Genomic DNA, 288,358 nt, shown 5'->3' with positions numbered 1-288,358 from the left:
CCTGCTGTCCCCGTGGGGTTGTCTGTCAGGCACCGTGGCAACATCATCACTCAAGGACTTTAATCTTCAAGTTCCATCAGGTTTCAAGAGCAAATGTCAAGATAGGAAGGCAGCTTAAGAGTTCACGCTCTTAGATGCCAAGTAAATTCAGGTAATGCTTGATCAGACCACAGATGATTTAAATGTTGTGGTCTAGGAGCCAAAAGAATATAGAAGTGTTAGTGTGGAAAAAAAGTAATGGCCAGTTTGATGCTTACTGTACAAGATAGAACCTAGGTGTGATACCCAGAACCTATGTTTTGTTTTGTTTTTTCTTAAAACTGAATGTAAAAACATACGTATGCTTTAAATACCAGTGCCATGGAGGCAAAAACAAAAGGAGCTTCGTGGCTCACTGGCCAGCCAGGTGACTAAGCAGCTAATTTGAGGTCAAGTGAGAGACTCTCAAAATAAATAATCAACAAAAACAAAACAAAGGTGTAAGGAAGTAACAAAGCCTGAAATCTGAAATTTACCACTAACCTCTACGTGTGGGTTTACATGTGTAACCCCAACATGCATATATAAATATGCTCATGTACACATATGCATCAACCTGCACATACAAACCTGCAATGTCCTGCACACATATGCATGTATATACAAAAAAAAAAGAAACAAAGACATTATCTTTTATCAAATTCTACCACACCTACATGCAACTAGCTCATTGAAGGCCTGGGTTTATTCCAGGCCTAGGCCTTTGAGTTTTATTTAGCCATTCCATAGTTTATATGCTGTTTTGGTCACTGTTCTACTTCTGTGAGGAAGTACTATGAGCACAGCAACTCTTAAAATTAAAGCATTTAATTGGGACTTGCTTACCATTCAGGGGTTTAGTGATTGTCACCATGGCATGTCTTAGTCAGGGTTTCTATTCCTGCACAAACATCATGACCAAGAAGCAAGTTGGGGAGGAAAGGGTTTATCCAGCTTTATCACCAAGGAAGTCAGGACTGGAATTCAAACAGGTCAGGAAGCAGGAGCTGATGCAGAGGCCACGGAGGGATGTTCTTTACTGGCTTGCTTCCCCTGGCTTGCTGAGACTGCTCTCTTACAGAACCAAGATTACCAGCCCAGAGATGGTCCCACCCACAAGGGACATTTCCCCCTTGATCACTAATTGAGAAAATGCCTTACAGTTGGATCTCATGGAGGCATTTCCTCAACTGAAGCTCCTGTCTCTGTGATAACTCCAGCTGTGTCAAGTTGACACAAAACTAGCCAGTACATGGCAGAAAGCATGGTAGCATACAAGCAGACATGCTGCTGGAGAAGTAGCTAAGACCTCTACATCCAGATCCACAAGCAGTAGGAAGAGAATGTGCCACTGGGCCTGACTTGGGCTCTTGAAACTTCTAAGCCCACCCTCAGTGACATACTCTTTAACAAGGCCACACCACCTGATCCTTCTCAAGTAGTGCCACTTGCTGATAACTAAGCATTCAAATACAGGAGCCTATGAGAGCCATTCTTATTCAAACCACTACATCTATCTAGTAGCAAATCTTTGCTTTAGGAAGATATGCAAATTAACAGAAACAACTGGTTGTTCTAGAATATATTCAAATCAACTCTACCACTACCACTACCACCTCCCTGAAGTCCTAGGCTAGGTACTCAACCCTCTGAAATGCTTTGTGTCTCTGTCATTGGGTTTGTAAATAGCAATTTTTGAAATCTACACAATTGTAGATTGTAGTTGTAGCATTGCAACATTATCAATATACCACAATATTATTTTTTACTATGATGGTGCATTGGATGAGTTAGAAAGCACACTGCCCAGGGCCCACCCAGTTCTATTTCTACTTCCTATGGAACTTCAGATGTAGTATATCTCTGCAGGTATTTTCTCATCTCCACAACTAGGATAACAATGCCTACCACAACTGTATCTAAAAGGTATAATGGAAATCAAATGAAATAAATATATATATATATATATATATATGATTTACAAATCATCAAATAAAGCATAAAGATTGTATTGAACTATAATAGAAGAGGCATCAATCAAATAATCAAAATGAAAGAGGGAACAGGTACAAGGATCTCTCCTTTCCAGAATTTTCTATCAATCACATAGAAAGTATTAGATTGCTTCACATTCTTTCTAAAGCATTCCCTTAGAGCATGAAGCCAGGGACTCTGCTATTGTTCTTTGTTCCTCCTATAAGGAATAGCTGTGAAACCAATTGATAACTTGGCATTAAAGCAGACAGCATATTTATATACTGTATCTAGACAGACGTCTCTCTGTAAAGCTTCAGGGAATTGCTCTGGCTTGTTCTGGCCTGTACTCTGGATCAGGAATACAGCACAGTAAAGTTTCACCCATTCTGTTTCTGTGTCTTTCTTAGGGACCAAAAGCTATATTTTAAACATGAGAAGGGAAACAGAACAAGCTGGGGTATTTGAAATAGAATGGAACAAACATATCTAATATATTGAAATAAAGTCAGAAAACTAGATGGAGACCATAATTTTCGAACTGCTAAATAAGAAAGGGAAGAAACACAAAGCAAACAATTACACTGCTTCATTGCAGAGTCTCCATAGTGCAGTGGTTTGCAACTGGCTACAGATTCAGATCCACGTGAGCTCCCTTTTGCTTCTGGCTAGAATGATTCAACTTCAACAATATTCAGTTTTCTAATCTGTACATGAATCGGCACAAAATAATGCTAGAAAGTTGAAGGGACCTGTAAACATTAAATCTGACATGACATTTTACGTGCATGCCCCCATGCACTTAACACATGCACTAATATGTTGGGTACCAAATACATTGCTTCCGTTGTAACTAAGTAAAGAGTATTGTTAGTCAGGAGATCTTTCAGCCTTTGCCTTCATTCATAATATCTACCATAGCAAATTGCATAAACCTTGTGGCATATGACCACAGAAATTTATTGTCTCACAATTCTGAACAACAGAAGCCACTGTGTTGGTAAAGCCATGCTCTTTCTAAAGCAGTTTCATGTCTTCCTCTTAGCCTCTGGCTTGGCATTATTTCTTGGGGTTCCATATAGATTTACTACTCCGGTCTGTATTTGGTAAGAACATAAGGATAGGACTCATTTGACGTTAGTGTTTTTTAAGTAAATGGAAATATGAGCTAGCTTGCTCTACTTCACAATATGACACTTTATGCCATGGTATAGTATGGCACAAAGACTAAGGAGATGACTATGTCATTCATTAGACTTCCGAACCTTCAAATGTTTAGGCAAATTTTTTTAAATTTATGTACACTATCTAGTATCAGAAGACACTGATAATTATCACTAATGAGGATACATTTATGGAATAAATTTTGATATAAATATATATTTTAAAATATTTATCATAATCAAGCTAGTTGATAAAGAATCTTCTCCTTGGAAAAATTCACGTTCTCATTGTACCTAAACACAATAGGTTAACTTTAATTATTATTGTTTGTGTTTCAAAATAATTTAAAAATATTTTTCTTACTCTTAGAAAACTACTTCTCTCTCTTCAAAAACCAAATCAATGCCAATAATTCTTTGTAACACCTTTTATGCACATGATAAACTCAACCAAATATTATAGCAAGACCAGCTGTCAACTGCCCAGAATATCTCCAATGGCTATACTTACAATAAAACATTGAACATATACTAATATGTGGGGCCTGTGAGGTACACTATGACAGTTATTAGTATCAAAATGCAGTTATATGGGTCAATCTTAAACAAAGTAGAGCTTAAATGTTAAAAAGAAAAAGAAAAATTCGGGACAAATATATGATATTTGTCATTAAGAGACAACACCCAGAGTTGCCTTACTTTCCTGAGTGAGGTAACCCAATCACAAAAGAAGACACATGATATGTACTCACTGATAAGCAGATATTAGCCCAGAAACTTAGAATACCCAAGATACAAGATACAATCTGCAAAATACATGAAACTCAAGAAGAATGAAGACCAAAGTGTGGACACTTTGCCCCTTCTTAGAACTGGGTACAAAACACCCATGGAAAGAGTTACAGAGACAAAGTTCGGAGCTAAGATGAAAGAATGGACCATCTAGAGACTGCCATACCCGGGGATCCATCCCATAATCAGCCTCCAAACACTGACACCATTGCATACACTAGCAAGATTTTGCTGAAAGGACCCAGATATAGCTGTCTCATGTGAGGCTATGCCGGGGCCTAGCAAACACAGAAGTAGAAGCTCACAGTCAGCTATTGGATGGATCACAGGGCCCCCAATGGAGGAGCTAGAGAAAGTACCCAAGGAGCTAAAGGGGTCTGCAATCCTATAGGTGGAACAACAATATGAACTAACCAGTACCCCCCAGAGCTCGTGTTTCTAGCTTCATATGTAGATAAACCCTTAGCCAGACTCACTAAAGGGCACAGGGACAGCATCCTAATTAACAAAATCAAAAATGAAAAATGAGACGTAACAACAGATCCTGAAGAAATCCTAAACACCATCAGATCCTTCTACAAAAGGCTATACTCAACAGAACTGGAAAACCTGGATGAAATGGACAAATTTCTAGACAGATACCAGGTAACAAAGTTAAATCAGGATCAGATTAATGATCTAAACAGTCCTATATCCCCTAAAGAAATAGAGCAGTCATTAATAGTCTCCTAACCAAAAAAAGCCAAGGACCAGATGGGCTTAGTGCAGAGTTCTATCAGACTTTCAAAGAAGATCTAATTCCAGTTCTTCACAAACTATTCCACAAAATATAAGCAGAAGGTACGCTACCTAATTCATTATATGAAGCCACAATTACTCTGATAACTAAACCACAGAAAGACCCAACAAAGATAGAGAACTTCAGACCAATTTCCTTATGAATATCAATGCAAAAATACTCAATAAAATCCTCGCTAACCGAATCCAAGAACACATCAAGACAATCATCCATCCTGACCAAGTAGGTTTTATTCCAGGGATGCAGGGATGGTTTAATATACAGAAATCCATCAACGTAATCCATTATATAAACAAACTTGAAGACAAAAACCACATGATCATCTTGTTAGATGCAGAAAAAGCATTTGACAAAATCCAACACCCATTCATGATAAAAGTCTTGGAAAGATCAGGATTCAAGGCCCATACCTAAACATGATAAAAGCAATCTACAGCAAACCAGTAGCCAACATCAAAGTAAATGGAGAGAAGCTGGAAGCAATCCCACTAAAATCAGGGACTAGACAAGGCTGCCCACTTTCTCCCTACCTATTCAACATTGTACTTGAAGTCCTAGCCAGAGCAATTTGACAACAAAAGGAGATCAAGGGGATACAAATTGGAAAGGAAGAAGTCAAAATATCACTTTTTGCAGATGATATGATAGTATATATAAGTGACCCTAAAAATTCCACCAGAGAACTCCTAAACCTGATAAACAGCTTCGGTGAAGTAGCTGGATATAAAATTAACTCAAACAAGTCAATGGCCTTTCTCTACACAAAGGATAAACAGGCTGAGAAAGAATTTAGGGAAACAACACCCTTCTCAATAGTCACCATGACCAAATATTATAAGTACACCATTTAATTTGGGCTGGCTTACAGGTTCAGAGTTTCAATCCATTATCATCAAGGTAGGAACATGGCAGCATCCAGGTAGGCATGGTGGAGGAAGAGCTGAGAGGTCTACCTCTTCATCTGAAGGCTGCTACCAAAATACTCTCCCGGGCAGGTAGGACAAAGATATTACAGCCCACACCCACAGTAAGACACCTACTCCAACAAGGCCACACCTCCCAACAGTGCCACTCCCTGGGCCAAGCATATACAAACCATCACACCAGATTTTATTTTTATGTTATTGTTATTTAAAAAAAAAGATTCATTTACATATTTATATATATGGGTGCTTTATCTGCACGTACATGTGCGTACTAGAAGCCAGCATTAGACACCCGTGAGATGCCATGTTAGTGCTGAGAATTGAACTCAGGTCTCTCCGAAAAACTGAGTGCTCTTAATTGCTTAGCCACCTTGTCACCCCCCCCACACACACACACACACAAACTATTTTTCTTTTAAAAAAAAAAATATTTTGGGTGCTCTCCTAAAACATTTAGGAATGAAGCAAGAAAAAGGAAAAGAAAAAAAAATTCAGAAAGCAGTGGATTAACTTAAGAAGGCTTTAGGTAGGTGACTATGTATTAACTCTGGAGAATCAAAGAGTTGACGGAAGTAAGGACCTTGAGTCCCAGTAGGTGGCTTTTCAAGGAAAGGAGATAGTTAATAAAAAATAATAGATACGTTGAGGGTGGCCAAAGAATTCAGAGTGTGTTAAAAGAGTGAGTAAGAGAATAGAAAGAAAGAAAGAAAGAAAGAAAGAAAGAAAGAAAGAAAGAAAGAAAGAAAGAAAGAAAGAAAGAAGTCTAGCAAGAAAGAAGCACAATTAAAAACCTGAGAAAAAGCAAGTTGTGTAGAACTGCACAAGGGGTGCAAACTATTCACAGCACTGCTTGATGGTGACAAATGTTCACACAATTGTGATAGTCCCTATTAATATTTCTAAGATAATTATGTACAACTTGGTAGGTAAAAAAGGAAGATATGAAATAGGAATAAGAAAATCAACTCTGTCAGTTTTAACAATACTTAATTGATGCAATCTAAAATTAGTAAGTCACAACTAGCAATATAGGAACATAGAGAGAAATTACAGCAGACATGTGGATTAAGGAAGAAGAATACATGAGATATTCTATCATGAGATAATACTATTTTTCATTATAAATTCAGTATTGGGTAGTCATTTATTCACTATGTCCATGAATAAGCCTGGCAAAATGAAGAAACTATTTAGATGTTGGTGGGATTTTATGTGAGGTAGTTTCTTGCATATATGACAGGGATGCTGCAACCATGATGTCTCAACAATATTATTTTGGAGAGAGACCCACATAATGACAACACCAGTCAACATATTCACCTGGATGGGAAATCTCATAAGTTCCCATCCTCGAAGAGCTATGATTGTCAATGGTCATTGAGAGAGTTTCCTCTAGGAAAAAGCTCCCATATGGGCTATCTAATTCTGTACTTATGCACAAATGAAAAAAGGTAAAAGGCCTATAGGATATACATACATATGTACATACATGCATATAAACATGCTTGCATGCATGCATACATACACATATACTTGTAACAATAATATTTGATGGATATATGAATTTGGGAGGAAGAACATAGGATGAGTTAAAGGGGAACAAGAGGGTGGGGATTTTGTAGATGCAATGCTAATATATGAAGTTCTCAAGAAACATTAAATTAGGGCTGGAGACATGGCTTAGCTGTTAAGAGCACTGACTGTTCTTCCAGAGGTCCTGAGTTCAATTCCCAACAACCACATGGTGGCTCACAACCATCTGTAAAGGGATCTAATGCCCTCTTCTGGTGTGTCTGAAGACAGTGACAGTGTGCTCACATACATAAAGAAAAAAATCTTTTAAAAAATATAAAAAACAAATTATTAAACAGACTATATTTTAATAAAAATGTGTTTATATATATATATATGTTCATAAATATGTCATCTCTGTCAATTCTCCCTCCATTCCTTCTGTCCCCTTCCTTCCCTATCTTACCTGTCCATCCCCAGGACTATCGCTCCCACTTGGCTGTGTTGTCTCCCACACACCCTCTCTTTTTATTTTTTTTTCAAAATTTTAACTAGGTATTTTCCTCACTTACATTTCCAGTGCTATCCCAAAAGTCCCCCATACCCCCCCCCACTTCCCTACCCACCCACTCCCACTTCTTGGCCCTGGCGTTCCCCTGTACTAAAGCATCTAAAGTTTGCAAGAACAATGGGCCTCTCTTTCCAATGATGGCCAACTAGGCCATCTTCTAACACATTTGCAGCTAGAGACACGAGCTCTGGGGGGTACTGGTTAGTTCATAATGTTGTTCCACCCTTTAGCAGATCCCTTTAGCTCATGGGTACTTTCTCTAGCTCCTCCATTGGGGGACCTGTGATCCATCCAATAGCTGACTGTGAGCATCCACTTCTGTGTTTGCTAGGCCCCAGCATAGCCTCAAAAGAGACAGCTATATCTGGGTCCTTTCAGCAAAATCGTGCTAATGTATGCAATGGTGTCAGCATTTGGAGGCTGATTATGAGATGGACCCCCAGGTATGGCAGTCTCTAGATGGTCCATCCTTTCGTCTCAGCTCCAAAAGGTGACTCTGTAACTCCTTCCATGGGTGTTTTGTTCCCAATTGTAAAAAGGGGCAAAGTGTCCACACTTTGGTCTTCCTTCTTCTTGAGTTTCATGTATTTTGCAAATTGTATCTTATATCTTGGATATTCTAAGTTTCTGGGCTAATATCCACTTATCACTGAGTACATATCGTGTGAGTTCTCTCGTAATTGGGTTACCTCACTCAGGATGATGCCCTCCAGGTCCATCCATTTGGCTAGGAATTTTATAAATTCATTCTTTTTAATAGCTGAGTAGTACTCCATTGTGTAAATATACCACATTTTCTGTATCCATTCCTCTGTTGAGGAACACCTGGATTCTTTCCAGCTTCTGGCTATTATAAATAAGGCTGCTATGAACATAGTGGAGCATGTGTCCTTTTTACCAGTTGGAACATCTTCTGAATATATGCCCAGGAGAGGTATTGCTGGATCTTCCGGTAGTACTATGACCAATTTTCTGAGGAGCCGCCAGACTGATTTCCAGAGTGGTTGTGCAAGCTTGTAATCCCACCAACAATGGAGGAGTGTTCCTCTTTCTCCACATCCACGCCAGCATCTGCTGTCACCTGAATTTTTGATCTTAGCCATTCTGACTGGTGTGAGGTGGAATCTCAGGGTTGTTTTGATTTGCATTTCCCTGATGATTAAGGATGCTGAATATTTTTTCAGGTGCTTCTCAGCCATTCAGTATTCCTCAGGTGAGAATTCTTTGTTTAGCTCTGAGCCCCATTTTTAATGGGGTTATTTGATTTTCTGGAGTCCACCTTCTTGAGTTCTTTGTATATATTGGATATTAGTCCCCTATCCGATTTGGGATAGGTAAAGATCCTTTCCCAATCTGTTGGTGGCCTTTTTGTCTTATTGACGGTGTCTTTTGCTTTGCAGAAGCTTTGCAATTTTATGAGGTCCCATTTATCGATTCTCGATCTTACAGCACAAGCCATTGCTGTTCTATTCAGGAATTTTTCCCCTGTACCTATATCTTCGAGGCTTTTCCCTACTTTTTCCTCTATAAGTTTCAGTGTCTCTGGTTTTATGTGGAGTTCCTTAATCCACTTAGATTTGACCTTAGTAAAAGGAGATAGAAATGGATCAATTCGCATTCTTCTACATGATAACCACCAGTTATACCAGCACCATTTGATGAAAATGCTGTCTTTTTTTCCACTGGATGGTTTTAGCTCCCTTGTCAAAGATCAAGTGACCATAGGTGTGTGGGTTCATCTCTGGGTCTTCAATTCTGTTCCATTAGTTTCTTTTTATAGCACACACACACACACACACAAATATATATACACATACTGCAGAAACATAAACATACATCTATATACACATATATTTGTGTATATATATATATATATATATATATATATGCACGTGCACACACACATACACACACAGCAGAGCAGACCCTAATGAAAGCAGTTTAAGGAAGAGTCAGCAACCAAAGAAGCTGATGAGTAAATCAGCTCAAATGAATCAAGACCTGAAAGGCCTTCTAAGGATGAGCAGGGATCAGTTTCAAATCCCTAGCTACATAATACTCAGGAGAATTAGCATTCATTCATGAGCTCTTTTCTATAGGTCTCCCACAAACAGAGAAACAAAACCCAGGCTCTTGAAGAGGACCTGAGATAACTACCATCCCTCCTTAAGGAACCCCAGGCTGCACTGGCTTCACTCACAGAAGAAGCATAAGCTTTTACTTAGATCTAGGGAGGACAGTGAACACTGTCATCTTCAGTTTCCAGGCAAAATCCACTGTTTCTAAGATAGGGGGAGAAGTCTGAGATGTGTATGTGGTTGTCTGAAGGAGGGAATGTGAAGGTTCTATGGGGAGAAATGGTAAGTTTTCAAGCGTTAGTGGGTTAATAAGAACCACAGTGCTCTTCAAATTGTCAAGCATCCTCTGTCAGTGTTTTTAAAACTCCATCCCAAATGCCTTTGGCTTTTCTTGGCCCTCAATTCCCTGGGATTATTTGTCAAAGAACAGTATGTAGAAATACAAGCGAAAAGCAAGCACTTCTTGACATTTAGACAGAAGCATGCCAAATAGATTGCAATCATATCTATGTATGGTTTCTATTCCAGTTAGAGACGACCTGAGCTGTAAACCTTAAAAAGTAGTCACACAGCCAGGGCATTCACCGGCAGCAAGATGCCTTACTATGTGATGCACCTAAGATGGGAACCTTGACTCTGGAGAGAGAAGAAGGGTGAGTTGTTTGCTTTATTGACTCTAAGGCCAGCGTGTCTCATTGAGAAGAGGGGTGGCAGCTATCACTTGCTTTTTCTGTGAAAATTCTAGGAACTTGGAGTTTCTCTATATAGGCATGTCTTAAAATATGGTTGTAGGCAAGAAAAGTGCCCCGCATCTATAATTCTGGCACTCAGGAGGCGAAGAAAGGAAGATCTTGAATTTTATGCCAGCTTTATCCACATAGCAAGATTAGGTTTTAAAACAAACAAACAAACAAAAATGATTGCAAGCATCAGGCTGGTAAATTAGTATTTTATATAACTTTGAGTATAGGCAATAACTAACAATAAATAACTTACACTTACAAGGAATGACAAAAACTAACAACAACAACAAAAACAATAATAATAATAATAATAATAGTTTTGATTGAACTATAATTATATCATTCTCCCTTTTAAAATCACGACCTCCTTATTTTTAGTTTTGATTGTTACATATACAGAAATACGTACCTACAACTTGCTCGGTCTGTTGAGCGTTCCTTATATTTATATGATTTCAGGGCCGACCACTTTGTATTAGGTAACTAATGGGGGTGGGGGGCCTCATCCCTAGGAAAGACTGTTTCTCGTCCTCTCTGAGACCATTAGCTGTCTGTAGTCCCTTGTCTTTGAGTGGGGACCAGTGAGATTTCCACGTTCCAGGCTAGTGTAGCTACTGGTGTTGTGCATGTCCCGGTCTTGGCTAGGCAGCCATGTTGTTGAGGTACATTGGTAGCTCTTCCCTGTAGTTTCTTCCCTGCCCTGTCACAGATTCCCTGTTCCTCCAGACCTTAGAATTGTTCCCACCTCATCTTCCGAGAAGGTCCCTGAGCCTTTGGTGTGGAAATTATGTGTATGTGCACCAACTGGGGCCAGACATCTCATACATCTCTGCATTTTGACCACTTGTGGTTTTCTGTTATGATCTCTGTTGAAAGGGAGTAAGCAGAAACTAAGAAATTCAGAGGAATACAAAATGAGTCATATTTGTCTTAGACTTCAGAATTACGCAGTGCTCTCAATATAACTCAATACTTAATTCATTGAATGATCTGCACCTACCAGCTGATTAAGGACCCTTAATTACCAGGAAGCACTTAGAAAATGTGAAGAGCTGTATAAATGTTAAGGGCATTATCGCCAGAAGTCTCTCCAGTGCTTTCTTCCAGGCAAGGCAAACAGCTCTTTGTTCCCATCTGTTTTGTGTTTGTTTTCTCCCACCATGAACAATTCGTTCCCACTTGTAATCTTATTTTATTTACTTTGCAACTCAGAACTAATCCTCTCCAGGGCTAGAGGAGGGTATGCTGTCTCTGAACTCTACCCTATAAGGAAGTCTGCTGACAGCCTGCCAAGCATTGAATTGTGCTTTAAAAAAAAAAAAAAAAAAATGCATAAAACACAGGATTCAGTAGAGAGGAGGAGATAACCCAAAAATGGCATTTTCTGCCAAGATATAGTCAGGACCAACTCTCTGTCATGGAGGAAATGACATGAGAGGCGAGAGAGAGACAGAGACAGAGAGAGAGAGAGAGAGAGAGAGAGAGAGAGAGAGAGAGAGAGAGAGAGAAAGAGAGAGAGAGAGAGGAAGAAAGAGGAGGGGGGAGGAGGAGGAGGAGGAGGAGGAGGAGGAGGAGGAGGAAGGAGAAGAGAAACGAAAAGATAAAATGCTAAGCCTGGTAGAAGCCAGGCAGAACTAAGTTACAAAGTTTGAATACAAAATTCAGTGTTCTAAATTACCCTACCCTCTAAGGTAGCTTTCTGTCGTGTCTGTCAATCTAATGCCGATATTTGCTGTCCCTCTATATTCTTCTTCGCTACCTCTGTTTTATGCAGATGCAAACAACTATCTTTTCTAATGCAAAACACCAGGACCCAGATGCAAAAGCTATCTTTTCTAGTTTCTCAGAAGAATCCACCTTGTTGCCCTCAGACAGAATGAGATGTGCAGCTTTTGCTGGTGATTGGTCCGCTGAAGAGACTGAGGGCAGAAGCTGATGGCAGAGCACAGACAACAAGCAATTCAGAAATACACGGAGCTCATCTTGTTCCCCAAATCCTCTCCAACTACACTGCTGCCTGCCATCTCCACACAGCCTGAAAATCACAAAATATTCCTTCTTGCCATATAGCTGCTGTTGAGACTTTTTTTCTACCTGGAAATACCCACTGGGTCTCATGCTCTGCCCCAAGCAACTTACTCCCTTTCCCCCAAGAGATATTATAGAAATAAATCATTGTTTGGCTTAATAGCTTCGTCTTAAATGTAGACTATATTGGGCATAGTCTACTGTGTTGTATCTACACTAAAGAGAAACTGACATACTGTGCTGTAGTTTCTACAAGACTTCCTATTTCTGCTTTGAATCTTCCCATTATTCTCTTCTCTCCTTCCACAGTCACTGACATTTTCTAGTAAAATGAAGAAAGTAGCCACTCTAATAAAACTCAGAAGGCTCAGCCAAAGAGCAAGCAAAGCTGAGAGCTACTCCAAACTACTGCCCTTGACTTTTCAAGACTCTCACTTTAAGGACATGCTTGCCAACTGTCATCTTACAAGAACATTACTATAATGTTGGTTTGGGGAAATTAATTTGGAAGAACTAGTCTCCAAAACAAGGGCTGGTGTTATTATTACATTGTCATTCAAGCATTCTGCTGGGTAGCATGAATCATTTTATTTGTTAGTTACCAAAGTAGATGATAAATTATCTATAAGTCCTTTGTTTCCACTTAAACATCATTCCATATAGCCTCTACAATGCATTCCCAATGGGCCCAAGTGTATAACACACACATACACACACATACACACACACATTTGAGGAGAGAGAGAAAGAAAGAAAAGAAAGAGAGAGAGAGAGAAAGGAAGGCAGGCAGGAAGGAAGGAAGGGAGGGAGGGAGGGAGGGAGGAAGGATAAAAGAAGCTATTATATGATATATATCCATTAAAAGCCCAAGGCAAGCCCCATTAAATGTTTTCCTTTTTAAGAGTTGCTAATCAGGCGGCCACTTACTTATCCCCCACAATTCCCTCTTCTTTCTTTCTCCAGCAGCCGAGCAAGATGCCCAAAGGGAAGAAGGCCAAGGGGAAGAAGGTGGCCCCGGCCCCCGCCGTCGTCAAGAAGCAGGAGGCCAAGAAGGTGGTCAACCCTCTGTTCGAGAAGAGGCCCAAGAACTTCGGCATTGGACAGGACATCCAGCCCAAAAGAGATTTAACGCGCTTCGTCAAATGGCCCCGCTACATCAGGCTGCAGCGGCAAAGAGCTATCCTCTACAAGCGGCTCAAAGTCCCTCCTGCCATTAACCAGTTCACCCAGGCCCTGGACAGGCAGACAGCTACTCAGCTGCTTAAGCTTGCCCACAAGTACAGGCCAGAGACAAAGCAAGAGAAGAAGCAAAGGCTGCTGGCAAAGGCGACGTCCCAACTAAGAGGCCACCTGTCCTCCGAGCAGGAGTCAATACAATCACCACCTTGGTGGAGAACAAGAAGGCTCAGCTGGTGGTGATTGCCCATGACGTAGACCCCATTGAGCTGGTGGTTTTCCTACCTGCCCTGTGTCGAAAGATGGGGGTGCCCTACTGCACCATCAAGGGAAAGGCCAGGCTGGGGCACCTGGTCCACAGGAAGACATGCACCACTGTTGCCTTCACACAGGTTAACTCGGAAGACAAGGGTGCTCTGGCTAAGCTGGTGGAAGCTATTAGGACCAATTATAATGACAGATATGACGAGATCCGTCGCCACTGGGGAGGCAACGTCCTGGGTCCTAAGTCTGTGGCTCGCATTGCCAAGCTGGAAAAAGCAAAGGCTAAAGAACTCGCCAATAAACTGGGTTAAATGTACACTGAGTTTTCTGTACCTAAATATAATTATAAAATTTAAAAAAAAAAAAAGAGTTGCTAATCAAAAAAGATAAGGAAGGACACCATACAGGTCAAAGGAAAAATCTACTAAGATGACCTCTCAAACCTGAACATCTATGCTCGAAATGCAAGGGCACCTGCATTCATAAATGAAATTTGTTAAAGCTCAAAGCACACATCTCACCCTACATAATAATAGTGGGAGACTTCAACAACCCACTCTCAGTCAAGGACAGATCATGAAAACAGAAACTAAACACAGAGACATAGTGAAATTACCCGAAGTTATGAACCAAATGGATCTAACAGATATTTATAGACCATTTCATCCTAAAGCAAAAGAATATATCTTCTTCTCAGCACCTCATGGTACCTTCTCCAAAACTGACCATATAATTGGTCACAAAACAGACCTCAACAGATTTGAGATTGAAATAATCCCATGCACCCTATCAGATCACTATGAACTAAGGCTGGTCTTCAATACCAAGAAAAACAAGGGAAACCACACATACACACGGAAGCTGAACGATGTTCTACTCAACGGTAACTTGGTCAAGGAAGAAATAAAGAAAGAAAGTAAAGACTTTTTAGAATTTAAATGAAAATGAAGACACATCATACCAAAACTTATGGGATACAATGAAAGCAGTGGTAAGAGGAAAACTCATAGCTCTAAGTGCCTCCAAAAAGAAACTGGAGAGATCATAGCAGCTTGACAGCACACCTGAAAGCTCTAGAACAAAAAGAAGCAAATACACCCAAAAGGAGTAAACCTGCAGGCAATAATCAAAATTAGGGCTGAAATCAACCAAATAGAAACAAAAAGAACTACACAAAGAATCAACAAAACCAGGAGCTGGTTCTTTGAGAAAAATCAACAAAATAGATAAACCCTTAGCCAGACTAAACCAGGGGGCACAGAGACAATATCCAAATTAATAAAATCAGAAGTGAAAAGGGAGACATAACAACAGAAACCATGGAAATTCAAAAATCATCAGATCCTACTACAAAAGCTTACACTCAACAAAATTGGAAAATCTGGATGAAATGAACAATTTTCTAGACAGATACCAGATACCAAAGTTAAAACAGGATCAGATAAATAATCTAAACAGTCCCATAGCCCCTAAAGAAATAGAAGCAGTCATTAAAAGTCTCCCAACCAAAAAATTCCCAGGACCAGATGGGTTTAGTGCCGAGTTCTGTCAGACCTTCAAAGAAGACCTAATACCAATACTCTTCAAACTACTCCACAAAATAGAAACAGAAGAAACACTACCCAATTCATTCTATGAAGCCATAGTTACACTGTGTATTCTCGGAGATGGAACAATTTCTGTCTAATCAGGAATATTTCACAATTTCCTTTCATAGAGGACTTCATAAGAGATTTTTTTTCTACTTCTATCATCTTTAATGTTCCAAATAGATTTTAAAAGCAGGTTGAGTGAACATTACTTTTATCTTCAGAGGATATCATGTATATTTAAGAGGCATTTTACTATTATAAATTATTTTGATGACTTAAAAATGTTAATACTGCATTGTATATTTTAAAATAAATTTTATTAGTTTAATAAAAAAAAAAAAGAGTTGCCAGGATCATGGTGTCTCTTCACACCAACTATAATTGTTATTGTTGTCGTCTATATAAAATGATTCATCCCAAACCAAATTATAACCTGAAAGAAGCAATGGAAAAATCTGTTCCACAAACCCTTCCCAAATCCACAGTACCAGAAAAAAAATCAGAGCCACACAGCCAACCCTAACTCCTTCTACTGTGCTGCCAGTGTTACAGACTGCAGGCAAAGACCCTGTGAGCAACACAGCACTGTGTTAACATCTGCCATCTAGTCTGAAGGTGACTGGTAATGCAAAAGCCACAATGGTACTTTTTCCAGATAAATTTCTATAAGGTGCCCAGCTTGACTAATTTAGACTACTCACTCCCAGGTGGGAGTCTATGAGACTCAGGTATCCATGTGACACACACACACAAACAGAAAAGATAGTTTTCATTAATTCATGCATCCTAAAAGTTGTCTCGACAGTTGCTGAGTCTGTATCTCCAATATGCACACTTTTTATTCATACTTACAAAACACAAACTTTATAAGGCATGGAGACACTTTTTATTTTAGATAATTATTTCTCCCCTTACTATGAAATTGAAGATAATTCTCAAAAGACAATTGTTTAGCCTGGTGCCGGCTGAATTCTCCCAAGCATTTATTGCTAAGTCAAGATTGTTGTATAAGATAAGATTCAACATATGAATTTACTTTTGATTTTTACATGTGGATGTAACTAATTGTACTAACAACCTGAGTAAAGATATTGGCTCAGCTCTGTTTACTAGCACATACCAATACATGTGGGAAGCAGAAGGGGAAGTAAGTGTGCTATTGACACGGTCATAGCCATCTAAGAGACTGTATGCTTAATCCCATGGAAGAATGGCAAAGATTTTCTTCACCCTTAACCCTACTCCAAGGGTGCCACAGACCCTCTGGGTCCCTTTGTCTACGTGGAACAGGTCTCTGGGACAGGTGGACAAGGCGTCGGCGGGTGACAGACAGACCAACACGTGAGATTGTGTAGAATCTGAATGTATTTTGTCAGGTCGAGCATCAAACTTTTTATACCAAAGAAATAACAAGAAACCAGGCAAAATACAATCCACCAAGTTACAGTGACACAATACAAAAGGAATGTATACATCAAAAGAAGGTGGGGACCAGGCTGCTGCTGCAAAAGAAGGGAGCCAGGTGTAAACTAGTCTATTGTTAAACCCGCCACCAGGGTTCTGCACTAGCAGACCTTATCATGAATACTGCAATACCCCAAACCCCTATTTCCTGGGTCTACAGAAGAATTTACCAACTTGCTTCTAATGTGAAGCTTGCTATACCTAGCTGTAGAGAAGATCTCGGTCTCAGTGGGATTCCCTAGCTCTATTATGGTATTCCCTTGTTTGGGTGAGATTTGCTACTGTTCTTAGTAAATACTTTGCAGGCCAGTCTGAGCTACTGGCTCTGTCTTTTGTAATGCTCAATTAGTTACTGAATAGGTTAACTTCCTTACTGCAGTCTTACAGGATTCTAAACTCTGGGAACTCGGAACACTGGGGAGACTTAACTATAACAGAATTTAATCTTAAAAGGCATTTATAATAAAATATTAAAAGAGAGCTCGTAGTTCCATACACCAGACTAACGCAGGAATAGGGTATAAGTATATGGGTAAATGAGAACACCAAAGCTCCAGGAGGTGAGTTCCCGTGAAACTATTTTCCTCGTTGAGACTTTTCAGCCTGTCAAGCAGACTTGACCGGAGTGCGTGGCACAAGGGGACCTCAGAGACATGGCAAAGCCTTCCTCTGACCCATGTCTGAATGTTGGTAGTGTATACAAGAAAAATGTCCACCACAGTTTTCTCCTCCTGAATATTTACAGCCTGAAGAGATGATCTCCTGCAGAGACATCTACTGAGACTAGCTAAGCCTGTCTCCTTGATCCAGCTATATATTATAAACCCTACTTCCTTGTTTATACCAGACAATAACCTTGCCTTCCTATCAAACTCTATCCAATAAACATACTGAGTTTCTGGGCTGAGGTTTTGCCTTCTAAGAGTCCAGACCATCTGATCCTAGCTTTTCATCCATTTGTCTGTGGGTCTGTTTTTTTTTTTTGTTTGTTTGTTTGTTTTTTCTTTCCCTCGATGCCTGAGTCAGGTTGTCTCTGGAGAGATGCAAGGGCATGATCTTTTTTTTTTTTTAATAATTTGTTTTATTTTATGTACATTAGTATTTTACCTCCATATGTGTCTGTTTGTTCCCCTGAGATTGAACTTACAGGCAGTTGTGAGCTGGGAATTGAACTCCAGTCCTCTGGAAAAGTGGCCAGTGCTTTTAACTGCTGAGCTATCTCTCCAGCCCTTACTTGGGATTTTTGCATCCACTAGAATAAATTTCATGTTCTAAGAAGTCTAGACATTGCTCTATTCTTAAATGGAAAACCAGAAAAGCAAAAGGCTATGTTTATTGCCTCTACCTGATGCAAAAGTAGGTCTGGTCCCCTGAAGATTCACAAATGCACAGGGACTCTTGTGCGCGCCGGACTGGCCAGCAGTAACGACGCTGCAACAGGATCCTTCTGCACACGTTTATTGGGAGAGCTTGATTGTAGAGGCGAAAAGACCCTGAGCCCAGAACTGGTGCTGCTTATATAGGCCTAGGAGAGGCGTGTCTCACACCCAGATTGGTTATGCACTATGCCTCATTTGCATGTTCCTCATCTGATTGGCTACTCTCTCTCTCTGTACCTCACAGAGCCTCATTATCATACCTCATTTGCATGTCTCACATCTGATTGGTTATACTCTCAAAGCCTCATTATCATGCCCGGGCCAGGCAGTGTCTTTGCAAAAAACTTTACTGCATATGTACACATTGGTTGTTTGTCCAAACTTATGCGTGGTGGCCAGCAGTAGTCAGTGCCACTCTGCAACGGCACATGTGGCTTCCCACAAGGGACAAGAGAAATCTTTAAGTGTAGATAATTCTCTAATTATAGAGAGCCATCCAGTAATAGATTGCTCAACAAATATCCATCCATGCCTCTTGGAAAAGACATGGAACTCCTTTGACGTCTGTGTTGAATGGGAAGCATTCAACCTATCCTCCTTGGGACAAACACAGTTCACCCATGGAGCTGACCTCTGGCCTAGTCACCAATAAATAACTGAATGAACATCCTAGGGAAAAGTCAGTATTGATCTCCTTAATTCCCTCTGAATATTCTGGCACTTTTCTGAGGTGGTGGTTGCTGTTGTTTACCAAATTTAATTCATTTCTTCTTTTATTACTCATTTATAAAAACGTGATTGTCAAAATTCAGGACACATCTGGAATAGCCCGATCTTACAGCATAGTCGATGTCATTTGCAAAAGAAATATTGTCAAACACAAAGAAGCACTGAGGCTTCTAACCCCTACCAGCACCTATTAACTGCTCTTATAAAGACTTTCAGCTCAACTATTGTTTAGGGCTTATTCTGTCTCATAGTTCAGAAACAACAGTGAAAGGTCATCAACATCTTGGGGACAGGAGGTGGGCTGAAGTCCAGATGAGGCAGGTTTCTCTGGGATCCCTACTCAGAACATAACTTCATGCCTATGTGGCTTTAAATGCAAATCCTCACTTTATTCATATTGCCAACAAGCCCGGCTACATAGAGCAATGGTATGAAGGGTAACTATAGTGAAAATAGCAGTTCAGCCTGGGACTTTGAGAACTCAGAACCAGGGAATTGTTCCTGTCACCTCCACAAGCACATTCATTGTCCCGGGTAAAGTGAGCAGGGGGCAAGTGAGGACAGTCAGCTCTGGAGTCACAGAGCAACAGAGAGGCTGTACTGCAGTCATCAAGCATAGTGAATGCATCCAGTTCGGCTCCGCGTTACAGCATGGCTGGGGATAGCTATATCTGGCCAATGGTATAACAACTGTGGCTACCAGCAGGGATACCATGGTGCTTCAGCGACATGAATAAATGGATTGGGGACAAAAATCTAGAGTCGTAACTGTAAAGAGCCTGGTAGTTTGACAGAAGATATTGGCAGCAGATGAGGTGAACTGAACAGCTCATCTCTTAGAGTACGGGAAAAGGGTTTTATTTCCTGAGGAGCTTTGAAGACTTGGAACAACCGAAAGGCCAAGGGCTTTGCTCTCTGCCCAGAGCCGGGTAGGAGGTATGCCAGCAGGCACCTGGTCCCCAGCTGAGGCCAGGGAAGGAATTAAAGACCTCCATCGCTAAATCCAAAAATAAGCTTTTGCATGTAATGTGCAGGGCATTGAACAACTGCCTTTTTTTTTTCCTGAGCATTTGCTTTCTAGTTCATGTCAGAGCCTGTGATCTCGGAAGGATGTTTGAAAGGAGTAAAAGGAGCTGCAAGGAGGGGTTATTGATGCACAGAATCCAAGTCAGTAGATTGCAGGGGGTTGAGACCTACAGTACCCCACCTCTGTGTGTGTGTGTGTGTGTGTGTGTGTGTGTGTGTGTGTGTGTGTAATTTTTATGGGCTTCTTCCTTTTATTAAGGTAAGAAACTGATAAAAGTTTTGCTAGGTGATCACAGATGAAACTAATTTTGGATTTCCAGATTCGAAGTCCTAGAACCTGTCAATCTGTACGCTGTTCCCCAGATTGGTTCAAAGCCATCTTTTGCATTTTCAGGGCCTTCTCTAGAAACTCCTTTTTCAAAAAACTTCTGCTGTTTGGGACGATGATGATGATGGAGACATCTGCTCCAAACTCTTGACTCGTTACTACTTTTCTAAAACCTGAACTTCTTTCTAAAATGTTCATGACCCATGCATCTCTTCACCTCCTTCCCGTAATGACTCGAAATTCAATGGTTTACTTCTCTACTCCGAGGTTTTGAAAGGCAAGACTAGTTCTTCTCAGAGATAGCTTATTCTCCCATGAGTACAGCTTAAAGTGAAGAACATAGCTATGTGACATCAGATCCCCAGAATCAATCAGGCTAAATATTACAGACAGCAAGTTCAACATCCTTAGTCATCGGGGAAATGAAGATCAAACTACTTTGAGATTTCATCTTACACCTGTCAGAATGGCTAAGGTCAATAACACAAATGACAGCTCATGATAACAAGACCTGGAAGACAGGGAACATCCGTTGTTGGTGGAAAGGCACACTTGTACAGCCACTATGGCATCAGTGTGGCATAAATTTGGAAACTAGAAATAGATCTCTCTAAAATCTGCTATACCTCTCTTGGGCATATACCCAAAGGACTCTATGTCCTTCGACAGAGATATTTGTTCAACCATGTTAATTGCTGATTTGTTCCTAAGAGCCAGAAACTGGGAAAAGCCTATGTCTTAGTTAGGGTTTTACTGCTGTGAACAGACACCATGACCAAGGCAAGTCTTATAAAAAACAACATTTAATTGGGGCTGGCTTACAGGTTCAGAGGTTCAGTCCATTATCATCAAGGTGGGAGCATGGCAGTATCCAGGCAGGCATGTTGCAGGAGGAGCTGAGAGTTCTATGTCTTCATCCAAAGGCTGCTAGTGGAAGACTGACTTCCAGGCAACTAGGGTGAGGATCTTATAACCACACCCAACAGTGACACACCCATTCCAACCAGGTCACACCTATTCCAACAAGACCACACCTTCAGATGGTGCCACTCACTGGTCCAAGGATATACAAACCATCACAGCCTACATGTCCAGCAAAGGATGAATGGATAGTGAAAACCTAGTTCATTTGCACAATGGAATGTTACTTAGCTGTTAAAAAATTAAATCATGACATTCTCAGGTCAATGGGTGGACCTAGAAAAAAGTCATCCTGAGTGGGTAACTGAGACCAAAAGAGGCACAGTAAGGGAACACTGCCTTCCAGATACAACAGGACTGGTGAACCTATGACTCACAGAGACTGTGGCAACATGAACAGAGACTATGCAGATTCAAGCTGTATGGGTCCCAGCAATGAGATGGGGACTAGACATAAGCTTCCATCACTATCCCAACTGCTCTCAAAGAAAAAAGTAGTTTTATCCAATGTAGTCTCAATTGGTATATAAACCACACTTGAAGGAGGTCCCATGCCTAGTAGTAGATGGCCAACACAGAGTGAACTCAATGGTGGTGTTTTGGAGAAGGTTTGACTCATGGTTTTGTTTCAGAATGTTCTGTATGGGCATTATTTTACCTTACAGATCTTTTGCTTATACATTATGGTTTCCAGTTTTCTGGTTTTATGGGTCTTGTGTGTGTGTATATGTGTGTGTGTATATATGTGTGTGTGTGTGTGTGTGTGTGTGTGTGTGTGTGTGTGTGTGTGTTTCTCTTGCTTTTCTTGCTTCTCCCCTGCCCCATGTGTTTTCTTTAATTCTGGCTTTGTCTTATTATTAGTTATTATTTTGTTGTTGTTGTTATTGTTATTATTATTATTGGACTATTTGTTTCTAAAGAGAGAGAGAAAGCATGGAGTTAGATTGGTACAGAGATGGAGAACATCCTTCAGGAGATGAGGGAGGGGCAACCATGATAAAAACATAGCATATGAAAAAACTATCTTTAACAAATAAATAAACATTCATAACCAAATGTTGAAAAAAAAGACAGACAGGAAGGAAGGGAGGGGGGGAGGGAGGGAGGGAGGGAAGGAAAAAGAAAGGAAAAGTTTATGATCCTAATCTCCCATTCCTTATACTCCATGACTTACAATACCTTATTATTTTCTGTTTCTCCATTTATTTATTTACAAGATAGAAAAAAAACATACATGAATGTTGATGAGGTGGATTCTTGACATTCTTGTGAAAAGTCAATGAGTTACTATGACAGACTATAAGAGCCTACAACCAGGTACATAGAAGTGCTCGATATTGCTGCTTTTACTGTTGGCATGCTGACTTTGGAACACGAGAATCGTTCCGATCTTTGATGAGGAAGCTAACCCTGACAATGAAGGCGTGTGAAAGGGAAATGACAAAGCTACCTTTTATCCTCTGGAACATCATCCTCAAGGGCTGCATTCTTGCCATGACACGTGCTGACCCCCAGTCTAGTGGCACACACAAGTAAACATTTGCTTTAACCCTTGATCAACTCTTGGGCATAATTCAAGTCAAGCCCACTGCAGGTTCTTAAGGTCTTCCAAAAAAGAAATGGGTATTTGGGACATAGCTTCTATGTGCAAGACACAGAAGGAAAGGGGAGAGTTTGAAGAAAAGAGCATATTGACACATTATGCAAGAGTAAACTGCCAGTTTCCCCACAGAGGAAATTCCATGTGTGTTCGCTTTTGTTTGTTTGACATCTCTACAATTTGTTTTCTTTGTTTTGTGTCTGAGATTTTCTGAGAATTTAGAGGGCTTTTCTGGTACTGACATGCATATCTGTAACTCTACATAATACTCTAATACATTCTCCAAGAAACAGCTTTGTTTTTTTTTTTTTAATTAACCCAGATTATAAATCATTCCTTTATGGTTTGTGCTGCAGAGCTTTATTGAGTAATAAATCTTTGCCATTCAAAGTTACACTGGAATATCTGTTCCTTATTCTTTTATTTTAAGCTCTCTCTTGTATTTTGTTTTCTGATACAAGGTCTCTCTAGGAGGTTTAAGCTAGTACTGGAACTCCCAATGTAGCCCAGGTTTGCCTCAACTTCTTGACCCTCATGCCTCCATCTTCCCAATACAGGGATTACAGGGTGGGGGCGGGGGGGGGTGTGCTACCATGCCCAGCTTGGAAGAACTTTGGGTTTGGTTTGTTTGTTTGGGGTGTTTTGTTGTTTTGTTTTGTTTTGTTTTACAGTATTATTGAATTTTGTGCAATGACCAAAGGGAAATCCACACATTACCAATTTTTTCTTTGCCCCTCTTCACTTTACTAACCCATCTAACTCATTAGTTTAGCTTTAATGTTTGCCCTTGTCTCCCATACTGTACCTTTTCCCAGAGTATCACCATGGGTGAAGCTATGAGAAATGACCCTGCCGGAAACCAACAATAGGAAGGGCATTGCCACTTCACAAAAGTAAAGACCACTATGGGTCAGTCTAGCCGTCTGCACCATGTACTTGGGGACCAACAGCGATACTTGTCCTCAGAAGGGACGGTCACACCCACTGTCTCCTATCATAGCATTCATGTTTATCCTGTTCCCAAACATGCCACTACACAAAATGATAAGTATTATGGCACCAATAAGTCACTTCTCTCTCTCTCTCCTCTCTCTTCCTCCCTTTGCCGATGTGCTTCTCCAAGCTTGGAACTCCTTGTTGTGGTCTGCAGAAAACTTCACTGTGTTTGCTTTTGGGTAAGTAGTCAACGCAGAGTTTATCACAAATATTTTCTCTACATTTTAACTCCAGTTTCCTGATTTGCTTGACGAGTCTTTCCTAAATTTTTTCTTTTAAAAAATACTTATTGTGTATATTTAATGAGTTCACTAGATTTTTAGACTTGTGCAACCTAGGTATCTGATATTTTTTTTATATTTTGACATTTCTTTAGTACTATTAAACTATGTTGAATCAAAACTCCCTACATTCTGACATATGCAAAAAAGGTTTGCTTTTAAATAAGTGTATTAGTCAGGGTTCTCTAGAGTCACAGAACTTATGGATAGTCTCTAGATAGTAAAGGAATTTATTGATGACTTACAGTCAGCAGCCCAATTCCCAACAATTGTTTAGTCGCAGCTGTGAATGGAAGTCCAAGGATCTAGCAGTTACTCAGTCTCACGCAGCAAGCAGGCGAAGGAGCAAGAACTCGACTCCCTTCTTCCAATGTCCTTATATTGTCTCCAGGAGAAGGTGTAGCCCAGATTAAAGGTGTGTTCCACCACACCTTTAATCCCAGATGAAAGGTGTAGCCCAGATTAAAGGTGTGTTCCTTAAACTCAGAGATTCAATCTTCTGGAATCCATAGCCACTATGGCTCAAGATCTTCAAACCAAGATCCAAATAAGGATCTCCAAGCCTCCAGATAAGGGTCACTGGTGAGCCTTCCAATTCCGGATTGTAGTTCATTCCATATATAGTCAAGTTGACAACCAGGAATAGCCACTACAAATAAGCAAACAATATTTTGTGTATATATGAAAATTGTAAGTGCTGGCCTTTTATTTTTGTAGAAAAGTCTGGGCCTACTCTTTAGTTTTTACTAGAATCTTCTTTGAACTTTGTTTTTATTATTCTCAGGCAAGCTTAGCTGGGAAAAAGCCCTTTAAACCTATACACTCCATTATCGTCCTATACATAAAACATTCTCAATATTCCTCTGAGTCACTATCTCTGTCTGTAGGATGGACATCACACACATCACTTTACCGGTCTGTCCTTTTTGTCCCCTAACTGTTTAATGGTTTACTTTCTGTCCCTGTTGCCACATTTGCTTGCTTCCTGGCTTCCTACTGGTGTCTGCTGTCTGCTGCATAGACAAGAGTTTATCCTTCAGTTCTGCAATACTTTTATTTATATTTATTTCCCTTTCCTGAACTCTGTCAAGTCACAATTCCCTTCTTTGTTTATTCAACTCTGCATACTTATGTATGCATTCACTCAGTGATCTTAGCATACAAACATGGTTGGCTCATTTCTAAATGAAAATGAAAAACCTCTTCACCATTTCACCTACAGCATTTACCTGGTGCTTATTGCTTTCTGTATGTTCTTGACTTTCATCATTTCTAGTAGTGACTTTGTATATGTGTGTGTGTGTGTGTGTGTGTGTGTGTGTGTGTGTGTGTGTGTGTGTATGTGTGTGTGTGTGTATGTGTGTGTGTGTGTATGTGTGTGTGTGTGTGTGTATGTGAATGTGTGTGTGTGTGTATATGTGTGTGTGTGTATGTGTATGTGTGTGTGTTTGTTGCTTTTGTCCTTGTTTTTAATTTCATCTGAAATTTGCACCCGTAAGTGAGGTGTGTTTCTAGTCAATGAGTGTTAAGTAAGTCATAACAAAGAACTCAGTCCAGAAACTTGAACACTGCCGATTCTCCAAGTGTTCATAACTGTCCCTCTGAGTTTCCTGATAATTTCCTTTTCTCCAGGTATATTAGCCAATTTTAGGGATGTATGTAATATACAGACTCCTGAAGCTCTGCCACCATCTCAACAAGGACAGGGTTTTCTCCAAATGGCCTTGTCAATTAAATCTTCACTTAGATTTCTTCTCAATTCTCAGAACAAAGTCTTGTGAGAAAATGTCCATGGCAAGCCCTGTACCTTATGCTCAGTTTCCAAGCAAGAACTTGGGTTTGGTTCCTCTAAGAGGTTTCCCTTCATTTAATTCTTGAGGCTTTCTAATATGCATACAGTATTTATGTCATTACTGTGTCTTTCTCCTACTCTGCTTCAAATTACTGCCAGCTGAGTCTATTTAGTGGTTCTTTTAGGTATATGTGTTTAAGGGTGACAGCTTGGGACTGAATAACCCATCAAAGCGTTCACCCAATGCAACCCTGACACTTGTTTTTTTAATTGGTTATTTTATTTATTTACATTTCAAATGTTTCCCCCCTTCCTGGTTTCCCCTCTGCAAGCCCTCATCCCATCCCCCCACCCTTACCTCTATGAAGGTGCTCCCTGACTCACCCAATTCTCCACCAGAATAGTATCCCCTACACTGGGGCAACAAGCCTCCACAAGACCAAGGGCCTCCTCTCCCACTGATGCCAGATAAGGCAATCCTCTGCTACATATGCAGTTGGAGCAATGGGTGCCTCCATGTGTACACTTTGGTTGGTAGTTTAGTCCCTGGAAACTCTGGGCGGTCTAGTTAGTTGATATTGTTGTTCTGCCTACGGGGTTGCCCTAACTCTTCCATTGGAGTCCCTGTGCTCAGTCCAATGGTTGGATTCAAGCATTCACATCTTTATTGGTCAGGCACTGGCAGACTCTCAGGGGACTGCTATACCAGGCTCCTGTCAGCAAGCTCTTCTTGGCATCAACAATAGTTTTTGGCAGCCCTGACACTTAAGGCTTAGCAAACATCATAGAAGAGGATGGAAAGATTGTAAAAGGAAGAAACCAGGATGTGTGCTGTGAGATAGTATAACTCTATCTGGGATAAAGGAGATACAATCATGAACTATGGTTGATTTAATAAGAGCTACATAATGACAACATCAGTAACCATGCAAGTGTAGGTGGGGCGATCTCACAAGGCTTCACTCTTAAAGCGTCTTACCTACTGTGTAGCTCATACTTCACAATATTCCAACCCCGTGAAGACAGAAATCACACTTGTCACTCCTTATTTTTGTTGTGGTTGCTAAGGGGTGGGTCAGAAGGAGCAGTGGGAGACATGTCAGATCTATTTACCCTCTTCCAGATGGAATCCAGGATCCTCTAAAGAAAACTAGTTTTGTGATGGAGATGGCATTCGGTGAGGAATTAAAAAGGAGGGGGCAAGAAAGAAAGAAATTCAATTTCCCAGGACAAAATCTGTTCTTTGCAAAGAAACTCATAGTCCTCAACACTGTCGTGGGACCTGCTTTGATTTTCACACTCACTACTATTTCTATCAGAAAATTCAGGCCTACCCATCATGGTTGACACAAGTTGATGAGGATCAGGTCATCTTACTTTAGTCCCATAAAATTATTTTTTCAACAAATGCTACAAGAGGCATAATTTCGAGTGGTTTTGTAATAACAAAGAGGCAATGACTTGCCCTGGCCTATGATTAAATACATTTTTATTTTTAAATGATGTTAAAAACATGAAAATGTAGAAAGAACCAACTTGCATGCAAGTTAGCATTTTTATTTGTTTGTAGACAGCAGAGAGTCTAGTGAGAAACGAAGGGTCTTCACTCTTGAAAGCATCACAGAATCTGATGTCACATTTGACATTAAAGTTAATTGTGGACAAACTGAAGCTTCTGACAGATTCTCTGCAGCCAATAATTTAGTAAAAGTGCTCTGCTTCAAAAACCCAAGAATGTCAGCTAAAGGTCTTCTACTGGGGCCTTAAAATGCCCCCCCTTTGTGTAGCAGGATGTAAAACTCCTGCCTCCGTCAGAAACAGAAAAATCAAATGCTAGGCACTAAGTGCCCTCACTCTGCCAAATGAAGGAGAAGACAGACGTCTTCCACGAAACTTGCAAAGAAGATAATAAGAAGTAGCTTTCCAAGGGTCTGCTCATCAGCCATTCTGAGGCTGTAAAAAGATTAAAGCTAAAGGTCTGGAAGAGTGGAATAGTAGTGGGGTTACAGAGCACGTTAATATTCCTCTCCCCATAGTGATTTGAATGAGAATGGCCACCATCACCTCAAATATTTGAATGTTTTGTCCCTGGTTGCTGGGGGACATTTCACCTGGGTGCTGGGTAAATTGTCTGTGTCGTGGTGTTTCAGCACAGCAATAGACGAGTAACTAAGATGCTCCCCAACAGACAAGGGGAGAGGTAAACAGAGAAGCTTTGAGTAAACTGCTAAGGATTACCTTAACCACAGGATATATATAAGAATAACATCAGAACTATATCTAGGACAATGTTAAGCCAGAAGCTGAAGCCTATGGCAAAAACAAAGGGAAAAATACAATAACAAGAACAACAACAAAACTTGAAATATATCTTTATTAGGAGCACACTAGCCTTCTTTACAGGGTAGGGATCCATCACTGTCTCCTCTCATGATAGGTATTGTTTATGGGAAGAAAGTCAGCCTGGGATCTTCGATGATGTGGACTTTGCAAAGGAGATCCCACTGAGTGTTTCGTGGAATCTCAAAGGTGTGGGTTACGGGTTCGAGGAGATAGTTCAACCAATAAAATGGTTACTATGCAAACCTGGAGACCTACATTTGGATCCTCCGCATCCCAGTGAAAACTAGGCATGGAAGCAAGCTTGTGATGCCAGCACGGGAGAAGCAGCACGGGCTAAGCGCTCCAGGTGAACTGGTGAGCTCCAGATTCACTGAGAGACTGCGTCTCAAAATGGAAAGTAGAGCAATTGAGAAAGACACCCAACTATGGCTTTCAGAAGTATGTGCACCCATACATATGCACACACACGCACACACACACACACACACACACACACATACACACATACACACACATACACACACACACACATACACACAGAAGGAGAGAGAGAGAGAAAGACAGAGACAGAGACAGAGACAGAGACAGAGAGCATAGGGGGTAAGCAACATGGACTGTTTTGTTGTAATTCCAGAAGTTGAGATTCACTACAAGAAACCCATAACTGTAAGACTCCAGAAGACTCTCTGTGAGAATCATCTAGGAAGGCTTGCACTGCAGTGTTTTACCTTGCTCTACAGTTGCTTCTGCTGGCAGAATTAGTGAAGCGATCCCTGTGATGACAGTGGGGCCAGTGGACATTTCATTACCTCTGAGTACTCGAGACATGCCATGTCAGAAGGTGACTGAGGCTTCAGCTACAGAACTCAAGGACCCACAGTTGTTTCCTGATTCTGCAGAAGATTCAGTCTACCCAAGATGCCAGTTATATTAGTATTTTAGAGAGATTATCAGAGAGGTAGCTGAAGAAAGAATGTTTGTGGGCCCTGTTAGGAATAGTGGAATGATACCTGGTAAAACATGGAGGACTATGAAGGAATAAAGTTAGAGTGGGTTGGTATGGGGAGCCTTAGTGTATTAGCTAATTTTCTACTGCTGTCATAAAATACCATGAGCAGAAGCAACTTTAGAAAGAAGTACTTATCGAGGTTAACAATCCCAGAGGGATAACAGCCCATTATGGCAGGCATAGTTGAAGGAAGAGAAAGCAAGCGATCATGTCTTCTGCTACAAGCATGAAGTAGAGAGAGCAAACTGGAAACAGTGAAATGTTAAGAAATCTCAAATCTATCCCAGCGATACATTTCCTTCAGCAAGGCCACACCTCTTAAACCTTTCCAAACAGTGTCACCAACTGGGAACCAAATGTTAAATACTCAGCCCTGTGGGGGGCCATATCTTACTCAAACTATCATTCTGGGTTTGGATTCAGTCCAACTCTGTTCCTCATTACCACAATTGCACACATCATTTAACCTTTCAAAACCCTTGTCTACTACAAATACAGTCAGATTTTAACCTGTGTGCAAATCTTTTTCTCACACAGACAGCAAACATGAAAGTATTCATACATTTTATAAGTATTAGTTTTATTCACAAGGAATTGGCTCAGGGACCACATGATACAGAACAAAGGCTGAGTTGCAACATATCAATACAGATTCCATACCCAACTCTTCAAGTCCCTGTGATAATAGTGGCGACCCCTAGTCATGCATCATCTGCTATATGATCAGAAACATGTGGGAGCTTTTCTCTTACCCAACAAGTTGGAACTCCAGGCACTAACTTCCTGACCAGGATACTATTCTTTTATCTGTAAAATAGGCCATGTTTGCATTGCGAGCACCATGTCTAACGCTTCAGAATTCTCCTTTACAAAATCAGGATTTGAAGTCGCATAGTAATTATTAGTAGTCTTTCTTAATAAACATACACAATTGCAACATGTTTTTCTAGTCCTCGTACATTTTATGCATAAAGCAGCCTAATGCAACTCCCAGTCCATATAACTCGGGAATGTGATGTGCTACTAGTGCAGTTGTCTGGTGTTTTTATTCTTATCAATAAAAACTTCAACCTCAACAGTGGTTTTATTCTCCTCCAATTGGTCACATGAGCTTTGCTGCTCATTTTCTCTTCCACACTCATCAGCTGCTCAGTGTGTCACCCACTTTATCATCTGGTGTGGCTTGTTGCAGGCTGAGGAGACAGAGCCTATACTGTATGAGTCATCCAACTGCTCCTGAAGGACCCCTATCCTCTCAGACCATCTAAAGAACCTTATTGCAACTCCGGCTTTGCACAGAGCAGTTCACATGGTGGACATTTAAATACGACTTTTTGTTGTATTACAAGTGAGTTTGCCATTGTAGCTGTGGAAATGTGTACAGGAACTGATTGCAATAAAGGGGGGAGGCTATGTCTTTTATCTTCATGTCTTCAGTGATGAAACTGGAGGTGGAGAGATGTCAAACTGAAGAACACAGTTGCCCCACAAAACACACACACACACACACACACACACACAGCATGCAGTAGCAAAGAGGCCAGCCTTTGAAATAATAACAGGTCACTCCACAGGCATTGATGGACTGAGGACACGATGGAATAAACATATCAAAGGAATTATCAAAAGAGCATTTTCCCTCCTCCCTGACTCACTGAACATCACTAAACTCAGTGACAGATGGACCAGGGCCAACTGCACTGCATCTGGGCAGAGATGAGAAGAAATACAGAGTGCTACAGCCAGTGAGGTGAGTACAGGACAGGCTTGGGGAGAGCAAGGTGATGCTCTCACATGTTTATGCTGTTTGTAGAGACATGAAGTACTGACTAGCTCCTTAAGGCAGATATTCATCCCAAGCAGCCTAGGGAATCAATGGAAACCTAAACTGCCAGGGTTTCCTGACCCAAAGAGTTCTTGGCTGCCTTGGTTGTAAGCACACCATTATTTCTCACTTTGCATATCAGCCACTACCTGGTCCTAACACACCTCAGAAGCTGATATGTCACTAGGGTTCCATTTCTCACAACCCTGGGAGACCTTAAGTGAGAGAATGTCAAGGGCGTTTTGAACCAGAAAATTATCTGGCTGAAATGCAAATTTTTTAAGGCTGTCTGCCTCCCACAGAACTCCCCTCGATCTGTATTTCCACACTGACCCCATTTCAATCTTTTGAATTTAAAACTAATGCAGCATCACTCTTCGCCGCATGATGGAAGATTGCAAACTCTGAAATGTAATCATATGCAAAATGTTAGCAGGGCAAAAGATCAAGGGCGTGTGTAAGACAATTTGACACATGCTGAGGCCAAGTCAGAAAGGCCAAGGCAGAAAATAAATTGCAACCAGCAAGGGCATGGAGGAGCAGCAGGGCCAGGCTTTATAAATGTGTTAGCTGAGAAAGAACAGTGCCGACTATGTAATTGTTGTGGTAGGGAAGAAAAGAGAATATGAAGCAACAGAAGAATAGATACTAAATGTCTCTACCATTATGACATATATATCAAGTACTTGAAGAACATGAGTTCATTTCTAAGCAAATAAACAGTAAAACAATGAATTGACAACCCAAAGCTGGATTCTGACTCTACTTGAAAGCAGAATGGAAGTCAGCCTCATTAGAAAGAACTTTACCAGCAGCCTACTGGGCATTGCTTGTGTGTGGGGTGGGGTGGGGGAGGGGAGGAAGGAGGAGGGGTACTCAAGGTCATGGCAAACTGAATCCATGCACAGTTCATCATGCTTTCATCAAAAATAGTCCTTTGTCACTGCCCATGACAGTGACACTCATTGTCTCAGATCGCCCAGCCTAGAAGCTGTGGTGTCCTCCTCACATAGTCTCACCTTATTGGTTATTGTCACCAGCATGAGTTCTCTCCCAAACATTCATTAAAATCCAATCCCTCGAGTCTCCTTGGCTCCAGGACTCCCCGGAGGGCAGGCTGCACGGGTGAAGGTGTGGAATACAGAGGCCACCCATTTCTGGGACAGGCAAGAGCCACAGAGCTTCTGAGGCGGCGCCATCTTCGGCTCCAGACAACCGGCCACCTTCCTGGTGAGAGCACAGGGGTCTGCCCCGCCCGAGAGGTTTGTGCCTCAGGGCCCGGCGGGAGCCTCCTTGGCTCCAGGACTCCGCGGAGGGCAGGCTGCACAGGTGAAGGTGTGGAAAACAGAGGCCAGCCATTTCTGGGACTGGCCAGAGCCAGAGAGCTTCTGAGGCGGCTCCATCTTCGGCTCCAGACAACCAGCCACCTTCCTGGCCAAAGCAACACAGCTTCTGGGAAAGATCCTGTTTTGGGCCTTCATCTTCAGCCAGGAGGAGGTCCAAACACCAGATAACTGTGCAACTTCCCTGATAGAGGAGAGCTTGCCTGCAGAGACTGCTCTGACCACTGAAACTCAGAGGAGAGAGCTAGTCTCCCACGTCTGCTGATAGAGGGTAACAAAATCAACAGAGGAACAATCTCTAAACAAAGACAACTATAACAACTAACTCCAGAGATTGCCAGATGGCAAAAGGTAAACGTAAGAATCCTACTAACAGGAACCAAGACCACTCACCATCATCAGAACCCAGCACTCCCACTTCGCCCAGTCCAGGACATCCTAACACACCTGAAAAGGTAGACCTGGATTTAAAAGCATTTCTCATGATGATGGTAGAGGACATAAAGAAGGAATTTAATAACTCACTTAAAGAAATACAGGAGAACACAGCTAAAGAGTTACAAGTCCTTAAAGAAAAACAGGAAAACACAACCAAACAGGTAGAAGTCCTTATAGAAAAATAGGAAAACACATCCAAACAGGTGATAGAAATGAACAAAACCATACTAGACCTAAAAAAGGAAGTAGACACAATAAAGAAATCCCAAAGTGAGGCAACCCTGGAGATAGAAACCCTAGGAAAGAAATCTGGAATCATAGATGCCAGCATCAGCAACAGAATACAAGAGATGGAAGAGAGAATCTCAGGTGCAGAAGATTCCATAGAGAACATTGGCACAACAATCAAAGAAAATGGAAAATGCAAAAAGATCCTAACTCAAAACATCCAGGAAATCCAGGACACAATGAGAAGACCAAACCTACGCATAATAGGAGTAGATGAGAATGAAGATTTTCAACTCAAAGGACCAGCAAAGAGCTTCAACAAAATTATTGAAGAAAACTTTCCAAATCTAAAGAAAGAGATGCCCATGAACATACAAGAAGCCTACAGAACTCAAGTAAAATATAAAGGCAAGCCTATCAGAATTACACCAGATTTTTCACCAGAGACTATGAAAGCCAGAAGAGCCTGGACAGATGTTATACAGACACTAAGAGAACACAAATTCCAGCCCAGACTACTATACCCAGCCAAACTCTCAATTACCATAGCTGGAGAAACCAAAGTATTCCACGACAAAACTAAATTCACCCATTATCTCTCCACGAATCCAGCCCTTCAAAGGATAATAACAGAAAAAAACCAATACAAGGACGCAACCACGCCCTAGAAAAAACAAGAAGATAATCCCTCGACAAAACTAAAAGAAGACAGCCACAAGAACAGAATGCCAACTTTAACAACAAAAATAACAGGAAGCAACAATTACTTTTCCTTAATATCTCTTAATATCAATGGTCTCAACTCCCCAATAAAAAGACATAGACTAACAGACTGGCTACACAAACAGGACCCAACATTCTGCTGCTTACAGGAAACCCATCTCAGGGAAAAAGACAGACACTACCTCAGAGTGAAAGGCTGGAAAACAATTTTCCAAGCAAATGGTCCGAAGAAACAAGCTGGAGTAGCCATTTTAATATCGGATAAAATCGACTTCCAACCCAAAGTTATCAAAAAAGACAAGGAGGGACACTTCATACTCATCAAAGGTAAAATCCTCCAAGAGGAACTCACAATTCTGAATATCTTCGCTCCAAATGCAAGGGCAGCCACATTCATTAAAGACACCTTAGTAAAGCTCAAAGCACACGTTGCACCTCACACAATAATAGTGGGAGACTTCAACACACCACTTTCATCAATGGACAGATCGTGGAAACAGAAACTAAATAGGGACACAGTGAAACTAACAGAAGTTATTAAACAAATGGACCTGACAGATATCTACAGAACATTTTATCCTAAAACAAAAGGATATACCTTCTTCTCAGCACCTCACGGGACCTTCTCCAAAGTTGACCATATAATTGGTCACAAAACAGGCCTCAACAGATACAAAAATATTGAAATTGTCCCATGTATCCAATCAGACCACCATGGCCTAAGACTGATCTTCAATAACAACATAAATAATGGAAAGCCAACATTCACGTGGAAACTGAACAACACTCTTCTCAATGATAACTTGGTCAAGGAAGGAATAAAGAAAGAAATTAAAGACTTTTTAGAGTTTAATGAAAATGAAGAAAAATAAATAAATAAATAAAAACAAAAACAAAAACAAAAAAAAAAAGAAAATGAAGCCACAACATACCCAAACCTATGGGACACAATGAAAGCATTTCTAAGAGGGAAACTCATAGCTCTGAGTGCCTCCAAGAAGAAACGGGAGAGAGCACATACTAGCAGCTTGACAACACATCTAAAAGCTCTAGAAAAAAAGGAAGCAAATTCACCCAAGAGGAGTAGACGGCAGGAAATAATCAAACTCAGTGGTGAAATCAACCAAGTGGAAACAAGAAGAACTATTCAAAGAATTAACCAAAGGAGGAGTTGGTTCTTTGAGAAAATCAACAAGATAGATAAACCCTTAGCTAGACTCACTAAAGGGCACAGGGACAAAATCCTAATTAACAAAATCAGAACTGAAAAGGGAGGCATAACAACAGATCCTGAAGAAATCCAAAACACCATCAGATCCTTCTACAAAAGGCTATACTCAACAAAACTGGAAAACCTGGACGAAATGGACAAATTTCTGGACAGATACCAGGTACCAAAGTTGAATCAGGATCAAGTTGACCATCTAAACAGTCCCATATCACCTAAAGAAATAGAAGCAGTTATTAATAGTCTCCCAGCCAAAAAAAGCCCAGGACCAGACGGGTTTAGTGCAGAGTTCTATCAGACCTTCCTAGAAGATCTAATTCCAGTTCTGCACAAACTATTTCACAAAATAGAAGTAGAAGGTACTCTACCCAACTGATTTTATGAAGCCACTATTACTCTGATACCTAAACCACAGAAAGACCCAACAAAGATAGAGAACTTCAGACCAATTTCTCTTATGAATATCGATGCAAAAATCCTCAATAAAATTCTCCCTAACCGAATCCAAGAACATATTAAAGCAATCATCCATCCTGACCAAGTAGGTTTTATTCCAGGGATGCAGAGATGGTTTAATATATGAAAATCCATCAATGTAATCCATTATATAAACAAACTCAAAGACAAAAACCACATGATCATCTCATTAGATGCAGAAAAAGCATTTGACAAGTTCCAACACCCATTCATGATAAAAGTTTTGGAAAGATCAGGAATTCAAGGCCCATACCTAAACATGATAAAAGCAATCTACAGCAAACCAGTAGCCAACATCAAAGTAAATGGAGAGAAGCTGGAAGCAATCCCACTAAAATCAGAGACTAGACAAGGCTGCCCACTTTCTCCCTACCTTTTCAACATAGTACTTGAAGTATTAGCCAGAGCAATTCGACAACAAAAGGAGATCAAGGGGATACAAATTGGAAAAGAGGAAGTCAAAATATCACTTTTTGCAGATGATATGATAGTATATATAAGTGACCCTAAAAATTCCACCAGAGAACTCCTAAACCTGATAAACAGCTTCGGTGAAGTAGCTGGATATAAAATAAACTCAAACAAGTCAATGGCCTTTCTCTATACAAAGAATAAACAGGCTGAGAAAGAAATTAGGGAAACAACACCCTTCTCAATAGTCACAGATAATATAAAATATCTTGGCGTGACTCTAACTAAGGAGGTGAAAGATCTGTATGATAAAAACTTCAAATCTCTGAAGAAAGAAATTAAAGAAGATCTCAGAAGATGGAAAGATCTCCCATGCTCATGGATTGGCAGGATCAACATTGTAAAAATGGCTATTTTGCCAAAAGCAATCTACAGATTCAATGCAATCCCCATCAAAATTCCAACTCAATTCTTCAACGAATTAGAAGGAGCAATTTGCAAATTCATCTGGAATAACAAAAAACCTAGGATAGCAAAAAGTCTTCTCAAGGATAAAAGAACCTCTGGTGGAATCACCATGCCTGACCTAAAGCTGTACTACAGAGCAATTGTGATAAAAACTGCATGGTACTGGTATAGAGACAGACAAGTAGACCAATGGAATAGAATTGAAGACCCAGAAATGAACCCACACACCTATGGTCACTTGATCTTCGACAAGGGAGCTAAAACCATCCAGTGGAAGAAAGACAGCATTTTCAACAATTGGTGCTGGCACAACTGGTTGTTATCGTGTAGAAGAATGCGAATCGATCCATACTTATCTCCTTGTACTAATGTCAAATCTAAGTGGATCAAGGAACTTCACATAAAACCAGAGACACTGAAACTTATAGAGGAGAAAGTGGGGAAAAGCCTTGAAGATATGGGCACAGGGGAAAAATTCCTGAACAGAACAGCAATGGCTTGTACTGTAAGATAGAGAATTGACAAATGGGACCTAATGAAACTCCAAAGTTTCTGCAAGGCAAAAGACACCGTCAGTAAGACAAAAAGACCACCAACAGATTGGGAAAGGATCTTTTCCTATCCTAAATCAGATAGGGGACTAATATCCAACATATATAAAGAACTCAAGAAGGTGGACTTCAGAAAATCAAATAACCCCATTAAAAAATGGGGCTCAGAACTGAACAAAGAATTCTCACCTGAGGAATACTGAATGGCAGAGAAACACCTGAAAAAATGTTCAACATCCTTAATCATCAGGGAAATGCAAATCAAAACAACCCTGAGATTCCACCTCACACCAGTCAGAATGGCTAAGATCAAAAATTCAGGTGACAGCAGATGCTGGCATGGATGTGGAGAAAGAGGAACACTCCTCCATTGTTGGTGGGATTGCAGGCTTGTACAACCACTTTGGAAATCAGTCTGGCGGTTCCTCAGAAAATTGGACATAGTACTACCGGAGGATCCAGCAATACCTCTCCTGGGCATATATCCAGAAGATGCCCCAACTGGTAAGAAGGACACATGCTCCACTATGTTCATAGCAGCCTTATTTATAATAGCCAGAAGCTGGAAAGAACCCAGATGCCCCTCAACAGAGGAATGGATACAGAAAATGTGGTACATCTACACAATGGAGTACTACTCAGCTATTAAAAAGAATGAATTTATGAAATTCCTAGCCAAATGGATGGATCTGGAGGGCATCATCCTGAGTGAGGTAACACATTCACAAAGGAACTCACACAATATGTACTCACTGATAAGTGGATATTAGCCCCAAACCTAGGATACCCAAGATATAAGATACAATTTGCTAAACACATGAAACTCAAGAAGATTGAAGACTGAAGTGTGGACACTATGCCCCTCCTTAGAATTGGGAACAAAACACCCATGGAAGGAGTTACAGAGACAAAGTTTGGAGCTGAGATGAAAGGATGGACCATGTAGAGACTGCCATATCCAGGGATCCACCCCATAATCAGCATCCAAACGCTGACACCATTGCATACACTAGCAAGATTTTATTGAAAGGACCCAGATATAGCTGTCTCTTGTGAGACTATGCCGGGGCCTAGCAAACACAGAAGTGGATGCTCACAGTCAGCTAATGGATGGATCACAGGGCTCCCAATGGAGGAGCTAGAGAAAGTACCCAAGGAGCTAAAGGGATCTGCAACCCTATAGGTGGAACAACATTATGAACTAACCAGTACCCCGGAGCTCTTGACTCTAGCTGCATATGTATCAAAAGATGGCCTAGTCGGCCATCACTGGAAAGAGAGGCCCATTGGACACGCAAACTTTATATGCCCCAGTACAGGGGAACGCCAGGGCCAAAAAGGGGGAGTGGGTGGGTAGGGGAGTGGGAGTGGGTGGGTATGGGGGACTTTTGGTATAGCATTGGAAATGTAAATGAGCTAAATACCTAATAAAAAATGGAAAAAAAAAATCCAATCCCTCTCTCTGTGTCTAACACATCCTTCAGATCTCTGGTCTCACAATTTACCCCAAATGTCCTCAAAATTTACTTCCCAAGATCAGTTCATTTACCAGCCATATTTTTATTGTTGCAGTTCTTTTCCAAAAACCACAGAGGTCCACAGTTTTCTATCAACTTTGTCCAACATGACACTGCAGCTATACCTCTATGATGTCTACGCTCAGGAGCACATCTTTCTGGCAATCTGGTTCTAGAAATTAGGTTCCCAAATTTTCCCATTCCCTCCTCTGTAAAAAGCATAACCCTGTGATCCAATACACAAACACTGACTGTAAGATGCTTGGATGCAGGCCCAGTACTTCTGACTCCGCTGTCAGTACAGGTGTCTGAATTCTGATTTGCATCTGCCTTTGAACACCTTAAGTTCTGGAACCAGAATTTAAAATAGAGATCAGAGAGAAGCTGAGAAGTGCTGAAAGAACAGAACAGAGCTTGGAGCGTTATGCATGTTTCTCTTACAGGTTTATTATCTTTGAGTTATAGAAGACAAACCTAGATTCTCAGAGACTTAACAAAGACTTCATTTTTCTCTCATGTCATAGCTGAACATGAATTCTTGCATGGAGGAAAGGCTGGAGACAGGAGAGCATGGATGCCATAGAGCCTAGGCCACCAGACCTCTTGAATCTTGGAGAGGTACCTTTTTGTTTTGTTTATTTTTGAACTTGTAATTTGGTTACAATATTCCTCCCTTCTCTTTCCCCCCTGCAACCTCCCTGCCTCCATATTCTTCTTCCCATGCTCCTTCAAATCCATGGACCCTTTTTTCCCCCACTAATTGTTATTGCATGTGTATATGTATTTATATAGAGAAATATGTTTCTAAATATAACATGTTGAAAACATATGATGTTACTTGTAGATGTGTTTTCAGAGCTTACCCATTTGGTACTAGAAAACCAAATAATGTTCTCTTCCCTGGGGAGGAGCATCGTTGCCATTTCCAGCTCTATTCAGTTACCTGTAGTTCTCTGTGTAGGAGGAAATGAAATACCACAAGGGTCATTTATTTCTCTCATACATATGTATATATATATATATATATATATATATACATATACACATATATCATACACACACACACACACAAACACACACGCACACACACATATATTTATGTCCTACAAAGCAAGTACTCTATGGGTGACAGGTTTTCTGACATCTTGGAATAGAACCTGGTCTTCCTACACCACAGTTGTTTGTTGCCTCTGCATGATGTAGTGACTAAATATGCTAAGTTACCTTCCTAGGCAGGTGTTTTGGATCAGGGATCCACTTGTGCAAGATTCTCACTTCAGAGCTTTGCTTTCACAAAAGCTTACATTTTTGAGGGTGTGTGTGAGCCACAGTCTTCAAGGACCCTTTCCCGTTGTCCTGGTCCATAGACTGAGGTTTCTCGGAAAGTTTCAGATACTTTATTGTCTTTATCTGCAATTTTAAACTTTCTCATACAACTTTTCTCTTTATATTCTTCTTGTCGTTTTGCTCTCTCAGTGTAGATCTGTATAAGAGCTGTAAGAATTAGCAGTGCTATAGTGGGAATGCTGTGCTGCCTTGTAATTTTCTCTATCAAAGGATTCAGTCCATTACTCTCGAATTCAGCACCATCCCAGTCCTCAAAATGTGGACAGACGTTCCTGATGGAGTCCTTGTTTTCCTCTGAACTTGATAAGCTGGACTTCTGCTGTCCAGCTACTGTTGACATTCTGGCCTTCTAAACCCTCCGCCAGAATGACTGGCTAAGCTTTGCTTGCAGCACATTGGGGGTTTTCCTGATCAACAGTTCCAAATTCTTCTCACATACTTCCATATCCTACAAACCACGTGGTCAAGGTTTCCCACGGCAATGATCCCAGTCTTGGTGACAGTTTTATGTTTAGTTAACTGTCTCCTTGTTCTTACACAATAACTTGAAAAGAGAAACTTAAGTTGGGAGGAGTTTATGTGGACTCACAAGAACGTATAAACCAGTGTGGTTAGGGGAGTCATAGAAGGAGAAGCTTGAGGCTGCTGGTCACATTCCATCTGCAGTGGGGAGATGGAGAGTAGTGCTCAGCCTGCCTTCCTCCTTCTTAGTCAATCTAGAATTGACTCTTTTCACATCTATTAATCTCATATAGATAGTCCCCCATGGGTATGCCCAGAGGCTGATCTAGTCTAAATAATCCCTTATAGATATACTCACAAGCTTGTCTCTCAGGTGATTCTGGATCCTGTCAAGTTGACAATCAGAATTAAACATCACAAGTACCAAGTACTACTCTGTTGTCCCTAGAAACATTCCATACATTGATGAAATGTAAGTACAGTTCCCATAGACACTGTGATGGCTTTGCTCTGTGTCAGTTAGGTTGGGCTCACCTACATTTTTCAGAATTGCCTTTGTTAGATGTTTCTGATTACATCAAAGACGGTCTTTGGGAAGAAGTAAATGGCAGAGAGACAGGGTCATGTTCTCATAGCTCAGCAGTGTTGTTGCTGATCTGAATTGCCTTGGCATGAAGCAGGAGGTTTCTCTCTCATCCTCATTGATGTTTAGGTAGAATGAAGTCCCAGGCAATGTATGTTCTTCAGTTCTTTGATAAAGCATTTTAGAGTCTACACCATATTCCTGTCTATAAGAGCACAGGCAAAACAGAAAAGGAAATGAAGTTGGGCAGATTGGGTAAGAAGAGAAGGGGAATAAAAGTGAACAGGAAAAAAAATTCAGTCCACATTACTGGATTACCCATTTGTGCTTGTGGGTTCCAGCCAGAGTTGATCTTCCTACCACGTACTCATCTTCTGTTACTGTATAGTATAAGCATTTGGCAGGGAGGGAAGGATGCTGGAAGACAGATGGTAGATAGATAGATAGATAGATAGATAGATAGATAGATGCAAGAGATGACAGAAGAGAGATGATAGATAGATAGATAGATAGATAGATAGATAGATAGATAGATAGATAGATAGATAGAAAGAAGATGGGAGAGATGAAGATAGAGGATAGATGATGGTGGATGAGATCATGACAGAGATAAAAGATAGATACATAGATAATAAATAGATAGGTAGGTAGATCATGATGTAATTTCCGGTTAAACTTAAGCAATACAGGAGTCATGGAAAGTGTCCATAGGTATCAAGATTGAGTCTTAGAGTAGTCCAATGAGCTTCTCAATGAGACAATGTTTCAACAGATTGCTGGGTGAAGCAAAAGAGCAAGAATGATAGAAAGAGGGAAATTACTCTGACAAAGTAAATCCAAGGGCCAGGGTATGGAACAAGAGTGAGCACTGGAGACAGAACAGCAGATAGGAACAGGTTTGAAAAGGAACCGTTCTGAGCAATGGGAAGCAAACTGACCAGCAAGGAGAGACACAGAAAGAGGAAGTCTTGGCAGGGACGCTGGGCATGCAGTAGAGTAAATGTGGCCCATATGAAACACATGTTTTCAAGTGAAACTGTCAGGGGTTTTAGAAGGAATAGATGTGGATCAAAAGGAAAGGCACAAAAGAATCAGATCATGGGGATATTGATCCTCAAAGGAACGATCCACTGGCTTACAGTTTCCAGGTATAACTAAGAGAATGGGCCCTAACACGCAGAAGTGTGTAACTCTGCTTTAGAGCGCCGGCCTGCCCACATGTGCATGTGCTCTTCCACACTGGCTTAGCTCATTTGAGCAGGCAGTGTACATCTCTGCTCATTGCGAGCGCCATGAGTGCTAGTTCTCATTCTGCTTTCTTTTCTCCAGCCCACTTGCGAGAATGATTTCTGGAGAGGATTTTATCCCTGCTGCTTTTTCTAAGAAGGGAGGGGGGGGAAGAGAAGAGAAGGGAAGGGAAGGGGAGGGGAGGGGGAAGGGGGAAGGGCAAGGAGGGAGGGGGAAGGGCAAGGAGGGAGGGGAGGAAGGAAGGGGAGGCGGGAGGGGGAGGGAAGAGGGAGAGAAAGACAGAGAGGCAGAGACACAGATATGGAGGGAGGGAAGGGAAGGGAAGGGAAGGGAAGGGAAGGGAAGGGAAGGGGAAGGGGAAAGGGGAAAGGGGAAAGGGGAAAGGGGAAAGGGGAAAGGGGAAAGGGGAAAGGGGAAAGGGGAAAGGGGAAAGGGGAAAGGGGAAAGGGGAAAGGGAAGGGAAAGGGAAAGGGAAAGGGAAGGGAAATGTACGTATACAAATTGTCCTAGGCTTCACTAACTCCTTTCCATCTCACATGAAGTAGCATGGAAATCTTCCTATTTAGAAAGTTAATGTGTGGATCTGCTTACAAGTGCAGGGATTTTGTTTATACTTCTGAAAAGTTCAAGCATTTAATACTATCCCAGGGATCAAAGACAACAAAAGGAAAATCTTTTTATTCCTATTGTAAAAGAATTAGAATTTCTTTCATATAAAGTACATTCATGTATTAAACAGATTTTAAACAACTAAATTTTAACAGAGCCAACCAAAGCCAATTCTATATCTTACATGTGTTGGATATTAATTAATAAAGTTAATTAAAGCAATTTAAAATCTCCCTTTCCTGATTTCATTAGCACTGGCTTTCCAACTAATAAAGAACCCTTCTTTGGAATTATAAATTGATATGGAAATCACAAATTGCAGAGGCATTTATGGAGGAGAATAATTTATTCATTAATTACTAAAATTCACTGACCATAAATTTGTCACAGAAATAAAACTCTGGCACTTATGCCCAGATGCACTCATAAATAACTAAATAATTAAACTCACAGCCGAGGAACAAAAGCTGCTCAATGGGCACAATGAAATCTAAATAAGAGTACCACAGGACAAAAATAGAACGTGGAATAGAAATTATGCTAATCCGCATGTGACCCTGTCAAAGCTTTGATGCCGGCAGTTTCCAGAAACTCCACTTTGTTCCTCAAAACTTAGTTCCTGATCAGTGTCCTTCAATAGTGACAATGTGTTAGAAGCTTCCCTGAGCAGAGATTGTCCCTGGTAGCACTATTGGTGGGGGGCTGTGATCGAGAGCTCTCAAAGCTGGCAGGCCACAGGATGGAGAGTCAACTGAACACCCATCCGCCACTGTTGGCCCCACTCAAAGCCTGCCTTGAATATATTCACTGAGTTAACTTGGTAAAGTTTTCTTTAGCTTTAAGCAATATAGTTGATGTTTCACGTTTTGATTCCATTGCTCAAAATGAAAACTTACCCGAGACTAAAAGGTGTTCATTTCTCTATTATTCTTGACTCCAAAACTCATGCTTTTGCTGGGTCTAGGGTCAGTTTGGCCTAGGGAGAGAAGCTCAAGTATATGACTGGCTCTTAGCTTCAAGCATCCTCCCAGAAATGAATTCAAACAGATCTGGTGGCTTCCCCGCTGATAAACCAGCCTGCTCTCGGGACAGTGGCTTCCTCTTCGACATCACCTCTAGCTCAGCAACTTCTTTCTGTCTTTAGAAAGCCAATGTGTCAAAGTCAACCCAGAGACCTCTGCTGCCTCACATGCTTGTTGACAATGAACAATGACATTGACTGTGCTCTTTAATTTTGAATGTAACTATGAAGAAACTGGGTGGAGAAAATCCCCATGGAGATGAATCAGGTAGACGTGAGGAAACCAGGAACTACTGCAACCAGTAACCATTTCTGCTGCTTCCCACCTCGCCAAAATTTTTTTAAATAAAAATAATTAGAACTGAGGTCCCAGAACTTGAACTTCATGTATTTACCCTTCTACGTGTTAATTCAATGACCTTCTTGACACTTTCGCTTCACCAGCTGAGCAGATTTTTAATATGGGAATTTACCTTAAGAAGATAATGCATGCGCCAGTCAGCAACAGTCTGACAATTCCCTCTTTCCTTACAAGCAGTCCCACAAGTAACACTGTGTGACTGAACCCCAAGGCAGTAAGCTTTACCGATGATGTTTGAACATCATATATCTATAGATATTATAGACTGTGTGCATCTATTTAATGACAAGAATCCTGTCTTAGCATCCTTAGATCATGGTAGTATACAACAGCATGCCAGGCAGATAGTGAGCTCTCGGAGGAGCTTCTAGACACAAGATCAAACTAACGCTATGGCTCTGTCCATAGAGAAGCTCTCAATTGGGAGTCAAGAGAAAACACCGATTCCCACGGTCTGAGACACTGAATGGTCTCCTCTTGGATTCCCAGAGAACACTCAGATCCGCCTAAGAAAGACTCTTCTTGCTTGACCTGAATTGAGAACCTGCATTTGTATTCCACAGCCATGGCTCAGGTCACAGACGTTTTACAAGGAAACCAAATAAGTGAATCGATAGTACAGAGCTGTTGGCCCCAGGGCCCATCGGCTACCCTGTGCTTCATTATGGTACTTAATATGGTCATGATTCCAGTTCCTCTCCCGTGATTTCCAGGAATAAACAGTATTCTGAATGTACGGAAAAGTCATTACATATTCATCTAAGCCACTTGGAAAGAATTCTTTACACACCACTGAACACTGGGTATTGCATGGCCCTGGGGGTGCTCTGCCAGAATCCAAATCATAAATTACAGGTCAGGCTAGCCATGGGAGAGGAAAAACAAGAGTTATTTCCTTCTCACTATTCTGCCCATTCCCTCACAGCTGAGGTGCTCTTAGTTTTATCCACTAACAAAATAATAAAGCATATGTAAGAAAACTGGAGCTTATTATTAATTTATATAAATTAAAAAAAAAACACGAGTTAGCATCATGTCTACTTCCTTATCGCAACTGTACAGCTTTCTTCAGAGGTTGAAATACCTTTTGGCCACTGTATTCAGATTTCCCTTTCATATTAACTGCATTCCCTCTGTCCCTATGAGCTATGCATAATAAAAAAAGAAAAAACCAGGTTGTAGTCGTTATGTCACGAACAAATGGAAACAAAAAAAAATATTCTCAAATCCTCATCCCTGGTTCTAGAAACTGGCTGTTCTCTCACGCTCTTCCAGTGGTTGACATCATTCTGTTGGGACACACAATACTCTGGAGTCAATAAGATGGGCTCTGTCATATGTAGCTGGTATTTGGCACAAAGAAAAGACAAATTTCAGCAAGAGAATATTGAGGTACATGGGTGGGAGACGTTAATAAATCACCCATTCAACATTCGTGTCTGTATCCTCTAAAGTGGAGAACCCCAATACGGAGGTCATGAACCCACTGGCTATTAGGATAGCATGTTATAAAGAGAGGTAGAAGAATCCATGTGTTCAAAAAATACCACCTCAAACACTCTCAGCACCATAATGTCTCACACACATAGCTATTACTGCTTTTAATCTTATACAGCTTATATAACTGCTCATTTATGAGATACCAATGCAAAGTGCTATTAAATCCATTGTGATTTTGCAATTATACACTATGCCATAATTGTGTGATAGGAGATTAAATATCATTATGTATGAGTTACTAGAAAATAACTGAAGTTTTGTGAGTTTAAAAAGCCAAGAAATTAGAGCCTGTGAGATGGGTCTGTGGGTCTGTGGGTGAAGGTGCTTGCCTCCAACCAGTTTCCTGAGGTTGGCTCCTGATCTCTGCACTTGTGCCGTGGCACATATGCTTGTGAACACACACACACACATTAAGTAGATAACTAACTAAAGCTAATAAGAAGACCAGAACACCTATCACATAGGATGCAATCAAGTCTGTTACAAAATGCAGTTGGCTTCATGGAACCCAGCCTCTTTCAGAATGAAAAATACCTGCTCAGGAAAATGCAATCCTTTGATTCATTTAATGTTTTGTTATTTCCATTCAAACTTCTCTGTGTCTGTTTTTGAAAGCTCTTTCCAAAGCAACACAAATGAAGTACTTTCTTATTGGGCCTTTAAAAAAATAATAATACACTTCTTATTGTATTTTTTTTAAAACTTTTTAGTGATTCTTTGTGAATTTCTCACCATGCACCCCAGGCCCACTTATCTCCCTGTCCCTTCATATCTGCCCTCTGCCCTTGCAGCCTCCTCCCTAAAAGAGAAAATAAAAATTAAAAAGAAAAAGAAAGAAAGAAAGAAAGAAAGAAAGAAAGAAAGAAAGAAAGAAAGAAAGAAAGAAAGAAAGAACGGAGGGAGGGAGGGAGGGAGGGAGGGAGGGAGGGAGGACCCTGTGGTGTGTTATGGTGCCCAAACAACTGGGGAGGGCTCAGTGGGTGAAGGTACTGGCTATGCAAATTTAAGGAGCCTATTTTGGATCACCAGGACTTATATAAGATTGACAGCAGGACATGCTCCTGTAAGTTCAATTTCAACACTTCCCTCCACCCTCTTTATAATATACCAACAAAACTAGGTACAATTCCACCAAAGTTCACTAGGGGGAGCAGTGAGCTCATTGGCTTCACTGACACAGGAGAAGGGTTACTAGAGGGAACACGGGTGACTCCAAAGCAGCCATACTGAAAAGTCTTTACCCAGGACAGTGGAAGGCTTCCCATAGCTGTCTGTATGTATGGAGACCTTTCCAAGCCTTCAGTTAACATTCCCTGGCCTATATTCTCTAGGCCTCCCCAGAGACGCAGGATTCCTGGAGATCATGTGCAATTAGAGCAGAGTTGCTTATAAATGCTTGGCATATGCAGTGATGAACAACAGTGCTTGTTTCAAACAAGGTAGAAAGCAAGGACTGACACCCAAGGCTGCCCTCTGACTTGTGCAAGAGAACCGGGGCATGTAGACACACACACACACACACACACACACACACACATACACACACATGCACACACACACAGAGAATGAGTTTAAATAACTGACCTTTGTAACCAAGAAAATAACCAGGAAATGGAAGAGGCACGTCTCACAAGAAAAGTAGAGAGTTATTAGGAGATGTTCCCACAAGTGATGGTAGCCTCCAAATAATTATCCAGATCACTGGGACAGTTATTGAATGCAACCTCTCTTCCCTTGTGACAAAAGATTCATTGGTCTTAAGCAGCCACGGAAGCATTTATTATAACTTAAAGGAGAATTTGCAATGATCATCCAGGTTTGTCTGTCACTGGCCTGACCTGTTCTGGGATAGTCCTGATATTTTCTAATACTTCTAATTTCTGATTTTACTATTATTCTAGGCTCCCATGATCACAGTTGGTCAAAGTGCAGAGAATAAGAGATGGCGGAGTACTAGGATCAAAACGAGATAGCTGTATCATACCCCTCCTCCCAAGGCTCAGAGATCACCATGGAAGGGGGCATTGAACAATTTTAAGAACCAGGGGTGGGTCTGGAGAGATGGCTCAGCAGTTAAGAGCACTGAGTGCTCTTTCAGAGGTCCAGAGTTCAATTCCCTGAAAACCTCATGGTGGCTCACAACCATCTGTGATGGGCTCTGAGACCCTCTCCTGGTGCAGTCTGAAGACTGCAACACTGTACTCACATATATAAAATAAATAAATCTTTTTTTAAAAGAACCAGGGGTAAATGATAGCTATAATGAAACAGTGTTTTTCAGACACAAGGCAGATGGACATATGAGATCACAGCAACTGTGACTGTACCAGAAACACATAGGAGGGATCAAGCCAATGAAAATCCCAGCATGAGTGGGGAAAGGGATCCATGGAGCTCTTCCATTCAATAGCTCTGAGGAGCTGTTGGCAATTGGTAGCTGCTAGGGGAAGGGGAGTCAGTTTCCTTCATGGATGTAGCCCCTGAAAAGCTGCCCATGCCCCAGGATACAGTCCTACACTCATGCACACACAGCTAACCAACACTAAGTGAACTCAATGAGTGTATAAGCCACGAGCACATGAAGTAGGGAGGCAAAGGACAATGCTGGGAACAGGGGAGGAACTGAAAGGGAGAGAAATGTGGATTTCTATGCATGCATGAATTTCTCAAAAATAATAAAAAAATAGATGTAACTGTTAAGTGGTAAGAGACAAAGACCCTTCAAATAAAAAGATGATTTTTAGGAAACACACTGTTACAAGAGATCTAATGGAGGCTCATGGAAAACCCCCAGCTGAGGTTGGGAAAGGGAATATGACAGAAGAGGGAAGGCAGGCCATGGTGAGTGTCATAGCATTTGCAACGACAGGGGGACAGGCAAGGCCAGGAGGTAGTTAACAAGAGTGGTACACTATCTGGGGACAGACAACACAGGCATCTATCTGTGCTGGTCTAGCAGACTACCGTCAGAGCAAGTGAATCCAATATCCATCTCCCAAATAATTTCATGGTTTAATTTTGATATTTAATATAATCAAGGCTTCTGAGCTTTTATGGAATTGGAATCACTCATGCACAGTGCGAAATATTTCCATGACATCACCTCCCTTCTGTGACAACAGTGATGGGGAGACGCTGTCTGCAGTCCCAGTGGTGGGAGGGTTCCATGGTGGCTATGGGAACTGGCAGGGAACGGTACAGAACCCCGCTTAAGTGTAGTCACTTAATGCATGTTGCAGTCCTAGCTCTGCCAGTTGCCAGCTGGGTGACTTTCGCTTATCCTCAGTTTCACGATCTCTCTAGATAATTTTGGACGCCACCCAGGGTGCAGAGTTTGATGTAGTTATTATTAAAAGGAACGGGTTGCGCCGTGCCTTTGCACACGGTAAGCACTAGATAAATGCTAAGCGTTGTCGTATGCGTGTAATAAAGGCAATGCTCAAACATGAGAGCTTACAGTGCGTCCGAAGATTCTATCAGAATTACAACTTTATTTCAAATTTTACATTTTGTAATATAGATTTTCATTATTTCTGGTGTCTAAAAGGCACACACTTCAGGGATTGTATTTGCCTGCCCCCTAGTGTTAAGAGGAGCTCACTTCAGCAGACGGTTGGGCTACGCTCCTAAAGGGCTCTTTTGCGGATTAGAAAGGGGAAACCTGGGGGCGATGAAGTGAAGGCCGTCATGTCTGAAGGGTGGGGCTGGAACCTCAATCTCAGAACTCTTCCCTTCCTCATGTTCTTCCTCAAACCAGTACAAGGATATATGAATGTGTGTGATGGTTAAAAAATAGCTTGAAAAACTAAAGCAACTTGGACAAATTCAATAACCACACGCCATGTTCTGTTCATTCAAAACGTCAGTCACTGCTCCAGACCGCTACATGAGCTGTATTATAATGACCATTTTTTTCGGAGGGGAGAAACTGGGGTACAAGGAGATGAGATTTGTTAGGCTGCTCTTCATGATGCAAACAACTACAGAAATAAAGAAAACCAGGCAGCTCTAATGTTGATGGGGGATGTCAATGGTAGAAAAACGGATCAAAAGCTCCAATAGGATGGAACCTTCAACTGATGTTGTCTAAACTTCTGAGAGCTCTCTCTGCAGAAAAGGCAGTGAGTGGCGACGTCTCTAAAGTAGCTTAGGCTAGGAAAAGGTTCTTGTGTGTTCTGCATACTTTACAAATGGGGTTTATATGGTTTTTAAAAGACTTGGCTGACCAGGGCAGGGCAGGCTGGGAAGTAACTCAGTTGGTAAAATCTTTTCTTTGTTGTGTATGACCCTCAGCAACCACAGAAACAAAGCTGAGGTCGGTGTCACCCCAATAACCCAAGTGCTAGGGCAGCAAAGGTGGCCATGATGTGTACCCTTATACTCTTGAAGCTAGAGAGACAGAGATAGGGTAATCAGGGCTTGCTGACCAGCCAGTCTAGCCAACACGTAAGCTCTGGGTTCAATAGCAGATCCTGTCTCACAAAGTAAAAGTGAGAGTGACTGAGGAAGACACCTGACATGACCTGTGGCTTGCTCACACGAAAACCACGGGGATCAAAGGGCAGGGTCAAGTGTGTCCTCAAGGAATGTTAATTCCTGAGCTTCATGGCACTTCACTCTACATTTTCAGTAAAACACCATCCCTGAGCAGTTGTGTTCACAGCATGGACCCATGGTCCACACTGGTGAGGCCTGACATGGAGATGGGAAATCTGTCTACACTGCCTTCTGTGGATATTACATTAGTATATTAGTATAATAGATTATATTAGTATATTGGTATACTCGATTATATTAGTGTCAAGAAAAAAATCCATGCAGTTGGGCTTCTCTTTCTACAATGGCTTCAGAGTTGGGTAGGAATAGCTGCTCATCACAGCATAGGTGAATTACTGTGGATTTCATGAGGTTTTAGATGCATAGCCCTTTTTCAAATGGCAATAATGACTGGTCATAAGATTTTGTAACTTCCATCAGATTAGAGAATAGCTCAGGAATTAAGAGCGCTGCTACTCTTCCAGGACCAAGGTTTGATTCCCAGCTCCCATGTGGAGGCTGACAACCATCAGTGACGCCAATCTCAGGAACTCTGATACCCTCTTCTCACCTTTCTGGGTATTCCGTGCACATGGTGAACAAACACATCATTCAGGCAAAACACCCATGTATGTAAACTTTTCCCCCCAAGATTTCATAAGCTGCTGACAGGTTACCTCAGTTGGTTAGGGTGTGGTCGTGGGTTTGATTCCCTTATCATGGACTACATCCCTAATGTATGGCAGAGACTTGATGTACCAAGGTGGGGGAATATCCAGGGGGGCCCACACTCTTAGAGGAGGAGGAGGGGAACGTGGAGGGGGCAGCAATCAAGATATAAAAAACAACAATAAAGAAAATAATAATAATAAATTAATAAAATTAATAAAAAGTAAAAAAAAAGTAATTTCCAAAAGAAAACTATTGTAATCATAGCCAACTAGACCTTTCACAACAGGGTGACTATGGGCATTTGGGGGACCTGGCTAAGCTTAGATTTAAAGATTTTTCTCTGTGAAATGCCAGGCAGCTTTGTAATGAGTTTTACATAGCATCCGACCACTTTCTTTGTAGAGAACCGGCTTCCAGGAAACGCTTCTCCTCCTTCAAGTCGCTCTATCCACAATATCATCTTTGCAGAAAGAAGAGGGCAGAGCCAAATGAAAAGAAAATGTGGTACCCAGCTTTAGAAAAGTTTGGCCATAGGAGGAAAATCAAACTCAACATGAAAAACACCAGAAGCAAGGCAGTGGGGACAGTCTTACAGACTCTTAGTGAAAAAAAGGAAGTTTAGGGATGCCTCTCTGGTATTGCAGTTTTCAGACATTGACAGGGCATAATCCAAATGTGTGAAGCTGAAAGAAACAGAGCACCCATCAGTATTTTGTTCAGCCATGCTAACAAAAAACTAAACTATTTTATTTTAAAACATACTATTTCCTTATCGAACTGTACACTGTCTCTAGAAGAGGCCAATGAATTTCCACAGGCATCAGCGTCTGTGGTCTCCCTCTGCTTGTCTGTGTTTTCTTACCCATGGTCTTCAAAGCAGTTGATTCTTCCCTCCCTCAGTAAAATGTACAGTGCCCACTCCTCTGTCTCATGAAGATGTCTGTTTAGCCATCACTGGACTCAGGAATCCAAGACAATCCCCATAGAGACTAGAAGCTCACCCATTCCCCTCCACCTCGCCCGCTGCACTCGGCAGCGCTCACCTGACATTAGTACGGCTCTCCCTATGCTCCATCGAGGACATTTCTGTTTTTCTGCATCACAGAGAGCAAGGCCTCCACGTAGTGGGTCTTCATTACTCAGAGGTTAAAAGATAAGGTTAACTCCTTCAGAACTGGGGCTTGGCTTTACCTGGCTTCACTACCAATGACCAGCAAACAATTCCCACACTTCAAACTGTTCCAAGAGGCCATGGTAAGAGTCTCCGACCACCCTGCTCCATCTATCCAGTCTATGATTCATTCCTTTGATCTACAGGACACGGGTTTCGCATCCACACTCCATGAGCCATCTTGGTAATCAAGCCAGCTGTCAGAGCTGCATAATGACCATAGGGGGCTGATATTTCAGACTTCTACTTAGATATCCAGAGAAAGACCGCTGTGCACCATTCACATCTGTAAACACACATCCATATGTAGATATATGGAGATGTTTACATATTTAGATTGTTTTTTTATGCCCAAACAAATGATAGGGTTACCAATCTGCCTAAGGGGGGGTACTCAGCCCTGGGAATCCAAAACAAAGGGAGAACCCAGCAATTACACTCCTGTGTTTAATGCCTTTGCCTACTGGGTTGACTGTTTTGTTTGGGGGTAGGGGTTACGGTTTTTTGTTTTTCATTTTGATCACAGGTAATTCTAGTATTTACACATCTCAAAGATGCACTAGGTTTTTTGTTTGTTTTGTTTTTGGAGAGGGGGTGGATGATTTTTAAAAGATTTAAAAAAAAACCAAACTGGAAGTGTTTTAAAACCACTGTTCTAGAGAATTGACTTTCCCACAAAGAAAATCAGAAATGGCTGCAACCACACCCCACTGCAAAGACTGTGGTCTCAATAGCTGGGAGGGCATTGCGACTCCTGAAACACCATCTCCACGAAACAGGGCAGCTCTGGACTACAGTGGTCCAGCCCTGCTTGCTAAGCCAGAGAGAGCCTTGTTCTCCCAGCACACCCTTGAAGCTCAGAGCTCCAAGCCAGAGGAGGATGTTGCTGCCCTCCAGATACTTGTCCTTTAAGAACCATGTTAATCTTTTAGCCCGTGTCCTGTAGGACTCAGTGCTCAGTGCCTGGACTTCTAATATGGACGAACTTAGCTGTGCAACATCTGTCTTGTAAATTACCAGCCCTTAAAAGAAAACGGAGGGAGAGCATTTGGCCTCCTTCCTGTGTCCACACTGCCACCTAGTGTTCAGAATGCAGAAAAGAACTGCAAACTGCAAACTGAAAACTCCCAAAGAAAGGGCTTAGAATGCTACTGCAGACGTGCTTTTTCTTACGGACTTTTGAAAATTCTACCCATTCTCTCTTGTCTCAGCAGCTCAACATTTTACAAAATAGAGGGGATTTTTTTTTCTTTCAAAATTATGAAAAATGGGCTGAAAAGATGTAAGGTGATGACTTCCCCAGTTCATCTTACTTTCTGTCTTTTGTTTGGCCAGAAACACTTGGACCTCTCCATTTTTAGTAATGCATTTCAGTTGTTTTTGTTTTGTTTTGTTTTGAATGCATATAGCCTCCAATGTGCACATTTAACATATTTGTTCCCACAAAAATCATATTACATATTATTAAAATATGCTAAAGATGAAAGAAAAAAGCAATCTTTCTAAATCTCGTGTGTGTGTGTGTGTGTGTGTGTGTGTGTGTGTGTGTGTGTGTGAATGTGTGTGCACATGTTTGAGTGATAGCAGATATGAGTGTGACACTGCACACTTGTGGAATTTGAACACTTGCAAGTCCACGCCTTCCATCTTGTGTGAGACAGGGTCTCCTGCTGTTGGCCTATACCTGGTTACACAGCTCCCAAGTTTCCTGGGCTTCTCCAGTCTCTGCCTCTTTTCTAGCCTTAGGAGGGCGAAGATTGTAGACCTAGAGGTGCGACCACAGACAGCTCTTTCCCGGTTTCCAAACTCGGACCCTAATTACCCTTACAACAAGCAAAAAATGGTATTTGGGGCTCTACTAGATGTGTGGCCTTTAAAACTTTTCTCAAAAATATTAGTTGCAAATGAGACTGGTTACTTGTCAAACATTTACTTTCCTCCAAAAGACCTCTTAACAATGAAGACTTTATAAACAACGAATTTAAAAATGGCCTACAATTTTTTTTTCAAATAGGAGTTATTTTTCACACATTTTAAAATTGGTCTCTTTACCTTACAAAGAAATGATAAAGCTTACTTAACTTTTAAGTTTATGCTAGAAAACAAAGACCAGGCCACTCGTCAGTGAGCTGGATAGACAGATTTGAAATGCTTTTTGTAGAGGAAAACACAGAAACCTCAGCTATTGCCAAAGGAAATCATGAAAACAGCCATCAAACACTTGCTAAGAAAAACCATGGCCAATTCCTATCTGTGTAGACAGTGCTATTACACCCTGGTAGGATCTGGCTTTCAGAAAACTAACCACCTTTGGGGATTTCTGGCTTAAATTCCATTGATGATAAAAACCTGCAATAAGTGGAACAAAGCTAGTACAGGGGTAACATTATTCTGGGAACATCTTATTCTGAAATAACGATTCAGCCAATGGACAGGACTGCATGATTTTACTGCCAAATGTCTTTAATAGGGAAGTAATCCACTGTTGTGTATCCAGCCTTCTAGAGTGCTTTCCTTTTCATTGGCTCACAGGGAAGTCATTTTTGGATTCCTCACTGGGTCATAAGTTAGCAAACTCCGGAAGGGATGGAGACATCTGCACTGTAAAGCCACCCTCCACACTGAATTATTAGTTTCCACGTCTGTTTCTTCGGCAACATTTTCTGTGCTTCTTCCAGTAATATTCACTGACAAAGGACTCGCCATGTTCTTTTCAATACATAGTTGCTGCGTTTACATCTTCTCAGGAGGACCACATCATTGACTTTGACCAGCACTGTAAAAATGAATTCTTCATCTTCCTCATGTGCTTCACTGCTTTGCTGGCAGGGAGATGCAAAGAGCAGATTGCAAGTCATGGCGATGTGCTCAAAGCTAAAGACCAAGGGCAGCACTGCTGCTAAGCCCTGCACACTGTGCTTCATTCCCAGTCAGGTCCTGAGATGCCTGTGTAGTGCATGGGTGACAAATGGGACTGTCAAAACCAGCATTATGTCAGCCTCTATGAGATATTGGGAAAGCTTAAATTTTCATTTCAAACATTAAAATACATGTAAATCAATGTTTTAATATTTAAACAAGTTCTGCCATCCTCTGCCTAGAATCGGACGACCTCACAGCTCATTCTGTATTCTACTCACGGAGCAGGTGACTTTCCTTCCAGCGAAACAGGCACCACTGGGGTCACAGAAAACACGTCTGTCAACCGACAAGCCCACGGAGACCACAGGTGCCTTTTTATTATCTTTTGGGTAAGAGTATGTATTTATAAATATGACTTCATAAACACTAGTATTTATAGTTGGAACTACACTAATCTCCCCTCAAAGAAGCAGAACCGTGAATGAAATAACATTAATTCATGATTTTTAGCTGGCAAATATCAAAGTAGTTATAAGTATACTGAATAATTTCCCCCAAAACTGTCTCATCCAAAGCTGTAAAATGTGTAAATAAGCACCCCAGACTGTCAACTTTGTAGATGTGGGGAGTAGTAATGTTTACACAAGAGCTTTGAGCTAGGACCAAGGGTGGGAGCGGAAACTGACAATGGCTAGACCGTGTAGCACACACCCTCCATCCGTGCTTCAGTGAATGGTGATGCTTCTAGCATCCCTGCAGAAACCAGTGGAACACACACAGGGCCTACAATGACTCATTGCACAGTCGTGCATACATTGCCAGTGCTCAGTGGCTACCTGTTAAGAGGAGAAATCCTTACCTGGCTGATTTTAATCTGAAAAACTTGCAGAGCATAGACTGAATTATGCTTGAAAGCCTCTCCCTCAGAGAAAATGGGGTTTGACCGTATGGGGAGAAGAAGTCAACTGTTCACAGCTGTACTTAATAATGTGAAACCGCCATGCACTGTCCTACTTTGGACAGTTCTGACATGTAGAGAGTGCTCAACACGCCCTGATATGAATTCTGTAAGGCCACTTTCATCTGTCTTCCTGAGACAAGGACTCAAGCATTGTGGGCATTCTAACCTAAGTCTCAGACAGCCTCAGACAGGGCGTCTCACGGCTCAGACATCCTAAATTGGATTGGAAGTAAGAAGAGCTTTCCATTACTCAAGGACTTGAACTCAAAATCCCTCAGACCAACTCCAAAGGACTTTCCCTGAGTGCTGTGTAGTAGGTTGAAGAGGCAAATGTGCTCCTAACAAATGGACGGTTTAAATGGAAACATGGATAGTCAGTGTCTCACAGGCAAACCTGTAACACAGTAATCTTTTGGAGCTAATTTTAAGAAATAAATAGCATGCAAAAATATATCAATTTATGATCTTTGTAGGCTCTACTGTGGCATTTGCAGTAAATTCTATTTTTACTCTAATCTACTTGGGATAATCCTCTGCAGAAATAAGTTGTGAAAAAATAAATTTAACTGTCCATAAAGTACTTTAAGGGTCTTTATAATGTAAGTAGCAAAGAGCTTCATCGAGTTACAAAGCAAAATAAGAACTTCCCAAGTCACCTAAATGTAGCATCTAACACCAAACCTTACGAGTTTAGAGTTTAACTGTAGGAAAAGAATACTCAATTCATGTGTTGCAGTCCTGAAGTTTATATAAGAAATTTGAAGATGAAATTGTCTTTCACAGATTTTACAGCAGGCATTTGCAAAGTAACCAGGTTTCTCCTCACCATTGCCCTGAGCCAGTCTTTTCTAGTTGGTAGAATATATGCCATTTGTGACTAAGGAACATGTCCACACATGACTTTTGCCCTGTCTCCTTTCTCTATGTATTGATTCTTAAGAAACCCTCTGAGATCAAGATAAGGTATTCTGAAAGTTCCTAAATGCTAACTATAATAAAAACTGTGGTTGATACCCCAACATGTATTCCATCATAACCTCCTAGATTAACACGAACATGGCTGGAGGCTGTTCTGACAAGCTAAAAGTAGGAATCCTGATGGACATGAATAGAAGATCACTCTTGGCTCAAAATAAGCAAATAACTCAAGCTCTATCCATAACTGTGGTGTTTTGGTGAAGTCTTCGGGGAAGACTTCCTACACAGTGGAGAAAAAATAGAAAATCAGTCTTTTCAATAGACAAGGGAGTGAAAAATCTTGTCACCATTATAGTATCAATCAATTTATTGCTCTCAGGGTGAGCCAATGCTGCGAACGGTCACATAGGCTGAGATGAACGAGAAGCTCAACATTATTGAACTGTGAGATAAATCGAACTTCTTGATTACCTGTTGAGTAGGAAGTCAATTTCTTTCTATCCATGTTGACTTGACCATAGAAATCCCACACACAGAGTGAATAGCGTTTTCTCCTGCTTCAGCTCAATCCCTGATATGCAGCTTGTCTCCTCTCTGGCTTCTAATCTACCTTGTCTCCAGCTGTCTGGGTCTCAGCATGCCGGTAGGCTGAGTCCCCTCAGCCACCTACCTACCCAGTCCCACCACGACATTTCTGTTATTCATTGCTTATTGTCACCTACTATGGCATATTTCTTTGTTTGTGATGAGGTTTCTCTGTAACTCACTCTGTAGACCAGGCTGGCTTTGAACTCAGGAGATCTGCTTGCCTCTGCCTCTTGAGTGCTGGGCTTAAAGGCATACACCATCACTGCTCAGCTGTGTCACTATTCTGAATACTGGTGATACAACTAAAACCAGACAATCCTATGCCCAGATAAAACCTGTATTGCTCTGAGGTCCAAAATGAATTAACAAATGAGAAAAAAACAAAACAAAACAAAACAAAACACAAAGTACTTGCAGGCTGAAATGTACCCTAAAGTCATAAAGCTACCTCAGAGAATGACTCCAACTGGTCACCATAATCCTCCTAGATGACATTTGACAAAAAGCCTAAAATGAAGATAATCCGGTTGTCCCTCTCCGGAAAGTACTTCTGGAACTCATTCGGTCCCGTGGCATTTTCCATCTGGTATTTGTAGACCTTAAGTGTATTTAAGTGAGCACATGATCACTGTAAAGATTTATGGGATTCGGGTGATAACTCAGTACATACCTACTGTGCGCAATGAACAAGTCTCTGTGATATTTTTATCTCCTTGAAACATCTTCTTTGTGTTGGGACCCTTCAGACTCCTCTTTTTCTGTTCTCTATGATATGTGCACTAAACGATTTTAAACCACAGCATCTCACTGTCCAGGAGAATACTGGAAATTGTTCCTTTTCTCTATCTTTTGGTACCATGGCAAATAGTCTCCTTCACTTCCTGAAAGGCTGTCACCCCGAGCAGAGCTGCTGACCTGCCCAGGCCTCTGCAGAACAGGCCAGACTGCGTAAGGTTTTGGTGAGAATACAAAAGAGAGAAACCCATGGGATGTGGACTTGACTCAGAAATGTATTTATTCCCCCCCCCCCGAATGCTTGACTCGTTAGAATCATACCTGCTCTGAACAAAATCAAGTAACAACTGCCACTGAGACATCTCTACTCCTTCAGTGACCCCAGCTCTCAGTATTTCACGTACTGTGTTCCTTTTCCAGGCCAGGTCTCCTTGACCATGGACTGAAGTGAGTGTGTCCATGACCTTCAGGCTCACGTGTTTCTAAAAGAATCACCTGAAAGTTGCTTTCTTGACTCTACGCATATATCTGTGCACAAATGAGTTTTTAAATCCATATCCATTGGCATGAATTTGGACTTGTGAGAGCATGCCTTCTTAATCCCTTTTCCAGATTGCCCGGAAGGATGTAAAAGTGCTATTTAAAAAAATAAAGTCCCAGCAACAATGCATCCTATTAGACACCAAAGGTAGCTATTATGCTGTTAATCACTGAAATTCAGACAGTTCCATTTGTGGTGTTAGAGATTAGAAATCACTCTGATACTGAGGAATATTTCAAGCAAAGTACTAAGATTAAATCCTTAAACAGAACAAATTTAGCTTCCACAATACTTTCCTTCCTTAATTTAGTATCAAAGATGACTCACACTTTAACATACCTATGGAGTGAAAACTTCTTTTATGATTCACTATGTTCACGAATACTTGTGACTGGAAACACCTTCTAAGCAATATTGAACCAAGAAGCCATCCCTTCTAACTTCTCTCCCACACTTCTACCACTGCAGGGAGGCATAGTTTGTACTAGTTTCTGTAGAACAGAGTGAATGTTAGCAAATGCCACTCACACACGCCCTGAATGATTCTCGATGATTCTGCAACCCCATCTTGGCTGTTGCTTGGCTACAGATTATCAATCTTGTCTGCTTTGCCCACTTAGCCCACAAGTCAGTCATTCAGCTTAGAAATTGTCCAGCTGTAATTTACACACACACACACACAGAGAGAGAGAGAGAGAGAGAGAGAGAGAGAGAGAGAGAGAGAGGGAGGTTATGTGGGTAAAAGGGTACCACCATGCACTTATGGACTGTTGGTAGGGATGTAAATTAGTCACCATGGAAATCAGCATGGAGATTCCTCACATAACTGAAAACAGAATGGCCATAGGACTCAACCATACTATTCCTGAGTTTATGCCCAAAAGAACCAAAGGAGATATTTCTATTGTAACTCTGTTCATAAAACTCAAATTATCAAATCAGCCTAGGTGTTCACAAACACGTGAGTAAAGAAAATGTGGTATATATACACACAGTGGTGTTTTGTTTGCCATAAGGAAAAATAAACTATTATTTTAAGAAAAGAACACAGGGGTCGGTTGGTACCTCAGAGAGTTAAAGATGCTTGCTGCCAACCTAAATGGTAGAAGAAGAAAACTAGCTCTGTGGGCTGGCTCGCTTGCTTGCTTGCTCTTGCGCGCTCTCTCTCTCCTCTCCCTCTCTCTCTCTCTCTCTCTCTCTCTCTCTCTCTCTCACACACTCACACACACATTCACACAGTGGCACTACATGCTCACATTCTCACGTACACACACACACACACACAATGTACAATAACTGCAAATGGAAACCATCCCATTAAATATCAAATGTTTTTTCTTATTTATAGATGCTACATTTCATATACAATGATATTTTACATATGACATGAAAGTAGAGGTTCTATTGTCTGGGGAGAGGAGGGGACATTGAAGGGTGAACACAATCAAAGCATATGATACTCCTAGATAAAAGCATCCTCATGAGACCCATGACAGTGTGTAATAAAAAAAATACCAATAAAAATTAAATAAAAAGAAACAGAGACTTAGGGGTATAACCTGGGGTAGAATGCTTGAGTAACATGCATGATGAAAAGGACTTCCAGGGAGTTTAGAGGTCAGGTGGGGTGGGGGAGGGGGTGTGGGATGTGGAGCAGTCAGAGGGTGGACAGGGAGGGGCGGGAAACAGAATAGCGAGTGTAAAAACTGAATTACAAATAAAATTAAATAAATTTAAAAAAGACTATGGAAAACTCAGCCAGTGTTAGCTAAGTCGCAGGATAAACACGCGCATGCCGAATGAGTTCAAACACTGGTGCTTTCGTTGGCGTTTGGAGCTGTAGGCTACGTTCCAAATGCTATGGGGAATTTGGCAAAATGTCCTTAATAGGTACATATTACTTTAATAACTGGAAATAAAAAGAATTACTCAGCAACCAAACACTCTGGAACTGATTCTTATTTTCCTCCCGTATTAACGCTTTAGTATGTATTTTAAGCCTCCTCTAACATAGCTCTCGCAGTATTTGCATTTTTACCAAGGAGCCAAGGGTCCTTATATTTTTATTCAAAGCTCACTAACATTTTATATTAGCTATTTTTGATCCATATTTCTTGTCTTAAAGCACTGCTTTTGCTCTAGATATTTTTCCAAACTCCCTAGGAGAAAAAAAAGAATAGATCTTTAAAAGCTGATCCAACAGCCACTTCCATTGCCATAAAAGCACATTCAAAATCATAACATTATCGGAAATAAAATTATTGATTAAGATTAAACTTCTACAGAACCATCGTGGTTGTGGGAATAGTGTAGCAGGAAGTCACACACCAAAACTTGCCAAGTTATACACACTGAATATAAACATATGCAGTTTGTCTTATGTGTCAATTGCTCCTTAGTAAAGATATGTAAGATGTAATAAAGAAGGTGTGCACACTTAAATAGAATTAAAAGGCATGAGAGGGGGCCTTGGGGCAGGGTCGCCAGGAGGATAGCTTGGTGCTCTTCAGGGCCTGAGCTCAGTTTCCAGTGCCATAATGGATGTCTCTCATCCACCAGCTCCAGGTAACCCAACACCCTCCCCTGGCCTCCACAAACACTCACGTGCCTGTGGTACACACACACACATATGACACACACACAGACTCCATACACATACACACCCACATACAGATGCCACACACACACCTGCCACATAATTACCTTCTTACACACACATACACATGCCACACACACAGACACCACACATACATACACACCACATACTTTAGAAACACAAACGCATTAAATAATTAGAAACAATAAAGAGTTTTAAAAAGCATTCCTTAAATGCATCACCAAGTTTATTTACAAAGGCAGCGGAACAGAAGAGCTCACGTGTTTCTGGAGGAAATCACTGGTATACAAGCCATGGATATTTTTCATTACTGAAAGTAAACAGCCCTCTCCTGGCATTTGCTTAGCATCAACAGTCCTTGTAAAGAAAATTGAGTGCCCTCCTCAAACCAATAAAACATTACAGAGAGGCAAAATTATTTTTCAATTGGATTATTTCCGTGTAAAGAAAACCACAAAAGAAGCAAATTTATGAGTGGATTTAAGTGAAATTTTTCATATGGATCCACATTAACTTAGAATACATTATAATAAACAAACACAGTTACACATTTATATTAACTATTTCAAATAATGTTTAAGAACTTAAAAAATTAAAATAAAATACCTTCTTCGAAAAACCACTAGAGAGTCAAACGAGATCATTAATCATATGAGTATGAGAAGGATTTTAAGTTCTTGAGCTTTGTTTAGTTTTCTTTTCCACTTGTGCTTTTAGGATGCTGAATTTAAAAGGTCAATACTGCACTCCTCCCCCCCCCACACACACACACATAATTACCTTCTTATAAATAAACAACAAAAATACAGGTCCTACCAACACCACAGTGTTCCTATGTCATTTAACGAGGCAATGATTATTCCTTTAAAAAAAAAAAAGAGGGGAAAAAACCATCCAGCATTTTTTTTTTTATAGCTCTGCATCAGTGACAAGCGCCTCCTCTTCTATCTGCAACAGCGCTTTCGAATGGGGGTTTACATCACATGGCGGTTGGCCGTCCAGCTGATTAGGCAAAGGAGAGAAGAGAGAAAAGCACTCAGATTCAGAAACGGGAATGTCAGCTCAAGGGAGTTCATAAGCAGTCGTCACTCAGAGTGGCCCAGTGAGGTAGGAAGAGTTACCTGCCGCTTAGTCTTAGGACAAAGGCAGGCAATTGCAGCCTCTGGGGTCTAGAATTCTTTATTTGTAAAACACAGAGTATGAATGAACACAAAAACAAAACCTTCAACTCTCTGTTACTCGTACTGAAGGAGAGAAAAGGCGTGAGCAGTGGTTCCAAAAATCAATTATGTTTGGCTTTGGGTTTAAGAGAGAAAAGTGCACACACAGACACACTGCCAAGACCCCATGCCCAGCCTAGACATTCTCCCACCTTCAGGGTCAGCGTTCCAGGAAGGCCTGGACAACCAGGAAAGAAGTTGCTGACAGATAAAAGAGAGTTGACCGGTTCAAATCATTTTCAAACACTCTGCACATAAAGGACCGCATAAATACCTCTGAGTTCAAAAGCAATAGGTTTGTAGATACCACTTGTGCCACCCTTTCACAACAAGGAAGAAAAACGTTACCAGCATCAAGGTTCAAAACTATATATATACAGCAACAGCTGCTGTCTTCCTTACTGAGGCTATAAACAACACACAACAGAGTTATGCTACCCTACACTATGAGATACTCATAAACACATGCTTAAAAAGAAAGTAACACTTATTTTTTTAATTCAGTAACACTGAAACACCATATAGACAGAATTAAAATTCTCTTTTTCAAAATTTTATATATGAATAATACATGGTTATATAGTAATGCAAGCATTTTCAAAGTTGATTACATTATAAATCACATTAAGGTCTTATCATTAGATATGGAAATAAGTTGATGATGAAGATGAAGCCTTAATCAGGAGGCAGACCAAAGTCTGTTCAGAGGACTTGCCTTAACCCTGTATCCTGTTTTCCATGAGGTATTAGAAGTTTCTCCAGGATCTATGCAAACCAGAGTCAATGTCCCGATTTCTGGATACAAGCCCCTCCAGGTCCCCAACCCCACAACCCTCTCCTGAGTGGCTGGAACTCATTGCACAGCCTCTTTGAAGAGGATCTGAGCCCAGGACCCTATGACAGGGACTCTCAGGAAGAGGAGGTAGCTCAAGGCTCAGGGAAAGACATAGGAACCCGTGGTCTCCTCAAAAGACAAGAAATTTTCTCTCTGATTTGCTCTCTTACATTTGAATCGGAGATAGCAGTCATTGCAGTAGAGTTGGTGGTTTCGGATTCTGACTTCAGCTCCTGAGGAAGAGCCTCCGAGGTCACACCCACAGGAGACACACTGATAGACAAAAAAAAACAAATATATATATATATATATATACAATTAGTTAACTACAAAGAGCCTGGAGCTCTCTCAGAAGATGAGAGACACAGGGGATGATGGGATATACGGAAGTGAGCAAGAGGATTATAGGATGCAGCCTTGAAACTCTTGGGTATACTACATTAAAGCAAAGGGATGGGAGAGGCCAAAAGGCAATTAGTGGATTTAAATCAAGCCTGCTAGATTAGACACTAAGAACTCAGAAAGCAAATTTTGAGAGCCAAGATGATCATTCTAAATCTACTGAGGGTAAAGAAATTTGAAAACAAATTGATGATTGGCTTAAGGAAATTCAGACTTCATTGCTCCAAGGAAATCAATACTAACGAACATGGAAGAACCAGAGAGAAAAACAACCTGGGTTTCTGGCATTCCAGTCTGGAGTGGACCGTTCCCAGTGTCTTGACATCACTGGTTGAGTATTCCATAAGGGGTGCTTTATGTCAAGGTTAGGGGCTTTGGTGTTCTCTGTCTCTCTGTCTCTGTCTCTCTTTTTCTCTCTCCCTCTGTGTGTGTGTGTGTGTGTCTGTGTTGGGTGTGTTCAAACACTGTTCTGACTCAGTCTATTCTACATGGATACAGCACAAATTTATATGCTTAAGCAAGCTGCTAACTTTGGAATTCCAGGATCAAAAATAGGGAGACTTTCTTCTGGCCTAATGAAAGCTCAAAAATGAAACCTGATGTGTGTTTATAGGCCTAGACACTATAAAACAAAGAATTACAGCCTGAACCTTTTACTATATAGGAAAACAAAAAACAAAAATATCAGGAATAGGCAGGCAGGCTATGCAATTGTAAAAATATTTACAGTGGTTTTCCTTCTAGACACTATTAAAAGCTATCGTTTGAGACACTGATAACTGCATGTCTCCATGTTGCTAAAAACACTGGTAAATTAAATTTTAAGTCTACCCATGGCAGCACGCTAGAGAACACACTGTGCACTGTAAATTTTATTTATAGAATTCTAGCATATTGAGCTACAAAAAGCATAGGCCTTCCAGACTAACATATAAAAGAAGATTCCAGGTTGGAAAATTAAGCGGTAGCAAGCAATCTGCAACACCAGCACGGCACAGACGGACAGATAACAGCACCAAGCTTGTTAGTGGCACATCCACAACCCGGGGCGGGGCTCATAGAAGCCATGCGCTCTCCAAGCAAAGTGCGGCAGGCCAGCGGCAGCGGTGGTGGTAGCATCGGCATTGGCAGCGGCGGCAAGCTCTCTGACTCAGGCTCACCTTAAAACAATGTAAATGATAAGAAAGACCCAGGGTCTCGATGATCATGGCGGCTCCTTTGCCCAGAATGTTATTACAGTAGGAGCACACACGCTTCCCACTCACTGACCTAGATGCGGAACAAGAACGGAACGGAGGCTTTCACGTGTGCTGTGCAAGGTTGGCATTTAAAGTCACACTCGGCATCGGCGGCAGCAACAATGGTAACTTAAGAAAGTATCTTGATAGCCGTAGGAGAGAAACCTTCTGCAGCCAACTAAAGCATGCCTTCACTATACCTTGAACTGTCTTGATAGAGGCTCGAGGGGATGCAATTGGTCCATTTGGGATTTTGATGGCATTCCCCCTTTGGTTACATATGGACTCACCAGTATTTCTGCTCTGTTACATCCTCTTGCTAATTAATTCAGTTGGCTGATACACAAAATTCCACTCAGGGCATTCCACCCTCAGGGCCATCTGATTCTCTGTGGTTTGCCTTCTCTGAGTTACTTTTTAGCCCTTCTTATTTCACTTTTCTGGTTAGAAACCTAAACACATTCTTGGCTCCACCTCTGTTGAGAAGGATGTCATTATTGCCTAAGAGCTGCGGATGAGCCAGGGATGGCGGTTCCCGTTTTATTTACACATCTGGGGCTGGTTGCCTAGTGCTTTTAAAGGGATAACCCCTTCATCTTCACCCATCCTTTCCCACCCACTCAGAAGGAAAACAGAACCACAGTCCCACTAAGGAGTGCAGGGGATGCATAGCTATTGAGAGTTGGAGAAGAGAGCAATCTGCTGGACAGAGACCTTCCCTGGGCAGAAAATCCCAAGGCTTGCCCCAAGCCCTCTCCTGTTCTATTCTCACATATGGACCCTCCGTGGGAGAGTCCGTGAATGGTAGTTCCTGTCCTCTGCAAACTCCATCTACACTAAAGCACTGGCCTCCTCACCATTTCTCTTGTAATTCAACACCCTAATATAGTTTGTGGACCTTGGTAACCATACCATTGTCTTGGACTGATAGACGGCATTTTCTTATCTAAGTCTACTACTTAACAGCTTAAAAGTATCCAAATACAAATGGCTTTCTACCCCTAATCATTGTATTTGTGATGGGAACTAGAACTCCTTTGGGATGACTAAAGACGACTGTGAACCTCTGAAAACACAACCCACGCGGACATCAGGGCTTCACCCCATAGCCCAGAGGCAAATGGCCATGCGAGATGCTACCTAACTTTGCCACCTCCCTATATAACACACGAACTACAGGAGCCAAGTGATGAGGCCGGAGCAGAACGCTAGCAGATCGGGTAACAGTCAAAGCAATCCAAGACTCCAAACACAAGATCAAACCTTCAGGATGGTTTTCTTTAAATCCAGTTTGCTGAAACTACCCAGGCTATGCAGCCTTCTTATCATGCTCTTCTTTCACATTCCATTCCAATGAGCTTCTATTCAAGTGCCATTAAAAGTCCAACACACTTCATAATACTGTTCTCGGTCATAAATATGAAAAGCATTCACGAGCTACTGTTTTGTTTGGTGATGCCACATGGTGATCTATCCAGAGAAAGCGGCCATCTGAGACACTGACCAAAAGCACGGGCAACAGAGAGCCTGGCAACGTGCAGACATGTCAAAGATCTCCAGTGCCTTTACCAGACATTTGTAAACACTAGGCAGGCGGCAGACAGAGGCAGGAGAAAGCCTTCTCAACAGCTTTGATACAGGAACACCCAATTCCATGCACTCAAAAGGACTTGCTTTTCTTCTTTACTGGATGATTTTAAAGAAGGAACACCCTTAAAATTAAGACAAAGGGACCACACAAGGGGCCTTACCTATTCCGTAGCTGAGAGCCTGACTGTGACATGGAAGGGGAATGGCTGCGTGGAGAGGGAGACCCTGGGGAGGTCTTCACAGAGCCGGCTGGAGGTGGCACCGCAGAGGATGGGTTCCGCATGTAGGCACGGTTTGATGTAGACAACAGCTGAGGTGGGGGGCGACTGAAGTCCTGGACAGAGGAAGACGCATAGACCCCGGCAGGCTGGCTGTGCCAAGGGGACTGCCTCCAAGAACCCGGCCGCTGGGAATCCAGATTGTCCAGAGACTCCCCTCTGAAACACAGGGCAGGGGTCACAGGAGTGACATGAGTCACGTTACACTGCTGGAACTTGCCTAACAGATGCACCATTGGGGTGAATGTAAGACCTCCTTTATGCATTTTCTAGGCTCAACTAAGCTGGTTCCAGTTATGTATACCCTTAACAATAAATTGTTCTGCACCAGAGGTACTGTAACATCTCATATTTCGGTAACCTTCATTGTAGAGGTCCTTAGACAAAAAGACCAAGTATCAAAGTGGGGAGAAAACTACTTCTTAAAGAAAAGCTAATACTAGCAGTCACTCATCCCTTAAACAGTTACAACATATAAGCCTCAGTCTTTTAAAATCCAATCAGAAAATTTTAAGCACATAAGTATTGAACTATACATTTTCACAGACATATTTAACTTAATCTTCACAACATTATACAAGGATGTTTTTAATCTCATAGGAGTTACATTGTCCAAGCCTGGAGTGTATGGATGAGGCTCTGGCTTCAAACCAAAGTCCCCTGACCCCAGTGCAACCCAGGCCTGCTTCGGACACTCCCATTCGCCACCCCAAGTCCAATGGGTCAGCAACTGTTCAGTGTCTACGTTACAGGAAACAGAAGCCACCCTGCATTCAGGATTTAGATTTTCTACAAAAGCTGAATGATGAATGCTTCTCTAGCTGTTGAGTTTATTAGTGCATTTAAATCTTTCTTCCAGCCAGAAGCTTAAATAATAATTGTTTTGGTCTTTCCTCTTCTCTTCTCTTTCCTTCTTTTCTTTTCTACTTAACATTGTAAGTAATGCAACATTACAATATAAATTCCATAGGGAATAGGTCAAGAAGCAAGCAAGGGTCTTCTGGGGGTGGACAAGGGTTCCTTCTTCCCTTACTTTCTACATTCGCCCTAATCCTCCAAAGCAGCAACCCTTAATTGTGACTCCTTACAGGTTTTTCTCAGATATGCAAGGAAATAATTACACATACATACAAATTTGCATATGTAAGTTACTACAGGCGTCTATAGAAGTCCTCAAAATGGGAACAATATGGTTTTTATTCTTTTACAACCGTAAAAGCCTCATCACGTGATAGCCTGTAAGCCAATGCTTCCCATAGAACCATTCATTTTTTTGTGTGTCTGCTCTCCTGTTCAGTGCCCGCCCACTGACCCTGGGGTTGACCATGTGGCTATTTTACAGCATAGGGCACCGGCAAATGTGATATGCATGGAGAGCGATAAGCATTTTCACGTCTGGAACTGTCTTCTGAAAGCTTCCTCTTTGAATGTTAGTGCTGCACCATGAGGTAGCTCCAGCAGCTGTGTGGGAAGGGAATTACAATTCAAGAGCCCTGGCTGAGCCCAGGAGGGATCTCTTCAGAAAGGCCATTGCTAAGACATGCGGAACTCATGGGCATTTTACATGCTCAGAGTCATTAAAGAAACAATGAATACATGGCGGAGGGGCTGCCAGACCGTTACTATCTCTTTTATTTAAAAGAAAAAAAGGAATCGCCAACTCCAGATCCATGGCTGCTCAAGTGCCGAAGCCAACACCAGGCAAAGAACAGACCAGACAACCCTCACACACGGGAGAGGAGTTATTTTAAATTTGGTGTGCTTGCCTAAATGAGGAAAAAACATACAGCATGCACTCCATCCCGAAAGCACAAGAGTACTGGACCCTTTCTTCCTTATCTCCTGAGGTGCTGACTGCACACAGTGCACCGTGCACCTTTTAATACTTGTACAGCATTCTAACTGCTGTGCCGCTATTAACTAGGTGCACCTTTAAGAATAATATTGTGTTTTGTGGATGAGGTGGTTTAAATTTTCTGCTTTGGTTTTTTTTTTTTTTTTCACCATTGCCAATAGTGTGTGTCCTTGCCTCTATCTTTGTATGCTTGCTTAATTTAACAGAATCCAGAAGATAGCACCCTGGTAAAGAAGTGTATACTTGGTTTAATTCACCACAAAAAATTGATTGAAGCTGTTGGAAAAGAGAATTCCTATTTTCTTATGCGTTGCCAGCACCAGTTTAAATCAATGTCTTAATGCTGTACACACTTTCGACGCAGGAAGACAGGCTGCCGTCTGACAGTGGTGATGATTTTTACGTATGTACTGGTTTTGTTTCTGGTTCCCATGAACTATCTATCACACAGCTTGTGCAGTTTAGCTACAGACAAAGAGACAGACAGATGTAGATACAAACGTAGAGGAAGTTACTAGGATTGCCTTGTGGGTTTTAAATGAGTTATTTGTATAGCGAGACAATTAGTTCTGTAGCTGACACAGGTTACAAGTAAGTCTCCATGCTTAGCTGATAGAACACCCAACAGAGTAACTGCAGGATTGTTTGCCAGGACAGACCTCTCCAAATGCCCATCCTTACCTAATTCATATCTACACAGTTACCATCTAAAAAGTCACAAAATTATGTTTTCATACAATTTTGTGAACCCAATTATCATGATTCCAACCTAACCATTAATCTCATTATGAATATAAGTAGGTTTCATTCTCTTCAAGTTTAATATGCAGGAGTCAAAAGTGTATTCAATTATCTGTATCCCATTGCAAAACCCAACATTTGGATTTAGAACCTCCTCCTAATGAGATCTTGCCCAGCTGGTTTCTCTGCCTCAACCAGTTTCTTCACAGAGAAAAACAAGAGTAACTGTGTCTACTTGAAAACATTGCTTGCCGTCAGCTTAAATGAGACAGTTTAGACACAACAACTCATTATGACACACAAAATAGCACTCAATGACCTCCCCCCACTCCCAGACTCTCTCAGCCTCTCTCTCTCTCTAAGGGAGGGGGCCCTACAAATGAGACCTTTGCGTCACAGGGAAGAGGAAGCGATGGGGAACTGTCTCACCTCCTCATGATCCCAGGCAGGCAGATGGGCTCCTTGTTCACACTGGCGCTGCGCTGTCGGATCCAGCTGTTGTCATTGTGGAGAGATGTTCTCTTCCTCATTTCCTGAAGGATTTGCTGTCTCTCCAACTCTGCTTCTGAGGGGGCTTGATCCTTCTTAGAACTCCTATGTGAAAAGCTAGTGGCCCCAATTCTCTCTGAATATTTGCTGCTTCCTAAATGAATAACATACCAAAAGCTTCGGTGTAAGTATACAAGAAATGGCAGCAGATCAGCCTCCCAAGACAGTGCAACTTCAGACCCATCACTAGTCACATGAGCTGACACCATCCATCTCCAGGGAGATGTCTGCAGGAGAACAGACAGCAACCAGTGGAAATTCCAGTACACCCATTGGGATGCATACAAGAAAACCATCAAGGCTGCCTGCAAAAACAAAACAAAACAAAAACAAACAAAAAAAACCCTACAGACCCCAAAAACGCTCAGCTACAAACTGTTCATCTTCTTTCAATCAAGTGCACTCGCGGCTAGGAAGAGTCTGTAGGGAAACAGAATTTTCCGATGCATTTTCTCTGCCCTAGCCCCAAGCGTGGCGAGAAACAAGACAAATGCACACATCTCTAGTTGGCACGGGGCTAAGCGTTCACAGTGTGAATCACAGAATAAGTCAGGACTGCGCCATTGGATCTTTCAGTCACTGACATAGCCCTGGTGAGGGGAAAAGAGTCATCCATAATGTTATCAAGTTTATTTGTGCTCTAAGAAATTTCCACAACTGTAATATAACTACTAAGTGTATTAGTGATAATTATGTCAGCTTTCAGCCCCAGGGTCTGTTGACTAAATTTCCTATTTATGTAAAACACATACAGCCTGCGGGTGTCATCCTTGCTTCAGCCTGGATAAGGCAATTTTAACTAACTTTCTTCTCTAAGTCACCGTTGTTACCTCAACTTTCATAATATTTAGCTTATCTAGGTACCTCCAAGTAAGCAAAGAATAGAGCCACAAAAAACTTTTTATACACACCCATACTTAGTATATTAATAACATCAATGTGTTCATGCTCAAATTAAATATTTTTCATTTAAATAAAACAGTTTCATTTGATTAATGGCATAACCAAGTCATCTTGCCAAATATGTAACAATTTCTAATGTTTGCTAATTCAAGAACCTGGGGCTACTGAAGGAAAGTAAACACATACCAACTACTATCCAGGGGAGACACAAAACCAGAAGAATGAGCAGCTGTTTCAGGCAGGCACGGTGCTGCACTGTCAACCAGGTCTCACTCTGGGCAGAGTATAAACACCACAGGCTAAAAGTACGTCACACAGGACAAGTGTACTTAATCTGTAATTTTGGCAATAGCTGGAGCCAAGTTCAAGGGGAAAGAGCTAGGAAATCCAAATAGGAGAAGACTCACAGACCAGGAGACCACGTTAGAAGTATCTGCTGAGTAAGAACCTAAGAGAGGGCCTGATAATTTAGAGCTCTGTTTCCTAAAGGGAAAGTGGTGCCAAAATGCTGGCAAGTTAAATAGAGCCAAGACCATTGAAGAGTCTACTAACCAGGGGAGAATAATGCCACCTACCCCAGTGGCAGCTAACTCTAAGAGCTTTGACCAGAGACACAAACCAGCTGCCACCAGACTACCCAGGCCTTTCTTATAAAAATTCCTCCTCAGCAATTTAAAGATAACACATGAAATCCAGACTATCACTTCTTCATTTTAAAAAATAGAAATAGCTAGCATTAGAGACTAGCATTGCTTTATAGGTGGGTCAGTGATGGGCTGAAGTTGAAGCTTGTCTGTCTGCCTCAAGCCCCACCTGAGCCTTTCCTCAGGTACAAAAACTAATAATTTGCTTATGCATTCTGCTATGCAAACTCTGTGCAAATGATGCTTATTGCTTAGGGCTTTTTCCTTACTTGTATAATTCCAGTCATATTTTAAGCAGACCCATATTTTATATCCTGCTCCAAGCCTCAAATGATTTTTGTGAAACGAGGAATAAAAAATCTCTATCACTTCAGATTGTCCAACCTTTCACCATTTACATGCATGATTTCAAATTTATATATAATCTTAAAGTTTTCTACACTATTTTCTATCCTCATTCCTTAGATGTAAGATAAAGTCGACTATGCAAAGCTATGACCTTTTTCTTTGAAAAGTCCCCCAAACATTTCCTTACTTATTCAAATGCCCAATACGGAACTCTTTCCATTATAAAGAAAGCTATAATAGGACTGGAGGGATGGCTCAGTGGTTAAGAGCACTGGCTGCCCTTCCAGAGGAGCTGGGTTCAATACCCAGTACCCACATGGTAGTTTGCAACTGTCTGTAAGTCCAGATCCAGTGGCTCCCACATCCATGCACAGACAAGCATGCAGGCAAACACCAATGCACATAGAATAAAATTTAAAAATATATATATATCAAAAACAGAAATCCAAAATAAACAGAAGATCATTATTTTATCACAGATACTCAGAAAAGCATGATAGCTATCTAATCTTAATGTATCTAAAGTGCCCTGCACTTAAAAATACCAACCATAAGTTCTTTTATTTTGGGGAATAGTATTTGTTACCCTGGGTTTTTTGTCATTCCAAATGTTTGTTCTTTCTAACTCTATGAAGAATTGAGTTGGAATTTTGATGGGGATTGCATTGAATCTGTAGATTGCTTTTGGTAAGATAGTCATTTTTACTATATTAATCCTGACAATCCATGAGCGTGGGAGATCTTTCCATCTTCTGAGATCTTTGATTTTTTCTTCAGAGACTTGAAGTTCTTATCATACAGATCTTTCACTTCCTTAGTTAGAGTCACGCCAAGGTATTTTATTAATTTGTGACTATTGTGAAGGGTATTGTTTCCCTAATTTCTTTCTCAGTCCATTTATCCTTTGTGTAGAGAAAGGCCATTGATTTATTTGAGTTAATTTTATATCCAGCTACTTCATTGAAGCTGTTTATCAGGTTTAGGAGTTCTCTGGTGGAATTTTTGGGGTCACTAATATATACTATCATATCATCTGCAAATAGTGATATTCTGACTTCTTCCTTTCCAAGTTGTATCCCTTTGGCCTCCTTTTGTTGTCTAATTGCTCTATCTAGAACTTCAAGTACTATATTGAATAGGTAGGGAGAGAGTGGGCAGCCTTGTCTAGTCCCTGATTTAAGTGGGATTGCGTCAAGTTTCTCTCCATTTGGTTTGATGTTGACTACTGGTTTGCTGTATATTGCTTTTACTATGTTTAGGTATGGGCCTTGAATTCCTGATCTTTCCAAGACTTTTAACGTGAAGGGATGCTGAATTTTGTCAAATGCTTTTTCAGGATCTAATGAAATGATCATGTGGCTTTTTTCTTTGAGTTTATGTAGTTCATGACGTTTATGGATTTCCATATATTGAACCATCCCTGCATCCCTGGGATGAAGCCTACCTGATCATAATGAATGATGGTTTTGATGTGTTCCTGGATTTGGTTGGCAAGACTTTTATTGAGTATTTTTGCATCAATGTTCATAAGGGAAATTGGATTCATCCTATACAGTGTCACCAAACCCTGACAATATTGTGGATGCCAAGAAATGCTTGCTGAAAGGAGCCTGATATAGCTGTCTCCTGAGAGGCCCAGCTAGAACCTTACAAATACAGAGACGAATGCTTGCAGCCAGCCATTGGACTGAGCACAGGGCCCCCAATGGAGGAGTTAAAGAAGGGACTGAATGAGTTGAAGGGGTTTCAACCCCATAGGAAGACCAATAATATCAACCAACCAGACTCCCTAGAGCTCCCAAAGACTAAGTCACCAACCAAGGAGTACACATGGCTCCAGCTGCATATGTAGCAGAGGATGGCCTTGTCAGGCATCAATGGGAGGAGAGGCCCTTGGTCCTATGAAGGCTCAATAGATGCCCCAGTGTAGGGGAATTGAGGGTGTGGAGGTGGGAGTGGGTGGGTGGGTGGAGGAACACCACCCTCATAGAAGTGGGGAAACTGGGAAAGCGAATAACATTTGAAATGTAAATAAAGAAAATATCCAATAAAAATATTTTTAAAATACCAACCATAGTATATGACAACACAAAAAAGAATAATTGTGTTTAAAAAGAAAAGTTTGAATACAAAAATCACACTTACCATTTTTCTCTATGAGGGGGTCATTTAGTTCCGTAGTAGATCTTGATTTACTCCTAAAACAGAATATATTAAATATGTCTTATTAAGAACATTGTTTTTCATTCAAAAAAGATGGTTTTGGTTCTGTTTGCTATTTCCTAGCTTGTTTGTTTGTTTGTTTGAGACAAGGTTTCACTGTGTAGACCTGTAACCTAGGCTGGCCTCAAACTCCGAGGCCTTCCTGCCTCTGCCTCTCTAGGGCTAGAATTAAAGGCATGAGCCCCTTTTCCACTTTCTCCACATCCTCACATGCCTCTCTTTCCTAAGACGATGGAGAGTGCCCTGCAGCTCTGCCCATGCAGGCTCCAGACAGATCTCAGACCTAGGTTTGCCTATACTGCCCAGAATCAAGATGTGAGTGGCTAAGGCATTAGAAGGCCACAGATCTCTCACCATCCATTTGTCAGATGTTCTCCTGGCATTCCAAACAGATAGTAAGGCATAATGCCTAACTATGCAGGCTACTCTGAAAAATGGTATTTTCTTTCAGGTCTATAAAAGTACACAGGCTCATTTTCTCATTCTCCTAAACTAAGTGAACTTCAGAAATAGTAATGATACCATATACAGATATATATACATATATACATACACAGATGTACATATCATGTATAGCGACATTCTGTGCAGTGACCTATAAAGCATGATATGATGCAGTAACTGCCAGACAGCTAGATCTGTCAATAGTTACACCTGTATTTACAAGGTATTACAAGAAAACATTTGCCACCAGATGTTAGGCTACACTCCCCAATGCCTCTAAAGTATATACTACAATATATATATATGTATATATATATATATATACATATATATATAAATAATTTTCATATTCTATATAGTAATATTTATCATATAGTATATAGTATATATGACCGCATTATAAACCCAGTTAAGGTTGAAAAGAGAGATGTAGATTAAGCCAGCCTTGAATGTACAGAGATGCCCCTTCCTCTGACTCCAGAGGACTAGAATCATAATTCTGTCCTTTCCTTGGTTTGTCTTGGTTTGATTGCTTTCTTAGTTAACGTTTCACTACCTCCACTCTAGACAGGCGTGAAAGTCTGAATTCTGAAAATCGATACAGGGGACTGACTCCTAGACTTCTCATCTTGAGACTCAGCGACTGCTAACCTATGTAAGTTCTCTGGCGTCTTGGAGACTATCCTCATTCCTAGTCCTTCTCTGTCCATCCACGTATTAGGATATCGCTGGCTTACAGGATGCTGAAGACTGCTGCTCTCATGTCCCCAGATACTTCCACCACCTCCCCAAAGCAGAGCTAGCTCCCTGGGAACTCACAGCAGACGTGCGGGCAGAAGTTAATGAATGAGCTCAGCTCAGAATGCTGACCCACAAAATCTGAAGCTAAAATTTAAAGGCAATTGTTACACAGCAAAAACAAACGAATACAAAGAACAATCTTCAAGGTTTCCTAATATTCCAGGAGTCCACAGAGGGCCATAGTTGCTCTACAAATCATCTAAGTGAACTGAGGAACGAACATTCCTCTGAAGCCAACTAGGACCACCCAGGTAAAAGGAAATAGTCCACACCTGTCAGTTGGAAGCATCCCTGAAGTGTCGTCTTCTCTCTTTGGTAGGTCGTAGGAATCAATGGGCCTAAAGAGCAAGAGGTTTTATTATTATTATTATTATTATTATTATTAAAATATCAAAATTTAAGACATTCCCTGACTTTAGGAATATCAAAATAGCATTCTGGTCTCTTTAGGTAAATCGTTTATGGCTTAAGATCTAGAAACACATTTCAATCAGCTGCTGTAGAAAACAGAGCTATAGGCATTTGCTAATCTCACGTCCACTCACCCATTCACTGTGCGTGTATACACTGGGGTGGGTAGGAGCAACATGTTCTGGTAATAATCTAGAGCTACAGAAATATATTTCAAGAGTTGCTGCTTTGTAATACATCTTCCTGGGGTAGGCAGGCCAAGAGGAAAATAACCCAGGCTAGTAAGGTGGAGAAAGAAATGGTGAGGAGGCAGAAGTAGGTATTCTGGAAGGCTAAGCTGGTGATGTCAGGCAGTGTACCTCAAATACGTGGGGGGCCACACATATGTGAGGGAAATCATTTTCCGAGGTAACAGAACATACTGAAACCCAAGGCAGAGGGCTGTAATTTCCACACAAGACAAGTAAACAAGGGAGACAGTAAACCCGGGAAGAGCCCCAAGGGTAAGGCCTTCAAAGGACCAGGACAGCTTGCGTGAGCTTTCCGGTTTTGGCAAGGAGTTTTGATGTTGGGAAGCCAGCAAGAGCTGAGGGAATGGAAGAGACACAATGGTATTTGTGGTTCAAAGGCTCTGTTGAATTATTTGGTTCACTTGGTCAAAGCAAAGATGGCAGAGGAGACAAGACGTACAGGGTAGACAAAACAAAGCCACAGTTGCTGAAACTCCTTGATTGAGGACAACTCTTTGAGCTATGGGCACAGACCTTCGGTACTGGTATATTTTGACGGACGTTTCACGTTCCCTCTCTGCCTGGAGCTTCTGAGCTTCAGCTCGTTTTTGAGCCTCAGCCTCTGCCCGGGCCTGGGCCTCCGCCCGAGCCTTAGCTTCTGCCTCTGCCCGAGCCTGGGCCTCCGCCCAAGCCTTAGCTTCTGCCTCTGCCCAGGCCTGGGCCTCCCGCTGCTTGCGGCGCTCCTCTTCCTGAGCCTCTTGCTCCTTCCGTTTCTTCTCCTGCTCAAGTTCCTGCAGCTTCTGACTTTGGTCCTCATACACAGCATCGTCTTCCAGCTGTCCCCTGTCCTCCTCTCCCGCTCGGGTGCCTTCGCTGTCCAGAGACTTGGACCCTTCACTCCACGTGGCTTCCCAGGTGGCGGCCACAGGCTCCCGGGAGGTCAGAGAAATGCTGTTGGAATTTAGGACCATCAGCTCCTAGGCAGCCCATAAAAGAAAGCAAACACGTCACTGTCACCATCTGTCTCTCTATCATTTCGTACAGAGAGGAGATTAATGGTAAGCAGCCAAAAAGATAGTCACAGTGCCTTAAAAAAAAAAAAAAAAAAATCCCAGCACTTGGGAGGCAGAGGCAGGCGGATTTCTGAGTTCAAGGCCAGCCTGGTCTACAGAGTGAGTTCCAGGACAGCCAGGGCTACACAGAGAAACCCTGCCTCGAAAAAAAACAAAAAACAAAAAATAAGAAAACAAACAAAAAACAAAGACTGAGGTCTAAGTTGGAGCAGAAAGACTACTCCAAAATTCCAAGGAATAACTGCTTGGTGCTATACAAGAGAAAAGTTAAAATAGCAAGGCAAATTTCTAACATACTAGAATTCAATACAGAGGTGAGAGTGTCTAGGAAAATGGGGTGTGGTGTCCTCCGCTAGGTTCTCCAACAAGGTATAGAGAAGAATAAGAACAAGGCGTGCGTCATGGTACCTCATCCAGGTACTTGGAATTCTCTCTCTCCGCCTCCTGTTGGGCTCTCTGCCACTCCTCCCTCAGCTTCTCCTGCTCACGCTGGTATTTTTCCTGTGAGGAAATAGGGCATAATGATTAATCAAGGTTGCCTTCTCATGGGAAGCAGAATATTTTCCATTAACAATTTTGCTGTCTCTAAACCTTCATGTCACTCTTTCATGTGACCAATCAGAGTTTTAGTCCTGGAAGAAAGAGGAAAAAAAAAAAAAAAAGGTCTTGCATTAAGCTAAAATACAGGTGTCAAGAAAGAGTAGGCACCTATGCCCAACCTTTACTGCTGATGTAAATTCATCAAGGCCTCCAGCTAGGATAAGGGAGGCTGATTGATGGCAAACCAGATCTCTTCTACTGCTAACAAGGACAAGTGCTCACAGTCTGGGCGTGTCACTCTTCACTGGGTCCATAAGGGTTAATGTCTGATAGTTTTGAAAACCACCAAACTGGAAAAGTAAGGGTCGGTGCAAAATATGCACGCAATACGCAACAGTCTTAGCTAGTGGTGAGGACGATATCTTGGTTCTGCTTTTTTTCAAGCTTGCTTCTCAAGACTGGGTGGCACAGGTGAGAAGAGCCCAATGAAAGCCGAGCGCCGGATTCCCGCAGGCTGTGTGGAGCTACCTGCAATAGGCGATCTTGCTCTTTCTGCCACCGCTCCTGCCTCCGTCTCTCCTCCTCTTGATCCCAAGCCCAGCGACTCGGGGCACTGAGGGTTGGAACTGGAAGCTAACCAGTTTGTGGCACAGGAGAATGGAAACACAGAACACCACGTCACTAAGTCATCTACTGAAACACGTCCACACTCAGCAATCATTGATTTCAACGCTGGCTTATACCACAATGATGCAGACATGGTCTCACAGATCAGCGTCAGTCTTTCCAGCTTACAACATGACAATCTGATCAACATTGATGCATCTTAACACTAAACAAGAAATAGTACTGTGTAGTAGCCCTGTCCTACCCAACTTCCCTCACATAGGACCAACTGCAAAAGTCTAATACTCACATCGGGGGCCACAGAATCCGAGCTTCCTGCGAGCAAGGAAGAAAGGCACAACGTGAGTTTCCATTTCTCCAAAGTAATTCTTTTCACAGCACTAGCTGTCCCTGCCAGCATAGGAGTGACATCAGCCTTCTGTTTAACCTTTCCCTTCAGTTCTCTTGGGAACTCGTCATCCAAATTCAAATTTAATAACAGAGGAAACCGCTGGTACCTCAGACTCTTAGAAACAGAGCCGAGCCCACTTTACCGCTTCTGTTATTTGAAACACAAGTATTCAAGTTTGATGTGTAACCCAGCAGGCACAGTGTTGTTGTTGTTGTTGTTATTGTTATTATTATTATTATTATTATTATTATTATTATACTCTATTGTTGCTTTCTGAGAATGAAACCCAGGCTGACCTCAAGCTCAACTAATGTAGCAAACAAACACTGACTGTGAACTTTGAGTCCGTCTGCCTCCAACTTCCATGTGCTGGGACTTCAGGTGTGGATGCCCCTGCCCCTTTAATCCAGGATGGTCTTGAACTTTTAATTTTCCTGCCTAGCCTTGGCATTCGAGCTGGGTATGACTACACTCGGTTAGCTTATTCCTTCTTTCATCAGGGAGCTTGTATAAATATGTGTCAACACATTGTACAATTCTAGAAAAGTGAAATTTCAGAAAGTATAGTATTATACAGTATTTAGAAATTTTTCTGAAATCTCCACCGTCACATAAATTATTCACTTATATAACTATTTTTTTTAAGTTGTCATAAGAATTAGGAAAATTCTTGTCCCTAAAATAGCTCACTGAAGAAAAATTAGAGAAAACTAGAATAAAGACAAGGCATTATTTTGTTTTAGCCAGCTTGAATTAGGTGTGTGATATCACTTCAACTGAATAACCACAGAAAACAATAAGTTTAGTAAAAAAAAAAAAAAAATATATATATATATATATATGAATCAAAAGCACCAAGGACAGCTGATAAACTCTATTTATGGTCTGAGAGGAAACTTAATCTACTTTAAGAAGAATATTAGGTAATAAACACAACAGACACAAACCCAGTAGGTATCATAAAGCAATTTTTGAAATGTTTCATGAATCTTTAAAGAAATAGTAACATTTCAGATAGCAACAGTAAATCTCCTGTCATGTTGCAACTAAAATGTTAGATATTACTTTTAAGTTCCTCATAGCAAAACAGAGTTGAAACCACATTCAGGAGACAGAGGGTTAGACAGATGTGAGGATGAAGAGAAGCCGCATGCATCACACCTCACGAGGCAGTTCGTGCAGCTACACCAACATAGATGACTTCTCAGTGCTCCTGTGTTAGGTGCCACCAAATCTCCTTTACTTTACATTGCCTTTGACATCAACAGAGTCATCATTCTATGCCTTCCAACTCCATCATTCCAATAACGACAAGTAACTCTGCTCTTCAGGAATGGTATCTCCCATGACCAGAGCCAGGTTTGTTTGTTTGTTTTTGCTGTTTTGGGAAGTCTACCAAACATATGTTGGTGTAATCTAATGGCAAGCTGTGCAAGTGACGGAAGCAGGAAGCTGAAAATGAAATTCCTCAAGTCTTCCTGTTACCCGGTGGGGAAACACGTGTGTGTAGCAGCATCTCAGTGCGTGGGTGGTTTTGCTTTGTTTCCTTCACAAGGTTAAGAGAGGGGGGGGGGGAGAAACAGCTGGAAAGCTAGACAAAGGACACGCAAAGCCCGTTACCACAGAGGTAGACCCAGGAGCTGTAAGAAAAGCCTGGCCATCCTGGGGAAAGAAGGGAAACGGGTTACGTTGCTTGGTCACAAGAATAGCAAGATGGAAAGAGACTGGTGCCTGGAAGCACAGACTACAGAAGGCTGGAGTGAGAGATGAGATCATGAGAGCCCGGGAATAGTTTAGCTTGTCGGTTTACCTTGTTCAAAAAATTGTGATCGCCTTTTTAAATTTTTCAAAGAAATGGATTCTGATGCTAGTTGGAAAATAAGAAAATAAATACCACGTCATTCTTCCAATCCTTAGCAATATTATTTTCCAAATAACAAAATTGGTAGCCACTGAAGAGAAGAGATTATTTCAAGGCAGACACACACGTTTGAGTAGTCTACACGACATTCTAATTAGTAAAAGGAACCAATGCTTGTATTAATTATTTTTAGTCGGTAGCATCGTACCGTCACAGCAAGGAGAGGCATACAGTCTTCTTAAAGCATAATGTCCCCCAAGAAATGAAAACTAGCAGTTTTTGTTTAGGTTAATCAACCTAAAGTTAATTCTCCCCAAGCGCTTTTACAATATGATAAAGGGGAATTGAAAAGCATCTAGAGGAGACGTCAACAAAAGCAGTTCACCATAAAGAACAATCCAGTGAAAACAACTGCTGCTGACTTTTTAACTAAACAACCCTCGAGTAGCACAGAGTCCCAAGGTCACAATGTAGACGTCATATCAATTGGCTCTACTATTCGGGCCACTGGCAGAACAGAACAGGGATCCCTTCGATTTTAGTATCATGAAGGAATATAAGCAATTCTCATTTTAAAACTATGTGGATAAAGGAAAAAATAAAACCAACCCCAGCTTCTAATTATTAGAAATGAAGGGCAGAGATACTAATCACGGGAGATTCACAGACTTTGATCAGCTTTGTTCAATGTATCTGCCCAGGTATGTCTAAAGTCACCAAAACAAACAGTCCTACGACAAGAGGCCCTGGCTCATGGTGTAAGACCTGTAGCTTTTTCTAGCTTCTTTTCTGCTTATATGGACCTGAAAACTCTTTCTGGTATGTCTACAGAATAGCACACAATATTCAGTAGCTAGATTATTGCTGAACGGTCAAAGCAGAGAGTGAGAACTCTAACATCAGCCTGGACACTCTGCCATCTTTTTTCAGACAAGTGTGCCTTCCCTCAACTGTTGCTGCCATTGGTGTTTCTCTGCCAGGATCTGCCCCCTGCACATTGGTCCTTTTTAAAACAGTGAGGGAGGAAGGGCAGCCTCACCATTTTGTGTTTAAATGAAGATCCTTCTGCCAACACTCCATAGCCAGGAAGCTGCTGGCCCTGGGAAAATCTGTTCTCCCTTGGCTTAGGTACCCAGAGCCCTGAGCAGGCTGCTGAGCTTGTTTAGAGATCTTGACACATTCCAGGCTGGCACTGACTCCCTCTCACCTGGCCACAATTGCATCTACATGCTATTTGGTTTAAACTTGCTGTGCCTCCAGTTTTCCTTCACTTACAGATATTAACTTTTATGGCAGATCTTGAGCTTATGATTTACCATGTGCAACCAACAGAAGCAATTTAAGAGTGAGTTTTACCTTTTGAATCAAAGGGGTTACTTTCCTCGTGAATTCCATTGACTTCTTTGGATTCAGTATACTGGAAAGCGGGAGAAAAGCTAATTAACATTCTGTCTGATTGGACTTCGGAATTAAATAATGTATCTCTCATTAGGGAAAAGTATCTTTAAACAAGATGGGTTTTTCAGGGTGTTGATTAATTCCTCGTAGCTTATGTGTAGTAAAATCTTAATGTTTTTCATGACTCTCCAATACTTGTAAAAGGATTAATGACTAGCTGCAGGCAAAGATGACCATAAGTTTAATCAGTCATTGATGTTCTTAGAGGCATGATAGATAAAATAATCAGTCCTTCATTTGGTTTATATTTATGAGTAGTAAAACAGCCATTTAAGATTCTTTAACATTTCAATCCTTCAAAACTGTATTAATACTTTCTTATATTAGATAAGTTTATTCAGGTCAAAGTTTAAATTATCAACTGAAAATGAATAATTATGATTAGAAATAGATGCATTTTTTAAAAAAAACTGCATGAAAAAAATACTGCTTTTAACGTTTTGAAATTTCATACATTATAGTTTTTGAATCAATTCACAAAACTGATGATGTCTTGGTCACATAAGCAATCCAATCTATCAGATTCACCATGTAAGAATTAAGATGCTTTGTGAGGCTCCATGGTGCACACTTTACCAGTTGACTGGAGAGCACACAGATCACTTATAGCATGCAATCTTCCACATTAGCTCTTTCTCATTCACACAGATCTGAGAGAGGCCTGTGATGTTGACACTGGTGAGCACCACGGGCAGAACATCATTATGGGATGTCAATATCATTACATAACTCAATAATGATAGGCTGCTAATAAAAACGTATTTTCAAAGCTACACTTAGTCTAGGTACTCAGTATACCCTAACTTTATCTTATATTGTATCAAAATGATTTCACAAACCATTGCTTCCCCCATATCTATGGCCTCTAGGGGTACTCTGTTCTACTTACAGGACTCTGAAGGCTTTCAGAGAAATCAGTTGTGACTGATAAACTTGAAGACTTGTCTGAGTTGTAAATTCCTGATGTTGTATCGATCCACTTTGTTTCAGATGAACCTATAATTTTGGTAGCCACACTGGTAAGATTGAGGGTTTTATGCCGTATAAATGGCAGGGAAGGTTGGTCTTTGCCCCAGTCTGATTGGCACATGAAGATCAAGTAAGGAATACACATAGACGGTAAAGTGGAAAGAATACAGTTACTGAATGCACAGATATAAAATGTACACAGATAGATGTACAGACAGTCAGACAGGTGAATCAAGTCACATGTAAATGACAGAGACTTTAGGGCTTTAGCCAGCAGACCACCTTCCCAAGACACAAAAGTTAAAAAATCACGGTAGTTAGTAACAAGAAAACTAGCAAATGTGCTGATTCTTTTCTTAAATTGGGACTACATGTTATATGCCAATAGCAAAGACTGAAGAGACTCAATGCTCCCTTCCACCTGACCATCACCTATGACACAGAAACACTATGGTATAAAAAGCAGATTAAACTGCTATGAGAATAGGTAGGAACATGTCCCACTGGGACCTTGAGGGCAGCAGTATAGTTGAATAGTGCAGAGAACAGGAAACTGGACAGCCATTCTTTTTGGCTGTTCTTGTTTTTGTTTTTTTTTTTTTTTTTTCTGAGACAGGCTGTCCTGGAACTTACTCTGTAGACCAGCTGCCCTCAGGCTCAGATATCCACCTGCCTCTGCCTTTCCAGTCCTAGGATTAAAGGTGTGAGCCACCACTGCCCACCTCACACTGCCGTTTTTAATGCTTAGCTTTGTGATCATGAAGATCAAGTAACGAATACACACAGTTGCTAAAGTAGAAAGAATAGTTGCGACTCCCAGGTACAGATACATTTGCTTTTAATTGACATGTACATTCAGCTCTATCAGTTACAGAAAAAAGCAAAATGGTGTCGAATTCAGTAGATTTGCTAGTGAAGCATTTTCAGAAAGAATACTCAGAGGCAGTGTTTGTGATTTGTCCCAACAACGATGACAAAACAACTGTAAGCACAAAGCTATGTAAAATGGGGGTGGGGAGAGGATTAATGAAGCCAACTGTTAGAACCATCTGCCCAAGTTGGGTTTCCTTATTTAAAAAGCCAGACACAGTGGGAAGTGAACTCACCAGACTTTCCGTAACGCCGGACGTCCATCACTAAGTTTCCAGTTTCTTGGGCGTTTGCCATAACTTCCTCCCACTTTTTTGTATCCTTATATGAAAACTTGGTGTTATTGATGGCAAGAATTTCATCATCTACCTGCAGCTGAGAAAATTCTGCTGGGCTACCTAAACAACATAAAGGGAACAGTTGGATGAAGAGAAACCTGTACAGTATGCTCTCTGCTGTTTCTTTAAATTAAAGAGAATGACTTTTTCATCTCAGCAAGTTCAATTCATTTCCAGTAGGGGAGTAACACCGATATTTTCATATGTATCATATCTCAGATATATCTAATATCTGAATCCTTACACCACATGAAGTACCAAGGGCATTATTTATTTCATAGTCTCTATCTTTGTTTACATGGAAAGGAGAAATTTTAAATTCAGACAATAAAAAAATAACTTAATCATCTGAGGGACAAAGAGAAGCAATGTAATTATTTTTAAACTAAAAATGTGAAATATATACATTAATTGAGCATCAACTAGAACTCTGGGGGTGGGAAAAGAAGGGGAAAAAAAGAGTACCACATAAAACTACCACGAAAGCACAATGATTACAACAATTTTAAAAGAGCCAACTCAACACACAGTTCTGGATAATAGGAATCATTAAAGAGGGACCTCCTCTCATAGACAGATATCACTGTAGTTTTCAACCTTGAGGGCGTATTGAGCAGTTTCTGTGTTTGCCTTGACATAACCCTGGCTGTGGAAGAAGTAATCAGTCAGCAGAATTCCAAAGCACCGTCAACATACAAAACGTGACAGATAAAACATTATCAATGCTTAGAAAATATTCTTCATGGGAGGTGACCACGGACAGAGGGCCTAGCATGTGTGACACATTTGGGTCGAGCCACTGTAAACAACAATGTAAACAACCCCCATGTTGGTTGCCTTATGCACCTACCACAAAACACAATTGTTTACAGAAAACTTAGACTTTCAGGTAAGTACTACATGTTAACACTTCTAGAAATTGAGTCTTTAAAAAAAAAAAAAACCCTCTAAGGTTACAAAATAGAGCTTCTTCAAAACAAATGAATTAGGAAGGGAAAATAAACAATATGTAATTCCAACTATTTGTCTCAGGGAAGAAACTGTCCTTTGCCTCCACTGAAATGCATCTTTCCCACATGTACCCACTACATTCCAAATCAAGTCACTTCTCATTTCCCACATACACAGAAGAGAAGGGAGCACAATAGAGTTAGGTCTATTGTTAGGATTATAGTTACCTTGTTCGACTGATGCTACGAAGATCCCAGAAATATCCCATTTTATCGTAAACCCAAAGACAGGTTTGTTCCCGGGCGTCTGGTTTATGCTGACTCTCATATCGCTGAACTGATCCTGAAAGTAAAACATGAAACGCTGCTATCAGGTGTCCCTGGCACCCACACAGAGGAAAACCTATCCATTAAGATGGGAGGCTGCACCAAGGTACACCCTCACTCCTCCACCATAAAACAGTAGCTTCCCACTTCCTTCCTTGGCTTTGATAAGATGTTCAGTTATATGTATATCATTAAGTAGGTTTTTTTCCTGCTAAAATAAGGTAAGGGCAAATTTATCATCAACCAACATTTTCTTTCCTTTTAATACAATCCTACAAATAGGCTGGCCATTAATAAAGTCTAGGTTGGCTGTTCATCATACAAGCAAGTCTAATTTACAAACCATTTATTCATCACCTAAAATGAAATAGAGTTAAGTTACATTATCTGTTTTTAAAATGCCAGACAACATATTGAAAAATAATCTACCTCCAGTATTAAGCATTGGTAGCTGAAGCAGGCAAATGCCCCATAGATATATAATTAGTCCTCAGCAGGAGTAATCCATCTGGAATTGACCAGGCCAGTCGCACTGGGCATACTTGTTGGCTCAACTGGTTCATGGGGATACAGAGGCAAAGACATTGCTGGTGCCCGTGGTATAAAACACAGAACTCTGTTCTCTCATCTGAGAGGAACAACACAGTAAGACACCCAGAGTAACAGACAGATCCTGGCTCCTTTAAAGCGTCCCAAGAACAATAGCATCTTAGGAAAGGAGAATATTACTTCCACCCTCTTACTATAATCCTAAACTGCCCAGGATATATTCATATTCTCATTCTCTCTCTGTCTCTGTCTCTGTCTCTCTCTGTCTCTCTCTCTCTCTCTTTCTGTGTGTGTGTGTGTGTGTGTCTCCTCTCCCTCCTCACTCTCTTAAGATATTTTTTATTTTAGGTGTGTTTTGTCTTTATGTACATGTGTGTACGTCATGTGAGCAGTGTCCATATAGGCTATTAGATCCTCTGGAACAGCAGTTACAGACAGTTGTGAGCCACTATACAAGTTCTAGGAACTGAGCCTGGATCCTCTGGAAGAGGAGGCAGTGCTCTTAACTGCAGTGCCATCTCTCCAGCCTCCAGGATTTTCATAAATCCTTTTCTAAACCAAGTTTCAGTTTACAGTAAGCTACCATTGCTAAATCATCTTTCACTGACCAGCAGACGGCTCAGCAAGTAAAAGCACAACTAAGCCCAACAACCAGAGTTCAGTCGCCAGGCCTCAGAAGGTAGAGGGAGAGACCAACCCCTTCAGGCTGTCCTCTGAGAGAGTGAGTCATACACACACACACACACACACCACACACCACACACCACACACCACACACCACACACCACACACACAACACACATAAACAAGCAAATGTCATTAAAAATTTGAAACATCTTACTTAACATACACTTTATTTGGGTAAAAACGAATATAAATAATAATGAGTTTATCAGATTAGTCTTTCGGTTCTTTATTATCTAATCATAAGGAACTTAGATGCACCTATTTGAAAAAAAAAATCTTCCCAAACCTACTTTCCAGATCACAGATTGCCAATTCTTCATTTTAATTTGGCAGTTACCCTCAAGCTAGGGCCTAGGGCTAACCAAAGCAGTAATAAGCTTTCTGCCTGTTTTTTCAACCATAAAGTAAATTTAAGATTCAAGTGACAGTACTCTGAGAAAAACTGTATGATGTGTAGGAATTACAAAAATGGAAGGAAGGCAAAGATATAAGCAGGCGCCGAGCTTTATAAATGCATGGAAGCACAGTAATACAGCCCAGTTATTCACTGTGCAACATACACTTACTGTGTGTAGACTCTGGGAGACATGGCACTTAGCACTTGGGAAAAGAAAGATGAGTGAGGCTTGATCCTTGTTCTTAAGAATAATTGTAACTGTAGCTCTTCAAAAGTGGATATGAGAGCTTCCTAAAGCAAGATGAAAGTGTAGCTAGTAGAAGTTTCCACCTGGAGGCCTTTGGAAAGAGTTTAAATAGAGGCATCCAGATGTTCCCATGACAGGTGTTCCTAATGAGCCTGCTGAATGCCAATCTGAAGGCAACAAAGCTTGTCTGAGAATAGATCAGAGAAAAGCACTGGTTGGTTCCACTGCTTAGCAAGAACCACGGCACACCTAAATTAGAGGAGACCCAGTGGAAATAAGTGATCATCCTCACCACACACACAAAGATCTGACCTAAAGCCAAGGGCAGCACAGAGTCTATTGTTATACAAAGACAGAGAGACAAATGATGGGCCACACAGTCAAACCATTTACCGGAGTTTTATTAGTTGAATAAAAGATGAGATGGTGTTTTAATAGTCTCAACATGGAGATGTTAAAAAAAAATGCTCTGTGGGAGACTGCGATTGAACATTGTCCTTTTCTTCCAAATAAAGCACAAAGGAGAATGAGCTTCAACCATAGAGGTGGAAGAGAGAGAGCTATACAGCTAAGAATTCTCTCCACAAGGCTGTTTTGAACTTGAAAATAAAGAAATCTCTGAACATGTTAAATAAAAGAACAGATACCCACCTCTATGAACCTAACAGAGAGGATGGTTTTGCGATGGCTACAAGCGGCCAGACTGCCATGTCCATAACTCAGGACAAAACACAAAGACAGAACAAGGTAGGGACAATTACTGGGAAATCTGTTAATATCCAAGTTACCCCATGTATGACATTGAATGTAATGTCAGAGCCTGCTCGAACTGACAATGGTTTTTCATGGTTGAAGCTCTCCTTTCAAATGACAATCTTATGTGCACAGCATCCTTCACAAACACATACATATGTATGTGTGTACACACACAGATACACACACACACACACACACACACACACACACATACACGCTCAAACACAATATGTAAGTAGGTGAGAGCTATTTGAGGATTAGGGTTGTAGGTCACAGGCTCCCAGTTGTATCATTTCTTCATTATAGAATTCTTTAGGACATTCCTGTGAAGTGCTGGGTTCCTATACTACTAGATTATGCCTAAGACTTTTTATATGTAAACATAGCTACAATTTGGTCATGCTTCAACTAGTAACAATGACTTCAGGCAGGACCTCTAACTTCTTAACTTTCTCTACAAAAATTTAAGCCATGTGCACGTAGGACAAAGGCTCTGAACTACAGAAGACAATCGAGGAGTTACCTCTTTGCACTAGATGGGACAAACGTACAAATTGTCAAGGGAAACCTACATTATTTTGATGACTAAGAAATGAATTTCCCAAGGAGTTTCAGTTGTCCATGCCAGAAAAGAGAAAGTCATAGCTATCCATCAATGGCTCAGCGTTTACGCTGAAAGCAGTCTCCCTCGGATCGGCTACAATTTGAACAGAAATCTCCACTAAAAGTGAGATTGCACCACTTACCGTCAGGCTGATGAGCCAGGAGGAGACTTTTAATTGTCTAAGGATAGACCTGATGTCACCAGAGTATGAATTATTTCTCCTGGAGTTGATGAATTATAATTTCCATGGCACTACCACTGGGAGTGAGAAACAGAGTCTATCTTATGCACCAAGAAAACTATTCCTTTCCAGTGTTTCTAACTAGACAAACGTGTTGGCTTAGGAAACCCTACATATTTAATAATAAAAAAAAAAACCACTAAAAGTAGATTTGGGTGACACAGTCCAGAATAGCAAAGGAAAAAAATCTTTAAATTTCTGTCCACAAAGTTCCTTAGTGCATGCCAAATTCTCCTTGGAATGAGAAAAGGAGGGAAGCGGCCTTCAAGTCGCAGCCCCGCTCTAACACTGGAGCCATCTCCCTTACCCAAAGATAGACCTCAACCTTTGGGCATCCTCTGTATACTTACTACTTTAGAGCCGAAGGTGGCCTGCCCACTCCGACCAGCTGATTCAAGCCTTCCAAGCTTCTATCTACAAAACCCAACTAAAGTGCATACAGCCTACCAGGTCCTTACCAGTGGGGAACACTCTTCTAAGTCACCTGATGTCCCTATCCACCTTGCCCAACCCTCACAGTCTCTCTACCTTCATCTTAGTCTTATCAGTGTGCTGTTCTCCTCCTCTCTCATCTTGGACTTCCTCAGTCATAACCTTTCTGACCATGGCTTGCCTAAATAACTTGCATTCACTAACACGTCTTAAATGACTAGGTCCAATGTTCTCAAAATTAAAGCATCTTCCGCCAAGACATGTTCTAGTTCCTGTGGATTTTCATAACTTGGTTACATGTGTCACTATCCAACCACTGTGAGAGTCAGAAATGCCCCTCTCTGTTTTCTTCCCCTTCTGCTGCCTTGCTCACCCTTGTAATAATGTGCTCCCAAGTTTATAGACCAACCTTGAATGAACCCAGCTTCTTCACCCTTCTGTATGTCCCCACCAGAGTTCAGAGGCATATTTCCCCTCTCTCCTCTTATCACCTCCTGTTTTTCTCTTGTATCTCCAGCCCCATCCCCTCTTCCCCACAGCTGTCAGAAATCTACTTATAGAACATACTGATTATTCTACATCCAAATTTCACAATGCCAATAGCTCCCTAGTGCCAGCTTGGTTGAATTCAAATTCTGCATTTCTGAAATAAGTTCAGTTCAGGTGAGTTTCAGTATGTATATGCCACCTCTCCACACAATCATTTGAAGAGTCATTTCATTGTCAGGCATGAGAGTGATGATTAGAACCACAATACGGTGAAGGCTGGGGAATGAGAATTGAGAGGTTGAGGCTAGAATGAGATACTTTTAGTACTACAGGCCAGAAGACACTTCAATCACTATTGGTTATAAAATTCAAAAATGTTAAAAATAAGTCAGAAGTGGCTGAGATGATTAAGTGGGATAAACAAGAACGAGACACCCCTGATATTTAAAAGGATTCCTTGTCAGCACTGGAGAATTGAACTTAGAACCTCATAATGGGCAAATGCTCTACCATTGCGCCGTATCCAGCTCATAAATGGAGTCAAAGTCATGTAGAACGTTTCCTACTTTCAAATGTATTGTTATTATTCTCCTTCTATGAGTTGTTCTCAAAGGCTGAGGTGGAGATTCTGGGAGGTAGATTGGTGTGGAGTTTGAAAGCAAGAGGCTCTGAAAGGATAGAAAACAAACTTCCAAGAAAAACCCGCTGAGAGAGGGCATCTCGAAAGCCAAGTCTGCAAGGCAAGGCAGTTGAAGAGTGAGGAAGGACTCTGAGTCAAATCTCTTCCTCTTCTCTCTGGTCCCTAGCAACGTAAATTGACCTAGGAAGCCTGTAGCTCAGCCATGGGGAGGAACAGGAAGCTCCTGTGGGCAGAGGTGAAAGCACCCATGTTCAGGTCTTTTCATGGCTATACCTTCCCTGCTTTACGACCCAAACCACATTATCAGCACAGTTCTGAGATGGGTTCCCACCCTCTGCCTCCTCACCTGCATTCTTAAAATACTTCTGTGTAACATATCAGAACTTGCATTCCAAAAGCATCCCTCAACCCATGAGTCCCCTCGCTCAAGAACCAAAAAGCATCTGAAATTGCCTCCCAGATCAGGATCACGCTTGAGGCTGGTAACCAAGGCCTGGAATATAGCTTGAGCCAGCACCGATGTAGGTCAAGTCAGCATTAACTGAAATCTGTATGTTGACTGAAAGGTACAAAGACTATCTATGAAGGAGGGAAACAAGGATATTTGCAACAAGGAAAAAGTTAACTTTCAAGGGTGGTTGGTTCAATTCCAATCAGGAAGATAAAACACAGGGATCATGAAAGAGGTGGTTTTACCCAGCTTTGAAGAACTTGAAAGGCATTCAACAGAGATAAGCAGAGTAAACATCTTCAAATAGAGAAGAGTAATGACTAACGTATCTGATGTGCCCAAACAAAACTAGCTTTCTTAGGCACCTCTCTTTCCCTGATGTAGTAAGAGGTAGGCAATCTAGGATAAAACTCTGAGTTCAGATCCCAACCCCAGTACTTAGTGCCATGGATGACCTTGAAAAGATAGTGTGACCATCTATGCTTTCAGTTCTCTGTAGGTGAGACTAAAAGTGATGGTGCTGACATCACTGGGCTGAGGAAAGAGTTTACTCATATAACCCTGTGAAGCCTGCCTAGCCCATTCAATACAGCACGTGCTCATTCAACATGTTCATACGGAGGTATGATGAAGGGACTCTGAACTCATTTATGAAGAACACCATTACTCTACTGAGTTCTCTGAACTTCATTCAAAGGATAGAATGCTTCAGCAGAGTCTAGAACAGCAAAATTACTGAGTCAGAACAAACACACATGAGGCTACTTCTAACCATCTACATGGACAGGAAAAGGTCCTGCATTGGAACAGTGGCAACTGAGATTGAACAGGGTCATTACATGGGAGATCCTAGAGACAAAAGTATAAGGCCTTTAGTAGCAGAAGCACAGGGGAATGAAGAGAGAAACCAAAAGAACATGTTTTCCCAAAGCTACCAAAGCATCAAGGTGTTCAGCCACTCAGAGTTTCTTCCCTGTGAACATCTAGAGTTATAGAGAGAGATTTGGGCACAAATTTGCACAGACTGATGTACAAGGACCCTGACACTCATCAGCTGTGTTGGGCACACACAGCCTCTCTGGAGTCAGCCAGCTCCACAAGATGCTCTCCTGGTAGCATAGAAATAGATAGTCCAAATAGAGACAAGCAAGTCACCATAGGAAATACACGACTGCTCAAGAACTCCACTAGCTCCAATGGTTAAATGCAGCCAAATCCTCCACGGCAGAATTAGGCTTCAAACCTAATGATGACAGCATAAATCCACTGTGATGAAACCTGGAACAAGCCAGGTTCATCTGGGCTTCTTGCAGTTGCCAGAGCAGAAGACACACCCAGACACACACCACACATGGCCTTTTTTCCCTAATCCATGGGTGCAGTTTGCCAGCTGTCACCTTGAAGGAGGGCCCAGCACGTAGCAGGCAGCACATTAGTCAAGCTGTTTTGTTACATTTGATTTTTGACAGCGGGAAGACAATGTACAAATCCATAGGACAAGAGACACCTTGCCTCTGGTTTTATATTCACCTATTGATATCTTTCAGTCCCCGTGTAGTACCAGAGGCACAGTTCTCATCCATTGAGACATGTAATGATGACCATAAATTCCTATTTCCTTTAAAATATATTTGCAATTTATAACTGATGGTTTTTACAGGCTGAAAAATTTTGTCTTAGAGATATATTTGAAAATATATACAGGAAAAATAGCTAAACAACAGGAACCAGAAAACACCTATCACCAAACAAAAACAAAACAAAAAGTTATGTAAGTGCTAACACCGATTATTTCTGAACAACATATTCATCATGGATTTTTTTTTCTTGTATCCTTCATATTTCCCAGATACAAAGTAAGTATCATAACCTGGAGACAGGGAGGGAGGCTGACTTTTTTTTTTTTATTTTCTTATACAATTAAAAATCTAATAAACCTAAATAAATATGCTATGTAAAACTATTTCACATAAATCTCCTTTATTCACATATTCAAGTGACATTTTATCTTTTGACTTGGAAAATAACTATGCTCCAGTAAGACTAACAAGGATTTAGGGACCAGGCCAACAATCAAAAAAATGCCTCTATGTAAAGGGACTTATACAGCTAGCAAGTTGCTTAACGTAAGTGTTGTTAAGTTTTGTTCTTTTGTGTGTGTATATGTTTTGGGTTTTTTGTTGTTGTTGTTGTTGTTTGTTTTTTTTTTTTTTTTTTTTTTTGTAGAAGCTTTGTTTGCTTGACAAAGACTTTTAGTGGTTTTTACGTGTAGACCGGAAAACATCTATCATCTAATAATTCTGTTGAAAGCCATCTGTTAGGGTTTTAAACAGGAAACATTACAAGTATTCCATTTGTTTGTAATCCGCTATGTTTTATTTGGAGTTCAAATGTTCAGAATCGCAGGTGTCAAGCTCTAACCAAGCCTCACTGATCTCACTGAGAGACAGGAGTAAAAGCAAATGCTGCCATTCTGAAGTACAAATTTGTAGGAGAAGCCACCAAAAATTTACACTATAACAAAATGCTGTGTCCACAGAGACAAGCATCCACTAAATGGGACAATCTCTTTGCAGCTGGCTGATTTCCACAGAGAAGGGCTTTGCTTACTCACACATACATTAATGGTCTGCAGCAGAAAACTGGAGAAACGTGAATAATAAAAACTTAAGGCAAACCCTCCAAGAGACTGGTCTACCATGTTTCTAGAGACACAGCTCATGAAGGTTGTCTGGGATTTACAAACTAAAAGCTGGAAGGGACCGACTGCCCCCACACTCTGTTAAAAATAGACCATACTATATTTTTGTGTAATATAAATAGCAACCTGTACTGTAAAGCCAAAGGCTGAAACAACTGTTTCCAGATTAAAATCTTGAAGTATCTGAGCCACATGGCTCAGAACCCTCCAAAACTTACCAGGGACCTGGAAACTTCCCTCAATGGTGAGCCTCTTCCTTCTCCAGAGTCAGACACTGAATCCAAACCAGACATTGATGAGAACGTGGCTTTGGAAGAGACTGCCCGGTCGTGGGAGAGAGATGAGGAAGGGAGTGTGGGAGAGGACAAGCTTGCCACATCTTCTGTGGCTATGACCTCCTTCTCACTGGCTGAGCCCGAAATAAAGTGGCTGGAGTCAGGCTTCGGGCCAGTGGCTCTGCCCAAATCGAGTTGCTCTCTCTTGACAACTTCAACATCTCCGTTGTATTTCCAGCCATCATCCATCTAAATTAGGACACATCATTTTAAACTCAATATTCTGCTAGCCTTAGGATCAGTTTTTTTTTAACAGACTTATTAATATTTTAAAGCCACTAAAGTGACACATGTGTGCCACAGCAAGGTAACTCCTGTCAAAGGCCTGGAGTGTGTTCCTTCACACTACGAAATATCCACGTGCACAGAAACACATGCTCTGATAAAAGCGTCATTATGTATAGATTTCTAAAATTCCCTATGTTTGTTCACATCACTGCAAGTCAAAAGATACAACTCCAAACTAGCTCTTTGAATTGTCAGACATCCCAGAGTGTGGATATCAATCATTTCTCTATTTGATAGCTACTTAAATTCTTTCGAGCTATCCATCACTCCCCCAAAGCACTGCGACCAACTGGAGCATGCCTTTTTAAACGGAGCTTTTATTTTATAGCCCAGACACTCCAAAAACTCACTGGGTCAAAGGTTTTATATCTGCAGTACCTGCCTGTCATCTTTATGAAGAAAACAGACGCCTGCCTTTCAGCCTTGGTAACACCACGTAGTTTGAACATTTAAAATATTTCTAAGTCCAATGAGGGAAAAATTTGTTTACCTTTGTCCTCATGCTAAACACGAGGTTAAACCTGTTTTCTTTGTGCTTTAGTGAATTCCTTTGCGTTGAGATGACCGACTTGTTTTTCTACACCCATTGCTAGTGTTTATCTTTATCTCTTATCAAATGATGGAAATGCCTTGCATCTTAGGAGTTGTCATATATTTTTTTTTTTTTTTTTTTTTTTTTTAGTAGGCTGTTCGGGGATTTCCTGGATGATTTAGGCAGGCTTTTCTCACCTCAAACACTAATTTATTTAAGCCATAATTCATCTCATGTGTATGTCAGGATTTTAAGATCTGAAGTATAGATGGGTAGAACCAACAGAACCATGACCTTTAAATATTCAGACCATGCTACTTCATTTACATAATTCTAACATGTCCCACACGTGCCAACCCCTATTAGAGATACAAGTGGACATTTTTTTTTAAAAGTATACTCAGTCATCAAGTTCTAAGGTAGGAAGGAAGGATAGGGTAAAAAACCTTACAAATATAACTCTGAGAACATTTAACAAGAGCCATGTAAAACTTCAGTACTATAGGTCAAAGATGACTGCTGGTAGTTTCATAAAGTCCAACCTAATACTTCAGAATCAAAAAATATGACAAGAAAAAAAAACCCAAATGTTCTGCCTTAAAATGTATCTTATCTGTTCTTTAAAATCTAATCACTCGTTTTTACTAGATCTAAATTGTCGTGAAAGTTGTTTATGGACATCATCTACATTTTATACATCTAGTATCTGTGCCCAACTCAGCCTCTGTGCAAGCTCCCCCAACTCATTGTGCTCAGGGGCAGATTAAAGAAACCTAGGGCATTTTTACCGTGTAGGATCTGGGCAGTGAGGAGATTCCCCTTGAAGATGTGCCAAAAGGTCTCGCTGTGACCACAGATGTTAACCTGGCTGTATCGGTTCTCTGGTAACTTCTAGGGAGAGAAGCTGAAATCCGAGTGGACTCTGCTCTTGTACTCCATGACTGCTGAGAAGAGAGTGAGGATGGACGCTGTAGTGTAGAAGATAGAGAGGCCTGGTGTGGTTCCTCGGAAGGCAAAGGGGTCCGGCGTGGTTCTGTGGACAGCAACGGGGCCTGGTGCGGTTCTGCAGAAGATCCAGAGGCCTGGCGCGGTTCCTCAGAAGGAGAAGGGGCCAGACGTTGCTCTTCAGGACTGTGAGAAGCAAGCTGAGTCTCAGCTACTACACTGTCCTCTCTATTTGCAAATGTTGTGGAATCTTCTTTGGGCATCTCAGCAGGATGCGCTCTTGCCTCATCTTCTAGTCTCTCGCTCTGGTAACTAGTTTCTGACAGAGTCACTGTAGGAGGGAGCACTCCATCATCGAGGATGTCATCAGAGGAATAGGTCCTCCTCCAAGACGTAACTGTAGAACCTCGAGATTCCCTGGGCAAAGAGAAATGTGCCATTACGACAGAGTTATGCATTTGACCCCAGATGGGGTAAGATAATGACTAAAATGTAAAGTGAACACAAAAATCAGCAACAACACTAATGGGATTATGCAGAATTTTTAAGCATCAGCTAAGAAACTGATCTGACCTTTTATCAAGGAGAGTCTCAAATGGGTACTTTTTTTTTTTTTTTTTTTTTTTTGGTTTTTTTCGAGACACGATTTCTCTGTATAGCCCTGGCTGTCCTGGAACTCACTTTGTAGACCAGGCTGGCCTCGAACTCAGAAATCTGCCCGCCTCTGCCTCCCGAGTGCTGGGATTAAAGGCGTGCGCCACCACGCCCAGCTTCAAATGGGTTTTTTTAATCATAAAAGGTTGTAATAATAAAATAAAGAAGGTTTAACACTTGATTAGTCACAGGTTTTTAGCTACAAATTTATGTCTTTCAAAATGCTTTAGGTGGCTGACGACCAATCTGATTCTGCCAAGTTTTGCTTTATAAAGTTCATAATGTATTGATAAAAATAATAGCACCAAAGACATGAGCTTTTATAGAGATCCGGCCAGTTCACGGAGCTTGACAGAATCCCCATGGGCAATTATAATAGATTCAAGCTTATTATCCATACTTACAGAGAATTGATGAAACAGCTTCATCTGGCAGTTGGGAGGGAGTCTCTGCCCCACCCCCGGGCTAACCTCTGTACAGAGGTGAATGGAGCTCTTCATCATTGGCATTTTGGACACAAAGGAGCTTTGTTTAATTTCACCTGCTGGCATATTGCCTTTGTGACATTATTTTGAAAGCATATTTGCTTTCTCTCTGATCTACCAATCTCCCCCAGAGCCACACAGTTAACTTCTCACTCATGGAAGTGGAAATTTCACTTTTATCCTGCTTTTACAACTCAGAGAATAAACAAACCCACACATCCACACTTGCATGGACTTCCTTAAAAATCTAACTTAGCCTCTACCACTACAATTCAACGAGGAATTGTTAGAGTTCACAAAATCCATTTGAAGGTAAAGGTTTATTTTACTTGACTACCCCATCTTTAAACTCACTTTAAATTGAGAAATTCAGTGGGTTTTTTTTTGTTGTTGTTGTTTTCAAATACTGAGAATATCTCCTCGTTCTATAGAAGAGCGTACAAATACCCCTCAGCAATGTTAAGTAGTATTTTCTTTTGTTAACTCGGATCACTAATTCTGCCACATTATTTTAACACTTCAAAGCCCTGACTGCTACGGCACATATATGATTACAGTTTAAAACTGGAGACTACACATCCCCACCACATACAAAGCCTGTGTTCCCAGCACTGGGCTCTCCAAACACAAGGGGTGTCCAGCTCTTTACCTGTCCTGCAGCATTTCCCTAAATGTCTTGGAGCTGCGGTCAGACTTCTCCAGTGCCTGCTTCTCAATCTCTTCCCTCTCTTCCTTTTTCTTCTGCAGATCTGAAGTGTAACTCTTCCGGCGGTTTTTCCATTTTGCAAGGTCCTGAGCAAGAAATCACATCAGCCTGGTCATACCTGAATTTCTACACGCCCTTTCCTTGCAGCAAGAGCATGCTGGAGTATCCCATTACAATGCTGAAACCGTTCACTCCCACTTGTGCCAAGGTGGCCTAATTTTGCTTTTTATAGCCAGTGTTTCTGTACCAAGCCTTTATCTCATGTGTCTGCCGGAAAAACCTGACCTAATAAGAGGGATCTCACTTTTGTTATCCTAGAAAGTATCACATCAATGTCTATTTCTCAAAGAATGCTAAATGCTTGCAATTAGGTACTAGATCTGATTGGCCGGGAAATATTTCAAATTCAATTTCATAGCACCCCAAACCCCTGATTCACATGTGTACCCTGATAAGAGGGACAGAAAAGTCTCTGGAACAGTCTAGCTCAAGTGAGTGTTCCATCTAGTTCAAGCCCCAGAAACAAAGATGCATAAGATGTGGTTCCTCTCGATAAGGTAGACTATACATAAAGATCAGTGCCTTGTGTGGTAGGTCTGCCAAGGAGAATGGCCTAAAGGAAAAAACAAAACAAAACAAAACAAACAAACAAACAAAAACACAGTTCTTCCCTACAGAAGGTGGAATTGCAGATTATAGGGGATACCCATTAGGTTCAGAGAATCAAGTTCACCTGGGAGGGAACAACAGGGAACATAATGTAGTCATAAGCCCACACTTGCTTCCCACATCTCCAGAAACATGTTCAAAAGCAGCCAGGACAATGTACCTAATGCAGGTTTCCAATTATCCCTAGGCACGCAAGCCACTTGTGACACTCGGGGATTGACACATTTTGAATGCAACAAATATTTCTCCATTTCCAAACCAGAGAAACACCGTAGTGAGGATTCCAAGAGAAATTCCAGTCCAAAGGGAAGGATAGCCAAGTTCTCAGACCAAACCAGATCTCACTCCACACACCCAGGGCTTGGAAAGTAAGTCTGCCTACTAAACTTGGGGGCCACCCAGGGCCTCTCCCACTGTCCTGAAACCTGAAACCAATACGAACTCTTTTCCCAAAAAGAAAAAAAGTGACCCAAATATTCCTCTGCGTCTCCCCTGATATGTAGCCCACCTTGATATTTACTTTATCCAAACTCATTGCGTGAGTTGGTCAAGTGATGCTGAGCTCTTTGCTGGGTTTTGCAGGGGTGCAGCACACCAATGAGGCAAGCACCCTAACATGGAATCACCCCTGAGGCCTGTGTTCATTCAGTCAACTTTCAAATAAGAGGACACTCACTACATTGTAGCAGAGTAGTGCCTTTGTACATCAGCACTGACTTTCTCTGATGGTTTTGCTCATGTTGTTACTCAACGCTCTTACTATGCAGCCTTCCAAGTTCTTTGGGTTTGGGGAGACGATTACCAATTACAGCCCTTTACACTCCTACAGCTTGCAATAACTGCTTCATCCAACTGATGAAGTCATTCTTTAAGATCGAGATAAAGGTTAAGTCTATGTCCATATGAACAATCGTATAGGCCAGCTCTACAGAAATGGTTAATGTTGAATCACACTAGATCCTGACTTCAACCAAAATATTACTCTGAGTTATATTTCATCCTGGTCTCCAAGGTAACGTTGAGAACTCTCCCCACTAATGCCAAGATCAGAGCTTCACATCCTGTTCCTCTCCCATCTCAATCTTGAGCAATGCTCTTTTGTCTAGCAGAGGTACAATTAGCCATCATACCTCAACCCAGCCACTCCCTCCAGTAAGCAGCTCACTCTCCTGCTAGGAAGAAACCTCACGCTCTTTGAGAACTCACAGTCTCTTAGAAGATAAGCACACTTCTATATTTGACAGTGGTCTTTAAGACATAGGACAGAACTTTGGTCTCATTCTCTACAGTACTGAATCTAGAATAGCAAGGAAAACTGTCTCTTTAGTACCCAGACTTCCTCTGAAGAGAAGCAAGACATGCAGCCCGCCCTCGTGGTAGAATACTCACATCCTGCCATTTCTGATCTTGTTCTTTCAGCTGGGATTTTATTTTCTGCATCTCCTCGTAGCGCACCTGACGCAGGTTCTGAACATCCTCTGCGCTGACATCGCTCATGGACTTGCTCCTGTCACAGAAACACCCACAGTCACAAAGGTTCTCGCAGCTGGCCTGAGGGTTCACATGAAGACTGGGCTTATAGTTAGAAATTCCACCGAAATATCTTCTGCCCTACCCAGATGCTTCACTGATAGTGTCCCTGAAATAGCGCCACACCGATAAATGGTGTTTTTTCCAAAGCTCGGAAACAAGAGCCTGGTGTCCAACTCACATGTGAGACGCTTCTTTTTTTCTTTTCCACAAAGTAGTCAAAATAACCTTGAACAGTTCTAAAAGTGGTAATCCGGTGCTTGTATTTAGAGGGGTCAACTCTAAAATTATCTTGGGGGGAAACGTCATTAACACCTGTCTGAGTTTGTCTGTTTTGTCCATATCCCCTCAAAGATAACCTAGTACAAGTTTGGCTGTTTTTTTTTTTTTTTCTTTTTCTTTTTATCAGGCCCTTACTAAATAATTTAGTGACTACCTGATATTTTCTCCTCAAGTTCAACACCATGAAACAATGTGCTCAACCATTCTCTAAGATCTACTCTGCTGCTGTGCAGCTGGACCCATTCACAGAAGACCATGAGGCGTTCCCACAGCCCATCAGAACCACCTCTGTTACCCTCTCCTTGATCAGGCAGAGTTCACGACTTGTGGCCCCTGTATACGGATATGTGCAATCAGGCAATAAAGCCAAGAGTGGAGGGTTTCAAAACCTTTTCCCCCCATTACTGCTACATATTTTAAAGACCATTGTAAAGAAACGATCTTCTAACAGACTTCGAACTCTCGGAGAGTATAAAGCTTGCTCCCTTGTAGTAAAGAGACTGCTTACAAGAGAGTTAGTGGCCGAGTTGGGAAGTGACTACTACCCCTGTGTAGACCACACTGATGAGAAAGACCTCTCAGGAAGGCTGGGGCCAGCTCATCCCTGAGAGCAATGAGAGAGTCTGAGAGAGAATTTAAAAGGTGGGCTAGCTGAAATCCTCTTTATTGTATTCTGAGCTTAATTACATTGTAACTAAACATATATTACTTATATTACTATATCCTTGGGCACCTACGTTTTGTATTCTCCCCAGATCTACTATCACTTTTTTTTTTTTTTTCTAAATCTACTCTGAGCTGGTTCAGGAATACAGTTGTAACTACTAAGCAAATGCCTCTGGAGGCTCCAGCCAGGAATCTGCCCCTCTTTGACTCATTTCCAATGACTTGTGAATACGCACTTATGCTTGAATAGGGACCTGCTGAAATGTTATCTGAAAAAGACTTTTTTTTTTAAACTGGGCCTCAGCAGACATGTTGTTACTGCTGATACAGCCAATCTCAAGCTGCTTTTCCTTGGTGATGGTTAATGGTGGTCCCTGCGCCCCAGCCATCCACATTTGAAAGCTAAGAACCACTTTCCACTTTTGTTTCTCCTCACTTTCAATTACTTATCTTCTCATTTAATGCGGCTTTCTTTCCATTCAGACTGCCAGCAGTCTAGGTCGAGCACAACCCTCCCCTGCATTTCCAAACCAGCTGCTTACATTATCACTGGAGAAGGCTTCCCTCAAATGCTCCCTCCAACTCAAAAGCCCTTGGCTGGTGCCTCTCTGTCTTTCAAAATACCACTCACAATCATGGCTAAGCTCTCTCTCTACGGTCGCCTGCTCACCACCTGTTTTCCTCATCTCAGTTAAGGTCAACTCCATCCTTCCACTGTTAGGTTCAAAATTCCTGAAGTCACCCAGGTTGCTCTCTTACTGTCAAGACACTTATTTCATTCATAATTCATCTGGTCTCTTTTTCTAGGATCCAACAACTTCTAACCTCCTCCCCATCATCAGACTGATCAACACTGTCACCACATCATCCACTTGGAGAATCCCAAAGATCTGTCGGCTTCCACCATCCAGCTCAACATGCTCCAAAGAGCAGGTTTCTAGGTCACGGTCGGGTCATGGGACACTCAGCTCCAAACGTGGGCTCCAATGCTTTGAATTAATCCAGCCCCCAAAATCAGGAATCTGCCTGTACAGCGCTGACCGTCCTTGTCCCCGATTGGTTTTTGATGGGTCAATAAAGAGCCAACAACCAATGGCTGGACAGAGAGACTGAAGCAGGACCTTTAAATTTGCACAGGCTAGGAACTGGGAGAAAGGAAGCCAGAGAATCGCCATGATTCGGGGGAGAAGGATGGGACCTAAGAGCTGCAGGAGGGAAAGCCAACCAGCCATGTAAGAATTCCAGTAAGTGGCCAGGGGAAGGTTTAGGAGTACCTAGCCTTTGTGTGTGTGTGTGTGTGTGTGTGTGTGTGTGTGTGTGTGTGTGTGTGTGTGTGTGTGACTTTCATTCAGGAATCCAGATAGCTCCTGCGCAGGTACGGTTTACTCAACGACCGCTACACTTGAGTTTCTTTTTCCCATCAAAGTTCTAAGTAGAATCTTCAAGACCTTTGAGGTCTGAAACAACCTGGCCCCTTGCTGCCTTTCCACACTCATTTCTAACACTCTGCCTCACTCTCCTGCCAAGTGGTTGTCTTCCTTATGCTCACCCATCTTGCTTCTCTCCTTGTTCTTCCATCTGCTCAGAATACGTTTCATCTAGCTACATGACTTCTCTTCACTTCCAGGTATCCACTTAAATGGGATTCAGTGTTTCCTTCCTTCCATCCTGCAAATGCCTGTCTCTTTGGGCTGACCCCAACCCCAGACCTCTTTTCCTTGGACATTCACTGGCATCTAAGACATTCTTATTTCCCTATTACGTGCTGGGTCCTGTAAGATTTTCAGACATTACATCTTACAGTTTGCTTATAGATTACTAGGCTTAAAACAAAGCCCAGTCCATAGTGCATACTCCATAAACACATTCAGTCAATGATCTAATCTAATCTAGATCGTGTTCTACCACTTGCATGCAGTCTTCGTGGTTCTTCCATGTGAAAAGTGGACTGCCTTTCTCTCACCCGCTCTAGTACTTTAGCTATAGTATTTCTCATGTTTACTAATTCCTGGTGTCATCTTATATAGTATGCACAGGCATGCCTAGATCATCTCTCTCACAAGCCATATGCTTCTTGGAAAGGAAACGAGAGTGCAGTACCATGCATGCAGATACACTCAGTATCTGTGCTAAGAATGAGATAACGCTGAGCATAGTCAAGCAGAAAATCCAAATCGACTCTGTGGGAAAGCATGACTGCTCTCCAAGTTTTATAGTACTGTACAGACTTAGTAGGGAATCAATTACATATAGACTATAGCTATACAAAAACATGTCAATCTATATATGTATAATTTACTAGGTATAACTCCATACCCAAGTTCAATCATGTGAATTTGAGAATATAAACTCACTGAAGCCATGCCTACATGGTAAGAGGCTTTTTGAGTCAAAACAAAAATATTCAATAGAAAGAAGAAGGGAATTCGCAGATCCAAGGCATAAGAAGGGGTTGGATATGTAACACCTGAGGCTGCATAAACTAGAAAACAAAAATAAAATACGATTTGATACGCCACTAAACTTTCTGTGGGAAGAAGAAACTTGAACTAGTCCAGAACCTTCCATGGCTCCTTTCCTTATTTTCCTCCTCTTGGGCTGGGAAGCATTACTGTGTACGTTCCCACACAGTGTGCCAGTCAAAGGTAAGACCACCGGCCTCTCTCCCCTGAGGGCCTGAGCACTGAGCTGGGTCCAGCAGCCCAGACGCATACAGCATGAACAAAGTGAGCCAAACATGAGCTACAGTAGACAAGTTTTTTGTATAGGCAGGAATGTGAGCACAGTTTGTTCCTGGGGGTATATAAAGTTACCCCCATTAAAGCAAGAACACAGGCCGAAACGGTCTCTGTAAGCTCCAGCAAGCGACAAGGAGGGAGGGCTCCAGACCAGCTGGGTTTCCACCCACTGAACACGAGTCAGTTTCCTTCTCCAGCTCCTGGTCTACTAATGTAGGATACCTAGGTAAGGCTATGCTGGTGCGTAACTTTTAAAGCAGGGTGCTATATACCAAATCTTATTAAGGCAGGTTCTGACTGAATGGAATCTGGTAGATACTAACTCTGTAAACTGCTTCAAGTTAAAAGGGTTTGCCCCAGACCACAGAGATAACATCTACAGCTTCTGGAGTACAAAAGATGATGGAAGTCTTTCGTTACCAGCATTAACCACATGACATCAGAGTCTCACGAGATCCTTGAGTGGCCCCAGCGCTGCCAAGCAGTCTCTGTGAGTTTTCTCCTGAGGCACGGTCCCAGCCCAGTTCTACTCCCTGAGAGCCTCCATGCTTGGGAAAGCCGCAATCTCGGTCTCTTTCTCCACATCTATGGAATGCAGATAACACCTCCCTGTCTGCCTCCCAGAAGTGAGATAAGCCCTGAAGACAGCATCAGGGAGATCTTGGAGGACAGGCCTAGCAGGGACCACGCACAGGTGAGTCACACGGCTCTCTCAGAGTTACCTGCTACAATGGCTTATACTTCCTTACTCGGAAGGCTCCGGGTTACATCTCCATTTATATTTGCTCCCTGCAAATCCAGGTGTAACAAGTGTCTTGCCTTTCCAATTAATTGAATAGTATTAGGGAAGGACAGGAAGAAGTTTAAGAAGAAATCTTTATGAATCACAAAGGTATAATTTCCTTGTGCTCCCCTGATTGCATATGATGCTTCTGGCACTTTCTGCTGGAAATAAGGGTTATCCTAAAATCCAACTTCAGTAAACTGGCAGATGGATGTCCATAGAACAGAAGTGCCCAAAGAGCCAATATCAGACCATTTTCCCTAAATGTGAATTTACTCATAGCCTTCATTGAAATTCAAAAAGAATTAAGTTAAGGGTCTCTAGCTTTGGAAGCAATATAGATATGCTAATTTATCTATGTGAACATATATTTTCATTAGACACTATAGAATTTTGTGATGAATAGCCAGTATTCAAACCTATGTGTGACACTTTGAAATTACTATCAAGTAGAAAAAAAAAAGAGCATAAGAAAGAATTTTCATTTATAGATTGATGGACTTATTTGGGAAACAGTATTGACATTTCAGCCAGAAAATCATGTCCTGTAGAGGGTTAGCCTGGGTATTGCAGGGCATTTACAAAGTACTAAGTGTAGCATACACACTTGGCTGTAATATGAAAAGTATTTCTAGATATACCTAGATGTCCTCTAGCATGCCAAAAAAAAAAAAAAATCCTCAGAAAATAACCCAGGTCACTTGTCTACCTCCCTTTTGCCTGCCTTGATCGGATGTCCTGATTGTTATGACCTGATAATCCTACAAAGTCATTTGACAAAGCTCTATAAGGAAAATACAGCTGCCTTAGCAATCTTTGACCATCAATTCACATGTAATTGGCATTTATTTTCTTGTGATACTAATAGCCGATTTAGTGGTTATTACATTGAAAGATTGTTTATACATATTTTTATAAACTGTTGTCAGTACCTCACTTATATCATCATATATGACCAGATCCCAAACTTCATAAAACCAAACAAATGAAAATTCATGCAACACAAAGACACACACATGAGAACTGACAGTCACACACAAAGCATCTTAGTAAACATAACGGATTGCATGCCAACCAAAACTTAGTAAAACACACAGCATGCGCAGGCGCCCAAAACTGCACAAAATGCAAGCTGGAATTTAATAGGCAAAGGACTCAAACAAACAAACAAACAAACAAAAACCCCAAAACAAAAAAAGCCCTACACATTCCTCTTCAAATTGCTCTGCAGCACAAATAAAGCATTCATATAATGAATGGGCAGTTAGTTTCTAATTACAAAGTAACAAACTTTTCCACTATATTATGTTTAGAGAAAGTTCACTCAACATAAATGTAAAATGGAGTCACTATAGGTAACTCATTTTTAATTTATATTTTACTCTCATTGCAAGAAATCAATGTAAGGAAATCACTGGTAACTTGGACAAAAAAAAAAAAATAGGAGAAAAAGGGGGAAATTAAATAACCTTACAACTGCTTCTAAACAGAGCTGCATTTTCTAAGACACATGAGGCCCCATTATCAGACAAGTCATGTAATATTCATTGGTCTCAATTAACTGATTATCTTGCTGTATTTGTATAGTTACCTTAGCCCAACACTACAGGAGGATTTTTTTTTTTTAAATAGCCTTTTCAATCAAATGCTGATAACCAATACAACCAAGTCCAATACTTGCAAGTGCTGACTGGAAGCATGTGCTGCCGACTGGTACAGTTAAGAAAAAGATCCTTCAGCATTTTGAGGTTGGATGTTTACATTTTCTTTATGGGTGTCTGTGGTAAGGGTGGGTGCATAGTACTGGGAACCGAACCTATAGCCTCGGGCAAGCTAGGCATGAATTCTACCATGAAACCCACTCTTGCCCTGGGAAATTCAAGTCACATCACAACTGATACTCTAAGAAAAAACAGGTAGGGCCAAGTCAGAGGTAGTTACATGCTTACTACACACCTCCAAGTATTTACTCTCTGGGTATTTTTAGACCCCCTTTTGGTAACCTATTTTAGAGATATGTTTATGCTACAAAGCCAAATGAACATTCCTCATGAAAGTTAGTCAGGATGCTTGAAGCTTCAAGGGGATTTTAAATCAAGTTAAAACAGCTTTCCTGCAATGAACTGATGAACAGATATCGAAGGGTTATGCCAAAAACTAATTTCTTCCCCCTCAAACGCCACACTGGGAAGGGTAACGGCAATAGCTGCCTATCCCTCAGTCGTGTCTTCAACATCTAGAGTTCTTACGGTGAATTCTGTTGACAATCTTGGTAGCTTCTAAAGTTTCCAAACTATTAACACTATTAAATACCGTTAAACTTAGAGGTTCAGAGAGATTAGACAAACTATGGTAAGGGGACAACTCCTGAGTCTGATTAAAATATTGAGTGTCCTTCACCTCTCCTCCTCAAAAACTATTACCAATTGATTTCAGTTACAGAAAGCCAGGTAAAACTGCATTGAGAATGAATAACAACTTAAAATAGTCTAGAACTGGGAAAACACGTGAGACAATCAGATTTATATTACATTGACATGTTTATCCACTGAATTTTAAATACCGGTAGACCAAACCTGCGAAATAATTTAAATATATTTCTTGTAACAATATTGGAAATGACCAAGATTACTTTTTATAGTTTTGAAAGTCTAGTTTGTTCTTTATAGGCAGCTACATTACAGTAAAATTTCTACCGTAATCAAGAATCTTGGAAATATCTCCTAAAACTATTAACTGTGCCCACTAATAAAATTCCTCAGGAGCTAAGTGTGTGAATTCTGCCAGCTACCTGAGTTCTAACATTAAGCAAGCAGTCATATCTTTTCCTATCACAGGCTCTCAAAGACGTAATTTATGGGGGAGACCTTCAACAAAAAGAAACCAGAAGCTTAGTGTATTGTAGGAATCATATAGCAAAACGAGCGTAGTCTTAGCATGATGCTTTGTGACTTTCAGTCATTACATTAAAAAAGAAAATGAAAAAGAAAAAGTGGTGGAGTTAAATTTTAATACAGCCAAAAATAAATAAATAAATAAATAAATAAATAAATAAATAAATGATACTGCTTTATACAACTGTTCATGCATTGGGCATTTAGATACAAAAATATTGCTATAGGGTTGCAATGTTAATAAAAAGTAAGTAGACGTCCCATGCACTGCACACAGCACTCATTTAGTGACATGCCAGGACAGAGGTGCGGTGAGTTACAGAGGAGACAAACAGATAGGAGGGATTATTTTTAATGGGAACCATACACTTACCCATTCTCACCATAGATCTTTTGAAAGAGTCTAAGAAACCAAAAAACCAAACATTAAAAAGGGTCATTCTCTCCAGCGGTGTTCGCTTCTAAGTACTCGACGTCTTTAACTTGAGTTTAACTGCAAATGGGCAAATCTGAACCAGCTGCCCTTAGCTGCTTCTTAAATATCAACTTTTAAGTATATCAACTTTTAGTCCGTCTCCTATGTCAACGAACTAAGGTCAAATAATATCAACATTTTCTACACTTGATCTTAGCCAAAAGGCCGAGAAGCGATATATCAACATTTTCTAAATTTACTCTGAGCCAACAAGTTCATAAGAAAAGGCCTCCACTTGCCAGGAGCTAAGTTAGATTTAGGGCCATTCGCTGTATTGAGCCTGGTCAAATTTGCCCGTTCCCCACCTGTAGCGAGCCGAAGAGCTATCAGGAAGCCACGTGGCTCGTTTTACAGAAATGGCCACAACTACAAACAAATAATTTGACAGACTCATGCATTTCAATGGAATTTGCACTGAACTTTATAAATAAAAATGCTACAAACTGACAGTTCACAAAACCTAGAATGACCACAAAAATCGACTTAAATGAAATCTGCAATCACATAGTTTTCAGAAAATATTTAGCTCAATTAAAAAAAAAGAGACTGCAAAATATGATAAACACATAAAATCAAACCACAGCAAGACTGCCACAAAAGTGGTAAACATGATGATAAAAACCCGCAGACACAATTAGAATATATTTTTGTCCAATGTCACATCAGAATGTTCTAATGGACTCTTTCAAGCCAGGGGCAAGCTTTGCATATACCTTCTCCAGTCATCCTAAGCTGAGTAAATGTGGAATTGTATGGAATCACACGTCTTCCATGAACTGACTAAAAGTTTCTCAAAGCCAAATAATTTTTTTTTAAAACAGGATGCTTCAAAACGGCACACAGCATGCAGAGCTGAAAAATGGATGCGGCTTTTTTTTTTTCCCCAATAAGGAAAGTTACACAAGAGCATCCATCACAAGCCAACTCCTTGCAGAAACACACTCTGACCTCTCAACCATCAGCCGCTTCCTGTGCCTAAGCCTGCTGGCCTCCCAGATGGCCTCCCACTTCTGCAGGTCGGCCTCGCTGCAGGGGCCAGGCTTGAAACTGATGGGAGGTACAGCAGTCCCCAGCTTCCAAGACTGGATCTTGCGAGCCAACATGTCGTCTTTCTTCTGTCGATAGGAAGGGACTAACACTCTACAGCCGCTGCTTTGTTCTTTGGGTGGGCGTGTCCTTTCGAGCACAGAGAGAAACTTCGCTTGGATTTCTGGAGGTAGGGTCCAGGGTTCAGGGAAAGGGACTGGCTGGTACCTATCCGGGGCCCCAGAAAGGGGCACTTCTTTCTTCTGAGCTGGAATCCTGCGGACAATCATATCATCCTTTTCTAAATCTGGAAGTACGAGTTCACCTTCCCGACACTGCAAAATTATATCTCGTTCCACGGCATCGTCTGGCTCCGAGAAACTTCTAAAGTCTTCAAAGGCTCGAAGGACACACGGATTTGCATGGAAAGCCCCTGTTTTTCTGACAAAGAAATCATCATTTTCTAAGTCGGGATCTAGGGCTGGCAGCTCAAGGTCATGGGCTCGATAGCCTGGTGCGGGAGAGCGATTCTTCCTGCGAGTTATGAGCCTGGGGCCAGAGGTAGGATCGAGTTTGACACTTGTTTCCGAGGACAAGATGTCATCAGAGTAGGTTTGGAGGGCCTGAAGCAATAAAAACTGACTGATGCACAGAAAAGAGAAAAGGGAGGGAGAATCGTAGTAAGTATGAGGAGAAAGACAGCAGACCAACCAGTAGTCATCGGGGTTTATGGAGGGCGGGGCTTATTTTAGGAGCGATGGAAGGGAGTATTACAAACAAGACAAATATTCAAAACTAGTCTCTGACTTTCCTGGAGTATCATCTAAAGAAACACGAGGCTATACTCCCAGGAAGAGTGAATACTATCAAGGTCAAGTCATTGACCTACAACTAAGATCAAGTGTACCTCCCAGCCTAGGCCTGGGCACCGCTCCTTGTACCAACTTTCTAATTCCATTATCCACAGTGGCTCGTCCCCTCCCTAGAGAATGTGTGATCAAGAGTTGGCCGTCATATACTGTATGCCAAGAGTACACACTGTTGTATTAATAGCACGTTGATTTCTACCGACTTTGCGGCAACACCCTCATGCGGAAGGCAGGATGCTTGTTACACACTGTGCCTTTACCCTGGGTCATTACGTTCCCATGACTCGGTACTCCGGGTCTAGGTTAAAGTAGCAGCAGAAGCAGTCAGAGAAGGTGTCTGGTCAGCCACAAGCAGGTAGCTCATGCAGACAGGTGCACCTGGATTCCTGCAAAGCACTGCTGGTCCTCCTGGCTGCATGGGTGTCACGTGACCTCATAGCGTGTTTGGTAGCTAGCTCCAGCAAGAGTGAAGGTCTTTGGTAGCTGCTGTCTAACCTATGGTCTGCCTTTTCTAGTCTACTGAAAATGGTGGAGCTTTGGAAAGAGCCCGAATCCTCATTCTCAGAGTCAGAATTCCTTCTGCCGAGAAGTGACAAGGAGAAAGGGGTGGGGGGTGGAGGAAGCAAAGAAAGAAATGAAGAGGAATGTAAGCTTGGAAATCAAATGCTGAGATAGAAATAAGAGGGGGGCCTTTTAAAGTCTAGAATCTGGAATATTTTATTGTGCTGCTGTTGTTGTTGTTGTGTTTTAATAATAGAAATATAGGCCACAGGCAGTTTATTAAAAGAAAAAAAAAAGTACCCTCAGGGGGTGGAAGGGAGCTTACAAGTAGGTCAGAAAGTTTCTTTTTCTTTTGTTTTCTTTTGTTTTGTTTTTAGAGACAGAGCCTCATTTTGAAGCTTAAGACTTTTTTTCAAACTTTTAATCCTCCTGCCTCAGCCTCCAGAGTGCTAAGATTCTAGGCATAGGCCCCCCTGTATAGTCTAAGGATAACACTTAAACATTTTTCTTTAATTATCAGAGTTCTACAGATGTTAGAGGGCAAATCAAGCTTTCTGGCTCCCTAACTGAAAAAAAACCAAGACACAGACTCCACCAGACTGGGACAGAGAACACCAGGAGCATGCAGAGACAAACCTGAATCCCTGAAATTCCTTATACCATGGCTTATAAGTCTCTCTTTTAATTTTTTTCCAGTTCATATCTTCTGGAGTCCAACATTTGGGAAGGAACTGATCAAAAGAGCTCCCTGGACTTGGCATGACGGGGCTAAGCTTCCGCACATACAGATCATCCTTCACAATGTTGGGCATGCGCGTGAGCTTTTCCTCTTCCTCTTCTACACACCAAGAAGAGGTGGAAGTTTCTTGGACTGTGTGCCAGGTCTCCATCTTGGGACCCCAGGTTCTCCTCTGGGTACTGTTCAAAATATCCAACCAGGTTAAAATACTGTGTGAGCAGTTTGTGGCGAAGAACCCGAAAGGCATGCACTCTACCCTCTCAATGCTTACACCCCTGTGAAGGAAATACGTTAACTCCGCATCTCAACACCACAGCTCCTAGGGCCAAAGTCAGACATTACAGCATCACCTCACTTTAGCTAGAGAAAAGCTGGATACCCAGGGCTATGTTAAGAGAAAGACGAATTCTAAGCACATTACCTGTTGCTTTTGTTTAATGCAATCAGCAGCAAGATAGATACCCAAGACCCAGGATAAATAGATGTCTGACCTTGTTAGTGTATGTAGCCCAGAGGCTAGCGTATCAAGTGAAAATACTCAAAGACAAGAGTTGACAGATGGGTTATGAGAGGAAACCCTCAGGTCTCTTTTCCACTTGGAATCTCTGGTTGGCTAAGTCAATCCAAAAACACATCAGGCAACCCGGCTTTCAGAACCACGAGGCTCCGTGCGGAAAGACGGATTTGAAAAACCGTCCTTTACTCTGCTAAGTCGGTGGGACAGTAAGGGTTTCTTTTCATGTCCACTGCTATCAACATGAAAGAAAAACAATGGAAAGAACACAGCAGAGCTCACATCGGTGATCCAGGGAGCTGAAACACACCAATAAACTGAGGGCATGCATCTAAAAGAAGCCCCGGTCATTGGATGCTGGCGTTCTGAAACACAATAACTGTCTTCAACATAGGACTGAAAACAGAGGTAAAAAAAGAAATTCCCATTAGTGGTATGTGCTAACTATACTTTAAATAGCCATTTCGTTAACCTTGTTAAACCTCATTAAACAGTTCCACAAATCCAGAAAGCACTCCGTAACCACATCACATGATACTACCTTGAAAATGTTCCGTCTGTTTCTGTGTAGACCGGGCTTGCCCAGCTCCTCCTGTTATCCTCGTGTTTGTCTGGCCTCTTCTTCCTCAAAGGTGCTGGCACATAGGACGGCTGCTTGCTTTTGTTCGGCAAGAAACGATTGAACGGGAGAGCTGACTTTGGCTCAATGGCTGAAATCCTTCGGTAGGACATATCATCTTTGTTGTAATCCTGCATTTTGAATGTAAATTCCCAATCGATGTCACTTTCGCAACCTATAACGGCACAAAAACTTGCTTTACTCTCCAGGGCTCTCCTGCTGAAGCCCCTTCCCTCAGCATATTCTCCTCTCCCCTGGAAACCCAGGGCTGCTGCTGAAAGGCCTGAATATTTTTAGAACTTTGTCAAGAAGTTGTGATAAGACCCACGAGGAGGGACTTGCCTTCCCACTGGAGGCACACACGTAGTGCATTCTTCTGCAGTCATGATAAGCAGATAAATCCCCCAAGCCCTGGACAGTCCCTTCTCTTTCCAACCTTCTTTGACACCACAGTGCTTCATAAATCTGCTGAGGTATATCACCTGATAAAATCCAATGAGACAGCGCAAGTCTACAGGAACTCAGTAATATAACAAAAGGCAGGAAGCCATCAGATTTCCAGGAAGTAACAGTCAAGCATAGAAACCAAAGGAAGATGGAGCAAGATTCAATGGTGATAGACAGACCCCTGTAAGGCCACTCTTAGGGACATGGATCCTACATCAGAGAAGCCAGGCTAGATGACATCTGAAGTCCTAATGAATTATATCTTATGCATACACGAGAGCACCAAACTAAAGCTTACTTGATAAGCACAGAAGCTGTAATGGAAACCAGGAATTGTGGTTAAAACTCTACTTAAAAGCAGGTTTAACGGGGGTGGGGGGGATTAAGAGGAGGGGGAGAAGGAAAGAAGGGAGAGGAGAAGGAGGAAAAGGGAAAGGAGAAAAAGAATGAGAAAGTATTTGTGATAGATCCCAAGGATAGACAGAAACAGATAATAATATATTCTCTAATTAGAAGAAGGAGGGAAAGAAACAGCTCTTAAAAACCCAATAAGAATAGAGAGAGTAACCACACAAGTCGCCTGCAGTAAACTCCTTCCTGTCCCTTGTTCCCTGCCTCCAGTGCACTTGTAAAACGCCAGTAGTTGGTAAGGGTTGCAGACTTCCTCCCTGCTGCAGAAGGCGGCTCCCCTCATAGCTACTGGCTGTCAGCACACCAGCCAGGTTAACGTGACCTAACACAGTTTGCCTTTGTCACCTGCCAGGCAGGAATGAACAGCAAACAATGCCAATATGGTTCAGAGGAAGTGGTCTGACACAGCTATGTCACAAGAACCGGTGAAAGGGGAGTCTGGGTGGAAAGACAGCCACAGCCAGGACAACCAGAGTCATTAAGCTACTTTCCCTGTTTTGTGTGTGTGTGTGTGTGTGTGTGTGTGTGTGTGTGTTTGTTAAACACTTTCTTTTAAAAGAACAAGAAAAAAGTTGCTTTCCTTACTAAAACCTACTAGTAAAATTTGTAAATCACATTCCATTTGTTTTTTGAAGTTTTAAACTTAAAAATATTATTTTTAAGCCTATATACAAATACCACTCCTGATGTGTTTTCATATAAAACTCATTAAATGCACAGTTTTCTAATCCTAAAAATATTATCCTAAGTGTGGTTACCACCCACTATAATTGTGTGGGTAGCAGAATTTTAATACAGTAATCACAGAAAAGCTTCATGCTCCTGGAACCCAGCTCCCTCCCACTACCCTACTTAGAATTGTCTACCTGTCTAGCCCTTAAACAAGGTTCCCTTGCACTGAGACTGTGGGGCCCTCCGCTTTGCATCACACACACCAGGAATAGGTCACATATAAAGGAGGAGTTGACCTTACACCAGTCGGTCTGTACGTTTTGATGATAAATCTACACTTGCCACAAACCCACAACCTTTCTTTCTCTCTGCTATACTTTGACAAGTAGATATAAATTCAAACAAAGCATTCCATAGTCTCCCCGGTCAGGACAACAGAACACAGTAGGTTGAAGATTTTTCAGGCTTCGTTTATAACTGTGATTACTCCGATGAACTATAAACTTAGATTGGCTTCCTTGTAGGTGTGAGCATCTTCATCTGGACTCTAAAAGAGTCACACCTCAGTAAAGACAGTGACAGTTACAAAGGTTAACACTAAGCCATTCACATTTTTCTACTATCACGACTCTAAAGGAATTTAGTTTGGGTATGCTTCACTAACTTTAAGAAAACAAACATATTATTTGTGATGTCTGAGATTTTTGCATAATAAAGGTCTTGGGTCAAATATTTGTCCATAATAAGTAAACTGAAAATCTTCAAAGATAGAGTACAACTTCACAATCAGAACCCCCATTTCCGTTCTGATAACGATGTTGCTTGAAGCTCAGGGCATCTTTAAAAGGAAAAGGCTTGGTCTTGGAAGTGCTGGAGTTGGCCATGGGCTCTATCGCTGACCGATAGCCTCAGAGTTTGATGGACTGTTATCTTTGGTTTCTACTTAGACGGAATGAACTAAGACTACCTGGATGTTTAGTTTGAAACTATTAATATATTAGGTATAATAGCCATAGGAATAGGACATGGATTTCTTTACAGTGTGAAAGGGGGAGGCATGCATTTCTTCTTTTTAAAATTTACTAATCATTACTGATTCTGTGTGAATATGCGTGTGCTTGTTCTTGCCTCAGTGCACATGTAGACGGAAGAGGAGAATTTGCAGAAATTGATTTTTTTCCCCCTCTTTCCACTATGTGGGTCCCAGAGATGGCGCTCAGGCTTAGTAGCAGTGACCAGCTCTAACCACTGAGCAATCTTCCAAGCCTTGAAGATACATTTCAGGGAAGTGTTTGACCCCAAGCTTTCAAGCTTGAGTGACATTTCCTTCCCACAACAAGACTTAGAGTAACTGATTGCCTCACCCTCTGCTGTGGATTAGCATAGAGCACAGTTGGAAGATGCATCCTACTTAAGTATTTCTTAAGTACTTCCGGTAAAATTAAGACAAGAAAGGAAACTACTCAGGAAGTAAAACAGACATTTTACAGACTCTTATAATGCACTTTGTGTTTAGATATTTGAGTTAACGGGTCTTACTAGGTATCTATTGCTAAATCTCTATCTCAAGAGTGTCTTGCTAATGAAATCCAGTCCCAATGAGCCAGGAACCATCTCCTCAGAAGTCCAAATACAGAAGAAACAACCACCACAAAAATACATAAGAACACGGCCTTATGAAAAGCCTCATCCTGGTGAAAACTCTTTGGATAATTTTCATTTTCTACTTTCTCTCCTTTACTATCTTCTCTTCACATACGAAGAAATAAAAGAAACACACAGCCCAAGACACAACACCCACTCACCTTCCTTCCCAACTCTCAGAGTGAAGTCTGAGGAACAGCTGGTCAGAGATCTGGACCCCAGCGAGTCCAAGCTCTCAAAGGAATCTTCCCTTCTGTGGCTACCTGGAGGGGCAGGAAATTCTCCTCTGTCAGGACACCAGATGTCCCCGTAGCCACTGTCCCGGCCACTTCTTTTCAGGCAGCTGGAATCTTCAAGTGCCTGAAGGAAACATGGTACAAAGATCAGAAAATGGACATGAAGTTGCAGGGATGCAAAAGCTCTGATTAATAAGAAGGGTAAGTTGACAGGGTTTTCCTGTTCACCAAAAGAAGAAGAAAACAAAACCCATGAAAAGTATATCTTTTTTTTCTCCACAAACTGTATAATAAGGGGGTATTCGAAATTTCATATAATAAGAAAATACCTAAAATTATTAACAAAGTTGTATAACCAAAACATAAGATGAAAATACTAATAAAACAAAATTACAGTAGCCTTGAAATGCTGGTCAGTGGTGTGTGTGGGGGGGGGGTGTAGAGAGAGAGGAGATAGACAGAGAATGGGAGGGGGGATGAAAGAAATCAAAGAAAAATATTTTAATGTTGACACCTCAAAGGTAGACAAATCTTTAGGATGTCTTATTCTCTCCAGGAAATATCTGGGGTGCTTTGTGTTAAACATAAGTTAAGAATGACATTTTATAACCCCATCAACCGTCAAAAAAAGAAAAAAAAAGAATTTTGTTATTATAAAGATCAGTGAGTATGTACATTACAGAATTTATTTATTTTTACTCATTATAAAACCTAGATATAAGATGCTGGCAATCAGGCCTCCTAAAGGCATATTAAAATTAACTGGTGTGTGTGTGTGTGTGTGTGTGTGTGTGTGTGTGTGTGTGTGTGTGCGCGCGCGCGCGCACGCACGCTCGTGAGTGTGTCTTTCATTCTCACACAACCTTCCAGAAGCACAAAGTGATTTAACTAATCACAGCTACAGAATCATTGATTAAATCATGTTTTAACTTTTAAAAAATAGTTGAGAGACCATTAGGAAAAAGATTCAATATTAAATGACAATGGATATTGATGAGCTTTTTAGAGTACAAATTAAAGCTAGACAGAGAAACATTTTTACTTTTTAAGAAATAGACACTGAGAACATAAGATTGAGGTGTGTTACCTGAATTCATCTTCAAATGGTTAAGTAAAAGCAGGTAGATGAGCAGACAGTATTAGAAACAGCCAAAATGGAAACACGATGTCAGACAATAATGATGTGATGTTTGTAAGTGTTATTATTGCCTTAACATTTATCATAATACTTTCAACATGTGAAAGAAAGTTGGCAAGTGCTTGGAACAAATAACTAGCAGCTGTTTCAAGCAGACTTCTGCTTAAATCAGATCCTTCAGTTCCTGAGTCAATTGTCTGACGAGTGTTTGAAGTGCCAAGAATGGCCAGTAAAGAGATTTCACTCCACCATTGTTAATCTTAACGTCCTGGTGTGAACATGGCCAGGGACTACCTTCCTCCTGCTGTTACCAAGCTTAGCCAGCAGGCTCTGTCTCAGGCTATGAGACTGACATTTTAAAGTCAGTCTTTAGATGCATCAGGCTTTTCAAACACACATAACTCCATACTTTTGGAAACATCAGTGTAAATCACAAATGACTTCTGATCTTATAAATGTTAAAGTGACTGATTAGTAACTATGTGACCGTTGTAAATCGCCCAGTCTGTCCCAGCAGCCTAAGGACTTCACCCTGATAGGTCCCCCACAAATGAGTCATCTGCAAATTACAATCTGACTCAAATACAACAGCTCTTAGTGAGTGTGGTTTCATTGCGATTTCCGGTTGGCATTATCACTGTCAGGGAACTGGGAAAGTACAGTCGACCACATCATGCCTTACATTTTAAAAGAACTGATACCAAACAAATGATAGATTGGCATGCCTCTCCTGTCTATTCTCACCAGGTAATGGGATAATAGAACTACAACCACAGTCTTATCTACAAAAAAAAAAAAAAAAAAGTCTTCTGACCACACTGACTCTGACATCGGTGAGCGCAAACATCCTTTAAAGAGGCACAGACTGCGCTGAAATCACTCATCCTGAGTCAGTGCCATAAAAAGTGAGGAAGGCTGTAAAGAACACTAGTCCACAATTCCATGTCCCTTGAACCTTCTAACTGCATACGTCCTTAGTTCAAATGACTGGGAAGCCAGGTTTCCCTTGTACCCAAAACAACTTGCAATTACCCCACCAGAGCTTTACTCTCCCCCACAGCAAGGACCGATGTGCTCTCCAGTCTCAGACAATTATGCTCTCTGGTAAATGAGTCATTCTCCAACTTCTAGCACAATCTGTGTAAATGGCAATATCTCAACTACTAACTCAGTTACCTCATGCAAAAAGTGTTGAGTCCAGAACTACTCTTCTGTGTTCCTGTACACATGCAGCACACAGGTGTGGGTGCACATATGTGTGCGAGTGTTCAAGCACATGCAGGGATATGTGTGCAGAGGCCAGAGGCCAATCTCCAGTATTGTTTTTTAAGAGATGTCCACCTGGCGTTTGTTTGATTGTTTTATGGTTCTTGAGACCAAAACAGGATATCTTGTTCGTCAGGAGTTAGCCTAGCAGGTTATACTGGCTGGCCAGGGCCCAGGAATCCTACTGTCTTAGCCTCCCCAGTGCTGGGCTAACATATGCATATCACCACACTCCACATTATTGCATGAATTTGAGGGATCAGACTCATTCCCACCCTTGCATGGCAAGCATTGAACCAACTGAGTTTCTGCCCAGACCTAAAGGGCTACCAATTTCTTACAATAGAAAAACAAAAACAAAAAATAACAACGAAACTTTATAACCCTATTTTTTTGTAATGCACCAGGGTAGCTAAATGCAGGAAAAGTATTTTGAAAAACATGGATAGATAGATAGAGCAGAAGGCAATTATTCTCATCATGATGAAATATTCCTCTATTCTAATCATAGTTAGAATAGAAACATAGCTAGTTGCATGAATTTCATCCTCACAATGTGTCAGAAACAAATGCTAAATATCTTTCTTGTTTAATGTCACCAGAGAACTCTCACAAAGCAAGCACTACTTCATAAATGGTATTTTATCATTTTGAGCATTTATTTTCTCTCAATTCTTATAAAATACTCTGGATGAATAGTTCCACAGAGAAATTAGTTTTTCCACTAGGGCTCTATAAATACAGATTTTTTACAGAAAAATCAGTATATTTTGCTCTCAGCACTTGGTCCTTCTCAAATAGTCTACAAGCTTCCAATGCCTGTTGCAAGATGAAGGAGCAGCAACACAGGTAATAAACAACGCCAGTAACTCTAGCACTGGGCACCTGATGCTCTCTTCAGGCCACCAAGGTCACCAGCACTCTCACACTCTCACGTGCATCCCTATACACACACACATACACACACACAAATATATACCCTCCTCAGGAGTCAGTCATAACTCATGCTTGCAGTCCCGGCAGTTAGGAGGTAGAGGCAGGAAGATCAGAATTTCAAGGTCATCTTTGGCAATATAGCAAGTTTTAGATAACTTAGATTATTTTGAAACTCTCTGCCTTGAAACAAACACTTGAAACAAGTGAAACTTTGTCCAGTTTCACTTAACGTTTATTACTCTTCAAGGAACGCTAGCACCATGGTGATATTGGAATGTAGTCACTAGAGATAATTACCTACCTCAAGAACAAATTAATATAAAGAAATTGAGTAACGCCTATAAATGTTAATAGACCTAAAAATGCCTTTTTACTGCAGGTTGAGTTCATAATGAGTATAAAAACAGTTAAGTTATATAGTGTATAAAAAAGAATGTGTGTGCCATCAAATTGCCTAAAATTAAGGACATAAAATTCTATATATTGGAACTGGTCTGGAATAGATAGCCCACTCTATTGGAAGAAACATATAAAGCCAGAAAACAAGTCCCTAACTTGCCTACACAGCCCTGTCTAGAGAGGACAAACTCGGCATGTTTGCCACAGAGGAAAAGCAGAAGAGTGTCATAAAGTAGTTATTACATATCCATGTTGGTTGTATCCTTACCTTAGTCAAAGCTTGCCCTAAAAGAGTCTCAAAAGCTTTCAAATTGAGATAGGGACCATTATAGTAGGGGTTACTTTGTGCTTTTCTTCCCAGCCAGTACAAAGTTATCAAAACCTAAATGGAAAGAACAAGACCAGTGAGTTGGTATGCAAGTACCAGTTCAAATGCAAGTGGATAAATTGCAATTCATAATACATCACAGATAAGAAGCAGACTCTTAGATGTATGGTATGGAATGCGGTCACTTAAAATATAATTATTCGTGATATAGTTCATTGTTTCAAAGTGGGATCTCAGATCAAAAGGCCCAGAACTCAATAGGCAATCATACACTCTACCCTTGAAGAGAAAGGGTTAATAAGAAGAACACACAACGCTTGGTGGTAGTGCTCAGTAGAATGATTTCTTAGCGTGCATGGAGCCCTGGGTTTAGTGCCCAGCATTGCATGAAACTGGGTCTAGTGGTGCATACCTGGACTCCCACCACTCAGAAGTCAAGACGACCAGAAGTTCAAAGGTCATGTGTGTACATGAAAACTATGAGATCAGACTGGGCTACATGAGAAGCTATCTCAAAAAACGGATGAGTATAAACTACAAGTAAAACTCGGGGCTGGTGTGAGGGGGGCGACTGTGAGGGAGGGAGGCAGAAAGAATGCACACAGGACCACAGATGTGGACAACGTCTGGAAGCCGATTCCCATTTCCTAGCTTGTTTTAAGGCAGGGTCTCTCTCTGGTAGCTCGCTGCCCCATTAAGCATGGCTGGCCATGAGTTTCTGGGCCTCTCTGTCTCTGACCCCTCATCTCACACTAAGAGCACTGTGAATACACACACGCCACTGTATCCAGCTTCCTACACTGGTTCCAGGGATCCAAAGGCCACCAGGCTTGTATAAGAAGCTCTTCTACCCACTGAGGCCCATCTCCCTGGCCCACAAGTGAAACTTTTTATGTCAACATTTTTCCAATAGAACTATATAATAAACACCTAAAGTCAATAATTTTCATTGCTTGATGACCATATTTTTAAATAGAGCTGTTACTTTTAGGTATTCTTTTATAATTATAGAATATTAAGGGCATAATGCCAGTCTATACTGAATAATTACCCAGAGTTTTTAAGCAGTCAGTGTCTTCTTTTAATGTCTAATTTGATAATCTCTTGCTTGCTCCCCTAAAACTTATAAATTGAGTGTGGTGTTGCCAGATGAGAAATAGAACAATGACCCTTGAAACTTAATCTTCCACTTTATGCCAAAATCCAGTCTATATGAAGTCTAACAATGCATTAATGCGTGCTCTTGGACTTCAACTGTTTGGTTTCTGGATAAAATTTAATTAGAAACAGTGGCACGGCGTGTATTCTTAGAGCTATTATGACTTTACAGAATATAAAGGAAAAGCTATTTATAACACTCCATTAAATACAGCTTACATTTTTCAGTCTCCTGTCAGTCTCTTCTTGCCTGTGAAGAAAGAGAACATATTGATTAAATAATATCCATGAACCTTAAATTATTAATTATGATTAAAATTCATTTTCATTATAAAATTCTATCAATGTTGAAAGTCTCCTATATGTTCTGAAATCTTAGATCTCACAGCACAAGAATCTTTCCATAGCCACTGACTTGAATATTACAGTGAGTTTTCTATAAAAAGAAATCCCTTGCTCTTTTTCTTGTTTTACCAATGATAGTCTGATGAATTGTTCAATTATCTTTAAATAATGTTTAAACCTACTCTAAGGTTTTTAAGCAAAAAATCAAAGCATGCATATGACAGGAAAACTGGACACACATACACACACACACACACACACACACACACACATACCTGAAAGAAGAAAAATCAAACAAACAGCTTTGTATTGAGGGTTGTTTTTTTGTTTTTTTTTTTTTTTGTTTTTTTTTTGTTGTTTTTTTAAGAATTCTGGCCCTGCAGATTACAGTTTTAAAAATGGGCTACAAACTAGGTGTGGGATCTGATACCTTTAACCCCAACACTGAGGAGGCAGAGGCAGGCAGATCTCTGTGAGTTCAAGGCCACTAGGGCTAAGTGAGCTCTAGCCAGGACTACTTAGTAATACTCAGTTCCAAAAGAAACAAACAAACAAACAAACAAACAAACCCTATCATGAACTATGACCTGAACAGCCTCTACTCTATTACAGGCGTGTAGGACATTTTTACTGGCCTGCAAAAGAGCATGATGTTTATAAGAAAGTCAAAAGGAAACAGATACCACCTCAGTGTTGAAGAGACTTAATAATGTGTAGCAGAACAGAGGGGCCTCCCTCAAGTACTGAAGTAAGTATTTTCCATCATTGCCAACACAGGGTATCAGTGAGAGCCACATTGTAGGAGCCTGGTTAGGCCTCTAGGATGGCTTGTCAGCATGGCTTAAGTAGTAGAAGAAAAAAGACACGCACACATTTGCTGTCTATATGCAGATGGAACATATTCCATACATCAAGCTGGTAATGTACATGGCACACATTCATATAGAAAAGAAACATGAGGTGAGCGGTGAAGACAGACAACGGTTGATCTCAGCTTTCCAGCATCGACAACTCTTCCTTTTCACAGAACAAGCTCGACACAAAACAGACTTAAGATCCAGCTCCAACCCAGACAAGCACCAAGAGGAAAATCCTAAGTCCTCTCACATCGCTGGTAGAAACATCTGCTCCATTCACTCGGATCCCACTTGGTAGCATCTACTTAAACTAAAGCCCACAGGCCATAGCCCAGTCAACCCAGTTCCAGGTACAGCCTAAGAACAGTTTTGTATGGTTTGTTGTTTTTTTTTTTTCATCTGTTTGACAAAAGTCATAGTCAGGAGCCTTTCTATGTTATTATGGGATAGCTACACAGAATGAACACCAGGGAGCCATGGGACAAAACAGCCCGTAACTTTATTCTAGGGTATGGTTCCGTCTCACAAACCATGAGAAAAGAAGAATACAGGTAATGTGGATAGGCTAATATAAAACTACTAAAACAAGCAAAGAAGAATAGTTGGTACCCTTGGGGTAGAGCATGGGAGAGTCACGGCCTGGAGCCAGGCCTCTCTGAGGCTGAGAATTTGAATTCTGAGCCATAAACTGGCTATCGAACTGTGTGAGCCTCCTAAGAAATCTTCGACCTGTACATTTAGCAGCTTGTGGGTCATTTCTTAAGATGGGTTCTGGGATCAAACGCAAACCCTCTTGATTTCAGGGCAAGTACTTTATCATTTCCTGAGCCCTTGGGAGTTGATCTTTGAGTTAACATATATCTTTCTGTTTGGGTGCTATACTTCAAAAAAAAAAAAAAAGTAATCTGGAGAAACTTCACAGCTGCACTGCTCAGGTTATAATTTATCTCGTCAACTAAAAGAAAATCATCTTGTAGAACTGAATAAAATTCTGTTTCGGGAATTGTTAACCGAGGAATATCACTAGAAATGGTTGTGAACTCGTGGCCCATAATTCTAATGGTGACTGCCGTATCACTTCAAATAGTAAATTATCTAAAGTACGAAAGTACAATGAATGTGTAGTCTCACCGACATATGGTTCTCAAAGTGGTCCCACTTTTATCAAAAGCACGCTTGGGTATCAGGAATCACAGAGCCCTTGTGAAAACCTCACCTCCTTTCAATAGCTTGAAATAAATATTTCCAGTCCTTCACCCTCTGACTTTTTATAATGATAAGCAAGGCAATGCTATTCCGTGACAGATCCAATAGCAGTGACCTTGCTTTCTGGCCCTTCACTTTACATTCCTTTCTAAGTGTGAGCATTTACAACGTGCTCCAGAACACAAAGACACACATGGGCCAGCCAAATTAGCTTCCTATCACTGAAACCCATAATGTCAGGAATTCACATGGCCCAAGATTGCTGGAGCAGAGTTCACGGTGACACACACACACACCCCAGTGGATGAAGTCAGGAAACAGGCAGCTCCTGGGCTTGGGTGGCCACAGAGCACACTCCTGAGAGCTTTTAAATTAACCAGTAGAGAGAGGAAGCTCAAGGTAACAAGCCAAGTGCCTGCACAAGCCAAAGCTGAAAGAAAAATCTGCCCTTGCTGAGTGGCCCCACCAGAACAAGTGTGCCCAGAACTGAGGTCACACAACACCATGGAGGGAGCACTTTAGGAATGGATATGGGTCCCAGGGTCTCTTCATTTGGACCATTTATTTTCAAGATTTCTATTTTATACTGAGAGATGCAAGGCACACAATGTCCCCTACTTCAACAGATAAGAGGAAATACACAAAATAGGATCCCTAACTTATCAAGACCGGTTCTCAGACTCTGGCCCAGGGAGGGAAAGGCTCTTCTGTCCACTCTTCCCACAAAGGCCTCCTAATGACATTCTATGCTGGACTCCAACATAAGTTGCAGCCAGCCTAACACAGCACTCCCTAACTTCCTCTTACTCCCTACTTCGCTTACACTTACAGCCATCGTTAGCCTGCATTTGTTTTTGTTTGTTGTGGTGGTACTGAGAACTGAACCTAGACTTCATGTTAGGCAAGCAGTCTGCCACTTAGCTATATGCTCAATCCCTGCCTTGAGTATGTGAATAGCTCTGTGTGGTGTTGTTCGCTGCCATCTCTAGTGCACGAAGAAAGGGTCTGCCTACTTGGGAGTGCATAAAAATATTTTATATGACCAGCGTAATGCAAGATACACAAATGTTCTCGTTCACGGAATGCGTTGATCAGACTTTGGAAAGGCAAGTTGGCAAGAAAAGGCCTAAAATGAACACCTAGAACATTCTTAATATTCATATACTGCTGAAAAAATTAAACTGCATTTGCTTATTTTTAACGACTGTCCAACTTGACTCCAACTGCACTGCTACCCACAGTTAGGATTGGGTGGGCGGGGCAGGGGCGGGTGGTGGGGGGGAGGATACACCCATGTGTACCCATTGGAGGCCAGAGAAGGGTATCTTCTACTATGGCTCTCAACCTCACTGTCTTAAGTTGGGGTCTCCCACTGAAGCAAAAGCTCACTGTTTTGTGAGTAGCTTGCCAGTGAACCTCTTGGGATCCATACCTGCCTACTCTGACGTCATGCTCAGGTTATCATTTGGGGGCTGGGAACTCAAACTCAGACCCCTGTTCTCACAGAGCCGTACTGAGCCACCTCCCCAACCTCCTCCACATTTCCTCTAACACTGAAGTAAAATGCAACTCTGTAAAAGCGTGTCAAAACCTCCAAAAAGAGACAAAAACATAATTTTAAAAAAAATCTTGCATGGTGATATCTGAAAAAAAATAGTCAAAGACTTCGTACTTATATTTTAAAAGGTTTTACTATAAATTGGATTAAGTGGTTATATTCAGATAATATTTTTTTAAATGGCTATCTTAAGTATATGGATAGCCTTTATTTTATCCTTAAATATGCCCTAACAGTAGAAACCACATTTAATAATCACAAAATAGTAAGCAGAGCTAACTATTCCATTGCGTTAATTCTGGCATATCCTCTGCTGCCTGTGCCCAGCATGGGCCTTCAAACTGGGCAGTCTGTGGGCTCACACAATCGTCATCAACTGTCCCAAACAGCTACGTACTAAATGTAGAAACTGGAAGCTGTAACACTCATCCTTTCTTCACTACTTACACAAGTCTGAATCAATCAAGAAGTAAATTTTGATTGGAGGACCAGGAAAATAAAGGCCCACCCAGATCTCTAACTCTGCTGGAGAACTGGTGTGAGGTCCTTCCAGGGGGGCCATCTTGGCTCCGCAGGCACTTCTTAGATCTACTCTGTGTGTATCCTGACTCCTCATCAACCATCTGCAGGAAGTTGGGCTTGAAAACTCACTGCCCCAAATCCTCGCCTGCAAAACAGGAGCCTCGCCTCACTGGGTATCACTGAGATTCAAACTGCTTAAGCCCAGGCCAAGCAAGGAAATGAGACTTCATGACAGTCTCCAATTATCATTATCCACTTCAGCTGGCCTCTGGAGCCAGGGGTCGCTGCTGGAAGCCAGTCATTGATCCCCTTACACAGAGTCCTTTCCCCTCAGGGAGACACATTTGAATGAGACATAATGTCCAATGCTCTTTCACATTATACTTCTTCCGACGACTTAGTATGGATAGCTTTAAATGAGGGTCAGAAGTTACTTCCAAAAGGAGGTCAGAACAAAGGGTGTGGCACCCCGGTACAATCATCATCTACAGAGATTCACTGGCACCAAGCCAGTCATCTCCACCCATCCTTGGGCTATCAGAGCCTGCCACAGCCTTTACGTTTTCTAAGATCCTCATCACTGGAAGGAGGGATGTCTATACAGCCAACACACACACACACACACACACAAAACCCGCTTTCATCATTATCTGATAGCAGTCTAAGAACAAAATGTTAAGAGATTATAATTTGCCAGTACGTGCCAGCCAGCAGTCATCCACTGCTCTACCCAAAGTAACTCTGAAAATCTTTCAAAGAGCTCACTCTGGGCCCACACACCACACCCACCACAGCTTTGCTCCATAGCCTCGGGGACCAGGGAAAACTGGAGCCATCCCAACACGTGGTTTATCAGAGAATTACTCACAGGGCTGGCAAAGATAGCATCTGAGAGTGTGTGTGTGTGTGTGTGTGTGTGTGTGTTGCCTCCCCTCACAGAGCCAGCCTGGCTGATCGAGGGCCAAGAGACAGGAGGAAATTACCTCAAGTCAGGCCTCATGGCATCTGACACAGAATCCCACTGCTTCTGAATTGCTCTGTGACTCAGAACTCCTTTTTCCTTCGGGACACTGCCCATACCCACATGCTACCGAAAGGCCCCATCTACCCTTGCTGCTACCCAACATCATAATTCTCTAAAGACTTGACTCCTCCATTCTCCAAAAACATCTCTTCTCCCTAGTTCCCAACCTCCATTTTCAAGTCCAACCTCAGTTACTCAAATGTAACTGTACCATTCCACAGGGAAGCACACATCCAAAGACTCATACTGGAATTCCTCATGTTGAGTAGGAAAAAAAATTCATCACGGGTACCCCCAGGCAGAAGCTTAACACAACAAAGCACCCGGCCTTGGACCAGATAGCTCAGCAAGGAAGGGAGCTTCCTGGCCAGACTGCTGAACTGAATTCCATTCCTGAAACCCAGATGCTGGAAGAAGAGAAACAACTCCTATTGGTTTTCCTTCGACCTCTATAAGCAACATATGGAACGCAAAGGCCCTTTCCCACCTACATAAATAAATATGTAGATAGATTAGATAGGAAGATGGGGGGAGGGAGGGAGAGAGGGAGAGAGGGAGATAGGGAGAGATGATATAGGTAGGTAGGCAAGTAGGAAGGTGGATAGATAGATAATTTTTTTAAATTCTGGCCCCACCTACCACTACTCAAAGCCTCCAATCCAGGCCTCCTCTGTCAAAACAAAAAGCACATCTGAATTCTTGAAGTTCTCCCAGGAGCTCAAGCGCAGCCCCACACCAGGTTCGGACTCCTCCCTGCTACCAGAATAAGTTTCCTTGGCTCGCTCTGCTCACAGAACAACTGCAGCAGATCAAGTGATTATATCCCCAGGGTACTTCCCAGTGCACAGCCAGGAAGCTTCCTGGAGCCCCAGCCTGGCTGGCCCTGCCCTGGTGGCAGCAGCTGACCTGGGCGTTGCCCTTTGGGAAACTATGTTGATATCAGAGAAGCTGACCTCCCCAGATACTTGGTCGCTCTCCAAACCACCAAATCATCTCCACTTTCCAGCTACCGCTTCCCCCACTGGACACCTGCTCAGAACTTTTAGAAAAGAAATTAATGAAAAGGAAGCAAGAAATGGGACCCTGAATGCTGATCTTTGTAGGAAGCCAAAAGAAGAAAAGGGCTATGGACACTGTCCGGTTCAGATCTGCTAGCTGTGTATGGAGTTGGGGTGGAGACAGAGTATGCTAGGAGACAGCAGGGCAAGTCAGAGCAGATGTCCATCTAATGACAAGACAGGGTGCTTTGGCCTGTTTTGTGTTGCTAGAATGGAGCACAGACTGGATCACTTATAAGTATATTTCTTAGAGTTCTGCAGGCTGAGAAGTCCAAGATCCGGTGACCCATACCTAGTGATATAGAAAGAGAGAAAGAATGGCTAGAGAAAATAAAGAGAGGAGGACCAAGCAAGCACTTGCAGCAGGGACCACTCTCACTGTATCTAACCTGCCCCTCAATAACTGCATAACCGGTCTACTCAGGAGAGCAGAGCCCCATGTCACCTTAAGCAGCTTGTCCCCAAAACTACTGCACTAAGGTTAAGTTCCCAACAGTTTGGGGGACACATTCAAACCACAATTACATTATTTTTGCTTGTGTGTGTGTGTGTGTGTGTGTGTGATGTAAATGTATATGTGGATGTATATATGTGTGTGTGTGTGTGTTTGTGTCCATGTAAGAATGATATATATATAAACAGATGTGTATATGGATTTGTGTAGTATGAATATGTCTATGAATATGGGGATGGAATATGTCTCTATGTGTATATATACATTATGTGTATATATGTGTGATATGTGTAGGCTTATGTGTACATAAAGTGGATTTGTGTATGCATATGAATGTGTGCATGCATGCAAGTATGTATGTGTGTTTATTCTTTATGTATTTTATTTGTTTAAATATGCATTATATGTTTGTGTATGTGTATGCTTGTGTGTGCTGTGTGTAATATATATGTTATAGATGCTACATACATATACGTATATAGATGTATGTATGTATTTATGTATTGTACATATTAAAATGTGTATATGTGCATGTATATGTCATATGTATATGCATGTGTGTGGTATATGTAAATGGTACATAAGTGCAGGAACATATGCAGCCTAGAACAGGACCCCAAGTGTCTTCTTCAATAGCTCTGCCTTACTGCCTGAGCCCAAAGCAGTCAGCTTTTTATCTAGTCTGGCTGGCCAGAGGGCTCCAGATCTGCTTGTCTCTAACCCCTTAATACTGGGATTAGAGACATGCACAGCCCTACCTAGCTTTTTATTCCAGTGCCAGGGCTTCAAACTCAGCCCTCATGCTTGGAGAGCCAGTATTCTCACCAACCGAACCATCTCCCCATGCCAACATCAGTGCCACATAGACCACAAGGCATCCATCTCCAAAAAAGGGAGGAAAATCGAGGGATTCTGATCAACCCTGGAACATTCTGAGACTTTTCAAGAAACACAAGTAAGAAAATTCCCAACACTAGGGTCTCCAAAGAAAGGGACCATTTCCACTTCAAATGCCGCAATCCCATTAGGAATTAGAATCCCAGGACGCTATCGGTTGCAGCTCCTTTTCTATTAATGGAAGCTCTCTATTCATGGAAGCCCGTCCAGCCATCCCATCATTTAAAATAGAACAAACACTAGCACCTTCCACTGTGTCAAATGGAAGTGAGGACAAAGGAAGATAGAGATGAATTCTTAGAACATTTCACTCAGTCTTCCCTCCTCTCAGAAAAGCAAACTGTGCTAACTAACGGAGAGTAGCTCCAGCTCCCCTTCCCTCCCTCCCTCCCTCCCTCCCTCCCTCCCTCCCTCCCTCCCTCCCTCCCTCCCTCCCACCTTCCGACTATAAATGAAGCTGCCTTTCTGCTGACAGCTCCCAGGGATGCAGAAATTCTGTGACTCACTTGTCAGACCTACAGAACACAGCTCGAGCTGTTCAGCATGGAACCTCAAGAATGGCGCCAGCAAAATGCCACCACCCCTGGATCCACATAATGAGTGAGCAAATGCCTGAGTCTAATATCTATCTTTACATATGTGAGAAAAACAAAACTTTTGGAAATTGAACAGTTTCGCCCTAACGACATGAGGCTAATTTCAATCATGTATGACTAAGTACCTTCATTTAAAAATAACTTATTAAATTTCACATCCCTCCCACATAACATAAAACAGCTTTTATTTAAAGGGGAAGTGGGGAGAAAAAGCAAGTATTCAAAGGACCCAAATACACAATGTCACTTAGCACAAATGAAGAATGCTATTTCAGGAACTGAGGTGGGTTTGGTTCAAACCAATGAACTAAAGATCATGTGATTCTTTTCTTCTATTCTATAAGCTTGATAAGAAATAAAAGCAAGTTCACAGTTGGGACTAAATACCATCAAATGACAAACAGAAAGAACACAGCATAGCCGCCAAACACGGATTGAGAACAATTGTGTATGATCTGTTTATTAAATAGTTAGGGCACAGCTGTATAAACTGGTCAGAGAGAACAGAAGGGCAACCACCCACCCACATCTTTTCTCCTGTACCTTCCAATACCAGGTAGCTATCATTCTGGAGACGGTGGGTATTAGGTTACATGAGATCTAATGGTCAAGTCAGTTAGCAGGTAAAACCAAAACACTGCAGGTCACAGGTAGTCATTAAGTAAGATGCTCCAGGCAGATCGCAGAGATCTGCAGCGAGGAATTTCATTTGGGGGAGTTGCCAATGCACAGAAGAAAAACCTAAGTTCCATGACTGAAAGACATCACCTGAAAAGTAAGTATTCCCAGAGGAGAGGCCCAAAAGTTGAGCCCTAAACATGGAAGGGTTACGAAGCAGGAAACCCAGGCCGAGCACCCTAGGGAGGACCACCTAGAGAAAGAGGCGCTTCCTTCGACAAACAAGGAAGTGCAGACCCTAGCCACGACACTCCTGAGAGTTAGACAAGGATCTGAGAATCAACTAGTGCATTCTTATCCTTCATATCATAAAACACACCCAAACACAGTTACTAAACCACTAAGAGCACTTCCTCAACAAAGGGAGATGTGCAGGGTCAAATATCACCTCCAATGGAATCCTTATCAAGCCATTCTTCATTTCAAGATGCAGTGCACTGGAAGACTGAACCATCCCTCTGAAGGGTATGTATCTCTCCAGCTCTGAGACCGTGCTCAAAGTCATGTCTATAATACAGTTGGAATTCAACCGCAGTACGATAAATACACGGTTTTTCATCTGTGCGTTGGCAACTCCCCCAAATGAAATTTCCCGCTGCAGATCTCTGCGATCTGCCTGGAGCATCTTACTTAATGGCTACCTGTGACCTGCAGTGTTTTGGTTTGGCATTTAGTCGGGAAGCTTATGGTAGTTGATTGGCTATCATGGGCCAACTGACACACTTTAGCTCAATAATTGTGTGTCAAGGAACAAGAAACTGGCATCATCATAACAAGACATCAGGGCGGGGGGGAGGGGGAGAAAATTAGAAAAGTATTGAATACTCACAAAATTAAAATTTTGACAAACTCTGAACCAAGAGAGCTATTTCCTTTATATTTTGAATTTTTCACCATTTAAATGTTTGGCATTGTTAAGGTTATTACTTTTAATGAGTCATTTTCCAGCTCTGAGCTCTTGACCATAGCATACATAACTAGCTACCACATGGACTTGGAATGACACCTTTATTGAACATTTTTATATTGTTCTGTCTTGCTCTCTCATTTAATCCACTTCAAGCTTAATTCGAAATTAAGACCCAGAAACCTTTCCAAATCCCAACAACTCTTAAGTTGGGATGTGATTCCCAGGCTGCCTCAAGACTTTGCCTCAGTAGTCACAAATGCCTTCCTTCTACTGTAGCTTTTTTAAAAAAATGATAATTTAAAAATCCACTTCCTTCCTAATCCTAGAAAGAGCACCATCATCCCCTAATACACTGCCGTCTATACTGTCCCTCCGGAGCCTACTTAGGGCAACAGTAATTTCCTTCCCAAATCTGTCTTCAAAACAGAGAAGGCAGACGCTTCCTTAGTCTCTCAGTCCATTGTGCTGGAGGAGGAGCTCGCCTGAGCTTTCTACCGATGGAAAAGTTACCAAAGGTCTTCTCAAAAGACTCATAACTAAAAGAAATAGCACGATAATTATTAGCCAAGAGAAAAATGCAACCATGAAGCATTTTCTGCCCCTTGGCTATCGGGCCCTAAATGTGGACTCAGAGTAAGAGAGAGTAGACAACTTTAAGCATAAAGAGAAGCCGAGTGTGGCTCTGTGCGGGAGTGCTTGGCTAGCAAGTACAAGGCAATTTATCCTCAACACCACAGAAGACAAAATTAGATTATAAAAGTGTGCAAGGGTAAATGGAAATACTACTTAGCTTCTAAAAGATAAATTTTTCAGACTGGAGACATGGCTCGTTGGCTTAGAGCCCTGGCTGCTCTTCCAGAGAACCTGAGTTCAATTCCATGAGCCCCTATGGCATCTTACAACCATTTGCAACTCCAGTTCCAGGGAATTCTGGCTTTTAATATGTTCCATGTGACACAAACCTCATATAATCAAAGTAGCACATATCAAACCATTCCTATAACATGTTCTGAACACTCTGTATTTACTCAATAAATTATTCTTCCTTGCCTACAACCAAGACTTTGCTTGAAAATTTGGTATCTAGACCAAGAAGATGCCTCGGTAGGTAAGTGTGCTTTCCATGCAAGACTGATGACCTGAGTCCAGTGCCTGGACTCCATCTAAGAAGCAGAATGCTTTGACATACATCTGTAATGTCTACACCCCTGCTGTGCAACAGGAAACCTAGACAGAAGCTAGCCTAAAGCACACATCAGAGCTGCAGAACAGAGGCCCAAGAACTGACCTCTGACCCCAAAGAATATATAAGTATGAACCTCCCCTAAAAGATCTCTAGTCTTCAGGTTTTATGTAGTAGGTTACTTCTGTCCTCCGTACCTGCTCTTTGTAAGCTTCCCTTTAGTGCTTACAGGAATGAGCAAAAACTATACTTTCCATGATTTCATTTGTGCTAGGGGTAGGTAAAACAACGTAATAATTTGAGAACAATGCTGGCTTTTCAGCCTCAGAAATACTATCATGAATCTCATAATTCTTTGTGACACAGGAAATATCTGGTGCAGTGCACGATATAAAAGATTACTCTTGCCTCTATCCCTTGGGTAAAAGTTCTTCACTTCTGGATCATCAGAAATGTGTCCAGATAGGATCAAAAGTTCCCTGGGGCCAAAGTTATCTGTGGATTTTTGATTTATAGAATTAAAGAATTTAGCTAATATCTCTAATCAAAAATCAACTTATTGGGGTAGGGGCAGGGCTTCCTTGGGACTAAAATTTACTGAAGCGTCAATTAATGACTGAAACTTGGAACAGGATATTACATGCATGAGCGAGACAAAAACAGCCAGGAATATACACCAGAAGACTTAATGGAAAACATACTGTCAGATGGAAGGATGAGCCCAGGGCTGAAGGGATGGCACAGTGGTTAAGAATGCTTTGTATTCTTGCAGAGGGACTGGGGCTCAGTTTCCCATGCCCACACTGGGCCGCTCACTACCATCTATAACTTCATTCTGAGGTCTTAATGACTTCTTCTGGCTTCTGCAGGCACCTGCATGCACACAGGCTCACATACACACATATAAATGAGAATAAAATCTCAAGGGTGGTAGATGTAAGATCCAGTTTAGTGCCTAGATTTCAACAGCAACTTCTAAATATATTACCCACTAAAGCTGAATTACAGGTCAGAAGAGATAGGCACTCAACACTGGAAACCTTATTGAAGTTTACCTCTGATCTTCCATTTCTCAATTACAATGATATTGTGATACATTCCTGGAAAGTCTAACCAACCTACGTATAAGCCTAGTGCCTAGTGCACACAATCTAGATCCTATTTAGCATGTGCTCCACAATGGTCATATATTGTCAAATATACCTGTACATAAAGTATACTACATCAGAATAATCCATATCATATCACCACAAATAGTACCTTTTTAAAGAGACTCGATTATAACTATGTGTTCCTCATTCACAATTTAAATCTTGATAACTGGTAAAGTGTTTGAGCAAGTAATGGGACCTCCCCCATTTTATTATCCTGCCTTTCCCATGAGTTTCAAGCTCTTAGATTCCAGGTAGGGATCTTCCACTCAGATCTGATTTGTTCATTTGCCCTGCTGCCCTCCTATTATAAGCAGCAGTCAGTCAGCATCTCCATCTCTGCCCCACTCCCAAGTAGAGAGAAGATCTTGTGTATTGTATGGATGAATTACTTGTCTATTAAAAAACCTATAGCCTATAGGAAAGGATAGAATAGAAGGTGGGGCATCTGATAGTCTGGAAGAATTCTGGGATAGAGTCGGGTGTGGGGAGAGTCCTTGGGGAAGATTTGAGGAGGACAGGTGCATAGCACATGAGCAGAAGAAACCAGCCACATAGCAGAATGTAGGTTAGTATAAGTGGGTTATTTTACATCATTAACTAGTCAGGGATTGAGCCTAGCTGTATGACCTAGGTATTTGTAAATATATCTTGAGTTTGAGTCATTATTACAGGAGCTTGGGCCCAGGAAAAAAGTAATCTGTCATAAAATACCTCTACTCCCACAAACACAATTTCCTTTCCTAATCAGAGGAATCCTCTTTCTCCTCAACACAAGCAAGTTCCAACTGGGAAGCCACCTCAGCTTCATTTCCTGTCTTATTACACAAAAGAGAGGCGTTGCATATGCTTCTATACAGCAAGGAGGCACACCACTTCACACACAGAAAGAAAGACAGCCATGTCAGGAGCGCCTGTCCAGCCTTTTCTCACTCCAGCAGCTGAGCCTCAGCTCTCTGTCTCATTACCCAAAGCAGGAACAATGCTGTTGCTCTTCCTGTTGGTGGTTTGGTTATGTCTTGCCAAGTGTCATGAGAACTCTTTCCCTGTGGGGACTTAAACAAACCTCTACTCATTCCAACAGCAAACAAAAATCTGATTCCACCCAAGTCCAACTTAAACCACGAGTTTCTGAGGCTTCCTTACAGAGCACAGGTGAGGTCTCTTTTAGGGGTGTGGATAACCCCAAATGCTGTACTCATTCCCTCTCACGCCAGCAATGACTGTTAGGACAGAACTATAGGAAGGAGAGGCAGAAGAGAATCTCAAGTGAGCATCCAATGGCCCTCCCAAAGCCACCTTCTGTGAGAACATCAACAACCAACATGCCTGGGGGCTCATTCAAGTGGTCAAGCCAGTCCTGAGGACAATAGGTGTCCAGTTCCGGATAGAGTTCTATAGCACTGGCTTACATAGTTAAAACTTAAACCTGAATTTACCTGACCTAAACCCTCATTCACAGCATGTCAAACACTGGAAAGCCAAGACACCTACCTGCTTCTCATCCTCCACTCCTACCCACATCCACAGCCAACCAGGCCAGGGGCAGCAGCTGTATTTCAGTGAAACTCTACTCAAAACTATATATTGCTACTACATTTTCACATAAAACTATTTGAGATAAATTAAGAAAAGGCTTTTAATGAGAGACAATATTTTCCCATAGCAAAGTGTGTGTGTATACTTTCAAATTTATATATATATATATATATATATATATATATATATATATATATATATATATATATATATAATTTTAAATATACATAAAATTAATAAGTTAACATCACAGACTATATATAATTGATAAAATGAACTGCACATACATATATATGTAATATACGATATATATCTTTGGAAACAGAATGAGAAATGTGTCATTTATAAAGATACTTTTAAATCTCATGAGTCTAACCTATGCTAGGCTTGGAAATAAATGAAGTGAAGTAACTACTATCCAAGAAAAAAAAATGCCTTCATATTTTCTTTAGATATATTACCTTGTTTCTTATAATTCCTATAAAGAACTTTTCTTTAAATTTCTGCATGATTACATAAATACATACCACCTTTAACTCCATATGTGTGTGTGTGTGCGCGCGCGCACATGTGTGCACGTGTGTGTAAGCATGATCCTTCTATGTCCTACTTGTGCTTTCATCTAACGATAGTAATTTCAAAATATTCTGAGAGTATTACCAAGTGTCCTATGTAAACCACTGGAAATGAGTAAATGCATGTGATTTTAATACCCTAACTAGCTTTCCAATTCAGGTTTAATACAACTGTGCATGCCTATCAGCTTTCCAATTCAATATACCTTGTTAAATGCCTTTTAAACTGACACATATTCTGCAGTAAGCTTCCATTTCCTCCACTCATGTATTTTTGTGGTTTGATTTTAGGGGTTGTTGTTTTGTTTGTTTTTGAGATGAATCTTACGTGATAAGAATTCTAGGCGCTACAGGGATTACAGGTCTGAGCCACCAATTCTCATTTTACTGATGAGTGATTTTCCAAAACCTTCCCAGGATCATGAACGAAATGATTTCCCCAGCCCTCTTGCTCCCATTCACCACATCTGATCCCAACCCAATTCTACTGTGTTACCCAGGAACCTTTTCTGTATTATACTCTATGGACTCACTGCCATTATCCCTGGCCATCACTTAGAACTTAAGGGGTTACACCATCTAATCCCCGAGAGTCTTCATCTTTTCACTTGTGCTGCCCTAGTAAGGGGCCACAGCGGCAGCTTCAGAGCCAAAAAAACAGGGCCCAAGACAATTCCCCATCACAGAAACTCATGAATTCTAGCGCCTCAATACCACATGACCGTGACCACCAGGTTCTTCCACAGATGCGATAGAGTGTCTACCTATACTGCCTCCTCTAACCCCAAGAACCTCTTGAAGGCCATCCTGTCTGGAATTAGAGGTCTAGTACCATAATCTGAAGATTCATCTGGAGGATTTTGATGCAAGCTAAAAAGATCAAAGCACTGAAAGTTGAGTTGACCAGATGGCTCAGTGGCTCAAGGCGCTTGGTACAAAAGCCTCATGCTATCCGAGTTTGAGTCTTAGAACCCATACAAAAATGGAAGAGACTCTTCTCTATAAAGTAGTCTTCCTATCTTCCATACAAGTGTCATGGTGGGCCCACACATGTATGTCACATTCACACATAATAATGAGAATTGTAAAATATTGAAAGCCACTGACTGCCCTTGAAACCCAGCAAATTAAAGCTCCACCCGGACCCAAGTGATAGCTTCGTCAAAATTGGCTACTTTTGTAAAAAGAAAATTAAACCGAAACATAATTCATCTAGCCTTAACCCAACTTGAGTTTAAAAATAAGCAATAAAAAGCACAAAGAAGCTCAAAGTTAGTGCAAAGCCTGGAGCTACTGCCAAGGGTTTTCAAGTGTTGACTAAGAAATAAAAGAACACTCGATGCAGTTCACTGTGCTTAGGCATGCTTCAGAAAGCACTGCAGAGCTGCCTCTCAGGGCACTCTGGACCAGGGCTCTGAAGGTCAGGGAAGGTCAGGGAACTGGTTATTTAACACTCCATAAGCAGCAACGCCCCATGGTTTCCAGTGGAGAACACCTAAGCCAAAAGAGGTAAAAGGAAAAAAAGCATATCTTCAGTCACACAGAACAAAACACTTCAAGCAGTGCTGAGGAAATTTCCGCCCTAGGATTTCTGAAAGGCCGGTCCGGTCAGAAGGGTAAGACACTGCTGTCACGTGCCTGAGCTTCCTCATCCCTTGCATTCACTCCTGTTATGTCCCTGAAGACCAGTGCGAGGCATTTAGACGTAGCTTTTATGTTACCTAAACTTCCTTCATTTAGCAGAGTCTGAACTAAATGTCAGAAAAAAACATCTAATGTGAGGGGAAGCTGGCACAGACACAAGGGCACCTCACTGGAAATCCCACACAATCACAACATCTGTATGGTTTCTGTAAATACAATTACTTATAAGTGGAGGCAGAAGGCACTAGAGAGAAAGGAAAACCAACTTTTTAAAAATAAAAACAAAATATGTATAAATTAATATGTGCAGTGGTTGTACAGAAAAGTAACTTGCCATCAAGGAAGGGCAGATATGTCCTTTATATTAAAAAAAATATATGTATCTTTCCTTAAATGTAAGCAAGATGTAAAAGGCTCATGACTCTGGGTTCAAATCCCAGTATACCTCCAAAGAAGAAGAAAGTTAACTTTTGAAAGTCATGAATTAAAACTTATTTAGGGGGCTGGTGAGATGGCTCAGTGGGTAAGAGCACCCGACTGCTCTTCCGAAGGTCCAGAGTTCAAATCCCAGCAACCACATGGTGGCTCACAACCATCCGCAACAAGATCTGACTCCCTCTTCTGGAGTGTCTGAAGACAGCTACAGTGTACTTACATATATTAATAAAATAAATCTTTAAAAAAAAAAAAAAAAAACTTATTTAGGTGCTAGAGAGGTGGCTCTGAGGTTAAGAGCAAATACTGTTTATCCTAGAAGACTCAAATGTGGATGCCAGGACTCACATCAGGTGGCTACTAGCCACCTGTAACCATAACACTGAGGAATCTGATACCCCATTCTGGCATCTATGGGCACTAAATGTACTCCATGCAGAAACCTACACAGGATACATACGTATACATAATTGAAAATAAAATAATTATTTTTATATTGTTTTCAGTTGTAATCAGTTATGATCACTAATAGCAGAAAACTAATAAGTAATTCTTAAGACATTCTTTAACAGCAATTCTAATATATAATTTGTTGAAGAAAGATTTCAGCATAGATAGAACGATGGCTCAAAAACTAAGAGCACTTGATGCTCTTACAGAGGACCAGAATTCAGTTCCTGGTGCCCAAACGGTGACTCACAACTATCTATAACTCTAAATTTTGGGGATCCAATACCCTCTTCTTGACTTCACAAGAATCAGGTACACACACGGTACAAACATACATGCAAACAAAAGTAGTCATACACATAAAATAAAAATAAATGTTTTAAGTAAACTTTTAAACAGTGTAACCCCGAATTTCTACTTAATCTTCCAACAGAGCATAAAAAAGGCACCTAACATTTGATTGTGAAATTACTTCAGAATGGGTAGGAAGTACTACAATAAAGTACTTACACCAGTATGACAGATACTCAGACAGGTGCACTGGAAGCACCTGTAACTTGATGGTAACCAACGGCTGTCTAATTAGCCCACTCAACAGACGGAAACCATGCTTAATACTCTTGTGCTGGCTTGAATATGAATGGCCCCATAGGCTCACACATTTGAATGCTTACTCACCAGGGAGTGGAACCATTTGAAAGGACTAAAAGGATACACACACACACACACAGAGAGAGAGAGAGAGAGAGAGAGAGAGAGAGAGAGAGAGAGAGAGAGAGAGAGAGAGAGAGAGAGAGAGAGAGAGAGCGCGCTTATCTGGGCAAAAGAGCTCTTACTTAGCCTTCACAAGACCCTGAACTCACCCTCCAGCCCCAAAGGAAAGATCAGTGAGAACTTTCCTACACTGAAGGCCTACTGCATCTGGCATTTTCACCCATTGAGAATTAATTTCAAAGGGAATTAACCCTTAGACATAATTACTTACTTCTAACTTCTTAATGATACCCTTTCTGTGGTTATTATCTAAAGTTAGAGACATGTCGCCCACATGTAAAAAAGTCTCTGAGGAAATAATAAAAGTAATCGCCCCAAAATAATGAGTTTAATAAGAATCGTTATGCTTTCCTCTATAATTTTATCTCCTTTTTTTTTCTGAATTTTATGCTGCTAGAGACTGAACCCAGGACATCAAGCACTCTAGGCAAGTGTTCCAATATTGTGGGACACCCAAGTCCAAGTTTCATTATTGTTTAGATTTAACATGAAGAAGCAAAGTCATTTCACTTTCATATTTTATCCCAAGAAGACTGGTAAATACTGTTTTTCATAAAATAAAATGTGTATAATTTCTTATAGTATGAAAATGACCAAAGATTAAGGGGAAAGTGTAACTATTCTCTAAATCTGTTATTTCCATGCCTTGTGGTTTAGAGTTATTAGTAAAAAAATTTAAAAAAAATAAAAAATAAAATCTTAATTTACTCTCAAAAGCGAATAAGGAAAAAGAAAACTCTCCTCTAAGAGTATTCAGAGGTCCCCCAGGGCCTTCTTTATGCTGTCAGGTGGACACTATAGGCTGGTCACCCAGTTTTGCCACCTTCCCTGACTGAGAGTGTCCTGGCTGAGTCCTGCGGCCACCTGTCTCCTTCCTCCACATTTTCCCCCTAGGAATGTTTATCCTCCAATGACAGCTCCTTCATTTCTCTCAGACTTATTCCTCTCCAAAGATAAAACTGTACCATCATCTAAGTGATGTGCCCTCCTCCAATACTCTCAAGACTACCATGTTTCCAATCACAAAGCCATTACTTCTCTTCATACAAAACTGGCATGCAGATTGTACATACTTCTGGAGTTCTGGGAAAGAAGAGAATATATATCTATCAGAGATATTAGAAAAACTCCTGGTAGTTTCAGAATATTTGTGTCTTGCCTAACTAACATCGAGGCTCTTTGTTTGTGGCAACTTTTAATCCTCACAGGGGTCCCTCTACACAGGGTCTAGTGTTGCCTTTATTATGTTGTATAAGAATGAGGATAGATAGGTGGTGTATTAGGGTTCTCTAGAGTAACAAAACCTACAGAGTGAGTATGTGTGTATGTGTATACACACACATAAGCATATTACATTCCACATCACATATCATGTATAATACATTACATGCCATATAGATAGAGAGACAGACAGGCAATTTATTAGAATGATTTGCAGGCTATGGCCAGCTAATCCAACAGTGGATGACTATGAATAGAAGTCCAAGGATCCAGCAGTTGTTCAGTGCATGCACCTGGATGTCTCAGCTGGTCTTCAGAATGTCCTGGAACCCTAGAGAAGTAGGCTCTAATGCCAGTGAAAGAATGGACTTGACAGCAAGGTGAGAGCAAGCAGGCCAAGATCAAAAGCTTCCTTCTTACAAGTATATGGGCCTCCAATAGAAAGTGTACCCCATTAGAGGTGGGATTTCCCAGTTTAAATGATATGGTACCTCAAAGATCCGGATTAGAAGCAGATCTTATCACTTCACATTAAGCAAAAAAATCACCACATGTATACTTTCCATTTGGGGGTTTTAGTTAATTCCAAATGTAGTCAAATTGAAATCCAAGAATAGCCATCACAGGTGGGAAGAAGCTGCCAGAGTCCACAGATGACTGTGGCTGAGCTAAGACCGGTAACATGGCTTCCTCTCTTAGGCAGCTTTGTGAATGAGGCCAGATGGAGCCTAAGCCCAAGAATAGTTGTCCACTCCACTCATTTGATTTGTAGGTTTTCCCCAGGCATGAGGAAAATTTGGATACCATACAAACAGTTGCAATTATAATGTAAGCTTCCCAAGTCTACAACATACAGTAGTGTTATATTCTCTTAACTGAGCTTGGTATCCAACTGGGTCCAGAAAGGTGGCCAGCTGCTTACAGGTGGGCTACGGCATTGTTCTTGGAAGGGTAATGTTTCTACTGTCAACTGATCCAGAGTAAAAGAGTTCCTAAGATAGAATATCAAAACATTTCTAGAAAACATACTGAGGAGTGAATTCTTGTCTACGTTTTGAAGGTGGTGAGAGAAAGGGCAAAGCCAACTTATACTCATGTTTCAACAGTATACCAAAGATTGGGAAAATAAGTATACGTTCTTTGTCTGTACTTAGTCACACAGTTTTTAAATTCCAAGACCTAGGAGACAGAGGCAGATAGATCTCTGTGAGTTTGGAGTGATTCTGGTCTAGAATCCCAGGCCAGTCAGGGCTCCATAGTAAGATCTTGCCTCAAAAAAAGTGGGAGGTGGTTATTCATGACCTCTGTATTGATGAGTATGAGGAGCAAGATCATCCACTGTGGTCAAAATCATGGTAATCACCCATCAAGGGAAGGAATCTGACCACTAAGAGGCATGTGGGAGCTTCCAAAGTGTCTTACATCTGGATCACAGTAATTATAACACAACTGCATTCAATTACCAAATTTAAGACTATGCACAAACTGGATAAATTTGATTATAAGTAAATCATACCATAATAAGGCTGGGAAATTCAGGCATATGATGATAATTAAGAAGACCTTCACGGAGAAGAGAAGAGCACAGAGCTGCAGCTTGGACCTGAAGTTACTAGTCACCATTTGAACAAGCAGGAGAGTGCAGGCATAAACAGAGGCCACTGTGAGGATGGCCCTGTCTAACAGGAGGAGTGAAGGAGTTGTTTACCCTAACACCTTCCTTAAGCCTTATGTTAGTATATAATACACCTTTCCTACTGAGAGTGTGGTCTCTATTGCCCAGCCCTGCTAAAAACAAACTTTCAGCTCCCACACCTCCCTGCCAAGGCCTGCATTGTAACACACTCCCATGTTATATGTGCACACTGGAATCTTAGAAGAGCTTGCTCAAAGCACTGACCTCTAGGTAAAAAGTCCAGTCTATAATTTCTTACCTGTAACTACCAAAACATACAAACACCTCCATTATCTCCAGAACATCCATTCTACCCAAGCAGTTTCTGGAAGCTCACACGCTTGCGCACAAACACACACACACACACACACACACACACACACACACACAACAAACTAGAAAATTCCTTCATTCAATTACCCTGTCTCTCTCCTGAACGTTCAGAGAAGCAGAATTTTATAATGCAAAGTGCAGCTGAGTCACATGAGGACTTCCAGTCACACCATTTACTAAGCATGTGGCCTTTAGCCCCTATATACTGTCCCCACAGCAGAGTTTCATATCTGCCAAGCAACCAACCTATCAGCTTGAAGTTTACACACATATCAAGCAAAATGTCACCATTTCAAATCTCCACACCTGCACACAGTATCTTTTTCTTCATATACATGTGTGTGTGTGTGTAATCTGTTTTATATGTATAGATAACTATAAAGCTCAGATAGATACATCATCAAATTGCACCCATCCAGTAGTTAGAGAACTATTCTTATTTTTATTTTCCTGCAATATTTTCAGCTTGGACAAATATCAGCTTTGTGTGACTTTGGTAATCTAAAAGATTACATTGACAAAGGAAAAGTTCCATGAGGACTTCTTCCTGTTGGTGGTGGGTTGGTTATTCACGTAGACCATAGAAATAGTTTCTAAGGGCTTGGTGAGCCAACGGGAGCTCCCTGCAAGGAGTTCAGAGCTTGACTCATGCCTTGGACTTTGCTCTTTGGCGTCACTGTCTGATCCCCATCCCCCACCCCTAACTGTCCTCCCCTGCGCCACCCCTTGTAACCACAGCAGAGTTTCATCTTACTGGAATTAGACTGTGCTATTTATTGTTACACTTGATGTTCTGTGGTGACCACCTGTTTAAAACTCCAGTGGCTACAGGGATAGCAGGACTTAGAGGCAGCATACTGTAGGGGTTTTTTCTTCTTTAGTCCAGTAAAATAGGTAATGTAACCAACTTATCTTTTCCATAGAATCTGGGCTTTAGGGTTAGTTTCAAATTAGCAATCGTTAAAGCTTTGTATAAATTTTCATAGACCTAAGTGATGGCAATTATAATATCTTATTTTGGATTTTCTTATTCAGAAGTCAGTTTACTTGAAGTTAAAGATAAAAGGATCTGTAAATTTTTGTTGTTTTTCAAAAAGCTAAGCAAAATGGAGTGAGAAACCAGTAAACAAGGAACTATCTAAATAAAAGGTATTTATTAGGTCTATTTTTAGACAAGTTCCATTTCACTCTACAAAGGTCAAAGTGTGGCAGTGTGGTCCCTGGCAATTTAGATTAGTAAAGTTTTATAACTCTCACCTTATACTAACTAGGTCTGCTCCATCATCATGACAAACAATACGCTTGAACATTCATAAATATATGAATTTACAAAGACATTTATGTAAGCCAATCAATAAAATTCAAATACCTGGTTATTTCTCAACTATAGTTCACCCAGCCTAAAACACATGGGTTAGCACTTAACATTCCTACAACTAGAAAACCATAAAGTTCAATGATCTTGAATTTGATGACACATTTTACTATTTCCACTTGAAGTAAGTTAAAAACAAAGCAGGAAGAGAATCTGAAGATCAGAACGCACAGGTATTTGGCAGGCGTGTGATGTGGGAGTGTCGATCAAGTTTACAAATTTGAGTTAGGGTAAACCTGGCACAGCTAAAAATAGACTTTTGACAATGTTAGGCACACAGCACAAGAAAGCAAAATAGAAGTCCAATTTCCAATGCTATTTAAGTCTGTTTAGGCAACACGGCAGAAGGAGACAACCAATGACTGAAAGCCCAAACTTTGATTATTTGCCCAAGGTCACAGTGCTGAGGAAGTTTGTCTTCTTTCTGCTTCAGTTCCCCTCAGGCATCTGAAGCAAAGGGGAGAGTGACTGGCTGTGTCTCATTTAGAAGCAAGCAGCGAGCCACCTGACAGAGTCTAACAACCCTCATCCAATGTGTTGAAACCTGAGTGAGTACAGCAACATTTCTGAGGTGCTCAGGACCCTCTGACACAGTGATTTCCTCATGTTGTTGCTACACCTCACTCCAATCCACCCTGGCCTTAGAGGTCACAGCGATGAGTCACGACAAAGCCCCTTAACAACCCAAACCAAAAATTAATTAAGCTTTTTCTCTTCTTTGTTCAAGGTACAAGGTAAGTTGTTTATCTTCTCTGCTCATAGGTTTGGAATCTATAGATAATGAATGTTACGTATTCATTGGGTGCTGTTTTAAAGGTAGCAGAGGAAAGGTCCACAGGTGAGGACCCAGGGAGTACCCCCACCTATACCTCACTACAAATCTAGCCCAGCCCCTCAGCCCAACAAAAACACTATTCCTGTCCATACGGGAAGGTATCACATCCAAACCCAATGGTCTACCTACAGCTTAAGCCATAGTCTTCAATAAAGTAGTTATGATTCTCCACCATTTCTTTTTTTTTTTAATCTTTTTGTTGTTGTTGTTTTGTTTTGTTTTGTTTTTCGAGACAGGGTTTCTCTGTGTAGCCCTGGCTGTCCTGGAACTCACTCTGTAGACCAGGCTGGCCTCGAACTCAGAAATCCACCTGCCTCTGCTTCCCAAGTGCTGGGATTAAAGGCGTGCGCCACCACTCCACCATTTCTTAGTGGAGACATTACGGTCACTTCTCAGTAATCTGGGATGCTGCATGCTATGGCTACCTACAGCTAATAATAATGATGCTCATACTGTCTGCGGTGGTTTGAATGAGAATGGTCCCTATAAACTCATAGATTTGAGTACTTGGTCATCAGGGAATGGCACTAGTTGAAAGGATTAGGAGGCTGGAGGGAAGCAATTCACTGGAGATAGGCTTTAAGGTTTTCAAAAGCCTAAACCAAGCCCAGTGGCTGTCTTGCTGCTGCCTGCAGATCTGGATGTAGAACTCTCAGCTACTTCTCCAGCAACATGTCTGCCACTCTGCCCTCCATGCTGATAATGGACCAAACCTCTGAATCTATAACCCAGCCTCAATAACTGCTTCCTTTGATAGGACTTGTCATGGTCATGGTGCCTCCTAACAACAACAGACCACAGACTAAGACATTGTCTCCTCCCAGTCACAGACTACGCCTCTTTGAAAAACTAAATGCACCAATCTGGGCTCTCCAATGTCACATGTCATATGAGCTAGCAGTGGCATTTTATAAGGCAGTACACTTTTTTTTAGAAATTTTCTCTCCAAGATGAAGCAAAAGAAGCCTAGGAACAGGCACACTGAACACCGGTCCTTCGAGAATTTCCACATCTCAGTTAACTGAGGAGAAAAAAAATACAAAGCATTTTGGGCTGGCAGCTATCAATATTGTTACAATGAAATCAAACAGCAGAAACCCTGGTACTTGAAATTTTGTTCAGGGATAGCTCCCCCAACTGTTCTGGGCACACAGAGCAAACTCTAGGTAAACTAACAATTGAAGCTGGGTTAATGCAAACAGTGCTTAATTCAAGGCAGGTGTTTCTCTCAAACTCACTAAATCCTCCTTTCCTTTAAAGCTTAGGAAAAGCTGGCTAATCTTAGCTGTGCTCCTTCAAAGCATGTCTTTCATATGCTTTTCAGATGATAACATTACAAAAATCATACCAGTCACATTTGGGAAGATTAGTGTGTGACACTTAGATTTGTATGACAGGTGGCCTTTTCCTTTCATATTGAAAGTCTCTCCAGTGAAGCTGGCACTGTTTGCATGGGGTACTGTGCATGTTTGCTCGATGCTTACAAATCTTCCACCCACTTTAGGAGAGGCACAAAACGGTGTGTGTGTGTGTGTCTGATAGATGAAGGATGAAGCCTTCAGCCACCAAATCTCACCCAGAATGCCAGAAATTACACCAGGAAATTTCCCCTGAACGCTTACTGCTTCATTAGCCTAAACTCTCCAGAAGCAAACAAATGATAAGCAACGAACAACTTTTTTGTCTATTCTATTTATTACTTGGTAGCCAGGTACTTTAAAAAAAAGAAAAAACCTATCATCTTATAATGTATATTTTTAAAATATCAATAGAGCTGGAGAGATGGCTCAGCAGTTAAGAGCACTGACTGCTCTTCCAAAGGTCCTGAGTTCAAATCTTAGCAGCCACATGGTGGTTCATAAACCATCAATAATGAGACCTGACGCCCTCTTCTGGTGCATCTGAAGACAGCTACAGTGTACTTATTTATAATAATAAATCTTTGGGCTGGAGCGAACAGAGGTCCTAAATTCAATTCCCAGCAACTACATGAGGGCTCACAACCATCTATACAGCTACAGTGTACTCATATACATAAAAATAAATAAATCTTTTTTTAAATCAATAGAAAACCACAACTCCTATGCTTTTCTTGTTTTGTTTTTTCACTTTCTCATTGTAAGTAAAACTAGAACCTCCATGCTTGTTCAGCCTTAACCCTACTACACTTTATTGATGTCTGTGAGTAAATTCACATCCAATCATATAACCAAGGCTTTTTACACTTTGATGGGACAAAGTGGCCCAGCCCAGAGGAGCAGTTAAGTTTATTCTCAGTGGACAACTGCCTTGAAATGCACTCTTGAGCTTAGTCGGGATCATGAACAGCTATTCCAAGAAGAGAGAGAATGTAAGCCCTCCAGCATCCTTTCTGATAATATCTTCTGATCTCATCTGTGTAAATCACCTCTCTCTGCGTCCAAAATGACACTTCACGAAAATGGGAAGGAGAGAAGGCAATATTAAAAATGAGCCAATAAATAATGCAAAGGTTTGGGTTTGGATGTGCTGTGATGGCATCATCTGAATTTGTGGAAGTATTTCTGGTTTGCTCTTTCTTAAAATGGGGAAATCATTGCAAATTAAAATCTTGACATTTTCAGGAAATACAGTGGAAACCTGAATTTTTAAAAAGCTGACTAATACAACCACTTGGTACCACATGCAATGAGACAGAAACGACAGCAGCCCCTTCACTCTAGTGATTACGTCAAGTTAACTGACCATAAATTCTTTACTAATGTGATTATTTAAAGGGGCTGGAGAAACTATGCCCTCCTCTTGGAATGCATCAGCAACCAGTTCTCAGCACCCACATGGGATGGCTCACAGACACCTGGAAATGCAGCCAGGAGGATCCAACCCCTCTGGCTTCTGTACGCACCCACATTCACGTGCATATATCTATACCTATACACAGAATTAAATAAAAATATTTTTAAACTACATCTAGTCAAGTATCTACCCCCAGTAGAAACAATGAGTCTCAGATTGCCTAAATTCAGAAAAATAAAGACCCATAATTGACAATCACAATTTAAATAGCCAGAGCTGACTTTCTCCCTCAAAGGCACATGTATTTTCACAGGATCAAAAAAAGGTAACTAGATTGTGCTAATGTTCACAATAACACTCTAGTAGTTATTGGGCACTTGCTAAGCGAGGCGCCATACATGTGCCTGCTGATTTCCTTTGAGCAGCCCAACACTCCCAGGAAGCAGCTTGCCGTCCAAGCCTGAGTACCTTCTAGATTTCAGGCAAACAGGAATTACCACTGTCATTTTTAGTGATCTAGTTCTAGAATTTAGCATACAGCATGATAGAGAGTGAGCAAGAAATTACCATTTGTCACAATGGTAAGCTGATCCGTCACAGGGAGCAAAAGTGACCTGGCTGAGGCCACCAAAAATACAAGTGTTGAGGTTTGGTCTGCTGCTGTGGATGTAATACTCAATATTGACCCTGGTTGTCCCCAGGGATGAGGGAATCCTTACGTGCACCAAGTGATGCTATGTAACCATGCTCTTTAATTTAAAACTATTGGTTGAGTAAAGATGCCTACAGCCTATAGCTGGGCAGAAGAGAGGTAGGCAGAGTTTGGGTTCCCAAGCTTGGGGTCTGAGGAGGACCACAGAGGAGAGAGAGGAGAAGATGCCATGGAATAGGTGAGTCATAAAAACATGGCCATGAGGGCTGGCCAATTGGAGTTAAGAGCTGCCCAGGCACGCTATGACAAGTCATAACTCGGGGTTATTGATAGGGAAGTAGAAACTAATAGCTTAGAGAGTAGACATCTCCACAGTTCTAGTGCTGTCTACCAATTAGTATAAATATAAAAGTTGTATGTCTTTTATCTGGGAACTGAATGATCTAAGGCAGGGTAGAAACCCCTGACTGAGATTAAATATTTACCACAACAAACAAGAGTTAGCCCAACTCAGGAGACACCAAAAATCATCGAAGAGGCTTTTGGTCACAGCAAGTGACCCTTCTTCACTTGAATTTTATTGCTGGATCCCAGAGAAAAGTAATCAAAACTCACCCAGAGGTTTCGTGGAAACAGTTCAAACAAACCACTAGGGAACGGTCGGTTTTCTAAGGATTCAGTCTCCAGATGGCATTTAATTGTGTCACAGTCAACATGGCTAGAGAGGGAGGCACCCTTATCTTTAATGCTATGTACTGGTAGGCAAACCCAGACAGGTAACTTACCAGTATGCTACTAGCTTTGAGAAGAAGGCTTACTGTAAATGTTGGTGAAATGTCTTATTAAAGCAGCATTTGTGACTTATCATAAGAAATTACCTCCCCCAGGAACACCTGCTTTCAATACTATTCCTTGCCCTTAAACTTTACAGAAATTTTCACACCCTATATACCCACTGTATTTCCCAGCCTGAAAATCTTAAATGTGCATTTCGGATTTTACCAGACAGAGAACAGTACATAATCATACTATAAACTCATAGAAAGGCCATGTTTCTAAGAGGTCATGTGAATACACAGATGTAAACATGTAATTGTGTACACACTAGATGTAAATATGTATTCTTTATACAGGGATAGGGGGAGTTACTAAACCTTCCACCAACTGCGTTGAAAGACTCATGGTTCAAAGTTCCCCCTCTGCTTTGCTTCCTCCTGGTGAGGGTGTGATAAGCTCGCCTCTTTTGGATGCTGCGCAGTTTCAGAATGTGTTGTAATGTGCCATATCATTACCCTACCATGATAAGTCAAAGGTGACTGAAACCAGAAGTCCAGCAACGGCGCTGCTGGGGCAGCTTTGCGTCTGATAGGAATGAAGGGAAACTGGACAATGGAAGAATCAGCCTCCCGGACCTTTGCAGTGTGCTCTTGAAGTACCCAGGATGTGATTATGATCAGAATCCAATTTTCATACCAACATTTCCACTGGGTACCAAAAGATAAAAGGGATAATATATGTTCCTTGTTTTCAAATAGTTTTGTGATTTGGGGAAACTTTTCACATAAATGAATAAGAACATAGAGGTCCCATATGGAAAATCTCTGTCCCCTCCAGTTAGAAGAGTTCCTTGATTAAAAAAGAAATGAAATGATTGTACTTTTTTTTTTTAATCAAAGAAACTGGTGAGTGTTTCTATTCTCTCATTGCTGGGTGTCAGGAGGACAGGATATCTTGTAGCCCAGGCTCATCTTCTCCTCATTGTGTAGCTCGAGACTCCTCTGTCTCCACTTTCCTTATATTGGGATTACATCAAACACTGGCACATCTCCTGTCTTCACCTCCCCGGGATAACGGGCATACATCACCATACCCAGCTGACGGGGATTTGAACCTAGAATTTTGTGCATGCTCAACAAGAACTCTACGCACTGAACTGACATTCGCAACCTCCAGTGGATTTATCTACACCATGCATTCAACTATGAATTTGTAGGACTTCCTGTCAAATGGTCAAGCAAACTTCATCTTATTTGTGGATTGTAGGTACCTGTCAGAAAATTCTGTATCAATGTTTTCATATGATAAATAAGCAAACTACCTCTCTAAAACAAAATTCCCTCTTTTTCAATAAAGTTTGCCTTCATGGTGATGATCAGTTTAAGCAGGCCAGAACATAGCACGAAACTCTGAGAGAAACAACAACTTAATGCTGGTAGCTCAGCAGGGAGGAACAGGAGAGATGGCTCCGCACTTGTTGCCCTTGCAGATAACCTGGGTTCAGCTGCCAGCACTCGCATGATAAGTTCACAGCTTATCTATAATTCCAGTTTCAGGGGACCCAGTACCTCCCCTGACCTCCACAGGCACCAGGCACATGTGCTTCCCAGACACACATGTGAGCAAAATGCTCATTCGCATAAAATAAATCTAAACAAACAGCCGGGGAGACTACAGATGTGCCTAAGCATATAATTTTTAAAGCAAGATTCATCAAGCACAAGGGCCCTACAGACAATGATTTGAAAGACAGATGAATGTCTTTCAGCAAAGTACCTGTCTCTTCGAGCCTTGTTTTGAAACAGTTGCAATCTGATAGGGGGAAGCAAAGACCTGTCAAACTCCCATGGCCTGGCTGGTGTCAACTGCTAATCAGATCAGCCATGGAGTGAGACTCTTTGAAGCACGAATATAGGTGAGGTTGCCTGTGATGATAAAGACCCTGGCCAGACCAGAGTGTGAAATAGCAGCCAGCTGACCAAGCAGCATCAGGCCCAGGGGCATGGTCTGAGATTTGAAGTAGAGAGAGGGAAGGAAAGGCTGCCGACCAGAGGCTTTGGATTCTGAGAAAGAGATTAAGAACTTGAAATACCCAAAATCAGGGACAAAATAAAGCTCCATTCTGCTAGGACTTAACATCACCTGTCCCATAGTCCCCAAGCAGAGGTGTGGGCTCTTAGATGTGCAAGGGACAACAATTCAGCAGCTTTACCAGGACCACAGACCTTTCAGATGATTTAATGTCCCCCTCTCAGTAAGTTGCTGTCCCCTGAAGAAAAGAGCAAGGAGACACAGATGTACAGAGCACAGTGAACTTCCTTTCTGCCTGCTTGTCTAGAGTTGATAGGAAGGGGAGCACTGAAAATAGTAACACACAGTGACAGGTGAAAATTGCCATGTTCTGGGGACAAATCCAAGTTTGGATAGCGCTAAGCTTGCTTTAGATAAATGAATAAAAATGGAGATGGCAAAATACTCATTTAAAAGATAAACATATAAAAAATTAATAATAATAATCTAAAACCAGGCTTAAAATTAGGACAAACATTAATGGCGGCTGGAGAGATGGCTCCCTGATTGAACACCCGGCATTTGTGCCAAGGTGCCCACGACCAGCTGTCTGTAATGCCAGCTCCAGAGGACCCAATACCCTCTTCAGGCCTATGAGAGCACCCCCACACATGGCATATATTCATAGGGGCACACATACAAACATTTATGAACATGTAAGACATAATCATCTTAGTATAAAAAAGTACTCATATTATTTTTACCTACCTGAAAAAAACTACAAATACATACATATACCATCAAACACAGCCGGCCACCATTTGACAGACTGTTTGTCCAGAGTGCCATCTGGGAGCCTTAATGACTTCACAGTGCGGTGACAAAAATCAAGCTGGCTTCAGAATCCATAGATCTGAACATCTGGACTGTCATTTTGAGCTTCCCATAAGTTTCGTGATGGTTAGATATTAATACTAATTTTACCTCCAATCACTGTTCCTTTGGCAACTAGCAAGTATTTAAGGCAAGAAAAAAAAATCTTGATTATCTATACCCTGAGGTAATATATAAGAAGAAAAACCAGAAAATAGCACTATTTAAAGTTACATTTTAAAGTATAATAAAAGACCTTAATAAAAGCAGCACTAAACTCATACTAGAAGATGATTTTGTTACTGAAATATTGTGTTCAAAAGCACGGCCACTCTGTAATTATGAACAGAATGCATCTGAAGAAGTGTTAAATTCCAGACAGACTGCAGAGCTGAGGGGCTGGGGGGAACAAACATGTTTACAGCCTGTACAAATCTGCAACTTAAAATGTTTGATAGAAGTTGTTTTGAGTAGCTCGGGGAGATGGCTCACTAGTCAGTAAAGTATTTCCTGGGCAAAGCATGAGGAATGAAGTTAGAATCGCCAGAGTGCACATAAAAGCCAGGCACAGATAGGGCCCTGCACCTGGAACCCCAGCCCTGGGCGATGGAAAGCAGGAGATGCTGGGCTCTCATTGGCCATCGGGAATAGCTGACTTGGCAAGTTTCAGGACAGTAAGAGACCCTGTCTCAAAGAAGCTGACAGAAGATACCAGTATCGACCCCTGCATGGATGGGTAAACGCACCCTCACAACACAGGCAAACAGCACACACACACACACACACACACACACACACACACACGCTAAAAGAAGAAATTGTTTTAAGCAATGCTTTAAATATGAGCTTTACTTTTTAAATCAAAAGTTGTTAATCATGCAAAGTTTTAATGCTGAGCCTGACCTGCCACCAACTCGGAGCCCCGTAAGACAGGATTCTAGGACTCCTCCGATGAGTTAATTTCTAACATAATCAGTCACTGTGTACCCCTCTTTCTGACCTGATACCATCACAAAGCCCTTCACAGCTGTTTTGGGGGTGCTCCCAGTGTTCTGTGGCATGCCTCTGTGGGCACTGGGTCAGGGGCACCTCAATGTTCATTCCCCATGGAATATGTATGTTCAGTTCCATGCGGATAACTCCGAAAAATGGTTATAAAGATGCAGGGAAAGTTACACAGCTGCATACTGGGTTAGCCCTCATCAGCCACTCATGGAGATCGAATCCTAGGTTTATTTATTAACCCTTTGGGGACAAAAAAATAAACATAAATGGATCCTCCTGACTTGTGAATAAGACACAATACCAAGATGAGTAGAATCTTTCAAATGCATTGTGAAAACATTCAAACTCCCAGCAAAGGGAAGCCCAGGAGGAAAGTCGATCATCTGTGAGTGCATGCAGTTACAGAAGCCCCGGGAGTGCTCTCCATCCGTTCTGTGGGTAGGAATGCATTGCAAATTCAATTTTAAGGCACACCCTGCTGAAAAGCAATGTCCAAGGCGCTGGGTCCGTCCGGCCACTCAGAGACAGCAGCTCTTGAACAGCTTTTGTCCTCACTGATCCTCTGCTTCAATTCTCCCTCACTCCCTGTAGCCACTGTACATGTAGCCATTGTACATGCGTCCTCCACCCACAGACTAAACACCTCCTGTTCCCCACACAGAGCATACCAGCTGCTACTGCTTTCTCTTGGTATACCATGGCTGCTTTGCAGATGCAGCAAGGCCAGCCTACGTCTGCGCGCCGTGAGATGATAGCCTGAGCGGTTCCGTAACAGCACCGCACTTCGAATAATCACGTCGCTTGCTACATTTCTGCCAAATCAAATGTTTGTAGTTGAGTCAAACAATCTCGGAATGCTACACACACGGACGCTCTCAGACAACTCACAAGGAGCCTTGCCACCGAAATAAGCATACTGAACTAACACAGAAATGAAATTATTTGATGACAGCAAGCGTGCTGTGACATCATAGCTATGTCACAAGCCTGTCCGGTCACAGTCTTTCAGTCCCCATAGCTTTTTTGCTGGCAAAGATGGTCTTCTATGTCTACATTGGGAATTTCTGAACCCCTGTATTATGATCACCTGGAATAGAAAAAAAAAAATCCTCCCCTGTTGAGTTTGTCCTGTGGGCTACAGGACACTTAGAGTCACTCTAACCCACTGGGTAGGCACCCCACACAACTATGACAATGAAAAATGTCTCCACATATTGCCAAACATCCCCAGGGAGGAAAAACTACCTCCACAAGAGAACCACCGATCTAATCGATATCAAGTCCTTTTATTTATAATAATGACAGGTCAAGAGTTGAACTACACAAGTCTGTGTATTATGTAACAATCCAAACTAAAACTTTTCTTTACTAAGCAATCATTTGTCTTCCGTTAAGCCTGTTCCTCGTAATGAAAGGGGCTTTCTCAAAGCACAAGGGCAGTCATTTGCCAGTGATCTTCAACCTTGTCTGAGAGGCACTGAGCCTTACACTGGGGTACACCCAGGACTCACACTTTAAGCCCAGCAAGGTTCAAGCATGGAGAGTTCTCAAGCAGACTGAGAGCGGCTCTCTCACCCTGACCAAGCGAGGCACACCTTGCTGTGACAGGCTTGTGGTTTCCACTCAAACAAGTTGTTCTGCAGGCTTCGCACAACCCCAGTTTCACTTTGTCAGTAATTTAATTTCACTGAAGGTTGAGCCCAGATCCTGATTTCTTGTCAACACTTTAGACCCAACCACTCCTGAAAGCGGTTCCAGGCAAGCCCTGTATGCAACGCTTAAAATCAGGAGCCAAACAAACATGTTTCACCCAGTCCGTAAGCCACCTCAAGTATAGGCTGCCGAGGTTCAAAGCAATATGACTGCAGAGGAGGACACACTTAGACTTAATTCACATCACCAGCTTCAGGGAAAAACTATTTCAAAGGCTGAAGTTTCTTTGCCCAGATAAGTCCTAGGAAAGGATGTACTATGTAGGAAAAAAAAAATTAAACAAATAGTTTCTCATTTTCAATGGCCATTATAAGGACCTTGAGTAGAGTGAAAGTAAGTATTTTCAGCAACAAGACTTCAGATTGGTACTTTCAAATTCATCAGAAATGTGGACAGATGACTCTTCCAGGCAGATATCATCGCTGTGGAGTTGAGAAAACACCCCACGGGAAGAGGTGGGCCAGCGTGGCACAGGTTGTTCATTTGAAATATTTACTGTTAGATTTTAAAGCAACTAGTGCTGCCTGAGGTTTTTGGGTTAGACTGTTAGAAGACAGGGCAGATTATCAAAAAATATCTGTAGCATTGTTTTTCCCCATGAGACCGTGGCCCTGTTTATGATTTCCTGGTTGATTTTAATAATGACTGAAGCCACACTATGGGGACAGTAAGTACACAAATCTTTAGAGCACAAAGCTTTTCATTTTCGCTATTTCTACAAGTAGAACAGAGTGTGTTTCCTCATTTGGAAACATGTTAATTAGGTTCAAGAGGCCAGATAAGAGGGTAAGCATTATTTCAAAATTATATAACGTCTATGTCACATTTACCTAGCAACATAATTTTATTACTGATTTCCTGCATGCAGATTAGACTGCTGGAGGGGGAAAAAAATCTCATAACAGCTTAAAAGAACTTTCCTGAAACCACACACTCACACATGAACACTACTGTCCACCTAAACTCCAACAGAACGCCCACGGATGTGAGTTCCTCTCTACTTTTACCTTCTTGCCCAAACTACTACCACAGTGGGAAGGGTTCATTATTCTAAAAGCAACCACTGACAAGGTTGTTGGCCCTAGGCAAGACAGTCCTGTCAGATATGACCAAGGAGGCTTGCACCAGCTGTCCCTGTCATTTTCCATGTCCAACTACCTAAAAGCTACTTTCAACTGACCCTTCTTACCTTTCTATTATGCTAATAGCCTCTAAATTCGCTTGATAATTAAAATAAACAGCGTTACCATTAGCAACCAAGCATGGCCAGGCTGGAAAACATTCAAATATAAGCCGCCACTCTGGTCAGTGTAGAGATTTACAACAAGATCCTGACACCGTGTCACTTACAGAAGGCTTCACACTCTGAGCCAGTCCTCAAGACGATTTTTTAAGAGTCTATTTTGGAATGAGACACAAGAAAGACAGAGAGAGGAAAGATAGTTCCATAAGCACAAAATTTCTCAGCAACAATTTTCACTTAAGCTGCAAACCTCCTATATATATATATATATATATATATATATATATATATATATACACACACACACACACACATACACATATATAACATTTAGCTATGATACAATTATTCTACATTTAAAACACACCAGTGAGACTTACTTGACGGTGACTCGGTTTGATAAGTCCTGTAGATCCCCCGGATGAAAAAGCTGGGCTTCTTTCAATCCAATCTGTTCACAAGCTCTCAAAAAAACATTTATGTTATCCTGTGAAAAGAATTGGAAAGTGATTGCTTAGCCGAGCTTGCTCTCAGACAAAGGTTACCAATTTTTATGATACGAGTTCGCAACTTCAAAGTCCAATTATAGTCAGCCAAAGAGGCGGTGGCAAGAACAGCCGCATAAGTGTATTCGAAAGAGAGAGAGAAAAAAAAAGTCCGAGAACACGTATAGCCTTTCCGTCTTCCAGAGCATAAAAAGGTGGTGCTATCTTATGCCCGAGCATACACTGTTCCTGTGATCTTTGTGACTGGCACGTTAAACATTACCTGTTATAGGACAAGCGCCTAGCCAGTGAGCAGCAATCTACACTTTGATGTCAGCTCTGCTCTGCAAACAAACGCCCTCTTCCCAGCTTCGCACGGCAAGCTTCACCTCTTTAAAAATAACTCCAGCTACTGACATTCACCCACCCAGAAACTGTTGGCAGGGAAGAAATAAGAGGAGGAACGTTCTGTTTCTATGATTACAAATTACAGAACGGCTGTGGAATACCACACCTGGAATCTGGGTTTGGTTGCTGATCCAGCTCGTGACAGGCACAGAGACCATGCTATCCGACCAAGGAGAAGCCTGGTGCTTATTGGCTGAGCCGGACCATTGGGGAGTGGCGTATTACTCATTCCCTGCACCTGTCTGAAGAGCTGCCTCCAAAAAACTGAAAACCTATCCTCCACCTCCAAGCTTGACCTCCTATCTAGTTTCAAAGCTCCAGTCCTCCACTTACAAACCAGTGCGTGCCACTGTGCTATGCGTGCTGTGTGGTACCACGATGCGTTCTATTTTCAGGGCGCTGCATTGCAACCACACACATTTGGTTACCAGGATTAGCTTTGGCATCGCCCCTTACAGCTCTTGAAAAAGAAAAAAGTATTTTATGTGGCTGAGTTCCTGGTGAGTCCGTGTGGACTCTCTGCTTTTGCTCTGCTGGGAGTTGTGGGTAGGGGAATGTCTTGCTTGCATGCTGGCACATGCTTGTCCACTTAGGTTGGCTGGCAACACCGGCTCTGTGGTATGGGCCTCCCTGGAGCCACACCCCACCTCCCTCCCCAAGGTCCAAGACTACCTGCCAGTACTTTCTATGTGCAGGCAGCGAAGTTGGGGTGTTAGACACAGTAAGAGGTATATCCGAAAGAATGAGAGAGGAAGAGGCCGATTCACCAGCTTAAGTTCCTCAGAGTCTGAGGTGACTTGAGGAAAGTGCAGAAAAAAGTGTGCCCAGAGAAAAGCAACACTGACTGCCAAGGAAGCAAGGGAAACTAGAAATCAACAACAACTGTTTGTGGAGGAGGAAGGCTGTTCCAGGATGCTTTCAGACAAAGACATCGTGAACTAACTAGCCAGGAACTGAAATGTTTGCTTCATTTGAAATAAGTTGGCCCCAAAGCCTAAAGAAATTTCTAAGTAAAAAGTTGAGCAGCCTAAACAAGATGATTTAATTTTAAATTAACATTATGTCCAAGAGGTGAGGGCACTACATACAATGAGGAGAGACTGACGAAGACACCCAAAATTGACCTCTAATCTCCATACACATACACACACACACACACACACACACACACACACACACACAGTGATAACCTATTGGCAAAATTCCAGTTAGGAACACAATGGTATCTTGACTAGTAAGTTTACAATTTCTGAATGCTAGGTTATCTGTAATTATTTGAAAACACAAATTAACAATTTTAATGCCTACTCTCAGAAGAGCAGACAACAAAAATATCTCATTAAGACAATATCTCATATCCAACAGGAAGCAAATCTCATATTTGGGGGAGGGAAAAGTAAAAATAAATTATTATGCATCTTCATATCTGCCTAATTTGGCTCTGAATGCTTACATTTATATAAAATTATCAGATGTGAATATAGTACAGTTGGAAGAATGCTTGCCTAGAAAACATACAAATCCTCAAACAGGGTGCCTGGAACAGAGATACGTAGGTAGGTAGATAGATGGTAGATAGATAGGTAGATAGATAGATGATAGATAGATAGATAGATGATAGATTGATTGATAAATGATAGATAGGTAGATACTAAAACAAAATCAAACAGAATAATCTTAAGAAACTGAGAGTAAACACACCCCACATATTTTACAAAAACATAATAGCACTTACCTTGTGAACGAAATGTTCAGGTTGATAAGAGAGAAGCCACACATTCCTCAAAGCCCATCTAAGTATTTAGAGAGAAACCACTTCAAATCGAAAGTGACTCTACTCCATGGAGAACAAAGTTCAAGGAAAGAACACAAGTGGTGTGATTACATCTTAGGCTTGAGTAAAACCTTTTTTTATCAGCCACAAAGCAGAATGCTGTTTTCAAGGCTTAGCGGTTCTCGGTTTTAAAAGCAGACAAGCGTCCTATATAAACTCACACATGGCCTACGCACTGGAAGTGAGGTCTGCTCCAATCAGAATTGGAACCTCCATCCCGCATCCTGGACTGGAGCCCACTGGTAATTTATTTCCTGCCATTTCAAAGGATCCAAGTGGAGCATTGCCTCAGGGGATAGACAAAATTATAAAATAAAAATTTCATGTCTGTTCCAGCATCAAGCAGCCACACCCAGCTCAGCATAATAAAAAGAAGGCTTTTAGTCTTTACTGGGTAGAGTCATTTTCACTAGAAACTACTCAAAAAAAAAAAAAAAAAAGGAAAAAGAAAAAAAAAGTAAAGTAAAACAAAAACATCAACAACAGCAACAAAAAAGCATAAATGGAAATCTACCTCATCTAATTGGCCTGGGAGCCAGGACTAGCTTTAGAGAGATTAGTTATGCTTTCTGGCCCCATTTTCTTTATCCACATAGTGAGTGCATACAGATCTTCGAACCATTACAAAGGACAGGCAATTCTGTCTGCAAGGAGATGAGTGTCAGAGCCCACTGATTCCTCATACAAATATTCTATAGCTCAACAAAAGACACCCTATCACAAATAGCGTGCTTTAAACACACGTGATCCCTACACATTCAGGGCCAAAGGTAACTTTCAAAAACTAAACCAAAATACTACTACTAATAATAATAATAATAATAACTTCAATAATAATAAACTCTAGTGGTACCCAAGTAGCTCCTTCTCATTTACAATGTTTCTGTGGAGATGAAAGAAAAGCAAACACTACAAAAAAAGTAGAAGGATTGAGATGTTCATACTTCCCGCCACACACACCATAACCCCGACTAATCATTAGTAATAGTGGTGCTCACTAAGAAACTAGGATGAAAATTCCACAAAGTTCTACAAAGTTCTCCGGTTGGTACTGGCTCACTGCAGAACTTCTGTTACTTATGCCAAACTGTAAAACAGAAGATCCTGAAACAGCTGCCTCAGACAAAAGACAGCAATTCTGGAGAGTCTAGAATGTGGGGACCGCCTTGACTAGGTAGGTGGCTCTGAGGTGGAGGACCCTTCCTAGAGAGCTGTAACTGGCATGTCAGCTCAGGCTGCAGTTATGCAAAGCTTGGCCTGCCGTGGTGGCTGTTCCCTAGGTAACTCACTCATGTGGTTGGCAAATCAGGGCAAACCGATGCTTCCAGAAGACTTAGCTGACAGAGCCAGTGATCTGAGAGAGAGCAAAGTGGAAGCCGCACGTCCTGGCTCTGAAAGTCTTGTTCCATCGTTTCTACAGGACTCTACTGTTACAGAGACCAGCCCTGTTCAGTGAAGACTGCACAAGGACATAAATAAAGCGCGAGAATCATCCAGCCATGGGGGAATACTGGTCCAGCATTTCACTGTATGGACACCAGTGATTCAAACCCCACTCATATAAAAAATTCACACACACTCTCTCTCAAGGATTCGCAAATTCTGTTTATTAACTATTTGTTTAGTGTGTCTATTAGGGGGTTGTTTGCATGTGTGTAGTGTGGATACATGCCAGGTGGAAGAGACCAGAGAACAATTTTTAGAAGTCAGGTCTCTCTCTCTACCAGAAGTTCTAGGATCAAATTCAAGTCACCAGCCTTGCAGGCGCCTTTACCCACTGTCTTAGTTTTACTATTGCTGTCATGAAATACCATGAGCAAAAGCAAGTTGGGGGAGGAAAAAAAAATTATTTGGCTTATACAGCCATACACATGGTCCATTACTGAAGGAAGTCAGGACAGGAACTCAAACAGGGCAGAAACATGGAGGCAACCATTTAAACCAAGGCTCTGGAGTGTACTGCTTACTGGCTTGCTCCTGATAGCTTACTCAGCCTGCTTTCTTATTGGACCCATGACCACCAGTCAGGGATGGCACCACCCACAATAGACTGCCCTACCACCGTCATCATCAATCATTAACTAAGAAAATGTCATACAAGCTTGCCTACAAACAGATCTTACAGAGACTTTTTTTTTTAATCCAGGGTCCGTCCTTTTGTAACTAGTAACATGAGACTATCCAGTATACCCACTGAGCCATCTCACTGGACCACAACCCCCAAATCCTTATCTTTTGTCAAGATCAGAATCTAGATCATCATCAAAGTCAGCTCCAGGTGTGTAAGAAATTGGGTAAATGTACTTCCCGGAATAGAGCCTTTGAGTACAGTGTCCTCTCAATACAACCGCCAGTGAATGAAAAGGGAGTCTGTCTTGTCCCGAGAGCCTGCTTTAAATATGTGTAATGCAGACAGTTTTGGGGCCAAAGGTAACAAACAAACAAAGATAAACCTTAATGGTATCTAAATAGCTCTCTTCTGTTTACAGTGTTGCTATGGAGATAAATGAAGGCAAACACAACAGGAGGAGGAGGAGGAGGAGGCTTCAGCTGGTGGGGGAGCACCTGAACTCCAAGCATCCTCCACACTCCAGGTCCAGGTGTGGAGAAACCAAAGGCACATAGAGCCACCTCTCCCTGGAAATGCTGGAAGTTTCTCCATGAGGACTTCTCAGTTAGCTGGCTCCTCCCTCCAGACTCTTCATTTAACCTTAAACATTATCTTCCTTCTTCCTGGCAGAGTTGCCTATGTGAGCATCAGTGTAACTTTCTCAGTCTGCTTGCCATCTTGCCTGCAGACACTGGGGGAGACTAGAGATTTCGGATCTCTTTGCAGTGGCTGGCAGTGCCTGTTCCCTCTAAGGAATGACCTCTCCACTGTGAATCTGACTGAGCTTCAGAAAGCCAGGTCTGTGGAACTCCGAAGAAGCTTCCCCTATTCCAGGCTTCCAGGAAGACTGAGGGACAACACCCCGAAGCATCTTAGAAACCCTATTGCTGGGTTGAATGGTTGTAGGCACTTCCTTGCATCTTTCTAGGAACTCAAAGGGTTTCATAGCCACACCCTCAACTTCATCATTAACCTTGTTTTCCTGCCAATGCTCTGAACTTAATCTAGGCCTGAAAACTATGTCTCAACTCCAGCAGCGTATACTGACTCAAGATTCTGGATAGCTGTCAATCCCGTGATGCCCCTGTGCCTCCTGCTTTTCATTCAATTCCTCCCTTTCTCTCCCCTCTGGGGTTTTGCTATAATCAAAGAACAGAATCCAGACTTGACTCCCAAATTCTGGTATTCTCATTACAGAAGTGAAAAGTCTGTCCTAGACCACCTAGCTGACTGGGTATAATTCCTAGGTACACAGGAGTGGTTGTCAGAAGAGGAGAATCACCTTGGAAACAGGCTATCATGACACTCTTACAATAAGGAACATGAAACATCACAAAGTTGGAGCATAAAAGTATATAGAGCTACGGAACTTCAGATGCCCTGTGCAGGATATCCAGAGAGCAATAAATCAAGTTCAGAACCCATGAGAAATATTTGATCTTAAATAACTTAAAGAGAGCTGGAGAGATGGCTCAGAGGTTAGAAGGCCTGACTGCTTATTCAAATGGCCTGAATTTGGTTCCCAGAACCAACACAAAGCTCATAACCATCTGAAACTCTACTTCCAGGGAGCTGGTACCTACCTCTGAGTTCCTGAGGGCATTGCACATGCATGGTACACAAACATACATGCATGCAAAACACCTCTACACGTAAAAATAAAAATAACTCTGAAATATAAGAGCTGTTCGAAAGGAGGCTTTGTTTGTTTGTTCGTTTTTAGGGAGTTGGTTTAAGGAGTCAGCATGCGTTGGTAGTAGGGGCAGTAGTTAAACTAAATACTGCAGATGAGCCTTCCTGGGAGAGTAAGATCATGAGCTCAGCTGGGCTACACAGTAATACCCCATCTCCAATGGACAAATCAGAGAGTAGAGAGGAATGGAAGAAAACACTAGGGTATATCTCAGCAGAAGAGCACCTGAATAGCATCACAAAGGTCTTGGATTGATTTTCCAGAACAGACAGACAGGAAGGGAGGGGGGAGGAGGGAGGAAAGGAGAAGAGGATTCCCAATTAACTACAATATTTAAAAGGCAAGAAATAAAATCTAGCACGCAGAGAAGAAGAATGGTTATGAAAACATGAAGAGGATTATGAAACACGGGGAAGAGAGGAAGTTTCCAGAAGGAAGTGTGGGTTGCTATGATGCATGGCAGTCCTGAGGAATGAAAACCACTCAAAGAATTTGACGATGATATGAAGTACCTTTAGTGACCATAGAGTCCAAAGGACAAAAAAGTAAATAAATGACTAAGAAACTGGCTCCTGGCAAAGATTCCCCATATCCAGATCACTGCTCCTCCTCCACTGCACCCCACCCCTTAGGAAGCTCACTATAGGGGTGGGGGAGTCCAGAAATAGCTCTCACATCTAGCTAGACCAATATATCAATTGTGCCACAACTGGTCCCATTACTGTCCCGTGTGTAAAATGTTTATATCTCAATCATGTGGGTGTGTCTTCATTCTACATCCTGAAGATGGAGTCTGAGCACAACATGAAGCTGACAAACATTCAAATCCTAGGCCAGAGGCGAGGCAAGTTGTATCACATGTGTAGCCTGTTCTATTTGTTCCTCACTAAGGTCTCTCCTTCTAGAAGTCCTTAACCAGTAACATATTCTCTTGTTACTTTAGAATGTTTTCTTGTTCTTTTTCCAGAGATAGAAATTGTTGGGATGACTGTCCGGAGCTTAAGTTAAACAGTCACACCTGTTTTAGTAAGCTATCAGTCTACACAAGGACTCTCTCCTTTTGTGATCCTACTGTTTTCTTGCTCAGCCCAATCCCACACTCACTCCTGTGCCCTCACCTCCTATCCCCCCCAAATTAGAGATGATCAGACAAGTACACACACACACACACACACACCAAAAGCCACAGATTCAAAAAACAGTTCCCATGTCCACGAACAGACCGATGGATGCACAAGCTGCAACGTCAGCATTCAAGATTGATGTTCACCCATTTAAAAAAGCCACAAAATACGAACACGTTCTACAGGTTAGGTGAAACTCCCAGAGCAGCTCTCAAAGGTCACATGCACCGCCACTGAAATGAAACATCCAAAATGGCTATGCCCCTAGAGACAAAATGCAGGCTGATGGCTGCAGGGGCTGGAGGGAAAAAAGACACAGGGAGAAACTACTTAATGATCCAGAGGTTTAACTTTGAAGTCCTGAAATGTTCGGTGATTACATGTTACTATAAATACCTCTGAATGATTAACTTTGAAACTAATGTTATATGAACTTCTTCTTGAGAAATTGTTTCTAAGAGGTGCCCTCGCCAATGTGTTTAAAATTGAAATGCTCTTTTTAAATTCTGTGTGCCTAGAGGAAAGAGTTCAGTTGATAAAATGCTCGCCATTCAAGTAGGAGGACCGAGGTCTGACCCCAGGAACCCACGTGTGCTGGACTTGGTGGTGCATACGTGTAGCCTCTCCACAGGACAGCCTGGGCCTGGATGGCTGGCCGGCTTAGTGCTCAGTGAGGAGAAGCCAATGAGAAGGCCCATCTCTAAGAAAAGGTCGGTATGTGAGATGCATCAGTAGAAACAAGCACTTGCCATGCAAGCCTACTGGCCTGAGTATGATACCTAGAACACATTTAAGGGAGGGAGCAAGAGAGAACTGACTTCATAAAGTTGTCCTCTGACCTTCTCATACATGCCATGGCATGTGCATATGCACATACATACAAACATACATACATACACCATACATACATACAAACATGCATCCTACATACATACAAACATGCATCCTACAGGCATAAATACAACTGATAATGTTTCCAAGGGGAGAGAATCCTAAGGAACACTCAAGGTTCACCTTTGACCTATACAAGCATGTACCTATGTGCGTGCATGCGCGCATGCGTGCATGCACATACATACACATACACACAATGTTCACACATTCTTAAAAGTATTTCTATGTGTTTTCTATTCTACATCAAACCATCCATTAACAAACATCTATAGCCTAATTAAACTATACTACACCACCTAGGCTCTTATCCTATGTCATTCTTATTATTACTTGAAGAATCCAAACTAACAAAAATGCCCTCAGTGAAAACTACTAAGTGTGCTGACTTCAGAAGGGCAGAGAGAGTACATCACATCATCCACATTCCTCAGTGGAAAACTAGTCATGGAAAGGACCGGTCATTACCTTCGGCCCTTTCTGTCAATACTTCCCGAGTAGATAAGGTCAAGAAATGTCTGTCTGGAACCAGAGGGTTTTATAGACTAATAAAGGGATGCATCACAGATGACTAAGCTCATCATCCTAGGCAATTTATGAGAGTAAAGCTGGGCTTCAGGATCTGCTTTGAGAACCTACAAAGCTCCGAAGCTTAATCCAAAGCTCCCACAAGATACTACCTGAAAGTCCTACTCCCCAGTTAACACAGCACTCTTCTCGTGGCTTTAAAGTAGCTGCAGGAGGCGCAAGCCTATTGTAAACGAGTCTCTCTTTTTTTTTTTTTCATCGTTTTTTATTGGATATTTTATTGATTTACATTTCCAATGGTATCCCCTTTTCAGGTTTCCACACATACACCCAGAAACCCCCTAGCCCATGTCCCTCTCCCTCTGCCTCTATGATGATACTTACCCAACCACCCACTCCCGCCTCCCCGCCCTGGCATTCCCTTACACTGGGGCATCAAGCCTCCACAGAACCAAGGGCCTCTCTTTTCATTGATGCCAGATAAGGCCAACCTCTGCTATTTATGAGGCTGGAGCCTTGGGTCCTTCCATGTGTACTCTTCAGTTGGTGGTTTAGTCCCTGGGAGCTCTGCGGTGGGGTCTGGTTGGTTGATACTGTTCTTCCTATGGGGTTACAAACCCCTTCAGCTCCTTCAGTCCTTTCTCTAACTCCTCCATTGTAAACAAACCTTTTAACATACATAGGAGTACTGGATATGCACCAGGTTAGGCTCAGAGACTTAGAAACCCTAATTCCTTGCCCGTTTTGATGCAGTGCTAAAGTCTCAAGATGCTCACAAGTATAAGTGATGCAGAGATGGGGCCCTCATTGAAGCAGAGGCACCCAGCTGAATCCACTGGTGTTCTGCAGTCACCAGTGGCCAGTCAGTTCCACGCAAACACAGAGGAACCATGCAGATGAAACTGATACTCAGGGAAACAGCCTAGCTGTTTCTCATAAAGCAAGGTCACAAAACTGTCACTGGCCTGAGAGACACATGGAAACCTGGGTTTCATCCCAGACCTTCTCAAGCACAGCCCATGTTAGAGAGAGATTCCCCACCAGTCATCAGTTTGGAGAGGGTGATTAGACAAACGCATTTTCAAATAGTTCTTCACTGGGCACTGAAATCCCTAGAGATGCTGGAGTCCATATGATACCAACCTCGAAATTACTTGAAGACTCCTTTCATGATATAGACAGTGATCAAAATTCTTTTTATAAAACCGCTGAATATCAGTCTAAATTTGCGTTTCAAATATACAGATCCCACCAAGAAGTAGTTGAGCCACAATTTGGTCAGCTACTCAGTCCTACTGCTTTTTCAGATGTTTTGAGAGAGGATCTCACTTGCCTCAAATTCACTAGCTAGCCCAGACTGACCTTAAACTCATGTTAATTCTCCTTCCTCAGAGTTGAGTGCATCTTGCTCCACTAATGCTTGCTTTTTAATTTGTGAGGTAAATCATGCTAAATCTTCTGGCTTAGATTGCTTAGTTAATAACAAACACAGTAAACCCAGTTATCAACAAATACACACATTTATGAGAACTGTGTATGTAGATAGTCATCAGAAATCCAGCTTTACATCTTATTGATGAGGAAAGAAGGCAGTCTTGTTCCTTTCCTGGTGATTCGTTTGAGACAAGATCTCATTACAGAGCCCAAGCAGGGCTCAAATCTAAGACCCTCCCGCTTTGGCTTCCTGAGTCCTGCCTGAGATTACGGGTGTACCTCACCATGCACTGCTTCAGTGTTCTGTTTATTTTTAAGTTTTCTTGGTTCTCAAAGAAAAGAGCTTGGTCTCTGCTCACAGCTGAGGCCACGAGCAGTGATTAAAGTTTTGTGACACAAGAGTGCAGACCTAAGGACCGATGGGAGGGCAGAGGAAGTGCCAAGAGACACAGAGGGACAGGAGATTCTCCTCGGCTGCAATGCCAGCTGCGTGGCAGCTGAGGTTTTGCCAGCACTGGTTGGCAGAGCAAGAGCAAAACCTACCACAGCAAGAGAGGGCAGAGGAGAGGGCTGGCAAGGCGGGGCAACAGGAAGCCAAGGGGAAAGGGTCAGGTGCTCTGCTAAAGGCTGTTTGCCCACATGTTTAATTAATCTCGGATATAGCACCAGCAGGAACAGGCTTTATCCAATGGACACATGAATAAGGGGACAGTTTTACACAGTGTTCAGATTGCACTTTATATTAAAAGTCAAGTCACACTAAAACTCACCTGCTTTTTGTTTGTTTTACTAAAATGCTGAAATGCTTGCTAAGAGGATCCTGGGCTCCAAAGTACAGCACATCGCTGCTTTAAAAAGCTCAGCATCACAATCCAAAAGAAAAAGCTTTTATGGAGCAAATGTAAGGTGGGGGGAAACTGCCTAGCAACAGGAGAAGCAGCTGGGAGTGAGTACTTCCTTCTGCTAGGCACTACCCCACCTCACACTCACACACTCACACTCACCCGAGAGCATTAGCCCCAGGACTTGCTGCTTCTCCGGGCTGACTCACTTTACTAAAGTGTCAGTCCTAGTAAAATACTGCTCCAAACCCCACACACATGGTGCACAACACATCCACTCCCTTCCTAACTAACATAAGCCTTAGCCAACTGAACGGCAGTCCGTCTTCCAAGACCCCATAGCCTCTCCTAAGGTCAAATTCTCTCTTTAATGTCCTTTGTTCTCTGCTTGCATGGCAGTTCTTGTATTAGTTAATTGGTCCTTCAACTGGCTACTTTTCCTACTGTGGAGCTTTTACTTTTCATCTGGTAGCATATTAAAGCACTTTACAAATATTATCTTACTCAAATTCTCATCAAAAACAAAAACAAAAAAACAAAAAAGCCTACAGTCTCCTTGCCTGTGCTTGAGACAAAAGGAACACTAGGTACCCAAGGTCACCAGTCCCAACAAATTAATACATTATCCTGTGGGGCTGGTAATCAAGCACTGCATTGTAACTCAGATGAACACTGAGTTCTGTAGTTCTGTCATTCAGTACCTTCCTCAGGCTGCGACCCCCTAATACTGTTCCTCAGATTATGGTGACCCCAACCATAAAATCATTTCCATTGCTATTTCATAGCTGTAATCATGCTACTCTTATGAATCATAGTATAAATATCTGTGTTTCCCAGTGGTCTTAGGCCACCACCCACAGACTGAGAAGCACTGATCCAAGTTCTCTTAGTGGGCTGAAATCCATGTGTCTACTAGTTATGGTCCCTCATCCTAAGAGAAACTTGTCTTACCTTCCCACCTTCTAATGGCAGACATCACCTTCACTCAGTCTCCTGTCCATTCGTCGTCAAAGAGAGCTGCCTTAGACTGAGTCCATCAGCCTCTCCTCCAGCCCTCTATCTCTACACACAGGCTTGGGACTGCATTAGGCCCACCTGGACCACATAAGCAGATTAGCAACCTCTGTCCCATCCTAACTTGGCCTTGTGAAACGTTCCCAGTTTTCACGGTTTACAATGCATGCCACCTGAGAACCACTTTGACTAGAGCAGTGTTTAAACCTCCTTTAAGATAGGTTCTATGTGCTAGATCCTTCCTTCTCGGTAACTCCAGGCTGGAATTCAAGGTGCTAAATTATTGCCAAGGTTTCATTAATAATGCTTACCTCAGAAAAGTAGGGTGGTGGGCTCTTAGTGAGAGCTTTGAGAAAAGAGGTTGTAGTGTGATTATATAGTGTGCAGCGCCTCTGGCACATAAGTGGGGAGTGAGCGGAGGGATAGCCCAGAACATCACGTATTACAGGCTTGATTTTTTTTTCCTGTTGCCATTGAAATTGCACAGCTAATTGGCATCATATGCTCCAGCAATACACAGGTGTCCCTCACTCACATTTCACAGGAAGATATGTAAAATACAGCTGGCCAAATTTAGAACAAAAATAAAATGGCTATAAGAGAATCTAAGTTATAAATCTGTCAGTGTCGTAGATAAAGGCTTAAAATATAAATTAAGCTCATAGACCACATAAAATCATTCTGGGTTCCCATGACCTTTTTTTCCAACTAAAATGTAGTTAGCATCGATTCCTGATAAATGTCCTTTTGGAGTTGGGCCCATCTAGATCATTTTTGCAAATCTTTATTTTATTAATTTGTTTTCAAGCTGTATTTAAATTGGACAAACTGAATTATCATGATTCAGCCAAATATAAGACATTTTCCTATAAATATTGATGAAAACTTAAGGGTCGTAGGAATTGGCAGGGCAAAGGTTCAGGAATTGTCACTGGCAAAGCACTTATAGCTTATTATAATATAAACTTTCAGTTGTTTTTTAACACATAGAGTCTACACTAGCAGAAAACGGGAAAAACTTCATGTATCTTTGTGCTTTTTACTTTCACTCTTAATGCTAGATAGAATGTATAGCTTCAAGGTATCTAAACTATGGTCACATCCACTAATCTATAGCTAGAGAAAGCCTGTCTATAGAAAATGAGGTTGCTGATACTCAATGAGAATCAGGAAATCAGGCAGACACACCACTATGCAAAACATCATAACAGGAGAAAGAAAGGAGAGGGAAGAAAGAAGTCAGCTAAAACTCACACAGAAATTCATAACACGACTCTAGCCACATCTTCACGCTTCGTGGTTGTACACTTGTGAAACGTGTGCTGGCTACTTTATGTCAACTTGACACAGCTATAGTCATCGAAGGGGAAACCTTGATTGAGAAAACACCTGCACAAGATCAAGCTGTAGGCAAGTTGGTAGGACTTTGCCTAGTGATTGATGAGGGAGGGCCCAGCTGATTGTGGGTGGGGCTACCCCAAGACTGGTGGTCTGGCTCTCTACAAGAAAGCATGCTAAGCAAGCCTTGGGGGAAAAGCCATTAAACAGCACCCTTCTATGGCCTCAGCTCTTGCCTCCAGGTTCCTGCTCTGTTTGAGTTCCCTGACTTCTTGGAAGATGAACAACAGTATGGAAGTTGCTTTGGCCATGGTGTTTCATCACAGCAATAGTAACAGGAAAGTCAGAGCACTAAAATGCTAATGACCGTCTCAAGTACTTTCTAAGACAGCATCACTGACAGAAGTCAGGGCAGGAACTCAAACAGGGAAGGATGCTGGAGACAGGAACTCATGCAGAGGCCATGGAGAGGTTGGACTGGCTTGCTTCTGTGGTTTTGTTCAGCCTTCTTTCTGAAAGAATCCAGGACCACCAGCCCAGGGGATAGCATCACCTACCACAGTCTGAGCCTTCTCTCATTGATCACTAATTGAGAAAATAAATGCCTTACAGATGGCTGTCACGGAGGCATTTCCTCAATTGAAGTCTCCTCCTTTCAGAGGACTCGAGTTAACATTGCACTAGCCAGGACTGTCCCTAAATCAGAGACAGAGCTGCAGATGAGCTGCAGAGATGCCTTGCCACAGCTGTGGAATCAACTGTTTTAGGCCATATTGATCCAAGATTGTGTGATCCAGACCTGAGGTGTCCAGGGAATGTTTGTTGTGCAACTTGTTGCTTTAAATTGGGTTGGTCCATCCTCAAATTATTCCACAAAACAGAAACCGAAGGTACTCTACCCAATTTGTTCTATGAAGCTACAATTACTCTGATACCTAAATCACACAAAGATCCAACAAAGAAAGAGAAATTCAGACCTTCAGTGTTTGAGTTAATTGAAAGCCTTAGAACAAATTCCCAACAGCTACTGATCTTTGTCCTGAATCCTATGCATTTAGTCAAAAGAAAAGAGAACCTGTTAGATGGCTCAGCAGGTAAAGGCACCTGACTATGCAAGACTAAAAACTGGAGTTTGATCTCCAGATCTCACATAAAAGTGGAAAAGACAACAAACTCCAAAAGGTTGTTCTCTGACCTCCATAATATCATACATACATACCACCTACATAATAATAAATGAATATGGAAGTTGCAATCCTTTAAATAGGACACATTTTCTAACATAGATAATGATAAAAGGAAAAAAGAATTTTACTATATCACATTCTATTTTAGAAAACAAATAATAAAGTATTGTATAGTGTTAATGTTAGTTTGTCTTAATATTAGTAACAAAAATCAATAGCATCAACATTACTAATACTCTACACATGCATATAAATGTTTATATCTTTAATTGATGAAAAAATAGAACACACTAAATGGAACGTTGAAACATTTGCTCCATCGATGAGTTACAGGAGAAAGAAAACTATTTTTTAATTCGTTATAGGGCAGTGGGCTGTGCACAGACTGTATGGTCCCTGGTCGAGCAAAGGTCTGGAACCCCAGTACCTGGTGGGTGCTGATTTCCACCTGCATGAGACAGAAGGTGGTCGACCATACCTCTTGGGCTCCCCCTCCCCAGCCCCCTGCTCCTGTTGCAGCTACAGCCTCCTACAGCTCCCTGCAAAAAGGTGTGTGATCATCAGTCATGTAAGAGCAGCACTAAGCCCTCCCACATGCAAATAAGGTTTCTCCAAATCTCTCAGATCAAACCAATGAGAAGTACCTGCTGTCAGACCCTTACCCACCCCAAAACTGTATATAAGAATTCTATCCAGAAGGATTAAAAGTGTGTGAGAACTAAAAAAAAAAAAAAAAAAAAAAAAAATTTGGTTGGTCCAGGTCTACTTGCTCTCTCTAGGTGAGACCCTTTCCAGATATGTTCATCAAGCAATTCAGGTTACAATTTAGAATAGAGACCTGAGTATTCAGGTGCAGAGTCCTAACTCACGGTGTTCTGGTTCTTTTGCTATTTTACCATGCCCTAAATTTCCCTCTCTGGTTTTGGAACCAGATCTGAACCTGTTCTTGGTGAGAATAGTATGGGCTTGCATATGCATACAGAGTTCCATCTGTAGTGGATATGTGTCTGCTTCCTGCCAGGATGATTGTGAAATAAGTTTCTAATACAGTAAACAATCCCCTAACTAAATGCTTTCTTCTATAAGAGCTGTCTTGGTCATGGTGTCTCTTCACAGGTATAGTACAGTGGCTAAGATAGTCTGTGGAACCTATCACAGTGGGGTCTGGGTGAACATGGCTGGGGTCTTCCGTTTCTTGCCCTGGAGCTAACTAACTTCCTTCTCGGTGGTGTTCTCTGCCTTGGAAGTGCATTGGTGAAAAGATAAGGCTCAGCAAGCAGTTCCATGGAGGAGAGAGGCAGTCTGTGGGTGAGGCACTGCAGCAGATGGCATTTGTAGGACAGATAGATGTCTTCAGATCCATAAATTACAGGTATTATAAGGAGGGACTAGCAGTGGCTCCCTAACAAGACAAAGCTTCTATAACAAGCTAATTCTGCACTTCTTATTCAGGAGTAAGAGGGGGAAAACCAAAGGCTGTAAAAAAAAAGTGTCAAGACACTGACTGGGATATAAAAATGTCAAGAAGCTGGAATATAGTGCATTTAAAAAATTCTATCTATCTGTATGTCTGTTTTATTCACATGTGTATGTGATGCATGCCAATGTATGTATAGATGTGCATGTCCATGCATGTGTACACATGTACACCACAGTATATGAAATCAGAGGATAACTTAACTATCAAGTGGACCCCAGAGTAGAACTCAGGTCATCAGACTTGGTGGCAAGAACCCTTACCCACTGAGCCATCTTGTCAACCCAACCTCCGACCATTAATTGCAGACCCTGAGGTCTACCACATTTGCCCCACCTTAGGGTTCCGACATCTGTAAATTAAATTGTTTCCTGTGTTTTCTCATCTCGACCTTCTTCTTCAAATACAAACAGGGCAAGTACAAACTTTGAGGTAAATTGCCAGTAATTCTGCTTAAAGTTTCCATAAATTTAAACACTCTGACTTCTTTAGCAGCTATTCAAGCTTCATCCATAGACACAATCACGGAGCCTGTTTTCGTCCATTTCAACTATCCCAAGGCCCTGGGAGCATGCATCTTGCCAGAATTAAATGAAAGCAGAGGCACCAAAGGGAAAGATTAGTGGTATAAATACATAAAATAATCATAAATAAAGTGGCCCATCCAGACTCTCCAGAGAAAGAGAATCAACAGGGTGGATATAGAAAAGGACTTCTTGGGTCAGTCAAATGGCTCAGGCGGTAAAGGTGCTTGCTGCTAAACCTGACAACCACGTGAGTTCAAGCTAATGATCTTACCTCAAAGAAAAGCAGCACCTCCTGAAAGTTGTCATCTAACCTTCACAAGTGTGAACTCACACACACACACACACACACACACACACACAATAAAGAAATAAAGTAATAAAAAATAAATGTTAAAGTGGAGGCTGCAATGTCCCAACCTGGAGACCCAGGAGAGTCCATGCCATGGTACTATTCCAAAGTAGGATGACCTGGAGGACAGGAAAGTTGACTGATCCTTCAATTCAGTCCAAAGGAGGGAAAGCCTGTGTGGCTGCTCAGGCAAGCAGAGAAGCTCCCTCTCCATAGAAAGGTCAGCCTTCTTCAGAGCAGCCTTCCACTGATGGATAGCAACTGATAGATAACAACTGATGGATAAGACCCACCCCCATCCGCTTTCCTTAATTTACTGATTCAAAGGCTAATGTCATCTAAACACACACTCATAAGCAATGCCAGGAATCACAGCTGACCAAATATCTAGGCATCCCTTATCACAGTCAAGCTAATACAGAAAACAAGCCATCGAAGTAACTGAACTATTCAACCGGCTTTCTCTCTTCCTAAGTTCCTTGTAGTCTGCTCCTCGAGTAGCCGCACTAACATGAGCTAGCAGCTTTATTCAGATAACACACGCCACCCATTGAAAACACACAGTGCACTGCTTCTCATGTATACTCACGGATACTGTGCACCCACAACCATAGGAACCACTAACCTGGGGACAACAAATTACATTGTTCTCAGAATATTCCCTTAGACTCCCAACTATGCCAGTGAGGCTTCCGCAGTCTGGCTTACCCACCTCTCCTCACACCAATCAGACCTAAGTCTTTTATAAACATACCCTCCTCTCTTCCTTAGATCTGGAAACCTCCCACCCACCCGCCCAAGATCAGTCCTCCAGCCACTTCACGCAGGCCCCTCTTCAGCATCATTATCCACTTACATCCCTTTCCCCATATAACTGCTGGCAACTAAGGCAGTCTTGTATTTCCTTCCCTGGAGTTATTAGCATGTATCAAACATTATTCATCTGCAGTATCCTGATGCGGCTCTCACCTCACTGCAGGGAATGCCGGCTCCCAGAGAGTAATTGTCTCAGCCTTCTTGGTAGCCTTGTCCCAAGTGTGAGAAAGTGGCCTGACCTCACAGTAGGCATTCAGTAAATGTTTCCAGGAAGGGAGGGCCTTCCTGAGACTTATCAAGGGACCAGGGCCTCACATTGGTTTCAAACCTTCCATTCTATTTCTTAGCAACCTCATTTGCTCCCCGATAGGCAATTCCTACATAGCGCAAATTACCTTAAAAGGGACTGTTCCAAATTCATTTGGATGAAACTATGAGATAATCCTACTCAGATACTGAATCAATTGGGTTTTTTTTTTTGGATTAATTATTTTTCAACTCCACAAGATAGAGTATTGGTTTAGCAATTCTAATTCATTAAAGTTATGAAAGAAAAAAGAAGCTGGCCCCAAGGCAGAAACTTGACATATAAATGTGGATCTCAGACTTAAAAACCGAGCAGCTTTGGGAGATCTGAGGAAATGCTCCTGAACTTGTGCCAGCAGGTGATTAAGAAATTGTGGCTGGAAATCAAACAGGAGTTTCCTGCTTTGCTGCACTACATCATCACTGGGTATCAGCAACAACTCAGGGGACCTATGCAATGACTCAGAGGGTAAAGGTGCTGGCCCTGCAAGCCTGGCAACCTGAGGTCAATGCCCAGAGCCTAGAGAGGTGGAAGCAGACACCAACTCCAATTCCACAGTTGTGTGCACGCACGCGCACGCGCACACACACACACACACACACACACACACACACATATAAATAAAACAACTCAAGGTTGACGGCAAGTTTTAAATTTTCATCCCTGATGACTCTTGTCTTTTATTGAAAGGAGGAGAGAAGCAAGGAGAGAAGGCTGTGTAAGCAGGTCACCCACCATGGCCGTCTTCATACGCCACCTCTCTAGAAGTGCTCAGGCACCCCCGCATTTATAGCTAACCTTTCTTACCAACAAGATGGCGTCACACATGCCCTGGCCAATAGATCCGATGCAGGGACTGTTTCAAAACATAGATGGCAATCCCCAGCAATCCCAGGGAAACATCATTACCAAAATGAATCAATTAACATGAAACCACGGAAAACATTTTTCATTCATCTCATTTTTAGTAGATGCTTAGCTTTTATGCTGTAATTTCTTACATGAGTAAGCAATATTGTAATATTACTACTATTATATTGTTTCCATAGAAGATGGAGTACCCAGAGCTTTACTTATTGGTGCTAGGATTACAGAGAAACGGTGAATATCAGTATATGAGAGGCTAGTGGGCATTTGAGACAGCTTGGGCTACATTATGACACTATCTCAAGAGAAATAAGTAAATATCTGTTTTGAATGTGACTGACAATAGAGCCATTTTAGCATTTAAGCTAGTTATATGACTTGGAGTGTGGTTTGTGGTCCCTCAGGAAATATTGCTCATTGTAGTTTAATAATGAAGCAATTTGCCAGGTGTGGGTGTGCGCTCCTTCATTCCCAGCACTCAGGAGGCAGAGGCAGGTGGATCCCTGAGTTCAGAGCCAGTATGGCCTACAGAGTAAGTTTCAGGACAGCAAGGGCTGGACTTGTGTTTCCAAAAACCAACATAATAGATGGTGATGATGATTATGCGAATTTAACTATTTTAATCAATCTTATTAATATCTTCTAATATTCATTATCTATTTGGAAATGAGTTAGAAACAGAGATATTCATCTTTTAACTCAATGGAGTATCAAGATCTGATACAATAGACATAAAACTGATCTATGGTGGCGATTTGAGAGAAATAAAATTGAAAGAGCATGAAACCTCATGGACACACAGAACCTTCACTAATTACCAATTGTGGTGAAATAAAAGCCTGAGAATGAAGCGGAGCTGAGCATGAGCAGACAGCCCATCATGGTGGCGGCTGGCTGTCTCCCTCTCCATACCTTCCCCAGCATATAAATGTTTATCTCTATCCCTCTGAAGATGGAAGATGAGGAACACAGCTGTCAGAATTACTAGTCATATTGACTTGCAATCAAACAGGCAAGGATGCACAAGTCAAAAAGAATTCACTTTCCACATGTTCTGAGGTAGAACTGAGAACTCAGAGTCATCTCCAAAATCAGCAGAAAACAAAAGATGCCCCAGGAGAGGACAGATCCCTGGATCCTAAGTAACTGTTTCATCTTGCTACTCTATAGACACGTAGACGTCTTAGGCTCTGATGTGTTTTCTGGGTTGGTTGGTCCGTAGGTTGGTTAGGAGGTAGGTTAGTTTTGTTTTGTGTGTTTGATTGCTTGTGAGATTTGCTGAGGAACATATGGAACCCAGAGCCTTAGATATGCTAGGGAAACATTGTTATACATCCAGTTCCGATGTTTTCTGTCCTTAAACACTAGAGTATGCCCATGAATGCATCTGATCATTATAACTGAGGAAATAATGCCTGTGAGCCCCAAACAGGTGAGTGGTTAGCCAGAGGAGTTCCTTAAGAAGGCAGTTGTTTGCAGGAGAGGGGCATTCATTTCCTTTAGCTCATTATATCTGTACTTCTTGAATTGTAGGAGAAAACAAACAAACAAACAAACAAAAGCATCATTGCCTACAGATTTTCACTCTTTCCTGAAAAGTAAAAAAAAAAAAAGAGGTGGGTGGTGGTACAGAGAGTCAGTCCACACCTAAGAGCAGCAAGGTAGCCAGGTCACCTTGACAGCAGGTTCCCAGGTCAAGTTTGCACGGCTTCTGGAAAAGAACAAGCTGAGGCAGGCACAATGAGGCTCCACTAAGTCACACCATCACGAAAGTGATGGATAAGGGTGACATCACACAAGCACACATCAACTCACCTAGAAAACAGCAGTCAGAAAGGACCCGGGCCTGCGCTGTCCCTGGACCAGCCATGACAGGCAAGAGAAGTGAACACACCCAACAGTATCCACTAGCTGGGATCTCTGCCCATTTCCTCCAATGAGGAGTCTGCCTTCTCAACTTCAATGCCACCCTTGGCCCAATTCTGCCCTTAAGAGTTAACACTATTGGACTAGATAGTTTGAAGTTGGCCTCAAACCCTCTATGGAGCCTAAGCAGGCCCTGGCTGAACTCAAGATCCTCCTGCCTCAACTTCCTGAGTCCTGGGATTACAAGGATGAGCCCCATGCCAGCCAAGAGCACAAAGGTAATTCTTTACACCAAGCAGGTTCAGTTCAGCCCCTACTTTCAAACAGATTTGGACACACCAAGAATTTTTCCATGGAGCCCACATATTCAAGCAAATAAGTCCGGCTGCATGTTCTGAAGCACCACTTCTTTCCAAAGGGAAATCACAATTGAAATGGAAAAGGGGCAGAAGGGAGGGGGAGGTGAAGTCCTCAGGCAGAGTCGGTCACATGATCCTTGTAGGAAAAGCCTGGTGCTCACCATCTTGCTTCTTCAGCTAAGTAGTTCTCAACTGGGGATGGTTTTATCTCCTAGGGGTGAGTGGCAATGTCAGACTTGTTTAGTGATCACAAATGATAGAAAAGTGCTTTATCCTCCGGTCAGTCTCAGAGGCTGCAATGCCACTAAAGAAAGTTCCGTGCGGCCGGGCGTGGTAGCGCCACGCCTTTAATCCCAGCATTTGGGAGGCAGAGGCAGGTGGATTTCTGAGTTCAAGGCCAGCCTGGTCTACAAAGTGAGTTCCTGGACAGCCAGGGCTATACAGAGAAACCCTGTCTCAAAAAACCAAAAAAAAAAAAAAAAAAAAAAAACCACAAAGTTCATTGCGCAAGGTAGAGCTCTACATAAAGTATTGTCTGCCCCTGAGGTCAGTGATGCTGAGGGGGAGAAACCTTGATTTACTTACAGACTTACAGTTTACAACTGGATTTATTTATACACCAATACATTGTCAGGTGTTCTACATGGCTGAAGGACTCAGGGTTAACAACTTCCTGGCTGTTTCTCCACATATTGTGTTTCCTGTACGCTAACAATCCGATGGTAAACATTATTCTGCTTCAGCGGCTCTTTTCACCATCAGGATGTCTTGCCTCTGCCTTGGGGTTTTACTTTGTTGTTGAACATTTTTTTATTCCCACATTGTTGGTGTTGAGTTTCGGTACGTTGAACATACCCACACTAAGCGCCACATAGTTATTTGGAAGATATGGACTAACTCCTGGGTTAGTTAGTTAGATTTTTTTTTTTCTATTTTAAACAGTTTTGTAATTAATAGAAAGCAGAGAAGAAATAGGAAGAATGTGATTGTTTATGAAAGAAGACTTGATCAATTAAGGGTCATTGCCCTCAAGCCAGAGTTTGATCCCAAAGACCTACACAGTAGGCAAAAGACAACTAGTAAAAGTTGTGTTTTGAAGTCCATACTCAGACCATGTATGAGCCCGCCCCCCTCACACACACACACACACACACACACACACACGTTAATTAAAGATAAACACATTTAAAACTTAGGTGAGACCAACCTTATCACTAGAACACATAAGAGAACATATTCTCTGACCTTCTAAAGAAAGCAATTGCATGAATGTTTCAGTTGCTTCTCTTGCCACTCTTCCTAGCTCAGAACATACTCCATGGTTTGCTCACAGGCTAGTCTACAAGGGACTTTGTACAAGGGGCTTTGCGTTTAAAAACTAAACAAATGTAATGCATAGCTCCCACAAGCTGAAAAAGTATGGCTAAAAAAGACTTAAGAAGGAGTCATGGAAAGACAGGAAACACTACACCTTCTCAGCTTACATTTTCACCCAGAAGTCCTGTCACTAGTTGACATATTTGGTGCATCTCCCCTACACAAACACCCTTCCCAGAACACACTTCAACCTTCAAACCTCTGCTGAATGAAAGCAAGGCCTTGGGGCACTCCCCTCTACCCAAACAACTACTTTCTCCAAGAAACTCACTCTCAGGATTGCTGATCGCCAGAGGGAGAAAGGCCTGGTCCAGTGAGAAGTTTCTGAACTTCAGATAAGAGATGCCAAACCAAGATTCCTGCTGAGAACAGCACAGGAATGAAGTAAGCTGAGCTGGCGTGTTTATGGTTGAACACTGGCTTACCACAAGAGGCATCTGATAGATCTTCAAAATAAACTATCTTCACCTGGCTTGGCTTGAACGCATCTCTAGGCTTCGCTACTCAGAAAAGCCTTGTGCTGAAAGCTGGCAAAATCCAAACCAAGAGCTCCAGAGGCAGACACCTGACAGTGACCTCTCTGCGTGTCTCTCTGTCTCTGTCTCTCTGTCTGTCTCTGTATGTGTGTGCCTGTCTCTCTATCTCTGGGTGTGTCTGTCTTTTTCTCTGTGTTTCTCTCCGTCTCTCTCTCTGTCTCTCCCCCCCCCCTCACACACACATACACAGAGGCAAATCATCTAACTAAGAAGGCTTTTTGACTGTGTCAACATCAGTTTCCTGGTCTGGACTTTGTATCTGAAATGTCTCACAGAGGAACTTTAGGATACTAGAGAGGCCCTCTTTATACATCCTAGAAACCTACATTTACTTCAAAGTACACAATTATCAACTAAAAACATTTACCTATGTACCTAAGTTTCCTAGGGCTATCACCACAAAATACGAACAAGCAATAGAAATGAACCTATTTATTGTCTTGGTGTTCTGCGGCAGGAGTCCAGCATCAGTTAGGAAACTCTTGCTTCCTGTGAAGTCTCTGCAAGTCTCCTCAGGCCCTTGCGGGATGTTGGAAACTCATCAGTAATCTCTGGGGTTCTTTGGGCTGTGGTGCTCCACCTCAAACCCATCTTCATATGGTATTCTACCTCTATGTATATCTCCTCACAATCACCATTCCTTAGGGACACCTCTCAGATGAGGGGCTCACTCTACGCTGAAATGATCTCATCTGGACCAATCACATCTGTAAAAATCAGATGCCTAAAATACAGATACATTCTGGAGTACTGGGGCTTAGAACCTTTGTATGTCTTTGGGGGCAGGGACAATGCCCCTTCAACCTGTAGGCCTACTCCACCAAAGACTAAATTCTAGAACCTGTTAAATTCTACAATGAAAACATGGTTCACTACTTGTTTAACAAACTCTTTTATCTCCTGTATTCGACAGTCACTGTGTTGGGTCCGGTGAACATCCATCTCAGTACATGAAAAGTCTGGCCTGGATTACTCAATATTCTTGTCCAAATGCCAAACACCCCGGCCTCTTCCCTAAGAAACTCCTTAAGGAGCAGCTCAGTGTCGCTCTGCTGGGTGTTAATCCTGTCGCACACTCGCCTTGGGGTACTTTCTTGCTCATCTGCTAATTAATTGATCTGTGTGGCTCTCCTTCCCTGATATGAAAGTCAGAGTCCATACAACTCTGTCCTCTCTTACAACACTCCATGCTAGAAAAATTCTCAGCCCAACAGGCCCCCCGAGCATCTGTTCAAAGAAAGAACATCCACACACTGAGGATTCACTTATCAAACTCTTGCCCATGCCTTTCATGGTCTCCAGATGGACGCTGGGGCTCTACCGCACATGTTCTGTGATAACCGTTGTGACAAGTCTCAGCTGGCAGATGAAGCACCATGCTGGCTTCAAAGCAATTGGGCTTAGCCCACTCTGTTGCTGATGTCACTCTTGCACACCCATAGCCCAGTGAAAGTGCTCACTGCATTGTGCTTAGCTTAGGAACGCATTCTATTTAGTACAGAGGAAATGCATTCCATCTTGGCCTCTAAAGATAAAATCCAAACTGGAGAGAATTTTTGATGCTTGAAATAGAAATACTTGGAGAGGGTTTGGGGCTTAAAAATAAAATGCATTTGTGCTTGCATCTAATCATACAATCTTAAAACTGAATAAACCCAACAGTAGCCAACAGCAACAAACACCACAATTCAAGCATTCCAGGTTCTTGGGGTGTGTTGGAGATCAAAGGCTAATTTCATTTAAAATGCCTGTAATTGATCCAAGAAATGAAAGTTCAAAATCAAAAAATTAAACTATCTAAGAATAACTCGGGTCCCTGGAAAAGATAGTGTAACTCAATACAATTCATACATTTATTATTGTAGAGGTTGCTTTATAAGTCGTTGTCATATAAAGCATATTTATTTTACTAAACTGATCATTTCCTTCTGGAAAGACTTGAGGGACACATTCCTTTTATGTTATTCTTTGAATAATTGGAAAAATATAAAATTTTATATGTGTGTGTGTAGTGGCTATTCCTGGTTGTCAACTTGACAATATTTGGAATGAACTACAATCCGGAATTGGAAGGCTCACCAGTGACCCTTATCTGGAGGCTTGGAGATCCTTATCTGGATCTTGGTTTGAAGATCTTGAGCCATAGTGGCTATGGATTCCAGAAGATTGAATCTCCGAGTTAAGGAACACACCTTTAATCTGGGCTATGCCTTTCATCTGGGATTAAAGGTGTGGTGGAACACACCTTTAATCTGGGCTACACCTTTTGCTGGAGACAATATAAGGACATTGGAAGAAGGGAGTCTAGCTCTTGCTCTTGTTCCTTTGCCTGCTTGCTGCGTGAGACTGAGTAACTGCTAGATCCTTGGACTTCCATTCACAGCTGCGACTGAATCATTGTTGGGAATTGGGCTGCCAACTGTAAGTCATCAATAAATTCCTTTACTATCTAGAGACTGTCCGTAAGTTCTGTGACTCTAGAGAACCCTGACTAATACAGAAGTTGGTACCAGGAGTGGTTCTAGAGTAACAGAAGTACAAGGATGAATCTTTTAAAATACTGGAATTGGCTTGTTGATCCACCAGCACTTTCAACTATTGAAACCTCTCCAGATTCTCTCCCTCCTGGGAGCTCAGAGAATTTTGAAGACCCATGGTTGAAACTATATTCCGAACTTAAAGAAGCTAATGACCTTGATTTTCTTAATGAATTAGGTGATTCAGTGCACAAAGCTTTCTACAAGATGGGGAAAAAATCGGAAAATGATTTTACTGGCTGGCTGCTCTTAGTATCTGTGGAAAAAATGATGAATGAAAGGAAGGAGTTGTGTGATAAAATCGAAAGGCTCCAGACACAAGTAAACGATCTAAAAGTTGCTAAGTGTGTCCTTGAGGAGAATCTTCTCTCTTGTAGCAATAGAGCTCAAGTTGCAGAAAATCAAACAGAAACTCTCATTGTAAGGTTGGCTGAACTACAGCGAAAATTCAAGTCTCAGCCTCAGAGTGTGTCGACAGTTAAAGTAAGGGCTCTAATTGGCAAAGAATGGGATCCTACAACATGGGACGGGGATGTGTGGGAAGACCATGTTGAAACTGAGAATTTTGAATCTTCAGATTCTCAAGGGTTTGCCCCACCTGAGGAAGTAGTACCCTCAGCCCCACCCCTTGAAATAATGCCTTCCACACATGAGGAAATTAATTTTGCAGAGTCTGATAAACCAGCAATGACTTTCACTACTGATGTTTCTCAAGGCCCACCAATAGTTTCTTCTAGACCTGTAACCAGACTCAAAGCAAAACAGGCTCCTAGAGGGGAGGTAGAAAGTGTAGTCCATGAGGAAATTCGCTACACTACTAAGGAGCTTAATGAGTTTGCTAATTCATTTAAGCAGAAACCTGGTGAATATGTGTGGGAATGGATTTTAAGGGTGTGGGATAAGGGTGGAAGGAACATAAAACTAGAGCAGGCTGAGTTTATTGACATGGGTCCTCTGAGTAGAGATTCTAGGTTTAATACGGAAGCTCGCATAGTTAAAAAAGGTGTCAAAAGTTTGTTTGAATGGTTGGCTGAGGTGTTTATCAAAAGATGGCCTACTGGAAATGACTTGGAGATGCCTGATATTCCGTGGCTTAGTGTTGATGAAGGGATTTTAAGACTTAGGGAAATTGCAATGCTAGAGTGGATATATTGTGTAAAGCATAATTGTCCACAATGGGAAGGTCCAGAAGATATGCCTTTCACCAGCTCTATAAGACGCAAATTGGTGAGAGGGGCACCAGCACATTTGAAGGGTTTTGTTCTTTCCCTTTTCCTTGTGCCAGATCTTAGCATTGGAGATGCTTCTGCTCAATTAGATGAATTAAATTCACTGGGTTTAGTTGGATCCCGAGGTAACAAGGGCCAGGTGGCAGCATTGAATCACCGGAGACAAGGTGATCCTAGTTATTATAATGGACAGCGTAGACAAAAGAATGTTTATAATAACATACCCAGTAATGGTCAGCACAGGAGAGGTGAAATTTATAATGGCATGACTCGCTTGGACCTTTGGTACTGGCTAATCAATCATGGTGTTTCCAGGAATGAAATACATAGGAAGCCTACTGCATATTTGTTTGATCTGTATAAGCAGAAAAATTCTCAAACAAATGAAAGAAAGGCTACATTAGATCGTGGTAAACAGCAATCTCGGCCAGTGAATCAATTTCCAGACTTGAGACAGTTTGCAGATCCGGAACCCCTTGAATGAAGGGGTGGCCAGGTTCCTCTGAGGAAGGATCTTGATAAGACACTCAAAGGTTTTGCTGTTACCCTTTCTCCAGTTCTTCCCCAGAGGGACCTACGGCCTTTTACAAGGGTAACTGTACACTGGGGAAAAGGAAATAATCAGACTTTTCGGGGTCTGCTGGATACTGGTTCTGAGTTGACACTGATCCCAGGGGATCCCAAGAAACATTGTGGCCCTCCAGTTAAAGTAGGGGCTTATGGAGGGCAGGTGATTAATGGAGTTTTGACTGATGTCCGACTCACAGTAGGTCCAGTAGGTCCCCGGACACATCCTGTGGTGATTTCCCCAGTTCCAGAATGTATAATTGGGATAGATATACTCAGAAATTGGCAGAATTCTCATATTGGTTCCCTGAACTGTAAAGTGAGGGCTATTATGGTTGGAAAGGCCAAATGGAAGCCTTTAGAGTTGCCTCTGCCAAAGAAAATAGTGAATCAAAAACAGTATCGTATTCCTGGAGGCATTGCAGAAATTACTGCCACTATCAAGGACTTGAAAGATGCAGGGGTGGTGGTTCCCACCACATCTCCGTTTAACTCTCCTATCTGGCCAGTGCAGAAAACAGATGGATCATGGAGAATGACAGTCGATTATCGAAAACTAAATCAGGTAGTAACTCCAATTGCAGCTGCTGTACCAGATGTAGTTTCGTTACTTGAGCAAATTAACACATCTCCTGGCACCTGGTATGCGGCTATTGATCTGGCAAATGCCTTCTTCTCAGTACCTGTCCATAAGGACCACCAGAAGCAATTTGCTTTCAGTTGGCAAGGCCAACAGTATACCTTCACAGTTTTGCCTCAAGGATATATTAACTCTCCTGCCCTGTGTCATAATTTAGTTAGAAGGGATCTTGATCGTTTGGATCTTCCACAAAATATCACATTGGTGCACTATATTGATGACATTATGCTGATTGGACCAAGTGAGCAGGAAGTAGCAACCACTTTGGACTCATTGGTAACACATATGCGTATCAGAGGATGGGAAATAAATCCAACCAAAATTCAAGGACCATCTACCTCAGTGAAATTCTTAGGAGTCCAGTGGTGTGGGGCATGCAGAGATATTCCTTCTAAGGTGAAAGATAAGTTATTGCACCTGGCCCCTCCTACAACCAAGAAAGAAGCACAACGTTTAGTGGGTCTATTTGGATTCTGGAGACAACACATCCCTCACTTGGGTGTGTTACTTAGGCCTATTTACCAAGTGACTCGGAAAGCTGCTAGCTTTGTGTGGGGCCTGGAACAGGAGAAGGCCCTTCAACAGGTCCAGGCTGCTGTGCAGGCTGCTCTACCACTTGGACCATATGACCCAGCAGATCCGATGGTACTTGAGGTGTCTGTGGCTGATAGAGATGCTGTTTGGAGCCTCTGGCAGGCCCCTGTAGGTGAATCACAGAAAAGGCCTTTGGGATTTTGGAGCAAAGCTCTACCATCATCTGCAGACAACTATTCTCCCTTTGAAAAACAGCTCTTGGCCTGCTATTGGGCCTTAGTGGAAACTGAACGTCTGACAATAGGACACCAAGTCACTATGCGACCTGAACTACCCATCATGAGCTGGGTACTATCAGACCCTGCAAGTCATAAAGTGGGACGTGCACAGCAGCAGTCTATTATCAAATGGAAGTGGTATATACGTGATCGGGCCAGAGCAGGTCCTGAAGGCACAAGCAAGTTACATGAAGAAGTTGCTCAAATGCCTATGGTTTCTATTCCTGTTACAATGCCATCTGCTGCCAAGCATGCACCTATAGCCTCATGGGGTGTTCCCTATGATCAACTGACCGAAGAGGAGAAGACTAGAGCCTGGTTTACTGATGGCTCTGCACGTTATGCAGGCACCACCCAGAAGTGGACAGCTGCAGCATTACAACCCCTTTCTGGGACAACCTTGAAAGACACAGGTGAAGGGAAATCTTCACAGTGGGCAGAACTTCGGGCAGTACACATGGTATTACAGTTTGTTTGCAAGAAGAAATGGCCAGATGTACGATTATACACTGACTCATGGGCTGTAGCCAATGGATTGGCTGGATGGTCAGGGACTTGGAAAGATCACAATTGGAAAATTGGTGAGAAAGACATCTGGGGAAGAAGTATGTGGATAGATCTCTCCAAATGGGCAAAGGATGTGAAGATATTTGTGTCCCATGTAAATGCTCACCAAAAGGTGACTTCAGCTGAGGAGGAGTTCAATAATCAAGTGGATAAGATGACCCGTTCTGTGGACAATCAGCCTCTCTCCCCAGCCATCCCTGTCATTGCTCAATGGGCACATGAACAAAGTGGCCATGGTGGTCGAGATGGAGGTTATGCTTGGGCTCAGCAACATGGGCTTCCACTCACCAAGGCTGACCTGGCTACAGCTGCTGCTGATTGCCAGATCTGCCAACAGCAGAAACCAACACTGAGCCCCAGATATGGCACCATTCCTCGAGGTGACCAGCCAGCAACCTGGTGGCAGGTTGACTACATTGGACCACTTCCTTCGTGGAAAGGACAGCGTTTTGTTCTTACTGGAGTAGATACTTATTCTGGTTATGGATTTGCCTTTCCTGCACGTAATGCCTCTGCTAAAACCACCATTCACGGACTGACAGAATGCCTCATCTATCGTCATGGTATTCCACACAGTATTGCTTCTGACCAAGGAACTCATTTCACAGCCAGAGAAGTACGACAGTGGGCTCACGATCATGGAATTCACTGGTCTTACCACATTCCCCATCATCCTGAAGCAGCTGGGCTGATAGAAAGATGGAATGGCCTTTTGAAGACGCAGTTACAGTGCCAATTAGGTGGTAACAGCTTGGAAGGCTGGGGCAGAGTTCTTCAGAAGGCAGTATATGCTTTGAATCAGCGCTCGATATATGGTACAGTTTCACCCATAGCCAGGATTCATGGGTCCAGGAATCAAGGGGTGGAAAACGGAATAGTTCCACTTACTATCACTCCTAGTGACCCTCTAGGAAAATTTTTGCTTCCTGTCCCCATAACTCTAGGTTCTGCTGGCTTAGAAGTTTTGGCTCCAGAGAGGGGAGTGCTCCTACCAGGAGCTACAACAAACATTTCATTGAACTGGAAGCTCAGACTTCCCCCTGGTCATTTTGGGCTTCTAATGCCCTTAAACCAACAGGCTAAAAAAGGAATAACAGTGTTAGGAGGGGTGATAGATCCAGATTACCATGGGGAAATTGGATTACCTCTTCACAATGGTGGTAAGCAAGATTATGTCTGGAGTGCAGGAGATCCCTTAGGGCGTCTCTTAGTACTACCATGTCCTGTGATTAAAGTCAATGGGAAACTACAACAGCCTAATCCAAGCAGGATGACAAAGGACGCAGACCCATCAGGAATGAAGGTATGGGTCAATCCTCCAGGAAAAGAGCCAAGACCTGCTGAGGTGCTGGCTGAAGGTGAAGGAAATACAGAATGGGTAGTAGAGGAAGGTAGTTATAAATACCAATTAAGGCCACGTAACCAGTTGCAGAAACGAGGATTATAAAGTAATATGAATGCCCATTGTAAATTTACTAATGCGTTTGCGATTGTACGAGGGATAGTTATATCATGTTAGGCGTATTTACAACCTTGTTATTGTTTCATGTGAACATGAGATGTTATTTGTGTCAAGTTGACAAGGGGTGGATTGTAGTGGCTATTCCTGGTTGTCAACTTGACAATATTTGGAATGAACTACAATCCGGAATTGGAAGGCTCACCAGTGACCCTTATCTGGAGGCTTGGAGATCCTTATCTGGATCTTGGTTTGAAGATCTTGAGCCATAGTGGCTATGGATTCCAGAAGATTGAATCTCCGAGTTAAGGAACACACCTTTAATCTGGGCTATGCCTTTCATCTGGGATTAAAGGTGTGGTGGAACACACCTTTAATCTGGGCTACACCTTTTGCTGGAGACAATATAAGGACATTGGAAGAAGGGAGTCTAGCTCTTGCTCTTGTTCCTTTGCCTGCTTGCTGCGTGAGACTGAGTAACTGCTAGATCCTTGGACTTCCATTCACAGCTGCGACTGAATCATTGTTGGGAATTGGGCTGCCAACTGTAAGTCATCAATAAATTCCTTTACTATCTAGAGACTGTCCGTAAGTTCTGTGACTCTAGAGAACCCTGACTAATACAGTGTGAGAGAGAGTAAGTGTGTGTGTGTGTGTATGTATGCATGTGTGTGTGAGATGGGATTTTTACCTAACCAAATTTAAGACAGTACAAATTACGGGTCAGCTTCACATTCATGATAGATCTATCTAGACTAGAGGCAACCTGATTATAGAGAGAAAGCGTCAGTACTGGAATCAGTGGTCCTGAGAACTTTGTATGCATTCCTAATTTTCAAAGAACTCTCAACACTTCACTCCCTTGCTCCCAGACAGATATTTTCCAATAATAAATACTTGGCCAAAGTTAGCCCTGTCAAGGTTTTAGTGAACTTTTGATACCTCCAATAAACCAAGGAACTGCAACATAGCTATCTGTGGTTACCCAGGCCATTAGCCACAGATGTAAATTCATGAAAGACAAAAAAATACATAAATAAATTAAATAGATTATTATAAGAGCATCGAATAACCCATAGATAATTAGTTTGGTTTTACATTCCAGTTATTATATACTTTGAGATCTTTTTAACTGACTTCTGTCAGCAGATTTCTTTTTATTGCTTTTAACTTAATTATGCGGTAGGGGATAGGTGTGCAGAAGTACAAGCATCCTCAGAGTCTAGATGAGGGCATCAGAGCCCTTGGAGCTGGAGGTACAGGTGATTGTGAGCCACCTGTCATGGGCACTGGGACCCTGTGCCCTTAACTGCTAGACCATTTCTCCATCCTACCAGTATTCCAGTATTGATTGACGAGGCTTATTAAATCCTGGAAATTTCTTCATCAATTTTATTTCATTAGAAGTTTTCACAAAGGTATTGGCTCATGTTATCATTAGTGTCCACGGTGTCTTAAACATCTAAATAACCACATGATGAAAGTGTGTAATATTTCTTAATACTTAAAAAAATAAATCTTCAATATAAAGTTAGGCTGAGGGTTAGAATGCTTGCCTAGAAAGTGAAAGGCCCTTGGTTCTATCCCTAGCACCACAGAACATAATCGGAATAGAAATAAAGGCAAGAGGCCCCTGAGAATCCCCCGGGCTTCTTTACACCATGTGACCCTGACACAGAAGGTAGAGACGCCGTACATCAATAGGAAACATGGCACACCATAAGACGGCTGGCGAGCCTTGATTATCCTGCAGACACACTTATGAACCGCATGCTAAGTGAGCCTGATACATGAGCCCGAAGCAGCAGAAACACAACAGCCAGGGAGCTCCTGATACTCTCGGGAGCTGCTGTGGTCAGCAAAAAACATGGCACGCAGAGTTGAGTTGCAGGAAGAACAGAAGCAGCTCCCAAGCAACCTAGGGCAAGAGAGAAGGCGGGAAAGGCTACCCAGACTCTGAAGCATCGAAACCAACAAAGTCAGACAAGTTAAAACAACAGCTTCTGAAACAGAAGGAAGTGTTGAAGGGCACTTAAAAAAATGGTTGTCCGGACAGACAGACACATACACACACACACACACACACACACACACACACACACACTGGAGCTCCCAGTGACTGGACCACCAACCAAAGAGTACACATAGAGGGACCCATGGCTCTAGCTGCATATGTAGCAGAGGATGGCCTTGTTGAGCATCAATGGGAGGAGAGGCCCTTGAGCCTGAGGATATCCAATGCCCCAGTGTAGGAAGACAGTAGTGGGTAGGTGGGTAGGGTAGTTCCCTCATAGAGGCAGGGGGAAGGGGTATGTGATAGGGGCTTTCCAAAGGGGAGACCTGGAAAGGGGAAAACATTTGAAATGTAAATAAGGAAAATATCAAGGAAAAAATAAAGGAATCTAGAAACAACGACAACAAAAAAAAGATGGTTGTTACTCCTTTTAAAGCAATAGTAACTATAGATGGAGAAGCCTTCTTTAGCTACTTTCTTATATTTCAATAGGTGTTTTGAAGTATATAATCCATTATACTGCATGACAATATGAGGGTGATACAACACTGCACCCAAAAATATGTACAGCTGTCACTTCTTGATTAAAAAACTAAAATGAAAAGGGGGAAAACTAGTTTTGAAGGTAACGCATTACTTACCAAACCTGCTATTGGGGTAGACAGTCTATTGATCTTCTTAACGACGCCAGGTTTGAGCTTATTAATCAAGCTGAAAGCAAATAAACAAATAACACAGGCAATTACAAAGATGTCACTGTGGTAAGAGTGTTCTCTGAAACAGTGTCAAAAATCCTGAGGAACACAGCTCTGATCCCAGATGTGTCATACCGAGCTAGAGGCTCGTGAGAAAACAAACAACTAAACAAACAAACAAACAAACAAACAAAGACAGACAAAATAAAGAACGTCTCTGAACAAAAGGGTGGAAGGGTTCTTTGGATCAGCCTTCTTCTGTATCCAAAGCCCACTGCTTTAGAAGTAGTTTCACATGTATTAAACAGAGGCACAATTTGGTTCCATTTCAACATGCAGTAATAAAAAATAAATAAATAAAAAATAAAAAAAAAACCACTTCATCCCAATTCCCTTCACTTGGCCCTAAGAATACTTTTTCCCTATTCATAATTCTCAAAGGGATTTTTCTTGTTTTCTCATCTGGGTCCTTGTTTTGAAAGATGGCCTCTAACCCATACCGTTTCACATACAAAGGGTGCCAAGGAGCTCAACCAAATAATTGACTATTTCTTACTGGTAACTCATTCGTGCCCATGACTGATTGCTTTGTTACCAGAGTGGAATGACTGGGTGGAAGTTAAATGTACCAGAACTCCTTCACATTACCCTGGAATCTAATACTGAGCACTTTTCAGTTAATAGGACACACACTGCAGAGATAGCTAGCTATGTCTCTGTCCACCAAAGCATTAGAAATGTCTCTATCCAACAAAGCAATAGAAAAGAAACTCAACTTTGACAAGCACGCTGATGATATGATTCTGCGATTCTGCTTCTAAATCTCCACCAGTATGCATTCATTCTTTTTATTCACTAATACAATGCCAGACAGCGTAATAATTTAATACTACAATGTTTTCCCATTAATGCAAGCTTGGGTAATTAATCATTAATCGCTGTCACAGAGCAGTATTTTGAAATAGTGAAAAAAAAATTCTATTTAACAATTCATCCCCCAAGCAAGCAATTCTTTACTCTGTGATGAGGTCCAACAGCAAAACAAAGAAGGAAATGCAAATAAAATCATCTGCTTCCCTGGTATCTCCTTTGCAATGGACACTTATTGTGGAAGGGTGGGGGGTGGGGGTGTCCTATGGAATGTCACTCCTCCTACATTCCAGAGATTTCTATATACATCCGAGTATGCTAAGAATAAGAATGAGAATAAAAAAAAAAGACAAAAAGTCTCAACTTAATAGCCTTCAGAATGTTGCTCGACGGGATTCAGAATTACGGAACACTGGCTTATGAAGATTGAGCCTGGCAAACAAAAGTTGCTTTTCTGTTTTCATAGCCTGTTCACATAAAGATCTGTAGACAACTTAGTTGCAGATACAGCCACCCCCTTGGCTTTGGGGCCGGGTGTCTGGGAATGGAGCTCAAGGCCTCAAGTGTGCTAGGGGAGAACTTTACTCTGGAGCTATACTGCAGCCCCAACCCCTCAGCGTTAAGTCAGCCCCTCAGCTGGGACTCTGTGAGTCCTAACTTCTGAAGTGTGCATTGTGAGCCATTTAAGAAGCCTCTTTCCTTCTCTGACCACACCACTTTCCTTCATTCAACAACTGAGGAGCTAGAAAATAATTAAACAGACTAATAACAAATGGCAACTATATATTAATCCCTCGAGTTTCCCCCTCTTGACTGACTGCTTCCATAACACTGGTATTTCTGCATTTCTATGGCTGTCGGCAGTGCCTAGGAGAGCTAATACATGACACATTGCTTGACAACAACACAATTCTGACATAGTCATTCAAACAATCTCTACGGTTAGTTATTCGCCACTCCCTTGACAGTGGTAATTTTTTTTAGTGTAGTGTTTTCCTGAGACTGTAATCTTTCAATGACATAACGTTGAAGCTAATATGAACAGGAGTCACATAGCATCTCGGGAAAGGCTAAGCACCGTTGTCCTTTCAGAGGGAAGGGTCATAAACCCCTGCCTCACCCACTGAGTCACTGGTGACCTGGTCTCTGTTTACACGTTGACACGATTTATCACTTCTGACATATAGTGTCAGTAATTTCAAGAGCATTTTCTATTCAGTTTCTGGAATGAACAATCAAACAGATGACTGTCAGTGAACAAAGGGGCAGGGTAAGTAAACAGCTAAGACAGATACCTTGTGGTAAATTAACCAACTCCTCCCCCATTGGCAGATCTGGCCTGAGGGATGACTTAGAGAGGATATATACACAATGGATTAGCCTCCCCTTCCCACTCCTCAACCTTCTTGTACATGTGCAAACACGGAACTACTCCCAAGGAAAAATCCAGCACTCTGGAGAGCACACACTCACTCTCGAAAACTCTGAGTCACTGGAGGAAAATGCTGTTTTATTTCATCCATCACAAGGCTCACAGTTATAAACACTAGGCTGAGGAGGAAATGAGCATACAGTTGTGACAAATACCGAGCATGTAAATCACTTGGTGAGTTATGAATTATGATTCTCAAGGAAGAACTCTGAGGATATTCTCTTGCAAGGATAAAAAAAAATGTTCTGTGAGATCTAAAAATAATTCCATGAATTTAAGCACACTTAATGGAATACAGGCAGGGCCTCAAGTTAAAGGAAATTCAAGTACCCATGTATGGAAATGCTCTCTTTTACAAACAGAAATGCTTTGCATAGTACGTGGTCTTGAATTTCACATGTGGACTTTCTAAAGGGACACTGACTTCAGGTCACTGGCTCTGAAGCAAGAATCAGATTACAGGATAAACTTCCAGATGCTCCCATGGCCTGTGTTCTTGGCCTGCAACCCTCTGTTCCATCCCTCCAGCCCAGTAGAATTATATCTTTATCCCTCTCAAGCCTTCCCTTCTATGGAGGAACAAACATAATTACTGCTTGCTTAGCACATCAGAGGGTTGTTCTTTTGGGAAGGATTAAAACTAGAACACAAAATAACTTGGGGTACTCTCACGGTTACCTAAGTAATTTTCTCAGCTTCTCCACTGCTATGGTCTGAGTGTTTGTGACTCTCCTAAAACTCCCATAGTTCAAGTAGAGGGCAGGGCCCTATGGGAGGTGGCAAGATCATGACTCTGAACCTCCTGAATGCAACTAGTGCCTTCAGTCAATAGGCCTTGCCCTTCTACTATGGGAAGTTGTGGTGACAAAGTAGCACTTATAAAGGACAAGACGTTAACTTATAAAGGAAGTGGGCCCTTACCAGACACCCAGTCTGCAGCGGCCTTGAGCTTGGACTTCCTAGGCCCCAGCACTGAGAGAAATAACTTCCTGCTATATGCAAGCTACTCATGTTCCGGTACTTGTTACTGTAGCCCAAATGGACTAAGCTCTGTCTCAAGATGCCTACATTTCCTCCTTCATCCCTTGCTATTATCTATCCCTCCCCACTGTCCCCCTCCCCACAAAGGACTGTCCTTAGAATTACACTAGAACATTGGCTTCTTTCACAGATCTTTCTCTCTGTAGATATATCCTGACTTCCCTACTTAGGTGTGACACACAGAAAGCCATCTATAAAACTTAACATGGCTCAGACATGAAAGGTTTTAAGAACTTGAATTGACATTCTACTGTTGGCTAATCTTAAAAAAAAAAGAAAAAAAAAAGTTCTATCAAACTTCATTTTCCCCCTTGATCAGAAAGCTCTTTATCCAAAGTACAAAATTCTGGGATATCTTTTTTACTTCCTGTCTTCAAAGATTAAAAAAAAAAATTAAAGCCATTCATGGAAGAATGTATTGATACATGGAAGGGATTGGTGACCTATGGGTTATCTTATTAGCCATCCACTCAAGAAGCACATTTCTCACGTTAGTTGTTACAGTTTGTACCAATGTTGTTCTAACAGCATAGATGCAAATGTGTATCTTTCACATCACTTTTATGATTAGGTCTACTGTTTTTAATTTTTATGATTATTTTAATTTTTATGATTACTAAGACAAGGTTCCATGTAGCTCACTCAGACTGACCTCGAACTTGCTCTGCACACCCATGGGTGACTTTACTCTTCTGATTCCCTGATTTGTCAGCCCACCTGGATGAAGCAGTGCATGGGACTGAACTCAGACATTCATGCAGAAAAGATGAGCACTCTATTCATTAAGCTATTATCTCCATGCCACATTTTGTTTTAAAACGGCACAGTACCACTCGGGAGGCAGAGGCAGGCGGATTTCTGAGTTCGAGGCCAGCCTGGTCTACAAAGTGAGTTCCAGGACATCCAGGACTACACAGAGAAACCCTGTCTCAGAAAACCCAAAAAAAAAAAAAAAAAAAAAAGAAGGCACAGTAACGATACCTAACTGAAGACTAACTGAAGACACTAATATCTTTTGTTGCTTGCTTGACTGACTGACTGTCACTGATAGAGTATTGCTTTATTTGCTTACTTTTATTCCAGACAGGAATTCTGCTCATTAAACATTTGAATGCTTACTAAAGACAGCCCTGGGCAGGGCTTGGCCACAGAGCAAGCACATAAGTATGAATGATTAGAGCAAAGCCCTGAAATCCATCTGGTGTGTGTGTGTGTGTGTGTGTGTGTGTGTGTGTGTGTGTACACATATTTGGTTCCTGCAACATTTTCAAAATCTGTGTCTTCTTTAAAGAAGTCGATTTGGAAAAAAGAAAAGAAAAAAAGAAAATCACTCTGCTTCAATGCTATAATTTGGGGGGGGGGGTTGTTTATGTTTTTGTTTTTGAGACAGGGTTTCTCTGTGTAGCTCTGGTTGTCCTGGAACTCACTTTGTAGACCAGGCTGGCCTTGAACTCAGAAATCTGCCTGCCTCTGCCTCCCAAGTGCTGGGATTAAAGGCATGCGCCACCCCCCCACCCCCACCCCCCCACCCCCGGCTCATAATTTTTTTTTTTAAGCCAACAAAACCAATTCTGTCTGTTCTCTGTTCCAGGTACAACAAACTGTATTGTTCTCTCCTGAATTGTCAAAGGTGATCTGGAGAGTAAGCCACAAGATACAGTCATCTGACCTAGTTACTTTCAGGAGGTGTCAAGATTATAAGTCAATAGCTTCTTCTACGTTCATATTTTAAAATAAACGCACGTCAAGTAGATAGTTACCATATTCTCATAGGTAAGATAACCAGCATTTGTCATCTAAAATTTAAAAGTATAAAAGCATTTGCTATTAAACTTTATGACTGCATTAGTGTATTCAAGCATAAGTGATTTTTAAAAAGCTATGCTTAACTTTAACATAAGTAAAAATTTAACAACAAATGCTTAGGTGGGTAACCATGTGGAAGAACAGCAAGTCAAAAACCAATGTAGGTGTCATTTCTCCATTATGGCACTTGTACTGAGCCTCGTCAGTAAGCTTGAAACCTGTTAGAGTCCAGGAAACAGCTAAATCATGTAACTTGCATGCAATGTATATGTTTTCAGGGCTCACCATTTGGTATTAGATAACCAATATGGGGGGGGGGGTGCTCTCAGCAGTCCTTAATTGCCTGTAGTCCCTTGCTAGGGTCCAGGCCCTGTGAGCTCTCCCTTTTTCCATATCTATTACGTCATCCTTGTTTTCAGCTGTCTTGTTTAGGCAGGAATGTTGGTGAGACTTCAGGGGTGTAGCTTTCCTGACATTTCTAAGAGATGCAATCTCACAGCAGACTTCCTGTTCCTCTGCTGAGTTATATTTATCTATCTAAGAACAGCTAAGGATATATATATATACAATTAAAGAAAACAGGCCATGAATTTGAAAGAGAACAAGAAGGAATAACTGGGAGTGCATGCAAGGGGAAAAGGAAGAGGGGGAGATGATAAAAAACTTGAAATTAAAGTGTTACAAGGGCATGCTGCAAAGCTTAGGGACCTGACCGTAGAATCTTCCGACTCTGAACAGTCTCGTGAATTACAGGCTAGTGGATTGAACACCAGGGACTTTTCTATACCTTATCAGAACAAATAACATTTAGACGCAGACCCCACAAAGAAAACTCATGGATCACACACCTTTTATTCCTAAGAGACAACACAGAACGAAAGGGGGAAAAAAATCTCTGTAAGAGACAACTGGCAGGCTAAGCTTCATTAAAATTCAAAGTGTTCATTCTCCAAAAGACGTTGACAGGAGAATGAAAAGACAGAATGAGAGAAAAATATGTTCAAGAGGCATATCTGTTGAGTCCAAAAACTAAAATTAATAAAGAATTCTCAAAACTCATCAAGTTTAAACAAAACAAGCCACTGATTGAAAATAGAAACAAAGACCTTAACAGTTTCAGCAAATAAGTTGCACAGAAAATAACTATGAGAAAAAAAAAATTCCACATGATAATGTCAGCAGGGAAATGGAAACTGGAAACAGCATTACTGCTACACACCTACTAACCTCTAAGAAAGGCCCAAATCAGTATCCTGACACCAGCAAATGTTGGCAAGGACATAGAGCAACAGGAATGGCCATTCGTTGCTGGAGGGAGAAGAAAGCAGTGTAACACCTTGGAAGACAGTGTGGCAGATTCTTATGGAACTAAACATAGTGGTACCATATGAGCAGCAGTACCACTCCTCAGTGGTTACCAAATGGGTTGAAAATGTGTGGCCACACAAGCAATTGCATGTGGATGTTTATAGAAGTCTTTTGTTGTTGTTTTGAGTCTCGGTTTCTCTTGTGTATCCCTGAATGCCCTGAAACTCGCTCTGTAGACCAGGCTAACCTTAAAGAGAAGTCTCATTCATAATGACAACAACTTTAAACCATTATGAAATCCTCTCATATTAGGTAAATTGGGCTAAATAAATAAACTGGCCCACTCAAAAAAATGGGATAACATTTGCTCCAAAACCAAAATGAGCTATAAGGCAATGTAAAGATATGGAAGCAAATTAAATTCATATTAGTAACTGAAAGAAACCAGTCTGAAAGGGGTATATATTGTACTATTAGATGGCTCAGGGATTAAGAGCACTGACTAGAGCCGGTCGTGGTGGCACACACCTTTAATCCCAGCACTCCCACACAGGAATTGAACTCAGGACTTCTGGAAGAGTAGTCAGTGGTTTGTTTGTTTGTTTGTTTGTTTGTTTGTTTGTTTGTTTTTACTAAGACAGGGTTTCTCTGTGTAGCCCTGGCTGTCCTGGAACTCACTTTGTAGACCAGGCTGGCCTCAAACTCAGAAATCCACCTGCCTCTGCCTCCCAGGAGCTGGGATTAAAGGCATGCGCCACCACGCCCAGCTAATAAGAACAATTTTTACCAATTTTATGTTTCAGGTATTTGTTCTTAATATTTTCTATCATGAGAAGGCTTTAAAATGTTGCTCTTCCTCTATCCGTAGTCAAACTCCAAAAAAGAATGGTTACTGGGAAAATATTCTCTATGTGATAAATGAATTATTTGTGTTAATAAAATAGCACAAAGTTATTTGATAGGTGTTGCACAGTTGTTTCTCTGAGACTTGTTTAAGTTTCTATCCAAGGGTTCTTTTTCAGCTAGAGAGCTTGATGCTACAACACAGCCATCTTCTTGCTCTTAGGGGCACTAGGGCTGGGATCCAGGGTCTTGGCACTCAAGCTTAAGGTCACGCTTTCCCACTGAGCTGTGCCTCTGAGATAGAGCCATCATTTTAACAATGATTTACATTATTTACTACTTTCAACAAACAGCAGCAAAAGGAGCACGTGGCACTCTAATTCTCACCAATGAAGGTAGAGATGTTATTATTTACAAATAACCATCTTCTCATTTGTCAAGAATTTGGTCACAATCTTGCCTCATTTGCTTACTCAAAATTTCAAACTGTCTAGTTTATCCCAGAGTTATAGCCAGCTTTTTTTTTTTTTTACCACTTTGTTACATACTACATCCCTATATAGAGTAAGGATTTTAAGTGACTCACAGCCAACCGTTTACCCAAATGCCACAAACTGACTGGTTCACCTCGTCTCCACTTACTCTCAGCTCTTCTAACATAAATTCTTATACATGAGATTAGATTGCTGAACCTTTATTTTATCCATTTACCATGCATATCATTAAAAGTATTGTACTTAGACGATTTTGTCATGTGTTATAATATTAGGGCAGGCGATTTCAATACATTTTATTAACAGAATTTTTCCTGTTCTTGCCTGTTTGTTATTCTATGTAAGTGCTGAAATAATGACAAGTATTGGAAAAGTCTGGTTAGATTTTGTGAGAGTGTTATAATTTGAAAGGGAAATTATTTCCCTATAGGTATACACTTTGGGCTTGCTGGTCTGTTAATGGGCTATATAGTGCAATAACTGCAATCCTGGGAGCCTTGGTTTGACCACTGGATTAATCCCTCAATGGATTCTTAACATGATGACATTGTCAGGAAGTGATGATGAGTAGGAGGTGTGGTCTAACCTATGCCAATGTATCTGGTCCCCTCCTCCTTTTACTCTGTGCTTGGCACTCTGGACAGGACCAGGAAGTGAGTAGCCCCTCCCTCTTGCTGCTAGGAAACCATAGCTTAGCACAGACCAGAGAGTCAACCTTGGATGGGAAGCCCTGAAGCAAAGGATGCAATTGTTTCTTTCCAGTTGCTTTTTCTTAGGGAACTTGTCACACAATGAGAAGCCAAAACTAAGTAATTAAAGCCAAAAGTAATTGAAGAATGTTGGCCTCTAGAGAAAGTTGCTCATCACAGCAGGTGGTGTCGACCTGGGGAGTCGCTTGTGAGTCATTTTCCTCCTTTATAAATTCAAGACCAGAAACAGCAGGAAAAAAACAAAAACAAAAAACACCTTTTCCATCCCACCAAAACCTGTGGTCCTCCTCAGGCCCACTGCATAGATGTCTTAGGGATTCCCTAGTCTCTGGCCTCTGTAGAAGTCCTCAGCTCTAGCAAACAATCGTGTTCTATAAACATTAGTGACAAGCAACATAGTTCTCTATGTTGTCTACCGCATTAGAAGTCATTCTCCCTCTGCTAAGAGTGGTATCTGTATAACTGTCTTATTCTTATTCTAGTGAATGGATCTTTCAAGACTGGACCTATTAGACAGGAAGAGAGTTCCAGAGGAAATATAAATACAGCCAGGCCCTCTCACAGCAACAGGTAAACATTTTGCTCCAGTTTTCCAAGCAACAAGCAAAGGACACTGGGGTCGGGAGAAAGACCTGGTAACACTGTGAGAAACTTCTCAGTGACATGAGCCATGTGCTCACCAAGGCATAAAGTCAGAAGTTGTAAGCAATGGCCAGCGGTGGCAGAGCAGAAACTTGGGACCATTCCAAAGAGGGGAACTATAGACTGAGTAACCAGCGACACACCCAGTGAGACTATCTTCAAACAAACCTTCTTACTTCACAGAGGAAGAAAGAATATTTTCCTCAGATGACTTCCAAGACTGCCACCACAAGATGAGTCACCGGGAGATTGCTAACTGATAGCAATGCCTAGATGCTATGTGTTCAGAACACAGAAATAATTATGCCAGAGCCAGAGCAAATGGCGGCTGCAGATATTTATGTAGTGACAACTTTTTCTAGTAGTCCTTATGAATAATAACCAACACAAAAGAAATGAGAGACTGTATGGATACTGTGGATAAGACTCAAAAAGCCGAAATCTCCTAAGAATCTAGTGAATTTTTGTCATTAATTTAGCAAAAACTTTTTCTAAAGGGACAGGGGTTGGTTTTGTGCCCAATTCATTGTTAATAAAGCCAAGAGAATGTATGTCTAATATAAATAGTATAAGAGCTGGTTCGGTTGAAAAAGTGCCTGCCTGCCTGCCTGCCTGCCTGCCTGCCTGCCTGCCTGCCTGCCTGCCTGCCTGCCTGCCTACCTGCCCGCCCGCCCGAGGACCTGAGATCAGATCCTTAAGCACCCATGCAAAAAGCCAGGTGTTGGAGCCTCCTAATCCTAGCATGGGAGGTAGAGACAAGGGATCCATGGAACTCATTGTCTAACCAGCCTCACCAAATCAGTCAACTCCAGATTCAAACAAATACAAAGACACTGGAGAGTAATCAAGAGAGTAGCCGATGTTGGTGGCTTCTACATGTCCACGCGAGTACATGTACACACACACACACACACACACACACACACACACACACACACACTTTCAGCTTTCAACTCACTAAGTACCAAAGTCAAACTTGATAGAACAAAAATTACTGCCACAAACAGGCTCATTCCAATGGTCTATCAGCCTGCCAATAACGCACAGGGCAGTGTGTGCTACTCAAATAGGCCTGCTGCCTGAAACAACAGTGCAGAGGTTGTTTCTAACTTGAGTCTGAAATGACAGTCTACTATCAGTTAAGTGGAAGCAGTTAAAAAAAAAAATCTCCTCTAACTCCTGACTTGGAAGTCTCAGAATGCCAGTTGGAAAACAATTTGGTATTGAAGGATAAAAACTGCTGAAAATACTAGATAAAATAGTAAGAAACTTACTAATGGTAAAAATTGAGGATGCTAAAAATAGCAATTAGATACACACATACACACATACGTACATATACATATATACATTTATATAAATATATCCCTTATTAACAGCATATATTTATAATGTATATGCCTGAAGTAAACTGTTTGTTGTCACTATTAAGGTAGGAATTAAATTTATTTTACTTTGTATTAGTTTGGATCAATGCAGAAATTATTTCTACTCTAATTTATTTGAGTTAAAACAGTGTTTCTAGTCAACTCTGAATATTTTCCCTTGTGATGATATATATCTTACCAGGCTCATCTTAGCCTGGGGAGAAATAAATAGTAGCTTTTGGAAATCATTTCCAAACACTCAGAGCCAGAGCTGGTCATAAGTTGTGGTTAAATACAGAAGACATGTTACAGTGAACAGATTTATAACCAGTCAAAGGTGAGAGACTAAGAGACTGCAACAGAGACTCAGCCATACATGAAACATGCCCATCATATCTCCTTCTTCCGAGACCCAGGGAGTACCCAAGAAGAGGGGCAAAAAAGTATTCCAGAAGTGGAAATACTACAGAGTAGCTGCTCACATGAACACACAACCGCTGTGACAGTATACACAAGACTGGTGCAAGCTGAAGCCAGATAAAATCCCAACATGGAGTGGGGAGATGGTCATCAAGTCCCACCCTGGCTGAGGAACTATTGGCAAATGATGCTCTTGGAAAGGGAGAGTCTGTTTTCTTCAGGGATGCGACTCCTCAGAGCTTACCTATGCTCCAGTAATCCTACACACATGCACATTCAGGTAGCACTAGATGAACATCGGGATGCAAAACCAAAAACAAACAACAACAAAGCAAAAGCCATGAAATTAGGAGAGAATAGTGAGGGTAGGAGGAGTCAGAGATGAGAGACTAGGGAAAAGACTTGGTCAAAACACATACGCATGTAAAAATAACAAAAAACAAAAAAATAAACAAACAAAAAAAAAGCACAAGAGGTACCACCATTAAACATGTTTATTCACATACTTATGGAAGCCCTATTCAACAGGATAGATTCCTAAGTTATTCTGAGCAATGGCTAATCATTAGAAATGGGTAACCTACAAGAGGACTTCTTTAAATAGAGCATCTATTTACACTACCTACTCTCGAAAATCTAAACAAGACTCCACATTCTGCACAATGCCATCTAGTTCCTCCGCAAGACTGCAGAGCCTCGCACCCACAGATGGGTGCTTTCCTGTCAACCCTGAAGCAGCTAGACTCAGAGCAAAGGCGGTGTTCGATCACACACTTACAGGTATTTTCTCTCCTCTATCTTTTGAACACATAAGAAAACACTTAAATCACACAAGTTTTAAATCAAGATCATTTCCTCTCTGCCAAGCACTTGAGCAGGCCAATTAAATGAGTTAAATATTACTCAACAAGGATTGTGAGCACACGGGAGAGTGAGGAGGAGAAATGTCCTTTCAACCTCAACTGTGGCCCTGAGAGGACTTCTCCTGGGTGAAACCACAGAAAGTTGACATTTCTATAAAGCACAACTGCTTTAATTCCAGTCATGTCATATGGAGTGAATTAAGGAATTAATATTCTCAAACAAAGGAGTTTGGACAACTAGCAACACGCTGGCTCCCGTGGCCATCTTCCTAACTTATACCTATACCAACTTCCGTAGCTTATGCAAACCTAAACTGTCAATGACAGTTTGTGTCATGGCAGCTCCAGGAATCAGGCAGATGGAAATCCAGGATCTCTACTTCACAGATGAGGAAAGTCAGGCTCAAGCACTAGAAATCACTTGTAAGTGTGAATAAAAATTGAGTCACTCGTGTGAATGTCCAGGGTGGAAAAGGAATCTAACCCCTTCCCTTGGAACCTTCGCTGCAAACAGCGCCCTTCAAAGGGAGAAGAACCAAAAGCATCTATGCAGCCAGTAGGCCAGGACATACCGGCAAAAGAACCCTTCTCTTCCCCCCCGCCCCCCACACACACAAGAAAGAACACATCTAGGTGCCAGTAGTCCACTCCCAGAGTTTCCATGCAGACAGATTCCATAAATATCTGTGGGTTAAGAGTCTAGATTGGAATTATCAAGTGCTTTCAAAGAATGTGGGTGGGTTCTGAAGTACATTCTTATAATTTATTTGCTCACTTCTGCAACTCATTCTTTCCTCCGGGATTTAATTTTTTTCCCTCAGAGGCCTGCTCTTACTGACAAAGGTAACCTATCTGGTTAACTGTACTAAGCAGCCACTGTAGACCCAAGCACAAGCAAACAAGGTGGACCCTATACTGTCAATCAGGGCACTAGCCCGTTTAGCGTCTGGTAAACGCAGTCTAGAATATTGCTCACAATGGTACCTGTTAACTGAATAAATAGTCAGTGACTCAGATTGACTTAGGTAATGCAGTGACTCCACTTAAGGGTGAATTAGCTACTCTGACCATCATGTCTTACGGATGAAAAGGATCGGTTATAATGAGGCAATCATATACCAAGTAAGTTATAGTCAGATATAATCAGCTTCTTCTTCAATGATCTACCCATAAAGCAATAACAGACTCTTGCTTATTTACTAATTAAAAATAATATATATTACCGACACAATCTTTAGATATCTAAACCGATAACCCCTTCCTTACTGGCTCACACCATAGAGGTGTCAGCTTGCAGGGATCAAATCTCACTTTGGACTAAGAAGGCTGTGACTATATAGGGAGCAGGCCTGAAATACTTACTCGCACAACAGAACACCATTTTCTAGAGAGGCTCGAAAATCCGTTGTTTCAAAATTCTTCTCAGTTACAGCCTGAAAGACAGATGTGAGTACTAATTAAATGGGGCTAAGAAACAAGGCAAATGTACAATTTTATTGACTAACAAGCATTTAATGTTTAATCTGACGATTTGCACGTAGCACCGAAAGCTATTCTTCATAGGAAATTGTGTATGAGTCTGTGTTACAACTTCTTACTAGGAACAAACACACAGAAACAGCAAGTGTTGCCTCGAATATAATCATTTTGTAGGATGGTAAGCAAAAGTTACAGAGGCTATGAATTTCAAAAGTAGCAAGGGTATGCAGGAGGGGGGAGAAAAGGGGAAGGGGGACATGATGGAATTATATTATAATCTCAAAAAATAAATAATTTTTAAAAACTAAACTGAATTTCCAGTATATTTAAAAAAAGAAACAATGGGTGCTCCACTAAGAGTACATGTACACAATTATAAACTTGAAATAGCATTTATATATATGCATCATTGATTATAATTCCATTTTTTTTAAGATTTATTTATTTTATGTACATGAGTACACAGTTACTGTCTTCAGACTGCACCAGAAGAGGGCATCAGATCCCATTACAGATGGTTGTGAGCCACCATGTGGTTGCTGGGAATTGAACTTAGGACCTCTGGAAGAGCAGTCAGTGCTCTTAACCACTGAGCCATCTCTCTAGCTCCTCAATGCCATTTTTAAATTCCTCATTTCATTACAAAGCTAAATAGCAGCTATCTCTAACCCCCACCCCCAGACAAGTGTTCAGCAGCTGGCCGCAGGAATACTTGTCCTACCTGCCATTCTGGGGAAAAATACATTTTTTGGAATCGTGAATTTGAAAGTCATGACTCTTGCATCCCAGGTCAGCTAAAGGGATCAGGCACATGATGGCGGGATGTTCTCCACGCTCCACCTAACCCACTGTCGCTGCTGCCTTTGCAGTCCACCGAGAGCTCTTAATTCTGAATCCTTAGATGACAAAACCACAGCCCCCTTTTTACTCAAAGTTACCAGAGCAGAGCATGGTGGTGTGGGTCTATACTCAGGGAGAGAGAGAGGGAGAGAGAGAGGAAAGGAGGGGGGGAGGGAGGGAGGGAGAGAGGGAGAGAGAGGGGGAGAGAAATTTACTTTGTTGGTTTCATAAGAGCCTGGCCAGGCCATGATAGCCTCAAACCCAGGAAGAAGGAGAGGGTCCTCCCCACCTATAGCAATCACCTGTAGTAGAACCAGACAACTATGCATGAGCTTGGTGTCTGTTCCTGCTGGGAACACTGGGCTAAAGATTAACAATAAAAAACAAATAACTCTTCCCACTAGGAGCTCAGTCAGGTAAGTAAAGACGTAAAGGCATAGCATTTGGCTTAGAGAGAATGATGTACTCCTTTGGGAATTATTTTGAGCAGCCCACCCAAGGATTAGCTCAGATAACCTATGCAACCAATTCCAGATATTCCCCCACAAACAGATCAGAAACAAACTCAAAGTGAGGGTGGACCCACGTAAGAAAAACCCCGCAGCAGCTCACTCTTTAGGAATTCTCCTATCCATGAGATGCTGAACACAGTCAGGATCATTGTCTCTAATGAAAGCTAACCCCTCAGAAACATAGGACGGCCATGACACTCTCAAGCCAACCTAGACAGGAAGTGGAGGCCTTGAAGAAAGAAAGGCTGTGAGCTGCAAACACCAGGAGACCAATGGATAGAAGTCACCACAGTGCATGGGCCAGTCCAGAGAGCAGTGTCCCAAGAAAGGAGGGAAGGGGTTCGAGTCACACATAGCTAAACTCAACCCCATTTCCACTACCTAAGAGCTATGTGATCTTAGACACATGAAACCACCTGTCACTCACGTCTCTTCATCTGAAACAGGAAAACAAATTACCTGCCCACTTTTACGGTATGGAGTGACAGTAGCCAAAGAGTGCACACCTTGTCCATGACATGATTCAATCCTGCATTTACCACTTGTCGGTACTCCAATAATTTAAGACCTAGCCAGACTGGATTATGCCTAGAATACTATTGAATAAAGTTGAGGTACTGAAAATAGAGCTACTCAGAAACTCCACCAACCCAGAGAAGCTGATTTTAAAGATGATCAAAACGGAGCTAGAAAATTGGCTCAGTGGTTAAGGTGCACCAGCTGCTCTTCCTGGAGGATCAGGTTCGATTCCCACCACCCACATGGTGGCTCATAACCATCTGTAACGCCAGTGCCAGGGGGTTCCAGTGCCCTCTTCTGACCTCTACAGGACCTGCATACACATGGTGAATGAACATGCACACATAATTTGTTAATGAACATAAAAAAATATTACAGAAAGACAAAATTCTTATATGATTTCTGCCCCTTTTCCTACGGCAAAATACTAATGCACTCAATCTTTCATAAATTTAAACAATGATAAAGCCATACTTTACTTATATTACACTTATAAAAATATAGCCTGACTATATGAACAAGATGACATTTTTCTATTTATGTATGTATATGTTCATGGGTGTGTGTGTGTGTGTGTGTGTGTCCACTCATGCCAGAAGAGAGTGTCAGGTCTCCAACAGTTAGGCTTCCAGGTAATTATGAGCTGACTGATGTGAGTGCTGAGAGTATAACTCAGGTCCCCTCAGGAGTATCTGTTGAGCCATGTCATGAGCCCCCAGTCAAAGATTTTTAATAATAATCTGTATGTCGAGAACATGGAAATCTAGCAGGCTCAGTAACTAAAGAAGGCCAGCATCCCCAAAGCCAGTTTGTTTTGTGTATCAGAAGTCTTAAAGCTGGAGCCAGACAGGTAACTCAGTGGGTAAAGGTGACTGGAGCCAAGCCTGATGACTGGAGTCTGATGCCTAGGACCCACATGGTGGAAAGAGAGAACCCACTCCCACAGCTATCCTCGAAGCTTTACATGCAGGCCATTATAGTATGCATAAAGAGCACATGCCCTGCAACGCCACACACACACACACACACACACACACACACACACACACACACATCTTAAACGTCTGAAGACTGACTGTACAGCCTCAGACCGGAGTGAGCAGACCTAGGAACTTACACTAAGACAAGACCACACAGGACATACAAAACAAGTTGTATGACATCATAGAAATAAATGACAGCTGCAAACATCTTAAATTACCCAGCAAGAGGAGATTGGTTAGAACATGATAGAAAACATATACATAAACACACCAGGAAAGATACACAAAATTTCAACTCATATAATAAAGGTAGATTTATCTCTTGAAAACAATCCTTAAAACGTTTTCTATAATTCTATAAGAAAGCATCGTACAAATAGAGCAGAACGAGGCCAATAGCAACTATTCATAAGTGGTGGAATAAGAGCTAATTTAGGTTTTATTTGCTTCATATCTTTAACAATCATTGATGTCTGTAACGAACAAATTGATTTTGAAGGAGCAATTGTCAACAGAAGTTGGACTCTATCAGGCATAGGCAAATTCCTGGGTTTCCTCCATGTCACAGAAGATGGCAGAGGAAGGCACCAGTTGTTACAATGGGTAGTTTCTCGATATCTATGTAGCTCATTAACTCAGTCCTCCCCTTCCTCCTCCTCCCCTTCCTCCTCCTCCTCTTCTTTCTATTTTACCACTAAGAAATGTGAAGCACAGAAGCTGAACTTTGCAAAAAAGCATCCCAACACAACAGACTCTAAAACCCAACAGCAGCTCCTGGGCGTCCAGTGAGGGTGACAGGTGCATCAGATGGTGAAGTGGTGGGCAGATATAAACAATGAGGAATTCACTGTGTTCCAGCTACTTAGACTTTACAAGTCTAAATTGATGTATGTCACCATTACGCCTTCAAAATCAATTCCTACGTGTTGAAAGCATAAAGAGCAACTCGGATTTTTACTTTAAAGTTTTTAATTATGGAGTTGTGGAGATGGCTCGGCGGTTAAGAGCACTGACTGCTCTTCCAGAGGTCCTGAGTTCAAATCCCAGCAACCACGTGGTGGCTCACAACCACCTGTAATGAGATCTGACGCCCTCTTCTGGGGAGTCTGAAGTCAGCTATGATGCACTTATGTAAAATAATAAATAAATCTTTGGGCCAGAGCAAGCAGAGACTGAGTGAGCAGAGTTGACCAGAGCCAGGGGGCGACTGGAGTGAGTGGAGTTGACCGAAGCAAGCAGAGGTCCTAAAAAAAAAAAAAAAAACAATTCCCAACAACCACATGAAGGCTCACAACCATCTGTACAGCAACAGTATACTCACATACACAAAATTAATAATAAATCTTTAAAAAAAATAAAGGTTTTAATCGTCTGACTTCAACGAGATGCATTGTCCTAACACAAATTGAGTGCATATGTGTGTGTGTGTGTACATGTGTGTGTACATGTGTGTGTGTATGAGAGAGAATGAAAATAAAATGCTGATAGAAAAGATTTTATACAATGAGAATTCTTTTTGAATACTTGATCCTTCTCTAAGTATTCTATGACTATTAGAAAAGGCAGTGGACGTGCACACCTTTAATCCCAGTACTCGGGAGGCAGAAGCAGGTGGATCTCCAAGTTCAAGGTCAGCTTGGTGTACACAGTTTCAGGACAGCCAGGACTACATAGAGAAACCCTGCCTCAAAAGCCCCCAAAAAATGGAAAAAGAAGGAAGGAAAGAAAGCTTGCATTATATATATATATATATATATATTACTGGTTACCCTATCTCAGAAACCCAAAGAAAACTGATTGAGTTTTAAAACAGCAATTTGTACAACCATATAAAAGTAAAGTCAGCTATAACCCTGCCTAAAGAACTAAAGCAAAATGATACAAAACTCTGCGAGTTTTAAAACAAAGGAAAGCAGATATTTTCAGTAAGAATTTCTTTCAATACAAGAGACCACCTGAGCTGCATTCCTTAAAGTCACTTTCCAACATCTCCAGGTGCCCAAGTAAGGCCAGGTCAGAATTCTGGCACCCATGAGCCTGTGTTCCAACTCCCGCCCTGCCAGTACCTACCATCGACTGTAGATACTGCTTCCCTGTTTGAGCTCATCTGTGAAATGGAAACGAAAGGTATCCATGTGTCCTGTGGAGTCAGGCTGGGAATTAAATAAGATGATACACACGATATCCACAGCCCTCCTCTGGTTCAGCAGTCCCACATAGCTATTACTGCAGTTGCTAGCCAGCCAGAGAGCCTTCCACAGTAGAGAAAAAGCTTTCCCAGAGAAAATGAGTGTCTAATTTGCAAGGTATTAACATAATATTCCTTACTTAAAGAAAGAATCTGACTCCAAAGCTACTAAATCAATTCCGTATCTGGAAACATTGTAAAAATTATAATGATCTATAAAACATCTCATAGCATGGTGAAGGCAGTTTGTTTCTAAAAATTAAATTATACTTTCAAATGAGATTCCATCGTTACATTAGGAAAAAAAATATTTGGAAGAAATTAGAGTTCTGAAAAAAAAAAACCTGTGTGGCAGTTTTAGTCCTTTGGGTCTTCAAAGATTGTGAACCTTACTCATTAGTAAGCTATTTAAGGTGTGATACATTTTACGTAATGAGGCTGTGATTCACAGGATTAAGTAAATAGAGACCACAGGCTTTCCACTTAAGTTATCAAAAGTCAAAACAAACAGGCGTGATCCCCTTGTGGCTAGCCACACCTTCCATTCTGTACAATCTCTCTCTGTCTTTCTCTCTCTTCCTCTCTCTCTCTCTCTCTCTCTCTCTCTCTCTCTCTCTCTCTCGCTCTCTCGCTCTCTCGCTCTCTTTCTCTCTCTCTCTCTCTCTCTCTCTCTCTCTCTCTCTCTGTCTGTCTGTCTCTGTCTGTCTCTGTCTCTGTCTCTGTCTGTCTCTGTCTCTCTCTCTCTCAAGTCAATATCACCTTAAATAATTTGAGGCCATATTCATTCAAAGACAGGGTTTAAACTCAGACCCGTCTCACATCACACCACATGGTCCTGATTAAATGACAGCTCAGACACCTGATTATCAAAAGGAAAGAAATACATGCGCTCTCACTTCTTCACAGTGCACAAAAGATGCCTGAAAACATTTAGCCTGCTTTAGAGCACAAGGGCACCCAGTCTAGCCCAGGCTCCTCCTTCTTGCAGGACGGCATGTGTCCTCATGTGCTGTGTGGCCATCCTGCTGGAAGGAAGCCACGATGTCACAGATCCAAGCTGGGGCTCCTGGGTGAGATGCCTGCTGAAAGTCATAATTAAGCTAATGGAGTAGAGGAGGAACAGAGCTGGCGCCAGGACACGCTCTGCACAGCACTGCTGACAAACCTGTCTAGCAACCTGTAGCCTCCAAAGCCATTAATAGGGAGTTTTTAAAGGGCAAATCTTGTGGAAGAAAATATTAGCTAATGACAGAGGCAGCAACTGTCAAGTTCGTAAGCATTCAAAACCAGCATTGCTTTGTTACGAAATGTCTAAATTCAACAAATTTACCTTTTGAAACCTTTCTAGTCTGGCTGATGGGCTTAGTGTAATCCTTTCGGTGAATAAGATTTCTCGCCAACTTTGAGCAACAACTTGCCCCAAAGTTTCATAGCTGAGTTCTAATTCTGACCATATGAACCGTAGAACTTAAACTCAAACATTCTAGAAACTTCTCAAAGACTATTTCATGTCTGTCTGGTTATCTGCAAAACACCCACTAAATGTCCGGCAGCAAGCTCATACCTTAAGACCTTTCATATCATCTTATGTTGCCATTGAAAAGTGTCTACAATCCCGAAGTCTGTCTCTATGTTTTTGTGTAAGTCAAGGCTACAGAAAACAGGGTGTGTATGCATTTGTTTAGAAAGGGAAAGGAGGGGGTCATTTGCTGGCCAACACAAGGCTATGAGCCTCACTTCCGCTAACAGCTGATTACAAATCTTCACTTCACAACTGACTTAGCCGCTACTAGATTATGGCCCTGTAAGATACAATTCCAATGAGCATTTGGCATTGGAAGCCACAGGAACCACATCATGAAACCATTCACAAAAGACAGATGTGTCTTCATTCTCCATTTGGGTGATAACAGAATGTTTGCATGCAATGAATGACCTCCTAAGGAGATGAGCCCTTCCACAAGAAGAAGCTGCAGGCTTCTAGGTACAAAGGGAGCTAACTAGCCTTTCAGTCGCCTCTAGAGTTGCAAAGAGTCCAACCCCACCCCCTCTCCATTTTGGAAGCAACCACTGCATATCCCCATGACTCCACAAAACAACTCATTTTCCAGTGACGGTCCAGGAATCATATCAATCTATTGCTGTTTATAATACAGTAATTTTGACAGATCTCTTTAACTACACATGCTCAAAACTCACAAATACAAGGATGATGGCTCACAGGACACATTAGACAAAAATATAATTCAAATACCTCATACCTCGTTCCTTTTTTAAAGTCAATTTATTGAAGTTTATTGTTGTGTTAGAAAAGCTAACTTTTCCCCAAAACAAGATATGTCTTAGCTTGTAAATTATGCTCACAAAGAGCACCTTTGCCTTCCAAAGAAGCAATAGGAATCAGAGATGGGAGGCCCCAGACTCCCTGGACAATGAGAAGAAGCATCCTAATTCCTCCTGACCTTGGCTCCCTCCCTCAGGACAAACCAAGCACATTTAATGCTGATCTATTCTCACTCTGTGCTTTGGGGCCCATCACCCTCCCTGACTTTATGCCTTGAATGTGGAAAGTCTCCCATAGGCTCACGTGTTTGAACACATGGTCCTTAGATGATGTTGTTTTTGGAAGTTGTGGACTGTTTAGGAAATGCAGCCTCCCCAGGAGAAGTGAAGACTTCGAGAGACCTTTGCATTTGTAGCTTTCCCTGCTTCCTGTCTCTGCTTCCAGGTCTACGAAGGTACAAATCAGCAGCCTCAAGCTCCTGCATTGACAGCCTACCACCATGAAGAGAATCCCCTCAGACCATGAGGCAGAATAAATCCCTGCTCCTTTAAGTTGTTCTTCCTTGTCAGAACAAGCAGAAAAGTAACCAATATACCCAAGTTTACAAATAAAGAAAAGTAAGTTACAGAAAACTTACTGACATTGAGACTTGGGTCAGCAAGCTTTGAACATTCAATTTGGTGACCTCTAAGTAGAGAGAGGATCCTCCCTCCTGTGCCTCACGCTCCCCAGTCCCTACCACAGGCTCTATGTCACTCAGCTCCTCCCTGGCTAAGATGCAGCTGACCCGTGCGTGCTCAGCACTCATGGGAAATCCAAGTATTCCTCCTAGGACTACATCCAGGCAAGAAGATAAAGCTTTGGGTTACATGAGGTTGATCTCCAGGGGAAGAGTGTGACTTAGGTTTTGGAGAAAGACACAGCTTTCATTCCAAGGCTCACTTAACTCACATAGCCCACAACTCCCACAGGTGAGAAACAAATCCTAGATCTGCCAGTTGCTCAAGGATTAAAAATCAAGGTCTGGGAAAACACTGGTGTCACGCTGGTGTTCTGGCTTGTTAGGTCAACTTGACATCTGAGAGAAGTCATCTTGAGAGGAGGAGACGCTGACTGAGAAAACGCATCTGGAAGATCAGGCTATAGGGAGACAAGTCTAGGAAGCATTTTATTTTTGAACTAGTGACCAATGGGAGAGAGCCCAGCCCATTATGGGTGGGGACACCCCTGGGATGGTGGTCCTGGGGGTTCTTTAAGAAAGCAGTCTCAGCAAGCCATGGGAGTAAGCCAGTAAGCAGCATTCCTCCATGGCAGCTACATCAGCCTCTGCCTCCAGGTCCTCTCCTCCTTCCATAACTATCCTGACTTTCCTCAGTGATAGGCTTGCCTTGAGCTATGAGCAAAATAAACTCATTCCCCCACAACTTGTTTTTGGTCATTGTGTTTCATCACAGCAATAGTAACCATAACTAAGACACTTTGGTGATACACCCTTGGTAGGTGGGAATAACCCTTTAAACCAGAGCTTGTACCATGGTGGACCTGTTAATTTGAAAGTTTTCCTGGACTAGAATCTAGCTTCCCTGTTAAACTGTCTTCTAAATAAACAAATTGGGGGCTGGTGAGATGGCTCAGTGGGTAAGAGCACCCGACTGCTCTTCCGAAGGTCCGGAGTTCAAATCCCAGCAACCACATGGTAGCTCACAACCATCCGTAATGAGATCTGACTCCCTCTTCTGGAGTGTCTGAAGACAGCTACAGTGTACTTACATATAAATAAAATCTTTTAAAAAAATTATTTTGTCCATTTACTGAAAAATTAATAAAAAATAAACTGAAAAATTCATTTCCCCTTTAAGAGTCTAACCCTGTTTTGAAATGTGTGGGCAAAATGGTATTTTAAGGCTAGGCACCTCTGTGAACTGTGGTTAAGTCTCTGAGTTGTAGCATGTGAATTGGTGAAATGATATTGTATATTCAGCAAATAACATAGCTTTGAGGGGCATGATTCCCCAATCACTAGCCTCTATTAAACCTTGGCATTGTACTACATAATATTCTGGAATGTACCAGAGCTATTTCTGCCAATACTAATATCATCTGATAGCAAAACCAAAGCCAACTCACAAGTCTTCCAAGTCTGTGGTCATCAGAATTGCACAGATCACCAATTCTAAACAGAATACAATGTTTCATGGTGGTCACAAGTCTAAAAATTTTTCCAAAGCCATTGCCCTCTTCAAGACCTTCCTCTAAGAGTGGGTGTAGTAATTACACCTCCCAATGCAAGTTCCTCAGGCACGGGCCCACACAGGGAAAGAAACAGCAAAAATATGAAACAGTCTAAACACTTGAGGTTCTCATTCAGTCATTATGGAGCCAAATGCCAGCTAGGCTACATTCCTTGAGCAAAGAAAAGAAGTAAAATAATTTCTGATGCAGGACAAGTTACACCCCAAGCGCCATAATCCACTTTAATCTTATAGCTCAAGCTAATCGCTCTAAGTGGCTATAGTGATGGAGCCCAAAGATAAACACCAATGGGAAGGACTAAGTGAAACTACAAGAAAGGAAGATTCCCTCCAGTGCTGATAGTAGGCACAAATTTGCTTGGGACACAAAACCAAGACCACATGAGCCCTGTTAGCCACAAGTTAAGGTCTCTGGAGACAGCAAACCCCCAAATGTGTTCCTCTTAAACACGTCTATTTTGCTAGCACCTACTACTTATAAAGATTAAATTTTGTCTCCAAACATAGGTCCATACTCCAATTTAAACTGTTGCAAGTGGATAGAAAGTATTCATGAAAAAGTCTCCCCAAAGCCCTGACTACTGCATGAGTTATTTTTTTCCAGATCAACAAGTTTTTAAGTAGTGGGTATACAAGTCGTAAGTGGATGTGAGCATCCATTATCAGAATATTTCAAGTATAGTTATAATGCTTAATATAATCATGGGTTTTCAAGAGTCAAAAGATGCTGTTGTTTTGTACAGAAATGTCTCACACACATGAACAAGTCTCAACAATGGCCTGCCTAGCTCCCCGTGAATTCCCGTGAGAGTCATCACTGTGGGAAACATTCATTTTTAGAAATGGTGTGGCTACATTACAGTTTCAGGTGAAGAGTCACTACTTAGTCCTATATGGACTTCAAATTGAGAGGTCTACCCTTTGGTGACAATGATACAATTCACTCTTCAGTGTAAGTTTGGCATCGAGAGACGGAGTTCGTATGTCTGTGACATAAACATCCCACTCAACGACTCTTCATGGATGTCTACTCCTAAGGTTGTCTGTGGCACTGATCAACAGTGACACAGTTCTTCAGGAATCTACTTGTCAAGCTCCCAGTAACCAACTCAACAAGGAATTCCAGGAAGCAAGGAGAGAGTTACAATTCTATCCCTACTTTGATCTCAAAGAAAATGAAAACCTTTTTTCCACATGAAATCTCAGACACAAACATTTATATTTATTTAGCCTTGCTCATGTTAAGCAAAAGAAGTGGGTGCCACCTAAAAGCTTATCAATCAATCAATGAATAAATTGACTACAATTAAAACCATATAGTGAAATATTGAAGTGCTGATACACGATACAGCATGGATGATTCTTGGAAATAGGCAGAAGGAAAGAAGCCCGACAAAAAAGGTCATGATGTGTCTCCTTTGCATTGTGGGTAACAATTCCACAGAATTAAGATCTCTGCAGTCCATTTATTATCTTTTCCATAACTTCCTTTGTTAGTTTTCAACACACGAGATCTAAAACATACCTAAAAGTATAACAAATGGGGCCCCAGCTCTTGGGTATACAAACTTCCACTAGCTGTCTTCTGTGAGTGAGCCACACTTCCAACTACAGGACTACTAAGAAATCCCTTCCTCAAGCAACTCAGATGCTAAGCTCTTTCCTTTAGACTCTTTCTGAGCCTTAGGAGATCTCAATCACGTTTCCAGTTCACCTCAAAAGTTTAACTTACTAATTTAAAATATCCTTGACCAAGAACTAGTTTTATTTGTACTTACTAGGGTGATTTGTTTAAAAGGTAGAGAATAATTTTTAAACACCATTTTGGAGCTTACTTAAGACATATAATGTACCGTATACTTAACCCATAGACATTGATTAATTGGGTTTCTTCCCCAAATACTGATGGCCTTAGGAATCCTTCTTCAGGAAACCCAGTGACCTCCCTTAGCAACGCTGACGCAGTATGCTGAGAACTATAAGTTCTCTTTGAAAATGGAGAACAGTATCCGGACAGCATTACGTCATAACCAAGAGTGCCTGGTCCTGAGTGATGAACAGCCGTGTGGAGGGATGTTCCTGATGCCCTTTGTCTCCTTGCCTGGTTTGTGAACACCACCTCATAGACTCATGATGCTCCATAGGAAGGACTAACTTGTCAACTCTTAACTGAGTGTAGAGACTCACTGTCTGCAGAGTTAGTGAAACACAGCCAAGTTTGTAGGCCTTTCTCTGGAAGATTCTGATTCAAATGTCTTGGGCTGGCCTAGAAGTTCTCCTCTGACTCTGTGTGTCACTGAGATATGACTACAAGACAAACTGTTTGGATGGGAAGGACTTAGGACCTGCCAAGAAGCCTGGATTCCTCTGGTATGTGTTTGATTTTAAACAGGTACTTCGGGCTTCCTTATGAGAGAACAAATTTGCACCAAACTGTCACCTCCACAGTACTCTTCCTTAGAGGACAAACGAAACAAAGCCTGAAATCCGTCTCTGTTCTTTGCTGCCACTGTCTGGTATGTTCTCAGTACTGCAGGAGTCTAAATATTAATGACTGGATCCAGGCACATTACTAAAAAGAATTTCAACAAAACAGCTCATTGTGAGGTTTAAAACACAACATAAGGTTGTATTTGGTGAAAGTGAGAAATATTTTTATAATACTGCAAAACTGTAGCCTTTACTAAGTATACGAAGGCTTCTAGAGTGTTCCCACAGGAGCATTGTTGGTTCACTCGGATAGATTTTGACACTTTGTACGTAAAAGTTTGTATATTAAAGTAGAGAATCAGTTTACTTGTAGATCTATGACCCTCCGTAGTTCTAAGAGAAGCCTGACAGATAGCTCAATGCCACAACACTAGCCAAGTATAGGTGTAGGCCTGGCTTCAATCCTCAAGACTACAAATGTATATGCATTTTTACAGAAAGAAACCCTGACTTAAGAAGTGTTCAGACGCCAAACTTAAGACTTCTGAGAGTCTTCTCAGTCCTCTTGACAATTTCCCTCCCCCAACAGGAGACTTTCCTGGGGCTCACGGACACAGAGATCTGCTTCCCCGGCCTAGCATTACCATGTGGCAGGCAGTTCAGATCCTCGCTTGACTATGCATCCGAACTGGGCGGGCCTGTGGCAGGGTGGGACTGGATGGGAAGCGGCAGGGCATGGGTTAATCAGGAAAGCTCTAACAGGGTGATTTGCTTCACCCTGGCCGTAAACCACTCTTTGTGTCAAACTCTGGGGCGGGGTTCGCCTGCCTTACAAATGTTTCTCACAGAGGCAAATGGTGTTAGTCATCTAGCTCTGGCCTGTCCTTGGATCCTTCTGCCTCAACTTTACTCTCCCAGCTGAGTATGTCATCTAGAAGAATCTTGCCTCACTCCTCGTCTCCAACCCGATTGGGTGAACAGTCCTCAGAGAGCCATGCACACCTCACTTTCTGTTGAAATCCTAGGATTTACATTTTCTGCATTGCTTAAACTCAAGCCTCAGAGGCTCTGCCCTTCCTCGCTGCTCCGCGGCCACATGCCCCACCCACTCAGGTTCTGCACCTGGCACAGATATGAACACAGGCTCCTCCAATCGATGGATGGATGGATGGATGGATGGATGGATGGATGGATGGATGGATGAATGGATGGATGGAAGGGTGGAAGCATGGCTCGGCCTTAATCTTTTGTCTCTTGAATACTTTTCAAAACTCTACTTTGTACTCCTTAAAAATAGCCATCTTGCTTTGGCTTTCCCAAAGTCACATCGACCCATAAACTCTGACCTTCCTAAAGGCTCAGTGCTTTCCTTAGTCCATTTCCACAGTTCAAACGGCCTCTCTCCACGGCCTCCACAAAGACCAATGTTCCTGAGTCAACCCTTTCCTCCCAGCACCTTCTGAGACTCTGAGTTACTAAGCCAGCAACCCGGGAATTACAATAGCTTTAATTCATCATTCTTAAGGCCACTCTTTTCTGTCCTAGACCAAAAGTTTACTGAAGTCAGGAATCACCATGAGGTGTCAGGTGATCTTCACGCACCACAGTACATGTGCAACAAGTGATTGTGATTCATTTTTAAATCTTTTAAGTCCTTAAAAATTTGAATTTGGCTCAGGCAAAAGAGAGACGGAGACAAGGGAAAACCTGGCAATAGTCAGAGAGAGAGCAAAGACCTACAGCAATGTTCACTAAAGTTTCCCTCCTCCTCAGAAAAGTGACAATTCTCCTACACCCAGGAACAGAGAACAGAGGCAAAGAACGAAAAAGCTGAAGAGGCTGAAGAGCAGCGAAGACAGGAGGGTTGCAGGAGCACATGAAATAATCATCAGGCCGCCCCGAGCGGAGCAGATGGCAGCCACAGACAATGGAGCCCAGCGCAGGCAATATGAAAGTTTGATGAATTTCCTAATAGCGGCATGATGAAAGCCCGGAGTCCAGAAATAGCCTAAAAATAGAACAAATGTCAGGGCTGCACAAAGCCTCATAGTGCCCTTCATTATTTACTCGCCTGTATTTGTACAATACGGCAAGTCTGAAAAGCTGTGGAGTCAAAACCAGTAAGAGATGAGAACCATAATAGTTTATATAATGAATATGAATATTATGCTGTTGGACCCTAAGGTGCGCTGTACTAATTCCAATACAATAATAATAATAATAATAATAATAATAATAAGGCTAAGCATGCACCTGACCCACCATTATAACTACATTCACTAAATGATCCCGACTGCTCACCACCATGATGAGAAGAACTAAACAAAAACAACCCACTGGCAATCCTCACGATGGGCAGAGAGATTTCTACAAGAATATACACTGCAACCTGTGGACTCTAACTTCTATAAACCAAACAAGATGGTCATCAATGCTCCATCACCATAGTGAAATCCTAGCGATAGATGATTAACGTATAATGAGGGAAGGCTCACTTTGGCTTCCATTTGTAGATGGTCTTGTCCATTACCCATGAGCCCCAGTTGTTTGGGGTGTGCCAAGGCAGAACAAGGAAGGAGCCTATAGTAATGTCAAATTACTCTCCTCACAGTCACGAAGCAAAGAACGTAAAAGAAGGAGTCAGTATGCCAAAATGACTCTCTAAAACATACCTCCAATGACCTCTCCAAACACCAGGACTCTGGTGAGCACATCTTTAACACACGGGCTTCTGAGATCATTCAAGACCTAGTCTAAGCCAAGCATGGTTGCACCTACCTGTAATCCAAGCACTCGGGAAGCTGGGGACAATGACTTCTAAGCTAGCCTTGTTCCCCAAAACAAAACTGAAGATAGAGGTTGAAGGTGAGTGCTACAAAGCAGTGGTTTCTGGACACAAACGATGTGACCACTGCCCTCCCGAACACACTGCAGCTGTGGTTTCCTGCAGGAGACCTGAGCAAGACTGGCCCATCACCATTTCAGCATACATGAAGGAGAGGTGCATGAGGCTCAACCCCTCACTAAGGGTCAGGGGCATTGTTGGAGGGAAGGGTTGGGGGGTGGGGGAGATGCAGGATGAAAGTGCAGAAAACATCACATACACATAATAAAGTGTCAAAAATAATAAATTAAAAAAATGTTTGAATTAATAACCTACAAAGACACAAATAATATCAAAAACACTTGGAGATTTCCCAAAGTGACGTAAGAGGACAAAAAAATCCATCTGAGAATGGTCTCATGAAGACTCCTGGCTTGGGCAAACCACGGCACGGAGCGGAAGGAAGACAGTAGAGAGGAGCTGAGTACTGTGAAGACGAAGCTGTTGAGTCAAGCTAGGGGACAACGCAATCATTTAATGATGGGAAAGACTCTCTAGGATATGACTACAGCCAACTAGAGCACAGAAGAACGTAGCTGAAGTTGAAGCAAAAGTCATGGAATTAGAAGCTTCTAGACTTCATAGGCCCTCTGGAAGTTGGAAAGACTACAGGCAACACAGAAGCCTTGGATTCTCAAAAAGACAAAGAGTATCTGAGTTGGGCGTGGTGACCCAGGCCTTTGATCCCAGCATCTTGGAGGAAGAGGCTGGCGATGTTTGTGAGTTCAAGGCCAGCTTCATCTACATACTGAATTCCAAGACAGCCAGAGCAACATATAAGACACTGCCTCAGTAGATAGATAGATAGATAGATAGATAGATAGATAGATAGATAGATAGATAGATAGATAGATAGATAGATAAAATAAATAAATAAAATAAGGAACAAGGTAAATGGGAAGCTTACCTCAATCAATTATTCTAAAATCCAGGGTGGAAGCAGGTGAAGTGGCAACAGGAGCCCAAGTATCAACCAGTCTGACTAAGACCCCTTCTCTTGGGTGGCCACTAAGGCTGACACACATTAGCTTGCTGCAAGGACGGCCCCGGGTGAGAGTAAACACATTTAACAGTAAACAATCTGAGATGCTAAGGGGAGCCAAGAGCACACAGGCTCTGCATCTATCCCTACACTAAAACAGTGCATTCTTACGTTAAACCAAACAAGCATCCATTACACACAGGACACATCAGAGGGTGAGCGTGATGCCTGACACTCCAAACATGCAGTCTAGAAGCAGGAAGGTCTGCCAGATAGAGCCATAGATACTATCTAAACCAAAAATATTTTTCCCTTGCTATTCTGGTTTGAACTAAGAATTTCTGTGCATTATGCACATGCTCAACAACTAAGCTTCACTGCCAATAATTAATATCTTAAAGTTTTATTTAAAACAGGCACGGTGGCATACACCTTTAATCCCAACACTTGGAAGGCAGAGGCAGGCAGATCTCTAAATTCAAGGTCAGTGGGGTCTACAGAGTGAGTTCCAGGACAGTCAGGGATACACAGAGAAATGGGGGGGGGGGGGGGATTTGTTGAAAGTCTTTTTTCTCAGTAACTGACTTTCTAAAAATCTACCGGTTTTGCTTAGAGTCTATTTAAGATATATTTATCAAAACTTGGGATTCATGAAATCTAAAATGAAATTTCAGGCTTTGGCTTTACTTGCAACTTAAAATAACTATTTATAAATATAACTCATAAACAATTTCTTACCGTTATGGTTTGCTTTCCTGTCGCTGTGATAAACACCATAAGCAAAAGCAGCCTGGGGAGGAAAGGTTTTATTTCAGCTCCCAGAAGCTCCATCCTGGGTTAAAAAGGTGAAGGCAGGAGCTGGAGAGTACCCTGAAAGTCAGAATGTCTGTCTCCTAATGGCTGGCTCTGGGGCTCAGGTTCAGCTGGCTTTCTTACACAGCGAGGGCCCACCTGCCAAGGGATGTCACACCCCACAACCCATAGAAATGTCAGTAAGTTAGTATCCTACCCAGACTAGATAGAGTGTTTAGCCCCACGTCCTGACGTCATTTTTACACAGTATAGTTATAGTGAACTCTGCCTAGCACCAACACACACACACACACACACACACACACACACACACACACACACACACACACACCAGTCTGGCAGTCCCACCCCCAGGTGAAGGTGACCTTTCTAAGAATGTTCTCTTGAACCTTCAGAAATGTCCTCTGCTGCTTCCTCCTGGCCTAAAAGAAATAATGTTGTACAGAATTGTACAAACGGAGCCCTTATTAACAGGAAGATAAAGACTGAATGAGTAGAAATCTAATCCCAGCTTTCTCTCCAAAAGGAGCTGAAAAGGCAGCCCGTGCTTATGCAGATGAAGAAAGCCCCTGTGATTTGAATGTAAATGACCCCAAGGACTCACACTGAAGTCTCCCTCTCAGGCTCCTGGGGGGCTTTAAGAAATGATGTGGGGGACTTTTGGGATAGCATTGGAAATGTAAATGAAATAAATACCCAATTAAAAAAAAAAAGAAAAGATATGATTGGAGCTTAAAGCTACTGGTGAATTCTTGGCTGAGTGGGCTCTTAGGAAATTGAGCCTAGTTGGGCAAACTATGACACTCGTGGAAATTTCTGCAGGTATACCCTGTCCCAGGCCCTTCCCTTCCCCTGCTCTCTGCTTCTTTACAACCATGAAGAAAATAACACTCCTCCTCCATAGCCTTCCTGCTGTGATTTCTCTGCTGTCCTGCTAGCACAAAAGTGATGAAGCCAGGAAATGAGAGTGGAGCCTTCTAAACTGTGAATCAGATAAGTTTGTCTTCCCTCTGGTGGTTTAACATAGGCACTTTATCCTACCATCAAAAAGTGACTAACCCGAGAATCCTTTGGGGATTTCCTTAAATATGGAGTAAATTTTAAGAATTAAAAGCAAAGAAACAAAAAACCTTCCAAACAAAATAAAATTCCAACCTCAAGCTTGGGAGGAGAGAAAGTACTAGAGAGATAAACTGAAGAATCAAGAGGTAGTCCATGGACTTTCAAACAAAGTCCAGAGCAAGGAGCTTTACCCAAACTCTTGAAGCCGGAGACAGGCTGAGGAAACAGAAACAAGAACTCTTAAGTCAGACACTGAAGCAAAGACTCCAGAGCAGGCTGGGAGCTAAGGTAAAGCCGGGGGCCAGGGGACTCAGACCAGTGAGCTCCTGGAAAGCTGGAGAAGGCTCCCACTGCATTCTCCACTGCACAGAGAGGGTGCTGAAACCGTGAGGAGAGTTTTTGTTGTTCACATCCTAAGCAACTTCCATCTTCTTTTGGGCTGAGGCAAAGTCTAAATGGAAATCCAACAACAGCAACCAGAGAAGGCGCTCATCTTGGCCTGCATTTGTCAGCACAACCCGTGGCTCGAGAAAGCTTGCTTTACTGAAAAGTTCTTTCTGCTTTTGTGAAGTATGTCAGAAAATCGACATAAATAAAAAAATTAAGCCTAGAGCATGGGATCGTTCTTTACAGTGTTAAGCTTATTGTTGTAAAGGGAAGGAAATGCCACTCTCTGTTCTCTATATAAGGTTTCTAAATACACAAATGAGGGTCAAGTGACAATATTCATAAGTGATAGGTCACTTCATTTTTCCATCATTGGCAGCCACACACTTCATATTTTAACTTAGCTGGGTGGTATTTATCCTGACTTTTTGTTTTTAAGATTCCCCTTATAATGGATAATTCAAAGTGCCAAGAGGCCCTCACATGATATTGGCTTTACAAACAACTACATCAAATATATAAAGGTAATTATTAAATCTTTACTGGGAAGCAATGGACTCTTGTAGGAACAGTGTTAAAAGCCATTGATTACTTTTTATATACCTTCAAATAAAATGTTTCAATTAAAAAATAAGACGTATCAAATGTTGTAAGGAGTTATGTACTCAATTTTATAACTCTGCTTGGCCAGAGAGAATAGGATTGAGAGGAAAAACAAGAACACACCATAACACACATACATACATACATACATACATACACACAAACACACATACATATACATACCACATACACACACACAACCCACTACACTCATATACACATATACACACCACATACACACTGCACACATACCACACACACATATACATGCATACCATATACATACAAAAATACACACAACACACTCATACACATAACACATACCCACCACACACACAACACAACACACACATATACAACACTATGCACACATCTACACACAGCACACACATGACACAATACACACACATATAAACATATACACCACACACACACATTTTGTTAACCAAATGAAGAAAGGGCGAGAAGGAAAATTTCAAAACCCTTTGCAACATCCTCTTGACTCTGGAAGTGCCCCCCATCTTCACCCCCACACCCCACCCCCACCCCTGCCATGCGCAGATCTCGGTGCTATTCTCCAGAATACAATGAACAGAGGTTGGATGAATACTGCCCTCTGGTGGTGGGGAAGGCCTGTCCCTCACTAGGGCTTTCTCCCAATTTATCCAAATTCTTTTTTATGATCAATAGCTTTCCCCAATTCTTTTTCTTTCTCCTGGGTCAGGAGAAGTAGTAGTGTCGAGGGATGGGGAAGAGTTAAGAGGAGAATCAGTGAAAATAAATTGTGTTTGGAAATATCATAATGAAACCTAATACTATAGATATATTAGCTGATAGTTTAAAATATTTTTAATCTAAAACAAACAAAAAACTATTCATCCACTCTCATCTCTCCTGCCCTTTCTTCCGGGTAAGGAGCCAGCAAAAGGGTACCAAGCAAGAATCAGGTGTCTGACCTTTATCCAACAATAAATCTTCCAGTATCTTACTCTTAGACTTCCCAGCCTTCAGACTTATGAGAAATAAATTGTTTAAAACACCCGAATCTCTGGCACTCTGTTACAACAGCCCAAGCTGACTAGACAGAAGTTTTACATTTGCATGCCTTTGCCCTGGTTCCCTGCAAGGACTGGCTTTCTGTCATTCTCCAAACATTGACTATACATGTATAGTCATGTATACATGTACACATGTCCTTAGGCTACCATGCGCAGGCTCTCGATCATATACACTCCTGATGGCAACTTCAATGTATTTGGCCACTTTTAGGGCCTATAAGAGGTGGACTGAAAAGCTTGGACCAGTTGAACTTTATTTTCAGTGAGTTAGTATAAAGGAAGTGATGATTTTTCTGCCTAGGTTTGATGTGCATACTCTTCCCTTGTTTTCGGTACATAATTATGGCTGATGGTGAGTGTCACTGTTGAAGCTCAGAAAAGAACACGTCAAGGTAAACAAACTAAAAACAAGCTCTCAGAAGCAGCTGCTATCTCCTGCCCTCTGGTCTGTCCTCCATCCCTTCTCCAGTAACACTCAGAGAGGTAGGGGTTGACACAAAAGACCAAGGGCACTTAATGTTCGTGCAGAAGACCTGAATTCAGTTCTCAACGCTTATATAAGGCTCACGACCATCTGTCACCAGTGCCATCTTCTGACATCCAGGGACACCAGGTGTGCACATGAGCACATACAGACATTTAGGCAAGCAATCACATGCATAAAAGGAAATAAATACACCTTGAAAATTAATAACAAAGAACTGAAGAGAAGGGTCATTCTTTAAGATTTTCTCACTTAGCCAAAGACACAGCCTCCAAATAGGAACCCAGCTGTCATAAGCCTTAACATGGTTTGGTCCGAAATATCTCCTAAGGGTCAATGTGTCAAAGTCCTTTCCTCGGCTGACCACTACTACGTAATTGAAGGCAGAGGTCTAGAAAGCAGCAGTTCTGAGTCTTACCTTTGGTCAAAATGGGACTCTGGTTTCTGCTATACCTTCCTTCCTCTTTTGCAGCACCTTAACAAAGCAACATGTCCAAGAGGCTGCGTGTGAGGACGCACCCAAACCTGGAGACCTCATGGGTGGGCCAACAGGGCTAACCACCTCCTCATGCTGCACCCTAATTTCTGTCATGAGTCCTACAAAATGTCCCTAGACTATTAAACTTAATAGCATCCCATTGTGGAAGGACACCCACCCCCCCCCCTCGTAAAAATATCTTTAACAATGGACCTTTGCTGATGTGAGATTGGCTCTGGCAAGTTAGGATCTCGGAAACTCATTGGCCATCAAAACCTCCCCCAAGCCAGTAGCTTTCAAATTCTTGTCTCAGAACTGTGAAGAACAGAAGTCAAGGACCAAAGACCATGAGCTTTAGGAAAGCTTACTGTAGACTCGGTGATGAGAGTGTGGGCAGAGGAGGGCTTTCAAAGCTCCTAAAGAGCAGAAGGGATTCCAGGAGGTAGGGCACCCTCAAGCTATTAGTCTGGGGGCTTCTTACATGACTTATGGAAAACCCTGGAGTGAGGCTGGTGGAAGGATACAAGATGGTCATTCCATCGGGCCCATCCTTGAGATGGGCCACCTCTCAGTGTCAGTCCCACAGTCTTTGCCTCTAGGCAGAACGGCTGCTTTAGGAGAAGGGGAACCTGAAGCTCTCTGGCCTCTCTGCCTCCAGCAAGGGCCTCCTGCTTTGGGGTCACTGCCTTTCCTGGCCAGTTCTATCTTCTCTTCTCATTGCTATGATAAAACTCACCCTCCCTATTGTCCATAAAATTCATTCTTCCAGTTCCCAAGACAATGGGCCTGGAAGCCTCAGGCTTGGGGTTGCATTGGTGGTTGTGGTTTATCCAAGACCCTAGCACCCCACATTATGCTCATCGGAGAGTGAGAGAAAAAAAAATTCTTTATCACCTTTCCTGTATGCATCCAGAACCCTCAAAGTTACAAAACAACTTCCAATGGATGGAAGCCTCAAGGACTGTGAACCTACATAAGCTTCTCCTCTAATTCCCCGGGTATTCTGTCATCTAATTCCCCCAGGTGTTCGGTGACAAAACCAGAATACAAGGACCCTCCCTAAGACACCAACTAGGGAAGCTGTAAACAGGAAAAAAGGCAAGTGTGTAATACCACACCCAGACAGGCCTGTCACAGGCTCTCACTTACTATTTGGAGGGCCTACTCATCTTTCCAAAAGGACAGGACTGTCCCCTGAGTTGCCTTCACCCTACTTCTACAGACCTTTTAGAATAAATATAAGCATCAAAATCTCACTGGGTATTTAGATACCCACTTCTTCTTTCCATGATGCCACCCTGCGATCAGTTTATTGTCTCTTGTTAATCTTCGTAGTTACTGTCAGTTTATTTCCTATTTAGTGGTAAAATCCTCAGAAGGTAGAAAATTATTCTCCCCTCCACCATTTTTCCAAGCTTTTGTTTATTTGGGGGGATGGAGGTTGAACTTGAGACTTTGTACAGGCTAAGGCAATATTCCAACCACTAATTCTAGCCAAAAATTCAGCACGTGAAAAGCTATTTCTCCCGTCTCGTTGACTTCTATTCTATCAGAGGAGAAGACCTCATAATTAACATGTGAGAAGCTTAACATAGAAGCAACTTGAATTTGCTTGCTGCATGACCATTGGGTTTTGATTGTACGTCTGTGTGAAAGGGTGGTGGATAGCCCAGAACAGGAATTACAAACTCCATTTCTATCACTAGCCATGTGTTCTTTCTCTATCTCCTTGTTCCAGGATACAAGAACCTGAAAGTCTCCCCTGGGGCCCTCTCTACTAGATCCACACCTATAACTGACCTCTGCAAGTATGTGTTCCAGACTCATTCTCAAAACAAAGTTTCACGTCGGCATGTTCTTCCAGGAGGAACTTTGATACAAACAAGGAACAGCAGAGTCTGGAAGAAATCCAAGTAAATTTGCCCCAGGTTTCGCTGCCTCTTAGTGACAATGCCTGCAGGCCACTGGAGCAGGCCCGGAAGATGAAAAAGCCATCTCTAGACTTTCATCTTCCAACTGGTCCCCTCCCGCTGTATCCTTTTAGAAGACAGTAGTGGGGGTGAGAAGCTCCACTTTCCTTTCCCTGTACCCAGGCATGAGTCAACTAGAGCTGGAAGGGGGAAATGCTCTAACCTGTGACTGGGCAGCCTCATTCCCAAAGTCCAGCAGTGCTCGCAGAAACTGCAGACCGGGTTACTGCAAGTTCACGTCCACCCCTAACAGGATGTTTACTGAGTCACCTCGAAGCAAAATTAAATCAAGGCAAATTCCACAAAATTATAAATCAGAGGATGCTGAGAGGCAAAGGGTTTTTTTCTTGTTACTAACAAATTCTGGGGAAATTCCCAGCATGCTAGTGACTTACAGAGAACGGTTTGAATTTTCAATATCACTGCTTCCACACAATAAATTACAAATTATTAAATGTCAGTGGGACTACCATAGTAACCCGACAATTCTCAATGGCCACCAAGAACAAACCTTGGAGAGACATTCAAAGTTCCCCAGAAAGGATAACTCATTATATAAGGAAGACCAGGAAGCCACATCAGCTTAGGAGGTGGGGGATGATAGACAGCAATGAGTGGTCTAAGGTAACTCAAGACTTACTCCAGTTCACGTCAGAGCTCAATGCTTACCCCATCAGTCCAGGTTTAGCTTCACCTCTTGCCAACTACACAGAGAACTGCTAAGCATCTCATTATTTCATTGGCTTTTCCCAAGAAGGCTGACCAACTCCTACTTCTTCACAGTAAGACTTTCTACCTGGCAGAGTTAAAATTGTATAAAGTGAAGAGAAGAGAAGAGAAGAGAAGAGAAGAGAAGAGAAGAGAAGAGAAGAGAAGAGAAGAGAAGAGAAGAGAAGAGAAGAGAGGGGCAGAAAGAGAAGAAGGAATAGGAGGAGAAAGAAGAGGAGGAGGGAAATATAAAGATGAGCTTTTATTAAATAATAGCAATACATGGTATAGTGCCCCATGTCTGTAATTCTAGTACTTGAAGATCATGGCAGGAGAATTACCATGATGAGTTCAGGGCCAGCTTTGTCTACATAGCAAGTACCAAGCCAGCTAGGACTATATAGCAAGACCATGTCTCAAAAAATAAATAACAGAAAGTAGCAATAATTGGTGCTGAGACACAAGTGGGCAATTATATGAAAAATAGGCAAAGGAAAACATCAGCCCCTACTTTTCACCTAACCCTAACACAAGGCCCAAGGAATCTTTAACTTCATTCATTGTTAAATTGGAACCCTTAAAACTTCCAAAAGGAAATATTAGGGAAGCTAAGCATGGTGGTACACACTTTTCACCCCAGAACTTGAAAAGCAGGGGCAGAGCCGGGCAGTGGTGGCACACGCCTTTAATCCCAGCACTTGGGAGACAGAGGCAGGTGGATTTCTGAGTTTGAGGCCAGCCTGGTCTACAAAGTGAGTTCCAGGACAGCCAGGACTATACAGAGAAACCCTGTCTCAAAAAAAAAAAAAAAAAGAAAAAGAAAGAAAAGAAAGAAAAGAAAGAAAAGAAAGAAAAGAAAGAAAGAAAGAAAGAAAGAAAGAAAGAAAGAAAGAAAGAAAGAAAGAAAGAAAGAAAGAAAGAAAGAAAGAAAGAAAGAAAGAAAGAAAGAAAAGAAAAAAGAAAAAGAAAAGCAGGGACAGAAGGAGCAATAGTCCAATGCCATCCTCAGCTACAGAGCAAATCTGAGAACAGCCTGGGTACATGCGACACTGTTCAAAGAACCTGTTTTTGTTTTTGTTTTTTATTTTTGTTTTTGTTTTTTATTTTTGTTTTTGTTTTTAAGGACTAAATACCTTTATGGTTTTCGTTATAGGAAAAATATATTAGATATATGCTAATGTCAGAATATAGAAAAGAGAAAAATATGTATTTCTTCCAGATGAAAACTTCTCTTTGAAGATATCAAGAAAAAAATGCAAATTGAAATCACTGGGAGAAATGTTTGCAAAACATATCTGATGAAGAACTAATCCAAAACACAGAACTCTTTAAAGCAATGCATTTTAAAAGATGGGCATATATGGCCAGCAAGGTGGCTCAGCAGGTAAAGGTGACTGCCACCAAGCCTTTGGGGGCCTGTATATGGAGGTCAGAGGACAGCTTGCAGGAGTTTGTTTTCTACCATGTAGATCCCAAGGACTAAATTCAGGTGGTGGGGCTCACCCATGATAATAAATTCTGAACAACCCTATGCTCCTCGCATCCTTACTCCAGACAAAATCTGGGCCCTCCAGATGAATTCTTTGCTATTTACTATGCAGTAAACATTATTTCATAGCCATGGTACCTATCAGACATTTGTCTCACCTTCCATAAATTCCTCCAGCAGAGAATGCAAAATGCTCAAAACAAACAGTCATTAAGACAACGCAAGTTAATGCCACTCACTGTTTCTACCACATGCTAATGAAGAATTAATGAAACTCCTAAGCAACCGCATCTGCCTCTTGCCCTTGACAGTCAGTACTGTTGTACCTAGAAGCTGTTAATGTCCTTGGTTCTGCCTGGGCCAAAGCAAAGAAGTGCCAAAGATGCTTCAGCACACTGGTTCATGTCTGATTTCTTGTTATCTCACTTCTGCAGGCCCGTAGCAACCCCAAGAGCACCGGTGCCTGGAAGCTCTGTGCAACCAGATACTTCCTTGGCCCCTGAAGGTGAATGTAGGAATCCCAATCCAACAACCAGGATGGGAAGGTCTAGCTCATGGTTGAGCTGAACAGACCAGCCCACCCAGCATGCCTCAACCCAGCAAAGCCTTACAAATTCCAGACAAAGAGCCACAGCGGGACCATTTCTTGGGAGCCCCTCCTGCCATATAGGAGTTCTGCTTGCTTGCTTGCTTGCTTGCTTGCTTGCTTGCTTGCTTGCTTGCTTGCTTGCTTGCTTGCTTTTAGGTCCTCTTTTATAAGAAAACTCCTTCCTAAAATTCACTCTTTAATTGTGTGTAAAATTTATTCTTCAAGAAAAGGGGCTTGGAATCCTCCAGCCTGAGTTCTTTAAATGACTAGTCATTGATTATACAGAGTAAATCTGCCTCTGTCACACACCAGGGCCCAAATTCTTTCCCATTTTCAGAAATGCAGCATAGTTTCGGCAGCAGCATTACTGAGCATGGATAATCACCAGAGCATTTGTCCTTGGGGATTTGGGGAGACTCTGGTAGTAGACACCATTCTTGTGGTGTTTGGAGTTTAGGGACTTGGGCCTGAACCTAGAACCTTCCAATATAGTGCTACAGCCCAAATCCCGAACTATCTTTAAACACTTAATATTTCTCATCTCCACTTCTTTCTGTGGGTCCAGGTTGCTAGGACTCTGTGGTTTAATAGATATGTGGATGATTCTGGTGAGGAAGTTTAATGACTGTACTTTGGAGTGGTTGTGAGATCTGCTATGGCAAAGCTGATGAAACCATCTTTCCTCCATGTGTCTGTCTGTCTCAATCCATCCCAATGTCTAGCAGCTTTAGCCATATGAGTTGTATTATGTATATCTTTTGGAACTCTGGTCCCTACCCTGTTGTCTCTGGATGAGCAAGACACAGGAAACAGGTCAGTCTGAGTCATCGTCTTAGCAGAGCACCTAAAATACACAAGTTGGGGAACTTGGCAATGGACACATTTGTAAAACTGGACAACACAGACCTTTGTGCTCTCGCTTCTTTTCACTAAAGATGCCTGACAGGTCACAGCTCTCAGCTCTCAGCTCTCTATCGCAACAATGCTTACACCAAAGGAGCTCAGTGTGTGTCTTCTGAATGAAGCTGCATGGGTGGATTGTAACCAAAAGAAAGGAAGAAAAAAGCAAACGCAATGGATATCGATCCCTAAGACAGAGCATAGTCTGCCTCTGAGACCTAGAGTCCCGCGGACTCTCAGAAAAGGTGCTGCATACAAGGAACATATAAAATATCAGATGGTGCCTACGCTCCATCTAGACTTTCAGTTCTAAGAGTTATAGGTTTAGATAACCATGCTTCATGTTGTAAAAAAGTTTACCAAGATGGCGAGACAAGAAACAAATTAATAGTTGAACACAAGTCAGATTGAAAACAAATGGTAAATTATGGAACCCTGAAGCAATGTAAAACAAATTTCTAGTACAAAGTAATAATAATAATAATAATAATAATAATAATAATAATAATAATAATAATTTCCAAGGTTCTGACAATCACAGTGATCATCAGCCCACTTGAAACTTGCTTCAGCAGTTTTAACTTTTTATTGCGTGTATTTATTTATTCTGTGTGTGTGTGTGTGTGTGTGTGTGTGTGTACTATGCAAGTGCAAAGGCTCCAGTGTGGAAGTCAGAGGGAAACTTTCAAGAGTCAGTTCTTCGCTTCCACCATATGGGTCCCAGGAGTTGAATTCAGATCCTAAGGCTAAATGGAAAATGGCTTTACCAGCTGATTCACTGCCCTGGCCCACAGCATGCTTAATTTTAAAGAAATATTACATGACAGGCATGGTGGTGCATACCTTTAATCCCAGGAACAGGAAGCAAAGGGAGGTAGATATTTTTGAGTTCCAAGCCACCCATCACGCAGCTCATGATAAGACCCTGTCTCCAAAAAAAGAAAAGGAAGAAAGAAAGAAAGAAAGAAAGAAAGAAAGAAAGAAGATAGATAGATAGATAGATAGATAGATAGATAGATAGATAGATAGATAGATGAAAGAGAGACACAGAGAGACACATGGATGAGAATAGATAGGTAAATAAGGCGAATTTCTCAAGAATAACATTACAGGGGTGCTGGCTGCACATGTCTTTGATTCTAGCACCCTGGAGGCAGAGGCAGGCAGATCTCTGTGAGTTCAAGACCAACCTGGTCTACAGAGCAAGTTCCAGGCCAGCCAAGAGTGTATACAGAGAAACTCTGTCTCAAACAAACAAACAGACACATAGATAAATAAACAAACAAAAAAAGAAGTGTCTCTGCATTAAAAAGAGGAAGAAGAGGAGGAAGAGGAAGAAGTTACGGAGCTGGATTGACGATGGCTCAGCTAAGCACACATACTATACCCCTATCGGGGTGCTCCAGGGGCATCCGATACCCCTGGTTTCTGTGGGCACCTGCCTTATGTGCATAAATACACACAGACACATACATATAGTTAAAAATAATTATTCTTAAACTGAGAAAAAAAGAAAAACCTTCTGAGAATAGATATAAAGCTTTCAGGACTAGATCTAGTGGGATTCTACCCTAAAATTCTCAGCCCCTTAGTAAGCGGGGCTACATTATTGATGAGAACAAGAGATAGAAACTGATCAGATAGAGCTGGGACCCAAAGCAGCAATTCCAAGAATGTCCTTGCTGGAGGCCGGAGACAGCCAGAGGGAGTGCCTGTCCACATTTCTTTGCTATTTCCAAAATGCACACCTCAGCCTGGAGGATATTATGACTACAAGACTGAAAATAAGAGGCACATGGACAACCCTTGGTTAGGTCAGTTGGAATGCCCAATTCACCCCTCCCTATAACTCACCTCAGTTTGTATCATAAAACCTTTAATAAGTTTCCAGGCTTCATAGTACCCTATTTTCTAGTACCCCCTTCTTCTATACAGGAGTCTCTCCCTCTCCCTCCCTCTCCCCCCTGCCTCCTCTCCCTCCTCTCTCTCATTCATATACTCCCTCTCACAAACACACAACCTCTTTTCTCTCCCCCTCCCCATTTCTCTCCCCCACCTATGAACGAACCATCTATAATACATTTTTCTCTAAAACTCCCCCTCTATAGAGGATGAATTTCATTGACTGAGTTCTTTAGAGAAAACCCCAAAAGCAGGTCAAGGGAGCATAAGCAGCAGAGAAGAGCACTGTTGCCCTAGCAAAGGACCCAGGTTCAGTTCTTGGCACCCACAGCAGACATTTCACAAACACCTCTAAGAAGAACCTAGGTCCAGTTCTCCGCACCCACAGCAGACAGTTCACAAACACCTCTACGGCCGGGCGGTGGTGGCGCACACCTTTAATCCCAGCACTTGGGAGGCAGAGGCAGAAGGGTTTCTGAGTGCAAAGCCAGCCTGGTCTACAACGTGAGTTCCAGGACAGCCAGGGCTATACAGAGAAACCCTGTCTTGAAAAAAACAAAAAGAACAAACAAAACAAACAAACAAACACCTCTAAGAAGAACCTAGGTCCAGTTCTCAGTACCCACAGAAGACAGATCACAAACACCTCTAAGTTCGGCTCCCTCATCTGGCCTCTGTAGGCATCAGCACACACACACACACACACACACACACACACACACACACACATACACTTAGACATGCACATACACACATAAGATAAACAAATTAGTTGAGGAGGAGGAGTAGTAAACCCAAAAGCCATTGATTTCAGGTGGCTTTGGTGGCCATCAAGTTTCTAAGACCTTAACTCTTCAAGAAATGCTCAGACATTCTCAAAGACACCCCAAGGTTCTCTTATCACTTCAAAATGATCTTAACACTCACTAATTATTCTGCATGTGTCTGATATTTTTTTTCACTCATATACCCACGTACACAGATCACTAGGACATAATATATACTCAAGTATTTGTTGAATGAATGAGTGAATATTCTCAATATAATAATTCTCAATATAATGATCCCAATAGCCTATGATCATTTATTAAATTGTGATTACAAATACTGGTCCAAATTGAATGGCAATGGCCACATTTTACCAGAAAATACCTACAACCTTAAAAGACCATTAAATAGATGAGAATAATTAACCAAAAAGTGTTAGATTTTCACAGAAGACTTTCCACGGTCCATGTCTCCAGCCAACAACTAAGTCATGGCTCCAGATCTTCTGGTCTTTATTAGTGCTTCATGTCAGCCCAGTGATCTCTGTCCCTTCTAAATTAAGCAAAGTTGTAAGGAATGAATGATGGGCTCGTGCCATACCATATGTAATGTTTCCAAAAGCCTTTCCTAAAAGGAGAAAGGTAAGCTGTTCTTATCTCAGGCACAGACATTGCACCATCAGTATCTGATCCCAAAGGAGCGCTTCATGCCTCTCACAGAAAGAGCGTCTTCCGTTACAGACCTAAAACTGTAATCCTGAGCTACAGTCCCAGCATTTGATCGGTTAAAAGCCCCATAAGAAAGCTTACAGCCATCAAAGAATCACCATCTTATTACAAAAGGTTTTCTTTGCTCCTGTTTTTTAGAAGGGGGAAGGGGGGTTTGAAAAGGAATGTGGGAGGCTATTCTCAACTTATTTACCTAGCACCCCTCTCCGTGGCTAAAAGCTCTTTTAATAATGCAACGCATTCTCATCTTTGTTAGCTCCTGAAAGGAGGTTTGGATTTCACACTCACATTCTCTGGTAGCTGCTGTGGAATGCATTAAATAAGGAATGTTTTATCCAAAGCTGAGCAACCCTAATCTTCAGGTGTGGACTGATACAAAGAGAGAGACATTCACAGAATTCAAGAGAGAATCAACACCCAAGAAACCCTCACTCCCTCTGGGGTGTTACCTTACCTGCTACTCTGTTTACAGAGGAGCCTTCCCCCGCTGCCTGCCATCAAAGATGGTTAGAAAGTACTCATACTTATGCAAAGAAGCCAACTGAGAAATTTACTCAGTGTCCACTGTGGTCAGGGCAGGATGCTGAGAGCATCTTCAGGAGGAATATGGTAATATTTAGTATGACTTACATTTACACAAATACAACTATTCTGTGACTTGATTTTGTAGAGAGCCTTTTCAAGTGTGTGTAGTTTGTGGGAACATTTCTAAATTTTCCCCACAAGTCTTAATTATTGCTCGGCTTCTTCTAAGTTAATGGGGGAGGGGGGAGGGAGGGAGTACACATATGAATAGTATGTCAATTTTATAAGCTCTTCTTCAATTTCATGTCTGCCAGCATTTGGTGTCATTGATCGACTTCCTTGACTAACTTAATAAGTAATGGTTATTCTTCCTTTAAAGTTGTTAACATTTAAATACAGCGTCTTCTCTCAGAAGTTCACTCACCACCGTGAGCTTGCCTATAGCAACAAAGATGACATAGGGGTACCTTTTTTGGTTCAGAATTCTACCAGTACTGTTGGAGACAAAGCACTTCCCCTAACAATGTATCTGATTTCCTCTTGCAACTAAAAACACATCATAAAAATGAAGGTCGGGGTGCCTATTTGGAAAAAAAAATTCCCAAGCAAGTTTATTTAGATATTATTCATGAAAACACTTGTCTTATATAATAATTTGTATGACAAAAGATTTTATAGCTGCAAGGAAATGAAGAATACAACTGTTGAATGTTTTCCTATTATAATTTAACAGGCAGATTAAAAATATAAGCCACAAGTCCAGCATGATGGTACATGGCTTTAATCCCAGCATTCAGGAGGCAGAGGCAGGTGGATCTCTGTGAGTTGGAGGCCAACCTGGTCTACAAAGTGATTCCAGGACAGCCAGGGCTCTGTTACACAGAGAAACACTGTCTCAAAACAAAAACAAAAACAAAACCACAACAAAAGACAGACAGACAGACAGACACCACCAGGACAGGGAGTTGAATGAATTCTAGAACAAGATGTTCATTGCAAAATATTTACATTTGCTGGTAGATTTACTGCAGTCATTTCAATAAATCATCAGCTGTATTTTCTATACAACAATGGCTTATTAAAGGTTACTATTGTATAACTTTAATCAGAATATTGTTTAATTTGAATGAGTATATTCCATTTCCTTAGAGTTTTGCTTCTCCCATTCAAAAACCAGGCGAGTATCCAAATGAGAGCAGTTTGGCTTAAAGTGCCATCATATTTCAAGGTCATTTTGTGGCTACCCAAACCCTTGAGGCAATTTGGAAAAGGACAACTCATTGCAAGTAAAAACTAAAACTTCAGCCCTTCCTTTCAGTTGCACACTTCTAGTGTATTTTACCTTCTGCTTGGACTTTACCAGCAAACATACACAGAAGCACTCTGACCTCTGCTGCCAGAAACTGGAACTTTTCTCATGCTTCAATTTCAATTATACCTTTCAATAAAATGCACGGCATCCATGTTAGTGCCTATGACCCTGTAATTCATAGTGTCTTCCTGGTCCCAAAATGCTAGACTATGATTTAAATGTTGCATGTTGGTTTCATGATCATCTTTCTAAAGTTTTTGCAAATTATCAAGATGAAGCAAGTCTTTAATGCTGTTGATTGATTGGAAGGTATTTTACAGAATGAAGATTTCTTAAATTGAGGTCAGTCAGTACATAGAGTCAGAAATACACACACACACACACACACACACACACACACACACACAAACACAAAAAAAAATCCTTAATTTCAGACTTAATGTTTAAGAATAACAATGTGAATTTTGTTAAGGACACTTCCCTCTATTGTTGCTTATTAAAGTTTTCAAAATAACATTTCAAGAAAGCAAAACCACAAGGAAGTTATGCATTCACATTTAGAAAACTGTAATTTGATATTGAATGGGCCATTTTACAGGGAACTTTTTGTCTCTGAAATAAAAATTCAAAGTGCAAAATTTAAAATCAACTAAGAATCAAAGAGGAAACTACTGACCTCCAACCTTCTTTTGATTTACCAATGAATTTAAGAAATAGGTAATGTCAAATAGATATTCAAGTATTCAAAGACACAAATGCACTGGCAAGATAGCTGAGTGGGTAAAGGACCTTGCTGTCCAACAGTGCATACCTAATGACTTCAGTTGGATCCTCATCATCCAACTGAAGTCATGTATGTATGCATATGGTACACACATCAGAGCTCCATATATGGGCCCTGGTGTGTGTACCATATGCATACATACATCATTCACAAACACACATGCACACAACAACATCAACAACAATGATGATTAATAATAATAATAAAATAATAATTTAAAACTAAGACGTACATACAAGTTGTGGCTGAGGCTCAGTTGACAGAACGCTTGCCTAGCATGCATGAGGCTCAAGGTGCAACCTCAGCACTATGCAGACCAAAGCTCGTGCTATACGTGCTAGCACTTGGGAGTTAGAGGCAGTAGGGCAACGTATGAAAAAAAGGTAATTCTCAGATAGACAGTGAGTTTGAGGCCAGCCTGGGACATATGAAACCCTGTCTCAAATTTTAAAACTAAAAATGTAATACAGTATGTGTTATAAGACACAAAAGTATGAATAACTATGACTTTCTATTTCTGTGTTTTGGTCTATGGACACGTGTTCCCTTTATAATCATAAAATATTATCTTTTTCAATTACAGCTCATACAGGAACATAGTATATAAATAGCATCATGTATATACATAGGTAAGTAAGAAAAACAGAAATTGTAAATTGTAGCTTATAAGACTGAGACTGGCCCAGTTAGTAGACATTCACAATAGGAAACAACCCCAGACGCCCTGCCCTGGGTGCCTCAGATCCTTTTGTCCTTAGCATATCAGCCTTTGACAGTATGAACACCAGACTGTTGAACCTCAGAATCACAAGGTGGCCTCTGGACATTTGCCCCCTTATGCTCTCATGAAAAAGGCCAAGTATGACCAAAGGAGATGCTAGCATTCTGTCCCTCTTCAACAGCAAAGCAGTGGCTCTTCTGAGGTCATGATCGTATCCACTGGACTTTGTGACATTTGGTCACTGCTAGCAGCAAGTGCCTGTGAAGATGGTTTTAACATCTGAATTGACTGGCAGTCTCATAAACGTTAGGGTATAGATGGTACAGAGGAGAGAAGAGGCATTGTATGGGTAGTTCATGACGTCTGCCATAGGTAAGTCATGTGAAAAGGTAGGGAGACATGGTGGGGGTGGGGGGTGTGGAATACATTAGATAGTGCCTTCTGCTTGAGGGAATGTCAAGCAGACTAATTTCAAAGCACAGAAGATGACTCCAAAGCCAGGTATTGTGAGCCACACCTTACAACAGGCTGTCCTGGAACTTAGTACTGAACTAAATCTTCAAGGAAAAGCCCGAGAAGGCTAACATCCAAAGTAGCTTTATCACCCATTCAACTAACTGTAGGTTCTGGACTTTTGTTTGTTTGCTCACTTAGGTTTGTTTCTGCTTGTTGGTGTTGTCTGTTTTGTTTGTTTGCTTGCTTGCTTGCTTGCTTGCTTGCTTGCTTATTCGCTCTTGCCATAGGCTGAAAAGCACAAGGGATGAACTGGCAAGGTAGCTGTTGGTACAATAATCCCAGCCCCGGCCGGGTAAGCAGAACTGGCTAGCCATCCTAACCAAATCCGTACGCTTCCCTAGATACAACCTCAAAACTTCTGGCCCCCTCGCATCTAGAAAATGAGTTAACCTTCATTCTTTATTAACTTCTCAGTCAACAATATTCAGTTACGGCAATAGAAAATGGACCCATAAATGAGCTAAGCAAACCACTTTCCCAGCAGGGAAACAGTCTCACACGGGAAGGAGGAAAGAGATTATGTGACTGTAGCTGTAGAAGTTCGTACTTCCCCGATGCTCTTGAGCAAAGCCTTTTAATGCCCATCATCTCTGTGATAAGGAGCCAAATGTGCAGTGCACGCAGACTACAATCCCACCCCCGGCCCTCAGGGACATCCAACTGCTCAGACTGAGCTGAAAGAGAAACCTGGGACTCAGCGATGGTCTCTCGCCCTTGGCACCAAGACCGCTGTTTCCACCAACCAGATCCTGTCCTATCCTGTATCCTGCGGCCGGTGCCAATGAGCCAGAGTGAGCCCTTACAAAAGCACGGGGCCATGAAGAGTGCCTTGAAGAAAGAACAGCAAGTAGGCAGTCAAAAGGAAACGCCATTCTTAGGGGGCTCATACCCACTCTGCAATCAGAGACCCTGCACCAAGGCATGCCCGCCCACACAGGAAGCCTCTAGTGTTTTCCAACAGAGCGGCTTTTCATGGGCCACAAGGCTAAGTGCGGAAGCCTTAGGGGATAGGATGGCAGTGGCTGCAACAGATGAGACCAGGTGGGGCTCTGCCTGCATCCTCCTAATCTTACCCCCCTCTATCAAGCCATCTCCCTCTCTCCTTATCAGCCAGACTTCCAGAAAGAGAACTCTACCCTGCCTGTCCTCACCTCTGCGTCTCCGATTAACTCCTCAGTAGACTCCAATTCGTCTTCCCTCCTCCACCCTCTGACTAGCTACTACTGAAATCCTTATGTGCAGGCTCAATATTTTTTTCCTTCTGGTTCTCTTTCTACCTCCTATTGGTACAATGTCTATATTTAGCCATTTGTACACCAGGAATCTTCTAAAATACCTGATGGGTGCTATGAGCCCTTCTTCAGGAAAGCTCCCACCACTGCCCTTGCATTCCGCAGAGGAGTCAGAAACCTCTCAGAACTTAATCTTCAGTTAGCACATCCCAGGCTAGAGAACTGCTGCTCACTCCCCTGATTAAAGTAGCATCGTCCTTTTTAAGAAAAGAATTAGGCTCTGTAGAAGGTTGTAGGAGGTCAAAACATACATAATCTACATCTTTCTAAAATATTAAAATACTTCAAGGTAAAACTGAAGTCCTATCGTGAGTAAAAAGCCTTACTAGTATAATTTGCTTATGATTTAAGTGTGCTCCCAATGGTGCGTGTATTAGGAAATCTGATTTCCCCTACAGCTGTGGGACAGAAGTAGATGGACCTTTAAGAAATGAAGCATCATAGGAAGTCGCTGGTTCTTGGGCTGCTGTTCTTAAAGGGAAGTAAGATAGTTTTCCTAGGACCCTGGTTAGCTCTTCCGCAGATGGTTTTCTAATAAACAAGGAAGGCTGACCCCTCCCCACTCTCTGGCCTCCTGGATGACCACACATAATCTATTCAAGTCACACATAACACATGTGTCATGATGTCATTTGTCTTAGTTAAGTTTCTGATTCTGTGACGAAAACACCACGACTTAAAGCAACTTGGGGAGGGAAGAGTTTATTTGGCTTACACTTCCATAACACTGTTCATTAGCAAAGGAAGTCAGGACAGAAACTCAAATAGAGCAGGAACCTGGAGGCAGTCACTGATGCAGAGGCCATGGAGGGATGCTGCCTAGTGGCTTGCTCCCCGTGGCTTATTCAGCCCGCTTTCTATAGGAGCCGGGACCATCTCCAGCATTTTCTCAATTAAGGCTCCCTCTTCTTGAAAGACTCTAGCCAGGACACCATTACTATAGTAACATGCAGCTAGTGGGGCCTTGCCTGAGCCAGTATCATGCTTAGTCCTCTGACCTCCCATGTTGAGATGAAAATAAATCTCATTTCTAAAAATGTACTACAGAGCCTCAGGAACTTCGTGGTACCAATGGAAAACAGATTAATAACTTTAGAAAAGGCCACATAACAAGATTCTCTAAGCTAATCTGAATAAGAAAATTAAAATCATGGCATCTTTTCAGATATAGAAAGCTACTTAATTTCTTTTCTTTTTTTTTAAAGATTTTATTTATTATATGTAAGTACATTGCAACTGTCTTTAGACACCAGAAGAGGGCGTCATATCTCACTACAGATGGCTGTGAGCCACCATGTGGTTGCTGAGATTTGAACTCAGGACCTCTGGAAGAGCAGTCAGTGGCTCTTACCCACTGAGCCATCTCACCAGCTCATTAATTTCTTAGTCTACTTCTCAGTTTGACTTTTCTCTATCCTAAAAATGTCATTTACATATTTAAAACTTTTTTTTTTAAAGAAAATTTGAAATACTACCGAAAAGCACAGAGGAAAGATGACAAAAAGCACCTTTGGTAAAAGAATCTTATAGCCAGCTATGATCCTAATCTAAGGCTGAGACGGGAGGCTGGCAAGTCCAGGGTCTATCAGGACTACACAGCAAGTTCTGGGCCAACCTGGACCATACTATAAGGCCCTGTCTCCAAACCAAAGAAGAAAAAGAAAGAAAGAAAGGGAAAAGAATAGTGAAAAGGGGAAGAAATACAAACAAGGGAAATCCTGGGGGGGAAACAGACAGAAGCAATGTCAAGAACACACACAAGATAAGCGGTCTTCGAAGCAGAAACAGACGCATTTCAACTCTTTGGTATCTAACTGGAGAAGTTAGACCCTTATTCTAGAATTGAAAATATTAAAACCAATTAAGAATGTAAAACAAAATCGGTCATAATTCTGTCTCTCGATGTCAGGCTACTTGATGGCACGATAATATTTTTAACCTATGTGAGTGTAGCATATGTGCGTATATGTACGCATGTTAGAATGTAAGTGGGTGTGTCTGTGTGCACATTCCTGTGGAGGCTGGAGGGAATCATCCTCTAGTGTCTGCTTTTGGTATCAGTGCATGCGTGTCTGATGGGGGAGAGACAGTGAGGCCAGAAGACAACTTTATGGACTTGGTTCTCTCTCTCTCTCTCTCTCTCTCTCTCTCTCTCTCTCTATCTCTATCTCTATCTCTCTCTATCTCTCTCTCTCCATCTTTATAGTGGTTCTGGGAATTGAATTCATGTCATTAGATTTGTGCAGAAAGAACTTACCTGTACCTGCTGAGACATTTCGCTAGCCCCTATCTTATTCTTTTAAGGCAAGGTCCCTCAATCAAACCCAGAGCTTAGAGATATGACTACTCTGGTTAGCCAGCTTGCTCCATGGATCCCCCACCTCTGGCTTCTAAGGCTGCACTTGTAAGCAGGCAGCTATGTCCACCTGACATTCCCTTAGGTTGTGGGGATCCTAAATCTCATTAGCCTTCTTGCTTGCAAAGCAAATGCTTTCACTCCCAGGCCATCTCCCCAGTCTCAAGCACTATTTTTATTTAATTTTATTACATAGTGTGTGTGTGTGTGTGTGTGTGTGTGTGTGTGTGTGGGTGGGTTTGTGTGTTTATCTCTGTGTGTGTCTCTGTGTGTGTGTGTGTGTGTCTGTGTGTGTAAACGTGGGTGCCACAGGGTACATATGGGAAGTTGGAAGACAACTTTCAGAAGTCCGTTTTCTTGCTATGTCAGTTTGGGGGATTCAATTCACGTCTTAAGACTTGGTGGCAAGAGTCATTACCAACTAATCCCAACCCTCATTTTAATAAACTCAGGAGTAAAAGTGGTAGTCTTCAATATGAACACTACATGAAACCCACATTTCTTTATTGTTTACTATTTCATTTCATGTGTTTGGGTGTTTTTCCTGACATGTACATCTGTGTAGCACTTGTGTGACCACAGAGGCCAGAAGAGGACACTGGAACCCCTGGAACTGGAGGTACAGATTGCTGTGAGCTGCTAATGTTATTACTGGGAATCAAACCCAGGACAGCAGGAAGATCAGCAAATGCTCTTCACTGCTGAGCCCCTCAAATCAACATTTCTTTTTTTGTTTTGTTTTGGTTTGGTTTGGTTTGGTTTTCAACACAGGGTTTCTCTGTGTAGCCCTGACTGTCCTGGAACTCACTCTGTAGACCAGGCTGGCCTCGAACTCAGAAATCCACCTGCCTCTGCCTCCCAAGTGCTGGGATTAAAGGAAATCCACATTTCTTAAACTGATAGTTTAAAATACACTGGAAAAAAATCCAAAATTTCAATGTCACATCAAATTTCTTTTGAACAATAGAAAATGTAATATAACAGGAATAAGAATTACGCCTGACTTTTTAATTTAGTAAGCGAATGTTTCACAAATCTAAATTTTAAGTTAATGCAAAGCTCAGAGAAGAGTTTTGACACCTGTCCCACACCTAGAAATCTAAACCGACATGAAACACTCACCATAATCAAGTAACCTGGAAGATGCACACATCACAGAGCAATTCTGAGGCTCTGGGACGCCCTCAGGACTTCTGCCATCTGGATTAACATGTGCATTGAATGCAAATGAAAAGTGTGGTGTGTCGGCCCCTTTCCAGATGTGATGCTGCTAAGGATGCTTCCACTCTCCTTAAACTCTCAGCGTGAATCAAACTCAGAAAACCTCCACAGGGAAAAGAGCAGCAGGGAGCTACTGATAAGGAGAGTTCCTGCTTTGTAAATGGGTCATGACTTGATTTTATTCCCCAAAGCTGCTTGTTTTCTTCACAGAGGGGGGATTTCTCCCCTTTCCCCTGACATGTACCAGAAAAATGATCAACAAATACTCAAACCGAACTTTAAATATATTTAAAAATATTATTTTATGCATTTTACAAAATATACTTAAATATATTATTTATTTAAGTATATTATTTTGACCTAACAATTGGAATGTATTAATCGTAATTAACAACTAGAATAACCTATGAGAAAGTACACTTGATGTATAAAAAGCATCATGATTAAAAATGAAAGGGTTTCTTGAGGTGAGGAATATATATATATATGTGTGTGTATATATATATATATATACATATATATATATATACATATGCATATACATATATATGGGTATATATATATATATGTGTGTGTGTGTGTGTATATATATATACACACACACATACAGGTATACATAGGTGGACATGTGTGCATCTGCAAACACATACACATAACACACAAAAATAAGTAATAATTTCCTTTAAAACTTAAAAATGAAAGTATCTTAGCACTGGCATTGAGAAGCTAAAAAGGTCCTTCATCAGCTTTTGTTCTTTCATCTGTAAACTCCACCTAACCATCAGGAATAGAAGAGTTAAATGACACAGGCAGGAAAGTAGTTTATAAGCTCCTGACCACCAGTGTGACACTGAATCCAAGGCAGCCAAATAAACCCCATTGCTCACACAATCATCTTCCAAACATTAAGCATTATTACAAGTCATTCTCAAAGTGGCATAGGGCCGGTTAAATGCATAAAGTCACCTGCTGTCCAGGGCGACCTGAGTTCAAGCCCTGTGACGCACCCGGTGGATCAGGTTCTTCTGCCATGGGCTTACTGTCACCGATAAACTCGGACCTACCACCAACTCCAGGTCCAGGGGAACCCAACACCTCTGGCCTTTGTAGGCATTTACACACATGCATACCCAGATATAATTAAAACAAAAATGGAAAATTCAAAAACATACCTCTCAATAGCCATCTGTCAGGATCTAAACACACGTGTACACATACTACACAACACGGAGAAAACACACGTGGACACATACTACACAACACGGAGAAAACACACGTGGACGCATACTACACAACACGGAGAAAACACACGTGTACGCATACTACACAACACGGAGAAAACACACGTGGACGCATACTACACAACACGGAGAAAACACACGTGGACGCATACTACACAACACGGAGAAAACACACGTGGACGCATACTACACAACACGGAGAAAACACACGTGTATGCATACTACACAACACGGAGAAAACAGACGTGGACCCATACTACACAACACGGAGAAAAGTGGTGAAATGGGCAAAAAAACCTAAAACCTTGTATATACATTATCAGCTATTTCTGTTTGTTTGATTTTTTTTTATATTTTTTGTTAGTTTTTGTCTCTTTGGTTTGGTTTGGTTTGGTTTGGTTTGGTTTGGTTTGGTTTGGTTTGGTTTGGTTTGGTTTGGTTTGGTTTCTGAGGCAGGGCTATGTAGTCCCGGCTGTCCTGGAATTTCCTATGTGCAGCAGGTTGGCCTGGAACTCACAGAGCTCCACCTGCCTCTACCTCTGGCACTGCACCACTGCACCTGGTAGGGTTATGTATTTTGGGCTACTTGTTTGTGTTGCTATAGCCCCAGGATCTGAATAGTAAGACAGCAAGCATTTCATAACTATTTTTAAAGTAATTTACAGTCGCTTTTAGAAGAACATTATAAACTAACATTTGAGAATCTTAATAAAACGGATGTTTCCAGAATCGTAAGAAATGCACACACGTATGCATACACAAAAAGGAGCCAACTTAAAGGTTTATGCATATGCTAGGGCAAGAAAGAACAACACAATTTATCTTTTGAGGCTTCTAAAGCCTTAATTCTAAATAAACAATTGCACTCTCCCCAAAAGGACAGGGAAATTTTAGTGAATATGAATGAGAAAAACGTCAGAAAAGTATCAATAAAGGCTAAAAGCATGTATCTAAAATTTATAATGTCAAAGGGTTTATTCTAGAAAAGGCCACCTTAACATTAAAGCGTCTGTCAGTATATGTCACGACATTTATTGCTTAGAGAAAAAGAATTCAAGCAATTTTAATAAGCCAAAAGTCACTGTGGTATATAGTTTAATATCTAATTGTGGTAAATACTCTCAAAACCGAGACTAGAAGAAAGGGCCCATAAATTCCCTTTAAAGCACTAATAACAAAACCATAGCCCAGCACAACATAACTGGAAGCAGAAATCTGTGGTTCATTTGCATTTATACAGACACAAGTAAGAGATGCCGCAAAACTGGGGATGCCAGCAAATGGATGAGACACGAAAAAGTGGTGAGCTGGAAGAAAAGCAATTACGTGATTATTTGGAGAAATAATGGTTATACCAAGAGAAAACAATCATTCTTAATTAGAACTAATTGCCCAACTGGAGAATTGGGTTCCTGAATACAACATAAATTCACAATAGCATTTTCTATGCTGAAATGAAAGAGACACTTATAGAGTTGAGGATACAACTCAGTGACAGAATTATCTGCCTAGTAGGGTAAGGCCCTGGGTTCAGTTCCTACCACCGACATAAATAAATAAGCAAGCAAGCAAGCAAGCAAAAGCTGCGGCTCTCTAGATTTAACCTGGTAAATTACAACTTTAGCCATATTTTTTTTTAACATAAAGGAAATGTTTTACAAAACTTGAAAACTAAGGAAACAGACCTTGTTCACAGATGTGACAAAACATGGTATAGATGTCAACTCTCCCCAAGTTAGTCTAGAAAGTCAAGTGATTTTTAAGAAGATACTGGCAAGATTGTTCGAAAAGCTTTCCAGACAAATCATAAAACAGAAAATGGAAAAATCACAAATTTAAAGCCAAGCATACATCTATAATTTTAGGATGTGGAGGAAGGAAGATCAGGAGTTTGAGGCCCCTGTGGCCTACACAGTAAAACCTTGTTTTAAAAAAGGAAGGATCATTAAAACAAACAACAAAAGGATGAATTAGAACAAAGATGCATAACAGCACACACACACGCAGGAAGACGCCAGAATGAGATTCAATACTTTTTTTTTTCAATGCCAGCCGAAAAGAATAAGACTTAACTTAAACATTTCTACTAGAGGCTAGAGAGATGCCTCAATAGATAAGAGCATTTGATGTTCTTGCAGAGGACCCTGGATTCAGTTCTCAACACCTACATGGAATCCATAACTGTCAGTATCCCCACCCCCGTTTCAGAGGATCTGACCACCCCTTCATCTGTGTACACCAGACACACATGGGGTGCACTTACACACATGCAGCCAAGATGCTCATACATATAAACTTACATATATATATATATATTCTCCTATATTTCAGAATGCAGTATGGTAGGAAATAAAAGGCCCATATAGATTGAAATACAAGCAATTAAAGAAAAACATAATTACAAAATAACTAAGTCAATTTCAAAACCACTAAAGATATCCATACCATCTGATATTTGGTTTGCCTCTAAGTAAGCAAGAAAGACAGGGTGTGTCCACATGGACCAAGTACAGTCTTTGGAAATAGCACAGCAGGAAAGGACAGATTCGGTGTACGATGCCAGGAGCACCGGAGACACCAGCGAACAAAGCTGGCTTTCATATCACAGGCAAACATAAAATGTAGCTTCGTTACTTTAACATGAATATTAAAAATAAAGGTATCAAAAGGAACAATGCCTTTATAGTTTAAAGAACCATGACATTGGTAACCAGAAAAAGATCAGACGACTATGACATCAGAGTAAGGGATCACTGATCAAAAGAAGAAACTAAATAGAATTAAAAAGTATAAATGAAGACGTTCCAAAGAGACTTAAAACATCTAAGTATAACAAAAGATTATAGCTAAAAGTATGCTACAGAAGGGACTAGAAAGACGGGCCAGCAGTTGAGAGCACTGTCTCCTTTTGCAGAGATCTCAGGGTTGGTTTCAGCATCCACATGACTACCTATGTCCATCCTTAACACCAATCTCAGGGAATCTACCCCATCTTTTCCTTCTCTGATAACAGGCATATATATGTGTTACACATACATATATACCCATACAGGCAAAATACTCATACACATTAAAATAAAACTGAAAAATAACTGTATATGCTGTGTAAGAAATCTACTAGCCAGCGGGACACGGATATGAGACGGAGAAACACAAGGTGGTGTATAAAGAGATACTCAGCTTCATCTTTAATTAGAGAAATGCCTGTTGTAACAGCATCAGACAGGCCTGGAGAGAGACTGTGTCACTCCATACAGGGCATCTGATTCACTGTGTAGGTTGGTACTCTTTCTCTCTTCTGCCTGGCAGGGATATGGACCATAAATTCCCAGTTTGTGTAGTTCAAAGCCTGTAGGAATGTCAGAGCAAACAACACTTTAACTGTTCCTTTGCCAGACCACTAACTCGAGGGCTGACATCACCCTAACACATGAGAGTGCACATTGCACACACATGCACAAACTATTTCAGACCCACAGGACTAAACAGAAGAAGCATCATGTCAGATAATATGGGTGACAGAGAGGACAGTAGTTGGCTAGGGCTGTTAACAACAGCACAAGCGAGCAACTTGGACTCATGGAAAGTTGTCACACTGTGCTCGAGCCTAGACGTCTAAACTCTGCATGTCTGCAGGACCACAGGTGACCGATGTTACAGCCAAAGTTAGCCTCTGCATGAGGATGCCAGTCAGTCAATGTCCATACGACTGGCCTCGCTTTCACTTGATTACTGCTAAGAAGACAATTTCCAAACCGGTCACATTCTGAAATGGTGGAAGTTAAAAGCTCAAAACATCATTTAGAGGAACGCAGATCAGTGACAGCATCACAGAATGATACTGGGTCATCGCCATTGGGCTGACTGACTCACTGTGCAAGGCTGATGAAATGAAGGCTCCCGTAGACTGGCACTGCTACAGGATAGAAGCTACTGGTCCCCGTCTCCGAAACAAATCTTTGCACACCCAACAGGGTTGACGGAATCGTGCAAGAGCCACATAGTTTATAGGAAAACAGAACCTGGCTTCTCGCCACTAGTTCTAACTCTAAACCTTTTTTAGTCCACTGGCCACAGGCTAAACATGGCATCTCAGAAACCACAGCCATGACAACTCCTCAGCAACACAAGGCAGGCATCCATTCCAAAACCATCATTCAAGAGAAAGTGTTACAGCCCAACATTTTGAAATCATAAAACAGCAACAAAGAAAAATCTCTGTATATACTGAAAATTGCTCATTTTTAAAAACGATTTCAAGGGTAAATAGCCAATTGTATAGTTGGATAGAAACAGGCAAAAGATAATATAATCTTTCATTTTTACTACATTTAATTTCCTCATTTGTGTGTGTGGGCACGCATGTGCATGCATGCACATGTACCATGATATATGTGTGAAAGTCAGAGGACAGCTGGTCAGAGGAGTTTTCGCCCTCCACCAAGTGGGTCCAGAAGATTGAATTCAAGTCATCAAGCTTAGCACCAAGTGTCTGTACCTGCTGAACCATCTCTCTGGTCCTCAGACAATACAACCCACCTACAAAAGGTCTAAAGGGTTTTTCAGCACAATGGGATGTTGTAGTGTACTTGGTATAAAGTTCCAGGTTAAGATGTAGCTCAGGAGTAAAGCATTTGCTTAGCATACACCAGGCACTTGGTTCTATCCCCAACAATAAAATCAACATATCAACATTCATACACAGAGAGAGAGACAGAGAGAGACAGAGACAGAGAAAGACAAAGATAGAGAAAGAAAGAGACAGAGAAAAACAGAGACAGACACAAAGAGATACATACGTACATACATACATACACGCACATATACATACACACACATACTTCCTCTCTCAATATCAAATCCAAGCCGAGCACCTGCCTGATCCCATGGTTCCATGCACAGTCTTTGGGTATCTAGGGAAGCAGGACTCTGGAGCTACTTCCCAACAGCATGTGGAACACAGGGACCAAGAGTCAGCACCCTGGCTTCACAGAACCAAGATCTGCTTGTCCAGTTTCAGCAGCATCATGTTTTCCCCATACTCAGCCGATCAGTCAGATGGCTCACTCCCTCCCCAGCCACTCCCTCTAGGTCCCTTGTTGCTCCTCTATTTCTTCCTGTCCATTTATTAGAGCTACCTTTCTTTAAAATTTCTCCCTCCCCCTACTTCCTTCCTCCCTCCCTGGGTAACTTATTTGTTTGTTTGTTTATTGTTTGTTTGTTTGGCTGGCTGGCTGGCTGGCTGGAGTTAGGGATCCCACACAGAACTTCATGCATACCAGGACTCTCTACCATTGCACTGCACACTCAACCTCTAAAGCGACTTCATGGGAAGCTTGTGAATTGTCATCTATTTCCTGCTAGACTTCTGATATATTTCCCAAGTTTCTTATTTGGTGAAAGCTTAGAGGATAGAGTCTAGTGGTGATTAGAAAAGAAAAAAGAAAAAAGGAAAAAAAAAAGGACTTTTTTATACGAAAAATAAACCACTTTGTTGCTAGTTTACAATTTAACTTTGTTTTCCATGAGCAAACACTACTCGCTACTGCTACAAAGAAAAAGACAAATGAAATTTAGCGATTTATTTTCTGCTTTTCTTTTCTATTAATTTGTTTTTCAAGACAGGGTAACCTTGACTCCTTTGCTGTCCTGGAACTCTCTCTCTCTCTCTCTCTCTCTCTCTCTCTCTCTGTAGACCAGGCTGGCCTAAAACTCAGAGATCTGCCTACCTCTGTCTCTCAAGTCGGGGACTGACTAAAGACGTGGGTCACCACGGTCCAGTGTGTTTTATTTTCTAACTCTAAGATCAGTTACACATTACGTGATTAGGAATCTTTACTAAGTTGATCCTGATACAAGAACTTCTAATCTTCATAACAGCTAGTGCTTCCTCATCCGTGCAGTGTGGTATCAGAATTGACGTCTAACTTTATCAGAATAACAGAAAACTAATTAGTCGACTATGATCTTAGACCTAGAGTTTATTCTGCTTAACCCCAAAATGTCAAACCCATCACAGAATGCATCGCTCGTCCAGGTGGCATTTTCCCCCTGCCTATTCAGCATCTCTTCCCTTCCTTCTAGAAGTAACACATCTAAGGCACTGAGTCTCATCCCACTCAGTGAAAAGAGTAAAGATGTAAGCGTAAAGATGTGACCTGCAAAGTCCCGAGCTCCTGTAGTCTGATTTCCTGAAGGCTCTGTACAGGCTGCTATGGTACCTCCTTGGATGGAGCTTGAGGCAAAGAGAAGTAATTGATCGTAGTAAGTGGAGGGCCACGTCAATCTCATTTAAGGAGAGTTACCACCAGAAGCGCATATGCTGCTGAGGAAACCGAACCATACCTGAGTCCAGCTGTAGTGGAGGGTTTTTCCTGAGACAGATTGCATGGCCACGTGATTGCCACGTGACTGTCACGTGACTGCCAGTTTTCTTGGCCAGAGAATAGTGTTTGAAGTACCCTAACTTAGCATTCAATATTTGTAATAAATATTATCTTCTTTTTTGAAGGAGCACTTCAACACATACACACACACACACACGCACACGCACAGGCACACGCACGCACACACACACACACACACACACACACACACACACACAGGTTTAACAAGACCAATTCCTGAGCTACAGAATTGTCCTCAGCAAGACAGTATATGCTAAGTTCCATCATCAGCATATGTGTTCATGGAGGCGTGGGGGGGGGGCGGGGCGCACACTTGCACACACACACACACACACACACATCAGCTTCTGCTTTCAAATTATCACTGTCAACACACTGCACATTTCTCTTCAAGACCAAAAACAACAGCACTGGAACTTAAGACACTGACACCACTGGTCCTTCTACAGCAACATCATATGAAGAGCTCGACTGGCTACACGGAATAAAAGACAGGGGACCAAACCACGAGATGCTTCAAAGAGGCTTGCAACTTAGATGAAGGTTGAAAGGAAAATGAGAACAAAACAGCTAAGTACAATAGAAAATGCAGGAATGGGGGAAATATAGAAATCACTGGGCGCTACGACCTGAATGGCAATCATAACAAAGGAAAAGGGTAGGAAACATTGGGAAAAAGCATGAGAGACACACATTGTCTACCTGATATCGTCAAGCCCCTAAACAATGGAAGCACCTTATAAAAAAGCAGTTACAGTTCCAGCTGGGAGCATTCCCGATTCCCTCACAAATCGATGGGCTTTGGGGAAAGTTCTTTATGGTGTTGGCAAGACTTCCGCATGGTTCTTCAAGTCGGGGCCTTTTAAGGCCTGGACATGCCCCAAGCAAGAGACCCTGGGCAAGCTTTCAGTCACAGGCCAAGCGCTGAAACACTGGCCACATCTTAAGCTTGTGCCCCCCCCCCCGACAGCCCACCTAAGTTGCAAGTTCCCCAAAAGTGCTTACTTTTACAAAGCACTTTAACATCGCATTGGACGTCCTAAGAAGTGAAGGTTGCCATCAGTAAGCTGGATATGGAAACCTGAATTTTAAGTGACTTGGGCAATCATCAAGGAGCCAGAAAAACATCTGGAAATTATTAAGCCAAGAGGAGTCATTTCCTTACATAAAAAGCATTACTGTAAATGGCAGTGTGGCTGTCAACCACATTCTTCTACCAGACCTAAGTCCAAATTTCAAAAGCATCAGCGACTTGGCAAGTTGTACCTTTCAGGTCTGACAAGCATTTTCCAAGTCTAAAAAATGTTTGCAGATTGGCTTCAAAATAGACAGTTGTATAAACTTCATCCTTTGAATAAAATACCTAAAAATGCACTCCCCCTTTTTCATGAACTATAAAAGTTGTCTTCTTTTCTAAAAGGGCTCATTTTTAGAAGAACATCATAAAGCGTCCTTCTTGGAGAAGAACTGGCAATTGTCTTTTCCAGACTGAATACAGCAGACGGGGTAAATTAACAGGATGCGTGTCTCAAACATACATGCACATAAGAGGTAACTTAGAGGATGAAAAAGGCACATAAAGAACAAAGACTAGCTGAGACGGACATATAAATGCCTGTAGAAAGTCATTAAAAAATAATTTATTTGGAAAAAAAAAACCCTTAATGCATGAGTGTACACACCCAGTTCATCTTACTTGATGCCAGTTAAGAAGGAAGAATCACGGAAAGTAAGAACATCTAAAAGCGTTTCCAGCGAGACAAATGTGGAATTGATTTCCTCCACTGTAAACAGTCCCCCGTAAGCTAACTAGCCTCTCATCTTTTATAAGGCAGTTCGTGGGTGTTATGGATCATTTTAAAAACTTTTTTCAGATGTATTGATTTTTATTTATGTTTATGAGTGTTTGGGCTGCGCGTCTGTCCATGCACCATGCACCTATGGCCCAAAAGGAGGCTGGAAGGCCTGAGATTTATTGCGACTCGAGTCATCTATGGTTATGAGCCACCATTTGGGCTGAGATGAAACCTAAGTCTCTCCAAGCTTGTAGTCAATCATCTTAACTCTCAACTTGACTGGATTTAAATCACCATTAGAATATGGGTCTAGCTGTGTCCAGGAAGAGTTAAACCTTTAAAAGTGAGGCCAGGTGTGTGTGTGTGTGTGTGTGTGTGTGTGTGTGTGTGTGTGTGTGTGTGTGCGTGTGTGTGTGTGTGTGTGTGTGTCGCACACAGGCAGATCTCTTGAGTTCAAGGCCAGCCTGGTCTACATGAGTTCCAGGACATTCAGGACTGCCCAGAGGAACCATGTCTTGAAAAACCAAAGAAGGAGGAGGAAGAGGAGAAGGAAGCTGGAAAGATGACTCAGAGGCTAAGAACACTGGCTGTTCTGAGTTTAATTCCTAGCAACCACATGGCACCTTATAACCATCTGTAATGAAATCTGGTGCGTTCTTCTGGTGTACAGGCATACAGGTAGGCAGAACACCATATACATCATAATTAAATAAATTGTTAAAAATGAAAAAGAATTAGAAGGAGGAGGAAGAGGAGTAAAAAGACCCATTCTGAATGTGGACGGTAATATTCATCGGATCCAAGATTCTTTAGAAGGTGAGCTGAACACTAGCATTCATCTTTCCCTGCTCCCTGGTGGTAGAAAAAATACAACCAGCTACCTACCTCACACTGATGCCACCATGACACAAAGTAGCCAAAAAATGAGCAGTTCCTTAAGTGGCTTTTGTCAGCTATATTGTAACAGTAGCAAGAGGAGTAAGAAAGCAGAACAAGAAAGAACTGGTAGGGACCACGTCAGAATGAAGCCAGGGAGGAGAAGCAGAGGAAGATTGAAAAGCAACATCTATCTGCAAGATGACTGCTCTTGCCTTTTGGTCCTTTCCAACTTTAAGCCCTTAAGGTAAATGGTTATTTTATTGCAGATTTAAGAAGTTGCACTGAGGGGCTGGAGAGATGGCTCACAACCATCTGTAATTGGGTCTGAATCCCAATTCTGGTATCTCTAAAGAGACAATGTTATTTATATATATATGTATATATATATATATATATATATATATATATATATATATATATATATAAAATCAAGAAGAAGGAGAAGGAGGAGGAAGAAGAGGAGGAGGGGGAAGAGGAGGAGGGGGAAGAGGAGGAGGAGGAGGAGAAGGAGAAAGAGGAGAAGGAGGAGAAGGAGAAGGACAAGGAGAAGTAGTAGTAGTTGTTGTTGTTAGCAGTAAATAAAATGATAGCTATGAAAACCAGAGTTCATAGCCCTAGAACCCTCATCAAACTCAGACAGTCGTGGCAGCAACCTGAAATCCCAGCATTTGGAAGCAGATCCCCATGGCAAGCTGGCTAGTTAGAGTAGCCTGAAAGGGTGAGCCCTGAGCTCAGCCTCATAAAGCAGAGAGAGCTAGAGGCAAACACTCGGCATCAGCTTAGCATCTCTGCATATATTTATGCACATGTGCACACACACACATACAAACAGGCATAGATGCACACACAAGAGTGTATAGAAGATTCTTCACCATAACTCATATTTATTTAAAGATTTATATATTTATTTTATGTTTATAAGTACACTGTAGCTGTACAGATGGTAGTGAGCCTTCACGTGGTTGCTGGGAATTGAATTTTTATGGACCTCTGCTTGCTCTGATCGGCCCCACTCACTCCAGTCAACTCTGCTCACTCAGTCCCTGCTTGCTCCGGCCCAAAGATGTTTTTATTATTATAAATAAGTACACTGTAGCTGTCTTCAGACGTGTCAGAACAGGGTGTCAGATCTCATTACAAGTGGTTGTGAGCCACCATATGGTTGCTGGGATTTGAACTCAGGACCTTTGGAAGAGCAGTCAGTGCTCTTACCCACTGAGCCATCTCGCCAGCCCCATAACTCATATTTGTATAGTCAGCTTTGGCCTCACATGTCTCTAATCCTCTGGCAAGCAGATCTTTGTAAGTTATAAGCTACCCTGCTTTTCTCACTCCAAAAGAATACACCTTTATTTGCACAGCAACTCTGAATCTCTATGTTAGAAAAGCCTTGTCTAGTCCTCAATTAAATTTGATTAATATGACTTGAAGCTCTTAGAGTCTCAAAACCAAACCCGTTTACATACAGTAATTCCAAAATTTGAAACTAAAAGTCTCCTCACAAAATTATTTTGAGCTAAAATCCCTGGAAGGAAGAACTGTTACTCCCTGACTAGGGAGGGAAGGGCAGGGGAGGTGAAAGTGGCTTCAGGGGGACTTCAGTGTAGAAGAAGGGATTGCTTAACTACAGCTGTATCTCAACTCCAACCCTCCAACTTAGCATTTCAACTTGAAACCACAGATTTGCTGGTTTTGATTACAATCCTTTTGGACCTCCAAATACCCAGAAAGGTAAACTGAGGTAAGGATGATTTTGTTAACACAAATAAATATTCTTTCTTGAGAGAATATTGGTATCTTAGCTCCTCGGTCTTTTCTCTCAGAAAGTTTCTGTGCCTGGACTGTGGCCCACTACAAAGGCTTTTGTGAAGATTCTGCTGGTCCCACCAACACTCGCAAATGGTATTTTTAACAAATGGGAGATAATGCTCTTGCAAATTTTCACGACCACGCCCCTGAACACTGTTGAAAATTCTCTTTTCCTACAACAATCTCATGTACCTAGAGCTCCTCACAGCAGCTAACAGTCAGGTGTTCTCTCTAGGTCTGGTGGCCCACTGCATCCCCTATCTTCCTTCACCTGTCCTAGCAGAGGGTCAGAGCACTTCTCAAAGCTCAGGTCTCTGTCCTTATGCACTATGGGCTGTTACAATCCAAATCAAGAAATGTCCTGTGGGGGCTGGAGAGATGGCTCAGTGGTTAAGAGCACTGGCTACTCTTTCAAAGTATCTAAGTTCAGTTCCTAGCACCCATACGGTCACAATGCCAGTTCCAGGGGATCTGACACACTCACACCAATGCATATAAAAGTAAAATTAAGTAAATTTTTTTTCAAGAGAAAAGAAAAGAAATGCCCCTTTGATTTATTGTTCAAGGTTTGGTGCCCACCTGGAGACACTATTCAGGGAGGTTTTGGAAACCTTAGGGCCTTGGCTAGAAGAGATAGGTTGAGGGTGTGAGATTCCCTTGAGGTGTGTGTCTTATTATAGGTGGCGCCCCATCCTGTCCACCACGTGAGCTGCTCTGCTCTGTTACATGACTCTTTTTTTTTTTTTTTTTTTTTTTTTTTTGGTTTTTCGAGACAGGGTTTCTCTGTATAGCCCTGGCTGTCCTGCAGCTCACTTTATAGACCAGGCTGGCCTCGAACTCAGAAATCCACCTGCCTCTGCCTCCCGAGTGCTGGGATTAAAGGCGTGCACCACCACGCCCGGCTGTTACATGACTCTTACCATGATATTCCAACTCACTCCTGGCCCAGAGGCAACAGAGTCAAAGGATGACCTTGAACTTGCGTTCTTCCTGCTTCCACCTTCAGAGGGCAGTTTATGTCTCTCTGGGGACATGTGTGCTAGGTAAGCATTCTACCAACTGGTCTACATCTTCATTCCCACAACTGATGTTTTTTGTTTTTTTGTTTTTTTCTATCTTTAAATTAAGCTCCATTTGAGAAATAAGAAAAGAAAGCAAGATAGCGACACATACAGGAGCAGCCAATAAGATGGCAGGAGATACGCATGTCACCTCGGCAGGTGCTGCTACCAAAGACACCAGAAAGCAGGTGGGCAAGAAGAGAGGAGAAAATGCAAACTAACAAAGCAGATGAGCACCGGCCGTGACCTTTCCAACGGTGAGGCTAAAGTCAAATGCTGCTTAGAGCTCAGTTCTGCCAGCAGTGTGCCGTAGGAGGTCTTAAAAAGAAGCTCAATATCTCTGGGCCTCTCTCCTCTTCTTGCCAGTTTAAAAAGAAGTTATCGTGATAGCAAGGAGCCTTTCATTTATGTCACACTTTGGAAGAATAATAAAAAGGCACAATGAGAGAAAGTCAGGGTGTACCAACCCAGACGCGGACAAGGATCTGTATTCAGATCTCCCTTCCCTTCGCTCCTGAACAAAGCTCCTTTGAAATCTTCCATGCTTGGTTGTATGTAGTCTTTCAGAACAATTCCTCTAAAAATGCATATAAAGTGTAGCACTACAAAATTCAGGGAGTCCTGGTGCGTGTGCTAGAACAGGAAGGAGACTGTTTGCTGCTCTCAAATGTCCCATGATTTTATTACTTCCCTTTTCAAAGGGAATCTTGAGATATGGCCTAAGGTAGCACTAAACTTGCAATCTTTTCTGTCTGTACTTCTCAATTACTGGGGTTGCAGGCATGCATCACCAAACAGGGTATCATTTCTTTTATCTCTAGATACAGTGAAGGCATCTTCTGCTCCTCTGTGTGGTGGTTTGAATAAGAATGGTCCCCCATAGGCTAATATATTTTGAATACTTAGTTCATAGTTGGGAAACTGTTTGATAAGGATTAGGAGGTATGTGGCCTTGTTAGAGAGGTATCTGGAATAGTGGGGATATTTGGGGGTCTCAAAAACCCATGCTATTCCCAGTTAGCTTTCTCTACTCTGACTCCTACTTGTGGATAAGGATGTAAGCTCTCAGGTACTGCTCCACCAACACCATGCTTGCCTGCCTGCTGCCATGATTCTCGCGATGGACTCACCCTCTGAACTGTAAGCCCCCAAAAACTCTTCTATAAGTTGTATTTGGTCATGTGTCTGTTTGCAGCAACAGAAAAGTAACTAAGACAGGTCGCTATCATACAATCTGAAATCACTGAGAGCTTTTGCATAAACAGATTCCCACGGTCTCATGATGATGGTCTGTCCCTAGCATAGGGTATCAGCTAAGAAGACTCGCTTTCACCCTGCACATTTCCTTCAGGGTTTTCCTTACTCTGCTTGTTTCTTTGGGGACATGTTTAGAATCGACTGAGCAGAGTCAATTTTTCATGGCTTGAACTTGCTTTTTAACAATCACGCCTAGAACTTGCTCAATCTTGAGCTGAGAACGAAAAAAAAAAAAAAACTAAATCCCAACATGACAAAGTTAACTTCTCCTGTTGAGTGAAGCAGAGCCAAGAAGTCAGTTACATCACAGGCTAAAAAGGTTTCAAGTATTAAACATTAAAAGACATGTGTTCTTTAATCTACCTTTCTGTTTGCCCAGAAAATACTTATTGAATACATATTAAATACCTAGCACTATTTGGAGCTTGAAAGAGAAATAAGTCCTTGCACATAAGACATTAATACTCTAGAGACTAACAAACACATACAAAGTGCAAAACCAAGTCCTGGTGAGGGTCATGAACATACAAGCATAGAGGGAAAGAAAGGTATGAGAACGTAGCATCACCGAGAGAGGCAGATGTCCTCTGGAAGAAACAAACCCTAAGCTAAAAACCCTCTTTTCACATTTGAGGAAGAGTACGAAGAGCCTATGGAGGAGGTTGGAAGGAATGAGGCAGGAAGAGGAGAATGGATCATGTGGGGTCCTGGAGCTTCTGTTTTCAAAGCTGGGATTTAGAACTGAAATGTAGCAAGCACAGAGGGTAGGTGCCTGCCCAGCGTGAATGAAGTCTAATGGATGCTTTCCATAAATTAACAAGTTTCTCCCCATCAAGAAATTGATCAGACACCAAGTCAAAAAGTAAAGACACAAGGTCTACTCTTTTTGTTTTCTCTTCCTTCTTTTGTATATGAAATAAAACTTTAAGCTCTCATGAGAAAAAAAAATTACAAAGCCAAAGTTTACTATGAGGTTGGAAACAGCTGTATAATTTGAAGTATGATCAAATACAAGCATGTAAGATACATAAATGTAGGTTATATACCAACACTTTCATGAGATTTCTTATCAGATATATTCTTTAGATATGACTTAATATCATACCTTAACTCAAAGAAGAACTCAATGTCACCATATAAAAATGTTCCCAAGACTATTCTCTATTCTCTCTCTCTCTCTCTCTCTCTCTCTCTCTCTCTCTCTCTCTCTCTCTTTCCCTCTCTTTCTCATACACACACACACACACAGAGAGAGAGAGAAAGAGAGAGAGAGAGAGAGAGAGAGAGAGAGATGAACCAGATTGTTTAACAGGTAGAGCTGCCTGCCAATAAGCCTCACAGCCTGAGCTCAGTCCCTAGAACGCACCTGTCAAAGAGAATTGTCTCCTGAAATCTGTCCTCTGACTTCCACATGCACTTCAAAACACATTTGCATAAACACACAGAAGCACATGCTAACACACATGCACACACATAAAGATACATGCATTCATACACAGGCACACACATGCACACAAACACAAATGCATACACACACATGTGCATGCATGTACACACATACACACACTCACATGCATGTACACTGTGTACACACTTATACACTAACACACATGTGCACACATACACAGGAAACCACACATGCCTTATACAAGCACACATGTGTATATGCACACATGCACACACAGGTACACATGCATGCACATGCACATATACATAAAAATCAATAAATAAGTATTTGGGCTTTTTAAAGACATTAAAATAGGTGGGTACTTGTTGGGAAGGAGACTTTCACTGGCAGGAAAATGGTGAGAGGGGTAAGAGGGTAACAACCAAGATGTATTAGACACATGTAGGAAACTGTAATAGATAGATAGATAGATAGATAGATAGATAGATAGATAGATAGATAGATAGATAGATAGATAGATAGGGCTGGAGAGAGAGTTCAGCAGTTAAGAATGAGTACTGCTCCTGCAAAGACCCTAGTTCAGTTGCCAGCACCCATGTGATCTGCTCACAACTCCCTCCAACTCCAGACTTGGTGCTCTCTTCTGGTCTCCACTGTCACCTACACTCAAGTGCACAACTTGCATGCACAAGAAAGTGGAGGTGACCCTATCAGTGACAATTAGTGCTGCATGCTGTGATGGCCCTCAAACTCTCTCATCGTGACCAGCAAACTTTTACAACCTCTGCCCACTCACTAATCCTAGACAGGACTTTTCTAAGCTCTTCCTTCTCTACAGAGCTTGAAGACTAAGACAGTATCCTGGTACTATACACCATGATCAAGAGACACCTAAGCCCTGGGCTGAACATGCTGTGCCCAGGAGTGAGAACTAGTCTTCCAGGATGCTGTCTGTGGTGTTGGATAATCTTTGAAAAAGTTGTCAGTTTGGCTGCTGTGATTCATCTCTAGGCTTCCTATTAGCTTCATCTCTTTAGTAAAGGAGCTGATTGGCTGAGTAACTCTGGTTCGCTGTTTTGCAGATATGACAGCTATTATCCTTATTAAGCTTCAGTACATCAAACATGTTCTTAAAGAAGCACACCCAATAATTACCTTCGGAAACTGGAGAGTAAGCACAACGAGCCCTAATTTATCATTTCTTCAGGCTCCGACACACTCTAGATAGGTAACAGGCTTAAGATCTAAAAACAACAATTAAATAAGCCAGCCTCTGACTGGACACAAATATTCACTCATCAAACACTTGAGATCTGTCTGTCCAGAACTTGTAGGGCAAGACAACAAACACTGACATGTCAAGTCTGAACGTGCTTTGGGCATCCAGGGGAGGAGGATGTGGGAGGAGTAGCAGAGCTCACTGAGTTGATCTAAGCCCTCCCTGCCACATACACTGCAAAGGACAATGCTTCACTTGGCTTAAGAGCAGATAGACGTGAGGATATTCTTGCTTTACCAATGGCTGAAGAAGTGCCACCAACTGTGTGATTCACATTAGCCTTTTGTGGCATCACTGAAATGAGGCAACTCGCCTTGTCTTGACTTCACCTTCCTCGCTGGAGAAAACCCAAGGAGTCAACTATGACATGAATGGTTAAGATAACCAGTGTTCTGAGAAAAAGGGCATCTACTCATCTGCTTATTTAGACGAAAGAAGCCAACACTGACTTCTAACCTTGACCAAAGTATCCGCATTCTGCTGTGGGTACCAGATTCACTCCAGGCTGGTGCTCATCACCTTTTGACCCAAGGGGTCCACTCTCTAGGTGATACCATCACACTGAAGATATAGGTTGACCTTTGTATTACTTTATGAGCACACCCACTTCTAGATTTTCGTCCACCCATAGAAGAATCCGAATGTGCTGGGACCCTTCCATTCCTCACAACTTGACCTTGCTGCTTAGGCTTCCTGGAGTCGGGTTATTCTCTTAACATTGCTGCCCTGGTTCCTATTTCAGAATCTGCCCCCTACCTCCACAAGAATTTTAGGAATTCCTGGCCTGGCACCACCCCTCTCCTTCCCAGGAGCTGTTGTTTGTTTGTCGTTTGTTTGTTTGTTGTGTGCTATTTGTTTGTTTTGGTTTTGTTTTCCCAGAGTCAGGGTTTCTGTGTAACCTTGGTTGTCCTGGAACTTGCCCTGTAGGTCAGGGTGACCTCAGACTCACAGAGATCTGCCTGCCTCTGCCTCCTAAGGGCTGAGATTAAAAGCATGCACCACCACTACCACCACCACCTGGCTTTTTTATTTGCCAGACAGATACTTTGTTCAAGAAAGAGTGGAATGTCACTCAACAAAGGAGAGGGAGAGGAGGAAATATAATTAGAACATTTCCTGGCTATTCAAAAACAGAAATCTATGCAGCTAGACCTCACTAGAGAGGTGGAGCCCACTGGGCACTTCTAGAGCTTTCTTGAGTGGAAAAGGTACACACTCTGTACCTTGACTGATGTACTCTGGATGCATTATACAGCCTCACAAGTGTGCACTCAAACGTCTATGTGTTTCACTGTATATACAACATTTTCATGGAAAGAACTGTCTGCTATGAGCCACGCCCTGAAGTTACATTACATGCAAACCTCATCTGTTTAAAATCCGCCCCGCCCCAGCCCAATAGACCAGTGTATCTGTGTCTCAAAGGATGTCCTGTCAGACTCAGTAGGCCTACCTGGGCTGTCCCTTGGTGCCATCACAGTGTGTAAGTGGCTTTACAGCAGTGACCTGGACATGCTGTCAATTCACATGTCTCTCACGGCATGCCTCTCTGGAAAGGTTCAGGGAAAGGACTAGGCTTGTCAACTAAAGTAATCACAATGGCCGGTACCCGGCATAGTGCAAGCATCTAGTACTGGTTCCCTGAATGACTTAGTGTAAGACTCTCTGAAAGAAACTGAGCAGAAGACAGGAAGCAGACCAATGAGTCTGTGATGCGGAGCAGGGGCAGGGCCAAGAGGACGTGTTGAATGAATCCACAACTTACACACACAGACACTCAAATGGCATCCAGGCCTACAGTGAGTCCTCACAGAATGACTGTAACAGATTCTACCCAACTCCAATGGTGGGAGAGGTGAGTTCTGATCGTTAAAGCTTGACATTTTAAATCTGTCACTGTTGTCATGTTGTGCTCGGCAAGCATTGGCAGACATCATTCCAAATACTCAAGGGAAGAATACCTTCGAGCCCTCGGCGACTTGTCTCTGATGGAAAAGCAAATCCTACGGTACCAGACGGTAAGAAGAAGGTGATGTCCATGGGAAAAGGGACGAAACGGCAGAAGTGAAGTCTAACTGAAGAGACTTCACATAAGGGTGGTTTAGCCTAAATGTGAAGAAACTAGGAATTTCTCGGTAACGGGCTGGTCCCTAAATGCCAACATGGAAGGAAGGAACTGTGCTGTATGCATAGGGAGATACAGGCACTCTTAGAGAGCACTAATGCTTTTCACTTAATATCTCCTTTAACTGCACAAACACCAGGGGCTTGATGGGAGAAAACTGCACAAGTAGTTAGGAAGAAAATGACAGAAAAATAAGATAAATAAGTAAGGCAGAGGACAAAGAATGACATGGTAAGGATTGTGGCCTCTAAAATTGTTTCACTAAACACATTTATAAAAATGAAAGTAAATAATTTTCATATGACTTCCCAGAAAGTAAGGAATTATTAAGATCAGGTGTATACTTGGAGAAAATTTCTATAAAACAGCCAGTATAAGAACTGCCTATGTGACTTTTTATTCTTTTTAGTTGTATATATGCATATGTGTATGTGTATACATGTGTGTATACATTCTTTTAATGTGTATATGTATATATGTATGCATGTGTGTATGTGTGCATTCTTTTCAAAATGTACGTGTACATGTGTGTGTGTATCCTTTTTAATGTATGCATGCAGGTGTATGCATGTGCATGTATGTATGTGTATGCACGTGTGTATAAGTGTGTGCCTTTTTAAATATGTACATGCATGTGTGTATGATTGTGTGCATGTGTGTGCATGTATATATTTTTTAATGTGTATGTATGTAATGTATGTATGTACATGTGTGTGTATGTATGTATGTATGTATTCATTCTTTGTAATGTGTGTGTGCAGGTGTGTATGTATATACATATCTTTGTGTGTATATGTATGCATGGGGTGGGAGGCATGTCCATTGTCACACAGATGGCCAGAAAAGTTTATTGGATCCCCTGGGGCTAGAGCTATAGGTGGTTGTGACCTGGGACTTATACTTAAGTGCTCTGACTGAGCAGTGACAAACGAAATGGTGAGTTAAGTGGCTTTTATGGTAACCCATATAGACTTAAAGAAGTGGGGTCTGTTCCACCAACCATGAGTACTTACTTACATGTGTAGACAGTGAAAGGAAACAACGTAGGAAATAGAAGTGAAGAACAGCTACAGCCCCACTGGTTATACCTGGCACTCATCTTATTTGAACATGACTTGAACAGTAGGCTGCTAGTGATTGACTCAGACACAGCTATTTGTTACAAGTATACTCCACTTACATATCTCATTAAGTTCACTATACCAAAAAACGTTACAGTTCAACTTGGCAGTTGAATGGCATGTATTGCCAGGTGGTGGTGGTGGTGCATGCCTTTAATCCTAGCACTTGGAAGGCAGAACAGTAAGTGGATCTGTGAGTTGAGGGCCAGCCTGGTCTACAGTGTGAGTTCCAGGACAGTGAGGGCTGCACAGAGAAACCCTATCCAGAAGAAGAAGAAGAAGAAGAAGAAGAAGAAGAAGAAGAAGAAGAGGAGGAGGAGGAGGAGGAGGAGGAGGAGGAGGAGGAGGAGGAGGAGGAGGAGGAGGAGGAGGAGGAGGAGGAGGAGGAGGAGGAGGAGGAGGAGGAGGAGGAGGAGGAGGGGGGGAAAAGGGAAGAAGGAAGGAAGAGGGAGGGAGAGAGGATAAAAGGAAGGAAGAAAGAAGGGAGGGAGGGAGGGAGGAAAGGAAGGAAGGAAGGAAGGAAGGAAGGAAGGAAGGAAGGAAGGAAGGAAAGAAGAAAGAGAGAGAGAGAGAGAGAGAGAAAGAAAGAAAGAAAGAAAGAAAGAAAGAAAGAAAGAAAGAAAGAAAGAAAAAAGAAAAGAAAGAAAGGAAATTACATGTATTACTAAATATGCTCCTCTGAATTTAGAAACGTTTCCAAATGAATATTTGTCACTATATTTCAAAAGCAACAGCACACATACAAGAGTGTTCTCTTGCCCTATAGACTACACTGGTGTTCAGTGATCATTCGGTATCTTACAGACCTGAGGTCCACAGCCATGGATAGAAAGGATACAGTTTAGTGAGGATGAAGGGTAGAACTGTGCTTATATCAGTGGTGGACCCAGAAAGTACCATTGTTTAAAACCAAGGGATTCTTTACTTTTCTAAACTCCTTCTGCACAGAGGCAAGCCAAAGAGCCCTAGGGACAGACCGTCTTTGAAGGATAAAACTTAGGACACGTAGAAGACCAGACCAATGGGAAGTAAACAAAGAGCCAGGGCTCTTATTCTGATGCCAAACTTGGCGATGTACTCACGCTGGCACCCTTCTGTGCTTTTACAAGATCATAGTGATACTGAAAGACTCAAACCCAGAGATAGCAGGAAGGGGGTGGGGGAGGAGCAGGGCAAGGAAGCAGCGAATCAAGTGAGCCATAAACACAGCTCTGCCTAAGTGGCATACCTAGAGAGCAAAAAGAACTCACAGCCTGGAAACCAGTGATCAAGCTGTGAACTGCACCCCTGGTGTTTAATCTCATCAGTACTTTATCTGTTTAAGTTAAGGGTTTGTCCCTAAGCAGACAGAGGAAACTATTAGGTATAGGAAATTAAAAGGCACAGCAGAAGCGAACTAAAATTAGTGAGTCTAGGCTGTGTTTTCAACCACTCCATCATCTACTCTATGACCTTGCTAGGAGGGCTTTGCCTGCAAACCACTGCTCACGCTGTTTTAAACCAATGTTTAATCATAAACTAGCCCTGCTACATTATTAATATTCCAAACCACATTTCCACCTAGATAATCATCTGATGTCATTCTGTCGCAATATCTAGAAGGGATCCAGTTCCACATTTGTTTTCACTGCAGAATTAATTCCCGAGTGGACAAACCTGCTTAGTGTCTTCATTTTTTTTTCTTAAGAATCGAAGTATAATTTCAAATGAAGCAAAAGAGAAACCAGTAGAGTGACAAGAGTCATCACATCCCACTTGCTCCATACATCCCCTCAAAATAAACTTTAACTACATCAATTTTTTGTGTGAAGAATAGCACGTTATGCATTTGCCGTCACTGGTGAGAAATGGGAAGCTCAGACTGACATGAAGTCCGGTCATCATTTAAAGTTGTACAAGGTTATTGGAGTTTCTGGACCTTGGGAGACTCAAAACTGCAGCTGAAGGGGTGAGGCAGGTAGCTCAGTGGATGAGCACCTATGTCATACGTGAGGTGGCTATGTTTAGTCCCCCGCCACACCACAGTAGAAAAATATAGTTCCCTATAAAACTTTAGGTGACGATTTAGACAGCAGGCTATCTTCTCTGCAATACTACAGGTTATGGCACATGTACATACCTAAACACGTGAGATAAATGAATCAGAAGCCATGTAGAGAAAACTCACAGAAAGAACAAAGAAGAGAAGATTAACAAACAAGAGAACTGTATGATACTATCTCATTCATGGTCCAAAATGCTTCAGAAAATACCTTGAAATTAACACTTTATCTTCAAACTAAGGGTCCTCTTGAAAGCAATGGGCTGTGTGGCAATGAAAGTCAGACATTCTGCTCTTTGGACAAAGGAATGTCTTTAATATGTGTGTGCTTTAGTCGAAAAAACAAAACAAACACAAACAAAAACCCTAACAAGAGAACCAACTAGCATGACTTCAAATGCCCAGGGTCCTCCTAAAGAATAGATGATAAAATTTTTAAATAAGAACATGAGGCCAGGCATGATACTGAACACCTTCAGTGCCAGCACTCTAGAACCAGAACAGGTAATCTCCAAGAGTTCAAAGCCAGCCTGGTCTACATAACGAGTTCCAGGATATCCAAGCCTCCCATGTCTGGAAATAAATAAGTGAATAAATAAACAAATATGAATACAAAACCCATTCAAATATCTTCAAGAACATTTAACAGTAGTCCAACTAGTGTGAGGAGTAAAAAAAATTAATTTTAATTTCTGTAACTATATTAAAGGAATCTGACAGTAGCTTTAGAAACTCTGTACTCTCTGTAAATAAGGAACATACCAAGTTGTCAAAGCACTGCTGCTAAGCCTTTCCACAGGCTGGGACTGAGGGAGAAGATGCACACACATAATGATTATCTTTCAGACCATCACACTTGCAAGGAGGTCATAGTATGCAAATTGTTCGCAGAACTTTTACACAACTGTAAGCGTGCTAAGATACACAAATAGTATTGACTTTCTTAAGATCCAGATACTAACCCCTGGGTAAGAAAAGAACGCTATGCACAGTTTCAGAAACAAGTATAAGTCTTGCAACACCACCTATAAACTGTGAATGACCCCAAATTGCCAATACCACCCAGACTCAGGGGGTGTGAATGGAAATGGCCCCTTCCCCCTTCCATCCCATACACTCATATGAAAAAAGTGAATGGTGACTTCAGCTTGCTTTCTGAAACCATGCAGCGCAAACACCACTGATGGAAAATTACAGGTAAAGCCTTGATTTTTCCAGGTTTATGAAGGAGCAAAGTTATTTTTTCTCTTAACTCCATTGCTGGGATTTTTCCACTCTCATTTCAATTCTGAATGCAGTGTTTGTAACTTCTCCCAGCCTTCCATACCCTTCCTCCCATCTCTCCAAGTCACCTTGGCACAGCTCAAAGTTTCAGCCTTTAAAGACACCAAAAGCTACCATCTGAGACACTTCTACCATCTAGAAAGTGAGGTCACTCATATCTCCTGCCCTCTTACTATACAGAAGTATAACATTTAACATTTATTTTTTTTCCTCATAAGTACATGATATTTTTAAAATGTGTATGTGTGTGTGAGTGTTTGTAGGTGTGTATGTGTGTATGTATGTGTATGTGTTTGTAGGTATATATATATGTGTGTGTGTGTGTGTATGAGCGTGTGTGAGTATGTGTGTGTTTGTAGGTATGTATGTATGTGAGTGTGTATGTGTGTATTTGTAGGTATGTATATGTGTGTGTGTGTGTGTTTGTAGGTATGTATGTGTGTGTGTGTGAGTGTTTGTAGGTATGTGTGAGTATGTATGTGTGTGTGTGTGTGTGTGAGCATTTGTAGGTATGTATGTGTGTGTGTGTGTGAGCATTTGTAGGTATGTATGTGTGTGTGTTTGTAGGTATGTATGTGTGTGTATGTGTGTGTGTGTGTGTTTGTAGGTATGTATGTGGATGTAGATTCCGATGGGGGTTGGGGTATATACTTGGAAGCCACCATTTTGGCTAAGTCACACTGAATACTTCTGCCTCAGCAGCCCTGCCTGTCCTGGAGTTGCAATGGCTTTTTTCCACGGGTGCTAGAGACCCAAAAGCAGGTCCTCAAGCTAGTGGGACCCTACATGTATTTCTTTAAAACATAAAATAAAATGACTTTTAAAGAACTAGCTTCCCCTATATTCTTAGTAGCCTAATTTGAATTTTTAGGTAGATTGAGGGGCTGCAGGCGTGATTCAGGAGTAGCCGCTCTTATCTAGCATGTCCCAGGCCCTGAATTAAATTCCCTAGCTGTTGGATAAAACAGCATGTGGCACCACTAACTCCAAAATGACGTCAGGGTTGGTGTGGGCAACAATTTTATAACCATCAGTTATTCTGAGTCCCACTTTGGGAAGGATTCTTTTGACCCATCCGGAAAGTCACCTCATAAGTCTAGAGTTGTAACTCGGTACTAGAGCCCAGGTGTGGGGTGCCTTGAGTTCATTCACAAGCACAACCCACCTAGGTGGTCAGCAACGGAATAAAACAGGCTAGTCCGAAGGCGACCATGTAGAGACTATCTCTCCTTCGTGACAATAAAAGGAACAGAAGATCTTGTCTGTGAGGCACAGCTGGAAGAATAACAAGCCGTCTGTAAAGGAGCTTAGGATATTTTAGTTTCTCAACTGGAGAGGAAGAGAGCGGGAGAGGGAAGGATGGCAGCCCCCCAACTCTCTAGGCTCACACCCCGTGCTGAATACACTGGCTACCCAGGTGCGTGATAAGCAACTGCATCCCGAAGAAATGCGCCCGAGGTCCCCAGCCTAGCTCTGTGCCCCGCTTTTTGGGAAGTGCGATACCCAAACCTGGTGGACAAGCGCTGGGAGATCTGCAAGAAAGTCTGAGGAGGGCTAGGCATCAGAAGACTAGAGAGGGAAATTTTGCACTGTACCCAAAACTGCCTCTTTACTCAGCCTAGGTCACCGGACGGACGTAAGCTCAGATTGGTGGGAAACCCAAGAAGACTCAGGCACGGAAAGTGTAAATTCATCTGTAAAGAACTGGAAAAGACACTCACCTCCACCCATCTCTGAGCCTCTGCGAATGCAACAGAGCAATCGGCCTCGGCGTCCTCCATCCCTTCCATGTCTAGGGCAAGAGAGGGAGAGGAGCAGCTCAGTGGGTGCGCGCCGGGACCCAGAGCTCCCACGCCACGCGTCCCCCGCCCTTTGTAGCGACGTGCAGTTTGAGTTCAGGAACCTAGAAGAATTTGCAGGAGTTGCTTTCTCCAAACTCTAGAAATCGGCTCAAGTTCAGCCTGACTGGAGCAGGAGGAGGTGAAGAGGCAACTGGAAGCGGTGTGCAGAAGGAGCCGGGACTCCTGGGAACTTCAAAAGTCGCAAGCGCTGTCACCGCCCTCGACAGTAGCCCCGCCCCGGCCCACCCCCTACGGGCCGGTCCCAGCTTCCGTCCTTGCCCCTCGCCAGGGTCCTTGCAGCCACCTCTCTGGTCAGAATTATCTGGGCGGGGAGATGCGCCCCAGCCGGCATCCTTCCCGCCTCTACCCGCCTTCCCAGTCCCGGGCTCTCTCGGGAGGCGGCGCCCCTTCTGCCTGCGGCCTGACATACCAGGAATAGCTGCACACAATTGCACCTTTCCGGGCCAAGAAACTTCCCCCGCGGGGACGCGGAGCCACCAGGCCTCCACGCCACTACCCTCCGGCTCCACGGAGCTCGCTGACCGGTCCCAGATGCTGCGCGGTCCCCGCTACTGCCCCGGCTTCCGGCCGCAGGTGAGGGTACCGGCCTGGGCACTGGCGGCTGGTCCCCTAGTCTGGGCTGGCGTCGCTCCTCCCCCGATCGCAGGTGGGTCCGTGGGGAAGACCTGTGGCTTCATTTCCCCTCTCGCCTCAAGGGTACGGTGAACCGAAGGAACTTGGCTTTTCTCCCACCTCTCCTGCCTGCTTGGCCCAGTTCTGGACATTGGCCCGCCCTCCCCCGGAGAATCAAAACCTGTACCCTTCGTGGTGTGGCAAAGGTGACTGGTTATTCAGAGTGAGCAGAGAGTTTGAGTAAGTGCTCGGGGCCTGGCCAGCAAAGTGCACAGGTGGTCCAATGCCCCGCGATCTCTCCAAGGAAACTCTGGGGACTCTCTGGGCTCCAACCAGGGTACTTGACCTATGGAAGAAGATAAGATCAGCCCTTCTTTTCTGGAGGAGACGCAACATTTCATTCTTTTTTTCTTTTCTTTTTTTTTTCTTTTTTTTCTTTGTGTGTGTGTGTGTGTGTGTGTGTGATTAAAGAAATTTTCAAACGTATGGCAGAGAATCTTGTCTACGGAAACAGCCTAGCTTCTGTTTAATGATCATTAGCACTTGGGCTTATCTCACTATAGAGAGGTTTAAAGTAGGATACATTTCAGCTCTAAATATCCCAGGATACAGTTCATCTTTAACGAACACTATCCTGCAATATCATAGACCATTTTCACATGTAACTAAATAAAGCCAATAAAATTGCTAATCAACCGGGCTCGGATTTCCCTAGGATGCCAAAGCGTCCTTTGCAGCTGACTTACCTAGACCTCGAGGCAATCAGAGAATCTGCATTCCGTTTGATTGCGGATTTTTTACCCTAGAAGGGCCTCCTCCTCAAGCCCCTTCTTCCTTTTTTGGAATGGCATCGTGTGTTGAAAGAAACAAGTTGCCTTCTGGATTTGTCTTATGGCTTCTTTGTGGTGTCTTCACCACATTTCTCTCCCAGTACTTCCTGCCTCCTGGAAGTTAGATCTAAAGGCTGGGTTGGAACCCACTTGCTCTTGTGAATGAAGACCATCTGGATTGGGGTGATGGTTTCTGTTTATCCCGAAGCCTTATTTTTTTTTTTTTTTAATTGGCCTGCTGTAATCACTGGGTCTGCTTAGAAGAGCTGGCTGACAAACTTCAGGGATTATTCTTGCTATGGCAGGAGGCCACTGACTGGACCATCCCTCTCTGCCTGCTGCCTACACTCTTATTAGGCCAAACCCTAGAGGAGAGTGGGATGGTTAAAGAAAACAGGAAGATGTTTCTCTCCTTTTCTCTATCACAAAACTGCTGTCTTTGGCAAACATGAAGTAAAAACTTAATATAACGCGAAATGGTTTTATTTAAGGGAGCGAGGGAAGGGTTGATGTTTTGAGGCAAGCCCTCATTAGTGTAGGCTATAATGGCCTGGAATTCATGCCAATCCCCATACCTTGGTTGGCCAGTCCAGTGCTGAAATTACAAGTGTGAGCTACCACCCTGATAAAGACACAAAATATCATACTGAAATACATAGAATACCAGAGCTTCAGTATTGCCAGTGCAGCGGGACAGGAAGTTCTTAGGATTCCTATATAAGCACATGCTATCTGAAATGCCTCCTGTGGTCACAAGTGGTTTGAACAAGAAATGCCCACCCTAGACACAAGTATGTGAACACTTGGTCCCCAGCTGTTTGGAGGGGCTATAGAACCTTTAGGAAGTGCAGGCTTGCTGGAGAAGTATGTCGCTGGGAGCTGGGTTTGGGTGTTTACAGCTTCACCTTGCTTCCAGCTTGTGCTCTCTCTCTCTCTCTCTCTCTCTCTCTCTCTCTCTGTCTCTCTGTCTTCTGGGTGTGGTTAAAAAGCCTCCCTAGCTGTTATGGACCCTGAGGCAAAATAAACTATCATGAGTTGCTTTAGTCATGGTGTTTTCTCACAGGAAAATAAGCAACTAATACATTGCTGCAGAGCCCAATGTTTCACTCTGCAGGCAGCTGCCCAGGATGAGAAGTGCACAGGCCTGGGACCCAGAACAACTTAGGTTATCAGATACCAGATCTCCAGTTTCATCGTCTGAGAAGTGTGGAGACAGTAACATCTCAAAAGGATCATTTTATTTTTTTAATTTAATTTATTTATTTATTTGGCTTTTGGAGTCAGGGTTTCTCTGTGTAATACTGGCTGTCCTGGAATTCACTGTGTAGACCAGGCTGGCCTCAAACTCAGAAATCTGCCTACCTCTGCCTCCCAAGTGCTGAGATTAAAGGTGTGCACCACCACTGCCCAGTGAAAGGATTGTTTTATAAAACAATTAAATATGATGGTATTTGTAAAAGCCCATGAGTATACATACCACAAAAGAGGTATTCTTTTCTTTTGGGCACACTGTGTGTGTGTGAGCGCACATGCGCGCACACGAGCACACGTATCTGCTTTCACATACAGAATTTTCCTACTGAGTGGGGATGCCATTTTACTTGTTCAAATGAAGATATTGCAAGAAGTATAGAACCATGAAAATGGTTTAAAGTCAACTTGGCCACCAGCCACGGCTCATCTTAAGGAGTTAAGGCAGCAGGTTGACGACTCAGAACACCTAAGCATAATTCTTTGCTTCATTATTTCATGGAAATTAAATATCTGGGACCAGTGAGATGGCTCAGCAGGAAAAGATGCTTGATGCCAAGGCTGACTACCTGAATTTGATCTGGAAGCTCATATGGCAGAAGAAAAAAACAGATTCCTGTAAGTTGTCCTCTGACCTTTATACATGTGCTGAAATACATGTGTGTGCATGCACACACACACACACACACAAATACAAACATAATAAAAAAGTTAAGCATCCTGCATACATATGGTGCACAGCCATACACTCAGGTCAGGCACACAAAACAAGATGAGATGTTTAAATAGTTTAAAAAGTTAAGCATCAGAAAATGTGTTGTCCAAGAAAAGTTAGGGTACTTTTCAATATTTAGAAAACATAGAGGAGAGCTTGTGGCTCATACCTTTAGTCACAGCACTCAGGAGGCTGATGACGGAGGGCAGGAAGCCCCAGGCCAACCTGGGCTACAGAAAAAATTAAGTAAACAAGCAATATAGTTGCACTGTTTTCTATGCATTAGCAATGGGATGCAATGTTCATTTAATTGGTGAAATGAGGGCCACAATCTTTCTAGAAACTCATTTTACACACATGGCTAAAAATCCCCATGGTCTATTTAAGGGACTGCATCCTAAAGACAAATACAGACTGAACATCTGCAACGGATGCAGACATGTCCCACCCAAACCTTCTTTTTTAGGAAAACTTGCAGCCCAACACTGGGAAGTATGGTCACACATCAGGATGTGTGACGCTTCCAGCTGTCACACATCCTAGGTTGGCCTCTACCGCAGAAGCAGCCTCACCTGGGGCCATGCTTTCTCAGAGCAGCTGTCTCCTCTACTGACTGAATTCAGACAGAAAACCTCGGCTGTCCGTTTTCAGCCTTGTGACGGACAAGGCTAGTTGGTCTTCTCCAGTGGATCCTGGGGTTGATTGATTTACTCATCTTGTGTAAGCTTCTATGTAGCTTCCCCTACCCATGGAATCACACTCCTTTCACCAGCTCTGATTCCTGCTCCTGTCTTGCACCATAAAATAATCACAATTTGCTCCACTCTCTAGAGAAATCAAAATCAACTGTGAGAACCTTTGTGTGACTGGTTTCAAAGTCAGAATCCCAAAGAAATCAAGACCTCCCCTAATTGAGGAGGTAGAATAGATAGAAGTTCCTCCCTGGAGTTAGATACCATGCCATCATTAAAAAAAAACATAAGATAGTCAATGACACAGAAAGAGGCTTAAAATATACTACAAAGAGCAAGATATAGGTGAGTGCCCCTGGGTTTCACCTACTTGAGAGAATAGAGCAGGAGGATTATTTGAGCCAGAAATAGCAGACCAGACTGGACAACTTAGTAAGCCCCTATTACAAATATATAAATTCATTAAATATATTTCTAGGAGGAAAAATACTATATATATATATATATATATATTTTCCCTTAATGCAGCATCTTAAATCAGGAATATATTTTTGAGGCAGAATATCTTGTAGCCCAGACTATCCTTAAACTTTCTCTGTAGCAAAGGCTGGACTTGAACTCCTGATTTTTGTCTTAGTTTTTCACATTGCAGGGTTACAATTGTGTGCCATCAAGACCAGCTAACTGTTAATATTTTTGAAATTAATGAATGTTACTACATAGTAAACAAGGGGGGGGCTTAACAATGTCTATTACTAGTAGCCCTGGCTATCCTGAAACTCATTTTGAAGAACAGGCTGGCCTCAGACTCAGAGATCCACCTGTCTCTGCCTCACAAGTGCTGGGATTAAAGATGTGCACCACCATACCTAGGTCCCCATCCCCACCCCACCCCACCCCTGTACATTAGTTTTGTAAGTGAGAAAACTTGTATGACACAAATGTTTTCAAACTTGACTTTGCATCTCATGCCACAAACTTCAATTTCCTCCTCCTTCTCTGTGATGGTGGACGGTACAGAGCTCACAATTTGTGGCATGATGCTGCACTGCATCTCTCCTCTGCAAGTCTGCCCCATTCCGAGTTCCATCAATCTTCTTTTCCTTGTTTTTCCAGTGGACTCTGTCCTTCCCACCGTTGCTACTTCTTTCATTCAGTTCCTCAGCATTCTGCTAGATTTCAGAAATAGTCTAACATTGCTAAAATATAGGTCTCACATAGTTCTACCCCACTATCCCCATCAATTAAATAACCATGTATTTTTTTGTTTTCTCGGAGCTTCTTTTCTTCTTTAACTGTACATTTTATATTTCCTTTTGCTTCATCGTCTCCTTTCCATTGTAGATCTGCATTAAGAGTTATTACCAATAAGCATGCAACATAGTCAACGTTAGGCTGACTTGAAATCTACTCTGTCAAAAGAAAAATGAATCTATCACTTTTTACTTTAGTCTCAGTCAGATTCTTAGATCAAGGGCAGAAAGCAACCAAATTTCTTGCCAAATTATCACAAAGTTGACCTCTAGTGCAATTGGACTGTTGAAATCCTTGCTTCCTTTTCCTGCTAAGCAGGACCTCCACAGGCTGCATAGCTCTCAGCACTGTCTTCTAAGGTAGGATGGCTCATCAATCCCAGTTTCTAGCATTCAACTGCTTTTCTAGTCTAAAGGTCCAAAGTCTGCCATGAAAAATAAATAATACATGGTAAAAGTCTGTCTGATCAATACCCCACTCCTGGTTCAGACTTCTACATTAGATTACTTTTCTATTATGGTAATAAAGCACCATGACCAATATAATGTAACTTACAAAACAAAGCATTTAATTGGGCCTACAGTTTCAGAGGGCTACGTCCATGAAGGTGGAACAAAGACGTGGCAGGAGGAACAGTGGAGAGATCAAGTGTCAAACGGTAAGCAGCAGGTCAAGAGCACAATGGAAGTTGCTCCAGTCCTTTAAAACCTCAAAGCTGCCTCGGAGTGACCTACCTCTTTCAGCTTGAACACACCTCTCAATCCTTCCCGAGCAATTCTGCCAACTGAGGACCAAGTATTGAGATTCGAGCCCATGGAATTCTTCTCATTCAAACCACCACCCCAGGCTTCTCCCTTGAAACATAAAATGTGCATCTCCTCTTTATCTGCCTGCATTTCTCCTGAAGGCTGCTCTTTCTTTCCTTGCAGAAACCTTAAACCTATCTTGGCAAATTCTGGCTAAGTTGGATATATCTTCTTTATGCAAGCATAACTTCTTCCCCACTTGATGTTGTTGATTTCCTGACTGAGCCAGGTATCTGGTTGGTTTTTGTTTGTTTGGTTGGGTTTTTTTTGGGGGGGGGTGTTTGTTTGTTTGTTTTGAGACAGGGTTTCTCTGTGTACCTTGGCTGTTCTGCAACTCACTCTGTAGACCAGGCTGGCCTCGAACTCAGAAATCTGCCCGCCTCTGCCTCCCAAGTGCTGGGATTAAAGGCGTGCGCCACCACGCCCGGCCCTGGTTGGTTCTTGATTTATAACTCAATATACAGAACAAAGTGTGTCTAGTGTAAGAACAAAAAAAATCACTGATTAGCCAGGAATAGTGGTACACACCTGTAATTCTAGCATGTAGGAGGTAAAGGCAGGAATTCAATATTATACTTGAGTATGTAGTAAGATCAAGACGAGCCTGAGCTACCACAGAAGACCTGTCTCAAAACAAAATCAAAAACAAGAAACAAGAAAAGGAGAAAAGAAAACTTCTGATTATTATTGCAGCCAATGCAAAAATTACTGCAGGGGTTCTTGATAGAAGCATTAAAAACAATGGGAACTAGATAACTCTTTGTTCGGAGGGTCAATCCTACACTGGATACTGTAGGCTATTTAGGAGCCTCCCTTTCTTATTCCTACCAAATGTCAGTACAGTCCCTGTAGATGTACCCATCAAAAGTCTTCAGACACTCACTGCTGAGTGTCCCTCAGGGCAAATTGCCCATATTGGTTATCCCATTATTCTGGGTTCTCAAAGACAGATTGACTCTGTTAGAAAACATTTTGGTACATCAGGAGTGTATCTTAGATCCATGATTCTCGCCACATATGCGTTGAGTATGATTGAAAGGACTTGGGATGAATAGGATGGGAAACTTCTTGGAAGGAAACTGAATGATGTCAGGGCAAAGGGATGAGGGATCTGGTACTGGGCAGAGTTGAAAACAGCAGACGACAGTGGGAATTAGCCTAATAAAATCATTCAAATTTTTATAGAACCTGATCATTGCTCATGACAGTGCTTGCCCTTGTGAATTCACAGACAGCTAACATCCGGATCACATGTGCATTTCTTGTGCTTTCTAGCAGCCTAACTAACAAGAATCACTGCTAGAAAGTAGATAAAGATTATAATATATATAACAATAATTATAATGATCCCATCTCTAATTACTCCATGTCAACCCATTAAAAAAGCATCCTTCAGGGTTAACGATGAGAGGATTATGGTGTTGACAGCCCTTACATAAAGGTATTCAGACAGGAAGGTACAATTCTGTATTTGGACATGAAAGCCTGGGAAGGGAGAGAAGCAGTCTTTAGCTGCATATGTATCAAAAGATGGCCTAGTCGGCCATCACTGGAAAGAGAGGCCCATTGGACTTGCAAACTTTATATGCCCCAGTACAGGGGAACGTCAGAGCCAAAAAGGGGGAGTGGGTGGGTAGGGGATTGAGGGGGTGGGTATGGGGGACCTTTGGGATAGCATTGAAAATGTAAACGAGGAAAATACCTAATAATAAAAAAAAATTGTTTCTCTAGCACTGGAAATGTATATGAAATAAATACCTAATAAAAAAAATTGTTTCTCAAAAAAAAAAAAAAAAAAAAAAAGAAATGAAGGAAATAGGGGAAATGCAAGCACCAGGAAGCCCATGAAGAACTTCGAAAGGTGCGTTCCCCCATCAGCAGGCAGATTGGAGTTCTCAGGGCAGCTTGTGGAGGAGGGGTGCTTTGCCCTAGAGCACTAGGGCAGGGTTCCTAAATGTATCTTCGAATTCTATTGAATGGTTAGCCAGCCAAGAAGCGAGAGACAAGACAAGAAGCTCCTGTTTCTTATCAACCTTCCCCCTGGATGGGCAGACATGTCATTAAGAGATCAACTGAGATGGCAACTTTCAAAACATGGGGCCAAACCAGCAATTTAAAGAGCAGTGGGTTATTTTCTGCCAACAGTAAAGATCTTAAGACGTTTCTGAATCTCTCTTTTCTTCTTTTTTTCCTTTTCTTTTTGAACCTAAAGAAGAATTTTACACCATCCCACTCAAATTATTCACATAAACTTAAGGCATTTCTTTCTCTCAGGGTCTCTCATTACAGCCGGAATTGGGCAGCCATATTGTAATTCTCCAAGTGAGAGCAATGACATCAAAGGGACTTACCCTAGAATTAGCTTTAAAATAATCTATTGGGGCTCCTGGGAAAGAAGGAATGAGCCTGTGTTTACAGAAGTTCTCTCCCTGAAGCTCAGTGAAATGAACAAAATAAAGAGGACATTTTTCCTAGAAAGATATTTTTAGTAAGGATAGTCAAAGCCAAAAATAACCAACTCTCCTTTCCCCTACAACATATTTATGGTTTTCTTTATGTCTTTCTGCTTGGGCAGAGAATTTCTACCTAATCTCCCACTAACTATATTCAACAGGAGAAATAACCTTCCTATGGTCTCAGTTCGTTCTCCTAAAAATATGGGGAAAGACTTAAATATTATTCATACTCTAGAACTGTGATAACTGCCAAGTATTGGGGTGTGACCTATAATTTCGGGTACTCAAGGGTCTGGAGCAGGGGAGTTGTAGGCTTGAAGTCAATCTGGGCTATATTGAAACCCTAGTCCAAAAGATCAAAAATTAAAAAAAAATAATGAAAAAGATGTAACTAAAAGATTAAACTACAGGGCTGGAGAGATGGCTCAGAGGTTAGGAACACTGACTGTTCTTCCAGAGGTCCTGAGTTCAATTCCCAGCAACCACATGGGGGCTCACAACCATCTCTAATGGGATCCAATTCCCTCTCCTGGAGTGTCTGAAGACAGCACATTCACATATATGAAATAAATAAAAATGATTTATTAAAAAAAAAAAAGATTAGACTATAGAACTGACTTGTCCTCAAAACAAGGGGCTCGGGTTGTACCTGTCTTTACCATTTGATCACAGTGATATCAAGCAGTCTATCAACTCTGCACAATGAGAAGCTTTAAACGCACTATGAGCTGGCTTTCCTGACTTCATTCATTGTCCCAGTATGACCAGGAAATTTGTCTTTAGGGAAACAGGTCCTCCCAACCTAAAAGTTAGAACGTGCTTGCCAGATAACCAGCTAAGTCAGAAGACTCTCCAAGAAAGAAGGTGAGGTGCTTTTCAGAGATCAGGGATCAGTTAGTGTTCAAAGGGGTCAGGACCCAAATCACATGGGCTCTGTTTAGTGTTTTGTGAGTTCTTGGACTGGATATAGAAATGGCTCTATTATAGACCTCATTGGTTCCTGTTGGTCAAAAAAATACTAGTCAAACCAAACTAGTTCAGTCCATTGTAATTGAAGTTAAAAAAAAATCCACAGAACAAGAGCTTTCTGTAGACAGAGAAGACACCTGTCTATCTACGTCTTTATTTCTGTTAGTGAAGCAATCCAGTAGGAGAGGAATCACTGTCTAAAACTCTGATATGACTCAGAGTCACACAGCACACAGATACACACACACACGTTCATGTACACATGCATCCATGTGCATCCATGATCTTCTGTTAGGTCTTAACAACATGAACAGTAATGTTGGGGGCATACAGGCAGAAGAATTAAGGGTAAAAGCTTGATGCTGTGTTGCATTTATCATGGACGGGAAAAATTCATTGCTAGAATGCTGACAACTATTTCACTCTGCAACTGTAGATATTCTCCATCTCTGTCTCTTCCACCATAGCTCAAACTCTGAAGTGTGTGCCTTATATGGAGTCTTCTCATTGTATCCAGTGTGTCCCAAAGTAAAACCAGCTCCTGTAGGTAGCAAGTACAATGTTTTCCAAATAGGCCCTCAGGAAGATCTATACAATATTTCATGTGAAGAAACAAGATTAAAATCTATTCCAATCCAAAACTAATTCCCTTCTCAGTTGTAGAAACTTAGGGTAAGGGCTGTACAATAGCTTTTCTGTAGTGGTATCTGAGGACTGATTAATGTCCAACATGAGACAAAGGACCACTGGGAAGGGCCACTGCCTGTCACAGATGGGGAGACTGAAGCCAAAACTGAGACACTAACAGAAGCCAACAACTGAACCAAGATGAATGGTGACACATGCTTTTGAGAAGGCTTGGCGAGGCTGTAGGAAGGCAGGTAAGCAATAGGAAAGGACCAGTGATAGTACAAATTGGGAGGCCAAAATAGGACTGAGGTTGAGTCAAACCTTAACTACATGTAAGATATCAAAAGAACAAATGAGAGAGAAGAGAAGAAAGAGAGGGGGAGAGGAGGAGAGGGAGAGGGGAGGGGAAGAGAGAGAGGAAGGGAAGGGTAGAAGAAGAAGAATTTGCTGTAAACATTATAATGAAAGACTAATTTTATGTCATAAGTTTTGTTTGTTTGTTTTTGTAAATGCTGCTTTTATTTTCTCAGATGAATGGATGAGATGAGAGCCATACTCAAGCTGTGCAAATACAGGGCTTGAGCTGAGCCCAGGCCATTTCTGTCTCTGTTCTAACTATCCCTAGGCTTAGGCCTGGGAGCTAATCTTCCAAGAGGATCGATTCAATCTGGCTTCTCTCAGCATCTCATTGAATTGCTCTGTTTGGCCTCACACTAACTTTGGCAATCTGTTCTCATCTTCTGGCTCCTTCATGTTCTCTGGCTCGTTCTGTCTTCACCTGTGTCAAGCTTGTTTTCTCTGCAACTTAGATCTGTAAAACTGTCCCAGCAAAACTGTCACACATACACACCTCCACCTCCACCCCACCCCCTCTCTCTGCCTCTTTTCTCTGTTGTTCTCATGAGAGTTGGGCATATCCTATCTCTGACTCAGTCTGTCAACCTTTTCTGATTCATCACTTCCAAATATGGCTGCTTCCTTCTACAAACACAACTTATTTTCATGATTAAGGATTAAAGATGTGTATGAAGGGTGTATCTATAGTCCAGCCAGATCATACTGTAATCCATAATGAGTCTGCATTCCAGATGGATCACATAGGAGTAGAAGGTCTTTGGATGTGATCCTTTGCCAGAGCAGCCAAGTTGCTGAATTAAAATTCCTCTTCTATTCCTCTTCTAGCCAGGCGGTGGTGTCGCACGCCTTTAATCCTAGCACTTGGGAAGCAGAGGCAGGTGGATTTCTGAGTTCAAGGCCAGCCTGGTCTACAGAGTGAGTTCCAGGACAGCCAAGGCTACACAGAGAAACCCTGTCTTGAAAAACCAAAAAATAAATAAATAAAATAAAATTCCTCTTCTGTTTCTTTCTTTTGTGTTTTGTATGCATTATAATGTTGGCGTGTGCCCGTGTATCTTGCATGTGTATGTGGAAGGCCAAGGGTCAACATTGGGTATCATCCTCTATGTTTCTCTACCTTACTGTTCAGACAGGGTCTCTCACTGACCCTGGAACTGGATGATTTAGTTAGACTGACTGACAGCAACGCTTAGGGAGCCTCCTGTCTCCACCTCCCCAGCATTGGGGCTTCCACGCATGCGCCACCAGGCGCCCAGATTTGTGTACAGGTGCTGGAGATCAAACTCAGGTCCTCACACTTACACAGCCCCACAGGTTACAGATTTGTTTCTTAAGAGATTTAAAAATTCTTCCAACTATCACCATTGTACCTTTCTATTTTTTTTCTTTTGAGATGAGATCTGTGTGGTCCAGGCTGGCTAGGAACTCATTATACGCGTCCTCTAACTCAGCTTTTTAAAATAAAGAGAGCCTTTAAAAAGCATGTGCTGCACTTGGGAGGCAGAGGCAGGCGGATTTCTGAGTTTGAGGCCAGCCTGGTCTACAGAGTGAGTTCCAGGACAGCCAGGGCTATACCGAGAAACTCTGTCTGGAAAAACAAAACAAACAAAACAAAAAACAAAAAAACAAAAACAAAAAAGCTTGTGCTCTGAATACCCAGTGGTCAGAAAAAATAATTCATAGTAATTATTTGCCAAAGAAATCACTTACCCATAAAAGCACTACTACCAAGAAAGAAGTTTGTGAGGTGCTAAATTGAAGGAGCTATTCTTCTTGTGCATAGATAAATCACTCAAAGCCAGATACCAGCATTCCCTCTGTTTACTGCTGTATTGAGTAGACTTAATACCTCAGTAGGGTAGTGGTTGTAAATCAGTGTGATCCCAGCCCTAAGCATCATTTCTGGTTTGATCTCTTGAAAAGAGCTCCAGGCTTACATTTCTTAGGGCTCTTAAAAGCACACTTAAGCGTTAGGGGCATTTTAAATTAAAAGTGTACTTACAGACAATTATAAGATTTAGAGAAGAAAGGAGAAAAAAGCTTTCAAAGGAAAATCCAGCAGGATCCTCAGGATAAATGAATGGTACACAAACCTAGACTCCATGGCTTTGAGTGGCTTGGGTGACGTTTTTTGGTAACATTTGCACGTGCCTTTCTACCAGGACATGGAAAGCATGAGAGAAACAGCAGCACACCTCATGCTGTCATCTCCCAGTGCCAGGCCCAAAGAGTGACTACAGACTGGTAAGAGAAGAACCAAGCTTTGCAATCTTGTTGTTACTGACGATCAAAATCCAGTTTGAGGATGTCTGCAAAATCGACTTGATTTTATTTTGGTTGAAGAATTTAGTTCTTGCTTTTCTATTAACTTCTTCCTTTCTGTCCACACAAGCTCCAAAATAAAAGCCAAGTGGAGTTCCACTCCCTTCTCTGTTTTGAAACAGTAATGTACGCAAAGAACCATTCTTGGCTTCCCTGTTATGAAGATATCGGCAATCTACAGAGAAACAGACCTTGCTGAGTGGCTTCCAAATTCCAGGCCTTAGAATGGTATTCTTAATATAAGAATTCCAACTGTAAAAAGCAGGACTCTCACATATTCTTGTCTTCAAAGCACTTATTAAAAAAAAGTAAAATAGGTTTACCCTATACCCATCTATTAACTAACTTGGGCTAGCCCTGCAATTCGAACACCACCTGCAAACCCACCCAAATTTAAATACACATAAAAGAAGCATCAATAATAACAATAATCTGAAATGTTAAAATAATTGCTTAGAGTGATTCCAATCCTATAAGTGTAGCTACCAAGATATATATATATTATATGTATAAATATGTATATAAACATTTACATACAAATAATAACACCCTTCACTGACAAAAGTAAATGATTCAGATAAAAATGTTTTCCTAATGAGCAGTGTCCTTAGGTATAGGATTATTCCAGAAAAGATCAAAATTCTAATCATCCTTGCTAAATTGCATGTCTGCTAACTTCAGCTGTTTTGATTTTTTTTCCAGTTAAATCATTTCTAAGAAACAGCAGTGTGCTGGGCTCCTCAGTGCATGGGAATGAAAGGTGATCTAGTCTTTCCATCTCCTTATTAAATTCTCTTTTAAAAGGTAAATCTGGTGATTCGGGAGATAAACTTTGGAACCACTTTCAATGGAGCCTATTGTTGTACGTGTGAGGGGAGTAAAGATAAATGCCAAATCAATGCCAGCCTTTATGTACGGCATTAATAATTCTCTTACAAAACCTGCATCAAAGTACTTTTGCTTAAGGTATTGAATTGTACCTAGACTACTCAGTGCCAAAAATGAGACAAGGTCTCTCACGGAAAATCTGAGCCCTTGGCTCAGTGAGTAGAAATCCTTTCTACCAACCTAAAGGTCCTGGGGCGCACATGGTAGAAGGAGACAATAAAATTTCACAAGTTTGTCTTCTGAGCTTTCGAATATGTGTGCCTTCTTACCCCATAAATAAACTCAGTGAGGGGGTAGAGAAAAACCAGTCTGAGTTCTGTTTACAATGGAGTGATTTTAGACCATTGTTGAAGGTTCTGAAAACTCTCTTTTAATAGAATCACATTTTGCATCATTACTGCAATGTATGCCATCGGTGAAGTGCTGAGAACAGCAGAATTCCGTTTATGAAGGTCATAAGTTCTAGAATGAAGCGGTTCCCATAATATATCCACTTAGGGGACACCAAGCTTTGGATATAGTTTCGGTGCCATGACCAAGGCATCGTGTGTTGGAATTTAACCCCATTGCAAGACGTAAAATGAGATTGGAATATACTGTGAGATGTGCACCGTTGTGCAGCCTTTGTGGTGATGAGAGTTAAAATCCTTAGCATGGCACCCCCATGACTGGATCCTGGTGTTGCTTCCCATATGTGATGGCTAGTCTTGGTTGCCCAGTTGGCTACATCTGGAATGAACTACAATCCTGAATACTTGTGAGAGACTATTTTTGCTTAGGTGAATTCACTTCTAGTCCAGACCTTTGAGGTAGAAAGACACACACTTTTGATCTAGATCTGGAAGCTGCAAGGCACACCTTTAGTCTGGGCTATACCTTCTGCTCAGAGCCTATCTCTAGAGAGAACACTGAAGAAGGAAGCTCGTGCTTTTTGCTCACTTTCTCAGTCCTACCAAGTCCGTTCCTTCACTGGTATTAGGACCCTACTTCTTCAGAATTTCAGCACCTCCTGAAGACCACAGAGAGACACACAGCCCTATGGACTGAGCAACTTCAATGTTCTTGGACTTTCTGTTCATAGCCTGACCTTGTTGGTTTAGTTGAACAGTAGTCTGTAAGGAATTCTAATACACCCTCTGTGTGTGTGTGTGTGTGTGTGTGTGTGTGTGTGTGTGTGTGTGTGTGTGTGTGAAGAGATTCATTGTATAAGAGAATCCTGGCTAATATATCATGCCATTCCCTCCACTGGTTACAGGCTCTGGAAGCAAGAAGACCATCACCAACTACTTAACCTTACACTCAGAGCCATGAACCAAAAAAAAAAAAACCTTCTTTCCTTGACACCTAAGCAGATTGTGGTCCTGTGTTATTGACATCATAAGGTACAGTGCTATGGTGGGAAATAGTCCTTCCAGGTACTAGGGAAGCTCTTTTCCTCTCTTAAAAAACCCATCAGCTAGAATCTGCAAGTTCTGTGGAAAATGTACCCCTCTTGATGTCCAAGGTCAGAAATAATTCAACTGGACTCAAAAAAAAATCAGTAAAATCTCTCAAAAGTGTGGTCATGGAACCTACAACTTTAGGATCATCAGGGTACTGACTAAAAATAGTACAGTTTCCAGCATCTACCAGCTGTGTTGGAATTTGCATTAACAAGATCTAGGATTTCATGTGCTCACTGAAGCTTGAAGTGTGCAGCCGGACAATTCCCCCACACACCCTGAGTCTCTCTATTATCTCTTTCTTCCCTAAAGGACCTTCAAATCCCTCTGGTGATTGTGCCAGCTAAGACTTCATTTCCCTTGCTCAACTAAGTATCACAATTTTCTCCTTGTCTACCTCCTTCCCCAGATCATGCTAAGCAGTCCCCGAATCCTACCTGAGAGACACTGACAGACTGTGTTTGCTATTGGAAGATATTAAGCTTTGAGGTGATTTGTTAGAAGGCAGATAACAAATATAACCAATATAAGCAGAGGGAAGAAGTCTTGCCTGGATGCTGGTCTTTTCACTCCTGTATCATGGATATAGAGGACACCTATATCAGCAGAACATGTCTGGGAACTCAAAAGAACGCGGCTGGGTGTGTCCCAGCAAGTGCAGAAACATGGCCCTTATACGAACAGCACAAAAGGTTACTAAGACCTTACTTAACAGCTGACTCACGCAGGCAGGAGACTGGCAGATTATGACATTACATATCCTTCATTTAGGGCTCCAGCTGCAAGTTTCTCTGGACATCCAGAGGTGAAGCCTGCATTAGACAGACCCTGCTTGCTAGAAAATGGCTCAGGTGGAAATGACAAAGATGTCATCTTGGGAGCTTACTTGTCTGGCACAGTTAACTTAGAATGCTCACTTATGAAGGTCAGAGAGTAGGTAAGGGTGGCCTTATTTAAGGCCTGCTTCAGCTGCAAGGGTCCTGGCAGAGGACACTAGGATAGAAAGCTGCTCACCATACAGGTGACATTTCATGGAATACAAGAGACGTGTGTCCTTTTGCGGAGTGGGGGTGTGGGGTGAATGGACAGACTCTCCAAGGTGGCAAGAAAGGGGAAATGGTTTGTTTCCTTGTTTTTGTTTTTTGTTTGTTTGTTTTGTTTTGTTTGTCTGTTTTTTTCAGGACAGGGTTTCTCTGTGTCACCTTCACTGCCCTGAAACTCACTCTGTAGATCAGGCTGGTTTCTAACTCACATCTTCCTGCCTCTGCCTCCGAAGTGCTGGGATTAAAAGCACACACCACCACTGCCCAGTGGGGAAACAATTTCCTGATTCGACTCAACTTCCATGTTCATTCATTCCCAGTTGTGGGTCCAGAAGGAAGGCACTGTGCTATAGACAGTGATCTGATGGGGAAGAGGCTGTTCTTTTCCACTCACAACCTCCTCGCTTCAGCTGGAGTCAGAGTCCACACGATGTGGAGTCATAAGCCTTGATCTTGAAGAATCAAGCTCTAGTGTACAAAGCAGTCCTGAGCAAGCTTTTTATGCCAATAGCAAACCGACTTAAGTTCTTCCAAAAGTCTGTGACATGAAACTTGGAGATAAACATTTGAATGTCAAGGTGACATAAGATTAGCCAGCACAGAAATGTTCTTCAACAACTCCTAGCAAGACAGAGTTGTCCTGTTTCATGAAGCAACCATTCTAAGCTCCAATAGCCTCCCAAAACTTGAGGGCACAGGGAAGCACTCAGGAAGAACCATGAGAAAACAAGGACAGCGACCAAGGGGGACTCGCCTAGGAACACTTTTTTATAACCTTCCTAACACAAGTAGGTGTTTTGTTTAAAAAAGTAGCAGTTCAAAATTGTACTGAAAACCTATCTAAAAATAGGTCTGTAGTCATCCTAAAAATAAGTTGTCTCTCCTCTGATAAGAGGAGTGACAGATATGATCAGACCAGCATGTGAAGTATCTTTGATATCAATTTGGAAAATGGCCTGGTGGAAGAACCTGAAGGAAAGAGAGTAGAGGAAAGATGAGGGAGAGAGGAAGGGAGGGAAGAAGGGAGGGAGGGAAGGAGGGAGGGAGGGAGGGAGGGAGGGAGGGAGGGAGGGAGGGAGGGAGAGAGGGAGGGAGGGAAGGACAAGAAAACTGGAAGGTACACACTTTTTTCAGCCTGTGCATATTGATCTCAGCAGATTCAAAGTAGGCAATGCAGTTGTTTTCTAAGAACACTCTAAGTCAAGTTAAAATCTAATAAACGGCATGACACCAAACCTGCAAAGATCCACTGGGTTTCCAAACCCTGACTGCTGAGGGTGGCTACTGGTGTGGCTCAGTCTTCTTTAGAGGCCACTGCACTGATAGAATTCTCAGGGAGATGCTGTGACCGAGCAGTAGGCCCAAGGGTTGTCACTACAGATGCCTACTCTGGAAAGAGATAGACCTCATCAAGCATCGTAGAGCAAAGTGGACTCTGCCAGCAGGATGAAGGCAGGGAAAGTGGCGGGCAGGCAAAGACCAATGGGTGGCTGAGGTCTCCCTTTGGGTGTCAGGCTTAAAGAGTACCTATGCCAATGAATTAGGTAAAGGAAGGGAGAGACGAAGTATAATATCTAAGACAGAAGCCTTTTCTTCTCGGAGAAAAGGGAGAGGATGATGATGTCATATGTCCCAGGAGTGCTGCCAGAGGTACAGGAGGCACAGAAGCTGTGCCCAGGCGCTGAGGACAGACACCTCCAGTGACAGAACCAACAGCTTACTTTGTTTTATCACTCCCCCTGACTGGTTTAACATCCCACATTGATCACCAGTGGGATGCAGGGAGGGAGACAGGAGAGACCACAGGGGTGGTGATGGGTACTAAACCTCCTTCCCTTCCCAGCCACTACAGCAGGGGTGGTGCCCACTGACTCCCCTAAATTTGGGGCTAATCTGTAGGGGGACAGGGAGAATCTTGGAAAATGATCAAGGAAGCTATGGGGACTGCTTTCTCTATGCATGGCTCAGTGACATAGGATGATAATCCAAGGGATTTCAACCACAGGAAACGAGGTGGTCAGATGGAGAGCATCTCCTATCATTTGGTACCCAGAGGGAGAGAGAATTGGAGCCATGAGCTGTTCCTCATGTCCCCCCTGGCTCAGTTGGGTGCACACAGGCTTATTGACTTCAGGGCAACAGGCCAGATGTCTATTTCAAACTAAGCCACACCCTCAAGTTATTTACTTCAGTACTCAGTTCCGGTGCCAAGACTGGTGACACCAGGACAGGCAGGTGGCAAACTAGGGTTTGTCCCATGGGAGAATTGAGATGCTTCAACAGAAACTTTTGATCATAAGGGATACCTGCTCCTCTTGGCTCAGTGAAGAATAGCATCCCTCCAGGGTGTGGTGAGTAGGTCTGATGTAGCTGAGCTGAGGGGAAGACTTAAATGGCTATGGCTGGTCTCTGCCCAAGCTGGAGGCTGCTGCCAAACAGCATGGACCTTGTTGGGGCACAGCTTCGTGGCTTTGTGTGGCAGAAGCAATGGTGCTGGGATTAAAGGTATGTTCCACCACTGTTGTCCATGGGCAAACTTTTAGGTAAAGGAGTAAAATCTTGTCAGGAAGAGATGGGGCAGGCAGGGAGAGGGGAGAAAGGGGAATGAGGAGGGGGGGGGAGAAAGAAGGAGGGACAGAGGGAAGGAGAGAGAAACAGAGCGGGAGAGAGAGAGAGAGACAGAGTGAAAGAGGGGGAGGGGGAGGGAGGGAGAGGGGGAGGGATAGAGGGAGGGAGAGAGAGACAGAGAGGGAGAGAGAGAGACAGAGAGGAAGAGGGGGAGGGGAGGGAGAGGGGGAGGGGGAGAGGGAAGAGAGAGAGAGGAAGGGGGAGGGGGGAGGAGAAGGAGAGGGAGGAAAGGGAGAGGAAGAGAGAGAGAGGGAGAGGGGGAGGGGGAGAGGGAGAAGGAGAGGGGGAGGGGAAGAGGGGGAGGGATAGGAGAGAGAGGGGGGAGGGGGAGGTGAGGGAGAGGGAGAGGGAGGAGAGAAGAGGGAGGTGAGGGAGAGGGATGGGGAGGGGAAGGGGGAGAGGGAGGAGGGGGAGGAGAGAGAGGGAGGAGGGGGGAGGTGAGGGAGAGGGAGGAAAGGGAGAGGGGGAGAGAGAGAGGGAGAGGGAGAGGGAGAGGGAGAGAGAGAGAGAGAGAGAGAGAGAGAGAGAGAGAGAGAGAGAGAGAGAGAGAAGAGAGAACTGTGATAAACTAGCATGGCCAAATGACAAACACTATAATACAAACAGATCCTGTTGTCCCCAAGTTGCTTTTGTCATTGAAGGAAGTCAGGACAGGATCGCAAATAGGGCAGGAATCTGGAGGCGGGAGCTGATGCAGTGGAAGGGTGCTGCTTACTGGCTTGCTCTCCACAGACTCAGCCTGCTTTCTTATAGAACCTATGACTCCCACCCCAAGGATGGCACATTCCCCACTGGGCTGCCCCTCTTCTTCCATTACTAACTTTAGAAATGCCGCACAGGCTTGCCCACAGCCTGATCTTATGGAAGCATTTTCTCAGTTGAGGTTCCCTAGTCTCCAATGACTCCAGCTCATGTTAGGCTCACATATAACTAGCCAGCACAGTTGGATGAACTCTCGTCAACTTAATACACAAACATATCACCGTTAAGTCACAAAGTTTTCTTTCTGCTTATCTCTGTGGTAGTTTAAATATAAATGGCCCTCATAGGCTCATAGCGAGTGGCATTACTAGGCGGTATGGCTTTGCTGGAGTTAGGTGTGCCATTGGAAGAAGTGTGCCACTGGGGGGAGGCTTTGAGGTCTGAAATGTCAAAGTCTGGACAGTGTGTCACTGCCTCTTCCGACTGCCTGAAGATCAATGTGTAGAATTCTCGTCTGCCTCCCCAGCACCACATCTGCTGCACTCTGCCAGGCTTTCTGCTATGACAATAACGGACTAAACCTCTGAATTGTAAGTCAGAGTGAATTAAATGCTTTCTTTTATAAGAGTTGCTGTGATCATGGTGTCTCTTCACAGCAATTAAACACTAACTAAAACATTCCCCAAGATCACACATTAAAAGATATTACAACTTAAAACAAACCAACAAACAAGTGGGTTTGTTTGTTTTTGTTTGTTTTTTTGAGACAAGGTTTCACTCTGTAGCTTTGGCTGTATTGGAACTTGCCCTGGCCACCAGACTGGCCTTGAACTCACAGAGAGATCCACCTGCTTTTTGCATCTGAATGCTGGGATTAAAGGTGTGCACCATGACCACCTTACTTCATATCTACAACTTTACAAACTTAAAAACTCCCATAGTTGTACAAGTTCAAACACTTTAAAATTTGTCTCTTCTTCTCTAAAAGCCTGGACATTTGTGCTACAGAACCTTTCACCTTCGCACAAAAGAATGCACCTTCGTCTCTGCACCTCACAGAGCTTTCTCCAAAACAGAACACATCCTCCGTCACGAAGCAAGTGTCAACAAATATAACAAGCTATCACAGATTAAAGCTGGATATCAACAACAACAGAAATAAAAGATAATTTACAAACCCATGGAAAACCGAACAGCTCACTACTGAATGAAAATGGGTCAAGACAGAAAGCAAGAAAGAAATCAAAGAGTTTCTAGAATTTGCTGGAAATAAATACTCAACATACCAAAATATACAAAAACATACCAAAGCCACACTATAGGGAAAGCTCACAAAATTAAGTGTTTGCATTAGAAAAAACAAATTGAAAAGATCTCATACTAGCAACTTAACAGCACACTTAAAAGCTCTAGAACAAAAAGAAGTGAGCACACCCAAGAGGTATGAAGAGCAAGAAATAGAATACTCAGACTGAGGGCTGAAGTCAATAAATAGAAACAACAATAACAAAAAACAATACCAACAATCAATGAAACAAGGAGAGGAATCTGAAAAAATCAGTAAGATTGACAAACCTTTATCCAAATTAACTAAAAAGCACAGAATCTCCAAATTAACAAAGATAGAAATGAAAAGAGGAATGTTGGGGCTAGAAAGATGGCACAGCAATTAAGAGCACTGACTGCTCTTCCAAAGGTCCTGAGTTCAAATCCCAGCAACCACATGGTGGCTCACAACCACCTGTAATGAGATCTAATGCCCTCTTCTGGTGTGTCTGAAGATAGCTACAGTGTACTTAGATATAATAATAAAATCTTTAAAATAAAAAAATTAAATTAAATTAAAAAAAGAGGAATGTAACATCAGACACTGAGGAAATCCAGAGAATCATATGGGCATGCTTTAAAAACCTGTACTACACCAAAGTGGAAAAGAATGGATGACTGTTTCAATACATACCACTTACCAAAGTTAAGTCAAGATCAGATAAGCAATGTAAACAGATGTGCATCGCCGAGTGAAACAGAAGCAGTCATTACAATTACCACAATTTATGAAAAAAAAAAAAAAAGCCAAGGACCAGATGATTTTAGCACATAAATCTACCAGACTCTCAAAGAAGAGTTAATGCCAATATTCCCCAAATTATTCCACAATATACAAATGGAAGGAACATTACCCAATTCGCTTTTCAAGGCTACAGTTACTTCGCTATTTCAAACCACATAATTAAAAAATGCTCAATAAAATACTTGTGATTTGAATCTAAGAATACATCAAAAAGGTCATCTACTATGATCAAGTAGGTTTCATCCGAAAGATACAGGAATAGTTCAGCATACAGAAATCAATAAATATAATCTACTATAAAATCAAACTGAAAGACAAAAACCACAAGATCATATCATTAGAATAAAAAATACCTTTGACAAATTTTAACACCCCTTCATGATAATAGAGAGATTAAGGATACAAGGAACATATCTCAATATAATAAAGGCA

The 288,358-nt window shown here is 41.9% G+C and overlaps 1 protein-coding gene, 1 long non-coding RNA gene and 2 pseudogenes across 24 annotated transcripts; 2 read left to right on the top strand and 2 right to left on the bottom strand.

Moving 5' to 3' along the window:
* Positions 1 to 13,546: 13,546 nt before the first annotated feature.
* Gm5854 lies at positions 13,547 to 14,355 on the top strand (annotated as a pseudogene).
* Positions 14,356 to 61,634: 47,279 nt separating this feature from the next.
* Lmo7 (LIM domain only 7) lies at positions 61,635 to 266,415 on the bottom strand. 23 transcript variants are annotated; one of them, XM_006519176.3, is made up of 33 exons: positions 266,118 to 266,332; positions 202,032 to 202,102; positions 188,820 to 188,889; positions 155,365 to 155,471; positions 120,861 to 120,891; positions 119,424 to 119,537; positions 115,342 to 115,540; positions 111,929 to 112,181; positions 110,771 to 111,052; positions 110,012 to 110,212; positions 108,687 to 109,406; positions 107,637 to 107,666; positions 99,759 to 99,876; positions 97,644 to 97,786; positions 95,699 to 96,272; positions 93,974 to 94,279; positions 85,463 to 85,577; positions 84,183 to 84,344; positions 82,997 to 83,103; positions 82,006 to 82,066; positions 80,599 to 80,655; positions 80,409 to 80,450; positions 78,687 to 78,712; positions 78,299 to 78,403; positions 77,639 to 77,731; positions 76,692 to 77,134; positions 75,789 to 75,854; positions 74,194 to 74,246; positions 70,034 to 70,247; positions 66,892 to 67,167; positions 65,063 to 65,171; positions 63,671 to 63,773; positions 61,635 to 62,447 (listed from the first exon to the last, which is right to left on the bottom strand). In XM_006519176.3, exons 1-33 carry the CDS (start codon positions 266,184 to 266,186, stop codon positions 62,425 to 62,427), a joined length of 5,343 nt encoding a protein of 1,780 aa, XP_006519239.1. In that variant the 5' UTR covers positions 266,187 to 266,332; the 3' UTR covers positions 61,635 to 62,424. The 23 variants fall into 23 exon arrangements, with proteins under 23 accessions (XP_006519239.1, XP_030103729.1, XP_006519241.1 ...); XM_030247869.1 differs by lacking the exon at positions 65,063 to 65,171; XM_006519178.3 differs by lacking the exon at positions 80,409 to 80,450.
* Gm52170 lies at positions 107,782 to 107,915 on the bottom strand (annotated as a pseudogene).
* Positions 266,416 to 266,614: 199 nt separating the features above from the next.
* On the top strand, positions 266,615 to 268,743 carry Gm9922 (predicted gene 9922). Its single transcript, NR_168926.1, has 2 exons — positions 266,615 to 266,831; positions 266,954 to 268,743. It is a non-coding gene; the product is annotated as a predicted gene 9922 (long non-coding RNA).
* Positions 268,744 to 288,358: the final 19,615 nt, after the last annotated feature.

This window comes from Mus musculus, chromosome 14, assembly GCF_000001635.26.
Source record: "Mus musculus strain C57BL/6J chromosome 14, GRCm38.p6 C57BL/6J".
Classification (NCBI taxonomy): domain Eukaryota; kingdom Metazoa; phylum Chordata; class Mammalia; order Rodentia; family Muridae; genus Mus; species Mus musculus.
The sequence above is the reverse complement of the archived record's forward strand: the minus strand, read 5'-3'. Positions and strand labels throughout refer to the sequence as shown.

Excerpts from the sequence above, each read along its gene's own strand:
- Lmo7 (XM_006519176.3), bottom strand. The coding sequence starts at position 266,186 with ATGGAAGGGATGGAGGACGCCGAGGCCGATTGCTCTGTTGCATTCGCA. Across the intron at positions 97,787-99,758 it reads AAGATCAGAAATGGCAGGAT|GACCTTGCAAAATGGAAAAA; the intron begins GTGAGTATTCTA and ends TTTCTTGCTCAG. Across the intron at positions 75,855-76,691 it reads AAAATATACCAGTACCGAAG|GCCCATTGATTCCTACGACC; the intron begins GTCTGTGCCCAT and ends CTTGCTCTTTAG.